Here is a 288,358-nt window from a genome sequence, read left to right as displayed (position 1 = left end):
AACATCAAGTAAAATTTTAATTGTAACAAATAAAAAAATAATTGAAATTTGCTAATGAAATCAATTTTATACCAGATATCGATAAATCCCGTTCCATATATTAATTTCTTAACCTCCCCCAAGTTTCCTATGAATTTCAAGTAATTCGAAGAAGTGTAGAATTTTCACTATTCGAAAGGAGAGTTCCATTGTAAAAATCTAATCACCTTCTGCCACGTTGCCTGCAAATATCAAGTGAATCGGGGAAGTTTAGATTTTGATCTATTCTTTTTAAAATAGAGACGCCGCTTCCTCTATCACAAATCCAAAAAATAAAGATCCCCTACTTTATTTTGTTTAAAAACCGCCTTACATTTGTAACAAAGGGATCAAGGTTTGTTTTCTTTAAATAAAGTTTCTTTAAATCGACTTGTATGTGCCCAACAAATTGGTTTATAAATGGAAATGTGTTGCTTGTGTGTTGATGGCTATAACTATAATTGTGAGTATCAGTGAGCATACAATTTTGAAAAAATGTTTGTCCAGTAAATAAAATTTTGACCAAATTTTATATAGAAAAAAAATTTGCAAAATTTTCTATAGAAATAAAATTTTGGCTAAATTTTCTATAGAAATCAAATTTTGACCAAATATATAGAAATAAAATTTTGAATAAAATTTTTATAGAAATAAAATTTGGCAAAATTTTTTATTGAAATACAAGTTTGAAAAAATTATCAATAGAAATACAATTTAAAAAAATGTGTAGCAAACAAAATTTTGCAAAATTTTCTATATAGAAATAAAATTTTGCAAAATATTCTATAGAAACAAAATTTTGACTAAATTTTATATAGACAAAAATATTTCTATAGTAATAAAATTTTAAATACATTTTTTATAGCAGTGAGCATCAGTAAGAAAAAAATTTTGTGAAAATTTGCTATAGAAATAAAATTTGACAATTTTTTCTTATAGAAATAAAATTTTGAAAAAAATTATCAATAAAAATACAATTTTAGAAAAATTTTTGTGTAGTAAATAAAATTCTGCAAAATATTCTACAGAAACAAAATTTTCTATAGAAATAAAATTTTGACCAAATTTTCTAATAAAAAAAAATATTACTATACAATTTTGGCAAAAGTTTCTATAGAAATAAAATTTTGACCAAATTTTCTAATAAAAAAATCTATTACTATAAAATTTTGGCAAAATTTTCTATAGAAATAAAATTTTGACTCAAATTTTTATAGAAATAAAATTATCAATAGAAATAAAATTTTAAAAAAATGTTTGTGTAACAAACAAATATTTGCAAAATTTTCTATAGAAATAAAATTTTGCAAAATATTCTATAGAATCAAAATTTGACTAAATTTTCTACAAAAAAAAATATTTTTATAGTAATACAATTTTGAATAAATTTTTTATAGAAATAAAATTGTGACAAAATTTGCTATAGAAATAAAATTTTGACAAACCTTTTTATAGAAATAACATTTTGACAAAATTTTCTATAAAAAACAACTTTGAAAAACCTTTCTGTCAATATTACATATATGGTCTTAAAATAAAATTTAAAAAAAAAATAATTTCGATTGTTCGAAATATTGATATGGGCATTAAAATGGACCGATCCAGCCCATCTGCTAGTCTAACATTCTAGGAAACATAAAAAGATAGCCGTAATTGGAAGTTGATTTTCATTTACAATCATGCTGTACATTGATCGAATGAATAACGCAATGGAAACTAATTTGCGTAAAAACTTGCTTAGTTACAAAATGTGAAGTGTTTTAAAAAATTTGGTTTAGTCGGAGTCGAGCAAAATTTTTACGACTCCGACTTCAGCAAAATCTTCAGACTCCGACTCCGGCTCCACAGCCCTGGATGACACACATCATTTAAGGAATATTTGACATTTGCTTTCAGCTGTTGAAGTTAACATACAATTTATTACTTTGTATGTTAACTTGAAAAAAACTTGAAAATTGCAAGTATGGTTAATGCATGCTTGTAGATATTTAGGAACTTCTGTTAACCTCCCGCGTATTTTTTTCTCCACATTCCGACCATATGTATTACGAATTTGATTGAGAATTGTTTTGCTTTTTAAGGATTAACATATTTTTTACCCCTAAAAACCCCACAAAAAATGCGACCCCTAAAAATCCCCCTAATGTGATAAACCCCCAACCTGCCAACACTGTACTGTCATAATTAGATAACTAACCAACGGTTCTATACCTGTGGGTATTTATTTAAGTAAATTATATTAAAATCCCTGTAGCTTAAGTAGCTCCCAAAATTCCCCCAGTCCAGATGGAATTACTCCCATGGATATGCAATCAGTCGCTGAAAGAATTATTCTGTGGTTGTCAGCTATATACAAAGTCTATATCAATTTATATTCCGTTCAAATCCCGCCGTCCAAATGGAATTATTTCCATGGCCGTGCAAGTAGTGACTTACAAAATGGAGACAGCTCTTGTGGTTTTGCGATCAACCTGAACGGTGTCGTCACTACACTGAAAAAACATACACTGTTTGAACTAAATTGTATTCCCTTTTTGAGATTTCCACAGTGCATACAACATGCGAAATGTAATGTAGGCTATTAAATCACACATTACAAAATTACTCTCTCTTAAAAAATGAACTAAAAGTAAAAAAATCGTTAGCGGAAAATCCTGACTACACTGAAAAACGTATTAACCTTATATGTATATGAGATTATGCAACCTACATTTTAGGACACGTAATTTAGACAATATTAAGGACAAATTTCTTTACAGTAAATAAATTTGAATTAAAAGAAAGTTCATTATATTTGAAATAAGGCACATTTTTAATTAATCAGAGCCTACACTAATAGAATAAATTGCATTTCACAATCGTGAACGGACGTTGTCAAAATGAAACGGAAACGTTCACAAAAAAATCAAAACGGAATGTTCACGATTTCGTCAACGTCCTATGACAAGCCCATGTTAAATTCATCGCTTCTGCGTCAGTTTTGCACCACTTCCGGATCCAAAAAGAACATTTTCATTATTTTTTTGGCGACGTTTTTTTTGCTGGGCAGTAAATAAAGCGTCGCCAAAAAAGTAGTGAAAATGTTCTTTTTGAATCCGGAAGTGGTGCAAAATTGACGCAGAAGCGATGAATTTAACATGGGCTTGTCATAGGACGGATGTCCACCATTTCAACCGCCGTTGCACTGAATATGCATCACTTCTAAAGGCGCGATTCGAATTCAGTGTTTTGATTGTGAATTAAAAAATTTTGTGATTTTTTGAAAAAATATTTTTAAAATTTTTTATGGTTTTTAATGCATTCCAACGCTTATCTGAAATGCTTGACCTAAAATATTTTCTAAAATTCGCAAATTTTCTAGAATGGATTTAGCATTTTTTTAATTAGAAAAATTTTATTATTTTATAAATCCTTATTCCTTTTTAATCTATTTGAAACAAAAAAAGTAAAAATCACGCTTAAAAAATATGAAAAAGGCGAGTTATAAAAAATTGAATTGAACCTGAGTAGAAAGAAAAAGAACATCTGTGGGAGGACATTTTTGGAAGTGTTTTTAAAGTTGTTCCTTTAGAAGTACCTGCATCTTTTTTTGTTTTTTAAGCCTCGAATATTAGGCTTCGACTCAACATTATTTTCATTATATTTCGTAATATGCGGATGGAAAGTTTATAAACAATTAGTACGCTATAGGTAGAGAATCACTCTATCGACCAAAGCCAGTTGTATAAATTGTTGCATTCTCGCACTGTAGATAAAAGTTCCACATATGAATTAACAATTTATTATTACTCATTAATAGAATTTTAAAGTGCTCACCGACCAATATGCATACCTGAATATAACATTTCCAAATGAAACTGAAACCAAACAGACAAATGGACAATGATTTATGGTCAAGATCGAGCAATTCCATTGGGTTGGGTTTACCCTTTGCAATACGAATATTGCATTTCTATCAAAAATGTCAATAAACTTTCGGATTAATGTGTTGAAAATATAATTAAAAAAATAATTAATTTACCTAGTGAAAGAGGACTAACCGAATATTTAATTTATCAATAATGATTTTTTAATAGAGAAGATTAAATATTGAATACTATCATATAGTGCTTGCTATGAAATGCCCAGCAAAAAAAGGAATGAAACTATTCTTTTTGGATCCGGAAGTGGTGCAAAATTGACGCAGAAGCGATGAATTTAACATGGGCTTGTCATAGGACGGAAGTGCTCCACTTCAACAGCCGTTGCACTGAATTTGCATCACTTCTTTTGGTGTGATCCGAATTCAATGTTTTGGAGGTAAATTTAAAGATTCTGTGATATTTTGTCAAAGAAATATTTTTTATAATTTTTTAAAATTTTTAATGGATTCTAACGCTTGTCTGAAACGTTTGACCCAAAATATTTTCAAAAATGCACATTTTGTTCAGATTGGATTTAACATTTTTGTCGACAAAATTTGTGGATGGGAATTTTCCCCTGACTGCTAGCGCCACATCATCTGCGTATGCCACCACGTTTATCCTTTCTTTTTCTAGGGAAACCAGAAGGTTGTTTATAGCAACATTCCAAAGAAGAGGTGATAAAACTCCTCCTTGGGGAGTGCCTCTGTTCACATATCTTTGTATGTTTGCTTGTCCTAGTGTGGCTGGAATACGTCTCTTTATTAGAAGTTCGTCTAACAGCCTGAGTATACCTGGATCAACTTTCAGAGTTGTCAGTCCATTTAATATCGAGCTCGGATTGACATTATTGAACGCCCCTTCTATGTCTAGAAACGCCACGATTGTGTATTCTTTGACAGATAGTGAGCTTTCAATAAAGCTGACTAGTTCATGCAATGCGGTCTCAGTAGACCTGCCCTTCGAGTATGCATGCTGTCGTTTCGAGAGCAAACTTGAATCCACGCTAGTTCTAAGATACATGTCTATCATCCTCTCCAGGGTCTTAAGTAGGAATGAGGATAAGCTGATTGGTCGGAAATCGTTCGCACTCGAGTGAGAGGCTTTTCCTGCTTTAGGTATGAAGACGACTTTTGTTTTCCTCCACTTTTCTGGAATATATGCTAAGTTTACACATCGTTTATATATCACCGTCAACCAGGGGATAATTCTTTCAGCCACTGCTTGTAATTCCGCCGGAGTAATTCCATCAGGTCCGGGGGATTTGAATGGTCCAAAGCTATTTAAAGCCCATTTTATTCTAGATTCCGATACAATTTCCTCGATAGGATATGACCGCTGAGCCTCTGTTACACCGCCAGAACATGGTTCAACCGTCTGATTTCCAGCGAAGTGTGTGTCCAAAAGTACCTCCAACGTCTCCTCACTGGACGTTGTCCAATTTCCCTCCGATGTTTTAATGAAACCTGGAGCGGTGTTAGTGGATGCTAGTACCTTCCGTAGTCTGGAAGCCTCTGACGTATTCTCAATACTGCTACAGTAATCATACCAAGATTCATCTTGTAAGTGTCCCAATCCTCCGGAGCTCTTGTGGACTTTGCATTGTTGAAGAGCTTCCTGCAGGATTTCCTCATATTACTTAACTCCGTAGTCCACCATGGCGGCCGAGTTTTTCCCCTTGGCTTTCCTCTAGGGCAAGCAGCTTTCAGTGACATGTTGAAGGCCTTAGTAATCCGCTCCACTGCGTGTTCGATATCTTGCACAGTGCTCATATTTGTCTTTGGCATTTCCGGTATCATCAAATTGAATGATTCCCTATACCTATTCCAATCAGCTATCCTAACATTTGGCGGAAATATGGTCTTTGAAGTACGAACAGCCAATCTGAAACTGATGTAGCGATGATCTGAGAAGCTATGTTCCCTCAAAACTTGCCACTCAGATATCTTATCATTCAGTTCCAGAGGTCAACGTGACGTCCAAAACCTCTTGCCTGTTTCTGGTGACGAAGGTTGGTACATCTCCCTTATTGCAAACTACCAGGTTAGTACGCAAAATAAACTCTATTAGCGACTCTCCCCTTGCATTAGTATCACTACTTCCCCAAATACTATGATGTGCATTTGAATCGCATCCCATAATGAGTTTTGTCTTTGTTTTTAGTGACTCCTCAACTAAGGTCTTAACGGCACAGGGTGGCATCTCCCTATCATGTCCCATGTAGACCGAAGATACCCAATATTTGCATGTGGATATCTCTAGACTGGCTACGACAGTGTCTGCATTGCTCAATGAAGGAAGCAGAAACAAGTTTAGTTCGTTTTTAGCAATTATACATGCTCGATTTATATCGTTACCGGTATTATGCAAAAGTTTCAAACCCGGAGTGCTGAATTCACAGATCTTGTTCTTATATATGAATGGTTCTTTAATAAGAACTACATCTATGTCTCCTTTCATCAGGAGAACTTTTAAGGCAGCACAAGCGGCCTTACAATGGTGAAGATTTATCTGGAAGAACCGTAGAACCATCCAAATTTTCAACCACCGTCACATCAGCCGCTTCAATTGAGTCATCAAGGGCTTCCTCTTCACAGATCTCGGTGACTCTCGCAACAATCCGCGGTTCAGCTTTGGTGAGGTTTGAGACTGTAGAAACTTCCCGCATATGATTTTCGCCATAGTCTGCAGGTTTTATGTCTCCTTCGGCTTCGCTAGGAGATTTTTTCACTGCTGACTCTACCGGAGGCTTGTCCGTTTCGGAATCCTTTGGCTGATCGCTTTTGTATACCTTCATATGGATATCATGAAAGCCATAACTTACACGTCCTTGGGTCTGGGCTAGTTGTGGCAGTGACTCTATGTTTAATATAAACACCGCATGTCGTCTTGGTCCATCCACCTCATCCAAACGACCAACCTTCCAATCGGCGGTTGGAAGATCTGGGTTACATTCTGTTAGTCTCTCTAGTATTGACTCAGGATCAGGAGGGTTTGCCGGTATCCATGCATGTGCTCTAGGTTTAGCCGGTATGTCTTTTTTATCGACTAAGTCCAAAGCGGCTCCTTCCCAAACTGCACCAATAAGCATCAATGCAGCTTTAAAGCAATCCATAGACCTCTGGTCCGCAAAAGCTATTAACTTATATCGTCCTTGATACCATCCAGCATCTTGCCGTCGAGGACTTGGTCCGGGAAACTTTTTTCGCACTTCTGTGTAGACACCAGACATCGCGTTCTCAATTTCCTCCCATTTTTGCCTTGGAATCATACCGTCCAATACTCCTTTATTAATAATAGCCATCACAAGGCTGTCTTTTGCAACTGAGGCAAACGATCTTTGATCCCGTTTAGAGGATGGCAGCTCATCCGGTGATCGTTCCCTTTTTCCAGCTTCAAGAATTCCTTGAGCCCATTTTAAGGAATCGCTTTGCTTAGCCGACAACGTGCTTGGGTCGACTGATCCTAATTTCTTTAGGATAAACAAAGCATTTCTTCGTTCCTTGACTCTCTTTCGAGAGGGATTGCCTCCTTTTGATGTCGTCACCTTAGAAAAGGTTCGACTTGCCAAAGTGTCACCGCCAGTCGACCCGTCTACAGGTCGACTAATTGGGCCTGACTCTTGGTCGCTGCCCAAATTTATAACTTCAGTCGTTACCCGTCCACTGGGCCCTGAAGTTAGCAACCCAGTGGATGACTTTGAATTTCGCTGCATGGTGGTTTATTATTTCCACCACACGTGAAATTCGTAATAAGTACTTACGATGAAATACTCCGCTATTAGAAAACACGTCCGTTCAGTTCGACGGTTGAATAATAATTCAATTGGGTATCTTAACATGAAAGAAAATTTGGTTTGACTAAGGTCAAACTTTTATAATTTGATGACCTTTTGTATCTTGACTACAAAGCTAAAAATTGTTTAAAAATAAGAGATAATTTTTAACCCTTTGTTTTAAAGGCTTATTTACTTGAAACATAGCATAATTTCTACTTGTAGTCGAGTCTGAAAATGTATTTGTCGTTAACATGAGTTTAAAGGTCTCTGATAGCACGTTAAGAAAAAAATTGAAAAAACAAAGAAATTAATCTTTGTTTCCTAGAAATAAGTACGCAAAACTTAAATTTAAAAGAGAATTGTGTCTAAAATTTGTACTTACTTCAATTTTCCGCTTCTTTGACTCGAAATCAATATCCAAATTATTAGCTTAAAGACATCATCTTAGGAACCGGGAGTGCTCTTTTATCAATGTAGAATGGCACAACAACATGCCATTAAAACCCTGTTGCAATTACCCAGCAAAAAAAGCGTCGCCTTTTTGGATCCGGAAGTGGTGCAAATTTGGCGCAGAAGCGATGAATTTAACATGGGCTTGTCATAGGACGGATGTCCATCATTTCAACAGCCGTTGCAGTGAATTTGAATTACTTTTTAGGGTGTGATCTGAATTCAGTGTTTTTGGATGTTAATTAAAAAATTTTGTGATATTTTGCCAAATAAATAATTTTTTATGATTTTTAATGCATTCCAACGCTTGTTTGAAACGTTTGACTTTAAATATTTTCAAAAATTCACAATTTTTCTAGAATGAATTTAGAATTTTTATCGACAAAATTTGAACAATTTGTCCCATTTTATTAATTCTTACTCTGTTTTTAATCTATTTGAAACAAAAAAAGTAAAAATTACCTTTTAATAATATGAAAAAAGCGAGTTATAAAAAATTTTATTAAAAGAACTTCCTTTGTAGTTCAAATAAAGAACATCTTTGGGAGAACATTTTTGGAAGTGCTTTTAAAGTTGTGCCTTTAGAAGAACTTCAAAATTTTGTTTGCTGGCTAGTTATCACAGCAATTATTGTTGACTAGGAACAATGCATTGTGTAATCGTTCACCAATCAGGTGAATTCCGTAATGTTTCTAAAAATAGATTTCTATTTGTTATAAAAAACGGAAATATTGAATTTGAAGAAAATAATTTTTAAACCAAAAATTATTAACTTTCTTTTAATTAAAAATTCTTGATTTTAATGAAATATGTACTTAATATAGTGTAAACTACGTATACCAAACTTTAGGTTGCACATTCTTTCACAGTTGGCCAATATAGTTTTCAGTGCATGCAATGTTCTTTGAAAACATCTCGTAATGGTTTGTTATATATAGTATATATAGTATATAGTAGTATATAGTTTGTTATATATAGAGAGAAGTTCACCACTGTGGTATCACAATGGACTGAATAGTCTAAGTGAGCTTGATACATCGGGCTGCCACATAACCTAACCTAACCTAACCTATATATAGTACATATAGAACACATCCAATTGATATAACAGTACATTGTACGTAATTCGGTACTTTGTTCTGGAGATTTGTGGCCGTACATTACATATTTGAAATTCAAGTGAATTTGATTCAGTTCAAATTTAGATTTTCAGGAAAATTGTTTTTTTAATTTCTAGGGCGAGTCTTACATTTTTGACTAAGCCGTCAAGAAACTCGTATCACCTTTCATATAATATCAGATCTAAATTTTATAGATTTATATGGTAAATGGTTATTAATCGAAGTGGATAATTTTAATCAGTCCAATTGAGGCTATATCAAAATTAAAATCACAATACTAACGTTATTTAGTGGCCTTTAAGTGTCCAATTGCGAACATGTTAGATACAAATTACTATTTCCATTGGCCCAAGAAATCGAATCGGGAAAATCGTCTATAAAAGAGTTATATCGTAACATTGATTGATATAAAATATATTTGGCAAAGCTCATTTTTCAGCTAAAATACCTCCATATTTTTAATTTTAAGCAAATCGAATAAACGTTGTTGGCTTCCATGCCATCATGTGATCTCATCGTGTGATCGGTCTATATAATAAATTTGGCATAGCACTGTCTAATTGCATTTTCCCTCACATCTTTCTCACTTCCACGAGGTATTTGAGTTCTTAGCACCTTTTCTGTAATACAAACACTATAGAAGAAATTATTCGATTTTATAATTTTTTTAAATTTTATGTTTCGCCTGGACGGAGAATCGAACCGCGGACCATGCAATTTGTAAGCCAACACACTATCCAGCTATGTAGCTGTTATTGTCATCAATAGAAAGTTATCCATATAAGTTATATTTATATAGCATAGCTTGTCGCACCCACGAGCCGATTAAACAAGCTTTATTTAACAGAAGCATACATTTGCTACGTCCGCCTTGCATACCGAGGGTCTTGGGTTCGAGACCTGCTTCGACCGAACACCAAAACGATTTTTTGTTTTTTTTTTTACATATATTCCAGATAGGTTCGGAAGATTCCGAAAAGATGTTCAACATTATATACAAATATATTAAACTTTTACTATGAACTGTAAAATGTCAGAAAAGAACAGTGCTTGATATAAACAAACCCAGCAAAAAAATTTGGAAGTTCTTCCAAAGGCACAAGCACTTCCAGAGGATGCACTCCCAATGATGTTCTTTTTACTACTTTTAATGGGTAATTTCAACTTTTTTATTTCAAATGGGTTAAAAAAAGAGTAAGAATTCATAAAATGGTACAAATCATTTAAATTTTGTTGAGAAAAATTCTAACTCCAATCCGAAAAAATTGTGAATTTTTGAAAATATTTGAGGTCAAACGGTTCAGACAAGCGTTAGAATCCATTAAAAAATATAAAAAAATATAAAAATTATTTTTTTGACAAAATATCACAGAATTTTTTAATTTACATCCAGCACATTGAATTCGGATCACACATAAAGAAGTGATGCAAATTCAGTACAACGGCTGTTGAAATGGAGGACTTCCGTCCTATGACAAACCCATGTTAAATTCATCGCTACTGCGTCAATTTTGCACCACTTCCGGATCCAAAAAGAACATTTTCATTACATTTTTGACGACGCTTTTTTTGTGCTGGGGAAATGAACTGTGTTGTTGGTTCAAAAATACTTTTTTTTTATTGAAAAAATAAAAAAAAATTTGTAACAAATGAATTTTTTGGTGATAAAAGTTTAAAGTTTTCGAAGAAATTCAAAAGAACTCTAAGAAAAGGAAAACATGTACACGTTTTCCAAACGTTTTTATACCCTCCACCATAGGATGGGGGTATATTAACTTTGTCATTCCGTTTGTAACACATCGAAATATTGCTCTAAGACCCCATAAAGTATATATATTCTGGGTCGTGGTGAAATTCTGAGTCGATCTGAGCATGTCCGTCCGTCCGTCTGTTGAAATCACGCTAACTTCCGAACGAAACAAGCTATCGACTTGAAACTTGGCACAAGTAGTTATTATTGATGTAGGTCAGATGGTATTGAAAATGGGCCATATCGGTCCACTTTTACGTACAGTGAGTCACAGTGAAAATGGCCCACCCACACAAATTTAGTTGTTAGAATGAAAACCATTTCATTTTCTTGCAAATATATATTTCAATTTCTTTTATTTTCTTAAAATATAGATAAATACAAACTAAATATAATATTAGAAAGACCTTAAAATTCTATCAATTCATAAAACAAAAATGTTTTTAAGGAAAACAAAAAAACTCACGCCACAGTGAAAATGACCCAAAATGTTTAACTAAATATTTTAATTCAATAAATTATATTTAATATTTAGTGGAAAATCCTTTTTGTTTAATGACTGATTTTAAGCGTCATGGCATGGATTCTACCAATTTTGTTGTGTAAGAAGGGCTTTTTTTTGCCATTCTTCCACTAGTGCTCTCTTCAAGTCTTCCTTGCAGGATATATGATATTTTCGAATTTCCACTTCAAGTTTATACCACAAATTTTCTATTATATTTAAGTCCGGAGACTCGGCTGGAGATTTTATGACACGCGGACAATTATAAAGCAGCCACTCTTTTACAACATGAGCTGTATGTTTTGGGTCGTTGTCTTGGTAAAAATTAAATCAGCTACCAATGCCCAGCTTTTCCGCACATTGCTTCAAATTATATTTCAAAATAGACAGATATTGCATCTTGTCCATGTTGCCTTCAATAAAAATGAGATTTCCAACACCCGCAGCAGAGCAAGAACCCAAAACCATCACATGCCCTCCGCCGTGTTTAACAGTTGGCCGTAAATTCTTTGGGCACAGTTCTTCGTTTGCTTTTCTCCACACATTTCTTCTACCATCTGACCCAAAAAGGTTGAATTTCGACTCATCTACGAATAGAACATCTTTCCAAAACGAAAATTCTTTTGCTGTATACGCATGGGCCAATAGTAATCGGTCTCTCTTATTCTTAGCACCTACGAATGGTTTCTTTCTTGCAATTCGTCCATGTAATACTGATCTGTGGAGAACTATTCTGATGGTTTCTGCATGGCAATTCACTTGGAGATGTTTGGCCACCAAATCTCGAATATTTGGAGCACTTAGTTTGGGGTTAGATCGACATTTATTTACTATCCATCGTTCATCTCTGTCAGAAAACAGTTTTTTTTTGAACTGGATCTCGGCTTATCAATGATCCGATTTTCATCGGTATACCTTTTAATTACATTTTTTAATGGTTCCACGAGGGACTTGAACCATTTCTGCAATTCGCCTTTGAATTACGCCGTTTTTTAAATGATTTATTATTAAATTTCGCATCTCAAACGAAGTGTGAGGTCCCATTTTTCGATTGTTTTATCTTTTTTTTTAAGAAAATTTTAATCGACCACTTTGTTGCGTGTTTGCACTTTTAATATTCTAAGAACATTGTAATGTAACAGACAAAAGCAAATGTGATGAAATGCTGGAAGAAAACCGTTACATTTTTGCCATTTCTTTTGGTGGGCCATTTTCACTGTGGCATGATATTTCTGACATTTCTCTTAAATGTCTGATTCCAATAATTTGTAGCTGAAACCTGGTGGGCAATTTTCACTGTGACTCACTGTATAGCCCCCATATAAACGGACCCCCAAATTTGGCTTGCGATTGCTCTAAGAGAAGCAAATTTCATCCGATCCGGCTGAAATTTGGTACATGGTGTTAGTATATGGTCTCTAACAACCATGCAAAAGTTGGTCCACATCGGTCCATAATTATATACAGCCCCCATATAAACCGATCCCCCGATTTGGCTTGCGGAGCCTCTAAGAGAAGCAAATTTCATCCGATTCGGCTGAAATTCGGTACATGGTGTTGGTATATGTTCTCTAATGACCATGCAAAAATTGGTCCACATCGACCCATGATTATATATAGCCCCCATATAAGCCTATCCTCAGATTTGACCTCCGGAGCCTCTTAGAGGAGCAAAATTCATCCGATCCAGTTGAAATTTGGTACGTGGTGTTAGTATATGGTCTCTAACAACCATGCAAGAATTGGTCCATATCGGTCCATAATTATATATAGCCCCCATATAAATCGATCCCCAGATTTGTCCTCCGGAGCCTCTTGAAGAAGCAAAATTCATCCGATCCAGTTGAAATTTTGAACATGGTGTTAGAATGTGGTCTCTAACAAACACGCAAGAATTGGTCCATAAACCGTTCCCCAGATTTGAACTCCGGAGCCTCTTGGAGGAGCAAAATTCATCCGATCCGGTTGAAATTTGCAACGTGGTGTTAGTACAAGTCCGCTAATAACCATGCCAAAATTGGTCCACATCGGCCTATAGTTATATAGCCGATCCCCCATCACACAAAAATTGGTCCATATCGGTTCATAATCATGGTTGCCACTCGAGCCAAAAATAATCTACCAATATTTTATTTTTATAGAAAACATTGTCAAAATGTTATTTCTATAGAAAATTTTGTCAAAATTTTATTTCTATAGAAAATTTTGTCAAAATTTTATTTCTATAGAAATTTTTTTTTTAAATTTTATTTCTATAGAAAATTTTGTCAAAATTTTACTTCTATAGAAAATGTTGTCAAAATTTTATTTTGTCAAAATTTTATTTCCATAGAAACTTAATTATATACGTATTTAATCGGCCCTTTTGTATTTTAATATATACCACGTATGGACTATGTGGTATATATTACGTTGTTGGGAAGTTTTAAGATACCTTGCCATCGGCTTCAGTAGAAGTTTCTACGCAATCCATGGTGGAGGGTACATAAGCTTCGGCCTGGCCGAACTTACGGCCGTATATACTTGTTTTTTATTTTCTTTAAAATGAATTATTAAAGAAAAGAAAACGTGAAAACATTGCCATTTTAGAGCGATAATGTCAACTTGATACCGTCCCTAAAGGTAAAAATGAACCCAGCAAAAAAAAAGCGTCGCCAAAAAAGTAGTGAAAATGCCTTTTTTTGGATCTGGAAGTGGTGCAAAATTGGCGCAGAAGCGATGAATTTAACAAGGGCTTGTCATAGGACGGATGTCCACAATTTCAACTGTCGTTGCACTGAATTTGCATCACTTCTTAAGGTGTGATGCGAATTCAGTGTTTTGGATGTGAATTAAGAACTTTCGTGATATTTTGACTAATAAATAATTTTTAAAATTTTTTATGATTTTTTAATGCATTCTAACGCTTGTCTGGAACGTTTAACATCAAATAATATCAAAAACTCGCAAGTTAGAACGGATTTAGCATTCCTTTCGGCAAAATTTAAATAATTTGTACCATTTTATTAATTCTTAATTTGTTTTTCCTATTTGAAACAAAAACATTTTAAATTTCCCATTAAAAATATGAAAAAAGAGAGTTATAAAAAGTTTACTCAAATGAACTTCCTGTGCAGTTAAAATAAATAACATCTTTGCGAGAAAGAAGGCACAACTTTAGAAGCACTTCCAAGTTTTTTTGTTGGGAAATTAAGTACAAAATTATTCGTTAATAAATATTCATATTTATTTGTATTTCTAAATACGATAAATTGTAAATGCATTTAAAATGGTATTAAATGCTAGTAAATAAATTTATGTTTAAATTGTAAAATTATTTATGTTTATATTCGACTTCACGTTCTTCTTTTGTTAGAGTTTTTGAATTTCTCAAAGTTGCCTCAAAATTGGTTCAGATTTAAATGTTTCCCATATTTACACGCTGCGCCACACTGTGGAACATTGTGTTCCAAGTCTAACAAATGTTGTCCAGATTAAAATATATGTATATGGGAACATAAACCTTTATATATAGCACCCAACACATTTGACGGATTTTATATGGTATCGAAAATGTGTATCTACAAAGAGGTGCTGGGCATAATATAGTCGGCCCCGCCCGACTTTAGACTTTCCTTACTTGTTTTGCTTACGTAATTCCGAATTCCATAACCGCAGGTATCTACACCGGGTCTAATTTATAAGGAGAGAACAATTAAAATACCAATGAATAATTCTGAAGAAGCATCTGTTCTCTCAAGGCTGCACTTGGTTCTCAGACAATTTATAACACATTGCAAAAATTATTTTTGGCAATTTTAAATTCATGAGTTTAAAAGATTAATTTGTTATCTTCGTCATCTTCTTTAGAAGATAGAGAACTTAATATCTTCAATCGTTATTTTTTTTCTTGTTAATTTCAAATCTTATAATTAATAATGGTCAGTGTCATCTAATACGGTATTTAAGCTTATTTCATTGATTCTTTCTTACACAATTTGTCCTCTGGCTAGAGATTGATTAATGAAGAAGTAATTGGTACAAACCTATTAAGTTTATGCTATGGTAAATTAAAATTCTTTGGTTAAGCGGTTTGTCAAACATTTGATTGATCTCACACGAATATTCTATGTTTCTCATCAATATGCCAAAGAATATTATCAGGGTAAATGGTAATCAAATGAGAAAAGGTTAAAATCATTTTACGGAATGGAGTATACAACGATATTCTGAAATATTCTACAAACCTAATTTATTCTTTACTTCAGAGCAGAAATCTGAGCGTGATACCTGTCATTAGTTACGCTGGAAATGAATTTTTATTTATTTTTATTATTATTATTATTTATTTTTTTTTTGAGTTAACATGAATGAAAATAAATGGTAAGAGTCATCGTGGTACAGCGTAACATACAGAGTTTCATGGATTAATACCCAGTATTTGGTGAACACCATACTGAAAATTTATTGACCAAATATGAACCTACATTTATTTCTATGCACAGAAAAAAAAGTGTCTTGTAAATTTAAGGACCATTTTGACTTCCACATAGTTCAACAAATTTACTGTAATATAGTTCATTTTTCGTAACCACAACGAAAATTAACTTAGCTAAAGGAAAACTTATAAAAATTCAGTAAATGTTTTTTAGTTCACTAACTACGAAATGGGAAGGATTTTTCCTTAAATAAATTTCCAACACAGTAGTTAATGCATCGTTGATTCTATTATAAAAATACATGGGCAATATAAAAATCTTACTACGAAATGTAGACAATTTACTAAGAAAAAATTTTGTATGGAAAAAAATTTTTGTAGTAAAAATTAACTTAACGACATTACCGATTCGTATGATGGCTACCTACAGATTATTTCCCTTTTTATTATAAGTTGGAGTGTTTTTCCTCACATTGAAAATTGTAGATAAAGTAGAATAAAAAGTAGTTAATATAATCCTTGCCGGGTGTATATCATTTTTTATAGATTCCTCATAGATTTGGTATATATTTTACCTTAACTTATAGATAGAATTCAAACTAATCAATAAACGTGCTACTGGAAAATGTGAGTGCATCATGTGAGGGAGTTTTTAAGAGACATTTTGTGTATATCTCATATGATTGTTTGTGTTTGTTATTGCGTCATTTATGCTGTTGTTGGTTGTTTTGATTCCAGAGACAATGGAATGTTCCTTGTGTGTTGTTGGTATCTTTTGTGGTGAGAGTTGTTTTCTTGCAATAGCGAGATCAGAAATGGATCGTGTGTGTGTGTGGAGTTGTTTTTCTTTACGGAGTTGTTTTTCTTTATGGCTATTTGTGTCTTTGAGTTTTATTGTTGCATTCAGTTATGTTGATGCATTTATGAAGTGCACACGTGGTTTTAATTTTGCAAAATTGTACGTGAGGTATTGGTGATTATTAATGAAAATACATTTATTTCGAAACATTTTATAAACTGAGAAGTGAATGATGTGATGTTAGAGTAATCAGAAACGCTTTTTATTGATAAAAAACAAATAACAGATTAAGGAACTGTATATTTCTGTTAATAGTTTAAAATTAGTGCGGATTTTTAATTGATTTACATAAAAAATATACAACATGAGTGGTAATAGGATGATCTATATTTATTCTACATCTGGATCACAGGTTGGAGATGCAACCATGTTTTTGAATCTATAATTTTTATGTTACAGCAATTCCTACAGGTGAGTACTAAGTTCGAGTTTAGACGCTAAAAATAAAAATAAATTACTAAGAAAAGTATAAAATTGTACGTCTTCCGATACAAATTTAAATATAACTTGATGGAGAATAGCCCAAACCAAGTTTTTTATAAAGATTATTTTTTTATAATGGATTATTAAAGAAAACGTATCATGAAAATTGCGATTTTAGCCTCTAAACTCGAACTTAATATCCACCTTAAATACTAAATGCTATACTGACAATTGGAAATTATGTCTAATTTTTGTTTTCATTTTTTATTTCAAATATATTCTGAGAATAATTTCAAAAACGTCCCATTAGTCCATGAATATGATTTCAATAATGTACCAACTGGATGGATTTTTCTATAAACGGTATTTTGTCCGTTTTTAATAAAACTAAAATTTAAATTTATTAAAAATTATTATTTTCACTTGCAGGTAAACAGGTCTTGTAATGGTATTTTTTTGAATATTCTTACTGTTTAATGCTAATTAAGCTGATATCCTTATTGGCTCTAGGAAACACTCTTGAAAACCGTAAGTTAAAAATCAATATGAACGATAGAATTTGATAATATTTTTCTTATATTTTGTATAACTTTGCAATTTCAGATGCTTATAAGACAAATCCGCCCAACAAAAGTTAGCCAAAATCGATGAAATTGGACAATTCAATATATATTTCATCTGGATAGAAAACATGGAAATTTAAATTAATTAGTTTAGTCCTAATAACGTAGAATATTACTCTTTTGAAGAAGCAATTACTAACTACCGACAAGTAACTGCATCCAACGTACTAATAAAAATATTTCCTTTATTGTATATCATAAACCATAGTTTTGTGTAATATAATAATAATTTTTTGGAATAAAATACTGGTGGTTATAGAAAATTGACTTGTTTTGTACGAAAAATTTATTAGTTGTATACAGGCTTGTTGTACCTTTGATTCCTCAATTTCTCTACTTTTTTGAAAATTATACCGACAAACAGTTTATTTCAAACCAATTTCTTAATACAGGTTTCCCAAAAAATTTTTCATTTTTTCCGGATAGCAGGAATATTTTTAATGAGTTTAACTATATTCTTCCCACAGCATAGTAATAATGAACTAAAATACGATGCAATACATGAACTAATTTATAAGAAAATCATGAACTTATCTAGATGAAAAAAATCTTTGGCGCCAAATCATGGTCATTCTTACTATGGGTTAGTTCATTTTTCATAAAAAATAGTAAACTTTTTTTTCGGTGTGGATTTTTAAATTTTATACGACATAGATTTAAAATTGCCATATAAAGCAAGTTTAGATACAATTCATCAACTGACTTGTTTGTGTAGCGCAGGTGCGTTCAGTAGGACAGGAAAATATTCCCTTAATGTCATTCTGCATCTATTGCTTTGACATATTGGCCAAAGAGTCAGCCGCAACAACGGCTCTACGGTTGCGCGAGCGACCGCTGTGGTCGGAAAAAAGGCACGGTCAAGTTTGGTTCTCCAAATAATGCCAGGAAGGTTGAAAATCTAATTCTCAACCGTGAGGAGTGGTGCACACAGACCCGGGGAATAAACGTTATATAGAATTCTCACAACGATTACTCTATATATTCTAAAGATCTGGAACTTCAAATAGCGAAAAATTACCTAATCACTGTAGTGTTTTCTGGCTGAAATATTAACAATAAAAGAGGTGGCAAATTGGCTGAGAAGTAAAGTTCATACAAATGTTGGCATTGATATATTATCAGACAGTCAACCTATTCAGTGTTCCTTAACTCGAAAACGGCAATAGACTGTCACAAATCTCTCGATGAGATAGCTGAGCAATATTCACAAGAACTTACAAGGGAACTGCGAAGCGGATGAGTTGGCAAGGTTAGGAACTACCTTATATATTCCAGGGGAACTAGAATTTGTTGGTATCCCTCTGGCTACTTGCAAGCTCATACTGCGTGAGAAGGCTGTTATGATGGCGAATGCCCGATGGGAGAATAGTGTCCTCAAGACGTCAGATATCACTCCTGATATCTGGTATAACGGGTCGCTGCCTGATAGGCAATTTGCAGTCGCATCGATTGCTTATCGAGGCATATCATGCTCTATCAGCAAAAAAACATGCAAAAGATGGCTTCAACGGTTCAGAAATTGATGATTGATTTTGATGAAGAACGTTGAAGGCCACCAAAAAGTTTGAAGAAGCCGAATTGGATGGAGATGACGCTTTGAGTCAAAAGCAAATAACAGCAATGTTAAATGTTGCACAACACACAATTTCTGACCGTTTAAAGCTATGGGAAAGATCCAAAAGTGTGGAAAATAGGTGCCACATGTAAACACCGCTCTTTTCATACCGGTATACCTGGTAAACTGTTCTTCAGAGTTGACTTCTTGACCCTCCTGAGGCTGCAAATTTCATCCGATTCATCGACATTTGATATGTTTCTAAAACTGTGAAAAAAAAATTAGGGGGGTCCAGAGTCTCTAGCCAACATATGAACCGAAATAGGTCTTCTGCAGTCTCCAGGAGGAGCAAATTACATCCAATCTGTTAAAAATGTTGTACGAGGGTAGTTAAAGCCCTCTACCTACGATGCCATAAGCAACTGTTACCACAGGTAGTTCGATTCTGGAAGACAGTATATTTGGCTGGCACTTTCGGCCATATATTTATTTTTTTCAGTAGACTGAAAAATAAATAAAAAATTGCCCTGTTTTTATAGGTTTTCGCTCCACCCACGTATTTCGCACAAAGATATCTTCTATGCAACAGGAAATAAACGGTGCAGAATGTTGCTTTTAGACTTCACATCAAATTTTATATATTATGGCTTCAATAACATTTTGTAATATAATTAACATACATATTATCATCAGGAAACAAGACAACGGTGTGTTTCATTGGGTGTGGATTGTGTTAGAAATAAATCTGGTTATTGACCTGAAGTTTCGTGGCACTTTTACGATCATGCAATAAATTAAATGAACATCATAAAGTAGCTGAAATTGATCAACAAATGCGTTTAAACAAATCTCCGCTATTTTGCTTTTGTCCGTAATTAAATTGAATCAAAGCCTCAACTATTGATGGAAATCAATTAATTCATATGCCACAAACAATTAATTCTGTTTAAAGTTCAAGGTCATTACAAACAAAAGATTACAACAGCACTTATCTTACATTTTACACAATGTGGCACATCACTCATTTTTCTATGACGATCCACAGCTGATGGGCAGTTCAATAATAAAAATAAAAAAAAAAACAAGGAAAACAATAACAAAAACCCAAAACAAGGCATATAAAAACCACAACCATTTTTGTACTTGCCTATAAATAATAATAAAAATCAAGAGTTATTAAGTCGTAAATTTCAATTCGATTTATGCCTAAAATTTCATATTCATACTGATTTGGTCTATTCAAAAGCATAGATTTTTAATCGCCTCTTCAAAATAAAAATGCAGAAGAGTTTGTATTCGATTCCTACTCCGACTAAGAAAAAAACAAACAAAATAAATAATCTTGCAAGGCGATCTGTTTTCTGGCGTTTCACCAAAATTTGTGAGTAGCTTAAAATAAACTTCATGGATGCTTTGGGTCATATTTAGAAAACCCAAAATGTTTTGGTGACGACGACTAACAGTAGGGTAAGATTACTAAATAAATTGGAAATGCTTTTGAATTTAAACCAGGTACTAACTTTGTGTTTAAGTTGTGGAAAATCGTGGAAATTTCAAGTACAAGATAACAAATAAAGATACAACTCAATTCAAATTCAATTCAAAAACTTTTCTTTCTTTAAAATAACATAGTAACGTAAAGTACCCGTGAAACATTTCGACTTTCAAGCGTTAAATAGGAACTTACAGTCAAAGAAAAAAAAACGTTTACCGAAAACGTTTTTCTTTTGTTAGAGTTTTTTCGATCACTTTGAAAATTGCAAACTTGTATCACCAAAAATTTTTTTTTGTTACAAAATTTTATTTTTGCAATAAAAAAATTATTTTTGTCCCAAAAACACAGTCCATTTCGTTTATTTATATCAAGCGCTGTTCTCTTCTGACTTTAAGTTTTTAATAAGACAAATTTACAACTTTCATAGTAGAAACTTAATATACACTGGTAGAAAAATGGTTCGTACTATTAACGAACGGGTTTCGTTGATTACTTTTCGTTAATATTACGAAATTTTTCGTTATAAGAACGCGAGTCATCGTTAATACAACGAAATCAATCGTTAAAAGACAATTTTGTGTTTTGGTTTTTCGTTATATTAATGAAACACGTTTCGTTAATATTACGAATATTGACTTTGTAATTTTTTCAAGAATTAGAATAAAAAAATTTTCCAAGATGAAATTATTACAATCATTTGCACATAGAGAGTAACTTTTGGAAACTTTTAGCCCTTAAAACAGTCGTTTTATATACTTCGAAACTGGAATTGGAAATTTCATTTATAAAACGAAAGCGATCGTTAATATATTGATATGGATCGTTAAAAAATAAATTTTAAATTGTTATATTTCGTCATATTAATGAAATATGTTCATTAATAATACGAATGGGAGTTTGAGTATTTCTGCCTCTCCGTACCCTCTCTCTAAAACGTCTCTCCATACTCTCTCTAATACGTCTGTAGCGTCTATGTAATTTGTACATACACATCTAAGCATGGCAATAAGCACATGTTTGCGTGTGCGTCTTGAAAAACAAACGGTAAAAAGTTCAACAGAAAACTGGTCTGATGGGCAAACCTTAACAACATTTACGTTCTTTTCGCTGAAGAGTGCACAGGCTCATTACAGTTTCGTTGTGTATAATAAACATAGATGGTGGGTGAGTTGGTGTTTTTTGTATATTCGCAAGAAATTTAGTGTAAATTTTTAATCTTTAGTGAAAATGCCACGGGGAAGTGAACTTTCAGATGAAGAAGGTGGAACAATTACCGTAATGAACCTTGGTTGCAAAAATAAATTGGATAAATGGACACGGCTTCAATTCAAATACAATAATTGGTTGGGTTTCATTAATATAACGTTTGTGTTCATTTATACAACGTTCGCCTTTCATTCATACAATGAAAAAACTGGGTTCATACAATGAATGATTTTCGTTCATATAACGTATAAGCTGCATCCATACAATGAATAAATTTCATTCATACAACGAATAATATTCGTTAATACAACGAAAAGGCTACGTAACAGCAACGTAATTATTCGTTAATACTACGAAATGTACTCCATAAAGGGTTTCGTAAATATAACGTAAAATTACGTTGTTATAACGAAATGCTACGTTGGCTGACTTTTAATGAAGAATTTCGTTAATACAACGTAGAAATTCATCGTATTAACGAAACTTTTTCTACCAGTGTAGTAGTATGTAATGTCGAACATCTTTTCGGAATCCTCCGAACAGTTTTAGAATATATGTTATACAACAAAAACAATTTTTGGTTTTCGGTCGAAGCAGGGATTGAACCAAGACCCTCTGTTTCCGTTAAATATAGTTTCTTACATCAACTCGTGGGCGCCCAAAGATGTAATTAGCTAGAAAAAATATTTTTTTTTTTTTTTGGTTAGTCTTGGGAAACGATATTTGTTTGTCTAAAATTTCGTTTGGGAGGAAAGAATTATTTGTTTACGTGTAGTAACTGCCTTTATATAGGTTGGTTTTTATACCCTGCTCCACACTGTGGAACAGGGTATTATAAGTTAGTGCATATGTTTGCAACACCCAGAAGGAGACGAGATAGACACATGGTGTCTTTGGCAAAAATGCTCAGGGTGGGCTCCTGAGTCGATATAGCGATGTCCGTCTGTCCGTCAGTCCGTCTGTCCGTGAACACATTTTTGTAATCAAAGTCTAGGTCGCAGTTTTAGTCCAATCGACTTCAAATTTGGCACAAGTATGTGTTTTGGCTCAGAATAGATCCCTATTGATTTTGGAAGAAATCGGTTCAGATTTAGATATAGCTCCCATATATATATTTCGCTCGATATGGACTTATATGGCCCCAGAAGCCAGAGTTTTACCCTAATTTGCTTAAAATTTTGTACAAGAAGAACAATTAGTACTATAGTCAAGTGTGCCAAATTTTATCGAAATCGGTTCAGATTTAGATATAGCTCCCATATATATCTTTCGCCCGATATGGACTAATACGGTCCCAGAAGCCAGAGTTTTACCCCAATTTGGTTGAAATTTTGCACAGGGAGTAGAATTAGCATTGTAGCTATGCGTGCCAAATTTGGTTGAAATCGGTTCAGATTTAGATATAGCTCCCATATATAGCTTTCACCCGATTTACACTCATAGGACCACAGTTGCCAATTTTTTGCTCCGATTTAGTTGAAATTTTGCACAGGGAGTAGAATTAGCATTGTTGCTATGCGTGTCAAGTTTGGTTGAAATCGGTTCAGATTTAGATATAGCTCCCATATATAGCTTTCGGCCGATTTACACTCATATGACCACAGAGGCCAATTTTTTGCTCCGATTTAGTTGAAATTTTGCACAGGGAGTAGAATTAGCTTTGTAGCTATGCGTGCAAAATTTGGTTGAAATCGGTTCAGATTTAGATATAGCTCCCATATATATGTTTTTCTGATTTCGACAAAAATGGTCAAAATACCAACATTTTCCTTGTAAAATCGCCACTGCTTAGTCGAAAAGTTGTAAAAATGACTCTAATTTTCCTAAACTTCTAATACATATATATCGAGCGATAAATCATAAATAAACTTTTGCGAAGTTTCCTCAAAATTGCTTCAGATTTAAATGTTTCCCATATTTTTTTTTACTAACATTGTGTTCCACCCTAGTGCATTAGCCGACTTAAATTTTGAGTCTATAGATTTTGTAGAAGTCTATCAAATTCTTCCAGATCGAGTGATATTTAAATGTATGTATTTGGGACAAACCTTTATATAGCCCCCAACACATTTGACGGATGTGATATGGTATCGAAAATTTAGATCTACAAAGTGGTGCAGGGTATAATATAGTCGGCCCCGCCCGACTTTAGACTTTCTTACTTGTTTAGCTTTTATATATTTGGTAACAATAGTTAAACACCTGACGCACATTTCGTGTTTTGTTTCACTGACACACATCATCAGTTTTGTCTATAATTTAACCATCGTCTTCCAAAGATCAACGCGTGTAAGTTATTGAATTTCATTTTCCACAATTCGTGCTCTGTTACGAAAGTTTTCGTGCGAAAATTTATGGTCAGCGACGCAGTTCATTTTTTGCTCAATGGGTACGTATATAAGCAGAATTGTGTGTGTGGAGTGAAGATCAGCCAGAAGCATGATTGGACCGTACTTCTGGTGAGCGCTATCGCGAGATGATATCCAAAATGCAAGAGCTTGCTTTCGGGGCCGGTCAAAGACATTTTTCATCGACCTATCTGGTTTTAAATCAATAAAATTAAAATTAGGATACATATCTCATTCATCGAATTTCAGTTGTCTTTTCGCGGTGTATTAATAAAGCTATTCACGTACAAGCAAATGCTAGTTTAAAAATCCAATTTATAAGGGATACGTCAAAATAAAACAAGTATATATGGCCGTAAGTTCGGCCAGGCCGAATCTTATGTACCCTCCACCATGGATTGCGTAGAAACTTCTACGAAAGACTGTCATCCACAATCGAATTACTTGGGTTGTGGTATCTTAAATCGTTTTCTAAATTGTGAGTTAGTCCATAAGTGGTATATATTATACAAAAAAGGTATGTGCAGGTAAGTCTACAAATAATTAGAAACCGATATGGACTTTTACACGGTACGTAGGGAGCCAGAATTGAAATATGGGGGTCGCTTATATGGGGGCTGTATACAATTATGAATTTGATATGGACCAATTTTTGTGTGATTGGGGATCGATTTATCTGAGGGCTATATATAACTATAGACCGATATGGACCTAGTTAGGCATGGTTGTTAACGGCCATATACTAGGACAATGTACCAAATTTCAACTGACTCGGATGAAATTTGCTACTGCAAGAGATTCCAAAACCAAATCTCGGGATCGGTTTATATGGGCGCTATATATGATCATGGACTGATATGGACCTCTTTTGGAATGGTTGTTAAATATCATATAGTAAAACCACGTACCAAATTTCAATGAGATCGGATGAATTTTGCTCCTCCAAGAGGCACCGGAGGTCAAATCTGGGGATCGGTTTAAATGGGGGCTATATATAATTATGGACTGGTATGAACCAATTCATGCATGGTTGTTGGATACCATATACTAACATCACGTACCAAATTTCAATCGAATCGGATGAATTTTGCTCTTCCAATGGGCTCCGGAGGTCAAATCTGGGGATCGGTTTATATGGGGGCTATATATAATTATTGACCGATTTCGACCAATTTTTGCATGGGTGTTTGAGGCCATATATTAACACCACGTACCAAATTTCAACCGAATCGGATGAATTTTGCTCTTCCAAGGGGCTCCTGAGGTCAAATCTGGGGATCGGTTTATATGAGGGCTATATATAATTATTGACCGATTTCGACCAATTTTTGCATGGTCATTAGAGACCATATACTAACACTATGTACCAAATTTCAGCCGGATCGGATGAAATTTGCATCTCTTAGAGGCTCCGCAAGCCAAATCGGGGGATCGGTTTATATGGGGGCTATATATAATTATGGACTGATGTGGACCAATTTTTGTATAGTTGTTAGAGACCATTTTCTTACACCATGTACCAAATTTCAGCCGGATCGGATGAAACTTGCTTCTCTTAGAGGCTCCCCAAGCCAAATCGTGGGATCGGTTTATATGGGGGCTATATATAATTATGGACCGATGTGGACCAATTTTTGCATGGTTGTTAGAGATCATATGTTGACATCATGTACCAAATTTCAGCCGAATCGGATGAAAATTGCTTCTGTTAGAGCAATCGCAAGCCAAATTTGGGGGTCCGTTTATATGGGGGCTATACGTAAAAGTGGACCGATATGACCCATTTTCAATACCGTCTGACCTACATCAATAACAACTACTTGTGCCAAGTTTCAAGTCGATAGCTTGTTTCGTTCGGAAGTTAGCGTGATTTCAACAGACGGACGGACTGACGGACATGCTCAGATCGACTCAGAATTTCACCACGCCCAAGAATATATATACTTTATGGGGTCTTAGAGCAATATTTCGATGTGTTACAAACGGAATGACATAGTTAATATACCCCCATCCTATGGTGGAGGGTATAAAAATGTCTTCTTAATTCCAAAAAATCTTAAAACCAAAGATGCTAAATCCTCAAAATAAGACTTAACCTACAATTGCAGTCCTTTCATCTTAAATATAAAGATTCCATATTTCCGTTAATTTAAGGACAATTTCTTTAAATGAAGAATGTGTCACTTTACTTTAAGGAAAACTGGCCTTAGTTCACAGACATATGGCTTTACCGGAGAAAATTTGTATGCTAAATTTAATAAAAAAAATTTTTTTGAAGCACAATTTATAAACTTTATTTTAATTAAAATTTCATTTTTTAAAGAAATTGGTCCTTAATATTTTGTAAATTGCGCATCTTAAAATCTAGGTTGCGTAATCTTTAATATCACTTAAATATTAATTAAATTTTTTCAGTGTAGGATGGGCTGCACTGTGTCATTCCGTTTGTAACACATCGAAAGTATGAGGCCCCATAAAGTATACATAGTCTGGGTCATGGTGAAATTCTGAGTCGATGTCCGTCCGTCGGTTGAAATCACGCTATCTTCCGAACGAAACAAGGTATCGACTTGAAGATTACTACAAGTAGTTGTTATTGAGCTAGGTATGATGGCATCGCAAATAAAACCAGATTTGACTTTTAGAGCCGCATGTAAGAGTAACAGGTTGGCAGATAAGTCCCCGGTCTAACAAAGAAAAACACATTTTTTGTCAAAATTCGTTTTTATTATTCAACATAGTTCCCTTGAAGAGCGATACAACGATTATAACGACCTTCCAATTTTTTGATACCATTTTGGTAGTACTCCTTCGGTTTTGCCTCAAAATAGGCCTCAGTTTCGGCGATCACCTCTTCATTGCAGCCAAATTTTTTTCCCTGCGAGCATCCTTTTGAGGTCTGAGAACAAGAAAAAGTTTCTGGGGGCCAGATCTGGAGAATACGGTGGGTGGGGAAGCAATTCGAAGACCAATTCATGAATTTTTCCCATCGTTCTCAATGACTTGTGGCACGGTGCGTGTCTTGGTGGAACAACACTTTTTTCTTCTTCTTTTGCCGAGATTTCGACCTTCAAATGCTCCAATAACGCCATATAATAGTCACTGTTGATGAAAACCTTCTCAAGATAATCGATAAAAATTATTCTATGCGCATCCCAAAAAACAGAGGCCATTACTTTGCCAGCGAACTTTTGAATCTTTCCACGCTTCGGAGACGGTTCACCGGTCGCTGTCCACTCAGCCGACTGTCGATTGGACTCAGGAGTGTAGTGATGGAGCCATGTTTCATCCATTGTCACACATCGACGGAAAAAACTCGGGTGTATTACGAGTTAACAGCTGCAAACACAGCTCAGAATCATCAACACGTTGTTGTTTTTGGTCAAATGTGAGCTCGCGCGGCACCCATTTTGCACAGAGCTTCCGCATATCCAAATATTGATGAATGATATGACCAACACGTTCCTTTGATATCTTTAAGGCCTCTGCTATCTCGATCAACTTCATTTTACGGTCATTCAGAATAATTTTGTGGATTTTTTTGATGTTTTCGTCGGTAACCACCTCTTTCGGGCGTCCACTGCGTTCACCGTCCTCCGTGCTCATTTCACCATACTTGAATTTTGCATACCAATCAATTATTGTTGATTTCCCTGGGGTAGAGTCCGGAAACTCATTATCAAGCCAAGTTTTTGCTTCCACCGTAGTTTTCTCTTCAGAAAACAGTATTTTATCAAAACAAGAAATTCCTTTTTTTCCATTTTTAGCGACGCCATCTATGTGTCAGACTGGGGACTTATCAGCCAACCTGTTATGTCTTCTACCAACCATATTAAAATTGGCCTAGATCGACCAATATATAGCCCCATATAAACCGCAATCCGTTTGAAATTTTTACTTTATGTCAATATATATCTCCTAGGTTAGGTTAGGTGGCAGCCCGATGTATCAGGCTCACTTAGACTATTCAGTATATTGTAATACCGCATTGGTAACTTCTCTCTTATGTTATCACTGAGTGCTGCCCGATTCCATGTTAAGCTCAATGACAAGGGACCTCCTTTTTATAGCCGAGTCCGAACGGCGTTCCACATTGCAGTGAAACCACTTAGAGAAGCTTTGAAACTCTCAGAAATGTCACCAGCATTACTGAGGTGGGATAATCCACCGCTGAAAAACTTGTTGGTGTTCGGTCGAAGCAGGAATCGAACCCATGACCTTGTGTATGCAAGGCGGGCATGTTAACCATTGCATCACGGTGGCTCCATAGCTCCTAACAACCATACATATTGATTCATAATTATATTTAGCCCCCGGTGTCTCCTGAAGGAGCAAATTTCATCCCATCCTTTTGAAATTTAATACGTGATGTCAGTATAGGCTCTCTAATAATTATGCAAAAGTTGGTTCATATCGGTGCGCAATTATATATAGTCCCTCTGTGGTAAGGTTGATAGGAAATTCGCTATATAAACCAGTGGTTTTGAAACGAAATTCATCTAAACATGCTTAGAATTCTCGATCATGCCTTATAGATATTAATTATTCTAATATTATCAAATAGTGCATACTATTCGCCATCTTTGAAAAGTATATATAGATTTATTGTATTTCAAAAAAACTAAAAATTCCCCCACTGTTTACAGTAGCGACAACACATTGGGGAAGTGCCTTGACGTATGAAGTTTAAATCATTAATTGTCTTGCGTTGCTGCTGCTGATGGTGGAATGAAATATGTCAGGCCATTTGTCGGGCTTGTTGTCTTCTTGACTGTTTTGTCATTCAATCAGTCAAAATTCATCATAGATTAGAACAATCGGCAGCTAAACTAAACCTAAGAATCGTGATCTGCAGCTACCATATCTTCCCCATCTTCTTCACTGAAGAAGATACTATTACGTCTACGACTGCTATCAATTGTCATCGTTTCCCCAAAACAATGGAGCCTAAAGTGCCGTATTAATTCGATAAAAATTTCTTTGTTATTTCACCCCACACATAAAGGCAAAACGCCCAAATACAATTGACCATCATTAGCATTGTTGACGGCATTATAATCAATTCATCTCCATCAGATTCGAATTCAAATAGGAAATTTATTATTTGAATATTATTATGATGCTGAGACCCATCATGCCAATGTGATTCGTCATCTGCATATACCTCTTCTGGTTATTGCTCATATTGGCTATTTGTTTTGGCCCAGCCTAGGGGAGGCGCTCCACTTGAAACTACAATAGAAGAAATTATCTTCCGGTATTTTGACCTATTATTTTCATACAATATTTCATTTAAAATTAAATAAAACAAGTTTTTCTGTAGCTGTAGCGAAATAGTTTTCACCAAGATCGAATGTACATGCTGCTATATTTCGCTTTTAGGTTGTAATGAATACCTACACTGAAAAAAGCACGTCCGACGCCTTGATTAATTTTGAAGAATTTTGAAGAATTGTTAAATTCAATCTGACCTTAGTCAAATAAAATTTTCTTTCATTTTAGGATACCAAATTTTAAGACGAATCCCTTAACTATAAGAACAAAACGACTTCATTGAAAAGTTTATCGTCTTTTGGACAAGGAAAAAGACGTTATATCAGAGAAATGCGACTTCTATGCCAAGCAAAATTCGTAGTCGAATTTTAAAGACATGAAGTCTTTGGCCTCACAATTTTTTGCAGTGTAGTTAATGAAATACTACAACCCAATTAAAACTAAATGAAAATACTAGGTTTTTATACCTTCCACTATAGGATGGGGGTATACAAAATTTATCATTCTGTTTGTAACACATCGAAATATTGGTTTAAGTATAGGTTCTTAGACCGAAATAAGTATATATTTTTTATACCTTAAATTAAAGTCTAAGATCCGAACTTTAATTTAAGTTAAAAATAAATATATACTTACTTTATATTTTTCATATCGTTTCACAATTTATTTTAAATTTGTGTACAAATTTTGTTTCTTGCTCACTGTGTACTTCGTACACAGGACAAAATATCACCAACATATTTCCAATTAAAAAGTAAATTGAATCTGAAAACAGAAAAATTATCTGATACAATTAACTTTTTAATCAAACTCGGAAGACTAAGTCAGTTAAAACACAAGTATATACGGCCGTAAGTTCGGCCAGGCCGAATCTTATGTACCCTATACCATGGGTTGCGTAGAAACTTCTACCAAAGACTGTCATCCACAATCAAATTACTTGGGTTGTGGTAATACTTACCGATGGCAAGATATTTTAAAACTTGCTAACATTGTTTTCTAAATTGTAAGTTAGCCCATACGCGATATATATTAGACAAAACAAGTATATACATCTGTAAGTTCGGCCAGGCTGAATCTTATATACCCTCCACCATGGATTGCGTAGAAACTTCTACAAAAGACTGTCAATCACAATCGAATTACTTGAGTTGTGGTATCTTCAAACTTCTTAACATCGTTTTCTAAGTTGTGAGTTAGTCCAAAAAAAAATTATGTATAGGTAAGTCTACAAATAATTACGAGTCGACATGGAAATTGAAAATGGGGATCGCTTATATGGGGGTTATACAGAATTATGAACTTGATATGGACCAATTTTTGTGTGATTGTGGATCGATTTATCTGAGGGCTATATATAAACATAGACCGATATGGACCTAGTTAGGCATGGTTGTTAACGGCCATATACTAGCACAATGTACCAAATTTCAACTCGGATGAAATTTGCTCCTCCAAGAGGCTCCAAAACCAAATCTCGGGATCGGTTTATATGGGGGCTATATATGATTATGGACTGATATGGACCACTTTTGGCATGGTTGTTAAATATCATCTACTACCACCACGTACCAAATTTCAACCAGATCGGATGAATTTTGCTTCTACAAAAGGCACAGGAGGTCAAATCTGAGGATCGGTTTATATGGGGGCTATATATAATTATGGACTGATATGAACCAATTCCTGCATGGTTGGTGGATACCATATGCTAACATCACGTACCAATTTTCAACCGTATCGGATGAATTTTGCTCTTCCAAGGGGCTCCGGAGGTCAAATCTGGGGATCGATTTATATGGGGCCTATATATAATTATTGACCAATTTCGACCAATTTTTGCATGGGTATTTGAGGCCATATATTAACACCACGTACCAAATATCAACTGAATCAGATGAATTTTGGTCTTCCAAGAGGCTTCGGAGGTCAAATCTGGTGATCGGTTTATATGGAGGCTATATATAATTATGGACCGATGTGGACCAATTTTTGCATGTTCATTAGAGACCATATACTAACACCATATACCAAATTTCAGCCGGATCGGATGAAATTTGCTTCTCTTAGAGGCTCCGCAAGCCAAATCGAGGGATTGGTTTATATGGGGGCTATATATAATTATGGACCAATGTGGACCAATGTTTGCTTGGATGTTAGAGACCATATTCTAACACCATGTACAAAATTTCAGCAGCATCGGATGAAATTTGCTTCTCTTAGAGCAATCGCAAGCCAAATTTGGGGGTCCGTTTATATGGGGCTATACGTAAAAGCCGACCGACATGGCCCATTTGCAATACCATCCGACCTACATCAATAACAACTACTTGTGCCAAGTTTCAAGTTGATAGCTTGTTGCGTTCGGAAGTTAGCGTGATTTCAACAGACGGACATGTTCAGATCGACACAGAATTTCACCACGACCCAGAATATATATACTTTATGGGGTCTTGAATCAATATTTCGACACAGAATTTCACCACGACCCAGAATATATATACTTTATGGGGTCTTAAAGCAATATTTCGATGTGTTACAAACGGAAGGACAAAGTTAATATACCCTCTTCCTATGGTGGAGGGTATAAAAGGTATATATAGTGATGTCTAAAAATAATTACGAACCGATATGAAATTTTTCTCGGTAATTAGAGTGCCAGAATTGAAATATGGGGGCATTATAAAATTATATTTTTGTGTGATTGGAGATCGGTTTATCTGAGGGCTATATATAAATATATACCGAAATGGACCAAGTTTGGCATTGTTGTTAGCGGCCATATACTAGCACAATGTACCAAATTTGAACCGAATCGGATGAAGTTTGCTCCTCCAAGAGGCTCCGGGGGTCACATCTGGGGATCGCTTTATATGGGGGCTTATATAATTATGGACCGATATCGACCAATCTTTGCATGGTTATTAGAGACCATGTACTAACACCACGTACCAAATGTCAACCGAATCGAATGCATTTTGCTTGTCTTAGAGACTCCGAAAGCCATATCTGGGGGTCGGTTTATATGGGGGCTATACTTAAAAGTGGTCTGATATGGCCTATTTGCAATACCATCCGACCTACATCAATAACAACTACTAATGCCAAGTTCCAAGTCGATAGCATGTTTCGTTCTGAAGATTGCGTGATTTCATTTATAAAACGAAAGTGATCGTTAATATAATGATATGGATCGTTGAAAAATAAATTAAAATTGGTAACTTTCGTTATATTAATGAAATAGGTTCGTTAATATTACGAATTGGTATTTGAGTATTTCTGTCTCTCCATACTCTCTCTCTAATACGCCCCAAAACAATAACCTGTAGCGTCTATGTAATTTGTACATAAACATGTATACATGAGAATAAGCGTGTGCATCTTGAAAAACAAACGCAAAAAGTTCAACTGAAAATTTGTCCGGTGGGTAAACCTTAATTTGATCGTTTATATTATACAACATTTACGTTCTTTTCGCTGAAAAGTGCACAGGCTCATTACAGTTTCTTTGTGAATAATAAACATCCCAGCAAAAACTAGGTAACCACATCTCAATTACAATTTACATTACCAGGAGTAAAGCTGTCATTACACATTGCATTACATTGCGGTGAGTTATAATGACTAACTTGTAATGACAATAATAGAGACTTCTCGGTAATTTTGGTATTGATATTCTCAAATGTAATGCATTTGGCTTTTAATGACTTAATAAAATAGAACAAATTATAGTACCATTAGGTATAATTATTCACATAATTGAGCATAAAAACAAAAAAAAAACAAGTATATACGGCCAGGCCGAATCTTATGTACCCTCCACCATGGATTGCGTAGAAACTTCTACGAAAGACCGTCATCCACAATCGTATTACTTGGGTTGTAGTATCTTAAAACTTCTTAACATGGTTTTCTAAATTGTGAGTTAGTCCATACGTGGTATATATTAGACAAAAAAGTTATGTATAGGTACGTCTACAAATAATTACGACTCGATATGGACTTTTGCACGGTACGTTGAGAGCCAGAATTGAAATATGGGCGTCGCTTATATGAGGGCTATATACAATTATGAACTTGATATGGACCAATTTTTTGTGATTAGGGATCGATTTATCTGAGGGCTATATATAACTATAGACCGTTATGGACTTAGTTGGGCATGGTTGTTAACGGCCATATACTAGCACAATGTACCAAATTTCAACTGACTCGGATGAAATTTGCTCCTCCAAGTGGCTCCAAAACCAAATATCTATTGATCGGGATCGGTTAATATGGGGCCTATATATGATTATGGACTGATATGAACCAATTCCTGCATGGTTGTTGGATACCATATACTAACATCACGTACCAAATTTCAACCGAATCGAATAATTTTTGCTCCTCCAAGGGGCTCCGGAGGACAAATCTAGGGATCGGTTTATATGGGCTATATATAATTATGGACCGATTTCGACCTACTTGTTATTGGGTGTTTGAGGCCATATATTAACACAACGTACCAAATTTCAACTGAATCAGATGAATTTTGGTCTTCCAAGAGGCTCCGGAGGTCAAATCTAGTGATCGGTATGTATGGGGGATATAAAGGGTGATTCTTTTGAGGTTAGGATTTTCATGCATTAGTATTTGACAGATCACGTGGGATTTCAGACATGGTGTCAAAGAGAAAGATGCTCAGTATGCTTTGACTATTCCGGGCTATTCCGGCCGAAATGCTCGAAAAAGTTGCCCAAAATTGGACTTTCCGAATGGACCACCTAAGACGCAGCCGCGGTCAACATTTAAATGAAATTATCTTCAAAAAGTAAATGTCATGGACCAATCTAACGTTTCAAATAAAGAACCGATGAGATTTTGCAAATTTTATGCGTTTTTTTTTTTAAAAAAAGTTATCAAGCTCTTAACAAATCACCCTTTATATAATTATGGACCGATTTCGACCATTTTTTGCATGGGTGTTAGGGGCCATATATTAACACCATGTACCAAATTTCAGCCGGATCGGATGAAATTTGCTTCTCTTAGAGGCTCCGAAAGCCAAATCGGGGGATCGGTTTATATGGGGGCTATATATAATTATGGACCGATATGGACCAATTTTTGCATGGTTGTTAGATCCCATATACCAACACCCTGTACCAAATTTCAGCCGGATCGGATGAAATTTGCTTCTCTTAGAGGGTCTGCAAGCCAAATTTGGGGGTCCGTTTATATGGGGGCTATATATAATTATGGACCGATGTGGACCAATTTTTGCATGGTCATTAGAGACCATATACTAACACCATGTACCAAATTTCAGCCGGATCGGATGAAATTTGCTTCTCTTAGAGGCTCCGAAAGCCAAATCGGGGGATCGGTTTATATGGGGGCTATATAATTAAGGACCGATGTGGACAAATTTTTGCATGGTTGTTAGAGACCATATACTAACACCCTGTACCAAATTTCAGCCAGATCGAATGCAATTTGCTTCTCTTAGAGGGTCTGCAAGCCAAATTTGGGGGTCCGTTTATATGGGGGCTATACGTAAAAGTGGACCGAATTGGCCCATTTGCAATACCATCAATAACAACTACTTGTGCCAAGTTTCAAGTCGATAGCTTGTTTCGTTCGGAAGTTAGCGTGATTTCAACAGACAGACGGACGGACGGACATGCTCAGATCGATTCAGAATTTCACCACGACCCAGAATATATATACTTTATGGGGTCTTAGAGCAATATTTCGATGTGTTACAAACGGAATGACAAAGTTAATATACCCCCATCCTATGGTGGAGGGTATAAAAACTATAAAAGAACATGTTTTGTGACAGTAATTCTGAAGATTTTTCCGTTAAGGAATGTTCTTCATGAATATTTCATAATAATTGTGTTTTAAATTAATGACATTACCATATTAACATATGTTTTAAAAAATGCTTTTTATACCTCATTCACATTACACTTTCAAAATCGACTTCACTAGATTTCAACTGTCATTTGCCTTATAAAGGGTGGTTAAAATTTCAAGAGCCGATGTTGATTTTGAATAAAACACAAACTATTTAGGAAATTAGTGTAATTTTATTTTATTAAGATATATTGGTATTACTCAATTATGTATGGAACAAAATATCGGCCAAATGGGCGCCGCGACCTCGGTGGCACACTTTCATCCGATGGTCCAAATTTTCGATGACGCTGAGGCATAATGGAAGTTCTATGCCGTTAATGTGCCGAATTATCTCATCCTTTAGCTCTTGAATTGTTGCTGGCTTATCAACGTACACCTTTTCTTTCAAATAACCCCAAAGAAAAAAGTCCAACGGTGTTAAATCACATGATCTTGGCGGCCAATTGACATCGCCATTACGTGAGATAACACGGCCATTGAATTTGTTGCGCAAAAGAGCCATTGTTTCGTTAGCTGTGTGGCAAGTGGTACCGTCCTGCTGAAACCACATATCGTCCACATCCATATCTTCCAATTCAGGCCATAAAAAGTTCGTTATCATCTCACGATAGCGAACACCATTCACAGTAACTGCCTGACCGGCCTCAATTTGGAAAAAATGCGGCCCGATGATGCCGCCAGCCCATAAACCGCACCAAACAGTCACTCTTTGTGGGTGCATTGGTTTTTCGACAATCACTCTTGGATTCTCATTCGCCCAAATGCGGCAATTCTGTTTATTGACGAATCCACTGAGGTGAAAATGTGCCTCATCACTGAAGATGAAGGTGCACGATATGCATTTTGATATGAACGCCCATTTTCATAATAAGTCTGGATAACTTTAACACGTTGTTGGATTGTGTATCTCTCCATGGTTCAAATTGAATAAGTCTGAAATAGAGAAATGTCAAATAAAATTCGGAAAAAAACTTGGCGTTTAGGTGTGGTTCACATTCAACATCGGCCCTTACAATTTAACCACCCTTTACTTTGACTCGGAGCTATCTTTCCGTACAAAGCACTTGTGTTATAAGAACGAATATTTTATTTAGCACTTGTGTTATAAGAACGAATATTTTATTCTATAATGGAATTTCAACCAAACTGTTTTCTGTGTGCATATATGAAGGCTTACAGAAAACTTGTAAATATTGTAGATACACGCTCACAAAAAATCGCTTCTGTAACATATACTCCCAAACATATTTTGCTTCAAGCATATACATTTTTGGGTATTGCCCAAACATTTATATATTTGATCTCTTCCAATATATAATATGTTTGAAAGCATATTGGTCTAAACAATATATGTTTGGGTAGTCTAAGTTCCAAATATTTTGTATTTTTGCATCCAAATTCAATAATGTTGTCTTCCAAAAACAATATGTTATTATGTGAACATATAATATGTTTGGAAGCATTTTGCACCCAAAAATATTATATGCTTAAAAAAATTCTCCCAAACAATATTGTGCTCAAAATTTTATTTATTTATTTATATATTTACAATCATAATGAATTATGAAAATAAACAGGTAATATAGGTGCTAACAACATAGGTTTTCGACCTGAATGCTCAAAATTTTGTTTCTGCCCAATTGTATATTCCCCGACATCTTTCTCACTTCCACGAGATTTTTTAGTTCTTAGCACCTTTTTCTGTAATACAAACATTGTAGAAGAAATTATTCAATTTTATGTTTTTTTTTTATTTTAATTTTACCTTTTGCCGGACGGGGATTCGAACAGCGGACCACACAGTTTGTAAGGATCAAAGAAGTAGCTGATCAATTGCCCAAGGAAAAATAAAATGTTAATTTTGTAATAACAAGCAACAACCACCAACTTAATTCAATATCGCTCCCTGTTAAATAGCGCTCCAAGCTACTAAACACATATATGTTTATAGGCTATTTCTAAATTAATATATGTTTGCATCCAAGCATATTATATTTACAAACATTTTATGTCCCAAACATAATATGTTCTAACATATTAACATATATGTCCCAAACATGTTATGCTAGTTTATGAACATTATATGCTTGCACTCAAAAATATTGTGTTTAAAAATTTGTGTTCCAAACATATAATGTTTATAGCCAAACATATGAAAAACAGTCTTTTTCATCCGTGTAGAAATCACTCAATATTTCGACTGACGGATTAAAATTGAACCATGTCTTAAAATCTTTATTTATTCAAAGAAAATTAATTATTATAGTAAATGTATATTATGTATTGAAATGAATTGAAAAATAAAGAAATTTTAATTGAATTGAAATACAACGAACATTTTGCAAGATTCGTGTCCTTAATTAAATGAAAAAACATTGAAGGAAAGGTTATCAACTTTCTTCTAATTAAAATTCCATCATTGTAAAGAAATTTGTCCTTAATATGGCGTAAATCGCGTGTGTTAAAATTTAGGTTGCATAGTCTTTCATATTGGGTCAATATTTTTTTTGTTTTGTGTAGGGAAAATTACCAAATACCCTCAATAAAAATTACCTCTAAAAACTCTTATCTCCCCTACCAACGTTCATGAACGTTCTTTAACAAATTCGTTGAACTCTCTTGAATTTAATCTCGTTAAGACATAGACAAAATGCAAATTATTCAACGCGTCGTTGTTGAGTGCTTAAGCACGTCAATTTATCAGTCTAAATAAGTATGCAGGCATGCGCAAATTTTAATGATGATTTAACACCAAATATTAATTTAAATTAATTATTTTTTTCTTTATTTCAATAATATTTTCACAAGCAAAAAATATTAATTAAAAATCTAGAATCTTACATTCCGTTCTGCAAAATGATCCTCTTGACTATGAAAAAGAGAAGAAAGAAAAATCAAAACGAAGACCTCAAGAGATAACAAATTAAACTCCCAAATAAATACTATTAATATGATGACCACAAACTAAAGCTCAAAATTTCTTAGACACAGGGGTTGTGATCCCTACCAAAAATGGTGAATATAATAATGATGAGGTTGAGGATGGTGACGAAGATGTTAAGACAAATCTGGTTTATACGCGTGGTAATTTTTCTTGGTCTTATCTTTTGGCTTCAATTATTATTTTTTCATTTATGACATTTGATTAATGGACAAAGTTAGTTCCATGATAGCGAGGGCGCGAATTCTTTGTTCTATTCTCCATGGTGATCTGTTCACATCTTCACAGTTTTTTTTTCAAATACCAGTAAATTGGATTATAACTAGATGGATTTTTGGTTTAGGTTTATAGATTTCAACTTAATTTTTTGTAGAAAAAAAAACTGTTACATAAAATTATACCAAATTTAATTTCTAAAATTTTGTATTAAAGTCATAACGGTTTTCATAACCATTTCAAATTTAATAAGATTAAGAATGTATAAACAAGAGATTACATTTGTGTGGCACAAGGTAACTGCTTATATGTTGTTAACATCGTTTTTTGCAAAACATGTGGATCAGAGTGTAATATTATACCGAATTCAAAGATTATGAGCAGCGAGAAGTATAAAAGAGCGAGCACGGTACACTACATTATACCCTACAACAACAAAATTCTACTTGGATCACGCTTCTAATGCTACTTTTCATACAAAGATATATACCAAATATAGTTTTTGGAAAAAAAGAGAAGATACCCTATTTGAGCACCTACAGAAGGAATATGATCACCTCAAAAATGATTCAAGAGGGTACTGTGGACGGGGAATATGTAAAATTTTGGCCGCAACCATGTTATTGTTCGGAAAATATTTATTTATTAACTATTTTTATACCCACCACCATAGAATGGTGACGGGGGTATAATAAGTTTGTCATTCCGATTGTAACACATCGAAATATCGATTTCCGACTATATAAAGTATATATATTCTTGATCAGGGAGAAATTCTAAGACGATATAGCCATGTCCGTCTGTCTGTCTGTCTGTTGCAATCACGCTACAGTCTTCAATAATGAAGCAATCGTGCTGAAATTTTGCTCAAACTCGTCTTTAGTCTGTAGGCAGGTTAAGTTCGAAGATGGGCTATATCGGCCCAGGTTTTGATATAGTCCCCATATAAACCGACCTCCCGATTTGGGGCCTTAGGCTTATAGAAATCGTAGTTTTTATCCAATTTGCCTGAAATTTGAAATCTAGAGGTATTTTATGACCATAAAGAGGTGTGCCAAAAATGGTGAGTATCGGTCCATGTTTTGGTATAGCCCCCATATAAACCGATCTCCCGATTTTACTTCTTGGGCTTATAGAAACCGCAGCTTTTAGTCAATTTATCTGAAATTGGAAATCGGGAGGAACCTTAGAACCGCAAAGAGGTGTGTCAAAAATGGTGAGCATCGCTCCATGTTTTGGTATGGTCCCCATATAAACCGACTTGGGCTTATAGAAACCGTAGTTTGTATCCAATTTGCCTGCAATTGAAAATCTAGAGGTGCTTGAGGACCATCAAAAGGTGTGCCGAAAATGGTCCGTATCGTTCAATGTTTTGGTATAGCCCTTATATAGACCGATATCCCGATTTTACTTCTTGGGCTTCTGGAATCCGAAGTTTTTATCCAATTTGCCTGAAATTTGAAATCTAGAGGTATTTTGGGGCCATAAAGAGGTGTGCCGAAAACGGTGAGTATCGGTCTATATTTTAGTATAGCCCCCATAAGAACGATCTCCCGATTTAACTCCTTGGGTTTCTAGAAACCGTAGTTTTTATCCGACTTGCCTGAAATTGTAAATATTATGGTATTTTAGGCTCACAAAAACGTGTATCGGATTAAGTTTTTATCAGTCCATTTGGTAATGCCTCCATATAGACCGACTTCACTTCTTGAGGGTGTAGAAGGCGCACTGATCATGAAAATTGCTTGAAACTCAATGTAAAATTTCCAGATTTTACTTCTACAGATTTAAGATTTCAAATCAAGACTTTATTTTATAATTTTCTTGCACACTTACAAGAGATGTTAATGATTCCTTTAAAACTCAAACAAAAATGGTTCTTATAAATCCAGAATCTGATATAGTCCTCATAGGTGAAATCTTTAAATTTATCTTCGGGAAGTGTCCTCAAGTCCTCAAGCCCTCCTGAAATTTCAAAGGAAACCCTAATATTTGGTTCATGGTGGTGGGTATTTAAGATTCGGCCCGGCCGAACTTACTGCTGTATATACTTGTTATTAATTAATTTCTTTAAATAAAATAAAATATTACACCCAGAGAAGGTGTGTAATCACCGCAAACATGTTTCAAGGACACAATCCATTTTTGGATGGGAAAAATATTTTTATTTCACCAAACCTAAACATCCTTGTCGAAATTAGATAGATAATTTCCAGACATGTAATATATTTGCCGCAACCATGTTATTTGCTCTTAAATTATGTATCTAGTTAATGAAAAATAATTTCGTCCTTGAAACATGTTTGTGGTGATCATACACCTTCTATGCGTCTAATTCTTTATTTAAAGATATAATAAAAATTAAATAATGAAAATAGTTGATAAATAAATTTTCTAAATTATTTTCAAAAAAAAAATCAGAACATTTTAGATGATGATGTTCTTTAAAAAAAAATAGAGAAAACTGTTTTCTTAACCCTTTAGTTAAGTTTGTTGCATTTAAAACATCATAACGCAGTTTCAAAAAATATGCCTTTCCGTAAAATCTATATTACTTGTGTGTAAACTGGAACCAAAAATGAAATGAAATTTTGCCCGAAAATTCGAAAACCTACAAATTGGAGAATAATTAATTTTTACCAGAAATAAAAATTATTTAATTTATATTAATTATTTAATTAATTATTGTTAATCATATTTTTTGTTAATTTTTATTTCTGTTTGTTTGGTTAAACAAAATTTGTTTTAGGTTGGGGGCGCGAAGCAAATTGACTTGGGAAGCTCTGCTCTACTACAATCAAATTGTTTATTTGTAAACAAAAATTTAGTTTAATGCTCACTGTATCTTTTAAGATACAAGCACTATTTTTTGAAATTTTTTTGAAAAAATATGCTATTTAGTTGTTCTTTGTTACCATTTTGCATATTTTATATTATTTTGGAGAATCGGTATTCTTGTGCATTTAAAGCTTAAAGATCATGATTCGTTTTTTTCTTTTTAATTCACGGACGAAAAGTACTGGTTTTCATATATTTTGGAGCTAAAATTTTTACCACATTAGTTTTAAATACAAGCCTATAATATTCACAAATTAGTAAATTAGGTTTGAGGTTATATGTACGTTAATATATTAGAACATATTATTTTGAGACATCTCTGGATGCAAACAATTAATTTAGAAATTTCTAGAGAATATAATTGTAATTCAAAAAAATTCTCTTCATCAAATAACAGTGTGACTGGTTGCCATCATTTCGAAACTACTCGTCTGACATATTTATTCCAGTGACAGTTCAGTTTCTTATTTACAATCAAGGCATATTTAGTAAGGTAGTTTCGCCAGTCGCCATATTGAAACTATGATCACATTGTTCAACAAGTGGGAAATTTAAATCTGGAAATATATCGATGTATACTGTGAAATATGAGGAAATGTGTTACGGTTCGCAATTATAATTTAAGTAATTCTTACCATCAATTATGAGGACCATTTATTTTGATACTTTTCTGTCATAAATTTAATGCAAATTGAAAATTTTTGGTACAAAATAATTTTATTTTGAATTTTTATTTTTATTTGTCACAATTGTCAATTAAACATAAGGGGTAAAAGCTGCAACGTGTGCTCATTGTGAAGATACCTCAAAAAGAGAAAAAAATAAATTCTTGTAGATGAGAAGAAACCAGAATATTTAATTCAAAAATATGTAATCACACGGATGAAAAAGACTGTTTTTCATATGTTTGGCTATAAACATTATATGTTTGGAACACAAATTTTTAAACACAATATTTTTGAGTGCAAGCATATAATGTTCATAAACTAGCATAACATGTTTGGGACATATATGTTAATATGTTAGAACATATTATGTTTGGGACATAAAATGTTTGTAAATATAATATGCTTGGATGCAAAATTTAAAATTGCCCTTTAAAAGTATGAAGAAAGCGAGTTATAAAAAATTAAATTAAAAGAACTTCCCGAGTAGTTAAAATAAAGAACATCTCTGGAAGGACATTTTTGGAAGTGCTTTTAAAGTTGTGCCTTTAGAAGTGCTTCCAATTTTTTTTTGCTGAGTCTGTTAACTAACAGCTCTGCCGTAAAGCTTGACGTTATAGGTACACTGAAAAAAATATTTACGTGATATTAAAGATTACGCAACCTCAATTTTAGGATGCGCAATTTACACACTATTAAGGACAAATTTCCTTAAAATAGTGAAATTTTAATTAAAAGAAAGTTTATAATCTTTGCTTCAAAAATTTTTTTCATTAAATTTAGGACACACATTTTGAAAAATTGCATCCCTTCGTTAAAGTTGCATGTCTTTATACTAAGGCAAATTTTCTTTATAGTAAAGAAACACATTTTTGATTTAAAGAAATCGTCCTTAAATTAACTGAAATATTGAATCTTCAGATTTAAGATAAAAACGCTTCAAATATAGGCTATTTTGAGGATTTAGCATTTTTGATTTAAAGTTGTTTTTTTTTTTTTTTTTTTTGAATTAAGAAAATATTTTTTACTTTGAAGTATCCGTCATATGTTAGTGCTGAGGGTAAAAACCCGATTCATTACACTTTCGAATGATCTAATCAAGTCATTCGAAATATTTAACCAAATAGTGAAGCTTTGTCCATTGTTCATTACTCAAGATAAATTATAAATAAATTTGCATTAAATTTTATTTTTTATTAGACCAAATGTAATCCATTTGAAAAATGAAGTTACGGACAATAAAATTACAGTTAATAGATAATTAGAGGTAATCTTTGGAAAATCCAAACTAACTTGCTCTGATTTATTGTCCATTGTTTGAAAACTCAGCGAGACATAAAAAACCACAGAATTGAAAACAGAAGAAAAAATAATGTCCACTAAATCCCTCTCCACCATATGTTCTTATAAATTAACTTTTAAATTTCTAAGACATTTTTTATAATTAAATGAAGTTGTCTTTGTACAAAATGAAATGTGCCACAGTCAAAAGCTACATGAAATTTAATTTTTTTTCCACAAATCACCCATGTACAGAGTCAATTTTTGGGCAGCATTTTAATTGTCATTAATCATAATGCGAGGCACAGAAGACATGCCTTTGCAATATTTATGCTTGCATTTATTTTAATTAACTGAGGCCATCTTTTTTTTTGGGTATTAGCCATAAACAAAAGACAAGTAAGTAACTGGTTGTAATAAAACTCAAATTAATTATCTTCAAATGTTAAAATGTGTTTATCAAACTCTACATAACCCTAAAACAAGATGTGAAGAAGTTTCTTCTTCTGCTTCTCTTGGACAATGTCAGCTAAAGACTATATCCGGATTAATATTTTCTAAATGACCTTCACAAGATTTTGCGAATAATGTTTGTCAAATTTAATTGAAACAAACTTGAATTGAAGAGCTTAACGAATTAAATGCCAAATTTATAATTAGCTATGCGGAGAACTTTAAAAAAATATGTTTAATGATATTACAAGAAAATGGATTTGTTTAAGGTATTCAAGGGGTAGTATGTCTACCTTTATACAAGGGGTAATACGTGTTCCATCCCATATTTTCAATAGATAGATTATCTCCTCTCACTGGTGCGGAGTAGGGTATGAATATACAAAAATTTATGAATATAGTAATGGTTATAACATGGCATAATCTTCAAAATCATACGCAACATATTCCCCTTTTAATCCAAACTCGTCATCCAAAATCGATTAGTCGATTTTCAGAAATATTAAAAGTTGTTTAGTCGAATTTGAAGATTAGGTTAGGTGGCAGCCCGATATTTTAGACTTCCATACGCACCCTCACGGAGATATTATTTTCATGACTGACGCACGATATTAGGTTGGTTAATCACTCTAACGCACACTCACGGCGTTACCATTAACGTGAATCACAACTCACGCATGAATCACGACAAATTCACCACTAGCCGGTATGACACCATTTGCCAAAATCAGTTAGACTCAAAGGAGGATGATACACATTTCACTTTCACATGTCTGCTGGTATACACCTACGCCAATATCGAGTTACCAATACTGCCACTATTTTTCTGACTCTTGTCCCCAAATTTGCACGCTTTTATCCCCAAAAATCCGATTCCTTACGAAATGATTTTACAATTTTAGAAAAAACAAGTATATACGGCCGTTCGGCCAGGCCGAATCTTATGTACCCTCCACCATGGATTGCGTACACACAAAAAAAAAATTTCTGATTCAATCACGAAATTAGTTGATCCAATTAATTTTTAATTGAAATGTCTTCAATCACAGAAATGATAGTATCAATTAAAAAATTAATTGAAGGTCAATTAAAAAGTTAATTGATCCAATTAAAAAATTAATTGATACTATTATTTTTGTGATTGATTTTTATTTCAATTAAAAAATTTGTTGAATCAATTAAATTTTTAATTGAATATTTTTTAAAACTCAATTAAAATTTTGATTGGAAAAATTTTCCTGAAATTTTTTTGTGTGTAGAAACTTCTTCTAAACACTGCCATCCACAATCGAATTACTTAAGTTGCGGTAACGCTTGCCGATGGGAAGGTATCTTAAAACCTCCCAACACCGTCTTCTAAATTGTACACTGAAAAAAATATTGTCGTGAGGTCAAAGATTCCATGTCTTTAAAATACGAATACAAATTTTGCTTAGCATAGAAGACGCATTTTTCTAAAATAAAGTTATTTTCCTTGTCCAAAAGTCGATAAACTTTTCAATGAAGTCGTATTGTCTTTAAAATTAAGTGATTTGACTTAAAAATGGGTATCTTAACATGAAAGAAAAAATTTATAGGCTAAGGTCAACTTGACTTTAATAATTCAGAAAAATTCTTTAAATTTAATGAAATTGTCTTTAAATTTGTTGTCTTTTTGCATCTTGACTACAAAGCAAAAAATCGTTCAAATATAGGACATGTTTTTCAAAACTTTATTTTAAAGAAGTTTTTTACTTCAAACATAGCATAATTTCTACTGGAAGTCGAGTCCTAATTTGGAAAATAAAGTTGCCGTTAACTCGCTTTTAAAGGACTTCGATAGCATATGAAGAAAAAAAGCTGAGAAAGCAAAAAATTAAAATTTGCTTCCAAGAAGCAAGTACACAAAACCTAAATTTAAAAGAGAATTGTGTCTTAAAAGTATCCTTACTTGTATTCTCTGCTTCTTTGGCTCGGAATCAATACCAAATTTTTTAAAGTAAAGACAAAATCTTTGGAACCGAGTATGCTTTTTTCAGTGAATGTAAGTCCGTACGTGGTATATATTAAATCAAAAAAGACCGATTAAATACTATATAATTCAGTTTGACAAAATTTTCTATAGAAATAAAATTTTCACAAAATTTTCTATAGAAATAAAATTTTGACACAATTTTCTATAGAAATAAAATTTTGACAAAATTTTCTATAGAAATAAAATGTTGGTAGATTATTTTTGGCTCGAGTGGCAACCATGATTATGAACCGATATGGACCAATTTTGGTATGGTTGTTAGCGGCCATATACTAACACCACGTTCCAAATTTGAACCGGATCGGATGAAATATGCTCTCTTAGAGGCTCCGCAAGCCAAATCTGGGGATCGGTTTATATGGGGGCTATATATATAATTGTGAACCGATGTGGACCAATTTTTGCATGGATGTTAGAGACCATATACTGACACCACGTTTCACATTTGAACCCGATCGGATGAATTTTGATCCTCCAAGAGGCTCCGGAGTTCAAATCTGAAGAACGATTTATATGCGGCTATATATAATTGTGGACCGATGTGGACCAATTTTTGCATGGTTGTTAGAGACCGTATACCAACACCATGTACCAAATTTCAGCCGGATCGGATGAAATATGATTCTGTTAGAGTCTCCGCAAGCCAAATCTGAGAGTCCGTTTATATGGGTGCTATACGTAAAAGTGAACCGATATGGCCCATTTGCAATACCATCCGATCTACATCAATTATAACTACTTGTGCCAAGTTTCAAGTCGATAGCTTGTTTTGTTCGGAAGTTAGCGTGATTTCAACAGACGGACGGACGGACATGCTTAGATCGACTCAGAATTTCACCACGACCCAGAATATATATACTTTATGGGGTCTTAGAGCAATATTTTGATGTGTTACAAACGGAATGTCAAAGTTAAGGAGGAATTGAAATATGGGGGTGATTTGGCATGGTTGTTAGCGGCCATATACTAGCACAAATCGGATGAATTTTGCTCCTCCAAGAGGCTCCGGAGGTCAAATCTGGGGTCGGTTTATGTGGGGCTATATATAATTATGGACCGATATGGGCCAAATTTTGCATGGTTGTTAGATACCACATCTACCGTACCAAATTTCAACCGGATCGGATGAATTTTGCTCCTCCAAGAGGATCCTATATATAATTATGGACCTATATGGACCAATTTTTCATGATTGTTAGAGACTATATATAAATACCACATACCAAATTTCACACGGATCGGATGAAATTTGCTTCTCTAAGAGAGTCCGCAAACCAAATCTGGGGGTCGGTTTAAAGGGTGATACGGTCAAAATTTGGTCAAGGGAAAACGCGTGTAAATCGGTGAAATTGTTTATTTAAAAATCAAATTAAATTTCTTTTTCAAGTTCAATTAGTATAAAATTCAGGAAAAATATTCAGTTAGGCTTTCGCTTTTCCAAATCCGAATTGCCGGGCCTCACGATTGACACCTGCCATCAGATTTTGTAAAGCCACCTTGTCCACCTTCTTCGCCGCAGAAAGCCAGTTTGCCTTGAACTGCTGCTCGTCCTTAGCAGTTTTTTTGGTCTTCTTTGGGTTCCGCTTGACAATAGCCCAGTATTTCTCAATTGGGCGGAGCTCTGGCGTGTTGGGAGGGTTCTTGTCCTTGGGAACCACCTGCACGTTGTTGGCGGCGTACCACTCCATGGCCTTTTTACCGTAATGGCAAGATGCCAAATCCGGCCAAAACAGTACGGAACAACCGTGTTTCTTCAGGAAAGGCAGCAGACGTTTATTCAAACACTCTTTCACGTAAATTTCTTGGTTGACATTCCCGGAAGCTATGAAAATGCTGCCTTTTTCAAGCCACAGGTACAGATGGCTTGCCAAACCAGATATTTCTTTGCGAACTTTGACAGTTTTATGTGCTTGAAAATATCTGCTACCTTTCCCCTTCCTTTTGCCGTATAAAACTCCTGTCCCGGAAGCTGCTTGTAGTCGGCTTTGACGTAGGTTTCGTCGTCCATTACCACGCAGTCAAACTTCGTCAGCATCGTCGTGTACAGCCTCCGGGATCGCGCTTTGGCCGTCGTATTTTGTTTATCATCGCGATTTGGAGTCACTACCTTCTTGTAAGTCGATAGTCCGGCTCGTTTTTTGGCTCGATGCACGGTTGTAGACGATACACCCACCTTATTTGCGGCATCTCGGAGAGAGAGGTTAGGGTTTCGCTTGAAACTACCGGCAACTCTCTTTGTCGTCTCAGCGGCTTCCGGTTTTCGATTTCCCCCCGATCCAGACTTCCTGGCTGTCGACAAACGTTCCCCAAACACTTTAATTACATTTGTAACGGTTGATTTGGAAACTTTTAGCGATTTTGCCAGCATTGCGTGCGAGTAGCTCGGATTTTCGCGATGCGCGAGCAAAATTTTGATACGCTGCTCTTCTTGCTTGGACGGCATTTTGACAACTGAAGAGTGAATTCCAAAATCAAAATAGGAGCAACATTCTTCAAAATGAGGGGTGTTCAGGTTTTTTAAATGCAAAATTGAAAGAAATACGTCAAGTTTATATTGACCAAATTTTGAGCGTATCACCCTTTATATGGGGCTATACATAATGGGTCTGATATGGGCGATTTGCAATACCACCCATCGTATGGTGGAAGGAATAAAAAGAAAGTAGTAGTAGTAGAAAGTAAAAAAAAAAGTCCTGTGTCCGCTTCCAGACCAAATACTCCAATTGCTCGCTATTACATGCCGTGGACATTTTTTTACGATTTTCTGTGCATTTTTATAATAATGTAGAAATAAAAAGAATTTCATGTAAACCTGATTTATTACACCGAACCGATTTCTGAAAGTCCCCAAATTTATGGAAATTCCCCACCAAATCCCCGACTCAAAAAGTTTATCCCCATCCACGAAAAAATATCCCCAATCTAGGCAGAAATCCCCAAAATTGCTAACACTGACACTTACTTTTTGACCCTATCTTCCTTACACTAAAAAAAATGAACCCTATATGGCACTAGAGCCAATTCAATATTAGTTCATGGACAGAAAGTTCCCTTGACAGTAATAATTTTTTGCGTCCGTTAGTTAAATGAACTAAAAAAGAGGGAAAAATTATACACAAATGAAGCATAATGATTGACAAGTGAAAAAAATAATAATGTCTAATAAATTTTCTTAAATTGGTCGAAAAATGTTTACTTAAATATTTTTGTGAAATCGACATGACATCTGTGTTTTTCTAAAATTAACTAAAAATGTCCCTTCTTATTCTACGAACTTGGTGTCTTTACTGAAATTCACAATTTCTTTCCAGTCCATATTTCCAGGATCCATGAATATCTTAATTACCCCATCCCTCAGTAAGTCCCAACTGTTTTATAGGAAACATGAATAACCTCTCGCGAATTCAACTAAATCGTATACCATTTTTTTAGGTTTCCACAACGTGTTGGTAAATCAAGGAAAATATAATGGCCACGTGTCCAATCTTTCATTACCTACAACAAAAAAATTATTACAAATTTTTATTTTTGTCGTAAATAAAAACATTTTTAGCCTAAAACCACAGCCAATTTCGAGTGCTGTTCGAATGGCTTTACGCTCAAATATGACACATCTTGTATTTCAAAACAAAGTTTATTTAGATCTAAAAACGTTCACCTTGGCTTAAGATTTTGGCATTGAATGTTATATTTGGATGGATAGAAAACAGCATTTCTCCACTGAAAAAATATTGACCTACTTTGGAAGATTATTTTAGGACTCGAAATTTTCGCAATGTTAAGGAGAAAATTCTTTAAAATAATGACATTGTAATTAAAAGAAAGTTTATAAGTTGCTTCAAAAATTTCTTTCATTAAATTTAGGACACAAATCTTGAAATTTTGCGTCCCTCTGCTGAAGTTGTAGATCTTTGAAGTAAGACAAATTTTCCTTAAAATAAAGAAAAACATTTTTAATTTAGAGAAATGGTCTTTAACTCAACTGACATATTAAATTTTTAAATTTAAGATAAAATCGCTTCAAATATAGGTTAAGACTTATTGTAAGGATTTGAATCTTTGGTTTAAAGTTTTTTTAGCATTAAGAAAACTGATTTTACTTCAGAGACCTATCTGTATTTAAACGTAAAATTTTAACATGGGATTCAAATTTAATTTATTTGTTTAATTCAAAAATGTTTATCCTTCAAAGACATACGACTTTAACGTAGGAATGTTCAAAATTATTAGGATAATAGTTTTTTCTGTACACGGATGAAAAAGGCTGTTTTTCATATGTTTGGCTATAAACATTATATGTTTGGAACACAAATTTTTAAACACAATATTTTTGAGTGCAAGCATATAATGTTCATAAACTAGCATAACATGTTTGGGACATATATGTTAATATGTTAGAACATATTATGTTTGGGACATAAAATGTTTGTAAATATAAAATGTTTGGATGCAAACATATATTAATTTAGAAATAGCCTATAAACATATATGTGTTTAGTAGCTTGGAGCGCTATTTAAGAGGGAGCGATATTGAATTAAGTTGGTGGTTGTTGCTTGTTATTACAAAATTAACATTTTATTTTTCCTTGGGCAATTGATCAGCTACTTCTTTGATCCTTACAAACTGTGTGGTCCGCTGTTCGAATCCCCGTCCGGCAAAAGGTAAAATTAAAATAAAAAAAAATCATACAATTGAATAATTTCTTCTACAATGTTTGTATTACAGAAAAAGGTGCTAAGAACTAAAAAATCTCGTGGAAGTGAAACAGAAACAAAATTTTGAGCATTCAGGTCGAAAACCTATGTTGTTAGCACCTATATTACCTGTTTATTTTCATAATTCGTTATGATTGTAAATATATAAATAAATAAATAAAATTTTGAGCACAATATTGTTTGGGAGAATTTTTTTAAGCATATAATATTTTTGGGTGCAAAATGCTTCCAAACATATTATATGTTCACATAATAACATATTGTTTTTTGGAAGACAACATTATTGAATTTGGATGCAAAAATACAAAATGTTTGAAACTTAGACTACCCAAACATATATTGTTTAGACTAATATGCTTTCAAACATATTATATATTGGAAGAGATCAAACATATAAATGTTTGGGCAATACCCAAAAATGTATATGCTTGAAGCAAAATATGTTTGGGAGTATATGTTACAGAAGCGATTTTTTGTGAGCGTGTATATTATTGTAAAAAATTAATATAGTAATACGCAAAGTCGCACATCCTAAATTCACCACAGTTACAGGATATCCTTTTTATGAAGTTTTGGATATTTAAAAAATGGACCTGTCGATCCATACAATGCACCAAACAATTACACGTTGAACATTGATGTGACAATTTTGCTTATTGACGTAGATGGGAATCGGCCATATCAGTCAAGAAGATTTTTCGTTGGAATGGACGTTTAACATGTTTGTAGTGACTTTCATTCATTCATTCATTCATTGTTGAAGCGTATATATTTCCATTTTTATTAATGGCATAAATAATTTCTAGAACATTTAATGCAATGAAATATTCAAGTACTGTAGTTAAGAACACCAAAATATTTTTTATATCCTCTGTTGAAAGTTTTGTTTATACAGTACATACTGGTTTGTATATGTGCTAACTACCGTTTGTAATGATTGTAGCCTACTTTTAGGGATACAAATATTCGACATTTTAATCTGCTGTTTATTGTAAAAAGATACGAATCGTTTCACTGCCAAACATATTCAGATTGATTTACAATTTAACCATGAATCGTCTTAAACAACATCACTTGAAAATTATTGAATTTTATTATCATTTTGACGCTCTAGAAATTTGGCCGAGAATCCACAGATTATACCCTTAACCACATAAGACATAAAATATATATACCGACCGACTCAGAAATTAGAAAATTTGAATTAAATGTAAATTTGACCGTAAGTTTGGTTGTAAAACTAATCTTATCACCATTCGGATAACATTAAATTGATTGTATAATGGTTAATTGTCTGCCGCAAAAGTTTACTGTCTGCCTCCGCCGCCAAAAATTGGTCGTCTTCATTCTCTGCTTTTGAGAGTTCTCCGGTTTTCAGAGTGTCCAAGTTTAAGAGTCTTCGCTGTATATAACCCGTGTTACCCTTAATTTTCTTAAATTCGTGAATACATTTTATTTCTCAAACTTCGAATAGCGAAAAGATTAATTAATCACTGTAGTGTCTTTCAGGCTGAAATATTAGCAATAAGAGAGGTGGCGAATTGGCTGAGAAGTAATGTTCCAAAATTTGGTGGCATTAATATATACTCAGACAGTCAACCTGCAATAAAATCCTTGGACTCTGTGTTCTTGAACTCGAAAACGTCCGTCGACCGCCGCAAATCTCTCAAGGAGCAGTACAATATTCAGTACAATATGGCGGAGCAGTACAATATTCACCTAATATGGGTGCCTGGCCATAGGAACATACCGGGGAACTGCGAAGCGGATGAGTTGGCTATGCTAGGAAGTACCTTACATATTCCATTCTAGAATCTGTTGGTATGCCTCTGACTACATGCAAGCTCATACTTCGTGAGAAGGCTGTTATGATGGCGAATGTCCGATGGGAGGATTGTAAGGGTTGCAACGACACTAAGCAAATATGGGCCCATCTAAACTTTAACCGCACACTAGATATGTTACGAGTAGTGTTTTCAAGACGTCAGAAATCACTAGTGATATCTGCGAGTTGAGAGGCGTGTTTGCAAAAAACTATTGGCGCGAAGTATAATGGCTACTGCATGAGTTGTCATGATGCGGAAGAATAGGAATCGATTAAACACCTCTTGTGTGAATGTCCTGCATTTTGTGTAAAGCGACTGTTAAGAACATACAGCTTTAGATTATTTGCGGACCTGCAAAATGTTAACTTAAGCAGTCTGCTAATGTTTTTGGAACAATCAAAATAAAATAATCGAGAAGTTTCAGCGGTTAAAACTAGAAGTTCCCATATGTAATAGGAATACAATGGACTGAATAGTCTAAGTGAGCCTGACAATAAATCGGGCTGCCCTAACCTATGAATGTGAATCAACGCAAATATGATGTCAAACAGAAAACGGACGGTGTCATTTCTGAGAACGATAACCGTATATGGTCATTTCGACTTGGTTGTAAAATGAGTTAAATAAAACAAGTATATACGGCCGCAAGTTCGGCCAGGCCGAATCTTATGTACCCACCACCATGGATTGCGTAGAAACTTCTACGAAAGACTGCCATCCACAATCGAATTACTTGGTTTGTGGTATCTTAAAACTTCTTATTCCTGCATGGTTGTTGGATACCATATACTAACATCACGTACCAAATTTCAACCGAATGGGAAGTATTTTGCTCTTCCAAGGGGCTCTGGAGGTCAAATCTGGGGATCGGTTTATATGGGCCTATATATAATTATGGACCGATATGGACCAATTTTTGCATGGGAGTTTGAGGCCATATATTAACACCACGTACCAAATTTCAACTGAATCAGATGAATTTTGGTCTTCCAAGAGGTTCCGGAGGTCAAATCTGGTGATCGGTTTATATGGGGGCTATATATAATTATGAGCCGATGTGGACCAATTTTTGCATGGTTGTTAGAGACCATATACTAACATCACGTACCAAATTTCAGCCATATCGGATGAAATTTGCTTCTCTTAGAGGCCTCGCAAGCCAAATCGGGGGATCGGTTTATATGGGGGCTATATATAATTATGAACCGATGTGGACCAATTTTTGCACGGTTGTTCGAGACCATATACTAACACCATGTACCAAATTTCAGCCGGATCGGATGAAATTTGCTTCTCTTAGGGGCCTCGCAAGCCAAATCGGGGGATCGGTTTATATGGGGGCTATATATAATTATGGACCGATGTGGACCAATTTTTGCATGGTTGTTAGAGACCATATACTAACACCATGTACCAAATTTCAGCCGGATCGGATGAAATTTGCTTCTCTTAGGGGCCTCGCAAGCCAAATCGGGGGATCGGTTTATATGGGGGCTATATATAATTATGGACCGATGTGGACCAATTTTTGCATGGTTGTTAGAGACCATATACTAACACCATGTACCAAATTTCAGCCGGATCGGATGAAATTTGCTTCTCTTAGAGGCCTCGCAAGCCAAATTTTGGGGTCCGTTTATATGGGGGCTATACGTAAAAGTGGACCGATATGGCCCATTTGCAATACCATCCGACCTACATCAATAACAACTACTTGTGCCAAGTTTCAAGTCGATAGCTTGTTTCGTTCGGAAGTTAGCGTGATTTCAACAGACGGACGGACGGACGGACGGACGGACGGACGGACGGACGGACGGACGGACGGACGGACGGACATGCTCAGATCGACTCAGAATTTCACCACGACCCAGAATATATATACTTTATGGGGTCTTAGAGCAATATTTCGATGTGTTACAAACGGAATGACAAAGTTAATATACCCCCCATCCTATGGTGGTGGGTATAAAAAGAGACACTATTCGTTGCCAAAGAATATAGAAATAAAATTTCGATAAAATTGTCTATAGACATAAAATTTTGACAAAATTTTCTATAGAAATAAAATTTTGTTGTTGTTTTTTATTGCAGCTTAAAACCAAACATTGACTAAACTACAAGTGTAGCTTAACCAACAGAGGAAGAGAATGTTTGTCAAATTTATTTGGGCAAAGCCCTATAGACTGCAAGATGGTTGGATGGGCGCACGTTTCTGAATTACCACATTCCTCATCAGCATCCTCTACTTGCAGCAAAACTATCAACCAATTATCAGAATAAATTCAGGCAGTTCATTAAACCCAACAATAAACCACACTTGAACCCTCCGAAAAAAGGCTTTACATTGATAGCCGGCTTATGCCGAAATAAAAAATTGCAGTCTATAGGGCTTTGCCCAAATAAATTTGACAAACATTCTTTTCCTCTGTTGGTTAAGCTACACTTGTAGTTTAGTCAACACAATGGTTTTAAGCTGCAATAAAAAACAACAACAATGCTTAAAGAACAAAACAGAAATAAAATTTCGATAAAATTATCTGTAGAAATAAAATTTTAACCAAATTTTCTATAGAAATTAAATTTTTACAACATTTTCTATAGAAATGAAATTTTAACAAAATTTCCTATAGAAATGAAATTTTGACAAAATTTCCTATAGAAATAAAATATATAGAAATAAAATTTTGAAAAAATTTCCTATAGAAATAAAATTTTGGCAACATATTTCTTCCGAAGAAATATTTGTTTTTATAAAACTGATCAAACAATGCGAAATAGAAATATTCTATTTGGTAGTTTTGGTAAAATTGCATTAAAATGTTGGTAGATTATTTTTCACTTTAGCACATTGCACTACCGACGCAGTTTCCATAAGAACGTCTAACGACGAAAGCCTTTCATGAAATCGTGAACGACCGTGGACGAAACCGGGAACATTCCATTTCTTTTTTTTAACGTTTCTGTTTCATTTTGTTATAATTTTTTCTATTAGTGTAGATATTCTGAATTTTGCATGGTACTATTTTTAAAAAGCTTCCGGTTTGTGACCAAGATATTTTGATACAAGCCCATATTTACAATTTTGGCGTTAACCAACTGATCATACTTTTTCTCGTTTTGGCATACAATAATTACATTCCCATTTTCAGAATATAGATGAATCAAATTGAGGACTTTTGTGTTGTGGTTCATTTACGTTGTCGCAATTGGCAGCCCTAACGTATGGTAATACAATGCAAAAAAATGACTTTTTCAGAATTTGTAACTGTAAACACTTCGAAAAACAAAATATGATAAGTTGGTTGATTTGACAAGAGACATAGTCATAAGATAGACTTCCAATATCCAATTGGCGGTCAGTACAAGTCAGACTATTTTAGTGCATACAAGTGTGGGCACTATAAAGTTTGACTTTTATTTAATTGTTAGCTGTGGTGTGATAAAGTCCATTTGTTGAAATATTTGTGAAATTATTAGTGTTACATTGTACAACTGTTAAATTATTTTATTTGTTATAACAATTGTAAAAAAAACATAGGCAATTATAAAAATCAATGTAAGTGCTATGATGAACTGCTCCAAGAACATAACCTCAACTCATTAAACTGACATTTACCCCGTAGGGCTTTGGGTGCTAAACATTGGTTATACAATGTTCGCAAAATATTCGTCAATAAGAGCTCTGTCCTTAAAATGTCTTCATTTTTGGGCAATCATATGGCTATAAGTTTTTGTTTGGTCATCTTATGTATGCGTCAAACTGCCGAGGCAATGGGCCACTGCAAATCAAATCAATTTGCCTGCAAAGATGGTAGTTGTATATTAAGCAGTAAATTATGTGATGGACGTTATGATTGCTCTGACAATTCGGATGAAATTGATTGTGGTGAGTAAAATAAAACAGCCCTCTCTCTCTCTCCTTCTTTCTCACGAGGAACAAAGAGCAAGAGATAAATTTGATTTCTAACATTTGCAAATCCTCTCTTGTTTTTGCTATAGATTTTAAAATGTGCCGCAAACCTAACTGGTTTCAATGCCCCACACCACATGGCCCTTGTCTATCATCGGATCTTCTCTGCAATGACATTGAAAATTGCCCTGGTGGCGAAGATGAAGCCAATTGCCCTCAACATGAACGCAGTGGAACTTCCGATTTTGGCCTAGGTGGCTGGCTAACCGCCCATCGCGATTGTACTCAGTACGAGTATACCTGTAAATCGGACAAATTATGCATTCCATTGAATTTTATGTGTGATGGTAAACAGGATTGCACCGATGGTTCCGACGAAATAGCCGGTTGTATAAATGCCCAGGCAAATTGTGCTGGATTCTTTTGTGACAACAAACGTTGTCTGGAGAGCAAAAGATGGATATGTGATGGCAATGATGATTGTGGCGATGGAAGCGATGAAAAAAATTGTGGTAAGTTGGAATATAAATTTAGATTTGAAAAAAAAAATCGATTTTTTAGAGGGTCAGTGTGAATTTGTAGAATTCGCCCAATTTATGGTATTTTGTTAATTATACTCACCACCACAATTTAACCATGTTTCTGTGTCTGTTCTAATATCTATAATGCCAATAATAAATCTATCGCGTTTAAATTTAGTACAGACTCGTTTTTTTGCTTACAAGCAGGTCAGATTGGAAAATGGGTTATATCGGTTCAGGTCTTGATAGAGCCATCATATAAACTGAACCCAATTGATGGACAAGTATAAATCTATCGCGCTAAAATTTAGTACAGACTAGTTTTTTTTTGCTTACAAGCAGGTCAGATTGGAAAATGGGTTATATCGGTTCAGGTCTTGATAGAGCCATCATATAAACTGAACCCAATTGATGCAAAAGTCAAAAATTTAATTTTCAACTAACCTACTTTTTGTCAAAAACAACAATAATCTTCAAATGCGCCTAATCGGCTTTTGATATTTTCGAATATCGACGTTTGATGTTGGCCATGATTGACTAATTGACTTTTAGCGAAAGGGTCGACATTGGACTAAAAGCTGATAAAATATATTTTTATGACAAATCTAAGAATGTATACAGACGATTTCATTTATTTTAAAAATTATTTGAAAAACGATACCTATATATAGACAAAAAGTAGATTTTTCCAAATTTTGAAAAAAATGACAAATCCAAATTAAAAAGTATGAAAGGTCGAAAAATCTACTACAACATGTTAAAAAATCTACAAAATGTTGAAAAATCGACTTTTAAATTTTTTTTAAATATTTGACAACCGGATAATTTTACACAACCGTATTCACCATATGTCGGTGCACAGCAAAAATATCACCAATATATTTCCAATTAAAAGGTTGATATAGAAAACGTGGTCTGAAAAATTATCTTATACAATTAATCAAATTAAAACATAAAGTCAGTTAACAAAATTATTGAACATTTTTACGTTTTTAATTATCTCAATTAACATTTTAATTGAATTAAAAAATATTTCCAACTAAAAATATAATTATTTTTGTGAATGATACTATCATTTTCGTAATTGAAGACATTTCAATTAAAAATGAACTGGACCAGAAAAACATTTTTTGTGTGCACTTCTGCCCAGCAAAAAAAATTTTTAAAGTCATTATAGTTAATGTACACACAAAAAAAATAGTTTTTGAGTTCAATTACAAATTTAATTTATCCAATTAATTTTTAATTGAAATGTTTTCAATCACAGAAATAATAGTATCAATCACCAAAGTCAATTAAAAGATTAATTGATCCAATTAAAAAATTAATTGACAAGATTAAATAATCTTGTGATTGAGTTTTGCTTTAATTATAAAATTTGTTGAGTCAATTAAATTTTTAATTGAATATTTTGGAAAATTCGATTAAATTTTAAATTGGAAATATTTTAGTTAAAATTTTGTCTGCACTCTCCTAGAGATGGACTTAATTTTGTCTTCACAAAAAGTTATTTTGGGGTAATAGATAAAATCTCTTTGTTTTAACTCATTAACTCAGAAAATGAAACTGTGGAACAACAATTAATTTTATGGAGTTGTGTTAATTCAGTAACGACTAAATAAAAAGATTTAAATAAAAAAAATTAAAAGTTATTATTCACTTTTTAGAAAAAGGATGTCCTCATGTGGGGATATTGGGCAGATTAAATATTAAGTATATGTACAATAAACATAACAGCTTTATCTATTTTAAATCGACGTTTGCAAATTATTAGAAAATCGATTTTTTGATTGTGATTGCAATCCATTTGTATGAGGACGTTGAAGATACAACATTTATTCGATTTTCCTGCAATTGAAAATCTGAGGATATTTAAGATCCATAAAGAATTACATGAAATTTGTTTTATATCGATCTATGCTCTGATATATCAACCATATAGCCCAATCTCCAGATTAAAATTCTTAAGCCGCAATTTTATACGATTTACCAGATATTTGAAATACCATGATGTTTTGAAACCACAAACAGATGTTCCAAATATGGCGAGTTAGCCCCAAGGCATTTTGACGAACTAACAATAGCTTTTTGGTTATTCTAGCACGAAAGTAATTGATTCTTTAAAACAATTAATAACGAATTAGTTCAATCACATTATTACACAGAAAAAATATCACAAAAATATTTCCAATTTAAAAGTTGATTACGTTAATCAAATAAAAATTTATTGATACAATTAAGAAAATGATTGAAATTTTTTACATTTTCAATTAAAATATTTATTATCCCAATTAATATTTTAATTAAATCAAAAATCCAATTAAAAATATAATTGCAATTGTCGTTCGGAAATAATTAGTTTCACACCATTCTCTGGTTCATTAAATTTTGAATCAAATCTAAAGGAAAATGCATAAGAAAGTATAAACTCAAGAAAATCATTTAATCTGAAAGAAAAATGATTATAAATAAAAATCAATTAAAATTTTTATTGACGCATTTCATAAATCAATTGAAGTGCCCAATAAATGTTATACAAGTACATTTTGTATATCTTAATTAATTAATTCTACGATTGATACTAACATTTTCGTGATTAAAGAAATTTCAATTGAAGAAAATTCAATTGAAAAATTAACTGGAAAAATTAATTTCATCACATGGCCTTGGAAAAATTTATTCAGGCTGACAAGTTTTATTTTGTTTCAACACATGTAATTATAGACTTAACGACACCGAAAAATATCTCCAAAATATTTCCAACTAAAAAGTTGATTGAAATTGAAAAAGTTAATAAAATTAAAAAATAAAGTCAGTTACTAAAATGATTGAAACATGATAAGATTAACTTTTTTTAAATAATTAATGTTTTAATTAAATAAGAACATATTTCCAAATAAATATATAATTGAAAATTGTGTTCGAAAATATAAACATTATTGCTTATATGCAAAACAATTTATTGACAGTTTATCGAATGAATTTATATGGTAAAAGTATGCTTGAAGTTTTCTTTAGCTTTTTTGCATATGGGGGTCTACTTTTTGGATGATATTCCTCCAGTTAATAAGGAATATCGTCAAAAAGTATATAAAAAATGACCAACAAATTATCATAATTAAAAAAAAACAAGTATATACGGCCGTAAGTTCGGCCAGGCCGAATCTTATGTACCCTCCACCATGGATTGCGTAGAAACTTCTACGAAAGACTGTCATCCACAATCGAATTACTTGGGTTGTGGAATCTTAAAACTTCTTAACATCGTTTTCTAAATTGTGAGTTAGTCCATACGTGGTAGAGAGACAGAATTGAAATATGGGGGTCGCTTATATGGGGGCTATATACAATTATGAACTTGATATGGACCTATTTTTTGTGGTTGGGGATCGATTTATCTGAGGGCTATATATAACTATAGACCGATATGGACCTAGTTAGGCATGGTTGTTAACGGCCATATACTAGCACCAAATTTCAACTGACTCGGATGAAATTTGCTCCTCCAAGAGGTTCAAAAACCTAATCTCGGGATCGGTTTATATGGGGGCTTTATATGATTATGGACTGATATGAACCACTTTTGGCATGGCTGTTAAATATCATATACTACCACCACGTACCAAATTTCAACCACATCGGTTGAATTTTGCTTCTCCAAAATGAATTTTGCTTCTCCCAGATCAAATCTGGGGATAGGTTTATATGGGGACTATATATAATTATGGACCGATATGGACCAATTCTTGCGTGTTTGTTAGAGTCTACATTCTAACACCATGTTCAAAATTTCAACCGGATCGGATGAATTTTGCTTCTCCAAAAGGCACCGTCAAATCTGGGGATAGGTTTATATGGGGCTATATATAATTATGGACTGATATGAACCAATTCCTGCATGGTTGTTGGATAACATATACTAACATCACGTACCAAATTTCAACCGAATCGGATGAATTTTGCTCTTCCAAGGGGCTCCGGAGGTCAAATCTGGGGATCGGTTTATATGGGGGCTATATATAATTATGGACCGATTTCGACCAATTTTTGCATGGGTGTTTGAGGCCATATATTAACACCACGTACCAAATTTAAACTGAATCAGATGAATTTTGGTCTTCCAAGAGGCTCCGGAGGTCAAATCTGGTGATCGGTTTATATGGGGGCTATATATAATTATGGACCGATATGAACCATTTTTTAGATGGTCATTAGAGACCATATACTAACACCATGTACCACATTTCAGCCGGATCGGATGAAATTTGCTGCTCTTAGAGGCTCCGCAAGCCAAATCGGGGGATCGGTTTATATGGGGGCTATATATAATTATGGACCGATGTGGACCAATTTTTGCATGGTTGTTAGAGATGATATGTTGACATCATGTACCAAATTTCAGCCGGATCGGATGAAATTTACTTCTCTTAGAGTCCCCGTAAGCCAAATTTGAGGGTCCGTTTATATGGGGCTATACGTAAAAGTGGACCGATACTTTTACGTATAGTTCTATAATTTTACGTATAGTTCTATACTTTTACGTATAGAACTTAGCACAACTAAGTGTGCTAAGTTTCAAGTCGATAGCTTGTTTCGTTCGGAAGGTAGCGTGATTTCAACAGACGGACGGACATGCTCAGATCGACTCAGAATTTCACCACGACCCAGAATATATATACTTTATGGGGTCTTAGAGCAATATATCGATGTGTTGCAAACGGAATGACAAAGTTAATATACCCCCATCCTATGGTGGAGGGTATATTCAATGATTCCAATAAAACTCCAACTTTAGTTACAGAGGAAAATTCATAAAAAATTATAAAATAACAAGAAAATTATCTCATCTAAAGGTGAGTACTATGTTAAAATTTTCCACCAAAACTCTAAATTCAAAGTGCAAAAATATATATGACGCCGATTGCATGCTGATAAACTTTTCTAAAAACTTGAATGGAAGGTAAAAAGGTAAAATAATTATAAATAAATGAATAAAAGCACAACAATTAAATATTAAAAACACTAATTGATGTTTGCGAACAAAGTCAATTAAATTTTTATTTGTACCAATTAAAAAATTAATAAGAAATCAGTTAAATATTTTTAATTTCCAATTTTTTTTTCCTGATTCAATCAGCAATTCTGTGTACTGATGCGTGTTGCTACTGATCAATTCTGGGGTTTAATACACAAGATTTTCAAGTTTGTTGTTTGATCATTTTGTATCCATCTATTTTAGCCGATAAATGCATCCCAGAAATGGATAAATTTCTTTGTCGCAATAACATGACATGTCTGCCTCTGGATAAGGCCTGTGATGGAAACATTGATTGTCCCGATCGTACAGATGAATCATTTCGTTGTAACGAAACATCAAATACATGTCAAACCAAATCATGCCCTCCCGGATCACGATGTAAAATGATGCCACAAACTGGAGCGGAATGTATTTGCCCCCGGGGTTTCAAACACTCACAACACAAAGATTTATGTATGGACATTGATGAGTGCGTCGAACAATATGGCGTTTGCAGTCAAATGTGCACCAACAGTGCGGGCAGTTATCGATGTCACTGTGATGATGGCTATATACTACGATCCGATAATCACACGTGTGAAGCAGTCGGTGAGGAGGCTTTACTACTGTATACGACCCAGGTGACAGTGATGGGATTAAATCTTAGATCACGACGTGTTTATACAGTGGCTAAGAATCTGACAAAAGTGATTGGTGTGGCCTATAATGGTGAACATATCTATTGGACAAACATACAAAATGAAGCTGAAAGTATTGTCAGATCAAATCCGGATGGTTCACAACAAGAGATTCTCTTAACATCAGGTCTTGATGCTCCTGAAGATTTGGCAGTGGATTGGCTAACGGGTGAGTGTATAATCCAATAATTATGCCACGAATAAATTTAGGTTTAGCGAATATAACAACTTGAGAAACATGAAACTACTATTAACAACAATGATCACCTTTAGATGTATACACTGAACATTATATTGAATTGAGCACAAAGATTTCTTGTACATAAAATAATAATGCGAGGAGTTTTACATAGCACAGAAGACTTAATTCTCTGATAAAGGGTGATACGGTCAAAATTTGGTCAATATAAACTTGACGTATTTCTTTCAATTTTGCATTTTAAAAACCTGAACACCCCTCATTTTGAAGGTGTGTGTGTGTATAGAATGTTGCTCCTATTTTGATTTTGGAATTCACTCTTCAGTTGTCAAAATGCCGTCCAAGTAAGAAGAGCAGCGTATCAAAATTTTGCTCGCGCATCGCGAAAATCCGAGGTACTCGCACGCAACCGTTTCAAATGTAATTAAAGTGTTTGGGGAACGTTTGTCGACAGCCAGGAAGTCTGGATCGGGGGGAAATCGAAAACCGGAAGCCGCTGAGACGACAAAGAGAGTTGCCGGTAGTTTCAAGCGAAACCCTAACCTCTCTCTCCGAGATACCGCAAATAAGCTGGGTGTATCGTCTACAACCGAGAAAAAAAACGAGCCGGACTATCGACTTACAAGAAGGTAGTGACTCCAAATCGCGATGATAAACAAAATACGACGGCCAAAGCGCGCTGACGAAGTTTGACTGCGTGCTAATGGACGACGAAACCTACGTCAAAGCCGACTACAAGCAGCTTCCGGGACAGGTGTTTTATACTGCAAAAGGAAGGGGAAAGGTAGCAGATATTTTCAAGCGCATAAAACTGTCAAAGTTTGCAAAGAAATATCTGGTTTGGCAAGCCATCTGTACCTGTGGCTTGAAAAGCAGCATTTTCATAGCTTCCGGGACTGTCAACCAAGAAATTTACGTGAAAGAGTGTTTGAATAAACGTCTGCTGCCTTTCCTGAAGAAACACGGTTGTTCCGTACTGTTTTGGCCGGATTTGGCATCTTGCCATTACGGTAAAAAGGCCATGGAGTGGTACGCCGCCAACAACGTGCAGGTGGTTCCCAAGGACAAGAACCCTCCCAACACACCAGAGCTCCGCCCAATTGAGAAATACTGGTCTATTGTCAAGCGGAATCTGAAGAAGACCAAAAAAACTGCTAAGGACGAGCAGCAGTTCAAGGCAAACTGGCTTTCTGCGGCGAAGAAGGTGGACAAGGTGGCTGTACAAAATCTGATGGCAGGTGTCAAGCGTGTGGCCCGGCAATTCGGATTTGGAAAAGCGAAAGCCTAACTGAATATTTTTCCTGAATTTTATACTAATTGAACTTGAACAAGTATATACGGCCGTAAGTTCGGCCAGGCCGAATCTTATGTACCCTCCACCATGAATTGCGTAGAAACTTCTACGAAAGACTGTCATACACAATCGAAATACTTGGACTGTGGTATCTTAAAACTTCTTAAGATCGTTTTCTAAATTGTGAGTTAGTCCATACGTGGTATATATTAGACAAAAAAGTTATGTATAGTTAAGTCGACAAATAATTACGAATCGATATGGACTTTTTGCACGGTACGTAGAGAGCCAGAATTGAAATATGGGGGTCGCTAATATGGGGGCTATATACAATTATGAACTTGATATGGACCAATATTTGTGTGATTGGAAATCGATTTATCTGACGGATATATATATAACTATAGACCGATATGGACCTAGTTAGGCATGGTTGTTAACGACCATATACTAGCACAATGTACCAAATTTCAACTGACTCGGTTGAAATTTGCTCCTCCAAGAGGCTCCAAAACCAAATCTCGGGATCGGTTTATATGGGGCTATATATGATTATGGACTGATATGGACCACTTTTGGCATGGTTATTAAATATCATATACGATCACCACGTACCAAATTTCAAGCAGATCGGATGAATTTTGCTTCTCCAAAAGGCACCGGAGGTCAAATCTGGGGATCAGTTTATATGGGAGCTATATATAATTATGGGCTGATAGGAACCAATTCCTGCATGGTTGTTGGATACCATATACTAACATCACGTACCAAATTTCAACCGAATGGGAAGAATGTTGCTCTTCAAAGGGGCTCTGGAGGTCAAATCTGTGGATCGGTTTATATGGGGCCTATACATAATTATGGACCGATACCGACCAATTTTTGCATGGGAGTTTGAGGCCATATATTAACACCACGTACTAAATTTCAACTGTATCAGATGAATTTTGGTCTTCCAAGAGGCTCCGGAGGTCAAATCTGGGGATCGGTTTATATGGGGCCTATATATAATTATGGACCGATGTGGGCCAATATTTGCATGGTTGTTAGAGACCATATACTAACACCATGTACCAAATTTCAGCCGGATCGGATGAAATTTGCTTCTCTTAGAGGCCTCGCAAGCTTCCCGAAAACAGATACATAATTTCCGATAAAATAACATCATGTTACATGATCATCATCCAAAAATAACATTTTGCTCTTGAAACATGTTTGAGGTGATCATATTCCTTCTCTGGGTGTATATTACAGTGCAAAAATACACCAAAAACCACTTTTGGTTCTTAAATATACTTTGTGGAAAAATGTATAACCTAAAAATTTTATAATTTGTTGTTCGTTATACCCTGAAGTACACAAATATAACAGCAGATATCGACTGCAGTTTTTATCAGACTTTTTTCTATGAGTGAATGTTTTCTCAGTTTCAAAAAAAATTAAAACCAAAGGTACAAAATTCTCAAAATTAGTCATACATTTAAAGCTATTTAATTTTTAACCCAAAGATTCAAGTTCATTTAAAGGTTATCTCTTTAACGGCAATTTTCATGTAGCTCCGTTAGGCTTTAACTGGCAGTTAACAGAAAGAAAAATGGAAATATCTTTTCTCCGAAAGATAAGATAGCAGAAAGATAAGTCAGCAGTTGAGTTTCTAACTGGCATGTGGAATATATAGACAAGATGACAGATATGTAGATATCACGGTTTAAAAGTTCGTTAGCTAACATAGCACAAACGGAGCTTCATGAAAATGGGGGTAATCAGAAATGTGTTTCTTTACTTTAAGGAAAATTTGCCTTACTTCGAAGACATACGACTTTAACGGAACGACAAAGATTTCAAAAATTGGTATCCTAGATTGAAAGAAAAAGATTCTTAATGTAAATATTATCAACCATATTTTGTCCTTAGTGTCGTACTGTGTCCTAAAATTGAGGTTACATAATCCTTCATATTAGGTTAATCTTTTTTTCAGTGATTTACATCAAACATTCATTTGACCTAATTTTAATTTCCACCGGGCTTTTTTCCAGGCAACATTTACTTCTCCGATAATGTTATGCATCATATAGCCGTCTGCTCCAATGATGGCCACTCCTGTACTGTCTTAGTCACCGAAGATGTACATCAACCTCGAGGTGTAGCTCTATGGCCTCAGCGCGGTCAAATATTTTGGTCTGATTGGGGTGTAACACCAATGATTGCCCGTTCCTCAATGGATGGTACTAACTCTAGACGTTTGGTTACCGATAAGATCCATTGGCCCAATGGTGTGGCCTTGGATATGCACAGTGATCGTGTCTATTGGGTCGATGCTAAATTGGCCACAATTGAGAGTGTTCGCACGGATGGCAGTGATCGCCGCATCGTTTTGGAGGATATTCTTAAACATCCCTATGGTTTGGCGATTTTCGAAGAGAAAATCTATTGGTCTGATTGGGGTACTAAGTCCATACATTCTTGTAATAAATTTACGGGAAAAGATCACAAAATCGTCACCAAAGATCGTACCATCTATGCCCTACACATTTACCATTCGGCTAAGCAACCTAAAATAGCCCATGCCTGTGAACGGGCCCGTTGTTCGCATCTTTGTCTTCTGGCAGAGAATAACAAGTACACATGTGCTTGTCCAGATGGCATGCAATTGGGTTCGGATCGGCGACGTTGCATGAAAACCCAAAAGAAACAGCGTTTATTCCTTGGTGTTCGCAGTAATCTGGTGCAAATGGAACATACGACATTTGGACGTCATACGATTGCCTCTACAAATGCTTTGGACATGTTTATCCATGAAATGGCCTACAATAATGTCAACAATACGGTTTTCGTTGCGGATAATTATTTGCATGTTATTGCCGAATATAATCTACAGGATGAGGTTCTGACCAAATTGGTTCGTGGTAATTTGGGAAATGTTACAGCATTGGCTTTTGGTAAGTCTGGAATGAGATTTAATTATGCCTTGGGATGGATTTAAAACAGAAGTGTATACGATTTCATCAGATCATTTGGCCTATAATCTATATTGGAGTGACTCGGAGAGACATGTCGTTGAGTTGCTGTCATTGCAAACCAGACAAAGAGCCATAGTTTCATTTTTTGCCGGTGTGGAGGCACCTATTGGCTTGTCTATTATTCCCGAAGATGGGTAAGTTAGATATTCGATTGGAATTTTGTTGGTGTTAATTTTGCCTTCAATTTCATGATCTTCAGTGATAAATAAAACTCGTTTCAGATAAATGTTTCTACGGTTGCCGTAGACTTAGCTCTCACAGAATTAATTTAACATTGACAAATATTCAATTAAAAATTTGATTGATTCAATTACATTTTTAATTTAATTAATTGATTAAACCAAAAATTTTATCAATGAATTTTTTAACTGGCGTTGGTTAATTAATTTCGTGAGTTATTTGTCTAAATTTAGGTCATATTGAAAGTTTTATACTTTAGACTCACTGACGAGCAGCGTTGCCACAACGAAAATTTATTTTGGACCAAATTTTTTCCAAAATCGGACCAAAATTCCCTCCAGATCTTAAACTTGGAAAAAATATAGAACAAAATTTTTTATTTCGACTTTTTGAATTTATAAAATTGCAATAGCTACTTAAAATTCCCATTTCAATTCGAATCTTATTTTTGGTATTTTGTCGTTCAAAATTTTAATTATCGATTTTAGTTGCTTTCAAAAGTCGAATTCGGAAATATTGAATAAAAGCAAAAGGATTGCAATATCGGTCATAGGGATTGTTATGAGAAACAAAAAGTTGATATTTCGATTTTTTAAATATTTGAACAATTCTACTCTCGACCTTCACCACTACTGTGGTACAGGGTATGATAAGTTTGTGCATTTGTATGTAACGCCAAGAAATAGTGGTGATAGACCCATCTTTTAGTATACCGATCGGCTTAGAATTAAATTCTGAGTCGATTTAGCGATGTCCGTCTGTCTGTCCGTCCGTCTGTCTGTATATGTAATTTTGTCTACAAAATACAGCTCGCAATTTAAGTCCGATCGTCCTCAAATTTGGCATAGGGCCGTTTCTTGGGACAGAGACAATCGCTATTGGTTTTGGAAAAAATCGGGTCAGAGTTAGATATAGCTGCCATATATATTTATCTCCGATTTGGTCATAGTTAGCGTGTTTCACAACCGATTTTCTTGAAATACCGTAAATCCAAAATATTTTATGATTCTCGAAAATCTTGCAAAATATCAGCCAAATCGGTTCAGTTTTAGATATAGCTCCCATATATAGGTTGTTAGGTTAGGTTAGGTGGCAGCCCGATGTATCAGGCTCACTTAGACTATTCAGTACATTGTGATACCACATTGGTGAACTTCTCTCTTATCGCTGAGTGCTGCCCGATTCCATGTTAAGCTCAATGACAAGGGACCTCCTTTTTATAACCGAGTCCGAACGGCGTTCCACATTGCAGTGAAACCACTTAGAGAAGTTTTGAAACCCTCAGAAATGTCATCAACATTACTGAGGTGGGATAATCCACCGCTGAAAAACTTTTTGGTGTTCGGTCGAAGCAGGAATCGAACCCACGACCTTGTGTATGCAAGGCGGGCATGCTAACCATTGCACCACGGTGGCTCCCATATATATCTTTCGTCCGAGTTTACTACCGATCATCATGAAATTTTGCACAGAGGGTAGAATTGACATTCTACCAATGCTTGGTAAATTTGATTGAAATCGGTTCAAATTTAGATATAGCTCCCATATATATCTTTCGTCCGATTTGAACTTATAGGCCACAAAAGCCAGAGTTTTGCCGTGATTTGTTTCAAATTTTGTACAAGGGGTATGTTTAATAGTATCGTTAAGTGTGTCAAATTTTGTTAAAATCGATTCAGATTTAGATATAGCTCACATATATATCTTTCGCCCGATTTGGACTCATATTACCAGGGGGGCCAAAGTTATACTCCCATTTACGTGAAATTCCGCATAGATAGCAGAATTATTATTCTAACTATACATGTCAAATTTAGTCAAAATCGGTTCAGATTATATATAGCTCCCATATATACGTACACCAGAGTTGGGGAAATATGTTATGGTAGACTGTTACACATTTTAGACCCATTTTCAATGGAAGTTTCCTCCAATTAACTGGATAGCGTTAGCCGATTTAAATTTTAATTCTAGAGATTTTGTAGAAGTAAAAAAATTGTCTCCTTCCAGCAAATGTGAAGCAGTTGAGATGGTAACACAAATGTTGGTCTACATAGGGGTGAAGGGTATAATAGACTTTAGACTTTAGACTTTACTTACTTGTTTTATTTCGACTTTTTGAATTATTAAAATAGCTACTTCACAGGCCCCTTATAATTTTTGAGTTTTTAAAATTTTCTATTTCAGCCCAATTTTTTATTTCGAATTTATAAAATAGATACTTCACATTCAATTCAAATGCTATTCAAGTGCTAATAAAATTTGAAACACAACAACATCGGTCATTTATTTAATTAATGTCAAATATTCGATATTTCGATTTTTTCCCAAACTGGGAAAAGTCAATTTTTTAGTTTTAAACGTTTTCAAAATTTGAAAAAGTGGACTTTTGACAAGTTTTAAAATATCGGACAAGGGGAGGTCCCTCTCCCCGTCCAAATATCAAAAACTAAAGTACCCCTATTCATTTCCTAACCTCCATCCACGTCCTCAGTAAATTTCCAATAAATCGGAGATGTTTAGTTTTTTTATTGTAATTAAAAAAATTTCGGGCAAAGGGAAGTTCTCCGACGTGCTGAAAATTTCAAGCAAGTCGGAGAACTTTGAACCGATTTTCAAAAAGTCGGGCTAGGGGAGGTCCACCTCACTGACCAAATACCAAAAAATGATGATGATGCATTTTTTCTGATATATATATATATATATATATATATATATATATATATATATATATATATATATATATATATATATATATATATATATATATATATATATATATATATATATATATATATATATATATATATATATATATATATATGTATGCCTTCCGCATATTTTCGGGACATTTTTTTTATATATCGCATATTTTGGGTACATTTCGATGTTTCGGGGACCGTCCCCGATATTTTCTCTTATCTTCCGCATATTTCGGGGACGCCGATATTTCCGGTACATTTTCTAAATTTTTTGTTTTATGCGTTATTGTGAATTCTCCACTTTTCTCAGTCATGCTCTGCTATTTCTTTTGGTAAAATTTTTCATCTTGCACTACATTTTTTAAAATTTAAATTCATTATTCTTATGCCAGGGTTGCCATGACCTGTCGTGAAAATTTGTTCTCTTACGGCGTCAACGTTTTAATTTCTGATCGGCTTTGGACTCACGTATGGTATCAAACCTATATACCGCATGTTTTTGGGACATTTGTTCATATATCGGATATTTTTGGTACATTTTGATGTTTAGGGATAATAAACATATTATACCTAATATGAACGTTTTTCGTTAACAGTACAGCTAAACTTTAAAAAACGAAATGCTAAAATATTTAAATTTTCAAATTGTTGCATAACATTTGCTCTTTAAAATACACCATTTTAACGTATTATGCATGTCTTTTTGTTAAATGTTGTAAAACATGTGCTCATTTTTCCAAAAAAAAATTAAAATATGTAAATTTTCATCGATCTAAATTAATGCTTTTATACCTAATATGCACTTTTTTGTTACATTTTGTAAAAAAATCTGCCATTTTCCAAAAAGGTAAAAATATTTTAATTTTAAACGAACGATATCTCGAAAACTAAGCTTTTTTAAAAAAATGGTTACTCAACATTATCATGGGTATCTAATATGTACGTTTTTGTTACATTTTGTGAAAAATGCCGCCATTTTCTAAAAAAAAAAAACCAAAAGCCTATTTCTGATAGCTGAATACTACTCTTCGCTCACATACAAAACTAAAACCAGCTGAATATCTAAGCTCTATCTAAGCGGTAAGTGAGACGAAAATCAATAGGGACGAAACCGTAACGTTACCATTAAAATTGGGGTTCCCTAACTCTATTTGTTCACATTTAATGAACGGATATGTCAAATCCACTCACTTTCCACAAACTTTTCGTTTTGTGGAAAAACACGTTCATAAATAAGGAAACACTTAACAAATGATAAATTGTATAAAGCTTTTTAGTGCAAATATATGATAAAATTGGTTTAAATCGATATATTTTTCTCAATAGACCGGAAAGGAAATTCTAAAACAAACAAAAAACTAAAAATTGTCAATGATCGATATATCGAAAACTAAGCATTTTTGACAAAATTGTTACTAAATACTTTCTCTTTAAAATACACTTTTTATAACCAGTATCTACTTTTTTGTAACATTTTGTGAAAAATGCAACCATTTTCTAAAAACAAGCTGAAAATATTTAAACTTTCAATGATCGATATCTCGAAAACTAAGCATTTTCGACAAAATTATTACTTAACATTTTGTCTTTAAAATACACTTTTTATCTCCAATTTGAACTTTTTTGTAACATTTTGTGCAAAATACAGCCATTTTTTAAAAAAGAGCTAAAAATATTTAAATTTTCTATGATCGATATCTCGAAAACTAAGCATTTTTAACAAAATTGTTACTGTTTACAATCAAACCTAAAAAGTGTCACATTTAAATAACTACAAAATTGATAAGTTGGCAGCACTGACACCCACGCGTTGTGTGATGTTATCAGTGATGGGATTTATACAATGTGTGGTACAAACTCAAAGGGTACTTTTATGCATCATCACCACTGATTCGATATTTTTATTTTATTGTTGCTACACAGAAATTTGATACTCTTTATTTAAAATATACTGCTGCCTTTCTTGCGTTTGACAATATGCAACAGTTTCAAAATTTTTGTAGTGAATAAAGGGCGGACATAACTTTTCTTAAAAAAAGTTAAACATATTTTAAGTTTTTAATTATAGACATCTCGAAAACTAAGCCTTTTTCACCAAATTGTTACTTAACATTTTCTCTTTACAATACACTTTTTTACCCAATATGTGTTATTTTGTTACATTTTGTGACAAATGCAGCCATTTTCAAAAAAAGTGAAAAAAAATATTTAAACTTTAAATGATTGATATCTCGAAAACTAAGCATTTTTGACAAAATTGTTAATTAACATTTTCGCTTTAAAATACACTTTTTATATCCAATATGCACTTTTTTGCTACATTTTGTGAAAAATCCAGCAATTTTCTAAAAAAAACGCTAACAAAATTTAAATTTTCAATGCTCGAAATCTCAAAAACAAAGATTTTCTTACAAAATAGTTACTTAACATTTTCTCTTTAAAATGCACTTTTTATCCTCAATATGCACGTTTTGTTACATTTTGTGAACAATGTAGTCATTTCCTAAAAAAAAAACTAAAAATATTTAAATTTTCAATAATCGATATCTCGAAACCTAAGCATTTTTGACCAAATTGTTACTTAACATTTTCTCTTTAAAATATATTTTTTATGCCCAATATGCACTTGTTTTGTTCCATTTTGTGAAAAATGCGGTCATTGTCTAAAAAAAGCTAAAAATATTAAAATTTTCAATGATAGATATATCGAAAACTAAGCATTTTTGTCCAAATTGTTACTTAGCATTGTTTCTTCAAAATACACTTTTAATGCCCAATATGCACTTTTTTTTGTTACATTTTGTGAAAAATTCAGCCATTGTCTAAAAATATTTAAATTTTCAATGATCGATATCTCGAAAACTAAGCATTTTGGACTAAATTGTTACTTAACATTTCCTCTCTAAAATACACTTTTTATCCCCAATATGTATTTTTGTAACATTTTGTGTAGAATGCAGCCTTTTTTTTAAAAAAGCTAAAATATTTAAACTTTCAATGATCGCTATCTCGAAAACTAAGCATTTTTGACCAAATTGTTACTTAACATTTTCTCTTTAAAATATATTTTTTATGCCCAATATGCACTTTTTTTTGTTACATTTTGTGAAAAATGCAGTCATTGTCTAAAAAAAGCTAAAAATATTTAAATTTTCAATGATAGATATCTCGAAAACTAAGCATTTTTGACCAAATTGTTCAAAAAATGAAATACACTTTTAATGCCCAATATGCACTTTTTTGTTACATTTTGTGAAAAATGCAGTCATTGTCTAAAAAAAGCTAAAAATATTTAAATTTTCAATGATCGATATTTCGAAAACTAAGCATTTTTGACCAAATTGTTACTTAACATTTTCTCTTTAAAATACACTTTTTTCCCCAATATTAACATTTTGGTTACATTCATGTTTACAATCAAACTTAAAAGGTGTTACGTCTGAATAGCGCTCATAGTATGTTTACTGGGAAGCTGACTAGAAATAACTACAAAATTGATAAGCTGGCAGCACTGACACTCACGCGTTGTATGATGTTATCAGTGATGGGATTTATAAAATGTGTGGTACAAACTCAAAGGGTACTTTTATGCGTGTACAATCATCACCACTGATTCGATATTTTTATTTTATTGTTGCTACGCAGAAATTTGATACTCTTATTTATAAAATACTGCTGCTACTGCGTTTGGCAATATGCAACAATTTCACATTCTTTGTAGTGAATTATGGGCAGACAATATTTAAATTTTGAAGGGTTACATTATGAGAAAACTGCAGCAATTTTCAAAAAAAAAAATAAAAATATTTTAACTTTCAATGATCGATATCTCGACAACTAAGCATGTTTCACAAAATTGTTACTTAACATTTTCTCTTTAAAATACACTTTTTTACCCAATATGAACTTTTTTGTTACATTTTGTGAAAAATGCAGCCACTTTCTGAAAAACAGCAAAAAATATTTCAACTTTCAATGATCGATATCTCGAAAACTAAGCATGTTTCACAAAATTGTTACTTAACATTTTCTCTTTAAAATACACTTTCTTACCCAATACGGACTTTTTTTGTTACATTTTGTGAAAAATGTAGCCATTTTTGAAAAAAAAGATGCAAATATTTAAACTTTCAATGATTGATATCTCGAAAACTAAGCATTTTGTGCCAAAATTGTTACTTAACATTTTCTCTTTAAAATATACGTTTTTACTCAATATGAACTTTTTTGTTACATTTTGGGAAAATGCAGCCATTTGCTGAAAAAAGCTAAAAATATTTAAACTTTCAATGATGGATATCTCGAAAACTAAGATTTTTTCCCAAAATTGTTACTTAAAATTTTCTCTTTAAAATACACTTTTTTACCCAATTTGAACCTTTTTGTTACATTTTGTGAAAAATGCAGCCATTTTCTGAAAAAAAGATACAAATATTTAAACTTTCAATGATTTATATCTCGAAAACTCAGCATTTTGTGCCAAAATTGTTATTTAACATTTTCTCTTTAAAATATACGTTTTTACTCAATATGAACTTTTTTGTTACATTTAGGGAAAATGCAGCCATTTTTGAAAAAAGTTTAAAATATTTTAACTTTCAATGATCGATATCTCGAAAACTAAGCATTTTTCACAAAATTGTTACTTAACATTTTCTCTTTAAAATACACTTTTTTACCCAATATGAACTTTTTTGTTACATTTTGTGAAAAATGCAGCAATTTTCTGAAAAAAAGCAAAAAATATTTTAACTTTCAATGATCGATATCTCGAAAACTAAGCATTTTTCCCAAAATTGTTACTTAACATTTTCTCTTTAAAATACACCTTTTTACACAATATGGACTTTTTTGTTACAATTTGAGAAAAATGCAGCCATTTTCTGAAAAAAGTTGAAAATATTTTAACTTTCAATGATCGATATCTCGAAAACTAAGCATTTTTCCCAAAATTGGTACTTAACATTTTCTCTTTAAAATACACTTTTTTACCCAATATGGACTTTTTTTGTTACATTTTGTGAAAAATGTAGCCATTTTTGAAAAAAAAGATACAAATATTTAAACTTTCAATGATTGATATCTCGAAAACTAAGCATTTTGTGCCAAAATTGTTACATAACATTTTCTCTTTAAAATACACTTTTTTACCCAATATGAGCTTTTTTGTTACATTTTGTGAGAAATGCAGCAATTTTCTGAAAAAAAGCAAAAAAAATTTAAATTTTCAATGATAGATATATCGAAAACTAAGCATTTTTGTCCAAATTGTTACTTAACATTGTTTCTTCAAAATACACTTTTAATGCCCAATATGTACTTTTTTTATTACATTTTGTGAAAAATGCAGTCATTGTCTAAAAAAAGCTAAAAATATTTAAATTTTCAATGATAGATATCTCGAAAACTAAGCATTTTTGACCAAATTGTTCAAAAAATGAAATACACTTTTAATGCCCAATATGCACTTTTTTGTTACATTTTGTGAAAAATGCAGTCATTGTCTAAAAAAAGCTAAAAATATTTAAATTTTCAATGATCGATATTTCGAAAACTAAGCATTTTTGACAAAATTGTTACTTAACATTTTCTCTTTTTAAAATACACTTTTTTCCCCAATATTAACTTTTTGGTTACATTCATGTTTACAATCAAACTTAAAAAGTGTTACGTTTGAATAGCGCTCATCTTATGTTTACTGGGAAGCTGACTAGAAATAACTACGAAATTGATAAGCTGGCAGCACTGACACTCACGCGTTATATGATGTTAACAGTGATGGGATTTATACATTGTGTGGTACCAACTCAGAGGGTACTTTTATGCATGTACAATCATCACAACTGATTCGATATTTTTATTTTATTGTTGCTACACAGAAATTTGATACTCTTTATTTAAAATATACTGCTGCCTTTCTTGCGTTTGACAATATGCAACAATTTCACATTCTTTGTAGTGAATTATGGGCAGACAATATTTAAATTTTGAAGGGTTACATTATGAGAAAACTGCAGCCATTTTCTAAAAAAAGTTAAAAATATTTTAACTTTTAATGATCGATATCTCGAAAACTAAGCATGTTTCACAAAATTGTTACTTAACATTTTCTCTTTAAAATACACTTTTTTACCCAATATGAACTTTTTTGTTACATTTTGTGAAAAATGCAGCAATTTTCTTAAAAAAAGTAAAAATATTTAAACTTTCAATGATCGATATCTCGAAAACTAAGCATTTTTCCCAAAATTGTTACTTAACATTTTCTCTTGAAAATACACTTTTAATGCCCAATATGCACTTTTTTGTTACATTTTGAGAAAAATGCAATCATTGTCTAAAAAAAGCTAAAAATATTTAAATTTTCAATGATCGATATCTCGAAAACTGAGCATTTTTGACCAAATTGTTACTTAACATTTTCTCTTTAAAATACACTTTTTTACACAATATGAACTTTTTTGTTACATTTTGTGAAAAATGCAGCCATTTTCTAAAAAAAGTTAAAAATATTTTAACTTTCAATGATCGATATCTCGAAAACTAAGCATGTTTCACAAAATTGTTACTTAACATTTTCTCTTGAAAATACACTTTTAATGCCCAATATGCACTTTTTTGTTACATTTTGTGAAAAATGCAGCCATTTTCTAATAAAAAAGAAAATGATATTTAAACTTTCAATGATCGATATCTCGAAAACTAAGTATTTTTCCCAAAATTGTTACTTAACATATTCTCTTTAAAATACACTTTTTATCCTCAATATGCACGTTTTGTTACATTTTGTGAAAAATGCAGTCATTTTCTAAAAAAAAAAAAACTAAAAATAATTAAATTTTCAATGATCGATATCTCGAAAACTAAGCATTTTTGACCAAAGTATTACTTAACATTTTCTCTTTAAAATACAAGTTTTATGTCCAATATGCACTTGTTTGTTAAATTTTGTGAAAAATGCAACAATTTTCTAAAAAACGCTAAACATATTTTAATTTTTAATGATTGATATCTCGGAAACTAAGCATTTTTGACAAAATTGTTACTAAGCATTTTCTCTTTAAAATACACTTTTTTACTAAATATGCACTTGTTTGTTACATTTTGTGAAAAAAGCAGTCAAAAGTTTTAAACTTTTAATGATTGATATCTCGAAAACTAAGCACTTTTGACAAAATTGTTACTTAACTTTTTCTCTTTAGAATATACTTTTTATGCCCAGTATGCTTTTTTTTTGTTACAGTTTGTGAAAAATGCAGTCATTTTCTAAAAAAAAGCTAAAAATATTAAAATTGTGAATGATATATATCTCGAAAACTAAGCATTTTGGACTAAATTGTTACTTAACATTTCCTCTCTAAAATACACTTTTTATCCCCAATATGTATTTTTTGTAACATTTTGTGTAGAATGCAGCCTTTTTTAAAAAAAGCTAAAATATTTAAACTTTCAATGATCGCTATCTCGAAAACTAAGAATTTTGAACAACATTTTTACTTAATATTTTCTCTTTAAAATACACTTTTTTACCCAATATGAACTTTTTTGTTACATTTTTTTATTCAAAATTTATTGTATAATGAATATATGAATAAGTACTTGAAGATGAGCCGTTTCAAGTTGAATTCATGTTTAGATTATATTAACAATCAAACTTAAAAATAACTACAGCACTGACACTCACACGTCTTATGATGTTATCAGTGATGGGAATTATCAACTGTGTGGTATAAAAGACAAAGGGTACATTTGTGCGTATACAATCATCACTACGGATTCGACATTTTTTTTATATTATTGTTGCTATAAAGAATTTTGATACTCTATATTTAAAAAATGCTGATGCTTTTGTTGCATTTGACAATATGTAAAAGTTTCACCCTTTTCATAGTGAATTATGGGCGGACATTATTTAAATTTTGACGGGTTACATTTTAGGAAAAAATGCAGTCATTTTCTTCAAATAGTTAAAAATATCTAAATTTTCAATGATCGATATCTCGAAAACTAAGCTTTTTTAATAAAATAGTTACTTAAAATTTTCGCTTTAAAATACACTCTTTATACTCAATATGCACTTGTTTGTTACATTTCGTGAAAAATGCAGCTATTTTCTAAAAAACAGCTAAAAATATTTAAACTTTCAATGATCGATATCTCGAAAACTAAGCTTTTTGACAAAATTGTTACATAACATGTGTTCTTTACAATACACCTTTTATGCCCAGTACGCAATTTTTGGTAACGTTTTGTGATAAATGGAGACATTTTCTAAAGAAGCTTAAAATATTTAAACTTTCAATGACGTATATCTCGAAAACTAAGCACTTTTGACAAAATTATTACTTAACATTTTCTCTTTAGAATATACTTGTTATGTCCAGTATGCATTTTTTTGTTACATTGTGTGAAAATGCAGTCATTTTCTAAAAAAAGCTAAAAATATTTAAATTTTCAATATTTAAATATTTAAATTATCTCGAAAACTAAGCATTTTTGACAAAATTGTTACTTAACATTTTCTCTTTAAAATGCACTTTTTTACCCAATATGCACCTTTTCGTTACATTTTGTGAAAAAAGCAGCCATTTTCTAAAAGACAAGGGTAAAAACTTTTAAACTTTTAATGATTGATATCTCGAAATCTAAGCACTTTTGATACATAAATTTTTTGTTACATAAATTTTTCTATTTAGAATATCCTTTTTATGCCCAGTATGACCTTTTTTGTTACATTTTGTGAAAAATGCAGACAGTTTCTAAAAAAAGCTAAAAATATTTAAATTTTCAATGATCGATATCTCGAAAACTAAGCATTTTCGACAAAAGTGTTAATTAACATTTTCTCTTTAAAATACGCTTTTTAAGCTCAATATGCAATTTTTTGTTACATTTTGTGATAAATGCAGACATTTTCTAAAGAAGCTTAAAATATTTAAACTTTCAATGACCGATATCTCGAAAACTAGGCATTTTTCACGAAGTTGTTGCTTAACATTTTCTCTTTAAAATATACTGTTTTACCCAATATGAACATTTTTATTACATTTTGAGAAAATGCAGTCATTTTCTTAAAAAAATAAAAATATTTAGACTTTCAATTATCCATATTTCGAAAACTAAGCATTTTTGACAAAATTGTTACTTAACATTTTCTCTTTAAAGTACAATTTTTATGCCAATTATACACTTTTTTGTTAAATTTTGTGTAAAATGCAGCAATTTTTGCAAAAATCGAAAAATATTTGAACTTTCAATGATGGATATCTCGAAAACTAAGCATTTTTCGTAAAATTGTTACTTAACATTTTCTCTTTAAAATACACTTTTTTCCCCAATATGAATTTTTTGTTACATATTTTAATTCAAAATGTATTGTATAATGAATATATGAATAAATACTTGAAGGTGAGCCGTTTCAAGTTGAATTCATGTTTAAAATGATGTTTACAATCAAACTTAAAATTGTTACCTGTGAAAAAAGCTGATCTTGTGTTTACTGGGAAGCTAAGACCTTGGAAGCTAAATAACTACAAAATGGTGAAGTGGCAACAATGACACTCACTCATCGTGTGATGTTATCAGTGATGGGAATTGTAAAATTGTGGTACACAGTTAAAGGGTACTTTTGTGCGTATACATCATCACAACTGATTTGATATTTTTATTTTATTGTTGCTATACAGAATTTTGATACTTTATATTTAAAAAATGCAAAAGTTTCACCATTTTTGTTTACACTTTTTATGCCCCATATGCACTTCGTTATTACCTTTTGTGAAAAATGCAGCTATTCTCTAAAAAGGCTAAAAATATTTAAACTTTCAATAATCGATATCTCAAAAACTACGCTTTTACAATGAAATAGTTACTTAACATTTTCGCTTTAAAATACACTTTTTATGCTCAATATGCACTTTTTTCGTTTTGTGAAAAAATGGATCCATTTTCGAAAAAAAGAGCGAAAACTATTTTAACTTTTAATGGTGGATATCTCGAAAACTAACCATTTTTGACAAAATTGTTACATAGCATGTTCTTTCTAAAATACACATTTTATGCTCAATATGCACTTTTTAGTTACTTTTGGTGAAAAATTCAGCCGTTTTGCAAAAAAGGTACAAATATTTAAATTTTCAATGTACGATATCTCGAAAACTAAGAATTTTTGACAAACTTGTTACTTAATATTTTCTCTTTAGAATATACTTTTTTATCCAATATGAACTTGTTTGTTACATTTTGTTAAATATGGAGCCATTTTCTTAAAACAGGCAACAAATATTTAAATTTTCAATGATCGATATCTCGAAATCTAAGCATTTTTGGCAAAATTGTTACTTAACTTTTTCTCTTTAAAATACACATTTTATCCCCAATATGCATTTTTTTACATTTTGTGAAAAATGCAGTCATTTTCTAAAAAAAGCTAAAAATATTTAAATTTTCAATGATCGATATCTCGAAAACTAACCAATTGTGACTAAATTGTTACATAACATTTTCACTTTTTTGTTACATTTTGTGGAAAATGCAGCCATTTTCGAAAAAAACAGCTACAAATATTTCAACGTTTAATGATGGATATCTAGAAAACTAAGCATTTTTGACAAACTTGTTACTTAACATTTTCTTTTTAAAATATACTTTTTATGCTCAATATTCGAAAAAAAGAACTAAACATATTTTAACTTTTAATGATGGATATCTCGAAAACTAAGCATTTTTGATAAACTTGTTACTTAACATTTTCTTTTTAAAATATACTTGTTATGTCCAATATGCAACTTTTTGTCACATTTTGTGATAAGTGTAACCATTTTCCAAAAAAAAAGATAACATTATTTAAACTTTCAATGATCGATATCTCGAAAACTAAGCATTTTCGACAAAATTGTTACTTAACATTTTCTCTCTAAAATACACTTTGTATGCCTATTATGCACTTTTTTGTTACATTTCATGAAAAATGCAGCCATTTTCTTGAAAGCCTAAAATATTTAAAATTTCAATGATCGATATCTCGAAAACTAAGCATTTTTGACAAAATTGTTACTTAACATTTTCTCGTCAGAATACACATTTTATACCCAATATGCACTTCTTTTGTTATATTTTGTGAAAAATTCAGCAATTTTCCAAAAAGTGTAAACGATCGATATGTCGAAAACTAAGGCTTTTCGACCAAATTGTCTTAACATTTACTCTTTGAAATACACTATTTCCAAAATGCGTTTTTTAAAATTTTGTCAACAACGCAGCAATTTTTTCAAAAATGTTTTAATATTTGATTTTCAAGGATCTATAATTTGAAAATGAAAAGCTTTTAACAAAAGATTTTTCTTAACATTTTCTTTTTCAAAAAAAGTTATATGCGTTTTCAATTTGGTTTTTGTGTTGCATATAGGTATGTATTTTTTTTAAGCTTTATTCCACCATGTTCTACATATTTCTTCAAAATTTTGGCAAATTAAAAGTAATTCCCACATAATTTGGAAATGTATTATATGTATTTGAATTTATATTGAAAATGATGTTTACCATCGAACTTAAAAAGAGTTGCATTTGAAAAACGCTCATCCTGTGTTTAAAAGGAAGCTAAGATCAGAAATAGCTGCATAATAAATAGACTCTATATTAAAAAAATTATGATATTTCCCATACTATTTGCGTTTCTTGCGTTTAACAATAAGCAAAAGTTTCACCAGTTTTGTTGTGAATTATGAGCGGACAATATTTAAATTTTAAAATGTAATGTTAGTTAGAAGGAGGGTTAAAATTTATTCAAATTTTGGTTGAAAAATATCCACAACAATTTTAATTTTTAATTTGCCTCATATAGAAAATTGCTAGACAAATTATTGAGTAGCGATGCATTTCGATTTGAAGATTACAATTGACGAATTATTGCTAATGTATAGAATTTTACTGTTGAGGGTAATTATGAAGATGTTATTTTTACTCATGTGAAAAATGTTTGAAGAAATGTAGAAGTTAAGCATTTTCCAAACGTTTGTATTTATTGACATTGTACCAGTAGTCAGAATGCGACGTCGGTATATTTAACGGCGGTAAAAATTGCCCCAAATTATGTGCAAGGTGGCAATCCTTAAACGCTTTATGTGTTGCGCATAGAATGGGGACATGTACTCAAAATATGCGGTATATAGGAGGAAGTCCCGAAAATATGCGGAAAAGAGAAAATCGGTTAAATATCGGGGGAAAATCAACGAAAATTAATAATTTTGTGTGTAATAAGTGTCAAAAAAAATATTGAACAGAATTAACCGGCAATAATGTCATAATTTTTGTGTCCCCAAAACATGCGTTAGACATACATATATATATATATATATATATATATATATATTGAATTTTTGATTTCAGCACTATGTTTATCGCCTTGAAATCCCGTCGCCACGTCCATATCGATCAGAAATCTCTTAGCGGCCAGGGCGATCACTCCCATGTGTTTGAGGATGAGTTGGGTGATGACGACATAGAATTTGCTGTGGATTTCGAAACGCAGACTTTATATTGGGCCGATAGCGATCTTGGACGCATTTCATTCACAGATTATCGTAATTTGCATGCCTACACATTCCGGGGACGACTTAGGAGGCCCTACTCGATTGCCATAGTGGACGAGGATTTATTCTGGACCGAGTTGAAGTCAAATACTATTCATTGGACACATAAAAGCAATATGGGTCCATTAAAACGTTTCGACATTATTGTGAATCGAGATTTATATAGCTCAGTTTCGCTACCCACAAAAATCCCCCTTCTAGCTAGTTCACCACGCAGTGTTATGGATCATCCGTGTCAGCATTGGAATGGTGGTTGCTCCCACATTTGTGTAACACTTGGTAAATTTTCATCGGCATGCTTATGTCCAGCGGGTTTGGTCTTTAAGGATGGCAACAATAGAACTTGTATCGAAGCTTTGGATTGTGAGTTCCGATGTCATTCGGGCGAATGTTTAACATTGTCACGAAAATGTAATGGTCGCAAAGATTGTCCAGATGGATCGGATGAACAAAATTGTGAGCAAGCCAAAGATCGTAAGCCCCAAGTGATATGTTCTGTGGGACAATTCCGATGTCACAGTGGTGAGCAATGCATTGAGGCTAATAAACGTTGCGATGGTAAGAAACAGTGTCGCGACGGTACCGATGAAGATCATTGTCAGAATTTTGGTAAGTCTAATGGATAATTCGATAAATGGGGACAGTGAAACCTCTCAGAAGAGGACACCCACGGTCGCCCAAATTTTGTCAACATTTAATGTGTTAATATAGCGAACGTCTGACGAAAATTGTCCACTTTTGAGTGGTGTCCCCTTTTCAGAGTTTCCACCTTTCAAATTCTTCATTAAAAGTACGAACGTTTTTCATAAAAACTATGAACAATTCCGTTCAGATTTTGTTTATACTATAAAAACAAAAATTTGTATTTAGAAAACAATTTCTCGCAATAACCAGAAGAATTATTTTCTTTCATTTCAACCTAAGATAAATCGAAATTTTGTCATCGTCATCAGCATGTGTGCGATAATGGAAATTGTGTCGACTTCAGTGTCATGTGCGATGGCAAGAATGATTGTGGCGATAATTCGGATGAGACTGATTGTAAATTGGAACGTGGCAAAGATTCTACCAATGTTCGAATTACTTGTGATAAAAATATGTTCCAGTGTAATAGTGGTACCTGTTTGGCTAAAAGTTGGGAATGTGATGGAAAAATCGATTGTCAAGATGGATCGGATGAGCATGATAAATGTGGTAAGTAAAGTGATGAGATGTCTTTGACAATAAGGTGTAAATAAAATTAAAGTCAATTTTATTCGGCAAATTAATTACATTGTGAATCGGAGAAATGTCCCTGCGTTAAGGTAAATTACTTGATACATTGAATCAGATCTGAAACTCTAATGAGAAATCCACGCACCGAATGCTTAAAAAGTTGGCTTCCGCTCTATTATAACCCAAGTAAAATGCATTGCCCCTGAGACAATTTGGCACCACTTCCGGATCCAAAAATAAACTACTTTGCTGCTTTTTCAGCAGCTATTAAATACCATTTATTTTCTTGATATCACTGCAAGTATATGCAGCGTTAATATAGACTCAAATTCCAAAGAGGAGTATCTTAAATTTAAATGACAAATTCTCCTAATTAAAGTTTTTTAATTTTTTTTTATTTCTACGCACTTGCCACATTCTTCATCAGCATACTCTACTTGCAGCAAAACTATCAACCAATTATCAGAATAAATTCGGGTAATTCATTAAACTCAAAGTAAACACTTGAGTTTAGTGAGCCTCCTGAAAAAAGGTTTTTGATAGTCGGCTATTACCTAACCGTTTTTCGGGAGGTTCAAGTATACTTCACTTTGGGTCTCTAGGGCTTTGTCCAAATAAATTTGACAAGCATATTTTTCCTCTGTTGGTTATGCTACACTTGTAGTTTAGTCAATGCATGATTTTAAGCTGTAATCAAAAACAAAAATAAAATTTTATTTCTATAGAAAATTTTGTTCAAATTTTATTTCTGTAGAAAATTTTCTCAAAATGTTATTTCTATTGAAAATTTTGTCAACATTTTATTTCGATAGAAAATTTTGTCAACATAAAAAACTATGTCAAAATTTTATTTCTATAGAAAATTGTGTCAAAATTTTATTTCTATAGAAAATTGTGTCAAAATTTTATTTCTATAGAAAATCGTGTCAAAATTTTATTTGTATAGAAAATGTTGTCAAAATTTTATTTCTACAGAAAATTTTGTCAACATTTTATTTCGATAGAAAATTTTGTCAACATTTTATTTCTATAGATAATTTTGTCAAAATTTTATTTTATTTCATTTCATTGTCTTTATTATTCTCCAAAGCAATATTTACAAAGCCAAACCTGACCCAATTAACAATATATTACAGATTTATGCAGTGATAAAATAGCTACATAATAATAGGGTTATTAAAACAAGTAAAGGGTGATTCTTTTGGGGTTAGGATTTTCATGCATTAGTATTTGACAGATCACGTGGGATTTCAGACATGGTGTCAAAGAGAAAGATGCTCAGTATGCTTTGACATTTCATCATGAATAGACTTACGATCTGCCACAACGTCGAATTTTCAGTGAATGGGCCCTAGAAAAGTTGGCAGAAAATCCGCTTTTTTATCGACAAATTTTGTTCAGCGATGAGGCTCATTTCTGGTTGAATGGCTACGTAAATAAGCAAAATTGCCGCATTTGGAGTGAAGAGCAACCAGAAGCCGTTCAAGAACTGCCCATGCATCCCGAAAAATGCACTGTTTGGTGTGGTTTGTACGCTGGTGGAATCATTGGACCGTATTTTTTCAAAGATGCTGTTGGACGCAACGTTACGGTGAATGGCGATCGCTATCGTTCGATGCTAACAAACTTTTTGTTGCCAAAAATGGAAGAACTGAACTTGGTTGACATGTGGTTTCAACAAGATGGCGCTACATGCCACACAGCTCGCGATTCTATGGCCATTTTGAGGGAAAACTTCGGAGAACAATTCATCTCAAGAAATGGACCGGTAAGTTGGCCACCAAGATCATGCGATTTGACGCCTTTAGACTATTTTTTGTGGGGCTACGTCAAGTCTAAAGTCTACAGAAATAAGCCAGCAACTATTCCAGCTTTGGAAGACAACATTTCCGAAGAAATTCGGGCTATTCCGGCCGAAATGCTCGAAAAAGTTGCCCAAAATTGGACTTTCCGAATGGACCACCTAAGACGCAGCCGCGGTCAACATTTAAATGAAATTATCTTCAAAAAGTAAATGTCATGGACCAATCTAACGTTTCAAATAAAGAACCGATGAGATTTTGCAAATTTTATGCGTTTTTTTTTAAAAAAAAGTTATCAAGCTCTTAACAAATCACCCTTTATATACGGCCGTAAGTTCGGCCAGGCCGAATCTTATGTACCCTCCACCATGGATTGCGTAGAAACTTCTGCGAAAGACTGTCATCCACAATCGAATTACTTGGGTTGTGGTATCTTAAAACTTCTTAACATAACACGGTACGTAGAGAGCCAGAATTGCAATATCGGGGTCGCTTATATGGGGGCTATACAGAATTATGAACTTGATATGGACCAATTTTTGTGTGATTGGGGATCGATTTATCTCAGGGCTATATATAACTATACACCGATATGGACCTAGTTAGGCATGGTTGTTAACGGCCATATACTAGCACAATGTACCAAATTTCAACTGACTCGGATGAAATTTGCTCCTCCAAGAGGCTCCCAACCCAAATCTCGGGATCGGTTTATATGGGGGCTATATATGATTATGGACTGATATGGACCACTTTTGGCATGGTTGTTAAATATCATATACTACCACCACGTACCAAATTTCAACCAGATCGGATGAATTTTGCTTCTCCAAAAGGCACCGGAGGTCAAATCTGGGGATCGGTTTATATGGGGGCTATATATAATTATGGACTGATATGAACCAATTCCTGCATTGTTGGTGGATACCATATACTAACATCCTGTACCAAATTTCAACCGAATCGGATGAATTTTGCTCTTCCAAGGGGCTCCGGAGGTCAAATCTGGGGATCGGTTTATATATAATTATTGACCGATTTCGACCAAGTTTTGCATGGGTGTTTGAGGCCATATATTAACACCACGTACCAAATTTCAACTGAATCAGATGAATTTTGGTCTTCCAAGAGGCTCCGGAGGTCAAATCTGGTGATCGGTTTATATGGGGGCTATATATAATTATGGACCGATGTGGACCAATTTTGGCATGCTTGTTATACTAACACCATCTACTAAATTTCAGCCGGATCGGATGAAATTTGCTTCTCTTAGAGGCTCCGCAAGTCAAATCGGGGGATCGGTTTATATGGGGGCTATACGTACTTATGGACCGATGTGGACCAATTTTTGCAAGGATGTTAGAGACCATATACTAATACCATGTACCAAATTTTAGCCGGATCGGATGAAATTTTCTTCTCTAAGAGCAATCGCAAGCCAAATTTGGGGGCCGTTTATATGGGGGCTATACGTAGGTTAGGTTAGGTTAAAGTGGCAGCCCGTTTAAGATTCAGGCTCACTTAGACTATTCAGTCCATTGTGATACCACATTAACTAAAAGTACCTATTACATATGGGCACTTCTAGTTTTAACCGTTAAACCTTCTCGATTATTCTGTTGAACCAACCAGATTGTTCCAAAAACATGAGCAGACTGCTTAAGTTAACGTTTTCCAGGTCCGCTAGTAATCTGAAGCTATATGCCCCTAAAATTTGATTACGCCTTACACAAAATGCAGGACACTCACACAAGAGGTGTTTTATTGATTCCTTTTCCTCCGCATCATGACAGCTCATACAATAGTCATTATACTTCGCACCAATAGTTTTTGCAAAATCGCCTATAAGGCAGCGACCCGTTATAGCAGATATCAGGGGTGATATCTGGCGTCTCGAGAGCACTAGCATATCTAGTGTGCGGTTTAAGTTTAAATGGGGCCATATTTGCCTTACAATTCTCCCACCGAACATTTGCCATCATGACAGCCTTCTCACGCAGTAAGAGCTTGCAGGTAGCCAGAGACACACCAACAGATTCTAGTTCCCCTGGAATTTGTAAGGTAGTTCCTAGCCTTGCTAGCTCATCTGCTTCGCAGTTCCCCGGTATGTTCCTGTGGCCAGGCACCCATATTAGGTGAATATTGTGCTGCTCAGCCATCTCATTGAGAGATTTGCGGCAGTCGATGGCCGTTTTCGAGTTGAGGAACACAGAGTCCAAGGATTTTATTGCAGGTTGACTGTCTGAGTATATATTAATGCCAATATTGCTTGGAGCATTACTTCTCAGCCAATTCACCACTTCTCTTATTGCTAATATTTCAGCCTGAAAAACACTACAGTGATCAGGTAATCTTTTCGCTATTCGAAGTTCCAGATCTTTAGAATATACTCCGAAACCCACTTGGCCATCCAATTTGGAGCCATCAGTGTAGAAATCTATATATCTTTTATTCCCCGGGGTCAGTGTACACCACGCCTCACTGTTTGGAATTAGAGTCTCAAACTTTTTGTCGAAAAGTGGACTCGCCAATGTGTAATCCACTACGTTAGGGGGCTATACGTAAAAGTGAACCGATATCACCCATTTGCAATACCATCCGACCTACATCAATAACAAGTACTTGTTTCAAGTCGATAGCTTGTTTCATTCGTAAGTTGGCGTGATTTCAACAGACGGACGGACGGACATGCTCAGAGCGACTCAGAATTTCACCACGACGCAGAATATAATATATACTTGATGGGGTCTTAGAGCAATATTTCGATGTGTTACAAAAGGAATGACAAAGTTAATATACCCCCAATCCTATGGTGGAGGGTATAAAAATATGAAAAAATCTATAAGAATTTTATTCCATTTTCTGTTTTTAATACACAACTGCTTTTTGTACATCCCATATTCAAACCAGGTATTCGCGAATGTCCTCCCGATATGCACAAATGTCTGCTGGGACAATGTATTGACCGCCGTCTGGTGTGTGATGGTAACAACGATTGTGGCGATACATCAGATGAAATGAACTGCGATATGATCAATGGGAAAAAACGTAAAATGGGTTGTAGTGACGAAAAAGTTCCCATGTACGAGTGTCCCAGTGATCCCAGTGTATGTCTGGATATGTCGGCCAAATGCAATGGTACATCTGAATGCCCACGTGGTGAAGATGAGAACGACTGTGGAAATATTTGCAGCATTTATGAATTCCATTGTAAGAAGAGTAAAGAGTGTATACGCACAGAATTCCGTTGTGATCATGAAAAAGATTGTGCTGATGGGTCCGATGAGGAAAATTGTGAACATCGCAGAGCCTGGAATGGTACAATTGGAACACAAGTTTCAAATGAAAGGGCATGTGGTCCGAAAATGTTCGATTGCAAAGATGGCCAGTGTGTGGATGAATCCAGAGTGTGCAATGGTTTCGAGGACTGTGAAACAGGGGCAGATGAAGGACCATTGTGTAAGACGGCTTGTGAACCCCAATCGGGCAAGCGAATGTGCCAAAACAAATGCCGACCTACACCTTCGGGAGCTGTTTGCTCTTGTTTTAGTGGTTACAAATTGGATTCGGACCATCGTACCTGTTTGGACATCAATGAATGTGAAGAATCCGATCCTTGTGCTCAGATATGTGAAAATACTTTGGGATCTTATAGATGTTCTTGTTATCCGGAATTCATGATGCGGCCCGATAAAACCTCCTGCAAATCCATTGAAAGTGAGAAATCTTTGTTTTTCTCCACCTATGATGAAGTTCGTAGTATGACAGAGCAACCGATTATTCTAAAAGTCGCCTGGAAGGCAAATGATTCTAAAATCACAGGATTCGATGTGAACATAAGAAAACGTAGGGGTTACTTCACCACTGACAATGAGAATATCCTCTATATGGTGGATGTGGATACGGGAGCTGTAAAGGAAGCCCTTCAAGTGGATATGCCTAGCAAAGTTGCTGTGGATTGGATAACGGGTAAGTGTACAGAAAAAATATAATTTTTACATAAACCAATGCCCTGTTTCTATAAATCGAAAGAAAAGTCACTCGAATGCGATTAATTTGGGTTCACTCAAATTTTAAAATTGTTTCTACTTTTCCGTGACAAATAAACAAAGATGAAGAGACTTGTCTTTCGAAATAGAGTAACCGAAGTCAATATTCTTTCGTTTGGAATACGAAGGAAAGCTTTCATTCGGTATACAGAAACAGGGCATAAATTCCCTATTGACTTCAAAAAAAAATTCTTTAGCCACAAATAAAAACGAATTCGCAGGTACCATAACAATATTTACCTGCACTGAGTTTCATTTGTTATTAGAGATTTTTAGGTTACCCCCAAAGAAATTTGTTGGTAGAAAAAGCAGAGAAGTCTGCTAAAACAGCAAAAAGTCTGCTGAAAAAGGGAAGCGATCATTGTTTGCTGAAATAGCAAAGACTTTCTGTTATTTTTTAAGCACACTAAAACATGTTTTAGCTTGACTGAAACAAATAAAAATATCAACATAGGGGCTACCGTAACACAATTAAAACAATATTTCATGAATATCTATAGTATTTGAACAAAAATCTGAATATTTATCAAATTGAAGCATAACAGCAAACAAACTGTTTGCTAATCACATTTAGTAGTTTGTAAGGACATTACAGTGCAAAAATTTACCTAAAATTAATTTTGGTTCTTAAATAAGCTTTGGATAAAAATGTATAACCTAAAAATTTTATAATTTGTTTTTCGTTAAACCCTGAAGTAAAAAACTATAACAGCAGACATCGATTGCTGTTTTCAACAGGCTTTTTTCCATTCGGATATTCCCTGCCTTATAACGACTGATACTTATCTTACCGCTTTAATTCCAATTCCATTCCACACTGAAAAAAAATATTTACCTAAATGTTAGGATGCGAAATTTACAAAATATTAAGGTCAAAAATATTGAAACTTTAGATTTAAGATAAAAACGCTTCAAATATAGGCTAAGACTTGTTTTGCGGATTTAGCGTCTTTGGATTAAAGTTTTTTTGGAATTAAGAAAACATTTTTTACTTTGAAGTATATGTTATAATTTGGATTTTTAAACTGGCATTTGATTGTTACTCATTTGTTATTAATAAACCGCGAAAAGAGAATGAAAATTTGATGATTTGATAGGGAAAGAGAAATGTTTGTTTCGAATTTATTTCGGCATAAGCCGGCTATCATACAAAACCTTTTTTCGGAAGGTTCAAGTGTGGTTCATTGATGGGTTTAATGAACTGCCTGAATTTATTCTGATAATTGGTTGATAGTTTTGCTGCAAGTAGAAGATGCTGATGAGGAATGTGGTAATTCCGAAACGTGCGTCCATCCAACCATCTTGCAGTCTATAGGGCTTTGCCCAAGTAAATTTGACAAACATTCTTTTCCTCTGTTGGTTAAGCTACACTTGTAGTTTAGTCAATGTATGGTTTTAAGCTGAAAAAAAAACAACAATGCTTAAAGAATAAAACCAACAATAACAAAATGAATGGAGAAATCTGTATCCTAATTTTAATTTTATTAGTCCTAGATTTAACGCCAGATAGGTCCCTAAAAAATTTCTTTATTTTAAAGAAGCCGTATCTTTGGCTCGGAATCAACACCAAAATCCTTAAGGAAAGGTCAAAATCTTAGGATCCAAGTAAACTTTTTTTGAGTGTATACATCATCTGACTGCCGACAGATTTATTCTAGTAACAGTTTATTTTATTGTTTAGAAGCTTACAAAATCATATTGATATATTACACTCAGAAATATTCGTGAACTTATTCGTGATGAAATTCAAACATGATAGCTTGCCTTACATTTGGATGGAGAACCACAAGTAGTGACAACCCGATATTTCAGGGTCACTTAGACTTAGATTCGGGAGACACCGTGGTGCAATGGTTAGCATGCCCGCCTTGCCTACACAAGGTCGTGGGTTCGATTCCTGCTACGACCGAACACCAAAAAGTTTTTCAGCGGTGGATTATCCCACCTCAGTAATGCTGGTGACATTTCTGAGGGTTTCAAAGCTTCTCTAAGTGGTTTCACTGGAATGTGGAACGCCGTTCGGACTCGGCTATAAAAAGGAGGTCCCTTGTCATTGAGCTTAACATGGAATCGGGCAGCACTCAGTGATAAGAGAGAAGTTCACCACTGTGGTATCACAATGGACTGAATAGTCTAAGTGAGCCTGATACATCGGGCTGCCACATAACCTAACCTAACCTAGACTTAGATTCAGTCCTTTGATACCACATTGGTGAACTTTCTCCTATCTCTGAGTGCTGCCCGATTCTAGGTTTAGCTCAAAGACAATTGCGGTGAAACCACTTAGAGAAGCTTTGAAACACTCAGAAATGTCAACAGCATTACTGAGAGGGAATAATAAACTGCTGAAAAATTTGTTGGTGTTCGATCGAAACTGGGATTGAATCCACGACCCTATGTATCCAAGGATGGCATGCTAACCATTTCACCACTGTGGCTACGAAAGAGAACTCCAGCATTTAAATCTTTTATTTTTTGTAGCAAAGGTTAACAATACCAGAAGTGAAGGCCAGATGTAAACGAAATCCAAGCCACACTGGTAGATAACTTGCACGTGAACTGAAGATATGGCGAGAACGGATGTAAAACATATCGAAAAACTGAAGTTATAAATCAATGCAAGTGTTCACCCATGCACAACAAAGTTGGCCACTTACCGAATTTTCTTCCGCTTTTCTCCGATGATAAGAAGCCTTACTAAATTGAGCAGTTTGTAAACTAACAAAAAGTTTAGGTTTACGTGTCAAAGAGATCTGCTGAAAATATTCACCTTCGATTGGCCACCAGAACTCTGCGCCGCCGATGGTAACGGCGTGAGCCCCCGTAACGACCTTTCGATAGCTCCCAATAAGTATTCATCGCCTGTGGGGTAAAAATAAGGAATCGAGAAGGATTGCTTAAAAAGGAGGTTTCTCACAATGGCCACCAAAATGTGCGGATCTCAATCTGCGGCATTTTGTAGGGGCAACTAAACAATACCCGAATGTCGGCACTTTACGGCTTGTGTTGGCTTCTTTGGTTTTTTGAAGGCTATAATTCGTGTCATAGAAATACAGCGTTTGCTATACCCGTTTCATTGGGTTTTTTTTTTTATTTCATGCAACTAGTTCCCTTCAAGAGCGATACAACGATTATAACGACCTTCCAATTTTTTGATACCATTTTTGTAGTACTCCTTAGGTTTTGCCTCAAAATAGGCCTCAGTTTCGGCGATCACCTCTTTATTGCAGCCAAATTTTTTCCCTGCGAGCATCCTTTTGATGTCTGAGAACAAGAAAAAATCGCTGGGGGCCAGATCTGGTGAATACGGTGGGTGGGGAAGCAATTCGAAGCCCAATTCATGAATTTTTGCCATCGTTCTCATTGACTTGTGGCACGGTGCGTTCTCTTGGTGGAAGAACACTTTTTTCTTCTTCATATGGGGCCGTTTTGCCGCGATTTCGACCTTCAAACGCTCCAATAACGCCATATAACAGTCACTGTTGATGGTTTTTCCCTTCTCAAGATAATCGATAAACATTTTTTTCCATGCGCGTTCCAAAAAACAGAGACCATTACTTTGCCAGCGGACTTTTGAGTCTTTCCACGCTTCGGAGACGGTTCACCGGTCGCTGTCCACTCAGCCAACTGTCGATTGGACTCAGGAGTGTAGTGATGGAGCCATGTTTCATCCATTGTCACATATCGACGGAAAAACTTGGGTGTATTACGAGTTAACAGCTGCAAACACCGCTCAGAATCATCAACACGTTGTTGTTTTTGGTCAAATGCGGGCTCGCGCGGCACCCATTTTGCACAGAGCTTCCGCATATCCAAATATTGATGAATGATATGACCAACACGTTCCTTTGATATCTTTAAGGCCTCTGCTATCTCGATCAATGTCATTTTCCGGTCATTCAAAATCATATTGTGGATTTTCTTGATGTTTTCGTCGGTAACCACCTCTTTCGGGCGTCCACTGCGTTCACCGTCCTCCGTGCTCATTTCACCACGCTTGAATTTTGCATACCTATCAATTATTGTTGATTTCCCTGGGGCAGAGTCGGGAAACTCATTATCAAGCCAAGTTTTTGCTTCCACCGTATTTTATCAAAACACGAAATTCCTTTTTTTCCATTTTTTTCACAATAACAAAAGTTGCTTCACAAAAGACGCTCTATCTCACAAACTAATTGACTTACAGACGTCAAATTTTGACACGAATCATTTGAAGGTTGGTACTATATAAAAATAATATGCATTTAATACTAGCGACGCCAACTATGTGTCAGACCGGGGACTTATCAGCCAACCTGTTATAATTTTTTTATCGTTAATATGAAAAAAACAGATGTTTTTTCCATAGACATACTTATGAGTAACTCTTCCCTTTTCAGATAATGTGTACGTCATAAGTCGTACGAGCCAATACCAAATCCAAGTTTGCTCATTTTCGGCAAAAATGTGTGGAGCTGTGGTTAAAGTTCAACCCAGACAAAATATAAAAACTTTAGCCGTAGATGCCTATAATCGTCGTCTATTCTTTGTGATAATGGAGGCAAAAGCTTTCGGAAATCATAAATCACGTATAGCCGCCACCAGTTTAGATGGAGGTGGTAAACGTGATTATCTCCTCACTAAAGATGCGGCTTTCATTACCACTTTGGCCTGTGATCCATATAAGAAGATGTTGTACTACACTGAATCAATGTCGAAAACACTACAAGCCATTAGCTATCGATCGGGATCGGAACGTGTTCCCACCACCCGCATACAAAAGGGAAATGTGATAATGCATCCCTCCGGCCTGACTTGGTATGAGAATCAAGTATTCATTGTGAATCTGGGAGCCAAAGAAGCTGTACGTTGCTTTTTGTATGGCTCCAAAGCTTGTAAGGCTTTCAATTTGAATATACTCAATGCCGAAGATATACTTGTGGATGGAGCCTCCCGCCAACCCATGGATAAGAATCCCTGTCTTATGGCCAAATGTCGGGGAATGTGTGTGCTTACGGAGTTCAGCTATGAATGTCTCTGCGGTGATTCCATAGTTAGTGAAAGTAAAGTTTGCGATTCCAGTAATGCTATAACATCGAGTGCTTTGCTTATACAACGACCGGCAGACGACTCAGGAAATGGGTCCTCCCATTTGGCTGCTTTTCTTACAGTTATTCTATTGCTGACCGCTGTTATAATTTGTGGCTTCGGGTATTATTATTATCGTCGCAAGGGTCAGGGTCAACGTGATTTCATTCGAAACCTGCAATTCCAGAATCCTCTATCATCGATACTGCCACAATCGAGGTCAGAAAAGACAGCCACAATGGATAGTGGACTCACCAGCCATACCAGTGGAAGTTCAACTGGCACCACAACCGCATCCTTCGATGTTGACCATGAGAAATTGTACTTTGGCTCAAAGATTCAAAACTTTTTGTCACGCGCCACGTCAAACAATAACACGGAAATTCACCTCGAAACGGCCAAGGTGAATTGGAAACAGAAATTGGTTTTTTAAATAATTAATTATTGTTTTCTGCCTTTTTCCCATTCCAACAGCCTCGTGAAGTACGCACCATGGTGTCGGAGGGACAATCGGATGCCCTCTTACCAAATATTTTGGTTGAAAACATCGACGACGATTTCAACTGAGGAATGGCAACTTATGACAATGATGCGAGAGCCGGCCATGTATCCCAGATAGAGCGTAGAATTGCCAGTGTTTTTTATTCCTAGCGTATTGTATTATAGTATTTATTGTATTCTAGTTTTGTTTTATGTAAATATACTTAATGCATGTATTCATTTTTATGTACTATTTTAATATTAATCTGTATTTTGTTCAAAGGTTTCTCCCATACACATTGTATATAATAATGTTAGTAAATTAAATATAATATTTATTCAGGGGTTGTATAAAATAAAATTATGTTAATAAGATATGCTCAAATTTCTTGCAAATGCCCTGGAGAACAACTCAGTAAGTAGTTGAAGTGCAGCTTTGCCAATTTGGCTTGTTTCCCGCTAGATCAGGCTTTGTTTAAAGTCATCTTGCGGATAAAAAAATCAAAAAACAATTTATAACACCTATGATCGATGATAATGTATTAATTTAATGCAACGCTGTAAATAGCGTAGATAAATTTAAAGATTTCACCTATGAGGACTATATCAGATTCTGGATTTATAAGAACCATTTTTGTTTGAGTTTTAGAGGAATCATTAACATCTCTTGTAAGTGTGCAGGAAAATTATAAAATAACGTCTTGATTTGAAATCTTAAATCTGTAGAAGTAACATCTTGAAATTTTACATTGAGTTTCAAGCAATTTTCATGATCAGTGCGCCTTCTACACCCTCAAGAAGTGAAGTCGGTCTATATGGAGGCATTAAATACCAAATGGACCGATAAAAACTTAATCCGTTACACGTTTTTGTGAGCCTACAATACCAGAATATTTACAATTTCAGGCAAACCAGATAAAAACTACGGTTTCTAGAAACCCAAGGAGCTAAATCGGGAGATCGTTCTTATGGGGGCTATACTAAAATATGGACAGATACTCACCGTTTTCGGCACACCTCTTTATGACCCCAAAATACCTCTAGATTTCCAATTTCAGGCAAATAGGATAAAAACTTCGGATTCTAGATGCCCAAGAAGTAAAATCGGGAAATCGGTCTATATGGGGGCTATACCAAAATATGGACCGATACTCACCATTTTCGGCACACCTCTTTATCGTCCTAAAATACCTCTAGATTTCCAATTTCAGACAAATTGGATAAAAACTTCGGTTTCTATAAGCCCAAGACCCCAAATCGGCAGTCGTTTTATATGGTGACCATACCAAAACATGGACCGATACTCACAATTTTATTTGTGGTCCTACAATAGCTCTAGATTTCCAATTTCAGGTAAATTGAATAAAAACTGCGGTTTCTATAAGCCCAAGAAGTAAAATCGGGAGATCGGTCTATATGGGGGCTATACCAAAATATGGACCGATACTCACCATTTTCGGCACACCTCTTTATCGTCCTAAAATACCTCTAGATTTCAAATTTCAGGCAAATTTGATAAAAAAATTTCTATAAGCCCAAGACCCCAAATCGGCAGGTCGGTTTATATGGAGACTATATCAAAACCTGGGGCCAAATCACCGCATTCGTCATCGAGTTCTGTTTCGTATAGAGAAACATTTCGATCGCATTAAATTTTTGGATCACCGCATTCGATCGTAATTTATTTTGTCTACTACTTTTTTTACATTGCTGTAAACATATGGTAATAAGAAATTGGAAGATAGAAGAATTTCAAAATAATTTTTTGTTATCAAATTATGTTATTTCTGAGATATTTATATTGTTTTTATGTTTTTTTTTTGTTTTCCTCGTCTTCGGATTCAGAGGATGAGTACAAAGTGGCATTAATAAGGAAAAATATTCGTGACAAAAGCAGTCCTTTAGCATAGCCTGAAGTAGAGTAAGTGATTCTATTTTGAAGTGAGTGCTTTTAACTAAATGTGTTTTTAACATCCATAGATTTAAAAGACGTTTTCATCTGTCAAAAGAAACTTTTAAATATGTTCTTGAAAAAATAAGTTTTTTTTGAAGCGGCTACTGAGCATTCCTCTCTTTGATCCGTTTCCCTAAATGCAAGTAATATTATATTTTCTTAAATGTATTTTGCCAAAATAGAATAATAATTACATTTTCACCAACTTTTTTCTTTTTGTTTACCTTTTTTCTGCTCAAAAATCACTACAAACTTCGTTTTCGATAGCATGCTACCTATCGTGTTCAACTTCGAGTAGAAACAATTCGATAACGACTGCGGTGATCCGCGTAAACTACACTACGATGACGAATCACTCGATTTCGACTGCGGTGATTTGGCCCCTGACCGATATAGCCCATATTCGAACTTGACCTGCCTGCAGACAAAACACGAGGTGGTGCAAAATTTCAGCATGATTGCTTCATTAATGAAGACTGTAGCGTGATTACAACAGACAGACAGATGGACATGGCTATATCGTTTTAGAATTTCTCCCTGATCAAGAATATATATACTTTATATAGTCGGAAATCGATATTTCGATGTGTTACAAACGGAATGACAAACTTATTATACCCCCGTCACCATTCTATGGTGGTGGGTATAAAAAGACGTCATTCGATTGGTAAACTTTGAAAAGATCACAGCTTTAAGATTTTTTCCTGACTTTGTTTTATGACCCTTTTAGCGATCTTGTAGCCTTTTTAACTTTCGATATGTTTCTATTGAAATATGGACAAATCTGCTTTTATCTAACCTTTGATGTCAGAATAAGGTTTTCAATATATTTCAAAGCTCAAGTTATACATCAACAATGAGTTCCGCCGCCAATAATTTGTTCGGGTCCTTATTATGTTATCTTATGTTATTATAATATTCACAAGTTATTCGTGCCTGGTACACACATGTATCGCTTTTGTGAGGTTTCACACTTAAGAGGTGTTCTGGACTACACTTTACACCGTCACAGACCTGAAAAATGTACACGAACATTTTTTCTGTGTGGGCCAAGTGTACAGCTATCGTATGCAAAGTTAAAAGATTTTTAACACAAATTAGGGCAGAAATTCGAAAAAGTTGTCTCACGTGTGAGCCAGAAAAACTAAATTTACGAGAGGTGTGAAGAATGTGTGCTGTGTGGTGTACAGTGCGGTGTGACACAGAACAGGCATGTATATCTCTAATATTTGTATGTACACTGAAAAAAAGCATGCCCGGTTCCAAAGATTTTGTCTTTAAAAATTTTGGTATTGATTCCGAGCCAAAAAGCGGTGCGGAATTGTGTCTTAAAAGTAAGGATACTTTTAAGACACAATTCTCTTTTAAATTTGAGTTTTGTGTACTTGCTTCAGGAAGCAAATTTTAATTCTTCGCTTTTCCAGCTTTTTTTCTTCATATGCTATCTAAGTCCTTTAAAAACGAGTTAACGACAACTATATTTTCTAAATTAAGACTCGACTTCCAGTAGAAATTATGCTATGTTTCAAGTAAAAAACGTATTTAAAATAAAGTGTTGAAAAACATGTCCTATATTTGATCGATTTTTTGCTTTGTAGTCAAGATGCAAAAAGACGAAAAATTTAAAGACAATTTCATTAAATTTAAAGAATTTTTCTGAATTGTTAAATTCAAGTTGACCTTAGCCCAAACATTTTTTCTTTCATGTTATGATACCCATTTTTAAGTGAAATCACTTAATTATAAGGACAATACGACTTCATTGAAAAGTTTATCGACTTTTGGACAAGGAAAAAAACTTTATATTGGAGAAATGCGTTTGCTATGCTAAGCTAAATTTGCATTCGTATTTTAAAGACATGAAATATTTGACCTCACGACAATATTTTTGTCAGTGTAGTAAACAAAATTTTGTGATAATTATCAAAATTTATCGGATACGCAAACAGAGCAAATATGACTTAAATAGTCTCACTAAAGTGTAGAAAAAGTCAGTAGTTAAACTAATGCCAAATTTAACTTATTTTTAATACAAATAGCTATATTTTATTATTTTTTTCGAAATTTTACTTATCCAAAGTATGTCTCTTTATGAACTAAATTATCTAAAGTTAATTGAAACTTATATGATTGATACAATTAACTTTCTGGTCAAATTAATGAATAAGGGTCAATTAAGAAAATGATTGCAAAGTTTTAAGTTTTTAATAGAAACATTAATAATCCCAATTACTATTTTAATTAAATAAAAAAGCTATTATATTCATTACTACTATACTCTGTACTATAATACTTCAATCACAGAAATGATAGTATCACATCGAAGTCAATTAAAAAATTAATTGTTACTTCTACTTTTTGTGATTGATTTGTTTTTAATTAAAAAATTTGTTGAATCAAATAAATTTTTAATTGAATATTTTTGATTGATTTTTATTGATTAATTTTAATTGGAAATATTTTGGTGAAATTCGTGTTAGTATGTGGTCTCTAACATCCATGCAAAAATTAATCCATATCGGTCCATAATTATGTTATATATAGCACCACGCCAAAATTGGTCCATATCGGTCTATAGTTATATATAGCCGATCCCCAAAAATAATCTACCAAAATTTTATTTCTACAGAAAATTTTATTACTATAGAACATTTTGTCAAAATTTTGTAAAGATTTTATTTTTATAGAAAATTTTGTCCAAATTTTATTGCTATAGAAAATTTTGTCAAAATTTTATTTCTATAGAAAATTTTGTCAAACTGAATATACGTATTTAATCGGCTTTTTTTGGTTAATATGGACTAACTTACAATTGCGAAGACGGTGTTAAGAAGTATTAAGATACCTTGCCATCGGCAAATGTTACCGCAACCCAAGTAATTCGATTGCAGATGACAGTCTTTAGTACAAGTTTCTATGCAATCCATGGTGGAGGGTACATAAGATTCGGCCTGGCCGAACTTACGGCCGTATATACTGGTTTCTATAGAAAATTTTGTCAAAATTTTATTTCTATAGAAAATTTTATTTCTATAGAAAATTTTAGTTCTATAGAAAATTTTGTCAAAATTGTAATTCTGTTGAAAATTTTGTCAAAATTTTATTTCTATAGAAAATTTTTCTCAAAATTTTATTTCTATAGAAAATTTTGTCAAATTGAATTATATACGTATTGAATCGGCCTTTTTATACCCTCCACCATAGGATGGGGGTATATAAACTTTGTCATTCCGTTTGTAACACATCGAAATATTGCTCGAAGACCCCATAAAGTATGTATACATTCTGGGTCGTGATGAAATTCTGAGTCGATCTAAGTCGATCCGTCCGTCCGTCCGTCTGTTGAAATCACGCGAACTTCCGAACGAAACAAGCTATCGACTTGAAACTTGGCACAAGTAGTTGTTATTGATATAGGTCGGATGGTATTGCAAATGGGCCATATCGGTCCACTTTTACGTATAGCCCCCATATAAACCGACCCCCAGATTTGGCTTGAGGAGCCTCTTGGAGGAGCAAAATTCATCCGATCCGGTTGAAATTTGGTACGTGGTGTTAGTATATGGTCTCTAACAACCATGCCGAAATTTGTCCATATCGGTCCATAATTATATATAGCCCCCATATAAATCGATCCCCAGATTTGACCTCCGGAGCCTCTTGGAGAAGCAAAATTAATCCGATCCCGTTGAAATTTGGAACGAGGTGTTTGCATATGGCCGCTAATAAACATGCCAAAATTGGTCCATATCAGTCTATAGTTATATATAGCCGATCCCCAATCACACAAAAATTGGTTCATATCTGTTCATAATCATGGTTGCCACTAGAGCCAAAAATAATCTACCATTTCTATAGAAAATTTTGTTAAAATTGAATTTGTCAAATTGAAATTTTCAATGATGGTTGGGGTGGCATTTAGACAAATATTATATTTTTCCATATTTGGTCTGAGAGATGAACTCCACTTTGTCAGACTTTCATTAATTTACTACGTTATGGTACTTTAAATTAGTGGAGGACGTGGGGAGGGGGTGTGATATTAATATAGGGTACCTCATTTTTTTTTTTTTTTTATATCTGGTCGGGGATGGGGACCTCCCCCTTTCACCAAATCAAAATTGGATCAAAGTTCTGTGCTTGAAGTTTTCAGGGAAGGTTGGGGTGGAGTCGAAACAAAGTCCATAATTGTACGGGTTGTATCGAAAAAGTTATTCAATTTATTTGATAACAATTTCATTATTCAACAAAAATATCGTAGGTGTTTTATCATTTAAAAACTGATACAATTCAACAATTATATCGTAGAACATGTGTCACTTTAATATTGAAAAAATTAACCCCAACTTTAGAAAATTACTTTTTACCTTTCATAAATAAAAATCCAGCTTTAAAGCCAGTACTAAATTAATGCCAATTTGTCCCCAGATATTAAAACTCATCAATATCCATATATATATATGGTTTGATTAAAACTCGTTTTAATAGAAAAAGCACAATATTAATTGTTAACAATATTTTATATTAATTGATTGTTTTATATATTGTACTATATTAACGGTATTTAGAAATTGGTAATAACGTCTTTAACTTACAACAACTATTATGCATAACAATGATTTGGATTAATTGCTTTTCTCAATTACTTCAGCTTAAAATTATAAAGAAAAATATTACCAAAAAATAATTAGACTATAATTTAAAAATTAAAACAAAGAGTATATATTCTAGATACTAGAACTAAATACATAAATATATACTATAAGCAAAAGCAAAATATAAAATAAAAATATTACACAAAATATAAAAACAAATTAAAAGTATATATTTCACTAACATATTGCACTTAACTAATAAAAATTGACAAATATTTAAACCGATTTAATTAAACGATCTTGGCGTTCAAATATCTGGGCTTTGCTGGCCATACTCTCAGTAGCCGATGAATTGGAATCTACTGCATTCGAAGATGGCAATTGATCACCATTCCTTTGCTTCTGTAAATAAGAAAGACTTTCACGGAATGCCAAAAGGAATTCATCAGCATTTTTCTGATTAAAGCACATGGGAGGCTTTAGCTTAATGACATTGTCATTGGGACCATCCGAGGAGACAAGGATCTTATGAACCTGCTTCATACGATTCACAACCCAATGAGCAGCATTTGTATCTGGCTCACGAGTTTCACGATTTTTCACCAATTCCATGCCAACAAACAAACCAATGCCTCGCACATCACCAATTATATCGAATTCGTATTTGAATTCACGACATTGCTGTAATAAATATTCGCCAACTATGCGAGCATTCTCCTGAAGACCTTCCTCATCGATAACCCGCATCACAGCATTAGCAATGGCACATGAGACGGGATTACCTCCATATGTATTGAAATAGGCCACGCCGGTATTGTAGAAAGCTTCAGCAATTTCGGGTGTAGTAACTACAGCACCCACTGGATGACCATTACCCATAGGTTTGGCTACACTCACAATGTCTGGAACCACATCTTGAGTTTCAAAGGCCCAGTAGTGAGTACCGACACGACCAAATCCAACCTGAACCTCATCAGCAATACACACACCACCAGCGTCGCGAACAGCTTTGAAAACAGATTTGAAATAACCTTCTGGTGGTATAATTTGCCCGCCACAACTTTGTAGAGATTCTGCAATGAAACCGGCTAAGCCTTTGCCTTGGCTTCTTAAATGATCACAAATATCTCGTATGGGCTTTGTATAGAGTTCAGCCATATCTTCATTGGGATAATCCTTATCCTTGAACTTGCCCCCATAAACATCTGGGCATGGAGCAACATGAACGTAGTCCGGTTTAGGATCACCACCAGGTTGATTAAATTTGTAAGGAGAGATTTCCATGACAGAAGTCAAATGACCATGATAGGCGCTGTAATGTGGAAAAAAACATTAGTTAGTTTTAGATTTAACATACAACAGATAGAATTTATATTTCCCCGTCCTGACAAATGGATAGTGAGTCCTGACTTTCAAAAGACGCTTGTCCAGATTTGACAGCTGTTAGATCATAAGTTTATGAATTAGAGCAAAAAAATCTAAATAAAACCTCAAAAATTTAAGCTTTGGAACTGACATTTTTTTCACGAAGAGAAACGGATCATCTATGTAATCTAAAATCCATGAATGAGGATTCTCTAAATACATCTAAAAATATGCAACATAGTAAGATTTTTTCAATGCTCTCTATGAATGAAATGAAAAATTTCTACGCCGTGCCTAAAAGTATGCTATAATTATTGTGATTATTATATCACTTTAATGGACTTCCCATTTTAAAGACTCAACAACCAAATATCGTAAATATGTCAATTATTATTTTTTATTCAAAAATTTTGCTCATGTTTTGTTATAAATTTACAAAAACATTGAAAAGTTATATACATTTTGCAATGTTCAAAATTTATAAAGTAAAATTCAATGGGAGAGTCTTTATTTTAGAATTGTTATATACTTACTGGTCAAGTGTTATTATATCCTGACGTTTGGTATAGTTACGAGCTAAACGCAAAGCCAAATCATTTGCTTCCGAGCCAGAGTTCACAAAGAAACACACGGATAATGGAGCCGGCATCTTACTTGTCAATGTTTTGGCACATTGAACCAATTCGTCGTGCAAAAAGCGATTATTTGTTGATATAGTGGCCATTTGTAGACATCCAGCTCTCACCACTTTGGGATGGCAATGACCAACTGAAAGGAAAAGAATATCATACAACAATGAATAAATATAATATTCAAGGTACGTATATTAAATCGACATTAAAATTCTTGAATCGTATCGTTCCATAATTAAGGAATGAGATTGTGAAAAATACTTGTGGACCATTTATCAGCCATCACTAGCGATTGAAGAACAATTTTTTATAATATGTCCTTTTTACAGATATCAGGAGTGACATCTGATTTCTTGGTGCCGTTGCAGCCCTTGTAATTTTCTCACCGGATATTCGGCATCATAACAGCCTCTTCACGCAGTCTGAGCAGATAACCAGAGGCATAAAGATTCCAGTTACCCTGGAATATATAATGGTATGTTCCTGTAGCCAGGCACCTATATTAGGCGAAAACAGACGAACTTCCCTATAATGAATCTTGACGGGGCCAGAAAATTACTTCATTATATAGAAATCATATCAGAATACAAGAAAATGGGAAGGAAAAAGCAGTTTTTTTTTTTGAAATTTGTTCATCATAGAAAGAACTTCTATACAACGAAGTTCACTGTAGAGAAATTTGACTGTATTGTATTGCTCAGCCATCTCGTTGGGAGATTTACGGCAGTGTATAACCGTTTTAGTTTGCTAATATTTCAGCCTGAAAAGCACTACAGTGATAAGGTAATATTTTCGCGATATTAAGTCCAAGTACTCCTTTTTTATTATTATTTCGGTTTGAGATCCTTTTTATAAAAATTCGTTTTTAGAGAGAGTTTCCGTCTGTTTTTTATGAAAGTTAACAGTTGGCAATTAACTTTCATAAAAAAAATCATTATATGTCTACCCGTGTAAAAATTGGAGGATCCAATCCTATCTAATAATATCAAATTGGATCTAATTGGATCTGTTCAGATATTGGTTCAGACATAATTAGATATGCACAGATATGCTATATATGGTGCTAGATCTGGTTAGATATAATTGCAGATCTCATCATATATAGTATAATATCTAATTATATCTGGCATATCTAATAATATATGCTTGGATAGGACCATATATAGCACTATATCTAATAAGATATGGTAGATATAACATCATATCTGACTATATATGGGGTTAAATAAGGTCCAAAATATAATAAAAATCATGAACAAGTTAAAAAGATTTTTGAAATACACGTCTAAAAAACTATTCGAGATATATACACAAAGTTACAGATGAAAAATAACTTTTGTTTATTTAACGAACTTACATAATACATCTTAAAGTATTTGGCAGTTTATAAACATGTTTTTCGAGTTTCAGAACATGGTTGAGCTCCTTCAGTTCAGATGGTTTAACAATCTAAAACAGTCAGTTTTGGAAATGGATATAATGAACAACGCCAGTTTTTAAAATGTTTTATCGCGTACTGCTGGTTGACGTCAAAAAGAGTAATAAAAATAAATTGTTGAAAATTCGCACAGAAACGCCTTTCTTTATTAATTGTACTGTATAGATATTAGTTTTGGTATTTTTATATAAAAGGGATGTGTAGATATTTGTATCCATTTGACACCTCGAGTAGTAAGAAAAATGTGGGTTTCATCAAAACACTCATTTAGTATTTGTCGTTCCCATGCGTTTGGAGTTTAATTAACCTTTCATCCAAAGCATTATTTAGTATCCTAAGTAGATTACAAAATGAATTTTTATTTTGAAATATACTCATATAAAAAGACTGCTGTAGGAAACATTGACTGCTGATTTTTTTGGTAAACAAAAAAGTGCTGTTTTCGCAGTTTTTCTGCGAAAGTACAATCTGTTAGTTTGGAATAACAGACATACTGCCCAAAAGTTAGTAGTTTGTTTAAATAATAGAACTTCAAACATTAAAAAACATTTAGTATATTTTGATTATGCACTAACATTTCTGAACAAGTCGCCCTTTTTAATATATGTCCCAATCGGAGATAGTAATTTACATTTTATTTAAAACATTTTTAATCGCGGGAAACGTTTCCTTCAAAGTAAACGTTGCCCAGATCACCAAAAAGTCGTACCTTGAGGATGGGGGCTTCAATACCTTCTTGGTTTTCTAAGCAAGAAGGTGACGCAGGCACCGAAGTGAAATGAGTCTCATTAGTCAAGATGATTTTAATATTTATATAGTAAATTTAATTTAAAATTTCAAACAACAAAAGTTTCTTCTTGTTTCATCTATCATACGTACTAATAAATGGGTTCTATACATTATAAAAGTGCTTCATGTTTTTAGTGTCAACGATCCATTAGTTTTAACAACAACCTCAATGTCATTATGTCAAATGTCAACGCCGTCAGGGGCATCACTTCTAAACAAATTTAACGCAAGACTAGCTGAGAAAATTAAGAAATTTAATATAATTGTTTTAAATGTGTTCCTTTGATAAAGTGTATATCGTTTCCTTTGTTGCGGAGATTATGTAGGTAAGTAGATTGTATTTGTTATTTCCTTAGTAGTCATTTTCATATTGTTTTACTATTTTCTAGATTTGGAAAAAAAGGAAACCTCAGTGGTGTACTGGTTAACATGCCCGCCTTGCATTCAAAAGGTCACGGGTTCAATCCCAGTTCCGACCAACACCAAAAATTTTTTCGGCGGTGGATTATCTCCTCGCAGTAATGTTGGTGACATTTCTGCTTCAAAGATTCTCTAAGTTGTTTCAGCGCAACGATAAATGCCGATAGGACTCGATTATAACGAGGAGGACCCATGTTATTGAGCTAATTATTGAATCGAGCAGCAGTCAGTGATAAATGAGATGTTGATCACTGCGATGTCATGATGGTCTGAATAGTATGTATGAGCCTAAAATAACAGCCTATCGCTATACCTAACCTAATCCCGAATACACTTTAAATGTGAGTATTAAAAGCAACATAAAATTATATGGCAATTTTTATTGCAACTTAAAGAAGAATGATCCAAAACAATACTAATACTTGCTTACATAGTTCAATATATTCCCATATTTGTTTATTCCTATATTTGTTTAATAATTGGTTTTTAACTTAATTTCATTGCAGATTGCCTTAACGCTGTAATACTTTAGTCGCGTGTCTAAGTCCAAAGCAGAAGAAACAAACGAAAAAACCCTTGGACAACACTATAACTCAACTGTCAATACTCTTAAATAGCTTTGATGGATCAATTTAAATTAAACATATTTATTATGCACATACTTTTTGTCTGTATTATTAAATAAAACAATTAATCTCATTTTATATACAAACTATGGGCTTTTATGTGTTGAAAGATCTCGAAAGATACAATTGTATCAAATAATATACAATTATATCAAATTAGATCTGATTAGATGTGTCTCATTTTTGAGATCTGATCAGATCCAATTTCATAGTATTTAGATCTGACCAGATATAACCATTTTTCGGATCTGCTCAGATCTGACCATATCTTGGCTCAGATCTAACCATATCAAATCAGATCCCCCAATTTTTACACGGGTAACCATTTCCTTTTACAGCCAATGCACAATTTTTACTCCTCAATTTTTTCCTACTGTTTTTCGCATGAGTACAAGGTTACCATGACTTTTCTCTTCAATATTAAGTTTAAAATTTAGTCGCCTGTATATAACTTTCTTTTATTAAAATTCCTTTAGTATTATTTATACTAAAGGAATTGTCTTTCAAATTTCAAATAGGTAAGTGAAACCAGTGTTAAAAAACCACAAGTTCAGTCACATATTTAATTCAATGATAAACATTGTTCTAGTAACCACGTTGCATATGCATAAACTCTTTGTTAGACATCGCTGTTTTAAAGATTCTGTTCTATGGTCAGTCAATACGTTGGCATTTGCCATTGACACACACATACTCGTATGTATATTAACATTAATAGAACACCTACCAACCAGATAATGTGTAAACGTATAATCATAAAATTCGAAAGGAAAACTACCAGACAAATAACATTTCCCGAAAAGTAGTTAATGTAACCTTTATGACCCTCTACTCCTCCCTTTTAAATTCACCCAATTCTTTGTTCGTTGAGCAATATAGTTTAAACTATCAATAAACCAGATGTTTGTGTACACTGTTGCCCTACAAATCTAAACAAAAGCAACAACAATGTAGATCGCGTGCTGTAAACACACATACGTTTTATTTAATCATTTGAGAATGGCCTCTTCGATTGAATATGCGTGTGATGCTCGTTTTCTTATCATTGACTCGCTTTTCTTTACATCAAAAGAAACATGTGAACGTCTCGTGTCTCGTGTGGAAATGTACTCGTGATAAGAGACAGAGAGATGATGACAATGCAAAACACTATGTGTATGTGTTAACTATTCTAATGACATTCGATTGTCATTTATTACTTTGGTGCGTTTGTTGAGGAAGAGTATGTAAAAGAACAGTGAATGTTTAGCTTAAGGTGATTGGTGTTATTTATGTATATAGATAGTCATGTTTTCATTGACATTGGGAAATTTCCATTAGGCTTTAAAATTTAAGGAAAATTTTATATGTATGTATGTTAAAAACTCTAGTCTTTCTGATGTCTATTCCCATGTTAATCTATTTTCAGTGTGATAAACCACAAACAAGAAAATGTGTAATAATTGTGGAAAAGTATCTTAATCTACCATTGAGATTATTGAAAAGTATTAAATCAGAGAGAGAGTGAGAGTAAATTTAAAAATATAAGTTCGTTTTGCAGGTAAACATCAAAGTTAAAAGTAGAGAAAACTGAATGGGTATACCCCCATGTTCCGATATTTATTTGCGATTCCGAATTTCGGAAAATGGGGGATAGTTTTTGAGGAAACTTGTTATAACTCGGAAGGGAATGATCGAACGCATCAATTCAATAATTTGTCCTTTCTTTAAAAGAAATAAACGTAAAAAATATGATTTACATTATCTAAGACAAACTTAAGTTACCACGTGTAAGTTTGAGGGAATATTGCACAATTGCAAAAATTCGAAAAACCCCATTATTTAAGTATCGCTCTTGTTTATATGTGTCAATTTTGTTCCTTCAGTATAGGCGTTCTTAATCTCGAATTTGTTGTTCAAATTCTAAGGCAAATAAGTGCCCAATATCAACGCAATAGCTCCAACATTAAATCATCAAAATTAATTACAACAGACACGCGGACATTCATTCTCTGATTATTTTAATGGTCGGAAACCAATATTTCCATGCGATATAAGTGCATCCCCCAAAATGCTGATATAATTATTATAGTTGTTAGCAACACCATTTTACACATGTTAATAGTTTTATATTTTAAAGATTATATTATTGAAACTAGAGCAGATAAGTACGAATAATTACAATGATTTTACATGGCACATAATAATAATGAGGCCGCGTAATTTAATTGCATTTGTAAATTTTTAAAATTGTGCTCTTAACTAAATAAAGATGACTTGTAAAATCACGTGTACTTGCTGATTCCAGACATAAAATGGGAAGAGGCTGGTCCCAGACACTATACAACAAAACGATTAGCTTTTATTTTGTAAACAAAACAATATCTACGTATATATTATGCACCATAATATTTGTTTTAAAACTAAGTTTGGAAGACAACTTTTTATTATTTTATTGTGAGCAAAGAAAAACAAACTAAATAAATAGTTACTTGTTATAATTCGCAATGACGTTAAAGTCGGAAGAGATTTGCTAACCTACACCCCTTAATTGTAAATCGACTAGGCATGGTTTTTAAAAGCTGTGAAGTACGCTTCTTAAAGTCATTTAATCGGAGTACTTTGCATTACATATTATATTAGGCTGAAAATTTGATTATAGAGGAACTCTGGATGATTTTCTCTTTTCAATAAAGCATGACAGCAATGATTAGCATTCTCACCCTGTATACAACCAAATACCACAAAGTTTGTGACATACTTAGATTAACAAAACTATTGTGGATTCTACTGGCTGGTTTTAATGTCTTCATGTAAATTTTGCCCTTTTAATTTGCACCTATGGTACGGAATCCGAGCATGGTGAACTTCTCTCATTTACAAAAACACTCTTTAATAAGAGAATGAGTAACATCCCAGTAAAAAAAGCGTCGCCAAAATAGTAGTGAACATGTTCTTTTTGAATTCGAAAGTGGTGCAAAATTGTCGCAGAGGAGATGAATTTAAAATGGGTTTGTCATAGGACGGATGTCCACCATTTCAACAGCCGTTGAACTGAATTTGCATCACTTCAGTATTTTGGATGAGAATTAAGAAAATTTGTGATATTTTGACAAATAAATAATTTTTAAAATTTTTTATGATTTTTAATGCTTACCCAGCAAAAAATGCGTCGCCAAAATAGTAATAAAAATGTTCTGGCTTTGGAAGAACTTCCAAATTTTTTTGTTGGGTAATAACGCTTGTCTTGAATGTCTAACATCAAATATTTTCAAAAATTAGCACTTTTTCTAGAAAGTATTTAGCATGTTTTTCGGCCAAATTTTAATAATTTGTACCATTTTATTAATTCTTTATCTGTTTTTGATCCATTTGAAACAAAAAAAGTTTAAATTTCCTATTAAAAATATGAAAAAAGCAAGTTATAAAAAACTTGACTCAATTGAACTTCTTCTGCAGTTAAAATAAAGAACGCCATAGGGAGGAAATTTTTGGAAGTGCTTTTGAAGTTGTGCCTTTAGAAGAACTTCCAATTTTTTTTGCTGGTATGCGGTGAGTGCCCTTCTGATCCATAAGCCAGAGAAACGACCCCTTATAATTAAAATCGGGCAGCACACTCAGATGAGTGAATTATTAGCATTAGTACGCACTCTTCTCTTTTATTAAAAAACATACAAATATCATGTCTACCTAAACATATAAATTGGAATTTTGGAAATTCGCCATTTTATTTAAGATTTCTGCCGTTACGCTGGGTCATTAAGAGATTCTACAGAATTCTGCTTTAAAAATTGGGCGAAACAATTATTTAAGAGTCCAACTCGTAAGTTTCCCAACGATTTCTCACAAATTTTTCCAATAATTGATGTCAGCCTGTGGTAACCCAAAACGTCATCATAAAATTTTTATTCTGTATTCTGAAGTAATATGTAATATTTTATATATGGAAAATATAAATGCTCTCTCAATTTGCAATTATCCCAAACATAAAGAACATACATGGGCCATATTTAAAGCTTCCGTTAGTAATCGTCCAAAGTCAACATGAATCATAGTGAAATTTCTCACAGCACGTCCCTGAATAAATTGACTGGCTCCAGAGAGATGGGCAGCAATGTTGTTAACCAAAGTTTTACGAGAGGTTTCATCCAAAACATATACCCAAAAATCAGTTGCTTGACCATAGTTATCCTCTGTATCGTCATTGATAAAACGATAAACATCTCCAGCAACTGGACAGCAAGTTTGTAAGGCTCTAACTCGATCACAATAATAAGGACCTCCAAAAGAATTGGGATAATAATTAGGAGCTTCAGCCATATTATGGTTGACAGTCATTACACCATCACGCTCATAATTTGTGACATTAATACGATATGGACAATTTACTGGTATTTGATTGTAATTAACACCCAAACGATGTCTCTGGGCATCACCATAGGCAAAGAGTCTTCCTTGTAGTATCTTGTCAGGGGAGGGTTCTATACCAGGTACCATATTTGCAGGACTAAAAGCCAATTGTTCAATTTCAGCAAAATAATTTAGAGGATTCCGATCCAATACAATCTTCCCCACCTCAATCAAGGGAAAGTCACTGAAACTCCAAACCTTGGTGGCATCAAAGGGATTGTATTTAAATTTCTTAGCTTGATCGAATGTCATCAGTTGTATATGCAAAGTCCAACTGGGATAGTTGCAATTTTTAATGGAATTGAAAAGATCTCTTAAAGCATAATCCGGATCATTGGCCAGTAGTTCATTGGCCCTAGAACTATCGATATTTTGAATACCCTGATCGGTGCGAAAATGAAATTTACAGAATATCTGTTCACCTTGGGCATTTATCATTTTATAGGCATGTACCCCATAACCATGCATGTGACGATAGCCATTCGGGCATCCACGATCACTGAACATTAAACATAGCTGATGTATAGTTTCGGGCCTTAAGGTGGCAAAATCCCAAAACATATCGGCATCTTTCAAATGTGTTTGAGGATTACGCTTTTGTGAATGCACTAGACTAGGAAAATTCATGGGATCTCGTATAAAGAATACCGGTAAATTTTGACCCACAATATCCCAGATTCCTTCTTCGGTATAGAATTTCACAGCAAAACCTCTTACACCTCGTAATGTATCAGCCGAACCATTCTCACCATGGAACATGGAAAATCTACATGCGATAGGTGTTCGTTTCTTTAGCTTCTCGAAAATTGCTGCTGCACAATGTTTGCTTATGTCATGGGTTACCTCAAAATAACCAAAGGCCCCAGCTCCCTTAGCATAAATTGCACGCTCTGGTATACGTTCGCGATTGAAATGTTGAATTGACGATATATACTGATGATCCTGCAAAAGTAGCGGACCATTTGCACCAACCGATAGGCTAGCATCGGGAACACCAATTGGTAAACCAGATCCCGTGGTAATGACACCAGCTGGAGATTTTGCATTATTTTTGAAATCAATTAATTGATCTGCTGCTCTATCACGTGACATTTCTCTGCAAATTAATATATTATTCTCAAAGTCTTTCGGGAAAGGGATGTATTCAAAATTCCAATGATTGTTTTCTTCTATTGGCTTTGAAAAAAATATTTATCTAACGTCTTAATATGTCATAGAGTTTCCAAGTTCAAATAAAAGACGTAAAATTAAACTGAAAGAAAAAATGTTCAATAAAACACTCAAACAATTTTATATGCACCGGCACATATTTTGCCATTCGTTTAAAAAGTTGAGCGACCCGGCAAGTATAATTAGATTTACTTCAAATTAGGATAGATAAAAAATGAGGACTTTCTTAAACACGACTACAAACTTTCTAGAAGTGCCCTAACAGGCGCCGGTAAAATTTCATCCATATAATGTACACACTAAAAAAATATTGACCTAATATGAAAGATTCGCAACCGAAATTTGAGGTTACAATGATAAAATGATTAGCATGCCCGCTTGCCATACTATTTGTCTTTGTTTATTGGCGTACTTCCTGAAATAACACTGTAATTTATACACTGAAAAAAAAGCATGCCCGGTTCCAAAAAATTTTTTTTTGTCTTTACTTTAAAAATTTTGGTATTGATTCCGAGCCAAAGAAGCGGAGAATACAAGTAAGGATACTTTTAAGACACAATTCTCTTTTAAATTTGAATTTTGTGTACTTGCTTCTAGGAAGCAAATTTTAATTTTTAATTTTTCAGCTTTTTTCTTCATATGCTATCAAAGTCCTTTATACACGACTTTATTTTATAAATTACTTCAACTTTATTTTCTAAATTAAGACTCGACTTCCAGTAGAAATTATGCTATGTTTCAAATAAAAAATGTCTTTAAAATAAAGTGTTGAAAAACATGTCCTATATTTGAACGATTTTTTGCTTTGTAGTCAAGATGCAAAAAGACAACATATTTAAAGATACTTTCATTAAATTTGCATTCGTATTTTAAAGACATGAAATCTTTGACCTCACGACAATATTTTTTTCAGTGTAAATTGCACAAATGAGTCACTATGCCTTTTAATTATGGTGTGTGTGTGAAAAGACTTAAAATTGTAATGAATTACTGTAAACTTAGTAATACCAAATTTCATAGTTTGGAATCAAAATCTTATCGCACTGAAAAAAAGCATGCCCGGTTCCAAAGATTTTGTCTTTATACTAATGATTTTGGTATTGATTCCGAGCCAAAGAAGCGGAGAATTGAAGTAAGGATACTTTTAAGACAAAATTGTCTTTTAAATTTAAGATTTGCGTACTTGATTCTAGGCAGCAAATTTTATTTTATTCGTTTTTTCTTCTATTTTTTTCTGCGTGTGCAATTAAAGTCCTTTACGTGTTAACAACAACTTAAATTTTCAAATTCAGATTTGACTTCAAGTAGAATTTATGCTATGTCTCAAGTAAAAGTCGCCTTTAAAGTAAAGTGTTGTAAACGTCTCCTATTTTTACACACTTTTTTACTTTGTTCACAGAAAAAAATTTCCGTAGTTAAACTAAGGCTAAATTTAACTTATTTTTATTGGAAAAAAATTATTTGCTAGTCATTGTTGTTGAGTTTTTTTTTTGCTAGTATTTAAATTTTATTATTTTTTCGAAATTTTTTACAGCTTAATGAAACCTTACTTTTTTAAGTATGTCTCAAAAATTGTATGAACTAAACGTGGGTATAAAGTTCAATGACCGTACACATAAGTTCAATATGGACTAAAGCGAACGAAGATTTTCGTACGATTCCCAAAAATAGTAAGAATGAACTACTGTGTGGTTAAAATGGTGATGATTTGGCGCCAATGGATTTCTTCTTTATTTTTAGTTCATTTTTTCTTCTATGAGAGGATGTAATTTCGTGAACTGCAGTTAAAAAGTACAACAGGGCATTAAAATTTCCTGGTTTTAACAACGCTTTGTGGAAATCTCAAAATGTGGAGTAAAATTTAGTTCAATTTACGTGCGAGGTAGTTCATTCTTTCTATAAAACCGTTCACTTTTTTTCGGTGTTGTAAAGATGTAAAAAGACAACATCTTTAATAAAATTCAAAATTTTCATCCATTTTAAGATACCCATTTTTAATTTGAATCACTTAATTTTAAGGAAAAAACGACTTTAAAGTAAAGTTCATCGTCTTTAAGGCAAGGAAAATCTCTTTATATCAGAGAAATGCGTCTTCTATGCTAAGCAAAAAACGTATTCGTATTTTAAGGACATGAAAATCTTTGGCCTCACGACAAGGCTGTTATGATGGCAAATGTTCGATGGGAGGGTTGTAACGACACCAAGCAAATATGACCCCAATTCAACTTAAACCGCACACTAGATATGCTAATGTTCTCGAGACATCAGATATCGCTCCTGATATCTGCTATAACGGGTCGCTGCCTGATATGCGATTTTGCAAAAACTATTGGCGCGAAGTATAATGACTATTGTATGAGCTGTCATGATGCGGAGGAAAAAGAATCAATTAAACACCTCTTGTGTGAGTGTCCTGCATTTTGTGTAAAGCGCAAGCAACTTTTAGGAGCATATACCTTCAGATTACTGGCGGATCTGGAAAACGTTAAATTAAGCAGTCCGCTAATGTTTTTTGAACAATCTGGTTGGTTCAGCGAAGAAAAATAATCGAGAAGGTTCAGCGGTTAAAACTAGAAGTGCCCATATGTAATAGGTACTTTTAGTTAATGTGGTATCACAATGGACTGAATAGTTTAAGTGAGCCTGAATCTTAATCGGGCTGCCACTTTAGCCTAACCTCACGACAATATTTTTTTCAGTGCGATATCTTGAAAGAAATAACTATATGGAATTATGGACATTTAAAACAAGCCCGACTTGACATGCTCTTGTCTACCAAATGTGTGACTCTGAATCTTACATCTTTCGGATTCAGACGTATTTATCACCGTTATTTTTTATATTCTCTGCATGGACAATCGTTCACCATAGGATTTGAGAGAAATAACCCAATTGACTGGAAAGATAAACCGATTTCAAAATGGGCGTTCATATTTTAATTTATAAACTTATAGAAGGATAAATAAGGTGTCAAAAAAGGTGCCGCGGCGGTACCAAGGTACTTGTTTTTCTCAAATAGTATCGAAAAAAGTACAAAAGTGTCAACTACATGAATCCTGTGCTGAAGTACAAGCATCTATGTGCCAGTGTTTCTACCCTATCATATATTTGGAGAAATATCGCAAAACAACTTCACATTATTCTACATAGTATTTCGACTATTGCTCACCAATATACCGTTAATTTTATTTTTATAATAATACTCATGACAACATATTCGCAATTTTTTGGTACATTTCCCATCACAGTTGACGTCCCAGCAAAAAAAGCGTCGCCAAAAAAGTAATGAAAATGTTCTTTTTGGATCCGGAAGTGGTGCAACATTGACGCAGAAGCGATGAATTTAACATGGGCTTGTCGTAGGATGGAAGTCCTCCATTTCAACAGTCGTTGCACTGAATTTGCATCACTTCTTTAGGTGTGATCCGAATTCAATGTTTTGGATGTAAATTAAAAAAGTCTGTGATATTTTGTCAAAAAATTATTTTTATAATTTTTTAAAATTTTTAATGGTTTCTAACGCTTGTGGGAATCGTTTGACCTCAAATATGTTCAAAAATGCACAATTTTTTCTGATTGTATTTAGCACTTTTTTTCGACAAAATTTAAATGATTTCTACCATTTTATGAATTTTTACAAAAAAGTTAAAATTATCCATTAAAACTATGAAAAAACCATTTATAAAAAATTGAATTAAAAGAACTTTCTGGGTAGTTAAAATAAAGAACATCATTGGGAGTGCATCTTCCGGAAGTGCTTTTAAAGTTGTGCCATTATCGATGAGAATAAAATCGAACTTTGAAATGCACGCAGTACAACAAATGTTGTATTGATCGATCGAAATTCCTCAAGAAGAGCTTTCACTTGGATTGCGTCAAGTTCCAGTATTTTACGTCAGAATATATTGAGCAAAACATTTTCGAAATTATTGGCTAAAGATAATTCCAGGACAGATTTAGCGAAATATGTCCGATTTATAGGGATATAAAGATGAAGGGAAATCATAATGCCTTTCAAAGTAGAATTGAAAATAATTTTAATTTAAATATTTTGTTATTAAAATATGAAATAATTACGTCCTAAATAAAGTAGACAATTTATAAAAAATAAGTCAAATAACATATTTTATTTTTTTTTTGTAGATGTATATAGTTCAGATGTATTGATATAGATATGTCAATATACACAGTCTCACACAAGTTTACATACATAATTTACATTTTCATTAAATAATAAAATTTTAAAAAAATATGCATATATATCCTTTCGTTTTAGTAAATTAATTTGAAAATCAAAGTAATTGTTAATTTCCAGAAGATTTTTTGTTTGTATAGGTTATAAACAACAACAAGAACATGTTTAGTTAAGAGGTAAAACAACTCAGGGGTATGTAAACTTATGTGAGACTGTGTAGTTTATAAAATATCTACAGATATAAAACTTCAGCTAAATCGTTCAAATATTGCTTATTTTTTCTGGATCTCAAAGTGAAAGTAGATCAGATGAAAACTTCGGCTATCATACCCTCAAAAATCGGTCTATATGGGGCTTATACACAAAAATTTTAAACTGAGGCCAAAATTAACTTATGTGCTAATCATAGAAAATCTTGAATTTTTAAAGATCAAGCGAAACAGATTAACACCTGATACACGTATGTTTGCGAGTCGAAATAAGATCACATTCTTATTTCTGATCTAACGAGAAAAATCGAGTGGTAATAGCAACTTATAGAACAAGCTTCAGCTCATTTCAAAATTCACCAACAACAGAAATAATGTAAAATCTGTTTAAAAACTTCCTAAACGTTGGAATTGATATGTGTAAATTTTTTTAACGTATTACGAAAATAGTAATTTTTTATGTTTATTTTTCCTTAAAGGTGGGTATTTAGACGCTAAAATCGCCATTTTTCACGATTACTTTTCTTTAATCCATTTCAATGAATATAAACGTTATAATAATAATAAAAATCTTCTTTTGCATTAGTTCACATTGAATTTATGTCAATGGTCATTAAACTTTATACCCACGTTCAGTTCATAAAATCTTGGAGACATACTTAACAAAAGGAAAATTTCATTGTGCTGTGGAAAATTTCGAACATAATAATACAATTTTAATTACAAACAAATATTTTTTTTTTTGCATTAAAAAAGTTAAATTTAGCGGTACGGATTTTTTTTTTTGCAGTGCATCATTTTTTATCGATGTAATTATTCATGTAATATTCGTAGAATATTTATTATACATTGGCAATAGAAAACCAGCATGTAATTGAAAACAAAAATATAATAATAAAAATATCATCAATAAAAAAAAATCTTCAAACAAAGAAACTGATAAAGGCACAAATCAACCATAAATAAACAAAAAGTTGTTCACGTGAACACTAAAACCAGCAGCAATAGTTGTTAATATAATTTTAGAAAATAAGTTTATTTTGGTGGTCACATTGATAAGAGGCAACTACAATGAGCGGAGGGCATTAGGAGAAAACTAGTTCAGTAGATTATTAGTTTCAAGTATTCAGTTTTATGAAATCACGTGTAGTTCACGCGATCATCATAATGGTCAGGTTTACCCCACACACACACAGCACAACAATGGACAGACATGTTGGATAGTTTCCAAAATAAAACAGAAAACGTGAAATTTGATTGCATAAAATTATTTGTAAGCGGAAGGAAGGGGACTAGAATCATAGCCCACACAGCACACTATGGTTCTGCAATGTATCTTCTCATGTTGTTGTTAGTGGCTACGTAAGAGGTCCATTTCCCGGTGATTACGTTTGGTCTAATTGCGAATAATAATATTATTTTTGTATTTTTATTTGATTGCTCTCTAACGTAATCGCTGACTAAACGCCGAGATGATACTAAAAGGTCAAAACAATTTAATTAAAATAAATTCACAAAATAAAACGCAAAAGAACCTAACTACTAAATATAATTTGCGTAATTTCTTTTAAGAATTTGACATAATTTTGTTGTTTTCTTCATTGTATTCCGACAAATGTTTATGACGTAAGTCACTGGCCTGTGTAACCTAAAAGTAATTCATCCTATCGTATCTCCTGAGAAAGGTATTAAAATTAATAATAGTTATTTTAATATTAATTACACTCAAATAAAAATGTTTGCACATTTATACAGAGAGAAAGTACATAAAGTTATACTCATCTGTTAAGTAATACACCACTTTTATATCACTATAAGAGTCCATTCATTTCTGAAGAAAGAAATTTTATATAATCGAAGTTTTCGCTCGTACATATAAAGTTTTCTTTAAAGAAATTTTAAAAAGTTTGAAGACAATCGTTTCACCGCTTGTCGTAAATTCGGGTTTATTTACTCTTAAAGGAAATGAATTATAACATATAGCAATTTCGTTTGCCTAAAATTTCGCACAGCAAAATTTATAATAGCACGTACATACCACCGATGTCTTATGTTCTCGTCAGATTTTTGGATAAAAAATGCTCCATTAGTTAAAATCCGCAAAAAAAGACTTTTACAAAAAAAAGTTAGTTCGATCTAAAGATTTGACCATCCCTTAAGGATTTTGGAAATAAAAACATTATTTTAGGGACCTATACACACAGAAAACAAATTTGTTGTGCCAACCAATTTTTTTGCCAACCAAATTATTTGGTCCCATCTACTATCAGAATATAACCGACAAAATGTGTTGAAGCAACCAATTGTTGTCTGACACAACAGTATATAAAATAGTTTAAAGAACAACATTTTGGGCACATTAATAGTCTAATTGGCAATCACAACCAATAAAATTGCATTCGTTTGTTAAAACAACTAACTATTTGCCCGATAACCAATGCTTGCGAATTTAAAGAAAAAATCCGTTGGAATCATTTAGTTTTTATTTTATTATATATTAATGCATATTGTAGGTATTGATCAAAAAGGATCTTGTAAAAAGCCTTTTATGAAGGGTAAAAGATAACCCCATGAAATAGCCAAGGTGGAGATTTGCAAAATCTTCAAAAGCACAATCAAATATTTCCAGTTGTTGTTGTAGTACCATATTATCATCATTGGAAGCGTCCCATAGCAAATGAATAACATGGATTTTCCCAACTTCCGCCAATTCTCACGCCCATACATTAACTTTGTTAGTTCGACCACTCACAATCACGTGATCAATTTTCAGTGTGACTTGGGATTCAATCAGACTCATGAAATTTTTCTTATATATCGGCAGCAGGGGAAAGTTGAGATTTTGAGACCGATGATGAGGCAGACAAACCTTATATTTACCTTTCCCAACCTCGGTAATGGTCACATTTGCTAAGATATCTCTACATATGTTATGGAAATTAAGAGAAATGGTGAAGAGTGAGTTGCAATTTGATGTTTATCTTACTTACCTTGAAAAAAAAAATTTAACTTGATTTTTAAAATTTTATATAATTAATGAAACAAAAGATTATTTGTTGTCATATATGTAGTCCATAGCAACAAGTTCCCTTTATAACTATCAAATCTGTTAACACAACCAACTTATTGGCCAGACAGACTTTCTGTTGGGTTTGGTGACACATTGGCAAAACAAATTAGTTATCACAAATATGGAATAAATTGAAATGGTTGCTTACTTCAATATATAAATAACGACCAATATTTGGTCGGGTGTACGAACTTTTAGTCACACAGCTATTATATTGGTTATAGAAACCATTAAACAAGGGAAGTAACTAACATTTATTCCAAACAACTAAAAATTGTAGGTCTCCACTATCTATTTGTTGTCGTACTTGAATTCCAACCAATTATTTCTCTGGGTGTAGCATTAAATCGAAGAGAAATTAAATTACAATTAGCTTACAAACGATTTTTCAATTTTCACCGATTTTCAATTTTTGCGATCTATTTATAAAGCTATTCACACACAGAATTTTTTTTTTTTCTGATTCAATCACGAAATTAATTGATTCAATTAATTTTTGTATTGAAATGTCTTCAATCACGAAAATGATAGTATAAATCACAGTTTTAATTGGTAATAAAAAATTTGATTAAAAAATAATTGATTTGATTTGAAAATTTCAATTAATTTTTTAATTGATTCAATTAAAAATTTAATTGATGTTGATTGCAATACTCAATTAATATTTTGCAATAAAAACGTAATACGGTGTTCTCACTAAGCATGTTTTGGAATTTGAAATGTTTTCCCTTTATAAGCACTTCAAAACGAGTTGTTTTTGCCATACTAAAAAACAAGTTCAAAACACAAGTTTTCCTCCAAAACACGTCAATTTTAGAATGTGAACCCACCTAATTTGGAATATACCCCGAATAACATACCCTATTCAAAATATATGTCAAAATATTGAAATAAGTTTCATAGAAAAAAAGAATAAACAGAGGCTTTAAAGAACATGGACATGTGAAAATAACATAAAAAATGTTTCCCTTTGCGCTCGCGGTAATTATTTGGACATAGGTTGCATATATGTGAATTTCGATTAAATGTGAATTTTTAGTTTCCATGGTAACTGCCAAACTAAAACATCTCAACCCGTTGTGAACGGTGAAATGTTTTGGAAAACGAATGAGGAAAATGAGTCGGTGGGAACATAGCATAACTAATTTCAATTACTTTCTTATCTGACTTTGTGTTTTAGTTTGATTAAAAAATTTAATGTTTGAAATAAGTTTTTATTCAAAAATTAAAAAAAAATCCATCGCTTTTTTAACTGAATTAGTCCTTCGAGTTTGAGTTAAAATGTATCAATTAATTTATTAATTGAAACATTTTTCAACTTCAATTTACTTTTTAATTGGAAATATTTTGGTGATATTTTTCTCTATGCACTTACAAACACAAAATCCAAATTATAACAGATACTTCAAAATAAATAAAAAACGTTTTCTTGATTTCAATTTAAACCAAAGATGCAATAACTTCAATTATTTTGAAGGTCTTAGTCTATATTTGAAGTAATTTTATCTTAAATCTAAAGATTCAAGATATCAGGTAATTTAAAGACGATTTCTTTAAATTAAAAATAGTGACAATTAAATTAGAGTAGTGATTTTTTTTGGTTTTTTTACCAAATAAATAATTTTTTTACCAAATAAATAATTTGGATAATTTTTTATATGCATTCTAACGCTTAACATCAAATATTTTCCAAAAATTCGAAATTTTTCTAGAACGGATATAGCATTTTTTCGACCCAATTTAAATAATTTGTACCATTTTAATAATTCTTTCTCTTTTTTAACCTATTTGAAACAAAAAAAGTTAAAATTACACATTACAGTTATGGAAAAATCGAGTTATAAAATATTGATTAAAAAGAACTTTCTGCCTAGTTAAAAAAAAGAACATCTTAGGGAGGACATTTTTGGAAGTGGTTTTAAATTTGTGCCTTAAAGCAAATATTATGAACTTTCTTTTAATTAAAATATTTTTATTTTAAAGAAATTAAAGGTCAATATTTTTTTATGCGAAATAATACATTTTTGAGTGCGAAAATACCAGAGTTCCATCATTATTTGTTCGAAAAAGCTCAGTAGACACAATTTTTTTCTGTTTCAATCACGAGATTAATTGCCCTAATTAATTTTTTAATTGAAATGTCTTCAATCACGAAAATGATAGTATCAATCACAGTTTTAATTGGGCATCAAAAAATAGTTGATTAAAAAAATTATTGATTTCATTACCAAATTTCAATTAATTTTTTAATTGATTCAATTAAAAATTTAATTGATGTTGATTGCGAAACTCTTATAATTTTTTAATTAGAAAAGGTAACTATTTTCAATTACTTTTTGATTGTTTGAAATAAATTTTTAATTAAAATTTCAGTGCCTTAATCTTTCGAGTTTGATTAAAAAGTTAATTTTATTAATTAATTTTTTTACTTAAAATTGTAGAATTTTTCACCCATTGACTTAATTAACTTTATGTTTCTATCTTGATTAAAAAGTTAATTGTATCAATTGATTTTTTAATTGAAAATATTTTCAACTTCAATAAACTTTTTAATTGGAATTATATTGGTGATATTTTTTTCTGTGTACAAAGATTTCGCTTTTTATATGGAGCATAACAGTTTTTCGTGCGAAAGGGTTTTCTTAAAATTAGCCCAAAAAGGAACCCACAAACTGGGTCGATTCGTGGATGGAGTCCAGAGAAGAGTGATTTTTTGATTTGGAAAAAATAGTAACTAGCTATAGAGAATACATCGATATTATTATTTATTATTATTTATATATTATTTATTATTATTATTATTATTATTTATTTATTTATTATGCCCTGCACAACAAGAAATATTTGTGAAAATGAGCACATTTGTGGTGGGCCTATGCCATGCTCCTAGCAATTAAATTAAGAAAATATTTTTTATTACAAAAAAAAAAAAAATATTTTAATTCAGATCATAACAATTTGTATGCTGCACACAAAAACAATTTTTTCTGATTCAATCACGAAATTAATTGATCCAATTAATTTTTTAATTAAAATGTCTTCAATCACAGAAAGATAGTATCAATTTAAAAATTAGTTGACAGCCAATTGAAATATTAATTGATCCAATAAAAAAATTAATTGATACTATTAATTTATGTGATTGTTTTTTGTTTCAATTAAAAATTTTGTTAAATCAATTAAATTTTTAATTGAATATTTTTTAAAACTCAATTCAAATTTGGAAAAATTTTCGTGAAATTTGTTTCTGTGTTATTACGATTTATGATTTATTATATGCGCAATTATTATAAAATTATAAATTTAAACATCATTATCCACACATCTGGTTTAAATAAGTATTAAATCAAGAGTACACGTGGAAAAATTTGCATTGATAATTGCCTTCATGTTCTAATTAATTGTGCATTTAAACTACATTCGTATAGAAAGCAATAAACACCATGTCATGTGCACTTAAAATGCCAAACGCTTTGATTGCAAAACAATATAGTCCTCTTCAAGCATGTAACCAAAAGACCTATCAATGTTTGTTTTGTTTATACAATCGGTTGGTATAGGAACTTTAATTAATATTCACTATGTGCAACAGATTTCAAACCAACTAAATTCCAAACTATTTATATGCTCAATGAAATTTCCACAAACAATAATTGTTAATCGATTCCTATCGATACACGTGAATCGCGCCGTTGTTGCGCTGTTGTAAAGCGTAAACAAATGATTTAAATTCTCTTCAGAATTTTCACAAAGAACTGATAATTAATTGTGAAATGTGTTAAGAGTGCGATAGTAAACGATACGGTTAGGATTTAAATAATCGTTATGGTTTTGTAATTTGAAATGATGTAAATATCGATTAAAAATTCACAACAATTTGTTTGTATATTTTGTTTATAACAAATTTAATGACACTTTCACAATGACGCTGTCAAAGATCAGATGCTTTTCTATTTTAATAGATGATCCAAACCGTGTACTTCGTTCATGCTATGCTAATGCGTAAAATAAACTTATTTAAATTGAAAGAGAAAATTGAATTTATTGAAAATGAAAGCTCATTAGAATATCGGAAATTCCGGAAAAAAACTTTGATTGACAATACAAGTACAAGAGTTATATAAGTTATACTAAAGGGTGATTCTTTTGAGGTTAGGATTTTCATGCATTAGTATTTGACAGATCACGTGGGATTTCAGACATGGTGTCAAAGAGAAAGATGCTCAGTATGCTTTGACATTTCATCATGAATAGACTTACTAACGAGCAACGCTTGCAAATCATTGAATTTTATTACCAAAATCAGTGGCAGAAAATCCGCTTTTTTATCGACAAATTTTGTTCAGCGATGAGGCTCATTTCTGGTTGAATGGCTACGTAAATAAGCAAAATTGCCGCATTTGGAGTGAAGAGCAACCAGAAGCCGTTCAAGAACTGCCCATGCATCCCGAAAAATGCACTGTTTGGTGTGGTTTGTACGCTGGTGGAATCATTGGACCGTATTTTTTCAAAGATGCTGTTGGACGCAACGTTACGGTGAATGGCGATCGCTATCGTTCGATGCTAACAAACTTTTTGTTGCCAAAAATGGAAGAACTGAACTTGGTTGACATGTGGTTTCAACAAGATGGCGCTACATGCCACACAGCTCGCGATTCTATGGCCATTTTGAGGGAAAACTTCGGAGAACAATTCATCTCAAGAAATGGACCGGTAAGTTGGCCACCAAGATCATGCGATTTGACGCCTTTAGACTATTTTTTGTGGGGCTACGTCAAGTCTAAAGTCTACAGAAATAAGCCAGCAACTATTCCAGCTTTGGAAGACAACATTTCCGAAGAAATTCGAGCTATTCCGGCCGAAATGCTCGAAAAAGTTGCCCAAAATTGGACTTTCCGAATGGACCACCTAAGACGCAGCCGCGGTCAACATTTAAATGAAATTATCTTCAAAAAGTAAATGTCATGGACCAATCTAACGTTTCAAATAAAGAACCGATGAGATTTTGCAAATTTTATGCGTTTTTTTTTTAAAAAAAAGTTATCAAGCTCTTAACAAATCACCCTTTAGGTGACTTCTTCTTAATGTGTTTAATTTTCAAATGCATTTATCATCTATGATGCGCATTCAAAATTGTTGTTGTACGAAGTATCTTTAATGTACCTTAGCACATGTAATGATATAATGGCTTATTTTTATAGCCTGTGCCACACTGTGGAACAGGGTATTATAAGTTGGTGCATATGTTTGCACCATCCAGAAGGAGACGAAATAGACATATGGTGATTTTGACAATATTGCTCAGGGCCTGCCCCTGAGTCGATCTAGCCATGTCGTCCGTCCGTCTGCCTGTGAACACAGTTTGGCACAATTATGTGTTTTGGGTCAGAATGCACAAGGATAACAATTAGTACTACAGTCAAGTGTGCCAAATTTGATTGAAATCGGTTCAGATTTAGATATAGCTCTCATATATATCTTTCACCCGATATGGACTAATATGGCCCCAGAAGCCACAGTTTTACTCTAATTTCCTTGAAATTTTGCACAAGGGGAACAATTAGTACTGTAGTCAAGTATGCCGAATTTGATTGAAATTGGTTCAGATTTAGATATAGCTTTCATATATCTTTCGCCCGATATGGACTTATATGGCCCCAGAAGACAGAGTTTTAGCCCATTTTGGTTGAAATTGAAAGTACACGTTGGCATTTTTTCTTCTTTGTCCTAACTCTAATAACATATTTTTTAACTTGGTGTTGTAACTACGTCATGTAACTAAAGTTAAATATTGACAGCACTGATTCAATAAGAAAAAAACGTAAAAATGTATTATTTTTGTTTCCTATGTTCTCTTTGGGATGAAGCGCTTTATTTGGTTGGTCAAAAAAATAAGTACATAAGTACAAGCGTTTTTATATGAAAATGTTAAAATTTTGCAAAAAGTACGTTATTGTGTTTTTAGTGGCGATGAATTGAATGCAAATTTAATAAAAATTAGTTACTCGATGATCCGAAAAAGTCATTGTAGTAGAAAAGAAAGACTGGTTTTAGTTCTAAGAATTGAGGGAAAATCTCTTTGAACGACCGTCAAATCTTTTAAGAGATCGTTACTTTGTGTCCAAAAAGCCCTAAAGAAAAGAAGTTCTGCGAAAACACGTGGAAACCCAAGCAAGACACTTCGAAAAACAGAACATCTGTTTGTCACTCTCCAAAAAATAGATCCTTTAAAATCATCCAGTAATTTGGCATGCACTCAAAATTTGGTCAATATAAACTTGACGTATTTCTTTCAATTTTGCATTTCAAAAACCTGAACACCCCTCATTTTGAAGGTGTGTGTGTGTAGAATGTTGCTCCTATTTTGATTTTGGAATTCACTCTTCAGTTGTCAAAATGCCGTTCGAGCAAGAAGAGCAGCGTATCAAAATTTTCGCGAAAATCCGAGCTACTCGCACGCAAAGCTGGCAAAATCGCTAAAAGTTGCCAAATCAACCGTTACAAATGTAATTAAAGTGTTTGAGGAACGTTTGTCGACAGCCAGGAAGTCTGGATCGGGGGGAAATCGAAAACCGGAAGCCGCTGCGACGACAAAGAGAGTTGCCGGTAGTTTCAAGCGAAACCCTAACCTCTCTCTCCGAGATGCCGCAAATAAGCTGGGTGTATCGTCTACAACCGTGCATCGAGCCAAAAAACGAGCCGGACTATCGACTTACAAGAAGGTAGTGACTCCAAATCGCGATGATTAACAAAATACGAGGCTGTACACGACGATGCTGACGTAGTTTGACTTCGTGGTAATGTACGACGAAACCTACGTCAAAGCCGACTACAAGCAGCTTCCGGGACAGGTGTTTTATACGGCAAAAGGAAGGGGAAAGGTAGCAGATATTTTCAAGCACATAAAACTGTCAAAGTTCGCAAAGAAATATCTGGTTTGGTAAGCCATCTGTACCTGTGGCTTGAAAAGCAGCATTTTCATAGCTTCCGGGACTGTCAACCAAGAAATTTACGTGAAAGAGTGTTTGAATAAACGTCTGCTGCCTTTCCTGAAGAAACACGGTTGTTCTGTACTGTTTTGGCCGGATTTGGCATCTTGCCATTACGGTAAAAAGGCCATGGAGTGGTACGCCGCCAACAACGTGCAGGTGGTTCCCAAGGACAAGAACCCTCCCAACACGCCAGAGCTCCGCCCAATTGAGAAATATTGGGCTATTGTCAAGCGGAACCTAAAGAAGACCAAAAAAACTGCTAAGGACGAGCAAGGCAAACTGGCTTTCTGCGGCGAAGAAGGTGGACAAGGTGGCTGTACAAAATCTGATGGCAGGTGTCAAGCGTGAGGCCCGGCAATTCGGATTTGGAAAAGCGGAAGCCTAATTGAATATTTTTCCTGAATTTTATACTAATTGAACTTGAAAAAGAAATTTAATTTGATTTTTTAAATAAACGATTTCACCGATTTACACGCGTGTTCTCTTGACCAAATTTTGACCGTATCACCCTTTAATCGCCGCCAAATAGATCTGCACAATCTATTTGGCGGCGATTAGTGCATGCCAAATTACCCTGCCGAACAGTCAGAAAAGTTTCTATGCTACGGAAAAAAATTGTAAGATGAGACTATGCTTCGCCAGAAAACATTATATGTTAGGTTAGGTTAGGTTAGGTTATGTGGCAGCCCGATGTATCAGGCTCACTTAGACTATTCAGTCCATTGTGATACCACAGTGGTGAACTTCTCTCTTATCACTGAGTGCTGCCCGATTCCATGTTAAGCTCAATGACAAGGGACCTCCTTTTTATAGCCGAGTCCGAACGGCGTTCCACATTCCAGTGAAACCACTTAGAGAAGCTTTGAAACCCTCAGAAATGTCACCAGCATTACTGAGGTGGGATAATCCACCGCTGAAAAACTTTTTGGTGTTCGGTCGTAGCAGGAATCGAACCCACGACCTTGTGTATGCAAGGCGGGCATGCTAACCAGTGCACCACGGTGGCTCCCATTATATGTTAGGTGGTCAGGAACGGTAGGTGAGAGAAAATGGCGCAATATCTTGTGGAGCGATGAAACAAAAAAAAATATTCCGAAATGGTAGTAGTCGTAATATTCGTCGACCCCAAGGAAAAGAATTTCATATGCGCGTTACAAAAATATTTTTGAACCAACAACACAGTCCATTTCGTTTATATCAAGCACTGTTCTTTTGTGACTTTAAGTCTTTAATAAGACACATTTTACAGTTCATAGTAAACATTTAATATAGTATGTAATGTTGAACATCTTTCTTAGGCGAATGGTAAAATGTAAAAAAAAATATAAAGTCGAATAATTTCTTCTACATTGTTTGTATTACAGAAAAAGGTGCTAAGAACTAAAAACCTCGTGGAAGTGAGAAAATGCAACTAGCCAGAAAATATGGTTTTTTAGAATTAGTCTTTACGAAATTGTTTTTACATCCTGGAAAAGAATAAACGTTTTCCATAAAAAGTACACAGAAAAAAATTTCCGTATTTAAACTAATGCCAAATTTAACTTATTTTTATTTCAAACAATTATTTGTTTGTATTTCAATTTTATTATTTCCACAGTCAAATGAAATTTTCGTTTTTTATGTATGTCTCAAACATTTTATGAACTAAACGCGAGTATAAAGTTCAATGACCGTACACATAAGTTCATTTTTAAATAAAACAAATGAAAATTTTCGTACGATTCCCAAAAATAGTAAGAATGAATATATGATTAAAATGGGCATGATTTGGCGCCAATGATTTTCTGATTTACTTTTAGTTAATTTTTTCTTCTATGAGATGATGTAATTTCGTGAACTGCAGTAAAAAGTACAACAGCGCATTAAAATTTCCTGGTTTTAACAACGCTTTGTGGAAATCTCAAAATGTGGAGTAAAATTTAGTTCAATTTTCGTGCGTGGTAGTTCATTTTTCTTATAAAAAAGTTCACTTTTTTTCGTTGTGCAAAATAACCACTTTTGAAATTCAATCATACCTAATTAGATGCCCCAATTTTTACACGGCTAAGTTACAAGCTATTGAGTCAACCAATCTATAATAGTAATCATGTAGATTTTAAGTTGTGCTTCATTCCGACTAACTTTTTACTATAGCTGTTTCAGTTTTTTTTTTATAATCCAAGCATTTCCTTTAAAATTCAATTTTTTTAAACAATCCCAGACAAATGTCTTTATCATCTACATGCCCTATATCTCTGGTTGTCAATGCAGTTAAAGTAAAAAAATTAATTAAATTTTGCACGTACGCTTTGGCCTTTTACTGCTAAAGTGCAACAATTATCACAGAAATAAACGCCTCTTTCAAATGATAACCTCTTGATTTCGATAACTTCTAAAATATTAGACCACTCACATTGAGGGCAATAATCGCGCGTATTTTAAATAATTGAGGCGATTCACACAGTGGTCTTAATATAAACGATTTGAAAATTTGATTATGGCCAGATCTATCAGATTAATTGACTTGTACTTGTGGTATTAATTATTGAACAAAAAATGATAGATACACAGACAAAAATAAATTTTATAACACTCAATTTATACAATATTAAGTATAATTTTTTTTTTTTTCAAAATACCGAAATTTTAATTAAACGAAAGTTCATAATATTTGCTTTAACAATTTTTTCATTAAATTTAGGACACGAATCATTGAAATCTACGTCCCTCCGTTAAAGTCGTATGTCTTTAAAGCAAGGCACATTTGTTATTTAAAGAAATTAACGTTAAATTAATTAAAATATTGAATATTTCAATTAAAGATAAAAAGCTTCAAATATACACTGAAAAAAAAACAGTGAAGAAAACTTTTGGTTAACTTTAGAAAATTTAGATTATTTTTAGAAAATTTTAACTAAACAGTATTACAAACGCTGACATCGTGCCGATATCACATAAAAAGGTAAATATTTTTCGACAAATTTATTAGACATAATTATTTCATAATTTTTTCACTTGTTAAAGAAAATTTTGTAGTTTGAGAGAAAACATTGAAGTTCAAAGTTGCAAGAATATCTTTAGTGCCATACGAAGTTCAAGATGGGCGAATTTGTAGTAAAATTTACAAATTAAAAGAAATAATTAACTACTTTGTGAGAAGTACGAATTTAGTAAATCTTTATGCTTCATTTGTGTATAATTTTTCTCCGTTGTTTAATTCATTTAACTAACGTACGCAAAGAAATTATTAGAGTAAAGAAAACTTTCTCAAAACATAATAATTCCATGAACTAAAATAAAGTTAAATTAGCGTTAATGAAATAGAGGGTTCATTAAGAGGGTGAACCCTCTTAGGCTAAGATCTGTTTTGGGGATACAGGTCTCATTCAAAGAAAGCAGTCATTTAACATTAGTTGGTATGGGTTTATTTGTGAGATTTTCAAACCAATTTGTTTTGTTGTTCATGCTTTGAAAAAAAAACATGCCCGGTTCAAAAGAGTTTGTCTTTACTTTAAGAATTTTGGTATTGATTCCGAGCCAAAGAAGCGTAGAATGCAAGTAAGACACAATTCTCTTTTAAATTTGGGTTTTGTGTACTTGCTTCTAGGAAGCAAATTTAATTTTTTTTTCTTTTTCACCTTTTTTTCTTCATATGCTATCAAAGTTCTTTAAAAAGGAGTTAACGACAACTTTATTTTCCAAATTAAGACTCGACTTCCAGTAGAAGTTATGGTATGTTTCAAGTAAAAAACGTCTCTAAAATAAAGTGTTGATAAACAAATACTATATTTGAACGATTTTTTGCTTTGTAGTCAAGATGCAAAAAGACAACAAATTTAAAGACAATTTCATTAATTTTAAAGAATTTTTCTGAATTTTTAAAGTCAAGTTGACCTTACCCCAAAAAAAAATTCTTTCATGTTATGATACCCATTTTTAAGCCAAATCACTTAATTATAAGGACAATACGACTTCATTGAAAAGTTTATCGACTTTTGGGCAAGGAAAACAACTTTATATTAGAGAAATGCGTCTTCTATGCTTAGCAAAATTTGCATTCGTATTTTAAAGACATGAAATCTTTGACCTCACGACAATATTTTTTTCAGTGTGCCTAGCTTTACTTGTTGTTGTTGTTTCAATGCGTTTAGTTTTTTAATGTGAGTAGTTTTTTTTTCTTATTGTTTAAAGTAATTTCTCAGGGGACGAGCATCGGAGATGTCTCGAAATATTCGATATTTTTATTAAATTAAATATAATTTAATTCAAAATTTTAGTATTAATACATGTATGTGAATATAACGTCAAACATTTATTGTTCAACGCATCATTTTTTTTTTTGTCTATAATCAGCCTTTCTGAATAAGATTTTCACAAAAAATCTAACCACAATAATTAATATACTTTTATTTTGGTTAGATTTTAAATCGATTAAATCTATCTTTGGAACAGTGGATTCTAAATTATTTTAAAAATTAAAGATAAACAAAGTCCAAATTTTCGATAACTTTCTTGAAAATATATTATACGATTACAAAAAATCCCAAACAATCTACACCGTACATTTATATAGCCGTAAATTAAATTTAATCGGATTGGTTGCGTTTTGCTTTGTTTTCTTGTATTTTTGATTTATATTATTTTTATATACAAAGTGGACTATTTTTGGCATAGACAATACATTGAACTTGATTTCCACTATCAGTTCAATTTTGTAAAAAAATGCGGAATTTGGCACAGCCAAAAAATCTAATTATTCAAAATATTTTATAGAATATAAAAAAAAAATATTATTATATATTATAAATTCTATATAATAATATTATACTACATATTAGACTTACCGTGGGCCACATTATTAATACAGTCCAGATAACATGTACCCTGTTCGTCAAACATATACTGACCCTGACCTCGCACAATCTTTAGGGGGTCCGAGCGATAGAACAGTTGACATGCTTGTCTGAAATTGAAAGAAATTAAGAGGAAAAAATTTGGAATTGACCAAAACAGAAATCACAGTGAAATGAGAAGAAAATCGTATATGATTGTAAAAACAATTGAGCCCACATTAAAGACAATGTTTATTTGTTTCATATGTAGGCCTAGGAAAAACTTTTTTTCGAATACTAATATTTTTTTAGTGTCATTTCAACTCGCTTTTCAATTTTATTTATTATGTACTTTCGTCATCATACGAAGATTTGATGGAATTTTATATATTAATTATATATTCACCTATATTTCCAAATGATGTTGTCAGGTGTTCTACATTTTGAGTGGAATGTTATTTTTATTTATTTTAGAAGAGGGCTAAGGAGCTACGCTGAATTTTATCAAAACAAAAGGTCGGCTGAGTTTAATAGAAGGCGATTTTCAAATAGATTACAGAAACCGATAATAAGGCAATGTCATATAAATGAAAGTAAACAACTACGCGAAGCCTCCAATGAATTAATAATATTATTATCATATATATTTCATATAAAAAATTTGGGACGCCCCTATATATGTACATATACATGGTGCTGAAACAAAATTGTGTTTTCCGCCAAATGGTATTTAATGAAAATATGAAGAAATGTCAAAGCTTTTTTGTTTTAGAAGAACAAAATTAGACAAAGAAACAACAAAGAAATATACAGGGCTGCCAATTTTGCCGATTCATCGGCATTTTGACGATTTTTTACTCAAAAAATAGAAAAATGGCGATTTTGCCTCAAAAATGACGATATTATCTCCGTTCAAAAATTTCAACTGGAAGTCATTTATTAACACCAAAAATCCAGCAAAGGAGAAGGAGAAAGACTATATTTGACAGTTGTCAGATAAAGAAATTACAAGTGTTTGGTATAGATTTCCTTATACATAGGAGTCATACTTCATTACACACCTAAAATATTAGTATATCTCTAAAATTGAGTCCATTACTAAAAAAAGAAGAAACCGCTCAAATAGTGTGGATAATATAAATCAATTAGAGAAAAATGGAACAATCTTTATATGTAAGAGCTGTATTTAAATCTTAGTTTTTTTTTGGTATTGATTCCGAGCCAAAGAAGCGGAGAATACAAGTAAGGATACTTTTAAGACACAATTCTCTTTTAAATTTAGGTTTTGTGTACTTGCTTCTAGGAAGCAAATTTTAATTTTTCGCTTTCTCAGCTTTTTTTCTTCATGTGCTATCAAAGTCCTTTAAAAACGAGTTAACGGCAACTTTATTTTCCAAATTAGGACTTGACTTCCAGTAGAAATTATGCTATGTTTGAAGTAAAAAACTTCTTTAAAATAAAGTTTTGAAAAACATGTCCTATATTTGAACGATTTTTTGCTTTGTACACTCAAAAAAAGTGAACTCTCTATTTCACTAAAGCCAATTTAACTTTCGTTTAGTTCATGGAATTATTATATTTGGAGAAAGTTTCATCTACTCTAATAATTTTTTGTGTACGTTAGTTAAATTAACTAAAACCGAGGAAGAAAATTTACACAAATGAAGGATAAAGATTAACTAAATTCGTGTCTTCCACAAAATAGTTCAATATTTCTTTAAATTTGTAAATTTTACTACAAATGCGTTCATCATGAACTTCGTATGTCACTAAAGACATTCTTGCAATTTTAAACTCCAATTTTTTCCTTCAAACTACAAAATTTTCTTTGACAAGTGAAAAAACTTAATTATGTCTAATAAATTTTCTTGAATTTGTCGAAAAATATTTACTTATTTTTATGACATCGGCGTGATGCCAGCGTTTGTTATACTGTTTAGTTAAAATTTTCTAAAAATATTCAAAATTTTCTAAAATTAACCGAAATTTTTCTTCCTGGTGGGTTCACTGTTTTTTCAGTGTAGTCAAGATGCAAAAAGACAACAAATTTAAAGACAACTTCATTAAATTTAAAGAATTTTCCTGAATTATTAAAGTCAAGTTGACCTTAGCCTATAAATTTTTTCTTTCATGTTAAGATACCCATTTTTAAGTCAAATCACTTAATTATACGACTTCATTGAAAAGTTTATCGACTTTTGGACAAGGAAAATAACTTTATTTTAGAGAAATGCGTCTTCTATGCTAAGCAAAATTTGTATTCGTATTTTAAAGACATGAAATCTTTGACCTCACAACAATATTTTTTTCAGTGTAGATCGAATTACACATCAAAATGTGAGTAAGATTGGTTAATAAATAAAGATATTATGACCAAATTTCGGCAAACCGGGCGATACATATATATATATGGGAGCTATATATTCCTATACAAATATGAAGCAATACGACTCAATTTGTTGAAATCGGGCGGCGTTCGTCATTGTGCAAAAAAAGTGCTCTGAACCAAATTTCATCAAAATTGGTTAATAATTGCGACAGGAATCCTGCGAAGAACAAATATACGGACGGACATCAAGGGCTAGATCGACTCAGGAAGTGATTCTGAGCCGAGCGGTATATATAACCACTATGTGATTTAGGATATAAAACTGGCTGCGTTTATGGTTTTTAATGTTTTAGAAGCTGAAATTTTGAATATGGTTGACGTCCGCGTACTTTTCAGCTATGAACTACTCAGAATTTGTAATACAAACATGTATTTATTACAGAATTATAGTACAGTACAAAACTATCTGATAAACCATGAAAAAATCAACCATTTTGGAAATCACGGGTCTTTTATTTTATTTTTTTTTTATTTTAATACAAAATTCGTTATGCTTTTGTTATTGAAATTCATAGTTGTGCATTTTAATTTTCTGATATTATATGAAATATTTTTGTGTTGTTTTTTAACCAAAAAAATATATTTTAATGTAATATCATTTAAATTGCCGTTTTTTTAACGATTTTTAAAACGCAAGTGACGATTATGACGATTTTTTCGGAAAAAATGACGACTTTTCTTGAAATTTTATTGGCAGCCCTACATACGTGTGAGGTTTGCTAAAACACAAAATGATCTGCGCCTGAAAAAAGTTGGGAGGAACGTACTAAACTCTCAGATTCTGAAAGCTCTGCACTAACTAAATTTTGAAAAAGTCCTTTTTTAACCTTCGACTTTCTAAGAATTTGGAAAAAAATGATTTTTCGACTTCGTCAAGATTTGAAAAATGTTGTTTTCGAATTTTTCAAATTTTGGAAAAGTCCGCACTGAAAAAATATTTACGTGATATTAAAGATTACGCATTGAAGGACGCGCAATTTACACAATATTAAGAACAAATTTAGAATTTAGAACAAATTTAAAATAATGAAATTTTAATTAAAATATAGTTTATAATCTTTGCTTCAAAATTTTTTTCATTAAATTTAGGACACATATTTTGGAAATTTGCGTCTCTCCGTTAAAGACGTATGTCTTTGAACTTTTGATTTAAAGAAATCTTTCTTAAATTAAATGAAATATTGAAACTTTATATTTAAGATAAAAACGATTCAAATATAGGCTAGGACATATACTGAGGATTTTCTATCTATGGTTTAAGTTTTTTTTTGAATTTAAGACAACGTTTTTGTACTTTAAAGTATCTTTTATAATTTGGATTTTTAAACTGACATTGTGAATAGTTTTATTAATATATAGCTAACAAGAATGAAAATTTCATAAATCGAGACCGGTATCCCAATTAAAATTTTATTGATCCTAGATTTGAAACTAAATAGATCCCTTTATTTTAAAGAAGCCACATCTATGGCTCGGAATCAATACCAAAATCCTTAAGGAAAGTTCAAAATCTTTGGATCCAAGTAAACTTTTTTTCAGTGCACCAGGAAGAAAAATTTTGGTTAATTTCAGAAAAGTTATATTATTTTTAGAAATTTAACTAAACAGTATTACAAACGCTGACATCACGCCGATATCACAAAAATGAGTAAATATTTTCCGACAAATTCAAGAAAATTTATTAGAAATAATTATTGTTTTCATTTGTTATAGACAATTTTGTAGTTTTAAGGAAAAAATTGTAGTGCAAAATTGCAAGAATATCTTTAGTGTTATTCGAAATTCAGGATGGACTCATTTGTAGTAAAATTTTCAAATTTAAAGAAATAATGAACTATTTTATGAGAAGTACGAATTTAGTAACTCTTTGTGCTCCATTTGTGTATAGTTTTTCCCGTTTATTTAGTTTATTTAACTAACGTACACAAAAAATTGTTAGAGGAACAGACATTTTCACCAAACATAATAATTCCATGAACTAAAATAATGTTAAATTGGCTTTAGTGAAATTATTATTATTTGTTTGTAGTTAAATTTTATTCTTTTTTTTTCGAAATTTTCCACATCCCAATGAAATTTCCCTTAGAAGAAAATTCCCAAATAATACTGTATTGTATAAATGTTCATGATTTGGCGCTAATGATTTTTTCTTTACTTTTAGTTCATTTTTAATTCTATGAGAAGTATATCAGGTCATTATTTTGTTCATCGTTTTAATAACGCATTCTAGAAATCTCAAAGAGTGGAATGCAATTTAGTTCAATTTTCGCACGAGGTAGTTCATTTTCACATAAAACAGTTTGCTCTTTTTATTGTGATTACAATCCGTGTTCTGAACAAATTTCGCTGCATTCCTTTACTCTCTAGTACACATAAATAAGAGTTTTCTTTTCTGAGGAACAACATTTTAGACAAACGAAATTTTCTTTTGACGCGGAAAAAATTTTAAATCAAGTAAAAGAACTAATCGTTTTTATACCCTCCATCATAGGATGGGGGTATATTAACTTTGTCATTCCGTTTGTAACACATCGAAATATTGCTCTAAGACCCCATAAAGTATATATATTCTGGGTCGTGGTGAAATTCTGAGTCGATCTAAGCATGTCCGTCCGTCCGTCCGTCCGTCCGTCCGTCTGTTGAAATCACGCTAACTTCCGAACGAAACAAGCTATCGACTTGAAAATTGGCACAAGTAGTTGTTATCGATGTAGGTCGGATGGTATTGAAAATGGGCCATATCGGTCCACTTTTACGTATAGCCCCCATATAAAGGGACCCTCAGATTTGGCTTGTGGAGCCTCTAACAGAAGCATATTTCATCCGATCCGGCTAAAATTTGGTATATGGTGTTGGTATATGGTCTCTAACAACCATGCAAAAATTGGTCCACATCGGTCCATAATTATATATAGCGCCCATATAAACCGATCCCCAGATTTGGCTTGTGGAGCCTCTAAGAGAAGCATATTTCATCCGATCCGGCTGAAATTTGGTACATGGTGTTGGTATATGGTCTCTAACAATCGTGCAAAAATTGGTCCACATCGGTCCATAATTATATATAGCCCCCATATAAACCGATCCCCAGATTTGGCTTGTGGAGCCTGTAAGAGAAGCATATTTCATCCGATCCGGCTGAAATTTGGTACATGGTGTTGGTAGATGGTCTCTAACAATCATGCAAAAATTGGTGCACATCGGTCCATAATTATATATAGCCCCCATATAAACCGATCCCCAGATTTGGCTTGCGGAGCCTCAAAGAGAAGCAAATTTCATCCGATCCGGCAGAAAGTTGGTACATGATGTTGGTATATGGTCTCTAATAACCATGCAAAAATTGGTCCACATCGGTCCATAATTATATATGGACCCCATATAAACCGATCTCCAGATTTGGCTTGCGAAGCCCCAAAGAGAAGCAAATTGCATCCGATCCGGCTGAAATTTGGTACTGGGTATTGTTATATGGTCTCTAATATCCATGCAAAAATTGGTCCACATCGGTTCATAATTATATATAGCCCCCATATAAGCCGATCCCCAGATTTGGCTTGCGAAGTCTCCAAGAGAAGCAAATTTCATCCAATCCGGTTGTAATTTTGAACATGGTGTTAGTATATGATCTGTAACAACCGTGCCAGAATTGGTCCATATCGGTCCATAATTATATATAGCCCCCATATAAAACGTTCTCCAGATTTGACCTCCGGAGCCTCTTGGAGGAGCAAAATTCATCCGATCCGGTTCAAATTAGGAACGTGGTGTTAGTATATGGTCGCTAACAACCATACAACAATTGGTCCATATCGGTTCATAACCATGGTTGCCACTAGAGCCAAAATTAATCTACCAAAATTTTATTTATATAGAAAATTTTGTCAAAATTTTATTTCTATAGAAAATTTTGTCAAAATTTTATTTCTAGAGAAAATTTTGTTAAAATTTTATTCGGTTCACAATAAAATTTTCATCATTGTCAAAATTTTATTTCTATAGAAAATTTTGTTCAAATTTTATTCGGTTCATAATCATGGTTGCCACTCGAGCCAAAAATAATCTACCAAGATTTTATTTCTATAGAATATTTTGTCAAAAGTCTATTCCTATAGAAAATTTTGTTAAAATTTTATTTCTGTAGAAATTTTTATCAAAATTTTCTTTCTATAGAAAATTTTGTCAAAATTTTTATTTCTATAGAAAATTTTATTTCTATAGAAAATTTTGTTAAAATTTTATTTCTGTAGAAAATTTTGTCAAAATTTTATGTCTACTTTGTCAAACTGAATTATATACGTATTGGATCGATCTTTTTTGATTTAATATATACCACGTATGGACTTACATACAATTTAGAAGATGGTGTTAGGAGGTTTTAAGATACCTTGCCATCGACAAGCGTTACCGCAACTTAAGTAATTCGATTGTGGATGGCAGTGTTTAGAAAAAGTTTCTACGCAATCCATGATGGAGGGTACATAAGCTTCGGCCTGGCCGAACTTACGGCCGTATATACTTGTTTTTTTTTTTTTTTTCTCTTAAAGAAAATATTTTACTTTTTCGTTCAGGAGGAAAGTACAACCTCCAACGATTTTAACAATCCGGTCTCATTTTTAACCATCGTTTTGTAAGCATTGGAAAAATCTAGAAATTTTCTATATTAAAAATAAATGGCAATTGTCCACACCTCCTTTTTGTTTCAAATAACGATGATGCTAATATAATTCTATTTAGTTTGAGGAAAATTCTTGTACGCAGGTACAAACAGAGATGGTGATTATGAGAATAGCCAAAAGGCAACGAACTCTCGCACTAACAAATTCATCAGCTGTGAACGCATTTTACAAATTTCCGAGATGTGTTCGTTCCACCGCCTCATTGGTACATTTATTTGATTTTTTTGTTGTTGTTCTCACTTGGCAACGACCAAGTGTAGTAGTGTCTAAAATGACCTTGGCAAAGAAAGGCAATTTAACGAAAAAGGGATACCTACTCACAGTTACAATAAAAAAACGACCTTGTGGATGCGGCATCCTTATTACGTCGATACTAAGGAGTGACAAATTCACACACAAGATATTTTATTTTATTATGTATGTTATTAGAATTATTGTAAAATGTTTTCTTAATAAATTTAAGAAATTAAAAAAAAGCAAAACGATTTCTTATGAATTTCCGGCATGTATTATTTTCATATATAACTTGACCGTTACTTACCCAATATGTTTATTTCTCAGTTTGATTGTTTCTGATTTGCACAGTTTTTCATTGCTGGCAGATTCCAATTGCTCGCGTGGAAAAGGCATTTTCGTACCGATAATTCTTTGTTTTATGATTGTTCAATAGGTGGGTGATTTTTTCTATATCTCTTTTAAATAGTTTAATAAATGCACTGTAAAATTTGTTGCTAGAAAAAATTATTTGTTTTTCTAATATTGCGCGCTCCTTTCACTTGGTAGTAGGTCGGTTAGCCATACACTGTTCTGCGTTGAAGCACAAATAAAGCTCAAATTAGTGTTGTTTACGTTTGAATATCGTCAGCACAAATGACAAACTTAACGAATGTGTTGTTGCTTTTTATAAGAATATACAAAGGCGAGCACTAAGATAGTCTAACGCCACGCCGCCAAACGGAATGGAATGATTTAACGGCGTTTCCTCTGGTCAAGCACATTATATATGCTACGCACACATATAACACACACACACACACATCAATCGACAATTGGGGTAAATTGTAAACCAAACAATGTAAAATGTTCTCTCTCACTCACTCTCACACTTTCATATAAATAAGCGATTATTAGTATGTAATTTCCCCTCTTTTTGATTATAGGATCATATATATGTGTGCATAGAACAGTTCCATCATTAGGTTTGACTATTAAATTGCCTGATAAGATCTAGTCACTACAATTTAGTGATAATATTCTAGCACTCAATTCTATTACACCATTCAACAATAAAATTAAAATAAAAAATAAATTTGGAGTTGCGAGCGTTCCACAATATTGAGGTGGGTACTACGTTCTTCGGTTCTTCGACAAAAAGTTTTTAAATCAATGAATTTAGAAATATGGAATGTTATGCATTAAATGTTCTTTCCATCAATGATTTGACAAAATTTGATAAAAATATAATCGTCGTCATATAAATATTTGCATTTCAATTGAGAGTTTTGGTAACAAAAAAAAACGAATATAAATAGTATGTACGCTGAAAAAACGCTTGCTCGGTTCCAAAGATTTTGTCTTTATACTAACTATTTTGATATTAAAGAAATTTTGTTGGCTTCAAAAGAAAACTTTTTTTGATTAAAATTTTGCTCCTCAGAAAAGAAAGTTCTTCTTTCAATGCACACCTATTATATTTGTGAAACATGTCTTAATCTTAATATATTCTAACATATAAACATATGTGTCCCACACATTATATTTTTCATGAACATACATAAAATATTGTGTTTAAAAATCGAGCCCGAAACACACATTTTTATACATATGAAAACACACAGTTTTTGTATTTTTTTTTTTTGTTAAAAATTGATTCTTAATAAAAATGTTTTATTCCTGAATATATGAGACCACAACGACGCTTAGATACTTGCTAGATACCTATGTATAATGTAATTCAAACACAAATTTCTCAAGTTTGTTTTTATGTTTTATTTAGATCTTTGTTTTTATTTTAAAGATTTTTTGTTTCCAAGTATTTTTTTGCCAGAAATATATTTTTTGTTGTTTTGTTCAGATTTCTTTTGGTTGTGTGTTGTATTTTTTCAATTATAAGATAGATTAAGTTTATTATTACATGTGTAGTTTTTTGTGTATATTTATAAGTTGTATATATATATTAATTATATAATATATTTCTATGTATATTAATACGTATATCATAGACTCATTGTATGCAATATCTATGAATGAATTAAATACAAAATAAGCACAAAAACATATTTTATTTATGCTATATATAAATAATAAAATTATTATAAGTTTACTCTTGTTAATTAATTTAAAATTATTTATTTTTTTATATATATTTCTTAAACATGAGGTATTTTATTTTTACTCAAAGAAATGAGTCGCATTTAAAAAGAGAGTACATTCAAAAATGTTATAGATTAAAAAATTTTTCTTAAATTTTCATGTTTGTAGTAGCATATTGGCAAAATTTCCATGAGAGCTACGTATGATTTAGAAAATGAAACATAACCAAAAGTGTACTAAAACAAAATACGCTTTGAGATTTATATCTTTTTTAAATGGACATACAAAGTAAAATAAAAAAAGGAAAATAATTATATGTATTCGCAAATAACTATTCGCCTAAGCTGAACGAAAAGTATTTTTGGTTCTAAACGTTAGCTTCCCAATCATGAATAGGCCTGTTTCCTTTTAGTACTGGATGCAGCATTTGTATGAGCTATCTAGTACTAAAAGAAAACAGGCCTTTGTAGTAAACAATTCAACAATTTTAATTCATTAATTTTAAGGACATGAAATCTTTGGCCTCACGACAATATTTTTTTTTCAGTGTATTTAAAAATTTATACATAAAAATTGTAGAATTCTACTTATTTTCTGTCGTTGTATTTAAACGGCTGATGCCAGCGTTGCATAATTTTGTACATGTTCTGGATAAAAGTATCACACTGAAAAAAAGGCATGCCCGGTTCCAAAGATTTTGTCTTTACACTAATGATTTTGGTATTAATTCCGAGCCAAGAAAGCGGAGAATTGAATTAAGGATACTGTTAAGACAGACTTGTCTTTTAAATTTAAGTTTTGCGTACTTGATTCTAGGTAGCAAATTTTAATCTATTAGTTTTTTCTGTTTTTTCTTCATGTGCAATTAAAATCCTTTAAAATGTTCAAATTCAGACTCGACTTCAAGTAGAAATTATGCAATGTTTCAAGTAAAAATTGTGTTTAAAATAAAGTGTTGAAAAACATCTCCTATTTTTTAAACGCTTTTTTGCTTTGTTGCCAAGATGCGAAAAGACAACAAATTTGATTAATTTTGAAGGACTTTTCACAATTATTAAAGACAAGCTGACCTTAGTCAAACAAAATTTTCTTTCATTTTAAGATTCTCATTTTTAAGTTGTATCACTTAATTATAAGAAAAAGCGACTTTATAGAAAAGTTTAGCGTCTTTTGGACAAAACTTTATATCAGAGAAATGCGTCTTCTATGTTATGCCTGCACTTTTATTTTATTTTAGTTTTGGTGGAAAACATTCCAGCCAACAGAACGTCATCAGTGCAGTGACTATTCACGATAGCATTTTATTGTAAATGAAGTAATGCAATCCCAATAAACACAAGAATGAGCATTGTTCAGTTCGCAGTTATTGTGCCCGAACGTTTTTCATATGGAGTATAACAGTTTTCGTGCGATAAGCCTAGTAATAAGATCACGTTTTCGCACGAAAAACTGTTATGTATACTCAATATAAAACACGAAATCTTTGTTTTTAGTTTTTTTTTTCGAACATCTAGTGAAATTTGCTCACAAAAAGTAGGCAGGCAGATTATATCACACAAATCACAACCCTGTGTTTGGAACCCCATTCACTGTAATTCATTTTTCGCAAAAACGAACTTAGTACTAAGCAATAACGTGATCTTAGTACTAGGCCTACAACGTACATTTGACTGTGAGATTGGTTGGTCCACTGCCGATAGATAAAATTGTGTGTAAGACGCCGAAAAAATGGGTCGACTTCATTCTCTACTGTTGAGGGTATTGGCTTTGGTTTATTTAGAATGAGATTTTCTCAACTTAGATTTTTTGAAATCTCCTTGAATATAAGCATTTCTCCAGTCTTTTTGGTAATCGGGATTAGGGATCTATAGCAAAATAATAATAATCGATTTTTCGATTATCGTCTTTTAATCAAAAATCGATTTTCGACTATTTTTATGAAATCTATTTGCCTTTTTACGAGTGTTATAAGCACCAGTTGGTAAGAAACACCAACAAATAGTAAAAATGTTAATTTTTTTTAATTTGTTTAATATTTATATTTAAAATGTTAAATATAAATATTTCAACATGTACTGAGATTTAAAGATTCTTTATTTCGCATTTCCCCAAATAATGAAAGACCAGTAGAAATTCGAGAAAATTGATTTGTTTTTTTTTGATAGTGAAAGGGTTAATCAAATCAGAACTTTTATTCTTATTGGCACTGGAATTTTATTAATGAAAAATTAAGAAATATGTGTGTGGTGGTAGATGTGGGGAAAATCTAGGTATTACAATTCAATTGAAACCAATGAATATGAAAACAGAAAACATCAAAATCGATTTTGCGATTATTTTTAGATTAATAATCGATTTCTATTTTTCTAGATTTTTATGTCAAAATTCGACTAATCGATTATTCGATTTATAGATCCCTAATCGGGATAGGATTAATTTTTTTGTGATTGTAGTCAAACAGCTAATGTCATCTGTTTTGTGCTTTCTTTTAGTCCGCCACAGCTTAGTTGTCCAGAACTAAACGAAACTAGGCAAATTGTGCCATCAAGGTTTGAAGTTTTCGAAGAAATTAAAAAAGACTGTAACAAACGAAAAACGTTTGCTGTACTCGTTTCTTAAACATAAAAAAGTGTACCAGATACCTATATATAATACAGTGCACTGATAATAATACAGTTAGGTTAGGTTAGGTTAGGTTAGGTGGCAGCCCGATGTATCAGGCTCACTTAGACTATTCAGTCCATTGTGATACCACATTGGCGAACTTCTCTCTTATCACTGAGTGCTGCCCGATTCCATGTTAAGCTCAATGACAAGGGACCTCCTTTTTATAGCCGAGTCCGAACGGCGTTCCACATTGCAGTGAAACCACTTAGAGAAGCTTTGAAACCCTCAGAAATGTCTCCAGCATTACTGAGGTGGGATAATCCACCGCTGAAAAACTTTTTGGTGTTCGGTCGAAGCAGGAATCGAACCCACGACCTTGTGTATGCAAGGCGGGTATGCTAACCATTGCACCACGGTGGCTCCCTAATAATACAGTACTGCACCCCTGAAGTATTCAATCAATAATCAAGCACAGTGCACTGATAATAATACAGTACTGCACCCCCTGAAGTATTTTATCAATAATCAAGCACGTGCAATTTACCGTTCGAACGGCTTGACGATTTAAGTCGGTCAATCATTTCAACTAGGCGAATAGCAATCTAAGCGATTTATTGAAATAATTGATAAAACTTTTCTATATGTCTCATTATTTATATATGTGGGTATATCTAAATATATGTATGTGTTAATTATTAATTATAATTATGCATATTTATTATATTTGTGTTTTACTTAAATAGTTAATTATAATTAAATTTGCTGATTTGTTTATGTAAATAAGCGAAATTCTTTTTTTTTTATTTTTATTTAGGGATTGTTAAATGAGAGGAGAAGGAGATCGTTTTTCCATTGGAATTAAAACAGCATTTCATTAAAACACAATGCAAACTACTTTTGAATATTGTTATTTCGATTAATTTGCAATGAGTTATGTTACATATTTGTTTGTTTTTGCATATTTTATTTATAATTAAGATGCAATAGTTTTGTAGTTAAAAGTGTAATTTTAAATTTTACAAGATATTATAGTTTATTTTGTATGCTATTTAATTTTAGATCTATGTTTTACATTAAATATGGAAACAGTTTTAGTTATTTATTTATGTTTTTATTTTTTGTTTTGCTAACAACTACTATTTGCAAAATAATTTACAACATACGTACATTGTATGTATGTTTATTTTAAATAATTTATACAATATTTCAATATTATACATCTGTTTGTTTATATATAAATATCATACCATGATCCTTTTTCTTGGGTCAAAGTTTAAAAAGAAATTAGAAAAACAATATTCTGCTATTACATCTCACTATCTAAAACGCAAAACTTAAGGAAATGTTACTACCAAAACTCTACCAGTTAGAAATAGCAAATACTGGCAAGTATAATTCATTATAAGGTTAGGTTAGGTTAGGTGGCACAGCCCGATGTATCAGGCTCACTTAGACTATTCAGTCCATTGTGATACCACATTGGTGAACTTCTCTCTTATGACTGAGTGCTGCCCGATTCTATGTTAAGCTCAATGACAAGGGACCTCCTTTTTATAGCCGAGTCCGAACGGCGTTCCACATTGCAGTGAAACCACTTAGAGAAGCTTTGTAAGCCTCAGAAATGTCACCAGCATTACTGAGGTAGGATAATCCAGAGCTGAATAACTTTTGGTGTTCGGTCGAAGCAGGAATCGAACCCACGACCTTGTGTATACAAGGCGGGCATGCTAACCATTGCACCACGGTGGCTCCCATAATTCATTATAAACTATAAACGGAATCGCCAAACGTTGCTGTTGTGTTCTCGTGGAAAAAAATTGGACCTATGGCCTTGGGCACCTCATGCACTTCGGTAGCTCCGAGTAAAGAATTAAATTTAAATTAAAAATTTATTTAATGAAATCATTTCGAATGGAAAAAATATTATATTGTATTACATTATTCTAAATTAAAATAAATAAACGAAAAATAAATTTTGTAAATTTTACTGCATTAAATACAAATTTATTGAAGCAAAATAAAGCAATTAAAATCCCACTTTGTAGATCTAAATTTTTGATACCATCTGAAATCCTTAAAATTTATTGGGTACTATATATAAAGGTTTATGGTTTCATATACATGTATTTAAATCTGAACCGATTTGGTCAACATTTATTAAAACTTAAAATAAATCAAAATAAAACTATATATATGGGAGCTATATCTAAATCTGAACAGATCTCAACTAAATTTGGCATTCACAGTTAGAATGTTAATTGTACTGTCCGTGCAAAATTTCACCGGATTATAACTTTTTATTTCCACTCCCTGTGCAAAATTTCATGTAAATCGGAGTAAAACTGTGGCCTCTGTGGACATGTTGTTTTAACAGCCCCTTGTGGAAATCTCCAAAAATGAAATACAATTTACCTCCATCCAGAGAAGGAATATGATCACCCCGAACATATTTCAAGAGCACCATGTTACTTTTTCACAGTGACCATGTCGCATTTTTGTCGCAAAAATATTCTTTTCTCGTCAAACATAACATGCTTTCCAAAATCAGATACATAATCTCCGCGAAAAGAACATGGTTTCGACAAACATGCTATGTGTTTTCCGTGAAAAAGTAACATTTTGCTCTTGAGACATGGTTGGGGTGATCATATTCCTTCCCTGCGTGTCCATATTCATGAACTTCTTTTAATGCTACGTTAGATAACGAACTATGAAAATATCTGTCATCTCGCCTATATAACAGGTTGGCTGATAAGTCCCCGGTCTGACACATAGATGGCGTCGCTAGTATTAAATGCATATTATTTTTATATAGTACCAACCTTCAAATGATTCGTGTCAAAATTTGACGTCTGTGAGTCAATTAGTTTGTGAGATAGATCGTCTTTTGTGAAGCAACTTTTGTTATTGTGAAAAAAAAAAGGAATTTCGTGTTTTGATAAAATACTTTTTTCTGAAGGGAAAAGAATACGGTGGAAGCAAAAACTTGGCTTGATAATGAGTTTCCGGACTCTGTCCCAGGGAAATCAACAATAATTGATTGGTATGCAAAATGCAAGCGTGGTGAAATGAGCATGGAGGACGGTGAACGCAGTGGACGCCCGAAAAAGGTGGTTACCGACGAAAACATCAAAAAAATCCACAAAATGATTTTGAATGACCGTAAAATGAAGTTGATCGAGATAGCAGAGGCCTTAAAGATATCAAAGGAACGTGTTGGTCATATCATTCATCAATATTTGGATATGCGGAAGCTCTGTGCAAAATGGGTGCCGCGCGAACTCACATTTGACCAAAAACAACAACGTGTTGATGATTCTGAGCGGTGTTTGCAGCTGTTAACTCGTAATACATCCGAGTTTTTCCGTCGATATGTGACAATGGATGAAACATGGCTCCATCACTACACTCCTGAGTCCAATCGACAGTCGGCGACCGGTGAACCGTCTCCGAAGCGTGAAAAGACTCAAAAGTCCGCTGGCAAAATAATGGCCTCTGTTTTTTGGGATGCGCATGGAATAATTTTTATCGATTATCTTGAGAAGGGAAAAACCATCAACAGTGACTATTATATGGCGTTATTGGAGCATTTGAAGGTCGAAATCGCGGCAAAACGGCCCCATATGAAGAAGGAAAAAGTGTTGTTCCACCAAGACAACGCACCGTGCCACAAGTCATTGAGAACGATGGCAAAAATTTATGACTTGCGCTTCGAATTGCTTCCCCACCCACCGTATTCTCCAGATCTGGCCCCCAGCGACTTTTCCTTGTTCTCAGACCTCAGAAGGATGCTCGCAGGGAAAAAGTTTGGCTGCAATGAAGAGGTGATCGCCGAAACTGAGGCCTGTTTCGAGGTAAAACCGAAGGAGTACTACCAAAAAATTGGAAGGTCGTTATAATCGTTGTATCGCTCTTGAAGGAAACTATGTTGAATAATAAAAACTATATGATTTTTACTAATCATGCACAAATTAGTCCATATCGATTCATAATTATATTTAGGCCCTATATCGACCGACCCTCATGGAGAAACATATTTGGCTCTCTAATTACCGTGCGTAAATTGGTTCATATCGGTTCATAAATAATTATATACTCCTCTATATAAACCGATCAAGACCTGAATTGACTTATATAGGTTTTTAAGTTTTGTTTATTTTTGATTTTAGCGGCTAAACTTGAACTTAATACCTCCTTTATACCAAAAATTTCTTTGTCTTCATTTCATGAAAACCACTCCTAAAAATTTTTTTTTCAGAAATAGAATATTTTCTTTGCATACTTTTAGGCAGTGCACGAATATAATATTCAACCTGTTAACTAAATTATTTCTTAAATAAATAAAATACCAATCACCACTGCAATCAATTTGGAGGGGAATTTGTGATCAAAATGTACAAAAAAAAAAAAACTATTACAGTTTGAATGAATGTGAATAAAAAGTGGCACATTAGCTCCGTTCGAGAACCCCATAATTTTTGATAATTATCACAAATTTTTACTGGAAGTCGTTCGTTTACATCAAAAAGCCAGCAAAAGAGAGTCAGAGAGAGAGAAAAAATGACAGTTCTAGCTTAAATATTTTGCAAGTTTTTGCTAGAGATTTTTTCTCCAGTAAAATCTTGCAAAACCTACCATTTGTAAGAATCAGCTGTTCATTTTGTAAACAAGTTATTTAAAGATACACTCTTTTTGCTGTGGTCAATGTAAGTTTTAACAAAACTTGTAAGTACCAGTTATAAAACCCCGGACAAATGGAAATTACTACAGAACATTCGATTGGGGATGGTACCCACTCCATAGAAATGCAAGGTAAATACATTAGCTTTTTGAGTTATTACAAAGATAATTATACAAAATAATTAAAGGACCTGCAACTGCTGTGTTAGCCACCGTAATGCTTTTAATGGAATCATCATCATCGGAGAGTGAGGATGAGGAGAATGAAATTATTATACACATGTTAAGAAGGGAAAGCAACATCTTCCATAAAGGCATGGCTATATTCCAAGAAAAAAATAGGAGAAATTCGATCAAATCATATATAGAAGAAACAGTTCCAAAATATAATAACGTCGAATTTCGTTCCCACTTTCGAGTTTCACGAGAAATTTATGAATCGCTGACAAATCTCTTTTCCAAATGGCCCCACTATGAAATGCTTCGTTCCGATAAACGAATTCCAGCAAATGTTCAAGTTTTATGTTTTTTATGGTTTGCTGGTCATGAATCTTGCAGTTTTCGAGATCTGTCTGATCGATTCAATATGTCCCTTTCAACAATAAGCGCTATAATAAATAGGGTGTCTTTGTTTTTTAGCAGTTTGAGTCCAGAAATTATACGATGGCCGTCAGATGAAAAGAAGGAGGAATCATCTAAATACTTTGCAGAGAAATGTATGATACCAAAAGCTATAGGTAGAACTTTGTACAGTTTTGTTTTTAAATTATTAATCCAATGTTTCCAATTACAGGTTGTATTGATGGTACCCATGTAGTCATTGACCCACCAAAATCTGGAAAAGATGAATATATTGATAGAAAAGGGAACGTAACAGTTTGCTTACAGGGAATATGTGATGAACGCAATAATTTCATAAATGTATTTGTCGGATATCCTGGATCATGCCACGATAGTTGGGTTCTGAAGAATTCACCAATATATAACAAGTTACCGTCATATTGTGGAGGTTGGACATGTCTACAAGTTTAGACTTTCCTTAATTCTTTATTTTCAGATTATTATTTACTAGGTGATTCAGCATATCCTTGCAATAAATACATCGTTACACCTTACAAGGACAACGGGCATCTTAGAAAGGCTCAAAAAGAGTTCAATATGAAACTGAGTACTGGTAGAATTAAAATTGAACACTCATTTGGAATACTAAAGCAACGATTCCGGCAGTTATACTACTGCAAATTGCGAGGAATGAGAAAACTTTGCCATTTTATAAGAGCCTGCTGTGTTCTTCATAACATTGCTAACGAAGATGGTATGCATTTTGAGCCAACTGCATTCCAGGAAGAGGAAGAAGATTTTATGGATGATTATCCAGATAACGACAACATTTCGCGTGGAGATGACGTGCGAAACGCAATATCAAAATCAATACAAGATGTACTTACTACAAAGAATTAATTTTAATTTATTTAACTTTTAATTATAGCTCTACATTTAAAAATATAGTAAGGTAATCATATCGACTAGAGAATACAGCAATCCCTCGATTTACGTTGTTTCGATTTACGTCGTTAAATTTTTTGTTTTATCTACCTTATATGAATATTGTTTTTAAGAACTCTGAATCCAAATCTGCATTTGTTTTTTTTTCTATCAGCTCGATTTTGCGAGATATACCGTTATGTTCAAAATTAAGACACTTCCGCTATATAAATTGGAATAACTTGAAAACAGTTCAACATATTAAATTAAAAAAAATCAGAAAATCCCTAGCAATATTCTCTTTTAGCCGTCTTTACATTGTTTTTCAATTTTTCAAGTAGTTTTGGAGATATCGTTCAAGGAAAGACGGCTAAAAGAGAACATTGTTAGGGATTTTCTGATTTTTTAATTTAATATGTTGAACTGTTTTCAAGTTATTCCAATTTATGTAGCGAAAGTGCCTTAATTTTGGCCATAACGGTATATCTCGAAAAATCGAGCTGATAGAAAAAAATAAATGCAGATTTGGATTCAGGGACCTCAAATTACTAAAAATTCACTATAAATTTCAATAAAACGAGGGATTACTGTATTTATTTCACATAGAGTAATACTATTTATTTTTATAGAAAGAAACATTGTTTGCACTGTTAATTATTTTTTGTGAATATTTCTATTACAAAGACGAAATAGAAAAAAATAAAAAAATTCATTTACACTGAAAATTATTTTAAAACTATTTCATTTCACTAAATAAAACATATTTTGTAATTTTCATGTTGTATTTTAAATTTTAGAAATATGGTGAAAATACCAAATGTTCATTTTGGTTAACTAAACTGTAAGTTAGAAATTGATAAATTAAATATCTTGGAAGTATTGATAAACAAATTATTTTTTCAATATGTTCACTAGGGTTTCAAGCAAATCCACTTTCTTCTTCTCCAGAGCTTCTTTTCGTTCGGCACGTTCTTCTCTTTGTTTCATACTTTGTTCTAATGTTTGTTGTAGAATTGCATCACTCTCTTCTCTTTTTTTTGCATGTTCTTCAGACATGTCTATGAATTGTTGAAGGGCTGTTTTCCGTTTTCTTGATGATGAACTACATGGATCTTCGAAAAATATAAAAAATATTATAACATGAAAAACCTGGTTAAGTGGACCCAAGACTCAAGTCCGTATTGCTACGGGCTTGCTGGCATTGTGATCTATAAATCTACATCTAAATTGAGAAACAAATTAGTCCTGGACGGTATCGTTTTACTACCAATAAATATTACAATAGAATGATGACGCATGCAAAGAATATGTATCGACATTGAAATTTGTTATAGGATCACATTACACTCAAAATCTACATTTCAGATTTGAAATCTACTTTTTATAAGGCAAATGACAGTTGAATCTAGTAAAAGTGGATTTTGAAATTGTAATGTGAATGAGGTATTAGAATAAATAATAACAAAACGTCATTAACCGAATTATTTTCGAAATAGGACGATTTTTTCCGTGTAAGGCGTACCCTTAAAATTCCAAACGAAATTTTTGTACCTGTTTCAGATAAATTTGGGCCTTCGATGAGTTTTAAATCCGCCGAAGACACTTCCGCTTCACTGTCGAGTACAAAATCTGGATTTATAGACTTTTTTCCTGCAAAAGATCGTCCAATTCGCTGCAAAACGAAAGGACATAATGGTATTAGATTCTTAACAAACATGTGCATGCATTTTTTAATTTACCTTTGATAAGGGCACGTCTGCCTATTCCGACCAGTCTTAGAGTTGTAAAGTTGTGTGCGTTTGTATTTCCGTTCCAAACTGAAATACTTGGTTTCCACTTGTTGAGAATTGAAATTGTATCCAAGTGAACACAATTCTTCTGAAATCTTTATCCACATTTGTTTTTTATTTTTTAGGCTGGCCGATTTTCCCACTTTTGGCCGTAATTCTTTCACTTTGGATATCAAAAATTTTACTGCTGGCTCAATCCACACGGACTTCCCGGCTCCTTCATCGTCGTTGGTGCAAGTGATGACTTCATTTTCAACGTGGAACTCTTGGTGGGGGTAAAGAAAGTCATCTTCACTCTGGGTGAAAACTACTTCCTCAAAACTATCACCAGCAATTTCGTCCACCACATTTTGCTGGTATTCCTCATCTGTAAAATGTCCGAAAGTTACATTTTCTTGAATTTATTTATTTCTTGTATCATACTTACCGAAAGAAATTCTTTTGTATGTTCCCGGTGAGCAAATTACGTCCAATTTTCTTTTATTCATTTTTCTTGGTTTACGTATTTGAAACATAAAATACAATCACCTGATCTGTTTTATTTGCAAGTTTTTACTGGATGGCGTTCGCGTACTTTTTGTGGCAAGAGAGCAAAAACAAAGCAAAGAGAGTAAAAACGGTTTTTACTCTCTTGCTGGTTTTTACTGGATATTTTTTACTGGAAAAGTACGCGAACAAACCTATTATGACAAAAATGTAAAAAAGTATGACATTTAACGTCGCAAAAGTATAACTCCGTTAAAAAAAGACAAAAAGAGGCAAACCGCAAGCACAATTTAAAGTCGATAACCGCGTGATTTCGGAGACATTTTATATGAGAACTAGTTGCTCGTTATTATAAATTAAATTTGGAAAAGTTTTCTTTCTTTGGTAAAATTATTGACTTAACAGCATGGTGTTTTTGTTTTTTTTTACAATTTATTTAAAATCGAATTGGAAAAAGAAGAAATGCCCACATTGCAGCCATACTGAAATAGAATAGAATAATGTTCGCAGCAATTAAAAAATGTATGCTGAAAAACAATGCTAAATCTGCATTAATTTATGTACTATAATCGCCAACAAAAGATTGATAATCTACACGGCCAAAAAAGGCTGTTTTTCATATGTTTGGGAGTAAAAATTATATGTTTGGAACTCAAATTGTTGGCACATTATTTTTAAGTGCAAGCATTTAATGTTCATAAACTAGCATAACATGTTTGCGACATATGTATATGTTAATATATTAGAACATTTTATGTTTAGGACATAACTTTTTTTAAATATAATATGTGTGGATCCAAACATACATTAATTTAGAAATTGCCAATAAACATATATTTGTTTAGGAAGAGAGACCGGGCGAGTATGCTGTCTAAGGTGAAACATAATATGTTTGAACACTACCAAAAATATATTGTTCGGACCAATCCTGAAAATATATATGTTTCAAGCAGAATGTGTTTGGGAGTATATGTTACAGAAGCGATTTTTTGAGGGTGCAGCAGGACTGATTTCCCTTCTGAAAGATTTTTGTTTTTAATTTTGAAAAACAAAAAAAATCATTTACATTACCGTGCTGCAACGGTTACCATGTCCGCCCTTTGTATGCAAATGGCAAAGGATCATGGGTTCAATTCAACAGTCTCAACCGACCAGAAAACAATTACCAGCGGTGGATGATTATCCACTCTCATTAAATCCGGTGACATTTCTAAATGCTTCAAAACTTTTACCACTAAAGCTAACCTAACCATAGGTCCACACACCCATAGAAAAAACACTTTCCTCCGGAAGGAAATGTTAGACTAACGAAATTTAATGTAAAGTATTTTCTTTAAGAGAAAATAAAGCCATATTTATGACAAACGATCGAATAATTGTCTCTAATCGTTTTTATTTGTTATTAAAGAAAATTTATTAACTTCAGAAGAAAACTTTGTTTGTCTAAAATTTCGTTCCTCAGAAAAGAGCACTCTTATTTCAGTGTATGCTAACTGCTTCTGCTTCAATTTTTTTCCAATAACATAAATGTCACAATATAGATACCTTTCTTATTCGTAAAATATTTACTCAATATATAGTTTTAAAAATGTTTCATTTTTATCTACAGTTGTTCATCACATAGTTCATACAAACAAAAAATTTCTTTCCTGAAAACGCTAGATTAGACCAACAAATTTTTCTTTTGACGTAAAAGTTGTTTTATTCGGGCCAAGCTAAGTTCCAGGGGGACAAGCAAAGATACAAAGCTTCGTTGGTCTAAATTTGATTTCGGGTAAAAGATTTATTTTTTTTTTTTTGGTATGAATGTATTAATGCATTTATATTGGTATGTGTAATTCTATACACAGAAAAAAAGTAGCTCGTAATTTGTGATAAATTTTGAACTTCAACTTAGTTAATCGCACTTCTACCCAGATAGTTCAAATTTCAAAAATTTTATGAAAATCTCGTAATAATTATTATTTTTAACTCTTTTGCAGTTCACGCGTCTAATTAAAATTAGTTAAAAATTTTACTTAGAGTGGTGTACTCTGATATAGTTTGAAATTACAAAGATTTGGTCAGTTTTTCGTGCTAGTAACGAAAATTTTACTTACACGTATTACAAAATTTTTTATATCAGTCAGTTCAATTGTATAAAACTTAAAGATATTTTGTCTTAAATGGTAGTAAAAATGAACCATGATTTGGCCCTTAAGACAGTTTTACCCTCAGTAAGTTCATTTTTCTATTATGGTGCACAAAATGTCTACCAATCCTAAAGAAATTGTCTACGGTTAAGTAAGATTTTAAAGAGTCTCGTGAACTGCAAAAGAGTTAAAAATAATAAGTATTACAAGATTTTCAAAAAACTTTTAAAATTTAAACTATCTGGGTAGAAGTGCGTTAACTAAATGGAAGTTCAAAATTTGTCAGAAATGACAAGCTAATTTTTTTCAGTGTTATTGTGTGTGTATGAGTCTATGATCAATAGTTTTGAAAAATGAGGTAAAACTGTTATTTCGTTATTATGTTTATTTGTAATAAATTTATATTAATATTTGTATGTTTACAACATTTAAATAAATGAAATAATGTGTTGCAATTTAAAAATTAATGTGTGCGCATAAGATGATTTCAAATGTCTACTGTTGATTTTTTAACGCTTTTTTCGCATTATGTATTTCATAATATAATTTTATTTTCTATATATATTTCAGATTAATTTTTTTTTTTTTTGGTTGATAAGATCACTACTATTGTATTTTGTTTTTCAGTTTTGAGACGCAATATGTTTTTTTTTATTTTATTGTGGTTTTTATTGATTTTTTGCTTTTTTAAAAATTCGTTATATGGATAATAGGCTAAATACATAAATATGATAGGCAAATTATATTAGAATTTAATTCGAGGCTATTACTTGGACTTAGAGATAACAATCTCCTATTTATTTTCTGCATCTATGTTTAGTTACAATATTCACAATTTCAGAGAATTCAAAAAAGAAATATGATGTACAAAGCTATATTTATTTGGAAAAAAACAATGTTCCCATTTTAAAATAATTAAAACGAAAATTCAACAATAATAATAGTGGTCACTATATCGCAACGAAATCAAATTGAGCAAATTTCTCAATAATCATTTATAATATATTTTACTTTTATAACGATTCTAATAAAAAATAACCATTTCTATAAACAAAATTAAATAGTTGATAATTTTGCTTTATTTCGAAACTAGTTTAAGTTAATTAAAAAATTGAATTTCTAAAAAAAAACGAATAGAAACAATTATTTTTTAATTAAATACAAAATTTATTTGTACATACAAAGTATAATGATAATTTCCTCCGGAACGGAATATTTTAGACAAATGAAATTGCCCTTAGTTATAAGTTTTCTTTAAGAGCAGAAAACTCAAATTTATGACACGATGTAACGTTAGTGTCTAATTTTTTTTATTTATTTTTCAAGAAAATTTTATAGCATCAAAAGAAAAATATCAGTAACTTGATTCAGTGTATTGATTTTGAATCAAAGATATTTTTATATTGAAAAAGAATAACTCCGCCGAATAGTACAGTCGGCCCTATAATCCGGGGTCATACATGGGACCTATTTTCTTAAAATAGTTCCTGTTTATATATTCCAGTTTTGTATTATCAACTTTTAACGATAGTGGAATTATTCTTATTTGCTTTTTAGACACCTCTAATGAGGAAGGTTTTAAATAAATGATTTTGGGCTGGTTAAACCGTCGTATTCAGCTTCGGCGTCGACCGGCGAATATTACCCTTTTCTTATATAAAAAATCAATTATTGAGAAATTTTCTTAAAAAGTGAAACACATTGTTAAGAAATCATGAGCTTCGCGATATTCGAACATTTTCTGTATTCATATGCATTTTTTCTATTACGTTAATAATATATACATATTTATTTGTTTTACCATTTCTAAAAAAATATTAGATAGTTTTTCGGTTTCGTTTAAATATTGCTTTGATGTTATTAAATATTTATTTGTTTAATTGTAATAATTTACATTATTTGTTTCCTTTAGAATTTAATAAAAAAAATAATTCTCATAAAATTATAATTAAAACAAATCTCCAAAATAAGGAAGATAATATCGAAAATAAGAAAATATGTATATAAAAATAATATTGGCAGTTATTTTGTATAAATGTATGTATATAAGTTAGTTTTACAATATGAACATAGTATACATGTTTATGATTATTTTTTTTTATATAGCCATGGCTATGTATAGAATTGTAAGGAAATTTATTTGCTCATTATTTTTTCAAAGGGATAAAATTATAGAAGTTATGAAATTTGTAACTGTAGCTAATCATATTAAAGTTAAAAGGTTAAAGTTGCAGCCCGATTAAATTTCAGGCTCACTTAGACTATTCAGGCCATTGTGATGGCTAATCATTTTAGGGATTAGTAAATAAAAACAATTTATTTTAAATTCATCAAAGCATACATGTAGTTAATTATTCATATAATACATAGACAGTACCAGTGTTGCAGGTATTGAGAGTATTCCCCCAAATTGAGGATAATTTTTCGTGGATGGGGACGGAATTTATGAGTTGGGGATTTGGTGGGAAATTTCCAGATATTTGGGGATTTTTGTAGGTGGTTTTCGTTTTTCGTTTAGTATAATAAATTGTCAATTATTTTTTTGTACAATTTGTAAAATTTTGTAAATTTTTTTCAACTACAGCAAACCCTCAAAATGTATATAAAAAATTGCTCCTCTTTATTAATGTATGGATTTGTTTTGGGGGTTCACACGCTAATTTACAATATACTCTGCTTGGCTAAGAAATTTTCTGCTATTGTGAAATTATTTGGTGAGATTTTGGGTCGAAACTGGAATAGCAAAAATTTTCACATTTTCTAAAATTTTAAATTATTACGGATTTTCTACAGCAAAGCCTTTTCATTATTTTATTTTTGCGAGGTATTTTAATTTAAATTAGAGATTTGGGAACAAGATCCAGGAAAATACTGGCAACATTGGACAGTACCATCCTCAGTGTTCTTACATCACTATTCACAAATAGCATAAAATGGTGCTAAATGGTGGTTCGAATGTAAATTTCTAAGTCAAAAGGTAATTTTAATACAGAAATAGTTTTCATACACGCCTTGACGAAACACAAACAAAATTTCATATGGCCCCATAAAACTTTCTTTCAATAAATAGGAATTATTTTTCGGGTACACGGATTTTCGGGTTCGGACTACACAATATCGGATAGGAAATGAATAGAGTGTTTAATGCCCTAACATGGAAGAAAACTAAGAACTTAAACCGATATATGAGTGGAACAAATTACAATGAAGGGTTAATATAAAAGAATGGGTACATTTATTTAAATCAGAGTTTCCATAAATATTTTAATCTTAGCGATATATATGGAAATTCGAATATTACATACACAAAAAACATATTCACGAAATTTTCAAAAATATTCAATGAAAAATTTAATTGATTCAACAAATGTTTTAATTAAAACAAAAATCAATAACAAGAATTAATTATATCAATTAATGTTTTAATTGGTTCAATTAATTTTTTAATTGGATCAATTAATTTTTTAATTGACTTTGGTTATTAATACTATCATTCTATTTGAGTAAAATTTCGCTAGTTATCCCAGTCAAAAACAGATTATATTCATTATTGATTTTAATAACTTGAAGAGGCGCCACGTTACTTTAAGTACAAAAATACCAACTTTATCAACCTTCATCAAAGTTACTGTAGATTAGGTTGAAGAGGCAGCCTGATTTATTTTCAGCCTCACTTAGACTACTAAGTCCATTGTGATACCACATTAACTGAAAGTACCATTTACATATGGACACTTCTAGTTTACTGTAGATTTCCGAAACATCAGATATTGATTAAGAGCTAGAACAACTCACAAAGCAAATGCAGGTTGCAAAACTAGAATTTTAAGGGTTGTGCCAATAAAAAAATCCAAACTTTACGCTCTCTCAGCCAGACACTACTATTTGCTTTCAGCTAGCTTTTTGAGCAATACGGCCTGCATTTCCTCACCACTGTTGACTCCGATCATATGATTGATTCTAGATCCTATTTTCAGTTCATGCCGAAAGGATTAAGGAGCAAATATTTGTTAATTTTTTTTTTGTTGGGTTGTTGAATGTATTTAGAGAGAAAATATAAAGTTAGCAATTTGTCAGAAAAACATAGTTTTCCAGATATCGACTCCTAAAAATTGTTTGCCCATGTTCCCAAATCCACTTCCAGGTGAATGTGAATCAATTCCACGATTTTCGTGTCCTACAATCCAGTTTCACCGGAATTTTCGTGAAATCAATTCACTTGCAAAAGTCTTGGTGAAAGTTGAATTATGTCCAAGATGGGTGTATTTCCGGTTAAAAAAGTACTCGCGTAAAAAATTTGAAATGTTTTATATTTAATACATGAGTTTTATTAAAACTGCGTCATGTGGGCAACGATTCTAGTTTCTAGTTTCTTTTTTCCAACAGACATTCTACTGACAAAAAATTGTAACGGGCTAACGACCAGAGTTTGGAATTTCCTCTTATCAATAGTGTCGAAAGTGGGCTTACGCGAACCTAAACGTTAGCAATATATGCCCATGGGCAGTCTTTGGCCGGGGTTGGAGCCTTTCTCCTACACTCAAAAACAAGTGAACACTCTAGGGCACTAAAGCCAATTTAACTCTATTTTACAAAACAGAGTTCACTGTTTTTTGAGTGTACGTGGGCTAAAGATATGTGCATCGTTCAGTTTTCAAACTGAAAACCAGCTTGTTTCAAAATAAAATGTTTCGCAATCAACGTCTGGATCTTTTCCGTCCATGACAAGACTTAATAAAAATATAATCGTCTTCATATTTATCTTTGCACTTTTAACTCGCCCTTAAGGTGAGTACTATGTCCGGTTTTCCAGCAAAACACTAAAAATATATATGAGGACGAATATATTTTTATCAAGTCGAGTCAAATTTTATTAAGTCCAAGGCATTGTATGCGAAACATTTAATATTTCATTTATTAATTGATTCGAAAAAGTAACAAAAACAAAACAAGCTTGTTTTCAGCTTGAAAACTGAACATAACAACTTAACGCGTAAAAAATTGTGTGTTTTTTTCTTTTAAGAAAAAGATTTATTTTGTTTAGGGTCTTGCTATAGTTTTTTTTTTTTATCGAATTCGCAATGTTCTTGAAATTAGCTTTAATATATGGGAAGGCAACTCTCCGGGTCCTAGAGTTTTAGGTTTTCTCTTTTTTATTCTAAATATATACACGAAAAAAAATTTGACGAAAATTTTTCCAATTAAAATTTTAATTTAGTTTTAAAAAATATTCAATTAAAAATTTAATTGAATCAACAATTTTTTTAATTGAAATAAAAATCAATCACAAAAATGAATAGTATCAATTAATTTTTTGACCTTCAATTAATTGACCTTCAATTCATTTTTTAATTGATACTATCATTTCTGTGATTGAAGACATTTCAATTAAAAAATTAATTGGATCAATTAATTTCGTGATTGAATCAGAAAAACATTTTTTTGTAAGTACGCTTTATTATCTTTTATATGGATATCCTATTCCCTATTTTGGTAGATTTTATGCGATTATGGAGATTCCGTTTGTAATACGTTCACCTTTCCAAGAAAATAATTCAATATGGGTTAATATTAGTTCGATGATTGCTATCTATCAGCCTCTTGATAGTTTCAATAATCGCAAAAATAGAGTTATTAATTTGTTTTTTAATTGATTATTTTTTTTTTTAGTTTTGAAACCCGCTCCACAACATCTACATATGTTCGGCCCTTTCAGATACCAAGCATCATGATATTTATTTCAATTGGCTCTCCTCACATTTGGAAAGACAATCGTATGTATGTCCAGCAAATTTGAAGCAACTATCGTTTTACATCGTTTGAATGCATAAAACCTAATGGTTTTAACTAACTCCGGTGCATAATAAACTTCAACATTATTACCTCAGCTGCCCAATAGTGGGAAAAGGAGTATATTGCTTTAGCTAGGCTATAACAACAAATTACCATGTACTGTAACCTTCTTTGGTATAGAGTCAAATAAAAATATACTCAAACTTTAAATTTGTTTTTGTTTAAGTGAGTTTTGAAATAAATCCAAAAAACCATATTTATTCAAAACTTCTTATAAATACAATAAAAAAAATATTTTGAGAAAATAGAATAACTAAAAAATAAACTGCTTAAGCTTAGCTGAAAAATATAATATAAAAATTAATTTATAAAAAAAAATATTATTATGTATTATATAGTTAAAAATAAACAAAAAATAAAATAAAAAACTTCAATAATATGTTTGTATATTAAAAAAATTCATTTAAAGATGATGAACACATTCTGAAATTAGAAAAAAAAAAAAACAGTTTCCTGACGATTTACAACACATAAATTTGTATGTCTTAATTTTCTTTTGTTTTAGTTTTTCTTTCTTTTAAATGGTTGCAAATTACAAACTATATATGTAGATTTTTTTCATATTTTGTTGATTATTAATAAATAACTATTGACACATTTTTTGTTTGTATATATGTAGGGTGAATAAAGAATTTTTAGTTGTATAATTTTCTAAATAAAATAAAAAACAGAGAGAAATCAATTGTTCCATTTTAACAGGTAAGCAATAAAAATATATGATGTCTTTTTCGTTTTTTTTTCTTTTCATAAACAACGAAAGTAAACAAATGTCAGTCAGTCTGTGGTGCGCAAATATATGGGTGTATGCAGAAATTGTTGATGGAGTGAAAAAAAGGGGGAGCGGGGCGTTCACAATTTATTACAATATATTTAAAAAGGTGTATATATTTTACAAATATATGTATGTATGTGTATAAATGATAAACATTATCGTAAACGGTGGTGATGATTAAAAATCTTTTCGTGTTTTTTTTTTATTTTTTATTGTACAGTATTAGAAACTCCCAACAAACTGTGGGCAATTTCTTTGAACTTAATTAAATTACACAAGTAGAGACTTGTAGGTGTAAGTAGTTCAAAATATCATGAATGTGAATTGAGGTATGCGCACATTGTTTTTTTTAATATATATTCATGATATACATTTGTTATTAATTTTTTATTTTATATATTTCCAGCTAGCCATATCTATTTCTTCGAAATGGTCTTAGCCTTTCATAAGAACCCCTTTCTAATGTCTCTTTAACTTTGGAGGAAACTATGTTCAAAAATGTTTAGTCCTTTTCCACTGTGTGGACGGACATGTCACAATAAATTATAATAACTCACGGCAAATATCGATTAGTCAAATCTAAAGGTTTTTATGTGACGAAGAGCAATTTTCCACTTTTGAATTCCTAGTTGATAATTGACACACACAAGAAAATGAAATAATGCATGTTGCAAATTTATTTGATAATATCTAAACATGAACCAATTTGGCGCATACTTGTGAGGTCGATAAAGAAACATCTTCTCAGCAAAATTTCAAGAAGATAAACACCCATATACATAAAAGTTTAAGAAAACTTCAATCCTACTTCTACCATATAAATTCCTTCGATAAACTGCCAATAAATTGTTTTGCAAATGGGCAAAAATATGCACAATAGCTACAGTCCATCCACATCTGAACCCATTTAACCTATGATTTGGTTAAATTAGGCATGGTGGTTGCCTGTTTTAACAAACATTTTAAGATTTGTATATCTATTGTGCTAGCAAAGGAGGTATATTTCTCTCCTGTCAATAATTTATGACAGATCCAATGTAGCTCAGTGATATGAGTCACACTATATGTGAAACCACTTAGATAAACTTTGAAAAACTCAGAAATTTCTTCACCATTACTGAGAGGAGAAAAACCACTTATCAAACACTTTTTGGAGATCGTCCAAAACTGGAATAATCATCATCGTGGTTAGGTTAGGTTAGGTGGCAGCCCGATGTATCAGGCTCACTTAGACTATTCAGTCCATTGTGATACCACATTGGTGAACGTGGTCATGATGACCCATGATCATTTGTGAACTATACTTAAAACTAGGAATACAAAAGTCAAATCGAAGTTTCTATTAATCGACTTTTTGTCTAAAAAAAGTCGAAGTGAGCACTTTTCTTCCAACTTAACTAGTCGTGTTTTGATATTTTTGAATTTCGGCTCAACTGAAGAAATTCAATTTTAATGTTAGGCAAAATCGACTTTTAATGGTATCATCGACTTTTAACGAAAAAAAAATGTATTGAAAGGGATCGAGAAATAGATACTTTTATACTGACAAAACTCTAGAGCCGCTACGTCAATATCAAATTTGCGATTGTGGCAAAAGACGAAAAGTCGACTCGTTGATTTTTATTACAATCCCTTATTCGTATATAAGTCTCGGCTTTGGGTAAAAAAGGAGAATATAATGCAAATATTTCTATGCTAACTGTGAGACGATATCATTTGTTTTAAAAATTATTTTAAAAGGGATAAATAGGTACCGACACACGGAGTATATGAATGAGGAAAATTATTCGGTTAACCCCCAACTCAAAAATTTAAAAAGTCGAATTTTACAAAATTTGAAGGATCCGAACTTTTCAAATTTATGAAGAAGTCGCTAGGTCGACAAAGTTTTAATTCTTCATACCACATATTCGAAGTAGGGACACAGAATTCGCAAATCTGCTTTTTTGGTAAAAAGTAGAAGTCGACTCCATGTAATCTTTAAATTTGACTAATCGATTTGTCATGAAAATCGAGTCAAGACGACTGACTAATTGAGCTTTGATATTGGTCAAGTCGATAATGATCAAAATCGAAAAATCGACGAGGTCACACAATCTCTGATAACCCTCTAAAACCAGGATTTTTAGTGGAAAATGTGTAGCCTACAGAAGTATTACAACAATATGACACGACTCATGACCCTCTAGATAACCAGGTTGTAAATTAGGTTTGTGAAATTAAACACTTTGATGAACAATTTCACACTCATGAACCAAAGCAAAAACCGGACAGCCGAATACATTTTTCTGTAATCTTCAAAATCTCTTCTGTTTTTGTTTTTATCGAGTCAAATCAACTTTTCATGTTGATTGCTAATAGAATAATAATGAATAAAAGAGGGAATGGGATGTAGCTCTTTCCATGCTAAAATTTTGCCAAAATGTCGAAAATCGAACAATTAAAATTTTTAAAACTTCGGGAAGTCTGTTTTTCCAAGTTTGGAAGAAGTTGATAAGTCAAAAACTCGGCTTTGGTAAAAGTCGAACAATCGAAAGTCTACTATTTTATATTTTGGACAAATCTGATAAAAAAAAAAACAAACCGTAAAAAGGCAATATAATCCCATTAACCTCCTACATTTAATTTCTTAATAAAATATTAACATTAAATTATGATAATATAAAAATGAAATGTTTTGAGTGGGGTTTTCCGTCGTTTGATTGCTAATATTGTTGATAATGAATTGTAGCTTGGGTAATTGTGATCTACATGATCTTGAGAAATTATTGTGGAATTCATTTTGTAAGCCATAAAAGCCATTGCTAGGTATGACAAAAGACTTTTTCAAATAAAGGATATCCTTAAAACACCCTAAGAGTTGGTATGAAAAGATTTACATCTAATTCCTATTTCTGTTCAATCGATTTTGCTCACCAACAAAAGTCAATTTCCAAAAAAATATTAAAAATCGAATTTGAAGATTACCAAAAGTCGACTTTGACTTTTTTCGACTAAAAGTCGATTAGTCAAAAAGATAATTTTCTACATTCGACTTGAAAACACTCTTCGACACAACCATAATTTTATGGTAATGGTTTTTCGTTTGTCTATAAATACTAGGCATGGAATTTGGTTAGATACAAAAACACAATAGCCACATATAGCTTTTCCATATTCGCTATAAATCCCTACAATTTCACCGAAAAAAGTCTGTTGGTCTTCAATCACGAAATTAACTAATCCAACAAACTTTCAATTGAAGTTTTTCAAATCACAGAACTGATAGTATCAGTCACCAACGTCAATTTAGAACTTAACTGATCCAATTAAAAACTTACTTGTGATTGATTTTTGTTCTAATTAAAAAATTATTTGGATTAATTAAGTTTTTAATTAAATTAAAATTTTACTTGGAAACATGTTGAAGATATTTTTGTCTGTATTAAAATCACAAGATGGTCTAAAATCTCCTCAATTATACCTCAATTAAGGTGGCCATTAATACATTTAGTCAAATACGTGAAAAATACGTTTACAATTCTGATAAACGATCTGTCTACGAATATCCATATTTCGATTCACAAAATTTTATATTAAACCAATCGAATTTGTGTTTGTAAATTTCGCACAAAAATATTTTATATATCCAACTATTAGGATTACATGTAGCTTTGATGAATCTTAATTGTTATACTGAATGCTAGGCAGATTTTTCGATTCGATAACGATGTACGAGAAATCTTGTTTCTCATATGAAACCCAATATGCAAAATAAAAGAATTACCATAACCAAAGATAGCAATCCGAAAATGGAAGAAATTAACAGGACCTCAAGGTAATTGAAATAATTCTTACAAGCCAAAGAACATACAATAAAAACGTTGTTAAAGTTGCTGATGGTAATGGCTGATTTGAGACAAATTGTGATATTGATGTTGAACCTGATGATGCGACATCGAATTTGAACTTCCACGAAAATGCTGAGTGGCTGGGACAAATTGCTGTTGTTGACCATGTGTTGGCATAATTAAAGAGACCGTGGGTGGAACACTGTTATGTGTTACGGTTGGGACAATGTTCACAGGCTGCGAAGATGATGATGGTGACGACGTTTGTGGCAACATAGAAGATGATGACGATGAAGCTGTACCAGCAGCATTTGTTGTTAGATTATGCGCGTTATGATGATAATGATAATTCCGTAATTCCATTGTTCCGTTATTTGTCGCATTAATGAAATTTATTGATTGTGATGGTGGTGGTGTTGTGTATAAATAACTGCTATTCACATGATTGTTATTGCCAGTTTTTGTTGCTGTTGTTATCGTTGTTGTTGCAGTACCAGCTGCATTCGATTGTGTTATACATGATGTTGTTGTATTCACGGTCATTAACACAATTGACTGTGGTGTTGGTGGAGGAGCCGTTGCTTGTAACGGGGGTGGTGGCGGAGGAGGAGGCGGCGGAGGTGGTGGTGGTGCCATTTGTCTCGCATCATGATGAATATGATGGTGTGAATGATGGCTCTGATTTTGAGCAGGGATTGAATGAGATCCTGTTGCTACATTGAATATGCCATGTCTTTGCGGTTCAACATTGTACACTGTTGAATGATTCGATTTTTGTTGTTGTTGCTGTTGTCCTGTTAACGGTGGTTTTTGTTGCATATAGGTTTGCTGGTCATACATTTGTATCTGATACTGTTGCTGTAATTGCATTTGCATTTGTTGATGATGATATGCATCAGATAAATTGGAGGTTCCACCATTCGTATTATGCGCCAATTGTGGTTGTTGCTGTTGTACATTGACTGATGACGATGAACTGGCTATAACAGTAGGCTTTTGTCCAACACCTCCTCCACCGCCACCAGATGTAGAATTGCCACCACCATAAGCAAAACCCAATGATCCCGTCGAAGAAACCGATGTGGTAGATAGTGGTGAATTTAAACTACGCATCAATGATTCGTTTGTTGTTAGGGTATTCGTTTTACTACTGCACGACGGGCCCTCGTATAGAGGAGGTGGGGCACTGATAGTACTACTGGTTGTACTCAAAACTGATGTGGTGACTCCACTGCTACTGCTATTGCCAGTTGCCGTTGAGGGTGCTGGAGGAGCCTGCACTGGTGCCGCTATAGAAGTTGTAGTTGAAGAGGACTGTGTTGGGGTATTCATACTATGCGAATCAAGTCTTTGTCATTTAGCATTACTTTGTAGGGCAGCATTTATTTGCGTCCATAGCTCCTTTTTACACGATTTTGATCTAGAAAAATTCATTGTAAGACCAAATTAGTATTTTAGAAAACATTCTAAAAAAATTCTAAAAAAAAAATAATTAAAAAATGTTTCACCGTCGCACAGTGGTTTCAAATCGTTTTTTTTTTTTTTTTAATAATTCTGCAATTTTTGAATGGGGAAAGATATCAACATAATTTTCTGTGTGTAAAAGCTGAGGTGTTTTCCTCAAAAAAATATGGCCTCAGAAGCAAAACTTTGGCTTCTGGGGTCATATAAAATATTGGCAAAATCCGGTGTTGCTGCAAAGGCCAGAGTTTTGCCTACATGTGCTCTAAATTTTGCACGAGGAGTCTAATTAGTAGTACAGTAAAGTGTAGTGTAAACGGTATTATATGTATGAATCAGCTGTTAAGTAGTTTGAGAATAATTGTATTTTTAATCAGCTGTTTAGTTATAAGTTTAGATCATATGTTATGTTTAAGGATTGTTGTTTATTTTTAAGGATAAATATGAAAAAAGAATTAAAAATTAGAAATACCGTTATTTAAGTATAAAAGATGGACAATTTTCAATAAAGTCAATCATTCAGTTTTGAAAGCCTAAACCGGCATTTTCTATTTAAATGATTATTTTTGCTGTGGCACCTGGTTGTGCCTGCAAAGGAATACAAAAACCCTTATTCTGCCCGTGGCGTTATTAAGCGCCGGCAAACCCGATAGGCAGGCAATTTAAATGTAAACACTACAAGAATTCAAAACATCTTCATCCACAACACAAAAATATAAAACGACGAACATTTCATGGCGATCCTGCCCACATCGGACCAAAAGCTGCTGCCAAAAGAGGAAGCTACTCCAGCTGCGTTGAACGTAGGCCCAAGGAAGCTATCCATTGAAGATTATTTAAAGAGACAGCAGCGAGCTGTGGAAGAGCGACTGACCCGTATACCACAGGCACAAAAACCCAAACACAGAAGAGGTGGAAGAATTGTGCGGTTGCGACGAGAGTTGGCTGCATTGAAAGAATTGGTAAATTCTGATCCACCACCGTCTTGGCAGCGTTCATCCGAAATTTGGCAAAGGATTGACGAAATTGAAAAACAAATGCCAAGGAGAAAACCGATAGCAAACACCGTACAAACAATTGAAACCAACAATGCAACAATAACACCATGAAAAACAATGAAACACAACACTGATGTATTTTGTTTTTGTATATACATTTTATTTAAATTAAAATACATGGAATGAATTAGAAACTTCACTTTTCTTATTTAAAAATGAATTGAACATGAAAAATTATTATAATTATAATAGAAAATATAAAAAGAAAAATAATAACAATATCACTCGCGAATGGTAAAACTGATCGTCATCTACAAACGATTATGAAAGTGAAATGTAAAAATTGAAGTGGTGTAATCGATTATCGAATACTATATAATCGATTATAACGTAGAAGAGGCTTTACACTGAATAGGGTTGTAAAATAGTTGCTGTTCACACTTAAAGTTGTCGTTCACATTGTAAAATTTTGCGTTCACACTTGTGTTTTGCATTCACACTTGAATATAAATTTGCGTTCACACATAAAATCTTGCATTCACATTTTAATGTTCACGCTGGAATTATATATATTTTTGAATTTCTAAGATTTTAAATGAAGTCAGATGGTAAAGAAAATTGTATAATATGATAGAAATAGTATGATAAGAACATTGTATAGTAACAAAAATAGTATTATAGGGAAGAAAAATCGGTTTAATGGAAAAGTTAAAAGAGTATATAAAGGAATTAGAATTATTGAAATCCAATTTAAAGAAAAGTAAAAATAAATTGTTTGCTGCAAATTATAAAGAAACTAAATTAGAAAGATTAAAGACTTTGCAGGATACGGTGAATGATACTGTTTTTGATTGTAAAGAATTAGCTGAATTGAAAGTAGAGTTTTTTGATTTGAAGGAGGAAGTTGAGTTACTGATTGAACAAGTTAAAGTAAAAGATATCAAGGATATAAGGAATTTACCAACTATGGCTCAGTTTGATATATCAATGGTGGGTAAAAACCTACAAGTATTTAAGGGTTCATTCAACTATTTGGAGGATTTTATTGCGCAGTCGGAATTGCTGCATGACCTACTACGAGATGAAGATAAGGAAATATTCGTTAAGTACGTCTACAATTTCAAACTTACGGCTCAGGTAAGGAGCACTTTAGGCCGATCCAATAGACCGACAACGTTCGCGGCTTTGAAAAAAGCATTAGAAGACGCTTACCCTAATCCTAGGTCTATACAACAAATTTTAACAGAGTTAGGAAATACGAAACAGGGCAATTCTAGCATGACATCATTTAGGGAGAAAATTTCGGAACTTTGTGATGAGCTCAGCAGGTTTGAAATAGGAAATTTAACAAATCCGACTCAGGACACTAAGGATGCCATTTACAAGGCAAATGAAAATATGGCGTTAAATGTTTTTATGAAGGGTGTAAATTCTGAATTTAAACCAATATTATTGGCCAACATGCCGTCTTCACTAGCTGAGGCTACTCAAAGGTGTTTGACAGCTGAGAAAAGCTTAGGCATGGAGACGAGACAGGTCTTTCCGGTTCATAGGTCTAGTGGAAGTCATACCTACCACAGGAATAGATACGAAGAAAACAATAGAACCGACACGAGATACGATAACCGAAACAACAGATACGGTAACACACATTACACTTACAATAATAGACGCAATGACACTAACGATTACCGCAGTGGTAACAGACACAATGTGAGCATACGAGGAAATCAAAGAGGAAACTCTCGCCATATTAATCGGCAAATTCGTAATAATTATACCACATATTCTAATGGAAATGGCAATAACAGTAATAATAATAGTGTTGGAAGTCGCAATTTTGGTGGCAGAGGCCGCACATATACGAACAGTAGTGGAAGAAACTATCGAGCTTTTCCTTGTGCGTGTGAACAGGAAAACTCCGATGGCCGGATGACGCAGGATGTCATCCAAGAGGCCCAAAATTAAGAATATTCAACATCGAATTGAAAACAAATGCTTATGTAACACTGAAATGCTCAAGTAAGGTGTTAACATTTATGATAGATACTGGCGCAGATATTTCTGTATGTAAAGTTCAAGACTTTATGAGGATAAATACACGAGACACAGCAAGGTTAACTGGGATCACCAGAGAATTGCCTCAATGTATTGGTACATCAGGTTTAAGTTTGGAAATGGAGGATGATGCCATTGTGCACAATTTCTATGTGGTGCAAGGCGATTTTCCTATACCAACTGATGGAATAATAGGAAGAGATATTTTATCTGAATATTTATGCAGAATTGATTTTGAGACATACACAATTACGTTTAACGTAAATAATACAGATGTGGTATTACCCATGAGTACTAGACCAGTGACTCACCGCTGTATAACCATACCATCAAGATCAGAAATCATTTTGCCGCTAAACATTAAAGTTGAAGAAGAAAGTATTGTACTCAACAAAGAATTAACAGAAGGGGTTTATCTAGCTAATTGCATTATACCAGCACACGGGGTTGTTCATGTTAAACTGCTGAACTCCACTGACAAAGATGTAACTATTTATAATATTGATTGTGAAGTGAATCCTTTAAGAGATTATCACGTCTGCCATACAACCACTGATCAATGCGAGAAAAACACCACTAGGTTGAACACTTTATTGGAATCCTTGGATATTGGTACAAGTGATCCAGAAGCTAAAGAGTCGATAATAGATATCTTTGCAGAATTTCAAGATATTTTCCATTTACCTGGAGAGAAGCTTACCGTAAACAATTTTTATACTCAACGCATTGAGACTTCAGATTCCATTCCAGTTTACATAAAAAACTACAGACTCCCACAGACACAAATGGGAGAGATTAAGAAACAGGTTGCACAACTTTTGGAAGACGACATAATTGAAGATTCCGTCAGTCCTTACAATTCACCATTATTGGTTGTACCAAAGAAATCCACAGATGGGCAAAAGAAATGGCGTTTGGTTGTTGACTTTAGGAAACTCAACGACAGAATAGTAAATGATAAGTTTCCACTAACCCGGATTGAAGACGTTTTAGACAGACTTGGAAGAGCTAAGTATTTCTCAACACTTGATATGACAAGCTCGTTCCACCAAATAAATCTTCACAGCGAATCGCGTCCACTCACAGCTTTTTCAACTGGAAATGGTCATTATCAATTCAAACGTTTACCATTTGGTTTGAAAATTTCATCAAATAGTTTTCAAAGAATGTTAACAGTTGCTTTAAGTGGTTTAGATGCATCCGCTTTTCTTTACGTGGATGACATCATCGTTTTTGGATGTAGTCTCCAACATCACAACGAAAATTTGCGAGATGTATTTCGAAGATTGAGAAAATTCAACCTCAAATTAAATGCAAACAAGTGCAGTTTTTTGAAGCCGGAGGTAGTCTATTTGGGACATCTCATAACGGATAAAGGAGTGAAGACTGATCCAGCCAAAGATGAAATAATAAGACAATATCCAGTACCAACTAATGCTGATGAAGTCAGACGATTTGTAGCCTTTTGTAATTATTATAGGCGCTTTATACCGAACTTTGCCGATAAAGCAAAATGCTTGAATATGCTTCTGAAAAAGAATCAGAAATTCGAATGGAGTTTACAGTGCCAAAATGCATTTGAAACTTTGAAGACTAGTTTACTTAAACCTCCAGTACTACAATACCCGGATTTTTCACAAACTTTTATATTGACGACAGACGCATCTAACTATGCTCTGGGAGCAGTTCTGTCTCAAGGGGTAATTGGCAGCGATTTGCCAATTTCGTACGCCAGCGCTACTCTATCAAAACATGATTTAAATAAACCGGTATTAGAAAAGGAACTCCTTGCCATTCATTGGGGAATCAATTTTTTTAGACCCTACCTTTATGGCAGAAAATTTATAGTTGTGACTGACCACAGACCACTTGTTTCATTGTTCTCACATAAGAATCCATCTTCTAAGATGACACGTATTCGAATGGATCTATGTGACTATGATTTTGAAATAGTGTACAAGAAAGGGAAGATGAATACAAATGCTGACGCTTTGTCAAGAATAAACATAAATAGCGAAACTTTAAAAGCGATGATTCCCACTTCAATCGAGCGAGACGCTCAAGTCCTAGCCATTACTAGAAGCATGCAAAAAGAATTACATGCACAAAAACATAACGATGACACCCATAGTGATGAAGTACCAATTTCGAAGCCTGATCAACTTTTAATTTGGGAATGCACATCACCCACTGATATACGAAATATGAGAAAACTCGAGTTTATACCGGATATGCAGAGAAAGAAAACTTTATTTGAAATAAATAATAACAATGTATCTGTGATATATAGCGATAATCCATCGAACACTAAGGTGACTTTGGAGAAACTTGTATTGAAGATGCAACAGCAAAGAATAAAAGAATTAGCGATGAACAAAAACGATGCATTATTCAAATCCATGGCCATGGAAGAATTCAAAACAATCATGAATAAATTAATACAAAAGAATAAAGTAAATTTGAAAATTATATTATATGAAGAACCGAAAAGAATAAATTGCACACATACACAATTGAAAATAATAGCAGAATACCACGACTCACCACACGGAGGACATTTAGGAGTCCGCAAAACATTACTGAAATTAAAACAGCGATACATATGGAAGAATATGTCAAAAATGGTCAAGAGATATGTCTTAAGTTGCCCACAATGTAAATTGAACAAACAGACTAGACACACAAAAGAAACACTTACGATGACAGATACACCAGGAACAAGTTTTGAAACAATATCAATAGATACAGTAGGTCCATTAAGGGTTTCTAATAATAACAGGTATATTTTAACTATACAATGTGAATTAACAAAGTATGTTGTAGCATATCCAATGGAGACAAAAGACGCGAAAACTGTTGCGAAAACTCTCGTAGAGAAATTCATTTTAATTTATGGGAATTTTAAAGTTCTAAAGTCAGATAAGGGTACAGAGTTTACGAATCAGCTAATGGCGGAAGTATGTCGTTTATTGGATATAAAGCAAATATTTAGTGCCCCATACCACCACGAGACATTGGGTTCAATAGAGCGAAATCATAGAGTTCTTAACGAATTTTTATTAAATTTCACCAAAGATGATGAATGGGACTCTTGGATACCATATTTTACGTTTGCCTATAATACAACACCTCATGTTGATACTAATTATTCACTATATGAGCTAGTTTTTGGTAGGTTACCTTATTTACCGAACGATGAAATAAGAACAGCTAGAAAATGTTACAATATGGATGATTACGCCAATGAGTTGAAGCAAAGACTTAAGTATTCTCTTGCTAAGTCAAAAGAATATTTAGAGAAATCGAAAATAAAGAGAGTTCTTAGTAATCAAACTTCTAATCCACTTATTTTGAAAAAAGGCGATTTTGTACTTTTACGCCAGATGAATAGAAAAAAGAATCAATCACCGTATCTAGGCCCATATGAAATTGTAAATAGAGAGGGCGTAAATAGTTTTATAAATGTCGATGGAAAGATAAAGAAATTCCATAATAATATGTTAAAACCATGGAATTATTGAATTCAACCTAATTATATATTATGTATTCTTTAAATAAATTTTCAATTATGATGATAAAACAAATGAATTTTTCTATAACAAAGAATTAAAATGTAACTGAATTTAATAATTTAATATTTGTAAAAATAATTTTTTCATATGAATATTCAAAAATTATTTTTTTTTATAGGGTGAGGGTGTAGTGTAAACGGTATTATATGTATGAATCAGCTGTTAAGTAGTTTGAGAATAATTGTATTTTTAATCAGCTGTTTAGTTATAAGTTTAGATCATATGTTATGTTTAAGGATTGTTGTTTATTTTTAAGGATAAATATGAAAAAAGAATTAAAAATTAGAAATACCGTTATTTAAGTATAAAAGATGGACAATTTTCAATAAAGTCAATCATTCAGTTTTGAAAGCCTAAACCGGCATTTTCTATTTAAATGATTATTTTTGCTGTGGCACCTGGTTGTGCCTGCAAAGGAATACAAAAACCCTTATTCTGCCCGTGGCGTTATTAAGCGCCGGCAAACCCGATAGGCAGGCAATTTAAATGTAAACACTACAAGAATTCAAAACATCTTCATCCACAACACAAAAATATAAAACGACGAACATTTCAAAAGTGTGTAAAATTTGGTGGAAATCGAAATTTACCAAGGTAGCATAATTAACATTCTAGCTACTCATGCGGAGTTTGGTTGAAATCGGTTCAGATTTAGATATAGCCCCGATATGCGCTTCTTCTTTATTTCTGACATTTCCGATGCAATGTCAATATGCACTTATATGGCTCCAGAAGCCCAATTTTTTCTCTGATTTGCTTCAAATTTTGCACAAGAAGTATATGTGATAGTATTGTCAAGTATGCCGAGTTTGATTTAAATCGGCTCAGAAATGCATTATTTTACCCGAGTTAGTGACGTTTAGTGCAAGTTTTTGGCGCAATTGGCTAAGCAAGGGTCTAAATATTATACATCGTTGGAAACAAGAGAGCTTTATTTATATGCAGAAAAAAAGCAAAAAATACGAAACTTTGAAGTTTTTGGGGCACGGAACAATTTTCCGATTTTTTGGGAATTAAAAATATGAATCGAAACCTTAATAACTTTTGAACTAATTGTGATATCATTATAATTTTTAATGATTTTTACAGGGAAATTGTTTTAAGAAATATTTTTGAATATACCATTCCCAAAATTGGTATCAAAAATACCCAAAATTCCCAAAGTGGCGACATATTTTGAAAAAACTTTATTTTTTATAATTTTTATTTTTGGTTTCTGCAAGTTTCCTTTGACCACAAATCTTTATAAATGGCACCTTCGTTATTTAATTAATGATATAGTTTTATTTTTTGCTAACATATTCTAATCCATTATTTTTGAAATTTTATTCTAATTGGTACAATTTATTCGATTTTCATCGCTGTCAGGACTATACCTGACATGACAAAAGGGCTTCGACAATTGGTTCAAAGGCATGCAAAAGTATATAGATCTTAATGGGGAATATTTTGAAAAACAATTAAGCTATTTTCGATAACTAATATTTTTTTAGTGCTCTAATCCCGAAATATAAAAGGCAATCCTCGTACACATACTACAGATTCTATTATCCCTGGAATATGTAGACTTAACTGATTTCCTTTATAGTTCTCTTATATCTTCCTGTGGCCTGCCATCCATATTACTCGAATATTAACTGCTCATCAATCTCATTGAAACATTTTGGCAATCTATGGTCGTCATATTGGATACGAGACTCACATACATTCTTATGACTCACGAAAATTCTCCTCACTCACGAAAATTATCGTGTTGCGCCATTGAGATGTATGATAAATTTGGCTACGTATTTATTCAATAATTCACATCAAATTTAGTTTGACGTTGATGCGAATAAGAGTTAAAAACGTTTCATTGTGAGAATAATGTGACAGTCGTTTTTATACGCGATCACCTAGAAATGTGCGTGCTCACACTTTATTAAAATCTTAACATCATAGGTGTAACTCAAATTGAGCCTGATATATCGGGCTGCCACCTAACCTAAGCTAACCATGATTATGTTGGGGAGCTTTAGTATTTTCGTGAGCATCACTAGAAACTTCCCTCTCGTTTCAGCCAAGAATTGAACTCAAGATCCTTTGTAAAACTTCACACTACGTTGGCTTTCTCCATATTCTCCTACTCCTGGTTTTATATGTAAATTCTTACCTTTTGATCGATTGTAACCAATCTTTAAATTGTGCACTACCCTCGGGTGTGATTTGAAAAGCAGCACGAGCAGCCACAATTATACTGGCGAAATCTTCATAATCGGCCGGTGTTAAATGATACAATTTCTGATGAATACATTGGATATACCTGGAAAGAGAGAACAGAATGTGATGTTAATATTGAAATGGCTCTCATCTGGGTAGATTCAAAATCTTACATTTGTTGGCATTTTTGTACCAGCGGTGTTAGAGCCGATCTTAGGTGCTGCATAACCAATTGATGATTGTTGCGGCCTAGATAGTGTGCCGACTCTATAGCCACATCATGTAACACGAACGGACTAACAATTGAGTTAACAGCACACACACAGAACTGATGCAGATATTGTGATCCGAGCTTTTTCGAAATTCGCAATAGCCATTTGACATCTTCACCATAAGGAGGACTCCTTGCATATTTCGCTTGGGGGCGATCATCGTGAACACGACGTGCGAGTGTTTCCATAGCTAACATACCGACATTGTAGGCTGCTAGCAAATAACGTAGTTGGGCGGGTCTGTTAAATACACACAAGTCCTCGCGATTACATACACACATTTACACACACACACATTAAAAAAATCGTCAATACTTACGTAAATTGATGCGGATGTCTTTGACGATTGGCCCCCTGAGGAGGTGGCATCTGTTGGTGATGTCCTCCGTGGCCACCGCCGCCACCAATGTTATGGGGCGGGGGCGGTGGATGATGGGGAGGTTGTTGCTGTTGAGGCGCTGCTGGGGGTGGCTGGGATACCTGGACGAAAGGATAAACGGCTGCTTGCTGCTGATTTGCTCTCATTTGATGTTGAGCCATTGCAGCCATTTGATGAGCGGCTGCCTGTTGGGCTGCTGCCTGGGCAGGATGCTGGGCCGTAGGTGGTGGTCCTTGTTGTCCGTAGTATACGGCAGCAGCAGCTGCTGCTTGCATACTTGGAGGTTGGGGCATTTGAGGTGGTCCATTTGATGGGACGGAGGGACCTTGTGGCGGTGGTACAAACGACGATGGCGGCGGTGGTCCACATTGCAGGGCTGCCGCTGCTTGATAAGCAGCTTGAGGTGTCATCTGTCCAAATGCTGCACCATTTTGCACATAGGGAGGCTGTTGTGGTGCCACTCCTCCATTAGGTGGAGGTGCGTTTGGTCCTCCAGGCTGTTGTTGGGGAGGTGGTGGATAACCGGGATATGCTTGAGGCGGAGGTCCTGGTGGTGGACCTTGCGGGACATACATCGGTATTTGATTGGTCGGATATGGGAGGTTATGATGGTAGAGACCTTGACAAAAGCCATATGGATTATAAGGTGACATACCAACTGGAGCCATGGCTGGCACTTGCTGCTGAAAGGCAGGCGGAGCGGAAGTTACCACAACTGGACCTCCGGGTTGACCTGGAGCACCAGGTGGTCCCGGGGGACCCTGTAAAGGAGGACCCACCATAGCTTGTTGATTGGCGGCCGCTGCAGCTTGTTGCTGCATTTGCATTTCGTGATGTTGATGTGATTCAATTAAAGCCGATAGGCTCACCGCAGCCGAGTGATCCAAATGATCATCATGTTGATCATGTTCTCCGCTATTGGGCGTATTTCGCATATACAATTCATACCAATAACGAGCCACTTGGAATAGTACTTCCGGATAAACTCCTCCCCCTTTCGCCGCATTTTCCACAGTTATACATGCCCTCTCAAGCATGTAATCGCTCTGCTCCTTGCATTGCAATATAGCTCTCTGTATTTCGTTTGGATTGAGGGCGGCTGCATGAGGCAATACGGATAAAGCCAATTCAGCAGCAGGATAATTGCTATCCCAACCTCTAGAAGCTCTGTCGGCCATGTTAGCAGCTTCTGGGGGAGTCAAATGACCTTCCCATGTGTCAATAAGGAAACTAATGGCTGGAGCGCCTATCTCCATTGCTTGGCCAAGAATCCAAGAGACATGGGACGAATATGTACGAGACAACCAGTTGGGACTGACGCAGTTATGCAAACCCAAAGCATACAGACCCAACTGGAAAGCGCACATATGCAACCCTCTATGAGGACCATGGTGATTATGGTTGGCAGTGGCTTGAGTAAACAAAGACGTTGAACTATTTCCCCCTGCTTTGACGAGTACTGTTTTCGCCAATTCGAACATAAAATGAGCACTAGCTTCAGAAGGTTGGTTGGGTATGGAGGGATATGCACGTTTTCCTTTATATCGCGAGTCCTTAGCTCTTGTTGTTGTCTGTGAAGGCTGAGAACCCATAGCAACATTGCTCTGCATTCCTTGGCCACTTTGTTGGGTAGCTAATAATGAGGCATTTGCCGGTGATGAAATATTCAGGCCAGCCATATTAACTTCCAATTCAGCGCTTGTAGAGCTTGTGGGTCGACTATTTCCACCCACAGATGAGTAGTCCCCATGATAAATGTCCATATTACCACTGGTATTATTGGCAGATCCACCACCCATAGCATTACTTCCATGTCTATTGTTGTAGTCACTATCTCCATGTCTGTTCGATGAGTTGTTGGGAGTCCTAACTGGAGGATTGTTCGAATAGTAAGCCGGCAGGAGAGGGGATTTAAGTAACGTATGAATTTCGCGATCAAGTAATTTCTCCATTATCTTAGCAATCTTATGGGGTTCGTCCTTATAGAAATACAACAGGGTCAATGCCAATTCGCCTCTTTGTCTTCGTGTGCCTTCACACAAAAGGGGATGTTCAGCTTCGGAGACATTTGCTTTTAAGCCCAATGTTGCTACAGCCGCTTCAAAGCCTAGATTTTCATCGGTTATGGGTCTGTATATACTCATACTGCGAATACGTTGATCTTTCATGGATACCGAAGGCATTACCAAAGCATCAAAGATGTAAGATGCCAAATTGATGGGCAATAAAGCTTCACCGCGAGATTTGATGGTACCATTACGCAAACGTTCCGCACGAGCACGTATCACATCCAATTCGGGTTCGTCAATGGGTATTTTCTTCAGAAGTGTCAATATATCGGCTTCCTGATTGGCCAATTTAACCTCTAATGGTTTTGTACTGGCCGGAGGTCTTGGCATTTCCAAGGCAAATATGCAAATGCGAAAGCCAATGTGATAATGCTCGGAATTTTCCGAAAGAACTGTGCACAGGAAAGCACATTTCGTCAAAGTAGATGAAGCCAACACCGTCAAATGATGCGAAATTGGGTTAATATTTTTATTTTTCCCTTTCCTTTTGGGAGCAGGAGGCATTTCCATCATTAGATTAGGAGGATTTTCCAACATTTCTTCGGCTAAACGGACGGCTAAGATGCATGCCTCCCTGCCATGGCCATGGGCATGTAAACCTTCGGCTCGTGCCAACAAAATGTCCCATGCATCTTCCGAAGGTCTCAAGTTTGAGAATATATGGGGTTTCTCTGTCGTTGCGACTGGTGGCGTTATATTCGCTGCTGCAGCACTAGCTTGGCTTGAAGTAGATGGGCCGGTAAATATGGATGAAGTTGGTGGTGGAGTCGAATGCGTAACTTTACCACTGTGACCAACACTCGCAGGCAAAGCGTCTGCACTTGCCATTGCCATCGACGATGTAGGTGAATTTGTGTCATGAGTCTTTATCAGTGCTGCTCTCGCCGCCGCCGAAGTACTCGGTACTGGTGTCAAATCTTCTGCAGAACGACGTTTACTCAGGTCTTGAGATACGAATTCATCACTCGACGAAGAAAACGATTCGTCCTTGGACAATCGTCTGATATCATTGGTATTCAACGGTTTTTCTGTTTCCATGACACCTGGCGTTTCTGATCCCATGGCGATTAACAATGATGACGACGAAGAATTCGAAGAAACCGATGAGGATGTTGAAGAATCCGATGACGATTGTGAAGTGAGGGTGCCGACAATAGCTGCTTTATTCGTAGGTGTTGTGGGCAATGAGAATCCGCTTTTGCCAGTGCCTTCCATAACATCCAAAGCTTCGGGGGAGGAGTCATTGAATGATTGCTGAGAGTCTGATTGCGAGATAGTTTTATTGCTTGTGGGTTGCATACCTACAAATTTATGGGGATTTATACTCCGTCCATTGTCGTTGTCTGATATACATAAATTATTGCTACTGCTATCTCCTCCAAAATCTTCATTCTCACAAAAACCTTCGCTGCTAGCACTCGATCGATTACCATCTCCCATGCTGCTGCTAACCAAGGGGACACGAGGTAAACTTTGTACCACCAGCGAAGTATTGACCGATGTGCCCGCCGTTTGGGATGATGTGGATGGTCTTGCATCTCCTGATTCTTGTCCATTACGTTCTGGTAAACTATTTTCAGGAATTGAAACACTATTTCCACTATTCGCTGGAGCCACTATAGCTTTAGCATTTCCATTAGATCTAGCCGCCGCCGAATGTGACTGTTGTTGAGGCTCCAAAGCCTGGTGTAGTCTTGCGTGTACACTATCACTTGAAGAATTGCTCGAGTTATTACTCGACGAAATGTAAAACCTTTCACGGAAGGGTCTTTCCAAACGTTGTTTAAACGATCCATGTTGTCCATGATCCGCAGATGAGCTTATATAATTATAATGTTTATTATTGGCCATCAGGGCCTGTGTGGCATTCAACTGACCTCCATTCGTTTCACATTTATTTTCGGTATGTTTGAAACATGTAAATGGTGAATAGTAAATGGGATTTGTTTCGTGCGTATGGGTAATTCCCGCTATTGGATACTCCTCCCAGTCCAAATAACATGCCTCTATGGCCGGTTTAAAACCCACAAACATTTCGGCATCGGATCTCATATTCTGCTGATGTTTATTATTATATGACGATGGCATTATACGACATTTTACTACACGATCCAGAATCTTCAAATGCCATGCGGTAAATTGGGCATGCAGCATATCACGTTCGTCTGGAGCTAGACCGGGATTCAAAGCTGCCAGACGCCATAACACTACAATTTCATCGAATAATGAGCTGCATGCATGTTCTATTGCTTTCGAATTCGAATGAGTGCTAGAATGTTTGCCTCCGCTGTGACCATGTGAACCCATCATTAGGGATAATTTGGTTTGATACCACCACAACAACAGCTGATCACAGGCCATACATTGTTCCGTTATGATTTCCAATAGACGAACGGCATTGCGATCACATCGACGATACATTTCTCGAACTATTGACAATAAATTCCACATACCCTCGGGTTCTCGTCCTCTTAGTGGCCTAAGTAGAGAACTCCACTCTGTGGCAGCTGGTGGTGCGGAATTTGTTAAATAATTTACATCGCTGTGGAAATACAAAATGAAAGTTCATAATTAATTTCTATATTTCCTCCAAGCATTATTCATCTAATATAGAATCAAAACGCACTGAACAAAGCACCTACATATATACACTTCCTTGTCGATTTTAACCATTAGACTGTGGTGCGAAATCGCATTAAAAAAGAAAGATTCTTTGAGTAGTAAAATTGATTTGCTGAGTCTGAATGACATATCGAACTGCAAAATAGAAATACTCCGAAAAATTATTCTACAAAACTTTGAATGCAGCCCTAAGTAGCTTTGAACTGTATTTAAATATCCCGTACCTGATGGAATTACTCAAGCGGAAATGCTAGCAGTGACAGAGTTATTCCCCCATGTTCCATAATTATTATACCCTGAAGCATTGAGACTTATATCTTGGTAATAAAGTTATCTTTAATGAGAAGTTCAAACACCTGCATCAAGTTGTATTGGAGTCCGAGTGTATCTCTAATTTTTCCTTATAAGAAAAATAAGTTCTTGCGATTTGCGATTCCGAATATTGGAACATGGGAGATTGTTAGTTTGTCGACGTATACAAATGCTGCATCGTATATTCAGGAAAGCGGGAAACTCATATCACTCGGGTACGAAAGATTTCTGACCAATAAACTTATCCTCATTCCTTCACTGGAGATGTTAATCTATAAGAATATGTCTACAGATAGAAAACCGAGAAAACAATATTTTTGTGACAAAGATGTTCAATGTTCCTCGTTAAAAAGTAAATGTATGCTCTTGAAACACGTTCGGAGTGATCATATTCGTTCTCTGTGTGTAGAGATACACATGTCGAAAATAAACTGCGCAGTAAATTTTCTTCGAAAAAAATCGAAGTCAACTTTTCTTATATTTTTGAAAATCGACTCTCGAAAAAGTCGAAAAGTTGCTTTGGATTATAAGGTGAATACGATTTACTTCTTATATTAACTCTTAGAGTATGTGCCATTTATTTTAAGAATTCTCCTATAAATATGAATAATTTGAAATTCATTTAAATGTACTTGTACTTGTTCAAAATCTGTATACGCCGGTGGTTAGACGTATAATGCCATATGGTTTTGTGGTCTTGCGGCCATGATGGATCAGACGCCTTTAGAACGACAGGTACATGTTGAACCTATTGCCTTAAGACATATTAGCTAAATCATAACCTGCATCAATAGCTCTAAGGGTAGGTTAGGTTAGGTTAGGTTAAAGTGGCAGCCCGATTAAATTTCAGGCTCACTTCTCACGCAGTATGAGCTTACAGGTAGCCAGAGGTATAACAACAGATTCCCCTGGAATATGTAAGGTAGTCCCTAGCCTTGCCAACTCATCCGCTTCGCAGTTCCCCGGTATGTTCCTATGGCCAGGCACCCATATTAGGTGAATATTGTGCTGCTCAGCCATCTCATTGAGAGATTTGCGGCACTCGATGACCGTTTTCGAGTTAAGGAACACAGAGTCCAGAGAGAGGATTTTATTGCAGGTTGACTGTCTGAGTATATATTAATGCCAACATTTTTTGGAACATTACTTCTCATAAAATTCGCCACCTCTCTTATTGCTAATATTTCAGCCTAAAAAACACTACAGTGATTAGGTAATCTTTTCGCTATTCGAAGTTCCAGATCTTTAGAATACACCGAACTGTGGCCGTACCTTTTTTCCGACCACAGCGATAGCTCGCGCAACCGCACAGCCGTTGTTGCAGCTGACTGTTCGGCCAAAATGTCTAAAAGCATTAGATCAAATATTGTCCCTTATCTGCTACATAACTATGGTTTATATCAGAAGATTTTTAACAACACCTTCATATTGGACGATCGCCAATCTTATTTCTCGAGCATTTTGCAGACGATTTGCATAAGATAAAAATTCGATAATTCCCTATACCCATAACACCCATTATAATTTTTTATGACAGCTTGTATCGAATATTTTGATCACACGTCTCCTAGTTCTGTGTTTGAAATCTTGATCTTATTGTAGCTTCCAAACCGGCATAATAATGTACATGTAATATGTTTTCAATTTTTAAATTATAACGTATTTTCTACAGCTGTGAAGTTTTATTTTTTTTATAAATTAAAAGATAATTGAAGTTGAAATTTTTTAATTAATAAATTAATTGATACAATTAACTTTTTAATCAAGATAGAAACATTTAGTTAATTAAGTCAATGATTGAAAATTTTAAAATTTTTAATTAATTCTGTAGACTAAGTCAATTAAAAAGAGATGAATAATTTTTTTAATTTTTAATTAAAAATGTAATTCAAACAATCAATTGTTAATCAAAATAAAAACTCTAAGCCACATTTTTAATTGAATCGATTAAAAAATGAATTGAAATTTGCTAATGAAGTCAATTAATTTTTTAATAAAGAATTTTTACTATGCCCAATTAAAACTGTGATTGATGCTATCATTTTCGTGATTGAAGTCATTTCATTTAAAAAATTAATTGGGTCACTTAATTTCGTGATTGATTCAGAAAAAAGTTTTTTGTGTGTTGTCAATTTTTTTCTTGGGATTTTTTATTCAAATTGAGGATTTATGGTGACGAAAGCGTCCCAACTTGGTGACAAGAGCCAGGAAATGGCAACACTGATGGTGACTAAAATTTCATCAAAATATCCACAACTTTTTATCAATAAAAGTGATGGGAAATTGGTCAAGATGCAACATTACAACAAATGTTTGCATCAGCATGTACTCAAACAGAAAACCACAATAAAACCTTTGGACTCTTTTTTTCATCTACTCGAAAACGGCCATAGTCTGCACAAATCTTTCAACGAGATTGTTAGCCTGTTCAATATTCAATAATGTCAACTTCCTTACATATTGCAGGAGAACAAGAATCTGTTGATAGCTTAAAATACGAGAGTAGGCTATTATTATGGCGAATGATCGATGAAAGATATTCAAAGATTGCGAAGACACCAAGCAAGTACCTAAACGTAATGGGCAAAATAAAGGGAGTTTCTTCAATAAGACGCGTTATTTTGGGTATTCGAAGGAAAATAGAAGGTACGTCGCTAATAATGAAAAGCAATATCAGTCAAGTGGCCACCATAACCTTGCTTATAGGACTATATCCTTTTCATTAAATTGTGGATAACCAAATCGCAAAGTGGCGTCTCACAAATTCTATAATTATGGTCTTGAGCAGGGCTGCCAATTTTGCCGATTTATCGGCATTTTGACGATTTTTGTCACAAAAAATAGCAGTTTCCGAGTTTTGCCTCGAAAATGACGATATTTACTCCGTTCAAAAATTACGATATTTACTCCGTTCAAAAATAAAGAAGCACTTAACCAAGTTTTATCAAAATCCTGAAAACAATACATATACCGACCGATGAACGGACGGATACGAATAGATCGACTCAGGAGGTGATTCTGAGTCGATCAGTATGTTTAATGGAGTCTAAAACCAGTATTCCTGGTAGGCACATTTTTTACAGATCAAAGTTATTATAAAATCTAGATGCATTTATTGCTTTTAATGTTTAGAAGCTGAAATTAGAATATGAAAATAGTTACTGGATGGCGTTCGCGTACTTTTCGGCTATAACCTACTCAGAATGCGTAATACAAGCATGTACTAATTATAATAGAATTGTGTGCTTTAATATGCAATGAATACCTTTGTTTTGTTTTAACCAAAACATATGTTTTATTTTAATATTATTTAAATTCCCGATCTTTTTGGCGATTTTTAAAATTCAAGTGCCGAATAGGACGATTTTTTCGGGAAAAGGTGGGGATTTTTTTAAAAAAATTATTGGCAGCCCTGGTCTTGAGTCAACGATGGGTTGTTGGTCACAAGATATCGATGGCCAATTATGATCACCACTATGAGTGATAACACGATCCATATGATAAGGGTTTCCCCTCGATTTTTTTCAATCCATACATCTAAACTATCGTGTCAAATCAGAAGGATTTACATCAAACCTACTTTAGTAACAATTTTTGTAGTATTTTCTTCAAGCTACTTAAATATTTTCACTTTGTTTGTTTAATGATGATGATAATAATGAGACGTTGAGTAGTGGTGTGCGCGTGAGCGAAATTTTACTCACACTCACGCACATTCACTAAGTCAAAAATTTATTCACGCATGCTCACGCACGATAAGTGTCGTAGCCACTCACGCACATACACGAAATGAAAAGCAGTACTCACGCACGAACTACTTTTACAGACTCACGCTCACGCACGATTCACGACAATTCACGTAACTCACGAAAAATTCACGAGACTCACGACATTTTCCAACCGGGAATAAGCAAAGGTAACAAAATTCATAAATAAAATATAGTTCGACAGGTAAATAAATTTAATTTTACATACAAGTAAGAAATAAATCTTGATTTCTTTCGTGAGCGTGTTTTTGCAGAAATTTTATTCACGTACATTCATTAACCGATTTCATTACTCACGCACGACATATTTATTTTAGTCCCATCACGCACATTCACGAGAGTTGCTTCAGATTTTATTCTCGCGTGAATCACGTGTGTCACGACAATTTCGTGTCACGCGCACACCTCTAATGTTGAGTACCATGCTTACACTTACCTATAAACCATAGGGGCTGGCATTACAAATTTGATCAATATACGCTTGATATTTTCATGTAAAGTTTTCTCATCCAAATACCAGTTAGTCTGATCATTTATAGATGCACCTGCGGTCGGATCGGGGGCACCACATACCGTATTGATGGCAGTTGGTTGTTCACTTAACAGTTCATCCAACAATCGTTGCGCAGTGGGCAGTATTTGTTGTGGCAATTCGCTTATTAAATATTGGGCGAATTTTTGTAGTTGATCACGTTGTAAACGCGTCAATGATTCTGATACAGGAGCTCTCAGACACACCTCCAAAGCCTGCAATAATTTGATGGCAATCACGAACAACACAAACAGGAAGGAAAAAAGAAAGAACAAAATAAAAAGAGACGAAAATACACATTTTTAAAATTACCATACACAAAATTATTTAAATATATTGTAAACCGGCAAAAAAGAAACAGGCCACAATTGTTGCCACCTCGTGATATAAGGATAATATTGAACACAACAAATATATTAAATACATATGCGTTTACTACATAATTTGGCTTGGCTTCCCAGTGGGCAAATTTTTGTGGTAACAATTGCCATAAATGTCACTTGCATCAAAAGAAATGTGGTGGTTTTCGTGGCCAGGTACTTACACAATGTATTCGGTGTAAACAGACAGCCACAACGTGAGAACACCAATATGCACTTGAGTTGCATGTGCAATTACATGATGATATGCGTCTTCGATCAAACGTAACGGCCACATTGAAATTCTGGCTGGGTGTTTGACACACTACCGTTGCGGAAAGGTGAAAACCTACAAAGAATAATGATAAATTGGTTATGGAAATTTGGAGTTGTTCATGGTTTTTGTTTGACACATTTCAATATTCTCCCTTTTCCTCTTTGCGGTGTTGCAGAGTTTATTCGGTGTATATTACATACCAATTTGTAAAGGTTCCTTGACAGCTCCTGTTTTGAAAAGCTGATCACCACGGTTGAATTCATCTGATGAACTATTTGCTAAGCATGAATATAAACGAATGTCTTCTTCATTATCTGGGAAACTCCAAAACGCTATGCGCAATTGTAGTTGTTCTGGTACTGGAGGATAAACATGTTCCACTAGTTCAAAGGGTATATATGAAGCAACACATTTTGCTGCTAACTCTGTGAGCGTTGGAACATCTGAAAAAAGAAAAGAAGGGAAAAACAGAGGTGAGTATACAAGAATTTTACTGTTACAATTGGGATTGAAAATTGTAACCAGAATTTAAAATTTAAAAAGATTGTCTTTTCGATCTTCCGATTTGTAAATATTTGAAAAAGACGACATTTAAATACTTTCAAAATGTTGATAAGTCGTCTTCTCGAGCATACAAGAATTCACTGCCACAATAAAAAGTGGAATTATGAATTGTAATAATAATCAAAAAGTAGATTTGTCGAGTTTTCGATTTTTGTTTGAAGATGGGCTTTTCTAGCTTTCTACTTTTTCAAAATTTGGAAAAGTCGATATTACGACTTCTCGAGTCGTAATTGGCATTATAATTGGGAAAAGTAGTACCCAGCGATTGACAATACATCGATTGATCAGTCTATTACAATATTTAATAGACAGAGAAAAGGACTCATCAGCCGGTTATAAGGCTACAAAAACTACCACGGAAGGCTTTATTAAATATAGACTTCAAAGTATTTATTCTATTATTGTACGTTGAATAACATGATTATAATCACCGTACATTCATTCGGATAGGTTCAACAATCGCGTAATTGGAACTTTCAAACTCAATGAAGAGGAACCAATAATTTCTAGACGGCCCACAAGAGACGTTAGTCCCAATCCTGGAAAAAGATCGGCATTAAATTTTTTATGTGAAAGATAGATCTTTTAGTCCTCTATCCGATGGTAAAAATTGAAAATAGGTTTGGGAATCTCAATACATGTGATACAAGAAAATGGTGGCACTGCTCGTTGAGAGCATATGACTACTGTGGCCAAATGGAAAAAATGGCCATCCAGATTTATACAATTATATATACCCTACGGGAAATTAGTGCGAATTGCCACTAATGGACCGATTACAGTACTGGTACTAAAGGGTGATACGGTCAAAATTTGGTCAATATAAACTTGACGTATTTCTTTCAATTTCGCATTTAAAAAACCAGAATACCCCTTTTTTTTAAGGTGTGTGTGTGTAGAATGTTGCTCCTATTTTGATTTTGGAATTCACTCTTCAGTTGTCAAAATGCCGTCCAAGCAAGAAGAGCAGCGTATCAAAATTTTGCTCGCGCATCGCCAAAATCCGAGCTACTCGCACGCAAAGCTGGCAAAATCGCTAAAAGTTGCCAAATCAACCGTTACAAATGTAATTAAAGTGTTTGGGGAACGTTTGTCGACAGCCAGGAAGTCTGGATCGGGGGGAAATCGAAAACCGGAAGCCGCTGAGACGACAAAGAAAGTTATGTCCGTGAAAATAAAGTTAACTTTAAAATTTATGATAACATTGTCTTAACGTTAACAGAGCGTTAACAGTGCTCTGCTAAGTGCTTAACAGAGAAAAAATAAAGTTAACTTTAAAAAGAACAAATAGTTAAAATAAAAAAACGATCATTGTGCCAAAACTATAGAGGGGGCAGTATACACCCATATACCAAATTGTAGGGCACGATGAGTAGAATCTAAATACGAAATAATTTCATAAAGTTCATTGCCAGAATTCGAGATATTTTCACTTTAAGTTGCGATTGAGTTAAAGTTAAAAACAAATGTGACCACTGTGCCAAAACTATAGAGGGGGCAGTATACACCCATATACCAAATTGTAGGGCACGATGAGTAGAATTTAAATCCGAAATAATTTCATAAAGTTCATTGCCAGAATTCGAGATATTTTCACTTTAAGTTGCGATTGAGTTAAAGTTAAAAACAAATGTGACCACTGTGCCAAAACTATAGAGGGGGCAGTATACACCCATATACCAAATTGTAGGGCACGATGAGTAGAATCTAAATCCGAAATAATTTCATAAAGTTCATTGCCAGAATTCGAGATATTTTCAATTTTAGTGTCAATTGAGTTAAAGTTAAAAACAAATGTGACCACTGTGCCAAAACTGTAGAGGGGGCAGTATACACCCATATACCAAATTGTAGGGCACGATGAGTAGAATCTAAATCCGAAATAATTTCATAAAGTTCATTGCCAGAATTCGAGATATTTTCACTTTAAGTTGCGATTGAGTTAAAGTTAAAAACAAATGTGACCACTGCCCCCTCTATAGTTTTGGCACAGTGGTCACATTTGTTTTTAACTTTAACTCAATCGCAATTTAAAGTGAAAATATCTCGAATTCTGGCAATGAACTTAATGAAATTATTTCGGATTTAGATTCTACTCATCGTGCCCTACAATTTGGTATATGGGTGTATACTGCCCCCTCTACAGTTTTGGCACAGTGGTCACATTTGTTTTTAACTTTAACTCAATTGACACTAAAATTGAAAATATCTCGAATTCTGGCAATGAACTTTATGAAATTATTTCGGATTTAGATTCTACTCATCGTGCCCTACAATTTGGTATATGGGTGTATACTGCCCCCTCTATAGTTTTGGCACAGTGGTCACATTTGTTTTTAACTTTAACTCAATCGCAACTTAAAGTGAAAATATCTCGAATTCTGGCAATGAACTTTATGAAATTGTATCGGATTTAGATTCTACTCATCGTGCCCTACAATTTGGTATATGGGTGTATACTGCCCCCTCTATAGTTTTGGCACAATGATCGTTTTTTTATTTTAACTATTTATTCTTTTTAAAGTTAACTTTATTTTTTCTCTGTTAAGCACTTAGCAGAGCTCTGTTAACGCTCTGTTAACGTTAAGACAATGTTATCATAAATTTTAAAGTTAACTTTATTTTCACGGACATAAGAAAGTTGCCGGTAGTTTCAAGCGAAACCCTAACCTCTCTCTCCGAGATGCCGCAAATAAGCTGGGTGTATCGTCTACAACCGTGCATCGAGCCAAAAAACGAGCCGGACTATGGACTTACAAGAAGGTAGTGACTCCAAATCGCGATGATAAACAAAATACGACGGCCAAAGCGCGACTTATGACATTTTTTATTGTCATATAATTTATTGATTTTTATACTCACTTGATATTAAATCTTTTTGAATCCAAACTTTTAATACAATACAACTATCAGAATTATTTATGGTTCAACATATTCCTTTCTGGTGCGATACGGATGGAAACAAGGTACTAAGTTGTTCCAGGACGTGTCCTTTGGGATAAGTCCAAGACGTATCCTAAAGTGTAAATTTGCCCAGCCAATGACAAACCCATGTTAAAGTGACCGATCCATTCCATACGCTTGGACCAGAACTGTGACTGGTCCTTACACACCAGGGACTAACCCTGTACCAAAAAATGTTGGCATTAATATATACTCAGACAGTCAAGCTGCAATAAAATCCTTGGACTCTTGGAAAACGGCCATCGACTGCCGCAAATCTCTCAATGAGATGGCTGATCAGCACAATATTCACCTAATATGGGTGCCTGGCCACAGGAACATACCGGGGAACTGCGAAGCAGATGAGTTAGCAAGGCTAGGAACTACCCTTCATATTCCAGGGGAACTAGAATCTGTTGGTATGTCTCTGGCAACCTGCAAGCTCTTACTGCGTGAGAAGGCTGTCATGATGGCAAATGTTGGATGGGAGAATTGCAAGGGTTGTAACGACACCAAGCAAATATGGTCCCATTTAAACTTGAACCGCACACTAGATATGTTAGTGTTCTCAAGACGTCAGATATCACTCCTGATATCTGCTATAACGGGTCGCTGCCTGATAGGCGAATTTCCAAAAACCATCGGTGCGATGTATAATGACTATTGTATGAGCTGTCATGATGCGGAGGAAAAGGAATCAATTAAACACCTCTTGCATTTTGTGTAAGGCGTAAGCGAATTTTAGGGGCATATAGTTTTATGGCGTTTTCTTTTCTTATGAAAAATGCGCACTTTTTTTGCATTTTGGCCGGAAAATGTACGTTTTAGGTTCTTTTCCAAAAAACAGGCAAAAGTGCGAAAAGGCTTCGAATTCTGTTGTGAAAATAGTGCCACGCATAGAGGCAAATTACGGGCATTTTCAGCACTGCCAACAAACGAGAGTGCTGCGATTGCCCTGTTTCCTTCTTTGAATTCTTTTCTGCCCGCTGAAATGATAGCATTTTTTTAGGTTGCTGGTAACATTTTAAAAATGCGCATTCTGTACAGACAAAATGACGGCAAAGCACTTTTTTCAGAAAAGAAAACACCATTAGATTTCTGGCGGACCTGGAAAACGTTAACTTAATGTTTTTGGAACAATATGGTTGGATCAACAAGAGAAAATAATAGAGAAGGTTCAGTGGTTAAAACTAGAAGTGCCCATATTTAATAGGTACTTTTAGTAAAATGTGGTATCACAATGGACTGAATAGTCTAAGTGAGTCTGAAACTTAATCGGGCTGCCACTTTAACCTAACCTAACCCTATACCGGTCCTGGGGTTGATCCACTTCCCGTAGGGTACATATAAATCTGGAGGCCCATCCTTTTCCATTCGGACACATTTCTATCAGTCTATCTTGGGTTAGAATTTGGCTGTTCTAACACTTCCCGTTTATCCAATTTATGCCAATTACTACGGAGGATTATATCACGAAACATTTTTATACCCTCCACCATAGGATGGGGGTATATTAACTTTGTCATTCCGTTTGTAACACATCGAAATATTGCTCTAAGACCCCATAAAGTATATATATTCTGGGTCGTGATGAAATTCTGAGTCGATCTGAGCTTGTCCGTCCGTCCGTCGGTTGAAATCACGCTAACTTCCGAACGAAACAAGCTATAGACTTGAAACTTGGCACAAGTAGTTGTTATTGATATAGGTCGGATGGTATTGCAAATGGGCCATATCGGTCCACTTTTACGTATAGCCCCCATATAAACCGATCCCCCGATTTGGCTTGCGGAGCCTCTAGGAGAAGCAAATTTCATCCGATCCGGCTGAAATTTGGTACATGGTGTTAGTATATGGTCTCTAATGACCATGCAAAAATTGGTCCACATCGGTCCATAATTATATATAGTCCCCATATAAACCGATCACCAGATTTGACCTCCGGAGCCTCTTGGAAGACCAAAATTCATCTGATTCAGTTGAAATTTGGTACGTGGTGTTCATATATGGCTTCAAAGATCCATCCAAAAATTGGTCGAAATCGGTCAATAATTATATATAGGCCCCATATAAACCGATCACCAGATTTGACCTCCGGAGCCCCTTGGAAGAACAAAATTCATCCGATTCGGTTGAAATTTGGTACCAGATGTTAGTATATGGTATCCAACAACCATGCAGGAATTGGTTCATATCAGTCCATAATTATATATAGCCCCCATATAAACCGATCCCCAGATTTGACCTCTGGTGCCTTTTGGAGAAGCAAAATTCATCCGATCTGGTTGAAATTTTGTACGTGGTGGTAGTATATGATATTTAACAACCATGCCAAAAGTGGTCCATACCAGTTCATAATCATATATAGAGCCCCCATATAAACCGATCCCGAGATTTGGTTTTGGAGCCACTTGGAGGAGCAAATTTCATCTGAGTCAGTTGAAATTTGGTACATTGTGCTAGTATATGGCCGTTAACAATCATGCCTAACTAGGTCCATGTCGGTCTAACATATAGTTATATATAGCCCTCAGATAAATTGATCCCAAATCACACAAAAATTGGTCCATATCAAGTTCATAATTCTATATAGCCCCCATATAAGCGACCCCGATATTTCAATTCTGGCTCTCTACGTACCATGCAAAGTCCATGTCGATTCGTAATTATTTGTAGACTTACCTATACATAACTTTTTTGTCTAATATATACCACGTATGGACTAACTCACAATTTAGAAAACGATGTTAAGAAGTTTTAAGATACCACAACCCAAGTAATTCGATTGTGGATGACAGTCTTTCGTAGAAGTTTCTACGCCGAACTTACGGCCGTATATACTTGTTTTGCATTCATATTTTTGTATTTTATCACATATAAGTGGCGCTGCAACGAATATTCATATACGGATTTATGTTCACTCAAATTTTTTTATTGGCGTTTCTGCGTTCAAAGGAGACATCCAACACTTCTTTATAAGCAGCCGCTGCATTGATTTTGCATTAATACTTCAGATGCGATGCTATTTCAGTATATGAGGTTTCGTTTGAAAAAGTAAAAATGTAAAAGCGTTTCGAATAAAAACATAGGATTTTTATTCATCGCCTTAACCCTTATACCATGTTAGGGTCGTTAGGTGACCCAAGTCATATTAATCACCATCGCATTTCTCACTGTTGGAATATAATTGAAAGTTCTTACTACTCAACATGAATTTAGTATATTTCAGCAAATTTGTGCACTGAGTAGTAAAAACTTTTAATTATATTCCAACAGTAAGAAATGCTATGATGATAAATAAGACTTGGGTCACTAAACGACCCTAACATACTTTAAGGGGTAAAAGAACTTCTTGTGAAGTGAAAATTAAGTCCGTCTTTAGAAGAGGAGTTTAGGATGTACATTGAAAACAATGACTCAAAAACATTCGTAGTGTTTTTTCACCCATGAAACGCGAGTACGCTCACTATTGCACCACCACGGCTCCCATCTCATATTCTTTTTGGATCCGGAAGTGCTGCAAAATTGGCGCAGAAGCAATGAATTTAACATGAACTTGCCCTAGGACGGATGTCCACCATTTCAACAGCCGTTCGTTCCACTGAATTTACATCACTTCTTAAGGTGTGATCCGAATTCAGTGTTTTGGATGTGAATTCAAAAATTTTATTATATAAATATAAATATTTTTTATGATTCTTGTCTGAAACGTTTGAACTCAAATAGTTTCAAAAATTCGCTATTTTTTCTAGAATGTATTTAGTTTTTTTTTCGACAAAATTTCAATAATTTGTAGCATTTTATTAATTCTTACTCTTGAATTAATCTATTTGAAACAAAAAACTTAAAATTACCCATTAAAAATAAAAAAATAAATGATTTATACAAAATTTAATTAAAAGAACTTCCTGTGTAGTGAAAATAAAAAACATCTTTGGGAGGACATTTTTGGAAGTGCTTTTAAAGTTGTGCTTTTATAAGAACCTCCAATTTTCTTTCCTGGATATACTTCTGAATTTAGAATGTACCATTTTAGATTGCAGTCCGATTCTTTCATCAGCAATGGCACGTCATTTCTCGGTTCCAAAGATTTTGTTTTGTCAAGTGAAAAACATCTTTAAAATTTAAAAATATCTATTTACGAACCCTTTTTCGATTGTAGTCAAGATACAATATGTCAACAAACTTGATTTCATCACTTTTGAAGAATTTTTCTGCATTATTAAAGCCAACTTGACCTTAGTCAAACAAAATTTTGTTTAATGTAAAGATACTAATTTTTAAGTCAAATCACTTAGCTATAAAGACAAAACGATTTCATTGAAAAGCTTATAGACCTTTGGCAAAATCCGCATTCCTATTTTAAGGTCATAAAATTGTTGACTTCACGTCAATATTTCTTTCGGTGTATGTCATTACCACTAGTGTGGTAATTTTCCATACTCCTTACCTTTCCTCATAAACACAATTAATTGTCCAACTATTGACTATGTGGTTACATACACTTCCAAACAATATAATGATGACAAAGTCTTTCGTAGAAATGGCATATACCAGGCAATGGATAATGGGTAACATGCAAGAAGGGACAATCGATGACAAAGGATAAACAAAGTTTCTTTGTTCCACAAGAAGAAGAAGAAGAAGGAGAAGAAAAAGGCAAAATGAAAACAACCAACCATTGACCTGGTGATGAACTTTTTCTAAAATGGTCAATGAAACTTAGTGCATACGTTTGTGTATGGATTGTCTGGGCATTATTAGATGTATAAACAATAATGGGGATTTCCAAAGACTTCTTACAAACTAGACTTCGTGGAAACGAAACACTTGTGGCTTCGGTTTTTTTGCGACAGAAACAATTGGTCACACTCAACAGTGGGCAGCTAATGGAGAGTTGTTTTTTTTTAGCTCATGCCCATGTAACATTTGCTTTGTGTCAATATTTATTAGCAACAACCCCCTATGACACCGTGGTGCAATGGTTAGCATGCCCACTTTGCATACAAAGGGTCGTGGGTTCAATCCCTGCTTCGATCGAACACCAACAAGTTTTTCAGCGGTGGATTATCCCCTCTCACACAGAAAAAATATCACCAAAATAACAGGTTGACTGATAAGTCCCCGGTCTGACCCATAGATGGCGTCGCTAGTATTAAATGCATATTAATTTTATATAGTACCAACCTTCAAATGATTCGTGTCAAAATTTGACGTCTGTAAGTCAATTAGTTTGTGAGATAGAGCGGCTTTTGTGAAGCAACTTTTGTTATTGTGAAAAAAATGGAAAAAAAAAGGAATTTCGTGTTTTGATAAAATACTGTTTTCTGAAGGGGAAAAATACGGTGGAAGCAAAAACTTGGCTTGATAATGAGTTTCCGGACTCTGCCCCAGGGAAATCAACAATAATTGATTGGTATGCAAAATTCAAGCGTGGTGAAATGAGCACGGAGGACGGTGAACGCAGTGGACGCCCGAAAGAGGTGGTTACCGACGAAAACATCCAAAAAATCCACAAAATGATTTTGAATGGCCATAAAATGAAGTTGATTGAGATAGCAGAGGCCTTAAAGATATCAAAGGAACGTGTTGGTCATATCATTCATCAATATTTGAATATGCGGAAGCTCTGTGCAAAATGGGTGCAGCGCGAGCTCACATTTGACCAAAAACAACAACGTGTTGATGATTCTGAGCGTTGTTTGCAGCTGTTAACTCGTAATACACCCGAGTTTTTCCGTCGATATGTGACAATGGATGAAACATGGCTCCATCACTACACTCCTGAGTCCAACCGACAGTCGGCTGAGTGGACAGCGACCGGTGAACCGTCTCCGAAGCGTGGAAAGACTGGCAAAGTAATGGCCTCTGTTTTTTGGGATGCGCATGGAATAATTTTTATCGATTATCTTGAGAAGGGGAAAACCATCAACAGTAACTATTATATGGCGTTATTGGAGCGTTTGAAGTTCGAAATCGCGGCAAAACGGCCCCAAGAAAAAAGTGTTGTTCCACCAAGACAACGCACCGTGCCATAAGTCATTGAGAACGATGGCAAAAATTCATGAATTGGGCTTCGAATTGCTTCCTCACCCACCGTATTCTCCAGATCTGGCCCCAGCGACTTTTCCTTGTTCTCAGACCTCAAAAGGATGTTCGCAGGGAAAAAATTTGGCTGCAATGAAGAGGTGATCGCCGAAACTGAGGCCTATTTTGAGACAAAACCGAAGGAGTACTACCAAAATCAAAAAATTGGAAGGTCGTTGTGATCGTTGTATCGCTCTTGAAGGAAACTATGTTGAAAAATAAAAACGAATTTTGACAAAAAAATGTGTTTTTCTTTGTTAGACCGGGGACTTATCAGCCAACATGTTAATTGCATCTTCATTTGAGGTAAAACGCTTGCAAGGATTTTTTTTTTAGATTTGGGAACACGTAAAAGTCACTGGGAGCTAAATCAGGAGAATAAGGTGGGTGGTCAAGCAACTCGTACTTTAATTCGTTGATTTTAGCCATTGTTAAAACACTCTTGTGCACTGGTGCGTTGTCTTGATGAAAAATTATTTTTTTGTGTTGTAAGCCAGGACGTTTTTCTCGAATTTGTACATTTAATTGATCCAAAAGGTTGCAATAGTACTCTGAATTTTTTGCTTTACCCTTTTGCAGATAGTCAATCAATAAAATACCTTTGAAGTCCCAAAAAACCGTTGCCATAACCTTACCAGCCGTGCAAAATTGGCGCAGAAGCGATGAATTTAACACGGGCTTGTCATAGGACGGATGTCCACCATTTCAACAGCCGTCGCACTGAATTTGCATCACTTCTTACTCTGTGATTCAAATTCAGTGTTTTGGATGTGAATTCAAAAATGTTGTCATATTTCGACAAATAAATAATTTTTAATTTTTTTTATAATTTTTAATGCATTCTAACGCTTGTCCGATACGTTTGAATTAAAATATTTTGAAAAATTCGCAATATTTCTTGAACGGGCTTACTCTGTTTTTAACCTTTTTGAAACGAAAAAATTAAATTTACCCATTAAAAATAAGAAAAACGCGACTTATAAATAATTGAATTAAATGAACTTCCTGTGTAGTTGAAATAAAGAACATCTTTGGGAGTACATCTTTTGGAAGTACTTTTAAAGTTGTGCCATTGGAAGAACTTCCAAATTTGTTTGCTGGGGATCCAAACAAGCTTGAGAAATGTTCATTCTTATTCGTTTTTGAGCGACTGTTAACAAATGCGGCATCCATCTTGAAGAAAGCTTTTTCGTCTGTAGCTCTTCATGCAAAATTGAATAGACTCGATCATTTGATATTAGCAATTTCACCCATGATATTAGCAATTTCACGCACTTTTATTCGTCGATCATTGAATACCATATCATGCACTTTGGCTACAATTTCTGTTGTTGTTGCTGTTTTTGGACTTCCACTACGTGGTTCATCTTCAATGCTTGTACGACCACGTTTAAATTCAGCAACCCAATTTTTTACTGTTGCATATGAAGGAGCACTTTCACCAAACACATTCACCATATCATTATGAATTTCTTGACCAGATAAACCTTTTTTATGTAAATATTTAATGACAGCACGCATTTCTAATTTTTCTATTGTAAAAAAATTGCGGATGCGTCTTTTTTGAACACCTGTTTCTATATGAAGGAGTTGCCAGATCGAAACAAAATTTAACATGTGTTCATAACAGAGATGGAAGTTTCCAAAACACTTAACTTTTTTCTGTTTATACCGCGCTTTTTGTGCTAGGCTAAGAAGTTTCCGAACTGCCCTCGTAAAGGCAATATTGAAACCCTGGACAGACAAAGATTTTGGTCGCTGAACATGGACATTCCAACTGGGCTCAGCACCATCGCATAAAGGTTCCTCGCTTCATTGTTATCGTATAATGGTCACTAAAATCTCTGCGTCTCAATCTGTTGGAATTTTGCGCCTGGAGAATAGGCGCATGACGGTGCTTTGTAGGGAATTGGTCAAAATACCGCAGAGCTATTTTCGTGCGGCGTGAGATGGTTTTGTCGGCCATTTAGAGGTCATAATTCGTGCCAAAGGTAGGCAATTCAAACAAAGCTAAACTAAATCTAAAATTTTATGTTATTTTCGACAGTATTTAAATAATAAAATTTTAAAATACAAAAAAAACGTTTGCTGCATTAGATACCAGTCACCCTGTATAGCCCGGTGGATAGTGTGTTTGTTAAAACGAATTGCTCGTGGTTCGATTCGATTCTCCGTGAAGTTTTATAAAAATACAAAATCTAATATACATTTTTAAATTTTAGTGTTGAGATCTAAATAAGTCATGTCGAATACAGAAAATATTAGGGATGCCAGAAATTTAATTAAATTGTTATCACATCCATTTAAAGGTGTCAATCGTTTATCACTCAAATTCCATGATTCCTCCAAACAATATTTTTTCGAAAGAAAACCATGTCGTTTGAGTTATTTTTTTTTTTTTTGCGTGTGCATCATCACTTTGTTTTTATTTTAGGGTTTATTAATTTTATAGATCCATTGAAATGTTAAGCATGCCATGTCAAATATGGAAACACTAATGCCATCGATAGTTTTGATGACGATGCGGAAGTTAATAGTGGCCCAAAAAGAACAACTAAAGTTGTCACATGTCGTCAAGTTCATTAAACGATAATTGCAATGGAAGAGAAGCCAGATGGCTTACGATGGCCTAATTTAAATTTAATTTCACAATACAATTTGCATAATAACATTTTAGTTAATGTTTGTGGTTGTTGTAACCAATAAAAACAAAGACAAAATATATTTGTACATAGAAAAAAAATTCAAAACATTTCAACCAGCAAATATTTTAAAATAGTCGATACATACAGGTTTTATATTCACGTATCACAAAATCATTATATTTATGTATGATTTGAATAACATTATAGGAACCCGTGTAAAAATTGAGAGTTCTAATTATATCTAATAATATCAAAATATATATATTTCACTGAAAAAACTATTGTCGTAAGGTCAAAGATTTCATCTCTTTAAAATACGAATGCAAATTTTGCTTAGCATAGAAGACGCATTTCTCTAATATAAAGATTTTTTTCTTGTTCAAAAGTCGTTAAACTTTTCAATGAAGTCATATTGTCCTTATAATTAAGTGATTTCACTTAAAAATGGGTATCATAACATGAAAGAAATATTTTTGGGGTAAGGTCAACTTGACTTTAATAATTCAGAAAAACTTGACTACAAAGCAAAAAATCATTCAAAAATAGCACATGTTTTTCAACACTTTATTATAATAACTTTGATCTGCCAAAATATGTGCCTACCAGAAATATTGATTTTAGACCCCATAAAATATATACCGATATACTCTGAATCCCCTCCCGAGTCGACCTAGCACTTGGTGTCCGTTCCTCCGTCTGTCCATGTATTTGTTGTTCGCAGGATTCCGGTCGCAATTATTAACCGATTTTGATGAAATTTGGTACAGGGTGTTTTTGGGCACAAAGACGAAAGCTATTTGGAAGAAATCGGATCAAATCTAGATATAGCTCCCATATATATGTATCGCCCGATATGGATTTATACGGCCCTAGAATCCAGAGTTTTACCCCAATTTGTTTGAAATTTTTCACTAGAAGTACAATTAGTAGTGTAGTCAATTTCGCTCGATTTGCACTAATATGACCACAGAGGCCAAAGTTGTATCCTGATCTACGTGATATTTTGCACAGGGAGTAGAATTAACATTCTAACTATGTTTCTAAATTTGGTTTAAATCAGTTCAGATTTAGATATATATGTCTTTCGCCCGATTTAGACTCATATAACCACAGAGACCAAAGTTTTATCCCGATTTACTTGAAACTTTGCACAGGGAGTAGAATAAAGGTTCTGGATATGCATACCAATGTTGGCTGAACTCGGTTCGGATTTAGATATAGCTTCCATATATCTGTTTTTCCGATTTGGGCAAAAATTGCCAAACAACCCACATTTTCCTTATAAACTCGCAACTGCTGAGTCGAGAACTTGTAAAAATTACTTCACACGCAAAAAAATAATTCTTTCCTCCCAAACGAAATTTTAGACAAAGTTCGTTTCTCATTTGCTTTTCGCTGTAAGGAAGTGTATTTGGAAGAAAAGTATATACTTTTTGTGATAAACGTTTATTCTTTTCCAGGATGTAAAAACAATTTCATAAGACAAACTCAAAAACAAAACATTGTTTTCTTGCTAATTGTATTTTCCCTCACATCTTTCTCACATCCTCAGTTCTTAACACCTTTTCCTGTAATACCAACACTGTAGAAGAAATTATACGATTTTATAAATTTTTAAAATTTTTTTACCTTTCGCCTCGACGGAGAATCGAACCGCGGACCATGCACTTTGTAAGCCAACACAATAACCACTGAGCTATGTACCTGTTATGGTCATCAATAGATAAATATCCATGTAAGTTATATTTATATAGCATAGCTTGCGGCGCCCACGAACCGAATAAACAAAGTTTATTTAACAGAAACAAACATTTAGTTCGGCACCGTGGAGCAGTGATTGCTACGTCCGACTTGCATGCCAAGGGTCGTGGGTTCGATCCCAACTTCGACCAAAGTTTTTTTTTTTGTTTTTTTTTACATATATTCCAGATATGTTCGGAAGATACATTGTAGTATATTAAATTTTGAACTGTAAAATGTGTCTTATTAAAGACCTAAAGTCAGAAAAGAACAGTGTTTGACATAAACGAAATAGACTGTGTTGTTGTTTCAAAAATAACTTTTTTATTGAAAAAATAAAAATTTTGTAACAAACGAATTTTTTTGGCGATAAAAGTTTAAAATTTTCGAAGCAATTCAAAACACTCTAACAAAAGAATAACGTTTTCGGTGCACGTTTTCCAAACGTTTTTTTTTCTTTGCGTGCACTTTGCCTAATACTTCATATCTATCGACCGATAAATCATAAATACACTTTTGCGAAGTTGCCTCAAAATTGGTTCAGATTAAAATGTATCCCATATTTTTTACTAACATTGTGTTCCACCCCAGGACATTAACCGACTTAAATTTAAAGTCTTTACATTTTGTAGAACTGTGACAATTTTCGTCAAGATCTAATCAGATTTAAGTATATGCGTATCAGATTTAGCGATCAAATGTGGGGCTTTAGAAGTCGTAGTGCAATTATACAAAAATGTCAAAAACTACTTATTTCCAAGGAAAATAGGTTAGCGCACCTTCACTTTTCACAAAAATACTTTGAATTATCTGAGGAGCAGTGGGAATGTGTTATATTTTGCAACAAATCAAAAAATTAACTTGCATGATTCGGATTGTAGAAGTTTAATACGAAAGCCCAAAGGAAAGTCTTAATCCAAGAAATACAAATAGTTCCGTCAATCATGGTGGGGGCAGTATTAGAGTCTGGGAGTGTTTTTTTTTTTTTTTTGACAAGTTATTGGCCCGATTTATAGAGTCGAGGGTTTATGCTGTCGGAAGTCTACAAAAACATTTTGTCCCATGTGATATTGCCGTAAGAATACCGGGAAATGCCGTCTGCATTGATTATTCAGCATGATTATACCTCCAACACATGTCCAAGGTGGTAAAACAATGGATTTCCGATGAAAAATTGAGTGTGCTTGACTGGCCTGCTCAGTCGCCTAATGTAAACGTCATAAAAAAACCGGTAAAACGAAAAATTGGTATTACATTTTTGCAAAAGGCTTATGATCTCTATTTTAACCCGAACCAAAAGACAAGTCCTGGGACACATTGGTAGGATCACCCAATAGATAGGTCCTCATGAACTAGTGTGGAATAAACTCTTAGGAAAATGTTTCATTTTGAGCATCCGAATCGCACCAGTAAGGAAAAACTTTTGGAATATTTATTATTGTATTTCACAAAATGTACACTGAAACAATTTTTAACAAACGAAGTTTTCTTTTGACACTGAACATTTTTCTTTAAAGGTAAATAAAAAAAGGCTGGTGGCAATCGTTGCAACGCTTTTCATAAATTCGGGTTTACTTGCTCTTAAAGAAAATACTTTTCAACAAAAGGAAATTTCGTTTGTTAAAAATTTCGTCCTGGAGGAAATCATTTTTTCTTTGTGTATGTAGATCCAATAAGATTTTAATATCAAGAGAATATACACTGAATAAAAAACAAAGTTTTTGTCTTTACCTTAATAATTTTGGTATTGATTCCGAGCCAAAGAAACTCACTATTCAAGTAAGGATACTTTTAAGACGCAATTATCTTTTAAATTTGGGTTTTGCGTACTTGATTCTAGGAAGCAATTGCTAATGTTTCGTTTTTTCAAGTTGTTTTCTTTATATGCTATCAATGTCCTTTACAAATATGTTAATTTGTAGTCAGGATGCAAAAAGCAAAAAAAAAAACAATTTCATAAATTTTAAACGAATTTTTCTGAATTATTGAAATCAAATTGACATCATTCTAAAAATATTTTCATTCATGTTATGATACCCATTTTTAAGTCGAATCACTTAATTATAAGGACAAAACGACTTCATTGAAAAGTTTATCGACTTTTGCATTCGTATTTTAAGAACATGAAATCTTTGGCAGTGTAGAAATCAATATTTGCGCCAATTTCCTATTCCATGAAATTCTTTTCAGATTATAGACTCTGGTCAAGGTATTGCATCAAGGAATACATTCAAAATGTTGCAATACCGTGCAGAGTAACAGTATTCACCAACAATGAACTTGACATTGCATCAAGTTTCCATCAGCCAAGACTTTGGAAGCGAACTTAATAATCAAGTTCAAAAATATTCTACATTGTAATAAAATTCCATGCGACAAAAACTCCTTGGGGCAAAGTGAGTGGCTTATGTGGTTAAACGAATTCATTTTTCTGTTGTTAACAGCATATTCGAATATTTCATGTGTTGTCTTTTTTTTCTTAATTCAAATTTCAATTACATTCAGCAAACCAAGAGAAACTATACAAGGGTATCATATCTAGTTATGTGTTGTACAAATGTTCAACTCTCTAGGTATGAAGATGAACATACACTGAAAATAAGACAATTAATTGAGCCTTAAAGAAGTTCACTAATGAATTGCGATTTTGACAGCGAGCGTATATTGTAATACACCAATTGTTGCTCTTGTCATGTATGCACCGCTTTAACATCCCAGCAAAAAACAAATTGGAAGTTCTTCTTAAAGCACAACTTTAAAAGCACTTCCAAAAATGGGCTCCCAAAGATGTTCTTTATTTTAACTGCACAGGAAGTTCATTTGAGTAAATTTTTTTATAACTCGCTTTTTTCATAGTTTTAATGGGAAATTTAAAATTTTATTGATTCAAATACGTTAAAAACAGATTAAGAATTAACAAGTATATACGGCCGCAAGTTCGGCCAGGCCGAATCTTATGTACCCACCACCATGGATTGCGTAGAAACTTCTACGAAAGACTGTCATCCACAATCGAATTACTTGGGTTGTGGTATCTTAAAACTAGAAAACGATGTTATCTAAATTGTGATTTAGTCCATACATGGTATATATTAGACAAAAAAGTTATGTATAGTTAAGTCTACAGATAATTAAGAATGGATATGGACTTTTTGTACGTAGAGAGCCAGAATTGAGATATGGGGGTCGCTTATATGGGGGCTATATACAATTATGAACTTGATATGGACCAATTTTTGTGTGATTGGGGATCGATTTATCTGGGGGCCATATATAACTATAGACCGATATGGACCTAGTTAGGCATGGTTGTTAACGACCATATACTAGCACAATGTACCAAATTTCAACTCACTCAGATGAAATTTGCTCCTCCAAGAGGTTCCAAAACCAAATCTCGGGATCGGTTTATATGGGGCTATGTACGATTATGGACTGATATGGACCACTTTTGGCATGGTTGTTAAATATCATATACTACCACCACGTACCAAATTTCAAGCAGATCGGATAAATTTTGCTTCTCCAAAAGGCACCGGAGGTCAAATCTGGGGATCGGTTTATATGGAAGCTATATATAATTATGGACTGATAGGAACCAATTCCTGCATGGTTGTTGGATACCATATACTAACATCACGTACCAAATTCCAACCGAATGGGAAGAATTTTGCTCTTCCAAGGGGCTCTGGAGGTCAAATCTGGGGATCGGTTTATATGGGGCCTATATATAATTATGGACCGATATCGACCAATTTTTGCATGGGAATTTGAGGCCATATATTAACACCACGTACCAAATTTCAACTGAATCAGATGAATTTTGGTCTTCCAAGAGGTTCCGAAGGTCATATACTAACATCACGTACCAAATTTCAGCCGGATCGGATGAAATTTGCTTCTCTTAGAGGCCTCGCAAGCCAAATCGGGGGATCGGTTTATATGGGGGCTATATATAGTTATGGACCGATGTAGACCAATTTTTGCATGGTTGTTAGAGACCATATACAAACACCATGTACCAAATTTCAGCCGGATCGGATGAAATTTGCTTCTCTTAGAAGCCTCGCGAGCCAAATTTTGGGGTCCGTTTATATGGGGGCTATACGTAAAAGTGGACCGATATGGCCCATTTGCAATACCATCCGACCTACATCAATAACAACTACTTGTGCCAAGTTTCAAGTCGATAGCTCGTTTCGTTCGGAAGTTAGCGTGATTTCAACAGACGGACGGACGGACGGGCGGACGGACGGACGGACATGCTCAGATCGACTCAGAATTTCACCACGACCCAGAATATATATACTTTATGGGGTCTTAGAGCAATATTTCGATGTGTTACAAACGGAATGACAAAGTTAATATACCCCCCATCCTATGGTGGTGGGTATAAAAAAAATAGTGCAAATTATTTAAATTTTGCCGAAAGAAATGCTAAATCCTTTTTAGAAAAATTGGGAATTTTTCAATATATTTCATGTCAAACGATCCAAACAAGCTTTTTAATGCATTAAAAATCAAAAAAAAAAATTAAAAATTATTTATTAATCAAAATAGCACAAAATTTCTTAAATCACATCCAAAACATTGGATTCGCATCACACCTTAAGAAGTGATGCAAATTCAGTGCAACGGCTGTTCAAATGGTGGACATCCGTCCTATGACAAGCCCACGTTAAATTCATCGCTTTTGCGTCAATTTTGCACCACTTCCGGATCCAAAAATAACATTTTCACTACTTTTTTGGCGACGCTTTTTTTGCTGGGATATCCCACACAAATGAACATAAAACAAGACAATAGTATGTCCCCGCACTGACACATAGGTAGGGCTAATCCGATTAAATTCCTCAACCTAAATCCTGAAATCGCCGTGGCATTTCGTCTGTTGCCATTAATTGGTATACTGCTTATCGATATCTTCTACTATCGACTCAGACCGGTATTCCAGGAGACGTTTCCTGTCGTCCTTATTTCGCTTTTTGTCGCCGTTGAATTTGGCAGCGACGAGTTTGGTGATCAGTTTTTAAAGAAATTTGTTAGACTTTAGTGATCGGAAAATTTAAAAATAAATACAAAAAAATGGAAACTGGAATGAGTTAAAATGGCATATGCTCAACAATAAAAAGGGGGAAAATTACAGAGGATATTTTACAGATTTAAAACAGTCGGAAACAAATGGTTTGAAGCTAAAACCATATGGATTTTCGAAAGATTTGGTAAATGGTAAGAAAAATTATAGCGATTTAAACCTAATTGTTCAAAAATTTATTCCAACTTCCAGTCAAAAAAGTGGAAACGGGAAAAATTTACGACTAATGCTAAATAATTAAAATAAAGTTGAAGAACTAGGAATAAATCAGCCGTTGGACGGAGGATTTTCCGAGGAGCTTGACTCCAAACAATCTAAAAAAAGTGGAAACAAATGATTTTAGGATTAATGTTTTTCGATTTTCGAGAAAAAAAAAGTGTGCTTCTAGTGTTTTATTCTATTATTAAGCACTAAATATTATAGTTTGTGTTCCATCAACACATCTTATAGGCAGTTTTTATTATAGAAATTTAGATTTCTCTTCTGTCTGGTTTTATCCACTAAGGACATATTGTGGTGGTTTCTGTTGCATATTGAGACTTGTGGCATAATTTTCGAAACGCCGGTCTGGGACAATCTTGGATTAAAATTGTTTCCTTTACAATGATTCTTGGTTCATTCATCTCAGTATCGTCGCCATTATTACAGTTATGTAAGCTTTCGTAGTTCTTTTATGAGTATATAATATTTTTGTCAAATTTAATATTTTTTCTGGATTTTCCGAATCAGAAAGAAAGAAATTAAACGTCTCGATTGAATTTAAAAAATTAGTTGATTTTTGTAATCAACATCAATTAATTTTTTAATTGAATCAATTAAAAAACTAATTGGAATTTTCAAATCAAATCAATTAATTTTTTATCAAATATTTTTTGTTTAGTTAAAACTGTAATTGATAATATAATTTTCGGGATTGAAGACATTTCAATTAAAATATTAATTGGATCAATAATTTTGTAATTGAATCAGAAAAAATTTGTGTTTTGGGACGAGTGCAACGAGTAATAACTGTTTTACTTCTTGTAATGCAAATTGTAATGATATGTGGTTACCTAGGTTTTGCTGGGATGTGATCTATATTCACCAATGTCTACCAATATTAATAGGAATTGATTCTGAAAATGTACTTATGTCACAGTAAGAGATACAATAAAATCTGTATGTGTATCAAATCCTAATTTATTTTTTCACCATTTCCACAAAGCAAATATTTACAATACTTGGAGCACAAAAATACGAAAGTTAATTGCCTATAGACCACAGTAACAAATGTATCTAATAATTTTTTACAGTGCTCTTATTTAGTGAATAACTACTTGCATCGTGGCCTCAAGCAAAAAATGAGTCGTTTACAATACCAAAATATGTAGAGGATGTTTTAAACAATGTTATACGAGCAAAGTGTGGAGATACTCTTTGAGCAGGACAACAACAGCGCTAGCGATGATATGCCGATGGTTCTTAAGTAACGTTTTTATAACATTAAGTGATGTTAATTTCATTAAAATGATATTAAATGTGGAATAACAAGAACCTTGGAATGGTATCTTGACTTCAAACAAGGAGGGAAAAAACCAAATCGTTTTGTCTCACATTTATTGAAAAAAAAAAAAAAAAAACAAATATATCGTTTCTAGGAATTGTTGTATACATTGCAACGATTTTATTGAATTCTATTATATATCTTGGTAATATTTGTCTGCCTGTGAGTTATTGAATGTCTCTTGGAATAATACATCGCGAAATAGTTATAGGCTTATTTTGAATTTTTAGGAATATTCACAATATATCCCAGAATTTATCACCTCTATTGTGGGTAACCACCATTAGTAGTCTGCTGAGGATTATAACTAAGGAAGGATTTGAACCAGTCTGTTATGCAGACTTTGTTAGAATACTTCTGAAGGGGACGGATCCAAACAAGTTATGTAGGGGAGCTGAGCGTGTTTTACGGATAGCATATGATTGGGCTAGACAGGAGAAGACTGATATATGCCTTTTCATCAGAAAGACAAAGATCGGCCGATACGTTGAACCTTGCTTTTTAAGCAATACTATAGCAGTATCTGATACGGTGAAATATTTAGGAGTAATCCTTGACAGAAAGTCGAATAGGAAGTGTCACATCAAGGAGAGGGCAGAGAAAGCATACAGAAGCTGGGCACTATGCCGAAGAGCCGTTACCTCAAAATGGGGACTAAATCCCAAAATGTCGTTCTGGATTTACACCAGCGTAATAAGTGACGTACGCATCGGTAGTATGGTGGACATCGATGCAGAAGAAATGTAACGTAGAAATCCTGCAACGGGTCCAACGGACATGTTGTCTTGGGGGAAACGGGGCTATGAGGACAACTTCAACTAGAGCGCTAGAAAGATTCTAAACGTCCTACCTATAGAGATACAGATAAAAAGTGAAGCAGTCATGACAGCAATGAGACTCAAGATGATGGGAGAATAGTACCAAATGGGGAACAAATCAAACCATCAGAGGATAATTGAGGTGACACGTCTGATTTAGGAGTGCTCCATGATCGTACACTTGAAGAAACGCTAGCGACCGAGTGTGAAATTCTCATCCCGGAGAGACAATCATGGTCTAACGGAACCCTTATTGAAGCCCCTTATGGTAAAAATTGTTACACAAACGGGGCGAAGATGGGGGATAGAAAGGAATTGGGGGTATACTTGGAAAACTCTGCATCATTCGAATCACCTGCTCACTGTGAGGTGGATGGAAACGAGCATGTCAATGACCTAGCGATAAAAGCCAGGGAAGCTGAGGAAGTAAACTTGGATAAATCCAAGCCCTTTGGGGCTACCCAGTCCTAGTTAAAAGCGTGGGCAAAGCGAGCACATGTAGAGCTGTGGAACAGTGAAATAGTCGGAAGGCCGCGAAGATCATATGGGGAGATCCCGATGAAGATAAAACAAGAGAACTTCTGAAAGAGAGTAGGATTACGATCAGTAGGGCTATTGAAATCATCACGGGACACTTGAACCTCAGGGCACATTTGCACCGTATAGGTGTAATGAATGATAGTTCATGAAGGGCATGTGGAGAGGACGAAGAAACACTTTAACATTATCTATGTCAAATGGAAACAAATTAAGGAATTCGTCCAAAGCACAAAATGTTTAAAATAGGCATGGGTTATAATTATAAACTAGACCGCACAACAAGCCGATTTCTGGCTTAGGTGTATGTCATATCACATGAGACGGAGAAATCCGACTCCTCTTTTCAACCTAACATAACCTAACCATCCCAGAATTTGAGATTTCGAAGTAAACATTTAATGTAGGAATATGCCATAACGAACATCCTTTCGAAATTTTTTGAAAATGTATAAAATAACATTATTACCGTTTCCAAAGGTTATATTTGGTATGTCGTTTGTACGAAAGGGATCAACTAAGGTGGTTTATTTTCTTTAAAGAGTTTCTTTAAATAGGTTTTCGTGTGGCCAACAATACGTTCTATAAATAGAACTAGTTGACTGTATGCGTTGATGGCTTTAGCGATTATTGCGTGTTGATGACAATTAGAGCTATATGACCCAGTGGATGGTGTGTTTGCTTACAAACTGTATGGTCAGCGGTACGATTCTCCATCTGGACGAAAGGTAAAATTTGAAAAATGTATGAATTCGTATATGTTCTTCTACATTGTTTGCATTAAAGAACAAGTGCTGCTAAATAAATAAATGATATGGAATTTAAAAGGATATCTGTAAACATTTTTGAAAATATATAAAATTAAATTATTTCCGTTTCGTTTCAAATAAGGTGGTTTGTTTTCATTATATAGTTTCATTAAATAGGCTTGAGTGTGTCATGTCAACATGTCTCACAAAAAGTGAATACTTTTCTTCCAAACAAACTTGCTTACAGCAAAAATTAAATGGTAAACGATGGTTGTTTGTCTACAATTTCGTTTGGGAGGAAATAATATTTTTTTCCGTGAGCTCGATATAAAAAAATTGGCTTAGTCCAAATATCTTAATCCAAAGTGAATTTCACTTGAACATCCCGAAAAAAGTTTTTTGGATAGACTTATAAATTTGCACAAATGTCGACTTTAAAATAATCGCAAGATCTATTACAAAATCGATCGATCGAAATATCGACATGTTTATAAATAGAATAGACACAAGTAAACTTTTCCAAAGTTTAAAAAAGTTAAAATGTCAACGTTCCAAATTCTGAATCGAAAAGTGGTATTTTTGCTTCTCATTACAATACATAGTTGGTTCAACAATAGATGGCAATTGAGTGGTTCAAGGATAAAACCATTTCACATATTAGCCATTTCAAAAATGAAAATGAAATGCTAATAAATATAATACCTTGCTCAAGTTCCGACTAAGAGTTCGACAGTTTCCTAAAATTTTGAAGAATTGTAAGAAAACTTAGCATATTTTTTTTAAATCCGGTTATCGAGTAAAATACAATACTACTTCCTTTAATAATATTCATAACATCCTCAATCTTAAATGTTGATTGTTTAAAGGAAATCTTCGATTTCGTTCTCATATCGATGCAGTAAAATTCAATAGTTGACAAGAGTGAAATATAAAGGAAACAGAATATCCACTGATAGGAAATGAAACGCATTGCAAAACCGTCACTATGAGCTTCCAGCCACAAAGATAACTATGGTCAATGTGTAAGAGAGCTAAATGACACAAAACTGGCATTGTCCAGCAACCCCATTGTCGTCTACAGACCGCAAAGACTCTATATAGATTGGTTTTTCGGTAAGAAGGATAAACCGGCAGTAACACTTGTTTACAAATAAAGTTTTTGTATCAAATTTTATGATTGTAGATATTTATTGACGGATTAATCAGTTCCCAAAATTTGCATCTATTTTCGTATCGCACGACTGGTACCAATGCTCTAGTTTATCTTCATTTTAAAATGTTTAAAGGGTGATACGGTCAAAATTTGGTCAAGGTAAAACGCGTGTAAATCGGTGAAATCGTTTATTTAAAAAATCAAATTGAATTTCTTTTTCAAGCTCAATTAGTATAAAATTCAGGAAAAATATTCAGTTAGGCTTTCGCTTTTCCAAATCCGAATTGCCGTGCCTCACGCTTGACACATGCCATCAGATTTTGTACAGCCACCTTGTCCACCTTCTTCGCCGCAGAAAGCCAGAAAGCCTTGAACTGCTGCTCGTCCTTAGCAGTTTTTTTGGTCTTCTTTAGGTTCCGCTTGACAATAGCCCAGTATTGGGCGGAGCTCTGGCGTGTTGGGAGGGTTCTTGTCCTTGGGAACCACCTGCACGTTGTTGGCGGCGTACCACTCCATGGCCTTTTTACCGTAATGGCAAGATGCCAAATCCGGCCAAAACAGTACGGAACAACCGTGTTTCTTCAGGAAATGCAACAGACGTTTATTCAAACACTCTTTCACGTAAATTTCTTGGTTGACAGTCCCGGAAGCTATGAAAATGCTGCTTTTCAAGCCACAGGTACAGATGGCTAGCCAAACCAGATATTTCTTTGCGAACTTTGACAGTTTTATGTGCTTGAAAATATCTGCTACCTTTCCCCTTCCTTTTGCCGTATAAAACTCCTGTCCCGGAAGCTGCTTGTAGTCGGCTTTGACGTAGGTTTCGTCGTCCATTACCACGCAGTCAAACTTCGTCAGCATCGTCGTGTACAGCCTCCGGGATCGCGCTTTGGCCGTCGTATTTTGTTTATTATCGCGATTTGGAGTCACTACCTTCTTGTAAGTCGATAGTCCGGCTCGTTTTTTGGCTCGATGCACGGTTGTAGACGATACACCCAGCTTATTTGCGGCATCTCGGAGAGAGAGGTTAGGGTTTCGCTTGAAACTACCGGCAACTCTCTTTGTCGTCTCAGCGGCTTCCGGTTTTCGATTTCCCCCCGATCCAGACTTCCTGGCTGTCGACAAACGTTCCACAAACACTTTAATTACATTTGTAACGGTTGATTTGGCAACTTTTAGCGATTTTGCCAGCTTTGCCTGCGAGTAGCTCGGATTTTCGCGATGCGTGAGCTAAATTTTGATACGGCATTTTGACAACTGAAGAGTGAATTCCAAAATCAAAATAGGAGCAACATTCTACACACACACACCTTCAAAATGAGTGGTGTTCAGGTTTTTTAAATGCAAAATTGAAAGAAATACGTCAAGTTTATATTGACCAAATTTTGACCTATCACCCTTTATATAGATATTAAAATCTTATTGGAACCAATGTCCGTGAAAATAAAGTTAACTTTAAAATTTAACTCAATCGCCACTTAAAGTGAATATGTCTCATAATCTGGCAATGAACATTTTTCAGATTTAGATTCTACTTATCGAGTCCGAAAATTTGGTATATGGGTGTATACTGCTCCCTCTATAGTTTTCACAAAATTCACTTTTGTATTTTAACCGTTTACTCTTTCTAAAGTTAACTTTATTTTTTCCTCTGTTAAGCACTTAACAGAGCTCTGTTAACGTTAAGGCAATGTTACGTTGAACAAGAGTGGTGTATGTGGACTGGTCCTTACTAAACTGTTCCAAGACAGATACTTTGGGAGGTGTCCAAGCCATATCCTAAAGTATAAATTTACCCCCTTCAATAAATAAAATGTACAAAATATCGATATCAAGATTTTATAAAAAAAAACATCACTGGACTTTCCATTTATCGATCACTAATGTAAATAGGTTTTTATGCTATCTCAAAATAATCGAAAAACAAGTATATACACTGAAAAAACAGTGAACCCACCAGGAAGAAAATTGTTGGTTAATTTTAGAAAAGTATCTACATGGAGACTACATCAGATTCTAGATTTATAACAAACTTGTTTAGCTTGAGAGGAATCTTAAACATCTCCTCTAAGAAAATTCGATGAAATAACGTTTTTCATATGATTTGAAATCTATCAATTTTGACCCGCATTACTCGAATGGACGGGAGAAGAAAAATCATACAATTTTACTTCTAGTTTCGTTCAATTTCTATCCCCTTAATCCATTCCCTGACATTGTACTCGCTTGGGTACAGATAATTGACAACATTTAATAGCGCAGAACTTTGTTTATAAATGAAATTAGGCAACGTATCATTTTATTTTTTTTTTATGTTTCTGTTTTTTATATTTTTTAACTGAAGTTAAGTGTAAATATATAAATTAATTTATTTTTTTTATTTTAAATGGTCTTGGCGTGCAATGGGTTAAGAAGTTAAATAGGGAAACTGATGTATATGAGGGTTATATTAAAGCCTTTCCCATGTAAACCAAATTTATTGTTATAACATCCTTCTAGATATTCAATTTCAGGTAAATCGGATAAAAATTTCACGATCGGCCCATATGGGGGCTATTCCAAAACAAGGACCGAAATACACCATATTCAGCACACCTATTTACGGACCTAGAACATCCCTATATATCTAATTTCAGCCAAATCGGCTAAAATTTGCGGTTTTCGGTCTACATGGGCACTATATCAAAGTCTCGACCGATAAAGCCCATCCTCGAACTTGACCTGCTTGCACACAAAAACGAATCTCTGCCAAATTTCAGGACGATAACGCCATTATTGAAGACTGTAGCGTGATTGCAACAGACAGAAATTTTGGGACATTTAATATACACAAATTAAGGATAAATTTCTTTACATGATGATGCCTTGAAATTTGCGTCCCGCCGCTAAAATCATATAACTTCGAAGCAAGAAAAAATTTGATTGATTTAAAGAGGTAGCCTTTAAGTTAGAATTTGAATAATTTGTCCCATTTTATTAATTCTTACTCTGTTTTTAATCTATTTGAAACAAAAAAAGTTAAAATTACCCATTAAATATGAAAAAAGCGAGTTATAAAAAATTAAATTAAAAGAACTTCCTTTGTAGTAAAAATAAACAACCTCCTTGGGGAGGACAATCTTGGAAGTGCTTTTAATGTTATGCCTTTAGAAGAACTTCCAAATTTTTTTTGCTGGGATGCTACTTTTGATTTTATGGAGCCTATATTTAAAGCTAGACAGCTGCCTGAAAATGCATTATTTCAAAGAAGCCTAAGGAAAGGTAAAAATCTATGAATCCTTGCTTTTCTAAGGAAACCTGTCAAATGACACAATACATTTTATCAAATAAATATTTTGCAATGTCAACATATTTTTTTTTTCAACACATTGCCCCAAATATTTTGTAAGATAGTGTAATCGCAGAAAATAACTTGTGGCAATGCAATTTTTGTTTTGTTATTGCCAATTTTGGTCAAAAGTTTGTGCGATTTTTTCGTTTGTCTTTTTGGCAGTTCTGTTATTGTTTCTTCTGGTGGTTTTGTTTTATTCGATATCAACCAATACAAAAAAAAAAAAAACAACACGAAAGCAATTTTAAAACTCATTATCTCTGTAAAAGAGGGAAAAGTAAAACAATGTGGTAGTTTTAAATTTTGGGGGTAAACTGCGTAAACCGGCTTGGGATGTGACTAGAAAACTACTTTAATCGAATCGGATATATACGCCACAAAAATATTTCTCTGCTAGGGTCGCAAATGATAGCATAAAAGAAATAAAGTTAGCACATTGTTAAATTTAATTTCCCTTGAGAAAAACATTTCAATTGGGCTTTTAAAATCGGCAAATTTTTTTGGTTAGTAGGATTCATAGAATCAATATTATCTTACGATAAGACATATTTTTTATTGAGCCTTCTCGTCTTACAATGGTTAACATTTTTTCTAATATTCCTAAAACTTTTTTTGGTTACATTAAGATTATAATGTATAACTGTGCAAACTGCTATTTGTTTTGTAAAGGGTGATTTTTCAAGAGCTATAGGAAAATTAAAACACACACACATTAAATTCAGAAAAATAAATGAAATCTTTATTTGAATACATAGTATGGTCCATATAATTTAATGTTTGAAAAGTATTTCATGAAAATGTTGACCACGACTTGTCTGTATAAATCGCGCGATCTAGGTGGCCAATTGACCGGTCCCGAACTCGAGTCTCTATAACTCCATTATTACTGGTGCCGTATGGCATCGCCTCGTTGAAACCACATGGCATACAAGTCAAGCTCTTGCATTTTGGGCAAAAAATCGGTAGCGATCACCATTCAAAGTAGCTCTACGATTTGCGTCATCTTTGAAGAAGTACGGTCCAGAGATGCCACCACACAAAAAGAATTCTTTTCGTTAACGAAATTTTCATTCATGTTCATAAATTTTACGAAGAACATTTTACAAAACGTCTACGAAATATTCTACATTAACTTTTCTTCGTAAAAAGTACGTTCTTTTAACGACACTTTCGTCAAATTTCATGATTTTTGTGAAGAAGTTTTTACGATTTTATGAATATTTTACGAAAAATTATGCGTTAAAATTTCTTCATAAAAAGTACAAAATTTTTCTTTGTAATTACGAAGAAGTTTCATTGAAGTTGTAAAATTTCCGTTCGCGACATAAAATTGTCTTTGATAATGTACTTGTGTGTAGTCCTTTATTCAATTTCTATGCTAATTCTTATTTTTGTGACAGCATGCTATGAATAAAAAGTATTCAAAAACTTGAGATGTAAAGTGATGACATTTTTCAAGCTTGTTACTACAACCCAATGCATTTTGGACTTTTTTTTAAATTCGACCATTTTTCAAGAAAGTACGAAATTTTTTCATAAAAAGTACGAAACTGTTTCAAAAAAAGTACGAAACTGTATCATAAAACAGTTTCGTACTGTTTCATAAAAAGTACAAACATTTATCGTAATAAGTACGAAATTTTACATACAACTATGAAGAACAAACATTTCGTTCTTTTAATGAAAAGTTTCTTTGGTTGTAAAACAATGACAAATGTCATACTTATTACGAAATCTGTTATGGATGCTTCTATCTGATCTTCAGGACAATTCTGCTTATTTCTGCACCCATTGAGCCAAAAATGAGCTTTGTCGCTGAACACAAGTTTTCGATAATGAATTTTATCTAAATTTTCTTATCGAAAAACGCATTATGATTTAAAAATCGTTCATTTGCAAGCGTTCTTTGTTGTTGTAAGACTATTCATAGTTAACTTATAAAGCAAACTAAAGATGTTTGACAGTGAAACATAAAACGTGAATCAGCTATTTGAACCAATATTGGTAAAAATATAACAGGTAAAAAGGTTATTGTCTATTGACAATCAATAACATCGAAATCATTTTATATAAACAGAGAAATAAATATTTCTTTCAAAATAAAACCCAATTTTCATGTAGCTCCGTTAGATTTTAACTCCCAGTTAACAGAAAGTAAAATGAAAATATTTTATCTCCGGTTAACTTAAACTGAAAAGTTTTTAGCAGTTAAGTTCCAAACTGACATATGGAATTTAGAGGCAAGATGACAGACATGTCTATAGTACGGTTTATATGTTCGTTAGCTAACGTAGCACTAACGGAGTTTCTTGAAAATGTGAGTAAATCTTGTTCAAAAATTAGCGAAATAATTGTTTAAATAAAAAAAAAAATAATTAATGAAAATAAGGGCCTTTGGAAGAATATAAATTGATATTGTTTATTTATTTTTTACGATACAATAAATAAGATTTTTTAATTTTCTTTCGAAAATCATTATTTTTAATATAGCCCAATAAAAATATTCTAATCTCCATATGAATGGTTATAAGAAACTTTTTTTATACTATAAAAAAGTATATAAGGAAAAATATGCGTGTTTTACTACCTTTAATGAAGGAGTCGGTACAAACACACACCAAAAACCTCAAAACGCCACCGCAAAGCCCAGGTACCAAGCCCATTGGAAACTAAGGTCTCATTTGGAATCGTGGATCAGACAAAACCAAATTTCATCTAAGACTACCCTTAGGTTAGGTTAGGTTAAAGTGGCAGCCCGAATTAAGATTCAGGCTCACTTAGACTATTCAGTCCATTGTGATACCACATTAACTAAAAGTACCTATTACATATGGGCACTTCTAGTTTTTAGTTTTAACCGTTGAACCTTCTCGATTATTTTCTTCTGTTGAACCAACCAGATTGTTCCAAAAACATTAGCAGACTGCTTAAGTTAACGTTTTCCAGGTCCGCCAGTAATCTGAAGCTATATGCCCCAAAAATTTGAAGCTATATGCCCCTAAAATTTGCGTACGCCTGACACAAAATGCAGGACAATCACTCAAGAGGTGTTTTATTGATTCCTTTCCCTCCGCATCATGACAGCTCATACAATAGTCATTATACTTCGCACCAATAGTTTTTGCAAAATCGCCTATCAGGCAGCGACCCGTTATAGCAGATATCAGGAGTGATATCTGGCGTCTCGCGAACATTAGCATATCTAGTGTGCGGTTTAAGTTTAAATGGGGCCATATTTGCTTGGTGTCGTTACAACCATTACAATTCTCCCATCGAACATTTGCCATCATGACAGCCTTCTCACGACGTAAGAGCTTACAGGTAGACAGAGGCATACCAACAGATTCTAGTTCCCCTGGAATAAGTAAGGTAGTTCCTAGCTTTGCTAGCTCATCTGCTTCGCAGTTCCCCGGTATGTTTCTATGGCCAAGCACCCATATTAGGTGAATATTGTGCTGCTCAGCCATCTCATTGAGAGATTTGCGGCAGTCGATGGCCGTTTTCGAGTTGAGGAACACAGAGTCCAAGGATTTTATTGCAGGTTGACTGTCTGAGTATATATTAATGCCAATATGCTTGGAGCATTACTTCTCGGCCATTTCACCACTTTTCTTATTGCTAATATTTCAGCCTGAAAAACACTACAGTGATCAGGTAATCTTTTCGCTATTCGAAGTTCCAGATCTTTAGAATATACTCCGAAACCCACTTGGCCATCCAATTTGGAGCCATCAGTGTAGAAATCTATATATCTTTTATTCCCCGGGGTCCGTGTACACCACGCCTCACTGTTGGGAATTAATCTCAAACTTTTTGTCGAAAAGTGGACTCGCCAAAGTGTAATCCACTACGTTAGGCACATCTGGACTACCCTTAAAAAAGTATAACAGGAAGAATGGGGCAACATCTCTCAAGAAACTTGGTAGAGTCGATGCCAAGACGACTGGAAGCCATTCGCGCTAACAAAGGGCACCATACCAAATGCTAAGTGAATCAAAATACTGTCTCACACAATGTGATTACTGGTGTGACGAAACCACACTATTCACTACATGGACGGCGGAAGTACGCAGGCAGTTGAATGTCAGAGTCGATGGCGAAACAATTCCGACAACAAATTACCCCAAGATTCTCGGGGTCACATTCGACAGTCTTTTTAAGTCGTCCTCCCATGCCACTGAAATTTGTGATAAGCTCCGCGGTAGAAACAAGGTCCTCAAGTCGCTCGCCGGCAGCACTTGGAGTGCGGACAAAGAAACCTTGTTAACTACATATAAGGCAATTGGCCGGTCAGTGGTAAACTATGCACCCCAGTGTGGACATCTCAAACGAGCGATACGCAGTGGAATAACATACAGACCTGCCCTTAGAACCGCAACAGGATGTCTCCGCAGTACACCCCTCGATCACCTTTATGCGGACACCAAGATCATCCCAGTGCGTCGACACAACTATATGTTGTCAAAGCAGTACCTCTTGGGTTGCCATCGAAGTTATCATCCGAATCACCATCAGGCAGCATACCAGACAGGTCTGAACAGGATTCATGAGGATACTGTAGCTGAAGCGGTGAGAAGCTACAAGGTTAATCCTGTTCTCGGAGTCCGACCGCCGCCCATAGCACCGGAGGAGAGAGACCTCCCACGGCAGACAAGGGTAGTTTTGGCCCAACTAAGATCAGGCAAGTGCAGCCGCCTCAATTCATACTTATCAGTGATTGATAGCAGCGTAGCTGACGTGTGTCCTATCTGTGATCAAGGGTCATGACACTCGTCACCTTTTTGCTTGCCCAGCTAAGCCTACCCGTCTCACTACCAGATCACTCTGGACACACCCCATCCTTGTCGCAGAGTTCCTTGATCTGGCTACCAGATGAACTACACAAGCATAGAACAAAATGGATGAAACTACATCAAAAACTGTTACTACAACAACAACAACTGATGCGACGAATACGTTTTTGAGCATTTTTTTAGTTTTTTGATTTAATAATTAGAATTATTGTATTAGAATTATTGAAATTAATTTCTTGATTTTTTATTTACGTTTTGCATTTATGTATGTCCATGGAAACATTTAAATAAATAAAAATAATAAATTAATTAAAAATTTATAACATAAAAAGGTCGAAGAAAATCAAAGAAAATAATATTTAACAAAAATGTTAAACGTTTACGGTTTATTATTATTTTTTTTTTTTGTCGAAGGAATGAATTTTTTGAGTGTATATTAACAACATGATTAAGTAGCCCATCTATCAAATGAACAAACAATCATTACAATTGACGATTAATTCCACAATTCCGAATCGGGATGGAGCTCCACAACATTCATTCATTTTGGCATCATCCATATTTATTTGCCAATTTATATTTAGAATCATGCCCTAATGATTTCTTTTACGTCCAATGAATGCCGCTTTGGCTCCTGCTGCTACAATCGTAAGCTTTAAATGTTTAAATCACGAAAAATAAAAACAAAAGGAACAATAATTTTTAGGTAATTGACAGTAGTAAAGCAATGGCAGTAGAATCCTGTACAAAAGAAGAAAAAGCGAGAGTTGGTGTGTGTGCAGACATGTAAAAAAAATGTTGCCAATATTGGCACGATACACAGTGTTCTATAAATTAATAACAGTGGGACGAGTTGATGCCGTTTGGTGTTATTGAAATCGAAAGAAAGTTTAATCCCAGCAAAAACTGGATAAGCGCATGCGACTGCAAATTAGATTGCATGGTTAGATTGTTTCAAAAGGCCTTCAGTGAGATTTCTATATCGCTAAACAAATGTTTTTGATTGGTACAAATCATTGAAACGAGTGTCGAGAACGCCTTATACCTTGATGTCATTCGAATATGGGGGAATACGTGAAAACCAAAGAAAGAAAGATAATTTGAGCCTGAGAAAAGTAAAATCACAACTGATTCCAAAAACCACTCAATTTTCTAGAAAATCAACGTCGTATTAACTTCTGTCGAACTATGCTTTACGACTATCAACACTATACGAGCCTATATATTTCGGAATTAGAGAACAAGTTTAAATATTAATAATCGAAAGATCTATACACTTTGGCATCCGTTTGCACAAATTGTCGAGGCACTTTTGCATGTCGTAACACTGTTGGTCATCTATAAAGGCTTGCGGGTGCTTATACTTCACTGAATAAGGAATATATTATTGAACTTCATGTATTGGAGTAATCTTTTCGTATCAGAACTTAACATTGAGCATTGTTTTCAGGATTGTTGGATACTTTTGTGTATACAGGTAACTATCATATAATGCTATACAAAGTCGATACAAGTTGATTTTTATTTTATTCAGCAAATTTTTTGTTTCGATTATTATTAGTTCTGTACATATTGTTGACCTTATGAAAGTCTTGGCAGATTTTCGCAAAAACTGTATACGATGAAAATCCAATACTTTAATTGTAAGACCTAGCCTTGTACAGAATATCATTAAATAAATTGAATTATGTTGTTTTTTTTTTAACATTTTCATTCAATTTATATTTCTAAAATAAACCAAACAAAAAATTGCCTTCAAAATAATGCGTCTTTTCTATCTATAAAAGGAACAAACAGAGCGAAAATACAATAAACTGAAAAAAAAAAAATAATAATAAAATATAAACACCATCATTTACGATTGTTTCCGATTTCTTTGCGCTATATTTCCGCATTTTGTCTCTATGTGTGACATAGAGATTTTCAAAACAGAATTCGAAGCCTTTTCAAACTGCTGCCTTTTTTACTAAAGAACACGAAAAGGCCATATTTCGAACAAAATGCGAAAAAGGTGCACATATTTTACAAGAAAACGCCATTAGATTTGAGGATTTGAAAATAAAACTAAGAAGCCTGCAAAATTTCTAAGAGTTAATATTCAAAAAAGTATTTTTAATCACTATAATATTTTTTCTCCTCCTTTTTAATGGTTATTGAATGTTTAAAAGAGTAAAAAATCTTTATAATATCAGAGGCTCTAATCCCATTGTTCTACTGGTACCACTTGTATTGGTGGCTGGTATCTGTGGTGTTTCTTCCTTCATGACGTTTGTGTGTTTATTTCTTTACATGGCATACGAGAGTATTTACTTGACTACACACATAATCAACAGCCCTTATAGTTCCAGGTCCAATGCTATTGGTGCGAGAATATTCCCTCTGCCATCTACAAGATATGCAGCAAATCTGCCTGCATGACTGACTGATCCGAAAGATGAATTTGTAAATTGACATTGATTTGAGATTTAATGCATAATTTACGATGCAATCATGTACATTGAAAACTTGCTAAAGAAGTAAATGGAGTTTGGCATAGCCCGTCAAGAAAACTTATATTCACGAGCATAAAAGTCTATAATGGATATACACAATTTACACAAATATGTACGTAATTAAATATGCTGGAATATGTGAAAATTTATTATGGCTTTGTTACTATTTTTGGGCAATTTACCGAATAAACGAATAAAATTAAAATTTCAATGAGACAATTCTTTCAATGAATTCCTAATATCACCCTGTGGATTATTCATCATGAGAAAATAAAAAAAATAAATATATTTAGATTGTTGTTGTAGTCCTATTTGTTTCAAATGGAAGAGTGATGGTTGATTTACTTCGTACTGCCTTAGCAGTATTGGATTTGTCTTTCTTTCGTTCGCTTTTTCACATATAACCCAAGTTTGCATTCATCTCCAAAATTCGAAGAAGCTACTGCTTTAACCTCTTTATTTTTTCCATTGAATTCTCTCAACCCACTCCGCGAATATCTCATTTTTTCTATATCTCTATAGGTCTAAACTTTCGTTTTTTCCCTATAGCCCTGCTCTCGAGGTGGTCATTAGACTATCAAATTGTAAGTTAAAATCGATCCAATTGCACATTCCTACATCCAGAGAAGTGTTCTCCTCTTCCTTCTTTGGAACCTATAATTCATTTTTCTGTGTAAGATGCTACATACGGGAATCTTAGCAATTCGAGTGAAAGGTATTTATTTTCCTTTTCTGGACAAAAAACACCCAGGGTATTGGAGTCGGTGTTTTTTGGTTTTGCTGGAATCGAAGTCGTAGATTTCCAATAAAACTGCAACCTCGGATATGCGAACAACAAATAGGCGAACAGTTTAAAAAACAATTCATAGTCCAACCGGATAAAAAAATGGGAATTCTGATGGTCACATTTTCATGGCATCCCAGAGCTCCTAATATTCTCTTTTAGTTACACCTTGGTAGCGACCGTCGTACAATGGATAGTATGCCTGTCTTGCATACCAAGGGTCAAGGGTTCGATCCCGAGTAAAAATTGAGAGATCTAATTTGATACAATTAGATATGAGTAAATCCGAAAAATGGTATGATCTATAGATCTAAATAACATCTATCTATCCTTGTATATAGTTGGATCTGATGTTAGATCTTGTAATATGTGGAATTATATATTATTGTATCTAATTCTTTCTTATCATATATAGGTAAATCTGCTTAGATCTAAAGTGGCCAATTTTGAGATCTGATCATATCTAATTAGATCCCCCAATTTTTACACGGTATCCCAGTTTCGACTAAACAACAAACACTTTTTTCAGCGGTGGGTTATTCCGTCTTCATAATGCTGGTGACATTTGTGAATGTTTCTGCACAATGGGGAATGCCGTTAAGTGGACCTCATTGAATCGGGCAGCACTGTGGTATCACAATGGCCTGAATAGTGAACCTGAACCATCGGGCTGCCACTATACCAAACCTAACCTTACCTACACTTTAACCTTCAATAACTGAAATCAGTTTTATTTCAGCGGACAAGTCAGGCTTGAATATGTGCTGTACCGAACCTTTTTTGATATATAACCCCATCTAAGCCTGAAATTTAGAAAGTTCACCAATTTAGCCGATATTCCTTCTTATCGGTGTGTCTAGAATTGCAAGAACTTTTCTCATTTTGATGTAGATCGGCGGGTATTGCAAATGGAGTTCTATTAAAAATATATTTTAATACATTTATCGGTGTCTACTTCTAAACTTCCAATTTTATCATATCTGAATTCCGGATGTATATAAACAAAGAGGAAGAATGTGAATTCAGGAATGACAGGAATTTACCAAACGAAGCTTTAGTAATCTGGCACATACTCACATGTTCATACTGCTGGGAAGAATATCCGAAGAGTCATTAACATAGCAGCCACTTGCTTTATACCAGGTGGTCGATTGAGGAACATGTACATAATTAGAACACCTGAACCTATATTCCGAAATCGATAAATTCTGGGCAACTTTCTCTCTTGAATCACTTTTGTAGAGGGAACGATCCAAAGAGGCATTCGTCGTTTTATTTTCCACAACACTATGATACTGTGTTTGAGGAACAGCGCCAATTCCTTCACGAGCTTGAGCCATGGCTGATAGGTTCCGAAACGTTTGTACTCTGCAATAGTTAACCATTATCATACCTATTAACAGATGTTCCCAAATTCCCAGACTATATCATTACATGCCTTGAGTCTTGGACATTACGAATAAACAGGGACACTGTCAAATTTAGAGATAAGAAGCCAAAGTGGCATCCAGGGTGATATATCCGCAACTTTTCGCTATATTCATTTATTTATTTAAAATGAATCTACAACCGCGGTCTCCGTGCTAGAGTTTTCAATTAGTGTGCTTGCAGAAATTAAAGTATAAGATGACGCCAGAATTCCGACAACAAATGACGCCAAGATTCGTAGTCGTATGAAAAATGGGTCTGCACAAGACACCGTGGTGCAATGGTTAGCATGCCCGCCTTGCATACTCAAAGTCGAGGGTTCGATTCCTGCTTCGACCGAACACCAAAAAATTTTTTTCAACGGTGGATTATGCTGGTGACATTTCTGAGGGTCTCAAAACTTCTCTAAGTGGTTTCACTGCATTGTGGAACGCCGTTCGGACTCAGCTATAAAAAGGAGGTCGCTTGTCATTGAGCTTAACATGGAATCGGGCAGCACTCAGTGATAAGAGAGAAGTTCACCAATGTGGTATCACAATGGACTGAATATTCTAATTGAGCCTGATACATCGGGCTGCGACCTAATCTAACCTAACCTAACCTAAGGCAACATTTGGCGTGGGAACCAAGAAACTCTATTGATTACCGGAGATGGTTTGTTACTCGCCAGTATTGAGCGTATAATTATATGACATATGGGGCAGCATTGGTATAGTCCATCGCAATAGATTAAAAGGACGCTCCAGCTAAAAAATCGTTCATTTTCGATCCTATCAACCATTCAGTCAGACGAGAAACAATCAATTTGAGGAAGACTTCTTCAATTTGGCTTCGATAATTGATTAACAAACACAGATGCGTTTGAAGTGCAGCATAAAACGCATTTCTTTAGAAGCAGATAGCCGGTTAACATATTCATAAATGTCGATTTCAAAATCTACATTGAGGAACATTGTACAAAGTAAAGAGAGCATTTTTATTTTGCAAGTTCCAAGAAAATGTCAAACAGTGCGGATAGTATATCTATTTAACTAGCTTACCTGATCCTCTAACGCCAGGTCCATCGGGTAATGCATCGATTCCACCAGCTGTTGTTGCTGAAGTATTTCCAATGCCAAAACTGGATGGTTTCTTCCATCCACGCCAATTATTATATAAAGATTCGGGTTCCGAACTCCAACTGCATAAGGAGTCTTCCTCGAAACGATCAGAGTCTTCAAAACTATAGCGTTCTAAATCTTCTTGGACCCAATCAACTGCAGCGGCACCGCCACCACCACCACCAGCACCACCAGGAGCGCCCTGTGCATTCCCCTCAGGGGCATTGGCCGCATTACGGCGACTCTGTACATGATCTGCTGGGCCAGCATTATTATTGGCAGCCTGATTGTTGTTATTATTATTACGATTAACCATATTGTGTATCGGTATGTGTGTGTGTGTGTTATACTTAATATGTATTTACAAGAGCTTTTAAAATTTTATTTTCATTAAAAAGTTTGGACTTTTTACACTATTTTTTCTCACTTATCTATTCTTTTATGTTCTACTATTGTTCTCATTTACACTCCACTCCCGTCAACGCGACACTTTTTTTTTTTGGATATTTCTATGCTTGTTTGTGGATATCTGTCGTGCAATACGACGACGTTGCCTTTATTCCATTTTCATGTGTGCCATACGAATAGCTGAAGCAGCTCAGTTCCGTTTCGAACCGTAGAAATGTAAAATACTGGCGCTGTTTTGATGATATATAACAGTGGAAACAAACAAAAGGAATGTGTCTTTTTCCTCTTCCATCCACTAATTCTTTTTGTCGCCCTTTGTCGACGTCTTCGTTGTATTGGTCCTGCTTCGTTTTCTTCTCCTGCAGTTACTACGTCCTGTTCAATACGACGACGACGATGCAAGAACGACTTTTGTTTCACTTTACTTTATTACCCCCCACAGATGTTTGTGTGGGTCGCCTTTGTTGATGATAATTCTGGTGGTGGTAGTATTCGTTCACTCGAAGGACGAAGTATGGTTTTTGTTAAGGAGTAGAGAGGATTGATGGTGAAAAACAAGAACAAGCAGCAAATTTGTAGCAAATTGACAGTAAAAAGGTCAAAGGAATTAAGTAAATATACACCACAGAGATCTTTTTGAGAGAGGGACTTTGTAAACAACTCTTCACTCTACACGATAGATTTCTTTCCGATTTAAGATACTTTTATCGTCGTTTCCTTTGTCTGCAAATATTGAGTGTCTTCCACAAGGAAATATATTGGATACATTCGCCGTCACAACAAGGTCCTCACCGTTTGTTAGTCACTATTTACTTCAATTCACTTTCGCTCTTTATGTATCTATGCTCTCTCGCCCCTTTTATGGATTGTTAATAGGGTTGCCAACTGTTTGGGGTCGAAAATCGTCAATTTTCAAAAATAAAATTCAAACAAAATAAAGCCAGAAAAATCTAAATTAAAATTAATACAAAATCAGCATTAATTGATCTACAAGCAACAAATAGTATCATTTTATTAAAATTCTCATTTCATTTAATTGTTTGTACCATGAATTGGGTTATTATTTATGCCAAAGGATGTTTGAGTATTTGCGGCATAGTATGGAATTCTTTTGCAATGCCTTATTTATGGGCAAAAAATATGAGGCTGAATAAAATAAGTATGAAATAGGGTTTTATGGTTTTAAAATAAAAAGTCAACCGTAATTGACTTTCTTCTTGAAAAACATAGTACTTTTTATTGGTATTAATTATTGTTCTAAATACCAATATGCTTTCAAAATAGTATTCAAATGAAAAAAAACTGTACAACTGTCGCTTGTTTCTCTACTGAATTTATAATCAAATATCAGCTGGACGTTAGTCGAATGAAAGTCCGTGATCAGACACAGAGAGACCGAGGGTAAATGTTCAATAAGTATACATCTATTAATTGGTCTCGAAGAGGGAACGAATAAGAGGTACTAGTATTCTTAAATATCAAATTTGTGAGTTCATACCATATCAGAATATACTATTTCAATATACAATGAATAGAATATTAGTATATTAGCGCCAATGTTTTTCTCTCTTTTGGCTTTTGCGATTATATAAAATACGACTTATGTATTCAGTAATAAGGTTTAGTACATATGACATTTTGCGGTGCTCTTGAAAGTCATCTAATGACTTCGGTTACCTTTTAAATTAATTGTGCCCAAAACTATTTAAATGGGTTTTTTTCTGTAAATAACTGAGTAAGAAAAGTAACCGTGAAAACATTTGATTTACACCTATGGAGCACGAATTTGGTGCCAATTATTAAAGAAAATTGTTATATGTTCAAAAATTACATTTTCTACCTAAAATCGCCAAATTGACGAGACGTTGGCATCTCTGATTTGTATGTTCCTCTTCACCGTGTGTAGATAAGTTTTGACAGATTGCTTTTTCGACAGATAAATTACCACAGATTATTGAATTTCTGCAGATAAATTACGAAAAATTTCAGAAGATACATTTTTATTGTGTTCAAAATACAAAATGTGAGGGCAAATTCATATTACATTAAGTCCAAGTTCGTTCATTCACCATATTCATTTTGGTACAAATTTTACGAAAATAAACAAAAGAGGAATAAAAAGAAGCATATAAAAGGAAAGAAAATATTTTCACTTTTCTTTATTTTTAATTATCGTAGTGACGAGAAAACCAAAGTATTAAATTTGAGGAGAAAATTAAAATGAGAAAAAATCTTGAACTCTTTGTTCTGTCGCTGTAATAATTTGGCTAACCTCAGCTTTGTTCTTTTTGTTAATATGCACTACTAATTCACTTTTCACATCATTGAGAAAAACTTTCATTATTCAATTATTTTAAAATTTGCATTGTTTTTTCAATTATCAATGCTGTTTCCACTTTAATATTCTTAAATTTCATGGCTGTATTGCACGACCTTTTGGTTGAAAAAGCATATATATTTCAACGACCTTAGAAGAGATGTTAGAAGAATTTCCATTTTATTGCTATTATTCACATTTTGAAGTGTTTATTTCACTTTCCACTAAAAATACTAATGTCTTTTTATGCATTTTCCATGAATTTGAATAAGTTATTTGAAAGGACTACAGAAAAATTAAAATTTTCTGTCGCGTGTTGTGGGAGCTTTATAAAATTCCACTCACAATCAGCGAAAAAATTTTGTTTGTATATTGGCAGTTATCGTAGTTGTTATCGAAAAAAGTTGACATTTTCATTGTTATCGATTATTGATATGTTTGCATGATAGAACTTGACAGGTAAAACAGTGGAAACAGCTGATGGACGTTCACACAGACATTTCGTACAGATAAACTAATTATGCGGGCGGCGCATTATGCGCTTTACAGACTATCAGCTATTCCGGACGAAAGTGCTCGTGTCGAACATATTCCATATATTGTGCATAATATAAGTTAAGTCCGAAGGCATAATTGATATTGCTGCATGTTTATGGTAACGATAACACATTTACCGATTATTTAGTCATCGCCGACAAGTCGTATCGATCCGACACACTGTAAGATTCTTTACAAACACCGACATTCCGTCCGGAATAACTGATAGTCTGTAAAGTGCACTAGTGATCAGTGGCTTTTGTATTTTTAAACAACTTGAAATGAATAACAGCCTATTTCTGATATCCGAATTCTTCTCTTCGAAAATCAGTTGATTTCGGTTTCTCTAATGCATCTTACAGACTATAAGTTTTTCCGGACGACAGCGCTCGTGTCGAACATATCCCATATATTGGCCACATTATAAGTTAACTCTGAAGGCATAATCGACACTGCTGCATGTTTCAGGGATCGATAACACATTTGTCGAATATTTAGTCATCGCCGACAATTCGTATCGATTGGCCACATTGTTAGATTCTTCTCAAACACAGACATTCCGTCCGGAAAAACTTATGGTGTGTAATGCGCTTTACAGAGTACAGTGCTCGTGTCGAACATATCCCATATATTGTGCACATTATAAGTTAAGTCCGAAGGCATAATAGATACTGCTGCATGTTTATGGGATCGATAACACATTTAACGATTATTTAGTCATCGCCGACAAGTCGTATCGATCCGACACACTGTAATGCGCTTTACAGATTATCAGTTATTCCGGACGACAGTGCTCGTGTCGAACATATCCCATATATTGAGGACATTATAAGTTAAGTCCGAAGGCATAATCGATACTGCTGCATGTTGATCGGATCGATAACACATTTACCGATTATTTATTCATCGCCGACAAGTCGTATCGATCCGACACACAGTAAGATTCTTTACAAACACCGACATTCCATCCGGAATAACTGATAGTCTGTAAAGCGCATTACAGTTATTCCGGACGGAAATATTGCTCAGAAGTGACATATAATGTTGAGTATAGCATTGTTGGCGTGAAGGAAAATAGCACTACCTTTCATGCATCTATACTACATGAATCGGTTGCAATAACATAAACGAATGATCATAGACTAGTTTGATTACTCGTTTACGTTATTGCCATCGATTCATGCAGAGTGGGTGCAATGCCTATTTTATTGTATACCAAAAAGCGCAAATAAACTCGTACTGCTGAAGTATTTTGTGCTGGGTTAGGCCCCAGCAAAAAATACTTCAGCAGTAACCCAGCAAAAAATGGAGCACTATTTCAGCAGGATTGTAAGGGAGAGAGGCACTACCAACTGCTTACAAAACAACCGAATCAGCGCTGATTTTTGTGGGCGATGTCCCGATTTAGAGCAGCTTCTACATAGCGCTGATATAATTGCCCATTTTAATAGAAATATTGCTTAGAAGTGATATAAAATCTTGAGTATAGCATTCTTGGCGTGAAGGAAAACAGCACTACCTTTCATGCATCTATACTGCATGAATCGGTTGCAATAACGTAAACGAATGATCACCCTGCCAGCATTTCAAAGTTCCATTTCAACCTCATCGTTACCACAGACTCGTAAATGTCACTTCAACCATCATGAAAAGGTACATCAAAAAGTACATGCAAGTAATTTGCCATCCCTACTGTTAAAAAAGCCATTTGTTTTTTTGTGAAACGCCAAGCGCAACCAGCTTGTTATATTTTAATTAAATAAAAACGAAAATAAAGTTCTGAAAACATAGATTATACGCTTAAAATTGTGAAAGGTATATTGGTGAACAATTTGGTGATTTTCCAAATGGAATAAAGTGATTGTTTTTCAGATATTTTACAGACACGCTGCCTCCATGGAATAAAAACACTGGTTGATAGACGCAGCAACATGTAACTCGCTACTTGTAACTCAACATCATCATTAATGCCAAAAATTATGTTAAATGTAATGTGATAGTGGTATAAATGTTATATTTTTAAGAATTTGTAATTGTTTAATCAAATTAATAAATATCTAAACAAACGTGTTTTACTCGACCACAATGATTCTTTTACAACTATCTTAAAATGCACTTTTTCTGATTGTTTGGAGGGTCCCTTATTGGCGTCGTTCTAAATTGATCTATAAAGGCACCTAATAATTGCACTCATGCGAAACATTTTTGTAGTAACTTGGCGTGGTACAACTTCTCAATAGTGACGGCGCTTTTCCGACGAGTTTTTGATGTCGTATATGATTGTTTTCGACGTAGTGGGGATTCTCAAAAGAGTCCCCAAATTCAAAAAATGTTGGCAGGGCATAAACTAGTTTGATTACTCGTTTACGGTATTGCCACCGATTCATGCAATGTGGTCGCATTGCCTACTTTATTGTATACAAAAAAAAGCGCAACTAAACTCTTACTGTTGAAGATTTTTTTGCTGGGAAGGCATAATCGATACTGCTGCATGTTTATGGGATCGATAACACATTCACCGATTATTTATCATCGCCGACAAGTCGCATCGATCCGACACACAGTAAGATTCTTTACAAACACCGACATTCCATCCGGAATAATTGATAGTCTGTAATGCGCTTTACAGATTATCAGTTATTCCGGACGGAAATATTGCTCAGAAGTGATATATATCCCTGCCAACATTTTTTGAATTTGGGGACTCTTTTGAGAATCCCCACTACGTCGAAAACAATCATATAAGACATCAAAAACTCGTCGGAAAAGCGCCGTCACTATTGAGAAGTTGTACCACGCCAAGTTACTACAAAAATGTTTCGCATGAGTGCAATTATTAGGTGCCTTTATAGATCAATTTAGAACGACGCCAATAAGGGACCCTCCAAACAATCAGAAAAAGTGCATTTTAAGATAGTTGTAAAAGAATCATTGTGGTCGAGTAAAACACGTTTGTTTAGATATTTATTAATTTGATTAAACATTTACAAATTCTTAAAAATATAACATTTATACCACTATCACATTATATTTAACATAATTTTTGGCATTAATGATGATGTTGAGTTACAAGTAGCGAGTTACATGTTGCTGCGTCTATCAACCAGTGTTTTTATTCCATGGAGGCAGCGTGTCTGTAAAATATTTGAAAAACAATCACTTTATTCCATTTGGAAAATCACCAAATTGTTCACCAACCCTGCCAGCATTTCAAAGTTCCATTTCATCTTCATCGCTACCACAGACTCGTAAATGTCACTACAACCATCCTACTGTGATGGGGGGCAGCATATCATAAAGTACAAAATGTACTTCATACATGTATTTTGCCATCACTACTTTTACAAAAGCCATTTTATTTTTTGTGAAACGCCAAGCGCAACCAGCTTGTTATATTTTATTTAAATAAAAACGAAAATAAAGTTCTGAAAACATAGATTTTACGCTTAAAATTGTGAAAGGTATATTGGTGAACAATTTTTGATTTTCCAAATGGAATAAAGTGATTGTTTTTCAAATATTTTACAGACACGCTGCCTCCATCGAATAAAAACACTGGCTGATAGACGCTGTAACATGTAACTCGCTACTTGTAACTCTACATCATCATTAATGCAAAAAATTATGTTAAATGTGATGTGATAGTGGTATAAATGTTATATTTTTAAGAATTCGTAAATGATTAATCAAATTAATAAATATCTAAACAAACGTGTTTTACCCGACCACAATGATTCTTTTACCACTATCTTAAAATGTGCTTTTTCTGATTGTTTGGAGGGTCTCTTATTGGCGTCGTTCTAAATTGATCTATAAAGGCACCTAATAATTGCACTCATGCGAAACCTTTTTGTAGTAACTTGGCGTGGTACAACTTCTCAATAGTGACGGCGCTTTTCCGACGAGTTTTTGATATCGTATATGATTGTTTTCGACGTACTGGGGATTCTCAGAAGCGCCCCCAAATTCAAAAAATGTTGGCAGGGTAATGTTGAGTATAGCATTGTTGGCGTGAAGGAAAACAGCACTACCTTTCATGCATCTATACTACATGATTCGGTTGCAATAATATAAACGAATGATCATAGACTACGTTGATTACTCGTTTACGTTATTGCCATCGATTCATGCAGAGTGGGTGCAATGCCTATTTTATTGTATACCAAAAAGCGCAACTAAACTCGTACTGCTGAAGTATTTCGTGCTGGGTTAGGCTCCAGCAAAAAATACTTCAGCAGTAACCCAGCAAAAAATGGAGCACTATTTCAGCAGGATTGTAATGGAGAGAGGCACTACCAACTGCTTACAAAACAACCGAATCAGCGCTGATTTTTGTGGGCGATGTCCCGATTTAGAGCAGCTTCTACATAGCGCTGATATAATTGCCCATTTTAATAGAAATATTGCTTAGAAGTGATATAAAATCTTGAGTATAGCATTCTTGGCGTGAAGGAAAACAGCACTACCTCTCATGCATCTATACTGCATGAATCGGTTGCAATAACGTAAACGAATGATCATAAACTAGTTTGATTACTCGTTTACGTTATTGCCACCGATTCATGCAATATGGTCGCATTGCCTACTTTATTGTATACAAAAAAGCGCAACTAAACTCTTACTGTTGAAGAATTTTTTGCTGGGGAAGCACAATCGATACTGCTGCATTTTTATGAGATCGATAACACATTCACCGATTATTTATCATCGCCGATAAGTCGTTTCGATCTGACACACTGTAAGATTCTTTACAAACACCGATATTCCGTCCGGAATAAGTGATAGTCTGTAAAGCGCATTATAGCATGGAGCCATTTGCAATGTGAATTAAGAAATATTTTTTTATTAAAACTATTTGTGTGGGTTTATAACGCAAACACGGATCATATTTTTGTTCCGAAACTGTACAAAGGATCAAAGGAGTAGCAGATCAATTGCCCTAGGAAAAATAAAATGTTAATTTATGATAGCGCTTGGTGTTTCACATTATATACATTTAGCTCTTTGTTTCCATTTTTAGTGGATCGATAGAGCTCGATCGACATACACAAGCAGGCTGTAAGATTTTTTATCGTCAAATTCAAAAAATGTTGGCAGGGAATATAACAAATTAGTTTTTACAGTGACCTCTCTTGGTGGATAGCGATACTAAATTCAATCATGTGTAATTACGCCCTAAATATTGTATTCTTGTACATTTGACAGATAGCAAACAGCCATTCTAGCAGTTTTGACATTTTTGACAATCAAAAACTGCTATACTTTCTTTTTCAATATCCGGTTCACGCAATTGGATTGTTTTTAATTAAGGTCCGAAAATATTTCGATATTTTTAATATAAAATTTGTGAATTTTCTTATGAAAGTGCTGTGTAATACTATAAACAATGACAAATGAAATTTTATGCAATTGAAGAAATGGCGGTTTCTCCACAGAAAGTGGTCGATGTCAATGAATATGAAAACAACGATTGAATAGAGTTCTAACTAAACCCAAAGGGATAATGTGTGTGTGTGTTTTTTTTACAAAACTGGAAAGAGAATAACTTAATGTTTGCGGCCATACAGAGAATGAATTCACAAATTTTGTGTTAGAATACTCGATATTCAGTGCTAAAATTTAATATTTGTAACAATGTTTAATTTGTTTTTGGTTTTTGTTTCCCTCCCAACTGCAGTTGCTAAAACACAATGGCTCCCAGAAAGGCTAAAGCTCAAAAAGAAGAAGTCCAAGTTTCATTGGGCCCTCAAGTGCGTGATGGCGAATTTGTTTTCGGTGTTGCCCATATCTATGCCAGTTTCAACGATACCTTCGTTCATGTCACCGATTTGTCTGGCCGTGAAACCATTGCCCGTGTTACTGGCGGTATGAAGGTAAAGGCCGATCGTGATGAAGCTTCCCCCTACGCTGCTATGTTGGCTGCTCAAGTAAGTCCTTGTCTATGACGTATTAAATATTCTTGCGAAATTTTAAATATTTTTGCATTTTATTTTCTTAGGATGTTGCTGAAAAATGCAAAACTTTGGGTATCACCGCATTGCACATCAAATTGCGTGCCACCGGTGGCAACAAAACCAAGACCCCAGGACCTGGTGCCCAATCTGCTCTTCGTGCTTTAGCCCGTTCTTCCATGAAGATTGGCCGTATTGAAGATGTTACCCCCATTCCTTCCGACTCTACACGCAGAAAGGGTGGTCGTCGCGGTCGCCGTTTGTAAACAAGAATTCAAGTCCATTGTGCTATTTTTGGACGGATGGAATGCATTTTGTTGCACTTACGTTGTTTGGTGGACAAATGAGACTATTAATTTTTTTAATAAGTGATCGTGAATAAAAAAAAACCAATACAAAATCTGGAAGTAGTGAATTCTTGTTCTTGTGTGTTTGGCTCCATATAAAAGGTGGAAAGATATCATTAAAATCGAAACAAAATCCATAAGTCGATTTAGCGTATCGCCTGTGAGCGCCATATAAGAAAATATTGTCTTTTATGAGTCGTTACCGCAGCTTTTCTGTACACCCTACTCCATATAAACTATTAAAGTTAATCTAGAGATGGAAAACATGTCCGCCTTGCATACACAAGGTCGCGGGTTCGATTTCTGCTTCGACCGAACACCAACAAGTTTTTCAGCGGTGGATTATCCCACCTCAGTAATGCTGGTGACATTTCTGAGGGTTTCAGAGCTTCTCTAAGTGGTTTCACTGCAATGTGGAACGACGTTCGGACTCTGCTATCGGGCAGCACTCAGTGAGCCTGATACATCGGGCTGCCACCTAACCTAATCTAGAGATGTCTATCGGTCGAACTACCATACAAGACAGGTCTATAATACAACAGGATATGGGTAGTAAAGGTAAATTTTTCAATTTAATCCTCATATAGAGTAATCGACCATTACTTCTGGGGCATCTAAGTTCTTTTTTATTGCAATTTTTACTTTCCCGAAATTTGAAATAAGGACCCATTATCGTAGTGTGGTTTATATCTGAGCATTGTCTAACATAGAAAATGTGGAAAAATATCAAATGTTAATTTTCACTGAATCAATAACAGACACTTTGACAGATTGTCCGGAATTGTTGAAATTTTTAATAATTCATTCCGCAAAAATATGTAACACTAAGTTTGTTTACATTTTGCAATGAAACAATGTTAACAATGGAAAAGTTTATATTCAATTTATTTCTTGATTTGATTATTTAAAATTGTGCAATCCACATAAAAAAGACAAAAACGGTTATGTTGAGGTGTTTCTTTTAGATTCCATATTACTTGTTTTACTCTTCTGTATGTTAACAAATTTAAAAATTTTTGTCTACCATTTTTTTGCTAAACTCTGTTCAACAATAGGTATGTTCGAGTAATTTTCCAGTAAAAACTAGCATGAGAGTAAGAGTGTATTTTACTCTCTTTGTTTAAAATTACTGGAAAGTACGCGAACGGCATTCAGTAACTATTTGCACACTCAAAGTTTCAGCTTCTAAAACATTAAAAACAAAACACGAATACTGTTTAACTTCCAATTGTAATTGCGGTACATGTACATTGTACTGGTACTTTGTTATCAACAACCAGCTGGCAACGTATGCTATGGTTTGCAAGATTTTACTGGGGAAAATCTCTATCAAAAACTTGCGATTTTTCTACCTGATAACTGTTACATGTAGTCTCTCTCCGGCTCTCTTTTGTTGGCTTTTTGGAACGACTTCAAGTTAAATAAATAATTTGTGATAGTTACCAAAAATTAAATTTTTGGAACAATCTGGTTGGTTCAACAAAGAAAAATAATCAAGAAGGTTCAGCGGTTAAAACTAGAAGTGCCCATATGTAATAGGTACTTTTAGTTAATGTGGTATCACAATGGACTGAATAGTCCAAGTGAGCCTGAATCTTAATCGGGCTGCCACTTTAACCTAACCTAACCTACCAAAAATTATCGGGCTCTCGAACGGAGCTAATACTGACTTCGACTATCTTTCAAAGCCGTCTTCCATGTCGATCAACATCGACCCAAAAAACCCATTGATAAATTAAAGACAAATGCAAATAAATCACCATTTTTACTTACTCTTCCTTATTGCTGATTGAGCATTTGTTTCTGACTCATCTGCACTATTGAACATCTGGGTTTTGCAACGTTTCATATAATCCTTTAATGAACGCGATGCTGTACAGTGGTTCCAAATCGCTTTTTTCGAAATAATTCTGCAACTTTTGGATGGATAAAGATATCAACATAATTTTTTCTTTGTGTGAAAGCTGAGGTGTTTTCCACCGACTGACCTGTAGGCGTTGAAAGTTGCTCACTTCGGGGGTATGAAATTTTGGTCAGTATTTGAACCTAGAAGTTCCGTTTTTGAGTGGATCCGTATTTTTTTCTTCTTAACTGCATTTCTTATAAAATTCTAAGAATGTTAGTATATTCAACAATATTTCTTAAAATGATTTGTCCTGCAAAACTCAATAAAAATCATTAAGAAGTTTTTAAGGAATGCAGTTAAGAAAAAAATTACGGATCCACTCAAAAACGGAACTTCTAGGTTCAAAATATTTGCCTTAAGGTGGGTATTAAGTTCGAGTTTAAGGTGAGTACTACGTTCGTATTTTTCACAAAAACACTAAATTAAAAGTACAAAAATCTCTATGAAGACGATTATATTTATAAAAAGTCTTGCGAAATAATGAATGGAAAAGATCTAAGGAATTGATTGTGAACTATTTTGTATTTATAATTTAATTAAATTAAAAAAGTAACCGTGAAAATAAGCGGGTTTTCAGCTTGAAAACTGAACATAGTACTCAGCTTAAACTCGAACTTAATACCCACCTTAAAGGTGAGTATTAAGTTCGAGTTTAGCCGCTAATTTTCACTAAAGTGAAAACTAAATCAGTAAAAAAAGTTATAAAATCATACATATTTGTTGCAGATTTCATTATAACTTGATGGGGAATATCCCAAAGCAAATTTTCACAAAGTTTGTATTCCTTAAAATGGATTATTAAAGAAAAGTAATCGTGAAAAAATGACGATTTTAGCGGCTAAAGGTGGGTACTAAGTTCGAGTTTAGCCGCTAAAATCGTCATTTTTTCACGATTACCTTTTTTTAATAATCCATTTTAAGGCATACAAACTTTGTGAAAAATTGCTTTGGGATATTCCCCATCAAGTTATAATGAAATCTGCAACAAATATGTATAATTTTATAACTTTTTTTTATTGATTTAGTTTTCACTTTAGTGAAAATTAGCGGCTAAACTGATTTAGTTTTCACTTTAGCGATTTTAGCGGCTAAACTCGAACTTAATACTCACCTTTACGGTAAAAGATAATTCCACACGCACGCGAACTTTTTTGCAGCAAGAGAAAACTTTTATACAGCAATGAAAAATCATCGAAGTCGGTTCAAAATTGCGGAGTTAACAGCTAAAGGTGAGTACTATGTTCGGTTTTTTCACCAAAACACTAAATTAAAAGTACAAATATAATTATGAAGACGATTATATTTTGATCGAGTCTTGCCAAATAATGGATGGAAAAGATCCAAGGAATTTATTGCAAATAATTTTATATTTCTAAATTAGTTCATTAAAAAAAGTAACCGTGAAAACAAGCTGGTTTTCAGCTTGAAAACTGAACATAGTACTCAGCTTAAAACAAAAAGGTGACCAACTTTCAACGCCTACAGGTCAGCCCGTGAACCCACTAGGAACCCACAAACATGCAAACTTAAAGGAAAAAAACCTGAACTTTCACACAAAGAAAAAAATATATTCGGGTATGTTCTGGGTTTCACATGAAAGACGCAGGGAATTTTTCCCGTAGGGGTTGTTCTGCGAACTACTTTTCCCCTCACAGACAGGAAAAATTTTCACGGATTTTTTTAAATGAAATCTTTCTTATTTCAAAAAAGAAGTAACCGAAGTATATCTTTTATTTTCAATTTTTCATATGTTTTCTATATGCTTGGTAAATATTGGGTGATAAAATAACATGAAAGCCCTTTAAAAACAAGATTTAAAAATATCACTTGTTGCAGAAAATGGTGGCTGCCATAGACCAATTAAGGTATAGACATCTCAAGTGAATTCACATCGCTGTAGTTTGTCTGCACACCGTAGAGGACTCTTTTACGTCTGCAATTGAGTGATTTTTTAATTTGGCTTTAATTTGTTTTCTTTCCCAATAAACACAGGATGAGCGTTTTTCAAATGCAACAACTTTTCAGTTTGAGGGTAAATATAATATTCAACATAAATTCAACTTGACTTGAAATAGCTCATCTTCAATACATCTTCAAATTGTTTGCGAATTACTTCCAATTTGCCAAAATGTTGACGAAATCTTTGAAAAGGTGTTGAAGATAATATGAGAAAATTTTGACAAAACCTAAAATGCAACGAAAAAACCATGTGGTTTTCAATACTTATTTGTGCAACGAAGTTCGTGGCCAATTGCAAGAAATAAAAAAATGGAAAATTTTAGACAAATAACCAAATAGTTTATAAAAATAGGTAAGTGAAAATAATAAATGAAATAAAACTTTAAGGAAGTCACTAAATGTATATCTCTTTGCAGAAAACTAAAATTATGGATTCTACGTTTTTGAAAACATTAAAAAGCTGACCAATGAAAAAATGGTGGACAATTAACTGGAACTGCTTCAAATAGTTTATAATAATTGGTACGTCAATATGAAAAATTAAATCATCACTTTAGAGAAGTCACTAAATTTAAATCTCTTTGCAGAAAACTAAAATCTTTGGATGCTACATTCTTGCAAACATTAAGAAGCTGACCAATGAAAAATGAGTGGCTTATCGACAAGAAAAAGTTTCCAGAAATATTACAAGTGCAACCAATTAAAATTGTTAAAAACAATAAATTGTTGAAATCAACAACTTCTGGATGAAAATGTGTATCACATCGTCAGTTTAATTCATATGCTATTATCAGTTTAAAGTGGATATTTTGTGAATTCCTTCTGCTGGAAATCAATTCTAGCACGCGGTCCAGTACGTTCCCAATTTCAAATTGCCCGCATGTTAATCAATTTTAATGCTGTTTTATGACACCAAAAGGAAGGAAATCGAATTATCAATGCAAAAGTGTTTACTAATAATGTTTAAGATATTTAAAGTTTTGTTGTTTGTTTTTTTTTGTTCTTATTTGTTGATATGTTTAATAAGATTATTATTTATCAATTGGTATTGTAGTGTATTATGTAGTGTAGTGTATTATTATATATTTTATTTTGATAAAAATGAATAAATTATATAAAATTCATAGAATTTTGGCTTTGACTTTCAATTTGAAGTGGGGATATCATTCATACAAATTTAGGTTGAAAAGTATTTGCAACGATGTTAATTTTGAATTTGACTCGCATTCCACTCAATTGCGCAGTCAAGTGACTCAATTTCTTTTTGGAAAACGAGAATTACCGTACAAATCAGCCAATTTGCATTACAAAAAAAGGTATGGATGGATAAAATTTTATAAGCTTTTACAATATTTTGTGTTTCATCAAGAAAACAAATTAAAGCCAAATTAAAAAATCACTCAATTGCAGACGAAAAAGAGCCCTCTGCGGTGTGCAGACAAACTACAGCGCTGTGAATTCACTTGAGATGTCTATACCTTCGTTGGTCTATGATTACCGTACAAATCAGTCAATTTGCATTACAAAAAAGGTGTGGATGTATAGAATTTTACATGTTTTTCCAATAGTTGGTGTTTCATCAAAAGAACAAAGGAAAGAAAACAAAAACAAGTATATACGGCCGCAAGTTCGGCCAGGCCGTATCTGTCATCCACAATCGAATTAATTGGGTTGTGGAATCTTACTATAACTATAAGCCGAAATGGACCTCGTTAGGCATGGTTGTTAACGGCCATATACTAGCACAATGTACCAAATTTCAACTGACTCGGATGAAATTTGCTCCTCCAAGTGGCTCCAAAACCAAATCTCGGAATCGGTTTATATGGGGGCTATATATGATTATGGACTGATATGGACCACTTTTGGCATGGTTGTTAAATATCATATACTAACATCACGTACCAAATTTCAACCGAATCGGATGAATTTTGCTCTTCCATGGGGCTCCGGAGGTCAAATCTGGGGATCGGTTTATGGGGGCTATATATAATTATGGACCGATTTCGACGAATTTTTGCATGGGTGTTTGGGGCCATATATTAACACCACGTACCAAATTTCAACCGAATCGGTTGAATTTTGCTCTTCCACGAGGCTCCGGAGGCCAAATATGGGGATCGGTTGATATGGGGGCTAAATATAATTATGGACCGATGTGCACCAATTTTTGCATGGTTGTTAGAGACCATATATTAACACCATGTACAAATTTCAGCCGGATCGGATGAAATTAGCTTCTCTTAGAGGATCGCAAGCCAAATTTGGGGGTCCGTTTATATGGGTGCTATACGTAAAAGTGGACCGATATGGCCCATTTGCAATACCATCCGACCTACATCAATAATAACTACTTGTGCCAAGTTTCAAGTCGATAGCTTGTTTCGTTCGGAATTTAGCGTGATTTCAACAGACGGACGGACGGACATGCTCAGATCGACTCAGAATTTCATCACGATCCAGAATATATACTTTATTGGGTCTTAGAGCAATATTTCGATGTGTTACAAACGGAATGACAATGTTAATATACCCCCATCCTATGGTGGAGGGTATAATAAAGCCAAATTAAAAAATCACTCAATTGCCCTCTACGGTGTGCAGACAAACTACAGCGCTGTGAATTCACTTGAGATGTCTATACCTTCCTTGGGCTATGGCGGCACAATCTTCTAGGTTGATTGGAAGTTTGGAGTAAATTAGGGCTTCGCGATTTGTGTGGTTCTGTAGGCGGATAAGATGTTTTTCTGCAATTCTAGAGATTTCCTCTTTGATCGTAGTCATTTTTAAGTTTCGACGGAGGTCACTATTTCGGACATACCACACCCAAAAAAAGTGAACTATCTATTTCACTAAAGCCAATTTAACTTTATTTTAGATCATGGAATTATTATATTTGGAGAAAGTTTCCTTTACTCCAATAATTTTTTGAGTACGATAGTTAAATTAACTAAAAACGGGAAAATTATACACGAATTAACCATAAAGATTTACTAAATTCGTATTTTTCACAAAATATTTCATTATTTCTTTAAATTTGTAAATTTTACTATAAATGCGTCCGTCATGAACTTCGTATGTCACTAAGACATTATTGCAATTTTTAACTCCAATTTCTTCCTTCAAACTACAAAATTTTCTTTATCAAGTGAAAAAATTATTTATGTCTAATAAATTTTCTCGAATTTATTGAAAAATATTTACTTATTTCTGTGATATCGGCGTAATGCCAGCGTTTGTAATACTGTTTAGTTAACATTTTCTAAAAATATTCAAAATTTTCTAAAATTAACCAAAAGTTTTCTTCCTAATGGGTTCACTGTTCTTCCAGTGCTTGGAGCGTTTACTGCACTTCTCATATCACTTTGTTTTGAAACCTTTGTATTTTTGATAGAACTGTTTGCCTCACATCCCCATGTCATTTATCCATACTGGTTTTAATGCTTGTTTATATATTAAGAGTTTATTATCTGTGGAGAGGACTGATTTTTTCCAATTAACCAGCTTAGGTTGCGGTATTTAACATTTAGTTCTTCGCACTTTTTATCAATATGAATTTTCCAATTTAATTTAGAATCCAGTGTAAAACCAAGATATTTTGCTGAGGCACTTGCACATTGCCTATTTTTAGGGTTTTGTATCTTGAGGCAATTTTCGCAACGTCAACATGAACAGATTTGATACTGCTGAGCCCAGTTTTTTGTCCATTGGTGAACCTTACTTATAGACTCCTGGAGGTTATGTACGGATACATCTGTATTTTTTCCAGTTGACATTAAAACTGTGTCATCAACAAATGTTCCCAATGAAACAGTCTTCGTTAACAGGCATTTCGTGAGTAACAGGTTGGCTGATAAGTCCCCGGTCTGACACATAGTCGCTAGTATTAAATGCATATTATTTTTATATAGTACCAACCTTCAAATGATTCGTGTCAAAATTTGACGTCTGTAAGTTAATTAGTTTGTGAAAAAGAGCGTCTTTAGTGAAGCAACTTTTTGTTATTGTGAAAAAAATGGAAAAAATGAATTTCGTGTTTTGATAAAATACTGTTTTCTGAAGGGAAAAATACGGTGGAAGCAAAAACTTGGCTTGATAATGAGTTTCCGGACTCTGCCCCTGGGAAATCAACAATAATTGATTGGTATGCAATATTCAAGCGTGGCGAAATGAGCACGGAGGACGGTGAGCACGGAGTGGACGCCCGAAAGAGGTGGTTACCGAAGAAAACATCAAAAAATGCACAAAATGATTTTGAATGACCGTAAAATGAAGTTGATCGAGATAGCAGAGGCCTTAAAGATATCAAAGGAACGTGTTGGTCATATCATGCATAGCAAGCCCGCCTTGCTTCTCTAAGTGGTGCAATGTGGAAAGCCGTTCGGACTCGGCTATAAAAAGGAGGTCCCTTGTCATTGAGCTTAAGATGGAATCGGGCAGCACTCAGTGATAAGAGAGAAGACGAAAAGATAAAGGAGACCGAGTAGCAACGTGATGATTTGTAGCCACGCCATTTTCGAATTTGCGATAGAATGTACACCCAGAGAATGAATATGATCACCTCAAACATGTTTAAAGAGCAAATTGTTATTTTTGGATGGTGACCATGTACCATGTTTGTCGCAAAAATGTTGTTTTCTCGCCAAACATAAAATGCTTTCCGAAAACAGATACATAATTTCCGAGAATATAATATATATATATTATATATATATATATATATATATATATATATATATATATATATATATATATATATATATATATATATATATATATATATATATATATATATATATATATATATATATATATATATATATATATATATATATATATATATATATATATATATATATATATATATATATGTATATATATATATATATATATATATATATATATATATATATATATATATATATATATATATATATATATATATATATATATATATATATATATATATATATATATATATATATATATATATATATATATATATATATATATATAATATATATATATATATATATATATATATATATATATATATATATATATATATATATATATATATATATATATATTTATTAGTTGTAAATAAATAAATATATATATATATATATATATATATATATATATATATATATATATATATATATATATATATATATATATATATATATATATATATATATATATATATAATATATATATATATATATATATATATATATATATATATATATATATATATATATATATATATATATATATATATATATATATATATATATATATATATATATATATATATATATATATATATATATATATATATATATATATATTATATATATATATATATATATATATATATATATATATATATATATATATATATATATATAATATATATATATATATATATATATATATATATATATATATATTTTATTAGTTGTAAATATGTCTTTAACTAAACTGACACATCTTCTGTATTTTTATATGTTATATTTTTCAGAGTTTCATTCCGAGTAGCCAAAGAGAGGAACTGGGAGACTAATGTAAAAAAATGTGTGAAGAGAGCAATGCCCCAATGCCTTGGAATTTAAACGCCAGAAACGCCGTAGTGGCTACGTATATATACACGGTTGAAAAAGACTGTTTTTCATATGTTTGGCTATAAACAGTATATGTTTGGAACACAAACTTTTAAACACAATATTTGTGAGTGCAAGCATATAATGTTCATAAACTAGCATAACATGTTTGGGACATATATGTTAATATGTTAGAACATATTATGTTTGGGACATAAAATGTTTGTAAATATAATATGCTTGAATGCAAACATATATTAATTTAGAAATAGCCTATAAACATATATGTGTTTAGTAGCTTGGAGCGCTATTTAACAGGGAGCGATATTGAATTAAGTTGGTGGTTGTTGCTTGTTATTACAAAATTAACATTTTATTTTTCCTTGGGCAATTGATCAGCTACTTCTTTGATCCTTACAAACTGTGTGGTCCGCTGTTCGAATCCCCGTCCGGCAAAAGGTAAAGTTAAAATAAAAAAATCATAAAATTGAATAATTTCTTCTACAATGTTTGTATTACAGAAAAAGGTGCTAAGAACTAAAAAATCTCGTGGAAGTGAGAAAGATGTGGGGGAATATACAATTAGGCAGAAACAAAATGTTGAGCATTCAGGTCGAAAACATATGTTGTTAGCATCTATATTACCTGTTTATTTTCATAATTCATTATGATTGTAAATATATAAATAAATAAATAAAATTTTGAGCACAATATTGTTTGGGAGAATTTTTTTAAGCATATAATATTTTTGGGTGCAAAATACTTCCAAACATATTATATGTTCACATAATAACATATTGTTTTTTAGAAGACAACATTATTGAATTTGGATGCAAAAATACAAAATGTTTGGAACTTAGACTACCCAAACATATATTGTTTAGACCAATATGCTTTCAAACATATTATATATTGGAAGAAATCAAACATATAAATGTTTGGGCAATACCCAAAAATGTATATGCTTAAAGCAAAATATGTTTGGGAGTATATGTTACAGCAGCGATTTTTTGTGAGGGTGTATTTTTAATTGAATTCTTATACTTTTATTCCTAGACGTAGATATAACGTAAATAGGTTTGAGCCAACTTGCTGTATTAAATACACTTCCATTATAAAACCTAAAATAAATCTTTTTATTAATTACTGTAATTTCAGTAATATTGGAAATTTATAAATAAAATTAGATATAATTAGATATATTAACATCTAATTATATCAAATTAGATGTAATTAGGTGTGGACAAAATTTGAGATCTGGTCAGATCTAATTCCTTTAGAATTCTAAAGGAATTAGATCTGATCAGATATTACCATTTTTCGGATCTGACCAGATCTGCCTACATATACTATCATATCTAATCAGATATGGCAGGAGATCTAATAATATCTGGCCAGATCCACCAATTTTTACACGGGCGGGTAGACATAATATTTTGACAAAATTCTTAATGGTTTGGTAGATTTTGCAAATTATTCCTCTCCAACTAAGGGGTACTTCACAAATTTTTTAGAAATAAAATTTTGACAAAATTTTCTATAGAAATAAGTTTTTGACAAAATTTTCTATAGAAATTAAGTTTTGACAAACTAAGAATTCTTGTTTGGTAGTTATTTGGTAAAATTTTCTCCAAATTTTGGTAGATTATATTTTCTCGAGGCCTGTATAATAGATCTATCTATTACACAGGCCTCGAGAAAATATCCATTTCAGATGGGTAGATGTTAGATAACCATTGCGCCAAATGTGCCGAATATTTATTATAGTAATTGTCTAAGTTCTATTTTAGCCATTATTGAAAATAAATCTACCTGTAGAATGGTGTTTGATTTCGTTTCTTTCTAAGTTTACAGTATGCTTATATAAATATTTATTTAGCAATCATTTACAATAGCTTCGGTTTGCATTTTAAATTTTTTCCTAACAATGATAGAAATTGAACAGTGATTGACCTTACCAGAAAGCGCTGTAAAAGAATTGTGTATGAAATCCGCCACTCCTGTGGCAGCATCAAATCTGTTAGCAAAACATCCGTTTTGCTCTTGGTAGCTGTGATTGGCCAAAAGCCAATTTCAATCAAATTCCATTTTATATACATATGGATATTTTATAAACATTAGGATCTTCTGAAAATTGTTGGACTTTATAGCCATTGGTTTTAGTGCACATCCAAAAATTTTCTTCAAAAGATTTTTATACCCACCACCATAGAATGGTGACGGGGGTATAATAAGTTTGCCATTCCGTTTGTAGGTTAGGTTAGGTTAGGTGGCAGCCCGATGTATCAGGCTCACATAGACTATTCAGTCCATTGTGATACCACATTGGTGAACTTCTCTCTTATCACTGAGTGCTGCCCGATTCCATGTTAAGCTCAATGACAAGGGACCTCCTTTTTATAGCCGAGTCCGAACGGCGTTCCACATTGCAGTGAAACCACTTAGAGAAGCTTTGTAACCCTCAGAAATGTCACCAGCATTACTGAGGTAGGATAATCCACCGCTGAAAAACTTTTGGTGTTCGGTCGAAGTAGGAATCGAACCCACGACATTGTGTATGCAAGGCGGGCATGCTAACCATTGCACCACGGTGGCTCCCTCCGTTTGTAACACATCGAAATATCGATTTCCGACTATATAAAGTATATATATTCTTGATCAGGGAGAAATTCTAAGATGATATAACGATGTCCGTCTGTCTGTCTGTCTGTCTGTTGTAATCACGCTACAGTTTTCAATAATGAAGCAATCATGCTGAAATTTTGCACAAACTCGTCTTTTGTCTGCAGGCAGGCCAAGTTCGAAGATGGGCTATATCGGTCCAGGTTTTGATATAGCCCCCATATAAACCGACCTCCCGATTTGGGGTCTTGGGCTTATAGAAATCGTAGTTTTTATCTAATTTGCCTGAAATTTGAAATCTAGAGGTATTTTATGACCATAAAGGGGTGTGCCAAAAATGGTGAGTATCGGTCCATGTTTTGGTATAGCCCCCATATAGACCGATCTCCCGATTTTACTTCTTGGGCTTATAGAAACCGCAGTTTTTATTCAATTTACCTGAAACTGGAAATCTAGAGGTATTGTAGGACCACAAATACGTGTGCCAAAAATTGTGTATCGGTCCATGTTTTGGTATGGTCCCCATATAAAACGACCTCCCGATTTGGGGTCTTGGGCTTATAGAAACCGTAGTTTTTATCCAATTTGTCTGAAATTGGAAATCTAGAGGTATTTTAGGACCATAAAGGGGTGTGCCGAAAATGGTGAGTATCGGTATAGCCCCCATATAGACCGATTTCCCGATTTTACTTCTTGGGCTTCTAGAATCCGAAGTTTTTATCCTATTTGCCTGAAATTGGAAATCTACACGCAAAAAAATAATTCTTTACTCCCAAACGAAATTTTAGACAAGCAAAGTTCGTTTCTCATTTGCTTTTCGCTGTAAGGAAGTGTATTTGGAAGAAAAGTATATACTTTTTGTGATAAACGTTTATTCTTTTCCAGGATGTAAAAACAATTTCATAAAGACAAACTCAAAAAAACCATTGTTTTCTTGCTAATTGCATTTTCCCTCACATCTTTCTCACATCCACGAGGTTTTTTAGTTCTTAACACCTTTTTCTTGTAATACAAACAATGTAGAAGAAATTATACGATTTTATAAATTTTTAAAATTTTTTTACCTTTCGCCTGGACGGAGAATCGAACCGCGGACCATGCACTTTGTAAGCCAACACACTAACCACTGAGCTATGTACCTGTTATGGTCATCAATAGATAAATATCCATATAAGTTATATTTATATAGCATAGCTTGCGGCGCCCACGAACCGAATAAACAAAGTTTATTTAACAGAAACAAACATTTAGTTTGGGACCGTAGAGCAGTGGTTGCTACGGATGACTTGCATGCCAAGGGTCGTGGGTTCGATCCCTGCTTCGGCCAAAGTTTTTTTTGTTTTTTTTTTACATACATTCCAGATATGTTCGGAAGATTCCGAAAAAATGTTCAACATAACATTGTACTATATTCAATTTTGAACTGTAAAATGTGTCTTATTAACGACCTAAAGTCAGAAAAGAACAGTGTTTGATATAAACGAAATGGACTGTGTTGTTGTTTCGAAAATAACTTATTTTATTGAAAAAATAAAAATGTTGTAACAAACGAATTTTTTTTGTTATAAAAGTTGAAAATTTTCGAAGCAATTCAAAAAACTCTAACAAAAGAAAAACGTTTTCGGTACACGTTTTCCAAACGTTTTTTTTTTCTTTGCGTGTGTTATGACCGCTTGAATATAATTGAATATAAACAATATTTTAAAATAACAAATATATATTTTTTAAATATTTCAAAAGCTATATATGATTACTTCATCTATCCATTAATTTTTTTTTTAAATATTTAATAGATAGATATGCCTCTTATTGACAAATGTCGAATCCTGCTTTTATTTCATATGCTGGAAGAAGAGGTAAAACTAGCATATCTTGGCTTCATTGTTTGTTTTAATTGTTTTAGGCTGGATCAGAATTTTTGACCATTTTTCTTCTCAGCGTACGACAGAAATGAAAAAGTGGCTAAAGTGGCACTACGAAGACCTATTTCGCTCGTGAAATAGGGGGGATTATTATTGCAAGTATGTCTTCCAATTGTGAAATTGTTTAGGTATAATTTACAATGATCGTACAAATAAGTTCAGAAAATGTTCGTACACTTCTCCAAATTAGTAAGAATGAATAACCGTGTGGTTAATGTGGCAATGATTTGCCATCAATAATTTTTTTCCTTACTTTTAGTTCATTTTTTCATGTTCAATGTTCACCGTAAATGTTCACTACCATTTACGATTCAAAAAATTCAAAAATTGTAGTAAATTTTAACAACGCATTATGGAAATCGCAAAAAATGGATACAATTTGAAACATGCATGTATATCCAGACTTGAGCAGATTGGCATCTGCACAAGTCCATTCTTATCATCTTCATTTCCCCATAAGTTGTATTAATATGCAAAGTTCATAATCTTCGCTTTCAAAAAACTTGGTATCCCTCCGTTAAAAACGTATGTAGTCGAAGTAAGACAAATTTTCCTTAAAGTAAAGAAAACCATTTTATTTAAGGAAATAATCTTTAAATTAACTGAGGTGTTGAATATTTCGATTAAAAAGGTTGATTTAAAGCTCATTGAAATTAAGTAAAACATGTCATCCAAATTATAACAGATACCTCAACTGCTATAATTTGGATTTTTAAACTGACATTTATTTATACATGAATAGTTCGATAAATAAGATCTTTATCCTATTTGTAATTTTGTAAAGCCTAACCTACTATCCACTAGGAAGAAAATTTTTGGTTAATTTTAAAAAATGTTGAATATTTTTACAAAATTTTAACTAAACAGTACTCCAAACGCTGGCATCACGCCGATAAATATTTTTCGACAAACTCGAGAAAATTTATTAGACATAAATAATTTTTTCACTTGATAATGAACATTTTGTAGTTTGAAGGAAAACATTGGAGTTCAAAATTGCAAGAATGTCTTTAGTGACATATGAAGTTCATTTGTAGTAAAATGTAGAAATTTAAAGAAATAATGAACTATTTTGTGAAAAATACGAATTTAGTAAATCTTTATGCTTAATTTGTGTATAATTTTTTCCCCGTTTTTTAGTTAATTTAATTTTATCGTACTCAAAAAATTATTAGAGTAAAGGAAACTTTCTCCAAACATAATAATTCCATGAACTAAAATAAAGTTGAATTGGCTTTAGTGAAATAGAGAGTTCACTTTTTTTTAATGTAGCTTCAAAGATATATCGGGCTCTAATCACTGGAATCAATGCCAAAATCCTTAAGGGACGGTCAAAATCTATGAATTCAAGTTATCTTTTGTAGGATCAGCGTTAGTATTACATCGCTTAAGGAATTTGACCTTATTAGTTAAGGACAGATTTACAATGACTTTTTGACCCATTTTGAAATTCGACTCTATTGTGGGAGTTAACACCAAATTTAAATAAATCTTATTTTGAAGTTTTTGATCAAATTTCTGTGGTTAGTATGATTTTTTTAGAATGAATGAATGATAATTTTTTGATGTATAAATATCCATTGAATTGTAAATGTGTCGAATTTTAAATGTTTTATCGATTTTACCTTGCACCAACAAAAGAAAGTTAGTGTGTAAATATAACCATAGCGAAAGGCGGTAGGCGAAACATTTTTGCCGCAACGGCAAATACAATAAGCTTGACGGCGAATAATTCCCTTTTTCACGTCTCCTAGCGTTTTTGTTGTCAATACAGCATGCTTTGACAATATTAAACAATGAAGTTGAATAAAAACATACAATGGCTTGTTATTTGTTGAGTTATTTCAAGAAAGAATAATCTACACGTGTCCAGGCAACAGCAATTCCTAGTGGTGAGTTAAAAAAATTGATAAGCGATGGCAACACCATACCAGTTTTCGCCAAGGAGTTAGAATAAGTTTTAATTTAGCGACACGCCGCTAGCCGTCACGGTATTCCGTCGCGGATTTTGGGCTTCCCATAAGAAATACACGTAAATAAGTGTTCGCCTACCGCCTATCGCTATGGTTATATTTACACACTTACTATTTATACAAAAAGGTATAACTTACAATATACTTTGATAGTGTCAAATAACACGAAAATTAAAATTTAGAGATATTGAATTTATAGACAATTCTTATCAAAATTTTATTTCTATTGAAAATGTCAAAATTTTATTTATACAGAAAATTTTGTCAAACTTTTATTTCCATAGAAATTTTTGTCAACATTTTATTTATATAGAAAATTTTCTGAAAATTTTATTTCTATAGATTTTTTTTTTCAAAATTTTATTTCTATAGAAAATTTTCTTAAAATTTTATTTCTATAGAAAATTGTGTCAAAATTTTATTTCGATAGAAATTTTGTCAAAATATTATTTCTATAGAAAATTTTGTCAAGATTTTATTTATACAGAAAATTGGAAGGAAAGAGGAATGTTTTTTAAAATCTAAACAACAAACAGTAAAAAACAAGTAAGTAAAGTAGAAAGTCAGACGGGGCCCACTATATCATACCCTAGACCACCCTACTGAATTAGTAAACATAAGCATTTGATGATACCCCACATCGGTATAGGTTTTGGAAAACATAAAGGTGGGTACATCTTTATGGGTGTCTTGTCACAATCTGAGCAGAAATGTCTAATATTAAGAGCTATGGTATATTTTGCACCAAAAGAGTTAGTACACGGATGAAAAAGACTGTTTTTCATATGTTTGGCTATAAACATTATATGTTTGGAACACAAATTTTTAAACACAATATTTTTGAGTGCAAGCATATAATGTTCATAAACTAGCATAACATGTTTGGGACATAAAATGTTTGTAAATATAATATGCTTGGATGCAAACATATATTAATTTAGAAATAGCCTATAAACATATATGTGTTTAGTAGCTTGGAGCGCTATTTAACAGGGAGCGATATTGAATTAAGTTGGTGGTTGTTGCTTGTTATTACAAAATTAACATTTTATTTTTCCTTGGGCAATTGATCAGCTACTTCTTTGATCCTTACAAACTGTGTGGTCCGCTGTTCGAATCCCCGTCCGGTAAAAGGTAAAATTAAAATAAAAAAAAATCATAAAATTGAATAATTTCTTCTACAATGTTTGTATTACAGAAAAAGGTGCTAAGAACTAAAAAAACTAGTGGAAGTGAGAAAGATGTGGGGGAATATACAATTAGGCAGAAACAAAATTTTGAGCATTCAGGTCGAAAACCTATGTTGCTAGCACCTATATTACCTGTTTATTTTCATAATTCATTATGATTGTAAATATATAAATAAATAAATAAAATTTTGAGCACAATATTGTTTGGGAGAATTTTTTTTAAGCATATACTATTTTTGGGTGCAAAATGCTTCCAAACATATTATATGTTCACATAATAACATATTGTTTTTTGGAAGACAACATTATTGAATTTGGATGCAAAAATACAAAATGTTTGGAACTTAGACTACCCAAACATATATTGTTTAGACCAATATGCTTTCAAACATATTCTATATTGGTAGAGATCAAACATATAAATGTTTGGGCAATACCCAAAAATGTATATGCTTGAAGCAAAATAGGTTTGGGAGTATATGTTACAGAAGCGATTTTTTGTGCGGGTGTATGCCACTAATATTGAGTCCATTATAAAACAAGTATATACAGCAGTAAGTTCGGCCGGGCCGAATCTTAAATACCCACCACCATGAACCAAATATTAGGATTTCCTTTGAAATTTCAGGAGGGCTTGAGGACACTTCCCGAAGATACATTTAAAGATTTCACCTATGAGGACTATATCAGATTCTGGATTTATAAGAACCATTTTTGTTTGAGTTTTAGAGGAATCATTAACATCTCTTGTAAGTGTGCAAGAAAATTATAAAATAACGTCTTGATTTGAAATTTTAAATCTGTAGATTTTCACCTGAAAAATAAAATCTGGAAATTTTACATTGAGTTTCAAGCAATTTTCATGATCAGTGCGCCTTCTATACTCACAAGAAGTGAAATTGGTCTATATGGAGGCATTACCAAATGGACCGATAAAAACTTAATCCGATACACGTTTTTGTGAGCCTTAAATACGAGAATATTTACAATTTCAGGCAAATCGGATAAAAACTACGGTTTCTAGAAACCTAAGGAGTTAAATCGGGAAATCGTTCTTATGGGGGCTATACTAAAATACCGACCGATACTAACCGTTTTCGGCACACCTCTTTATGGCCCAAAAATACCTCTAGATTTCCAATTTCAGGCAAATTGGATAAAAACTACGGTTTCTATAAGCTCAAGAAGTAAAATCGGGAGGTCGGTTTATATGGGGGCTATACCAAAACATGGACCGACACTCACCATTTTTGGCACACCTCTTCAAGGTCCCAAAATATCTTTAGATTTTCAATTTCGCGCAAATTGGATGAAAACTACGGTTTCTATAAGCGAAAGACCCCAAATCGGGAGGTCGGTTTATATGGGGGCTATTCCAAACCATGGACCGACACTCACCATTTTTGGCACACCTCTTCAAGGTCCCAAAATACCTCTAGATTTTCAATTTCGCGCAAATTGGATGAAAACTACGGTTTCTATAAGCGAAAGACCCCAAATCGGGAGGTCGGTTTATGTGGGGGCTATACCAAAACATGGACCGACACTCACCATTTTTGGCACACCTCTTCAAGGTCCCAAAATATCTCTAGATTTTCAATTTCGCGCAAATTGGATGAAAACTACGGTTTCTATAAGCGAAAGACCCCAAATCGGGAGGTCGGTTTATATGGGGGCTATACCAAAACATGGACCGACACTCACCATTTTTGGCACACCTCTTCAAGGTCCCAAAATACCTCTAGATTTTCAATTTCGCGCAAATTGGATGAAAACTACGGTTTCTATAAGCGAAAGACCCCAAATCGGGAGGTCGGTTTATATGGGGGCTATACCAAACCATGGACCGACACTCACCATTTTTGGCACACCTCTTCAAGGTCCCAAAATACCTCTAGATTTTCAATTTCGCGCAAATAGGTTGAAAACTACGGTTTCTATAAGCGAAAGACCCCAAATCGGGAGGTCGGTTTATATGGGGGCTATACCAAAACATGGACCGACACTCACCATTTTTGGCACACCTCTTCAAGGTCCCAAAATATCTCTAGATTTTCAATTTCGCGCAAATTGGATGAAAACTACGGTTTATATAAGCGAAAGACCCCAAATCGGGAGGTCGGTTTATATGGGGGCTATACCAAAACATGGCCCGATATAGCCCATCTTCGAACTTGACCTGCGCGCAGACAAAAGACGATTCTGTGCCAAATTTCAGGACGATAGCTCCATTATTGAATGCTGTAGCGTGATTACAACAGACAGCCAGACAGACGGACAGACGGACATGCTTATATCGTCTTAGAATTTCTCCCTGATCAAGAATATATATACTTTATATAGTCTGAAATCGATATTTCGATGCGTTACAAACGGAATGACAAACTTATTATACCCCGTCACCATTCTATGGTGGTGGGTATAAAAAGAGGAAATCGGTCAATTAGTTGTGGGTAATAAATCCAAATTTCTGCAAATAGGGCAATAGATTTATGTAAGAGCTACATGTAAGTCTTAATATGATCAGCTAGTACATCAAAATTTGAATAACATAGGTTAATAAATAGGAGTATGTTATTATGGCCAAATATGATAAAATCGAGCGATGCATATATATGGGACCTATATCTAAATCTGAACCAATTTGTATAATATTTGGCAGATATGATTGATATCACAGAAGGTCACTTTGTGTAAAATTTGAGTACGATCAGTTAATAAATGAGGTCAAAATTAAGGTTATTAGGGGCAAATTTTTCAAAATCGGGCGTACATATATATGGGAGATATATCAAAATTTGAACCGATTTCGATGAAATTTTGCACATACAGTTAGTGCTATAGAAGATTACATTTAGCCAACCTTGGTTACGATCGGTTGATAAATAAGGGTTTTACGGCCAAATTTGGCAAAATCGGGCGATACACATATATGGGAGCTATATCTAAATCTGAACCGATTTCGATGAAATTTCGCATATACAGTTAGAGCTATAGAATATTACATTTAGCCAACTTTGAGTACGATCGGTTGATAAATAAGGGTTTTACGGCCAAATTTGACCAAATCGGGCGATACATATATATGGGAGCTATATCTAAATCTGAACCGATTTCGATGAAATTGCGCACATACAGTTAGAGGTATAGAAGATTATATTTAGCCAACTTTGAGTACTATCGGTTGATAAATAAGGGTTTTACGGTCAAATTTTGCAAAATCGGGCGATACATATATATGGGAGCTATATCTAAATCTGAACCGATTTCGATTATTTTTGGCACATATTGTCAGTACCATAAAAGATTAGTTTGAGTAAGATCGCTTAATAAATAAGGTTTTTATGGCCAAATTTGGGAAAATCGGGCGATACATATTTAGGGGAGCTATATCTAAATCTGAACCGATTTCGATGAAATTTTGCACACTTAAAGGGTGAGTAGAAAGTTTACTATGTGCAAAATTTGATGACGATCGGTTTGTAAAAAAGCGCAACGTGACTCCATTTGTCGAAATCGGGCGATACATATATATGGTAGCTATATCTAAATTTGATCCGATTTCTTCCAAATTCAATAGCGCCCAAAAAACACCCTGTACCAAATTTCATCCAAATCGGTTAATAATTGCGACCGGAATCCTGTGAACAACAAATACATGGACAGACGGACGGACACTAAGCGCTAGATCGACTCAGGAGGTGATTCTGAGTCGATCGGTATATATTTTATGGGGTCTAAAATCAATATTTCTGGTAGGCACAATTTTTGGCCGATCAAACTTATTATACCCTGACCACTATGTGGTTTAGGGTATAACAAAATTGGTAGAATTCTATCTGTGACAACCGCGCGTATAATGGGCTTCGGATCATTCTAATTTATGCATTGCATTTAGTCGACCCCAACGGGAGGGACACTCTTCTCTATGTACAAAATGATTTTTAATCCAAAACAAAGAAGAATAAAATTGAACGAAAATAAATATTTTTCAACATTATTCTAATATTTCTGCGTTTTTGAAATGTATTTACATAGAGAGTATGATATGCCACCCATAGAGGAAGGATGAAGTGAATATGAAGCTTGCTCATTGATGGTCTGTTGTGATGTGAATGCATGTCTCTGTGACTTCTTCAGCGTATCCTTGAAAGACAATGACCTACATATTTTGAATCTTAGATGAACGGAAACCGCACAAAAATCTCATCTCAAGAAGATTACAATGCAACAAAAAAACAACATCATTTTTTGATATTGTTTTGTTGGTGTCCTTAAATGAGAACGTATCCAATTACTACATATGATTGTCAACCAACCAGTGAAACTAAAGAAAAGGAATATGCATATGAGCAATCTAAAACAAATTTTCAAATTAAAGGAAATGGGACCATTGGTAAATTTTTGAGAATTTTAATTTTAAATAACGTTAAATCGAATTTACATGATTTTCACCATGCTACAAAGTTGTCGGAATATCAAGTCCTACATTAAAACAAGTATAAACGGCCGTAAGTTCGGCCTGGCCGAATCTTATGTACCCTCCACCATGGATTGCGTAGAAACTTCTACGAAAGACTGTTAAAGACAATCGAATTACTGGGGTTGTGGTATCTTAAATCGTTTTCTAAATTGTGAGTTAGTCCACACGTGATATATATTAGACAAAAATGTATGTAAGTCTACACATAATTACGAATCGATATGGACTTATGCACGGTACGTAGGGAGCCAGAATTTAAATATGGGTGTCGCTTATATGGGGGCTATATACAATTATTGATATGGACCAATTTTTGTGTGATTGGGGATCGATTTATCTGAGGGCTATATATAACTATAGACCGATATGGACCTAGTTAGGCATGGTTGTTAACGGCCATATACTAGCACAATGTACCAAATTTCAACTGACTCGGATGAAATTTGCTCATCCAAGAGATTCCAAAACCAAATCTCGGGATCGGTTTATATGAGGGCTATATTTGATTATGGACTGATATGACCCACTTTTGGCATGGTTGTTAAATATCATATAGTAAAACCGCGAACCAAATTTCAATCAGATTGGATGAATTTTGCTTCTCCAAAAGGCACCGGAGGTAAAATCTGGGGATCGGCTTATATGGGGGCTATATATAATTATGGACTGATATGAACCAATTCATGCATGGTTGTTGGATACCATATACTAACATCACGTTCCAAATTTCAACCGAATCGGATGAATTTTGCTCTTCAAAGGGGCTCCGGAGGTCAAATCTGGGGATCGGTTTATATGGGGGCTATATATAATTATGGACCGATTTCGACCAATTTTTGCATAGGGGTTTGTGGCCATATATTAACACCACGTACCAAATATCAACTGAATCACATGAATTTTGGTATTCCAAGAGGCTCCGGAGGTCAAATCTGGTGATCGGTTTATATAGAGCTACATATAATTATGAACCGATGTGGACCAATTTTTGCATAGTTGTTAGAGACCATATACTTACACCATGTACCAAATTTCAGTCGGATCGGATGAAATTTTCTTCTCTTAGAGGCTCCGCAAGCCAAATCGGGGGATCGGTTTATATGGGGGCTATATATAATTATTGACCGATGTAGACCATTTTTTGCATAGTTGTTAGAGACCATACTCTAACACCATGTACCAAATTTCAGCCGGATCGGATGAAATTTTCTTCTCTTAGAGGCTCCGCAAGCCAAATCTGGGGATCGGTTTATATGGGGGCTATATATAATTATGGACCGATGTGGACCATGCATGGTTGTTAAAGACCATATACTAACACAATATACCAAATTTCAGCCGGATCGGATGAAATTTGCTTCTCTTAGAGGCTCCGAAAGCCAAATCGGGGGATCGGTTTATATGGGGGCTATATATAATTATGAACCGATGTGGACCAATTTTTGCATGGTTGTTAGAGACCATATACTAACACCAAGTCCCAAATTTCAGCCGGATCGAATGAAATTTGCTTCTCTTAGAGGGCAGAGATGGTCTGTATCAAACTTTTTTAGGTTTGCGACTGTCGCAAAGTTGTAAACGTCGTAAACGTCACATACGCGTCGTAAATGTAAAAAAAGTAACAAAAGTCGCAAACTGAAAATACTTTAGTCGCGTCGGCTAGGCAGCGAATTCGATGATATCCAAGACGATGGTAGGTGCGAAGAAGTTTCAATTCTTAGGAATGTTCACAATTTTCGGTTTTAGTCCCCACATGTTCGCTATTGCTTTTTGCACGAGTACAGGGTAACCGTGGATTTCCTCGTCCTTTCTTAGCTTTAAGTTCAGCCTTCTGTCCAATATAACTCCAAGGTATTTTACACACTCACTAACGGGAATTTCGATACCACCTAAGAAAATAGACTTGACCATGGGAAAACTTTCACAAATTCTGCAGAAACTCACAGCAAATGCTGTCAAACTAAATTAAAAAATGTTCAGGATTTCTTCTATTCAAAATTTGGTTTTCTACAGTAGGTTTACGACTTTTGCGACATACGTATTATACCGTCGCAAACGTATGTCGCAAAAGTCACAGTTTGTGACAGGCCAACCCTGTTAGAGGGTCTGCAAGCCAAATTTGGGGGGTCCGTTTATATGGGGGCTATACGTAAAAGTGGACCGATATGGCCCATTTGCAATACCATCCGACCTACATCAATAACAACTACTTGTGCCAAGTTTCAAGTCGATAGCTTGTTTCGTTCGGAAGTTAGCGTGATTTCAACAGACGGACGGACGGACGGACGGACGGACATGCTCAGATCGACTCAGAATTTCACCACGACCCAGAATATATATACTTTGTGGGGTCGTGGAGCAATATTTCGATGTGTTACAAACGGAATGACAAAGTTAATATATCCCCAATCCTATGGTGGAGGGTATAAAAAGTGAACCCACAATGTAAGAAATAGATTTCTTACATTTGTTAGTTTAGAAAAATAATAATTAACTAAGTATTTTACTAAAAAAAAGTATTTGTATCATGTTGCAAAAAAGTTAATATTTTGTTATATTGAGGAGAATTTAGTAAAATTTTTAAATGTTTTTCTGTTGTTAAAAAAAATCATATTTTGAAAGAATACAATTTTAATAAATTTACTCATGAACTATTTTATGCGAATTTAGTAAATTTGCGTACATATTTTTTTCTTTTCATTTTTGGAGTACTCAATTAAAGAAAAGAAATTAAAATAAGGAAAATGTTCCCACATTTGGTAGAATTTAACTAAAGCAAGTGTCGATGGTTTTATTCCTTAACATTGCATTCTAAATTGTAACTTAGTCCCTATGGAGTGTATGTTAGACAAAAATGGCAGATAAAATACCTATATAAGCCAATTCAGTTCATGATGTTAACACGATGTGTTAACGGAATCACAAAGTTAGTATACCCCATCCTATGGTGGAGGGTATAAGAATCGATAACATCTGTAGTTTTTGAATATAAATGGTTCATTTAAGAATTAAAATAGTGAAATATTACGATTTTCCCGTAATTATGGGAAATTGATATTGCAGATGCACAGAGAATACACAGAGAATACAGATTGGTTGTGACAATCGAATTTATTGCCAACCTCCTTTTGGCAGTTGTAGCAAATACCAGTTGGTAGTTGTGTCACTGATTCGGTCGACACAACTAATACCACATATGGTGTTGGTTGGGTCTGCCGACGATATTGGTTGTGACTACCTTCATCATTCGGTTGTGTTGCCCAACCTAAATAATACTCATGAACGAATTAAAAATATTTTTAAAAAAAATATAAAACTAATTCCAAAACTCACCCACAATATCATATCACATCAAAAATGGTCCACAGCTATTACCAGATCCTATCCTACATACAATATATATGCGTTTCTTTTTTAAACCAATTTGAAGCCTACAAAAATATGCCTTCCTTTGATAGTAAATAATTTGTTAAAATAAAAATGACATTCGAGAATTCATCAACCGGCATTCGGTTGAGAATACCAAATATCAGTTAGAACTATTAAATGACAGTTACGAAATTTATTGAAGGTAGGTCATATCTATCGAATTCAAATTTTTTTTCAATGGAGAGACAATTAGTTGCTACAACCATTTGTTTGCAATTACAAACGAAAATCTATTGAAATTATAATCAAATGATATTAAAGACAGACAAACGCTTGTGATTGAAGGAAATAGATTAGCACAACTAATATTTAATTCTGAGTGTACAATTTTCGTTAGTACAACTGATTTCCAAACAATTTGTTTTCTGTGTGTGTGTTTTTATTACACCAAAAAAAATGTTGAAATAGCAGTAATTCGTCGGCTGAAACAGTTGTCTTTTCCTGGTGACCAGCACTTCAGCAATCGAACAATTAGTAAGACAGATACGTATTGCCTTAATATCATATTACATATATTGTGAGTTAGGTTTTGGACCGAAGCCTCTTTTCGACAAGGAATTTCTCAATAGAGAGCATTGTGCACATAAACTTTTGTAGGGTCGGAAATCTTTAATTCCATTTCAATTGTACATACTGAATGACAAACTTCATATATGTGGGTAGTATACTATCAGTGGGTAGTATACCCACCATCCTTTACGATGAGTAGTATGACAATAATTTGAAAAACTATAAATCAAAATTCAAATAAGAACTTTGCCTTGAATTCATTGCAAATGCACATTCGTTTGGTAATTTAATCCCATATTGAAAACGAAAATTAGCACTTCCATTCCAAATGGGGAGATTCGAATTTAGGTTGGCCATAAAGCATGCATCAAATTATCGTAAATTACCAAATTTTGTACTATGTTTGTATGCATGGACATGGGAATCTGCTGTAAAATCAAACAACAGTTCAAGGTCCTGATGGAAATAAATTTTGAAATATGTGCACATATTAGTAATTGTCCTTTGTTGCAAAATTCAATTTTGTTTTTAGTGCAAAAAACATATTTCATAATTTTGTATGTCTGTAAATCGGTAGAAAATTGCAATAAAGATAGGAAATAGAATTGATTTATTTGGAGTTAATGTTGCAAAATAATGTTATTCCAATTGAGGAAAAACAAGTAGGTATATACAGTATATAAGTATTCGGCCGGGCCGAATCTTAAATACCCACCACCATGAATCAAATAAAATAGTTTCCTTTGAAAACTCGTCGGCGTAGCGGGTTACCTGATAATATATAGAATTTCAGGGGGGTTTGATGACAGATATTCTCCCAAGCAGATCAATGCAACCAGTACGCTTCTCGAAGATAAATTTCATGATTCTACCTTTGAAGACTAGACCAACATCTCGTATAAGTTTGCCAGAAAATGATGGATTTACAACAATTATTCAAATGATTAGAAAAAATAAAGTCTGGAAATTTTACTTTCAGTTTCAAGCAATTTTCATGATCAGTGCGCCTTCACCAAACATGGACTGATGCACACCATATTCGGAACACCTATTTATGGTCCTAAAAAATCCACATTTCAAATTTCAGGCAAAATGGATAAAAACTACGGTTTCTAGAAGCTCAAGAAATAAACTCGGGAGATTGGTCTTTATGGGGGCTATACCAAAATATGGACCGATACACCCCATTTTCGACACGCCTTTTTGTGGTATTAAAATACTTTTAGATTTCTAATTTCAGGCAAATCGGATAGAAAATACAGTTCATAGACGCCCAAGAAGTAAAAACGGGAGATCGGTTTATATGGGGCCTGTACCAAAACATGGACCGATTCACCCCATTTTCGACACACCTATTAATGGTCTAAAATACCTCTAGATTTCCATTTAAGACAAATCGGATAGAAAATACGGTTTCTAGAAGCCTAAGACCCCAAATCGGAGGGTCGGTTTAGATGGGGGCTATATCAGATTTTCGAACTTGAACTGCTTGGAGACAAAAAAAGAGTTTGTGCAAAAGTTAAGAAAGATAACTTCATTATTGAAGGTTGTAGCGTGATTACAACAGACATCCAGACAGACAGACAGGCAGACAGACGGACATCGTTTTATCGTCTTAGAACTTCTCCCCGATTAAGAATATATATACTATTATTCGGCACACCAATTTATGGACCTTAAAAACGATTTTGAATTACAGGCAAATTGGATAAAAATTGGGGTGTCAAGAAGTTCAATCGGTAGATCGGTTTATATGGAGGCCCAATACACACCATATTGGGCACACTTACCCAGTAAAAAAAGCGTCGCCAAAAAAGTAATGAAAATTTTCTTTTTGGATCCGGAAGTGGTGCAAAATTGACGCAGAAGCGATGAATTTAACATGGGCTTATCATAGGATGGAAGTCCTCCATTTCAACAGCCGTTGTACGGAATTTGCATCAATTCTTTAGGTGTGATCCGAATTCAATGTTTAAGGTAGAATTACATACCATGCGTTCAATGCGTCCGATGATTGAAGAGTTGACATTTCTCTTTGAAATCAAATGCTCGAATAGTCTGCCGCAAACAGAAAAAATCAACCCTTCCATCAACGCACGGATTGACGCATGGTGTGTAATTCAACCTCTAGGATGTAAATTAAAAAATTCTGTGATATTTTGTCAAATAAATAATTTTTATAATTTTTAATGGATTCTAACGCTTGTCGGAAACGTTTGACCTCAAATATTTTCAAAAATGCACAATTTTTCAAATTGGATTTTGCATTTTTTTCGACAAAATTTAAATGATTTTTACCATTTATGAATTCTTAGTCTGTTTTTAGCGTATTTGAAAGTTAAAATTACCCATTAAAAGTATGAAAAACCCAAGTTATAAAAATTGAAATAGAAAAACTTCCTGGGTAGTTAAAATAAAGAACATCACTGGGAGTGCATCTTCTGGAAGTGCTTTTAAAGTTGTGCCTTTGGAAGAACTTCCAAATTTTTTTGCTGGGTATGTTTGGGCCCAAACTACCTCTAGATTTTGTATTTCAGGAAAAGCGGATAAAAATTGTGGTGTTTAGATGCGGGGGTCGATTTGTATGTGGACTATATAGCCCATCTTCGATATAGCCCATCTTCGAGCTTGACCTACCATATGAACCGGTCCACAGATTTGAATTACGGTGCTTCCCAGAGAAGTAAATTTCATCCTATCCGCTTGAAATTTGGTACGTGATATGAGTACATGCTCCTTCAGAACCATGCAAATATTGGTATATATCGATCCATAATTATGAATTTTTTATCTGGAGAAACACAACGATAACGCTTTCTTTACTCGGAACTATCATTCCGTTTAATTAGAGGAATCACATTGCCCTGTGTTATGTCGGGTAACATTCATCTTAGCCAGTACTCGGCCAACCAGTACTTGTCAACTCTTTGCCTATAAAAGGCAGATAAGCTATAAAAGGGGAAACTATACACAAATGAAGCATACAAATTAACTAAATTCGTTTCTCCCAAAAAATGGTTCAGAATGTCTTAAAATTTGTACATTTTACAAATAATTCGTCCATCTTCAACTTCATATAGCACTAAAAACAAACTTGCAATTCTGAAATAAATTGTTTCCTATCTAATTAAACGATTATTTTTCGAGCTTTATGGACAGATATAGATTAAGGAACATGGTTAATAGAGCCATTGAAAAGAAAACGCCAGATACAAATCTATACACTACGAAATTTTCTTGAGGGCGTTTCATCATAGATAAAGGGGGTTAGCCCCTCCATGAAATTTTGAAATCGAATCCAAAATTTAAAACGAAAAAATTGGTTTGATAAGTAAAATTATATTTACTTAATTTTACACATAAAGTGTGAATAAGGAAAAATTTTCCAAAAATTGATGAGGAAAGGCAAGATATTTGCACACATTGTCAAGTATACTCTCAAAGAAATGTGAACCCACTACGAAGGAACATGTGGAAAATTATAACTAAACTTTATTACAAATCCAGCTATCATGCCAATATGACAAAATAAGTAAATTTTATTAACGTATACAAAACAAGTAAGAAAAGTCTAAAGTCTGTCGGGGCCGACTATATTATACCCTGCACCACTTTGTAGATCTAAATTTTCGATACCATATCACATTCGTCAAATGTGTTGGGGGCTATATATAAGGGTTTGTCCCAAATACATACATTTAAATATCACTCGATCTGGACAGAATTTGATAGACTTCTACAAAATCTATAGACTCAAAATTTAAGTCGGCTAATGCACTATTCCACCCTAGTGCATTAGCCGATTTAAATTTTGTTAGTAAAAAAATATGGGAAACATTTAAATCTGAAGCAATTTTAAGGAAACTTCGCAAAAGTTTATTTATGAATTATCGCTCGATATATATGTATTAGAAGTTTGGGAAAATTAGAGTCATTTTTACAACTTTTCGACTAAGCAGTGGCGATTTTACAAGGAAAATGTTGGTATTTTGACCATTTTTGTCGAAATCAGAAAAACATATATATGGGAGCTATATCTAAGTCTGAACTGATTTCAACCAAATTTGGCACGCATAACTACAATGCTAATTCTACTCCCTGTGCAAAATTTCAACTAAATTGGAGTTAAAAATTGGCCTCTGTGGTCATATGAGTGTAAATCGGGCGAAAGCTATATATGGGAGATATATCTCAATCTGAACCGATTTCAACCAAATATGACATGCATAGCTACAATGCCAATTCTACTCCCTGTGCAAAATTTCAACTAAATCGGAGCACAAAATTGGCCTCTGTGGTCATATGAGTGTAAATCGGGCGAAAGCTATATATGGGAACTATATCTAAATCTGAACCGATTTCAACCAAATTTGGCACGCATAGCTACTATGCTATTTCTACTCCCTGTGCAAAATTTCAATGGAACCGGAGTAAAAGATTGGACACTGTGGTCATATGAGAGTAAATCGGGCGAACGATATATATGGGATCTATATCTAAATCTGAACCGATTTCAACCAAATTTGGCACGCATAGCTACAATGCTAATTCTACTCCCTGTGCAAAATTTCAATGGTACCGGAGTAAAAGATTGGGCACTGTGGTCATATGAGTGTAAATCGGGCGAACGATATATATGGGACCTATATCTAAATCTGAACCGATTTCAAATAAAACACTTGACTATAGTACTAATTGTTCTTCTTGTGCAAAATTTTAAGCAAATTAGGGTAAAACTCTGGCTTCTGGAGCCATATAAGTCCATATCGGGCGAAATATATATATGGGAGCTATATCTAAATCTGAACCGATTTCTTCCAAAATCAATAGGGTTCTATTCTGAACCAAAACACATACTTGTGCCAAATTTGAAGTCGATTGGACTAAACCTGCGACCTAGACTTTGATTACAAAAATGTGTTCACGGACAGACGGACATGGCTATATCGACTCAGGAGCCCACCCTGGGCATTTTTGCCAAAGACACCATGTGTCTATCTCGTCTCCTTTTGGTTGTTGCAAACATATGCACTAACTTATAATACCCTGTTCCACAGTGTGGCGCAAGGTATAAAAATATTAAAGTCAAGGAAACTTTTTCATGTTGGAGAAACTTTTACTAAAGCATAATAATTGCCATGGCATAAACTAGAGTTAGATTGGCTTTAGTGCCATGGAGGGTTCACTTTTTTGAGTGTTGTAGTTTTCCCTAAAGAAGGACATTAAGTTCGAGTTTATCAGTTAAAATAAAAAATGAATCAGTGAAAACAGAATAAATTATAGGGCACTTTCTATAATAACTTGAAATGATGCATCAATTCAAAAATTCGCGTTTTTGTAATATTGATATTTCTATGAAGTATTAAAGGAAAAGTAACCATGAAAAAAATATTATTTTAGCCCGATATTTAATAAGGGTATTAAGGCTAAAACATAAAATACACATATAAATTCCGCCGTTTTAGTCTTTGTTACAGATTTTCCATTACTTCTGGTCTATAGGTTGCTATTATCACCCGATTTTTCTGAATGTTTAATATTTTTTTTGGTCCGAAAGATGTTTCGATAGTGTACATCATTCCGTTTTTGTATGGTTCAAATGAAGACATCATATTAATTTTATTTTTTGATCATCATCGCCTGATGTCCTTTGAGCTACAAAATAAACATATTGAAGGTTTTCGTCGTATAACATTTCATGCATTTATATCTGGATCTTATTTCGATTCACAAACCCACGTATCTTAGATTTTAAACTTTTTCTTAGATTTTGTACGGTATAAGTAAGACAGTGACACAATATTAAATTTTTGGCGCCAAACAAAAAATCGAAAGCCGAAAGTGCTCAATTTTCTTCTAATTTTCGCATGGCCATAGCACGAAAAATGCTGTGATTTTTTTTGCAGTCTTCAACTCTTGACTCGGCCAACAAAAATGCTGAATATATTAAGTCGGAAAATTTTGATGTTCAAAACCCCAAAAATGTTGAAAAAATTACCACTTTTCACCAAGCAATCAAGGGAAGAAATGGAGCCTATAAAATAATCAACTATCTGGTACATATCAACTTCATACGACCACTGCAAAAAAAAAAAAAAAAACAAAAAATAAAAAAATAGAAGAAAATTGCAAATATGTGCTCCAAATAGAATTTTGCGAAAAACTATAGAGGCTCATAAAATACGAACGGCAACCAATCTAGCAAAATTCAGAAATTACTTTTCTACTGATTTATAACTTGATAGTAATACTGATAACTTGTTTAGTAATACTTTGTTTTCAATCCAAATATTTTAACATAGTAGGGTTTGACTTTACATTTCTGTTTTTTGCATCATAGTTTACAATTTGAATTCTGTGCCTTTCTAAATAAAACTTTTGAACTCTTTTACATCGTTGACTCTGCTTTATTATTTTAACAAATAAAAATTTCTAAAAAAATTCTTGAATTTATCGAAAAAATAGTTACTTACTTATATTATCGGTGTGACTTCTGCGTTTGTTAAAAAGCTATTAAAAAATGCATATCCAAATCTTTCCTTCCTGGTGGGTTCACTGCTTTTAGAGTGTAATGTTCCTCAAAACATGCCTTTAATGCACCATCCTCTGCTGCTCCTGTGCTCTCAATTATGGGTGCCCGGTCATTATTCCCACGATCCTTCTGACTGTCGTCATACTCTCCTTGAGTAGTTCTCCAAACTTTTTCTTATCTGGGTCACCTCATAGTATTTTCGTCGCCCTTCCGACAGTTTCACTCATCCAACTCGGCCCGTTTTGCGTTCTGTACGTTAGTTCACTTCCCTATGTGTCGTAGCTATTATCGCCAGTTTATTTGCCTTTACGTTTCCTGATAAGAGGAAATATTAATTATTAGCGAGACAAATGAAAATATGTTAAAGGAACATTGGTTTTACTGGTGTTTTTACTAGGGCTGTCACCCAGGATAAATCCCGTACAGAAATCCTGTGATTTTCGGGAAGAGATTAATCCCGAATACCCGACAAATTGTTTTAATAAACATTTATGGTACACCTTAAAAATCGCAATTTCGTCAAAAATCGAAGTAAACGATAAGGTCCTCCTTTGAACAATGAGCTCATGTGAAGTGGAATTCGTGCCACATAAAATCAAAAGCAATGATAAATGGTCCGTCGACAATACGACAAGATCGCGTTTATCTGATAAATATTTGGATGCCTTGATATTTTTAAGAAGTTACTTAAAACTATAAAGTACAAAAGTATTAACACAAGTGTACGAAAATATACCTGATTTAATCAAAATTCTTAAAATGGTTTGCTGAGTACCGATATGGAGTTGCTTTTTAATTTCTTATAATTTTTTGTTTTTCTTTTCTTCATATTTTTGAGTTGGACTAGGCGTTCGTTAAGTATGATATCAATTTGAAATTGATTTTTAATTTACTCTTATGTTCGTTTGTTAATAAAATTGAATTAAATTAAATTGGTTTAATGTACAACAATTTTTTGGCGCTGTAGATTGTTATTATTTAAATTATTTTAAAAATCCCGAAAATTTCGGGATCCCCAAAAAACATGGTATTCTATATTCTCTTATTACTCTTATGTTCTTCTGTTAATAAAGTTGAATTAAACTAAATTGGTTTAATGTACAACATTTTTTTTATATCTCAAAATATTTCAAAAATCCCGAATATTTCAGGATCCCAGGATTCTATACTTTGCAATCCTTAATCCCGGGATTTATAAAAATCGATCCCGAATGACAGCCCTAGTTTGTACAAACTGTTTTATAAATTTATTTTTCTTATTTCTTAGATGTTCTTATATCCGTTACTTACTGTATATTAAACCTTAAATTTTTTAAGTACATGAATCACAGTGTTGCCAGGTTAGGGGTTTTCGCCCAAAATTTAGGGGTTTTTTCACGTTTAGGGGGATTTTTAGGGGTAACATTTATTTGGGGGGATTTTTGGGGGTAAAAAATATCTTAGACCTATAAAGTGGAGCAATTACGACCAAATTTGGAACAATTCTGGCCTAAAAAATTGAGAAAAAAGATACAGGAAATCAACCTAAGTTCCTAAATATTAGCAAGTATGCATTACCATTATTTTCATTATCCTTTTCAACTTCTTCTTTTGAAAGGGCATTTTTAATATTTGACACAGTTAAAAACAAATTAAGAAATCGTATTTTAACTTAGCAGCTGAAAGCATTTTAAGAGTTAAATTTCCATTCGATTATCGGTCTTAGGGAGCCACAGTGATGCAATGGTTAGCATGCCCGCCTTGCATACACAAGGTCGCGGGTTCGATTCCTGCTTCGACCGAATACCAAAAAGTTTTCAGCGGTGGATTATCCCACCTCAGTAATGCTGGTGACATTTCTGTGTGTTTCAAAGCTTCTCTAAGTGGTTTCACTGCAATGTAGAACGCCGTTCGGACTCGGTTATAAAAAGGAGGTCCCTTGTCATTGAGCTTAACATGGGTTCGGGCAGCACTCAGGGATAAGAGAGAAGTTAATCACTGTGGTATCACAATGGACTGAATAATCTAAGTGAGCCTGATACATCGGGCTGCCACCTAACCTAACCTAACCTTTGGGTCTCATAATGTAACACCTACAATTTGTACACTGCTACGGCAGACAATTTATAATTTTAGACTCCTTGTAGCGTATATATTTACTGAATTTCATTTATTTTTTATACTTTATTAACTGATTTTTTTAAATTAATTTGATTTAAAAGATTTTTACATAAAATTATTATGTTTTACCTGCTTTTTAAATTGATACTGTACTATTATAAATTTTTATTCAATTTAATTTTTAAAATGTATCACTACAGCATTTTTTCACGAAATTTGGGATCCCATTTTGTACTTTTTACATTCTTAAAATTTTGGGGGTTTTTGAAAAAAAAACTCTAGACCAATTAAGGGGTTTTTTCTTACGATTTGGGGGGAAGATTCAAAAATCACCTGGCAACACTGATGAATCATAACATATTTATCTTCGAAAATGGATATGTTGACCACAATGATAACCAATGTTTAGCTCCGGATTTGCATAATAATAATATTGTATGATTTCAATGCTGTTAAAATGTGCATGTGCATGTGTATCTGTGAATACTCGAATAGGCGCACTGGTTGTGCGAATCCTTGCAGCTCATGTATGTTGAGAGATTTTGATGGTTGAGTGAGTCTGGTTTTGATATTGCATTACTAACCCAGTTTTAAAGGCACCAGCTACTGTGGAAATAGCATATATTCATACGCATATCTAGACTTTATGTGTTCGTTTACATGGATGTTTCAGTGTCGACATCTTTTTTTTGTTTTGTTGCGAAAATACTAAAACTCGTAAACTAGAGTCAGAAGAGACTGGTAATGAGCAGAGACAATTGTTGGCAATGGACAATCATAAACAGTGGTTACAAACAAATATCTAGGGCAAAATCTTAGGTATTCTCGCCCAAAGATTTATGATATTCTCCTGAAATATTAAGAACTGATAAAAGTTTGCTTCCTCTTGAGGCTCAAGAAATTAAATCAGTGTTAAAGAGAGTGCTAAAAATAGTCTATAAAAATTAGACTATTTTGAAGGGATCGTAAATAACAGTTATCCAGAAAATTAACATTTCAGAAGCTATGGTGATATGGTGATATTAAAAAAACGCTCCCAACTCCAAAGTTAACGGTTATTTTCCAATGTAAAAATAAAAGATCATAAATAAAACTCTTTTTATGAGTTTTATTTTTTCCTTCAGAAAATAATAATTTTTTTTGAGTTTTATTTTTTTTTCTTCGGAAAATAAAACTCTTTTCAGGAGTTTTTCATTCATTTTTTCTTGTTTTACAGTTTCTTGTTTTATTGAGTCTATCTCACATAAAGTTTGTATTAATTTATTTATTTAATTTAACGAACATATTTTTTTCCAAATTTTCAACCGAAAGATTTGAACGAAGGTCGCTCATTACCAATTTAGGAGCAGAGAATGCTGTTCCCACGCTTATTTGGGTTGCAGGCTCCTTCGCTATGATGCACTGAAAACGCGGATCCAAACACGCAGAGAAGAAACATGATTTTTACAATCATATTCGAAGATCAAAATAATATGATAGGAGCTATTTTTGCGGCGACCATGTAACATTTTCAAATGCAACCATGTTGGTTCAGTGAACATGGTTCTAAGAAAAATAAAATTGTCTTCATCTAAAATGTTATTATATTGATAAAAAGAATTTTTTTCGAATCAAAAGACAATGGTCACGATTTAAAATGTTATGGTATTCTTCAAAAATGTTTTTCTTCCAGTTAAAAGAACATGGTCACAAACTAAAATGTTTTGATCTTTATGAAAAAACTTTTTCGTCGTCGAAAAAAGGACGCCACTTGAAAAAAAACACAAAATTAACTTTATTTATTTGTTTTTATTTATTTATAAACTAATTCATTGTTTATTTGTATTTATAATACCGAGCAAGCAAACATCACATATTTGTGCACATTCTATTTTGGTTCAATTTCAACAATAAGTAATCATTCCATATTTACTTCGTGCCCATCAAATGTACCAACGCAGACATCATGTAACTGCAAATAAAAGATACCATGTAGCAAAATGCAGAACAAAAAACAGGTACATTTTTTTAATTACACTTTCCTTTTTTGTGTTCACATAAAACCACGTGCCACTTCTGAATAAATTAATTAACACAAAATACCGTAATTCCGTATTCAGCGTCTATTCCAAGCAACAATCAACACACGAATGACTCGCAAAATGAAAATCGTGTATACCTATTTTCGCTGCAAAAAAGTTAAAAAATTAAATGGTCACGAAAACAATGTACATTGTCTTTATGGCCATGTAATGGTTCCAGACATATCTATATGTAACGTAAAAAATACTTTGTTCTCTGCAAAAAAGTCAACAAATTTTAATGGTTAGGTACACGATTTTCCCGACCATGTGATGGTCTCACATTCTACCATATAAATAATAGAACATGTTTGCGGCATTTGAGAACTATTTAAATGCTTATTGACAGCATACATTTTTCTCTGCTCGAAATCTATTTTTACATGCTCTAGATAAGCATTAAATAGATGCGTATACCATGTCAAACAAGTTTTTTCTTTGCGTGAATATAAGCCTGCGGGGAGTGTTGGATTTTTTAGCAGCAATTTTTCACGCCGTTCTAATATTGTCAGAAATTCTGAGCTGGCGGGCTTCGACCAAATGTCAAGCTTCATTTGAAGCCATATTTTAAAGAAATCGCTATAAAATAATTGCTCTTCTTGAAGCATTTGTGTGGCGTCGTACATATACAGACTCCAACACGCACAGAAAAAACATGTTTGGACATGGTATTGGAGTAAGAACACATCCCTGCTTGACACCCGTATCCGTTGAGAAAAATTCTGAAAATATGTTATCGTTACGATATTTATGAGGTTGATGTTGTCAACATGTTCAATATGCCTTCCTAAAGCCAGCCTGAAATTCATTGAGAATGTTGTGATGTTCGAGCCACTCGGATATTCGGTTCAGTAACATAATATTGGAAATTTTACTTATCTGTCGATTAGGGACAAGCCTCTATAATTTTATGAAACGTTGGGATCACTCTTCTTATGTAAAGGAACTAAAATAGATTGTTTGAAAGATAGGGGTATATTTTCACGTAAGAAAATGTGATTGTATACTTTCAATATATTATTAAGGAAGTAAGTTGGCGCAAATCTGTAGAATTTGTAAGGAATTCCATCTTGATTTCTTGGATTATAAAAAAGGCTGATAAAACAAGCTTTTATTTCACAAAACTCGAATAATGAATCAAGTATGGAATCAACGAAATAAGGCAGACACCAGTTGGTATATTAGAAATCATAGCTAGTTGTCAATAAAGAGCTGAAATATACACGGAAATCGTTGGAGTTCAGATTATTTTTCTGGCGTAAAGTCCGGTTCTTCAGTGAATTAGATATATTCCACCAGTCTTTGCCATCCTTTACATAATCTAACATTCTGCGGTTTTTTATTGAAGTATTCCATTTTTTTACTATTGTAGAGTCTAATGAATTTCGATCTCGTAGAGTATTCATACTATTTGCCAATGTATTATTCAACCGAAATTCTCTCAAACATTTACGCATAATGCGTCTACGCCAATAACAAGCCCAATCGAACCACCAACTCCTACCATATATCTGAGCCTGCCTTATTCTTTCTATTATTGAGCATACCATTTCGTCCACCATTAACGTCGAGACAAAGAGGCATATGATCTGAAATGGGTTCTGATGGAATAATAAGTTTTCGAACGTATGGTAATAGATCGAATGAACAAAAGCACTAGTCGATAACAGAGCTGTCCATTGCACAACAGAAATTAAACTCCCCGATTCCTCGGTCGAACTCTAATAGATTCTTTATTAGTTCTTCTTACTTCTAGTCAGTATAAGTTTCCTTTCGAAAACTCATACAATAGAAATTCCGGTCCATGACCCGATGTTTTTAACAATTTTCCAATAAAATTAAATTAAAAGCAATAAAGTGTTAAAAGAAACGCATTTGTTACTCTTTGAACAATTTATGCTTTAAAAATGTAGAATTTCACATATATATGGTCTTCGTATTTAAACAGCTGATGCAAGTCTTGCTCAATGTTCTACATGTTCTGGATAAATGTGTACACACTGTGTTTTTATTTAGTACCTCATGGTTTGATTATCCAGTAGTAAAAGAAACAAACGGTCATAAGTTCGGCTAGGCAGAATCTTATGTACCCTCCACCATGGATTGCATACACGCACAGAAAAAACATGTTTGGACATGGTTGCCGCATCCATTTAATGCTTATCTATAGTATGTAATTGTCGCGAAAACCATGTATTTTGTCTTTGTAAAAATAATTTTCGAGCGGAGAAAAATATATGTTGTCAATAAGCATTTAAATGGTTCTCAAATGTCGCAAACATGTTCTATTATTTAAATGATAGAATTTTCATTTTGCGCGTCAGTCGTGTGTTGATTGTTGGAATGGACGGAGAATACGGAATTACTGTGTTTTGTGAATTAGTAATCATAAGCATTTGTGGGGTAACATATAGGTCTGGGAGATAAACCGCAGTTGCATATTTAAGAAAATTAAGGGGTACATATCTATGGTTGTTTTGTGTCAATCTCACTATAGCTCATAGTCAATGTTGCCAGGGAAAATGTTAGGTTTACCCTACAAGGACAAAAAAAGTTCCCTACTTTCCCATACATTCCCAAACAATTTTCGCTACTATATTTTTCGTTAAATTTAAAAAATTTTACAAAAAAAATGGTTCTAAGTACTTTATTATCTTCAAACATGAATAACTGCCAGTTAACAGAAAGAAAAATGGAAATATCTTTTCTCCGGTTAACTTTAAGTGAAACATTTTCAGCAGTTAAGTTTCTAACTGGCATATGGAATATATACCCAAGATGACAGATATGTAGATATCACGGTTTAAAAGTTCGTTAGCTAACGTAGCACTAACGGAGCTTCATGAAAATGGGGGTTAGAATATAAATTTGTATTACCATATAAATTTGTATTTGTAGAATTCTACCCAAATTAGTAATCTTTTTTGTTAAATCTCTATAAAAATAAAATTTTGGAAAAAGTTTCTATAAACAAATTTTTGTGAGAAATTTTTCTATAGAAATAAAATTTTGACAATTAATTCTAAAATAAATATTTTGAAAAAAAAAATCTATAGAAATACAATTTTGACAAAATGTTCTATAGAAATAAAATGTTGACAAAATTTTCTACAGGAATAAAGTTTACCACACATTGTTAATGATCAAGCCTTGTCGGCTTCTAATTTCCTCCTCTAGAGCCACCAAAATGTAAAAATTATTGCAAATTGTGTTGAGTGAAAATGTCCTATATTGTGACCCTACGTCCATACAAGACGCTAAATATTACATATAGGGAATTTCCCCTACTTCTAGCAACACTGGCTGTGTTGATATTGCACCTACGGAGTTAGTATGCCACTAATATTGAGCCCATTATTAAAAAAGAGAAAATCGTTCAATTAGTGTGGGTAATAATTACAAATTTGTAAAAATCGAGCAATATTCTTATGTAAGAGCTACAAGTACGTATAAGTACGATCGGCTAGTACATCAAAATTTGAAATTTTAGTAACATTGATTAATTAATAAGGGTACTATGGCCAAATTTGGGAAAATCGAGCGATGCATATATATGGAAGCTATATCTAAATCTGAACCAATTTGCATAATATTTTGCGGGTTTGATTAATACCACAAAAGGTTACCTTGTGCAAAATTTGAGTAAGATCAGTTAAGAAATGAGGCCTGTATGGTCAAACATAAGGTTATTAGGGGCGAATTTTTCAAAATCGGGTGATACATATATGGGAGCTATATCTACATCTGAACCGATTTCGATGAAATTTTGCACATATAGTTAGTACTATAGAGGACTGGATCTAGCCAACTTTTAGTAAGATCGGTTAATAAATAAGGGTTCTATGGCCAAATTTGGGAAAATCGGGCTATAGATATATGGGAGCTATATCTAAATCTGAACCGATTTCGATGATTTTTTGCACATATAGTTAGTGCTATAGAAGACTACATTTAGCCAAATTTGGGTAAGATCGGTTGATAAATAAGGGTTTTATGGCCAAATTTAGAAAAATCGGGCGGTACATATATATGGGAGCTATAGCTAAATCTGAACCGATTTCAATGATTTTTTTCACATATAGTTAGTGCTATAGAAGATTATATTTAGCCAACTTTGAGTAAGATCGGTTGATAAATAAAGGTTTTGTGGCCAAATTTGAGAAAATCGGGCGATACATATATATGAGAGCTATATCTAAATCTGAACCGATTTGGATGAAATTTTGCAGACTTGAAGGGCGATGGAAAAGATTACCTTTTGCCGAATTTGGTGACGATCCGTTTGAAAAAACGGGCAACGTGACCCCATTTGTCGAAATCGGGCAATACATATATATGGGAGCTATATCTAAATTTGATCCGATTTCTTCCAAATTCAATAGCGTTCGTCCTTGTGTCCAAAAAACTCCCTGTACCAAATTTCATCCAAATCGGTTAATAATTGCGACCGGAATCCTGTGGACAACAAATACATGGACTGACGGACGGACGGACACCAAGCGCTAGATCGACTCAGGAGGTGATTCTGAGTCGATCGGTATATATTTTATGGGGTCTAAAATCAATATTTCTGGTAGACACTTTTTTGGCCGATCAAACTTATTATACCCTGACCACTATGTGGTTTTGGGTATAAAAATGTACCTGTTTTTTGTTCTGCATTTTGATATATGGTATAATTTATTTTTATTTGCAGTTACATGATGTCTGCGTTGGTACATTTGATGGACACGAAGTAAATATGGAATTATTACTTATTGTTGAAATTGAACCAAAAATAGAGTGTGTACAAATATGTGATATTTGCTTGCACGACATTATAAATACAAATAAACCATGACTTGGTTTATAAATAAATAAAAACAAATAAATAAAGTTAATTTTGTGTTTTCTTTTCTGTGGTGTCATTTTTTCGACGACGAAAAAAGTTTTTTTCATAAAGATCAAAACATTTTAGATTGTGACCATGTTCTTTTAACTGTAAGAAAAACATTTTTGACAAATACCATAACATTTTAGATGGTGACCATTGTCTTTTGATTTAAACTAAATTATTTTTATCAATATAATAACATTTTAGATAAGGACATTTTTATTTTTCTTAGAACCATGGCCACTGAGCCAACATGGTTGCAAGTGAAAATGTTACATGGTCGCCGCAAAAATAGCTCCTATCATATTATTTTGCTCTTCGAATATGATTGCGACAACCATGTTTCTTCTGTGCGTGTAGAAACTTGTTCTAAAGACTGTCATCCACAATTGAATTACTTGGATTGCGGTAACACTTGCCGATGGCTAGGTATCTTAAAACTTCTTAACATCGTCTTCTCAATTGTAAGTTAGTCCATACGGGGTATATAATATATAGAAATAAAATTTTGACAACATATTCTATAGAAAAAAATTTTGACAAAATTTTCTATAGAAATAAAATCGTGACAAAATTTTTTATAGTAATACAATTTTGAAAAAAAATTTCTATAGTAATAAAATTTTGACAAAATTTAGTATACTAATAAATTTTTGGTAGATTATTTTTGGGGATCGGCTATATATAACTATAGACCGATATGGACCAATTTTGGCATGGTTGTTAGCGGTCCTATACTAGCGCAATGTACCAAATTTCACCACGTAAAAAATTTCAAACGGATCGGATGAATTTCGCTCCTCCAAGAGCTCCGGAGGTCAAATCTGGGAATCGGTTTAAAATGGGGTTATATATAATTAAGACCGATATGGACCAATTTTTGCATGATTGTTAGAGGCCATATACTAACACCACGTTCCAAATTTCAACCTGATCGGGTGAATTTTGCTCTTTCAAGGGGGTCAAATCTGGGGATCAGTTTATATGGGGGCTCCATAAAATTATGGACCGATGTGGACCAATTTTTGCATGGTTGTTAGAGACCATATACTAACACCACGTACCCGATCGGATGAAATTTGCTTCTCTTAGAGACTCCGCAATACAAATCAGGGGATCGGTTTATGTGGGGGCTATATATAATTATGAACCGATATGGACCAATTCCTGCATGGTTGTTAGAGACGATATACTAACACAACGTACCAAATTTCAACCGAATCGGATGAATTTGGCTCATCCATGAGGCAGCGGAGGTCAAATCTGGGGATCAGTTTATATAGGGGCTATATATAATTGTGGACCGATGTGGACCAATTTTTGCATGGTTGTTAGAGACCAAATACCAGCCGGATCGGATGAAATTTGCTTCTCTTAGAGACTCCGCAAGGAACATCTGAGGATCGGTTTATATGGGGGCTATATATAATTATGGACCAATATGGACCAATTTTTGCATGGTTGTTAGAGACCACATACTAACATCATGTACCAAATTTCAGCCGGATCGGATTAAAAGTGCTTCTATTAGAGGCTCCGAAAGCCAAATCGGGGATCGGTTTATATGGAGGCTATATATAATTATGGACCGATATGGACCAATTCCTGCATGGTTGTTAGAGACCATATACTAACACCACGTACCAAATTTCAACCGAATCGTATGAATTTTGCTCATCCATGAGGCTCCGGAGGTCAAATCTAGGGATCAGTTTATATGGGGGCTATATATAATTATGGACCGATATGGACCAATTTTTGCATGGTTGTTAGAAACAGTATACTAACACCATGTACCAAATTTCAGCCGGATCGGGTGAAATTTGCTTCTCTTACAGGCTCCGCAAGCCAAATCGGGGGATCTGTTTATATGGGGGCTATATATAAATATTAGATACCATATACTAACACCATGTACCTAATTTCAGGCGGATCGGATGAAATTTGCTTCTCTTAGAGGCTCCGCAAGGAACATCTGATGATCGGTTTATATGGGGGCTATATATAATTATGGACCGATATGGAACAATTTTTGCATGGTTGTTAGGGACCACATGCTAACACCATGTACCAAATTTCAACCGGATCGGATGAATTGTGCTCCTCCAAGAGGTTCCGCAAGCCAAATCTGAGCTTCGGTTTATATGGGGGCTATACGTAAAAGTGATCCGATATGACCCATGTGCAATACCATCCGACCTACATCAATAACAACTGCGTGTGCCAAGTTTCAAGTTGATAGCTTGTTTCGTTCGGAAGTTAGCGTGATTTCAACAGACGGACGGACATGCTTAGATCGACTCAGAATTTCCCATCCTATGGTGGAGGGTATAAAAATACCTATTAAGGGTTACTGCATATTCAGATTCTGAGAACAGTGTAGTGTTTGGCATATCATCCATTTTGGCATTATTATCCTTTTTCATTCATGCCAAGGAGACTTGTGGAACGAAAGTATGTGTCATTTACTGGAAGCATTTACGATAGTTAACTAACAGCCAATGTCACTCCCAAGTTTGATATGTGGTAACAGCAACAAATCCAGTATTACGCATTGCTGGAGAATTTTAATACAATTCCAAAAACCGAAAAGTACAGTGTAAAGTGATCAAAAAAAAAAAAAAACGGGCGTTTGAAAGTCGATTTTAAAAGACATGTATTTTTCTAAAGCCGGTTGATAGTGTTTTTGGACCAAAGAACCGGCATGACCTGTACATTGCATCTATTTGGAATTTTTTTTATAGCAGTTTATTAAAGTATTCTGATCTAACTGTTAACATTTGGAATTAAACCGACCATTTTATATTGAAAATACAAAAAACGAAAGACGTGATTGTTGTGGTTTTAAACAAAAATGGGTGTACCGGTGCACCGAAAGTCAGATTTGTCCGATAAATCCGACAATCGACATAAGAATAAAAACCAGTCCACCTGTTTTGATCACTCTAGTACACATATTTCTAGTATTACTCAAGTACAGATATTTCAGATATATTGGTCCTAACCTCACTTTATACATCGACTCAGGACCGCACAATGAATCCCTCTTGTCCCAACTGTCTGCCAGTGTTCCCACAATTTTTATTGTTCTTATAAAAAAATTAGGATCAGTCGACCCAAGCACGTTGCTTGCATTTCCTTGAAATGGAGCTGACAAAAGCAAAGCTCGCCGGATGAGTTGCTAGCTTCTAAGAGGCATCAACTATCGTTTACCTCAGTTGGACAATACAGCCTCGTTATGGCTATCGTTAACAAGTGAGCATTGGACGGTATGGTTCCAAAGCACAAATGGGGAAATTAAGAACGCAATGTCTGGCGTCTATTTACAGGTACTGGAAAAGTTTCCCGGTTCAAGTCGACAAAGCCAAAAGGTTGGATGATATTGAGGGCGATTTAAGTTAATCGCACTTGCGGACCAGAGGTCTATGAATGGTTTTAAAGCTGCTAATTGGAGAAGTTTGAGAAGGAGTTAGTCTAGAAGAAGGATATACCGGTTATATCTATAGCACATGCATGGATACACTTGCTGATGGATTAGTCGCCTGATGTGACAGTGGTTGAAAATGATGGTTCCACGTTTCCTTCAGATAAATCTTCGCCATTTTAATTCAGCTTGTGCTGCCTTAAAAGGCCTCCTGTTGAAAGGTGACTTAGATGTTGTTCTTATTCAATAATCATACGTAGTTATATAAGAATAACATCTGTAAATGAGAAACTCCAGTCGTTAAGACCATTGTTGAGGAGTCATTGGGATGTAATCCAAATCATAATATTTGGAGAAGCAGAGATAGTAGAGTCACTAATAGAATTTATTTTGCGTATTATCCTGGTTTGCAATAAGGGAGATGCCCCAAAACGTCACTAAAAATAGGGAAGATATTTTGAACCTCACCTTGGCCTTGCAGAAACTGAATGATAAGATATCTGAGTGTCATGTTTTAAGAGATCATCGCTACATTAGTTTCAAATTAGCTGTTCATACATCAGAGACCACATTTCCGCCAAATGCACGGAAAGATTAATGTCCTAGATGAAAGCCAAGAGGGATACACGACCGTAATATGAGAGAATACTGCAGGAAGCTTGTTAAGAGGGCAATGTCTACGAGAGCTCCGGAAGACTAGGACGATTACAATTTGAATCTGTGAGAATAAAAACGAGAACTGAGAAGGGCTCAGTATAACTCTTGAAATGATTCCTGTAGCAATATTGAAAATATTTCCGAGGCTATACACCTATTCCTCTCCGGGTTTTATTAAAACATCGGAAAGCCATTGTACAACCCCCAGTGAGGAGACAATAAGGCACTATTGGACATATATTTTCCTAGAAATCAGACCGCTGTACCATCTTCTGGCAGTACCATGGAGGCACAACCGTTATTTCCTATCGTAGAAATTGTATCGTAATCTAGAATAAAGTGGGCTTTATATGGTTTTGGACTGGGATCGAACCCTAGACCCGGCGTTGAACCCAACACGGTGGCTCGGATGACTTGGTAACGATATGAACTGCCAGGAAATCCCAAAAAGTGAAGTATAATTTAGTTTAAATTTTAGTTAAAGTGAAGTATAATTTAGTTAATTTAGTTAAAATATTTCATGAGCATAATGTTACGTGTTCACGTGGAACATATAACATGGTTCTCGCCACCATGCTCGGAAATTATGTATCTGGTTTCGGCAAGCATGTAATTTAAAAAAAAATATATATATATTTTTGCGACAAACAGGTTTGGGTTGATTAGATAGAAAATGAGAAGGAATATAATCTTGGGTTGATTATATTCCTTCTCATTTTCCCAGCTTAATTTGTTGCTGTGCGGCGCTGATTTCGAATTTCCGTCGACTTTTGTAATCCCAAGCGCGAGGAGGAAGCCATAGAATATACAGACCGCCGAGCACCCCTTTTGAGTTAATTTCTATTCACCACGTCTTTGCGGGCTATCAAATCTTCATGTCTGTCCGGATTTATCGTTGGGTCATTATCTGTCCTCAAATACACAATAGAGAATTTTCTACACTCAACAATGGATGAGGATTTTGGTATTGATTTCGAGCCAAAAATTTGGCTTCATCAAAATAAATTTTTTTTTCTTAATTTAACCAAAGATCCTTATTTCATGTTATTTCATGATAAAAATGTTTCGTAGGTATGTACACTGTGTGAGAGTTTATTAAATATTTTTTCTTTTATTTTCAATGTGTTTTAATTACTCGAGTTGGTATGAACTTCAGAATGATAAAAGTTGAGGAGAAATTGGTGGAGTAGAAATTTCTTAAACTACTGGCATATATGGTCATTATTCGAAATGTCGGAGAAAATTCCATAAATGAAAATTACATTGAAAAAATAATGATTGTGCAGTCTAAAGTTTAGGATACAAAATCTAAAATATTCAAAGAAAAATTTATTGATTCTAAACTACCGTTCATTTGTAATAGAACTAAATTGTACCAGATTGTAACGACGGGGAGCCACACTCAAAAAAAAAAGTGACCTCTCTATTTCACTAAAGCCAATTTAACTTTCGTTTAGTTCATGGAATTATTATGTTTGGAGAAAGTTTCCTCTACTCCAATAAATTTTTGTGTACGCATTAGCGTAGCTAGACAATTTTCCTAGGGGGGGCTATATCCCCCCTAGCTAAAAATTTATAGACTGAACTTATAGGTTCAATTATTGTTTTTTTTTTATTTCATAAAAAAGAATAAAAAATAGACATCAAAATAATATATAATAAAGCAACTAAAAGTAGTTCCACACTTTTCCCAGCAAAAAAATTGGGATTTGTTTTAAAGGCACAACTTTAAAAGCACTTCTAAAAATGTCCTCACAAAGAAGTTAATTATATTAACTACACAGGAAGTTTTTTACTTCAGTTTTTTCATAGTTTAATGCGTAATTTTTGTTTTCTTTTTTCAAATAGTTTAAAAAAAGAGTAAGAATAAATAAAATGGTAAAAATTATTCAAATTTTGCCACAAAAATGCTAAATCCATTATAGAAAAATCGATAATTTTTGAAAATATTCAAACAAGCGTTAGAATGCATTAAAAATCATAAAAAAAATATACAAATTATTATAAATTAATGTTTCTTGAAGCAAATGCAAATTTATTGCAACGGCTGTTGAAACGGTGGACATTCGTTCTATGACGAGTTCCTATTACATTCATCGCTGCTCCACCAATTTTGCACCACTTCCGGACCCAAAAAGAACATTTTCACTTCTTTTTTGGCGACGCTTTTTTGCAGCATTAATTTATTTAGATATTAATTTATGAAAGAATTTAATTAATACCAATTACTATTTTTTAATTAAGATGACTAAACCAGACTAAACAATATAATAAAGGAGCTTTACAGCCTGTTTCTGTATGTCGAATGAGCTCTGTCGATCGACTAAAATGGAAACAAACAGCTGAATTTATAACCAAAAACAGCTGTTTCTATGCATTTCAGTCGATCGATTGAACTCGTTCGACATACAGAAACAGGCTGTTAGTTATTCAACTAAACCATAAGTTCAATAACATCTCTATTTCATAAATATCAGACTTCAAACATTGCCATCGGCAACTGCTACCACAATCCAAGTAATTCGAATTAATGAAAGTCTTTAGCGGAACTTTGTGCTTGTTTAATTTTTATAAAAATGTAAAATCGTAAATAGGTTTTCAAATTCTGGGAGGGCTAAATTTTTTCTGTGGGGGGTCTAAGCCCCCTCCCCGGAGGCCTTCCTACGCTTATGTGTGTACGTTAGTTAAATTAACTAAAACCGAGGAAAAAATATACTCAAATGAAGGATAAAGATAAAGTAAATTCGTGTCTTCCACCAAATAGTTCAATATTTCTTTAAATTTGTAAATTTTACTACAAATGCGTTCATCATGAACTTCGTATGTCACTAAAGACATTCTTGCAATTTTGAACTCCAATTTTTTCCTTCAAACTGCAAAATTTTCTTTAACAAGCGAAAAAACCTAATTATGTCTAATAAATTTTCTTGAATTTGTCGAAAAATATTTACTTATTTTTATGACATCGGCGTGATACCAGCGTTTGTTATACTGTTTAGTTAAAATTTTCTAAAAATATTAAAAATTTTCTAAAATTAACCGAAATGTTTCTTCCTGGTGGGTTCACTGTTTTTTCAGTGCACCGTGATGTAATGGTTAGCATGAGCGCTTTGCATACATAAGGTAGTGGGTTCGATTCTTGCTCCGACAATACACCAAAAAGTTTTTCAGTGGCAGAAATGTCACCAGCACCTCAGTAATGCTGGTGACATTTCTGAGTGTTGGAAAGCTTCTCTAAGTCGTGAACACTCTAAGTGGTTCACGGCTATAAAAAGGAGGTCCCTTGTCATTGAGCTTAACATGGAATCGGGCAGTACTCAGTGATAAGAGAGAAGTTCACCACTGTGGTATCACAATGGACTGAAGAGTCGAAGTGAGCCTGATACATCGGGCTGCCATCTAACCTAAGCTAACGACGGGTTTCCCTCGTGTAGTGACCCGAGTAGAGAAACGAGGTTATTTCGAATCCAGATCAAACAATCGGTTTTATTATTGGAATATCTACACCTGTTACAAAAAAATTTGGCTGCAATGAAGAGGTAATCGGCGAAACTGAGGCCTATTTTGAGGCAAAACCGAAGGAGTACTACCAAAATTGTAACAGGTTGGCTGATAAGTCCCCGGTCTAACAAAGAAAAACACATTGTTTTGTCAAAATTCGTTTTTATTATTCAACATAGTTCCCTTCAAGAGCGATACAACGATTATAACGACCTTCAAATTTGTTGGTACCATTTTGGTAGTACTCCTTCGGTTTTGCCTCAAAATAGGCCTCAGTTTCGACGATCAACTCTTAATTGCAGCAAAATTTTTTCCCTGCGAGCACCCTTTGGAAGTCTGAGAACAAGAATAAGTCGCTGGGGGCCAGATCTGGAGAATACGGTGGGTGGGGAAGCATTTCGAAGCCCAATTCATGAATTTTTCAATCGTTCTCAATGACTTGTGGCACGGTGCGTTGTCTTGGTGGAACTACACTTTTTTCTTCTTCATATGGGGCCGTTTTGCCGCGATTTCGACCTTCAAACGCTCCAATAACGCCATATAGTGACCATTATGGTTGATGGTTTTTCCCTTCTCAAGATAATCGATCAAAATTATTCCATGCGCATCCCAAATAACAGAGGCCATTACTTTACCAGCGGACCTTTGAGTCTTTCCACGCTTCGGAGACGGTTCACCGGTCGCTGTCCACTCAGCCGATTGGACTCAGGAGTGTAGTGATGGAGCCATGTTTCATCCATTGTCACATATCGACGGAAAAACTCGGGTGTATTACGAGTTAACAGCTGCAAACACCGCTCAGAATCATCAATACGTTGTTGTTTTTGGTCAAATGTGAGCTCGCGCGGCACTCATTTTGCACAGAGCTTCCGCATATACAAATATTGATGAATGATATGATCAACACGTTCCTTTGATATCTTAAGGACCTCTGCTATCTCGATCAATTTCATTTTACTGTCATTCAAAATCATTTTGTGGATTTTTTTGATGTTTTCGTCGGTAACCACCTCTTTCGGGCGTCCACTGCGTTCACCGTCCTCCGTGCTTATTTCACCATGCTTGAATTTTGCATACCAATCAATTCCCTGGGCAGAGTCCGGAAACTCATTATCAACCCAAGTTTTTGCTTCCACCGTATTTTTTCCCTTCAGAAAACAGTATTTTATCAAAACACGAAATTCCTTTTTTTTACATTTTTTTCACAATAACAAAAGTTGCTTCACAAAAGACGCTCTATCTCACAAACTAATTGACTTACAGACCTCAAATTTTGACACGAATCATTTGAAGGTCGGTACTATATAAAAATAATAATGGATTTAATACTAGCGACGCCATCTATGTGTCAGACCGGGGACTTATCAGCCAACCTGTTATCAAGAAATTGGAAGGTCGTTATAATCGTTGTATCGCTCTTGTAGGGAACTATGTTGAAAAATAAAAACGAATTTTGACAAAAAATGTGTTTTTCTTTGTTAGACTGGGGACTTATCGGCCAACCTGTTAGCACTCTTGTTGGAAAAAATAAATTGGGTCACTGGGTTTCTCTCTGCTCATGGTAAACGCGCAATTTACTGACTGATCCCGATTGAAGTTTCGCAACTCATTTTATTGTCTGCTGTGACTGTGATATTCACCACCGCAGAGCAGGTTCTCTCTGGCTTCGTAGTAGCAGAGATCTCAGCAGTGATGTTTCTCTTCGCTTATTTTGTATGTACATCACCACCGAACGATGTTCTTTTTATACCTGAATTCCATTGCCACTACTCGTTGTTGTTGTTAGTGATTATCACCACAGCATGTTCAGTTGTAATAGGATAAAGGATAAAAGGAAAATACGAGTAGATCAGCTGGCAACTTTATATTTTGTATTCCTTTTTCTACGAGTTTTTCAACCAATTTCACAAAACATTTTCGTTGTCTTTCTTCGTAATAACTAAAAGAAAATATATCCACTAAACATATATGAAATCTTTTTTCACCTCCTCTACACCCAAAGAAAAAATACATTACTCAGGAACGAAATTTTAGACAAACGAAATTCCTTTTTGTTATAAAGTATTTTCTTAAAGAGCAAATAAACCCGAATTTATGCAAGAGTTGCAAGGATTTTATCCAGCGTACGAAAACAAACAAAACAAAACGTTTCCAATTGTTTCGTTTCGTACAATCCACATGTCCAAAACGAAAACCTGAAATAACGGCACTTGCCTTTCGTTTTGTATTGTTTTAGTTCGTGAGTGGAAACCAAACCTAAACTGAAAAGTACTGTGGTGCTTAGTAAAATATAGGAAACAAAACGGTACACATTAAATGCAAACGTTTCGCAAACGTTTGCTCATTCGTTAAGTCCTTACAAGAAGAAAAATCTTGAATTTTATTTTTATACCCCTCACCACTACTGTGGCATAGGGTATAATAAGTTTGTGCATTTGTATGTAACCAAAGTCTGAAACCAATCGTTTAGTATACCGATCGTCTTAGAATGAAATTCTGAGTCGATTTAGCGATGTCCGTCTGTATATCCGTCCGTCTGACTGTATATGTAATTTTGTGTGCAAAGTACAGCTCGCAATTTAAGTCGGGTCGTTTTCAAATTTGGCACAGAATTTCACTTTGGCTCAAAAACAATCGCTATTGATTTTGAAAAAAAAATGGGTTCATATTTAGATATAGCTGCCATATATATTTTTCACCGATCTGGTCATAATTGACGTATTTATCATCGTCTTTTCTTAAAATTTCGGACAGCCAATTGGTTTGCGGCTCTCGTAAAATATGCAAAATATCAGCTAAATCGATTCCGATTTAGATATAGCTCCCATATATATCTTTCGTCCGATTTGCACTTATGTAGCATCAAAAGCCAGAGTCTTGCCCTGATTTGCTTCAAATTTTACACAGGGCGTACGGTTAATAGTTCCGATTTAGATATAGCTCCCATATATATCTTTCGCCCGATATGGACTTATATGGCCCCAGAAGCCAAAGTGTTATTCTAATTTGCTTGAAATGTTGCACTAGGAATACAATTAGTAGTGTAGTCAAGTGTGGTAAATTTTACTTAAATCGGTTCAGATTTAGATATAACTCCCATATATAGAATTCGCCCAATTTGGATTAGTATGACTACAGAGGCAAAAGTCTTACTCTGATTTACGTGAAATTTTGCAGAGGGAGTAAAATTAACATTCTAACTACGCTTGCTAAGTTTTGTTTAAGTCGGTTCAGATTTTGATATATCTCCCGAATATATCTTTCGACCGATTTAGACGTTTTACCCCTATTTACTTGAAACTTTGCATAGGGAGTAAAATTAAGGTTCTGGATATGCATGCTTATTTTGGTTGAAATCGGTTCAGATTTTGATGTAGCTCCCATACATGATATTGATATAGCTCCCGTACATGTAACTTTTAAAGAATTTCTGTTCACATTCTTCTTCTGTTCACATTCTTATCAGGGTGCGTATTTTTAAGATGACGCTCCAAATTACCGGCATGCCCACATAAAGTTTTATGGCAGTCTTCATTGTTACATATAAATGTTTTATTTTGATTGTCATACTTAAATAGTTGTCGTAATATATCATTTTTTGGGCGCGGCATGATCGTACGAAGACACGGAGTACACTGATTTCACGTATTGGTTATGTCCCGTTGTTGTCATCGTTTCGCTCAGCAAACGTTTGCAAACGTTTTATTGCCGTTTCGTTACCGAACGAAACAACAAAACGACACAAATCCAAAGAGCATTAAAGCAATCGTTCCGTTTCGTCTCTTTTGCTTTTGAAATGTTTGTTGTTTTGTTTGTGACTACGTACAAAACGATTGACGAAAATTGAAAAGTTTGTGACTTTAAATGATACGTACCTCAATCGTTTCGTTTGTTTTCGTACACTGACTTTATCTAATGATTTTTATTGACTTCGATAGAACATTTTGTAGTATCAACGGAAAACTTAGTTCGTCTAAAATTTTGTTCCTCAGAAGAAGAACTATAGGAATATTAAAGAACAAAAACCATACAATTTAGAAAAATCCTTATTTGAATCGATATAATGTTTGAATATTATTTAATGCAAATGTTGACTGCGGCACGAATAAATTCTTCAATATTGTATTCCAATGCGTGAATTAAAGTGGAATACTCTGTATATACACAAAAAAAATATTCTTTCCTCCCAACGAAATTTTAGACAAAGTTCGTTTCTCATTTGCTTTTCGCTGTAAGGAAGTTTATTTGGAAGAAAAGTATATTGTTTTTGTGATAAACGTTTATTCTTTTCCAGGATGTAAACCTAATTTCATAAAGACAAAATCAAAAAAAAAAAAAAACAATCTTTTCTGACTAATTGCATTTTCCTCACATCTCTCTCACTTCTACGAGGTTTTTTAGTTCTTAGCACCTTTTTCTGTAATACAAACAATGTAGAAGAAATTATTCGATATTATATTTTTTTTAATTTTACCTTTCGCCTAGACGGAGAATCGAACCGCGGACCATGCAATTTGTAAGCCAACACACTATCCACTGAGCTATGTTGCTGTTATTGTAATCAATAGACAATTATCCATATAAGTTATATTTATATAGTATAGCTTGCGGCGCCCACGAGCCGATTAAACAAACTTTATTTAACAGAAACATACATTGAGGCATAACAGCAAACAAAATGATGCTTTGGGGAAGAATGTATAACATAAAAATTTTATAATTTGTTGTTCTTTAGACCCTGAAATACAAAAATATAACAGCAGACACCGACTGCTGTTTTTAGCAGACTTTTTTCTATGAGTGTATGTATCGCTGGATTTTCACAAATTTGGCTATAATAATCTTATTTTTTGACCATAATGACTTAATTTTTTATCCGATCTTATTCAAATTCAGCACAAGATAATCTTCAAATTAAGCACAAGGAAATCTTCTATAATATCATCGAAACATGCAAAATAGCGTCCAAATCGGTTTAGGTGTATGTTTAGCTCTCATATATATGTATTATCCGATTTTCCCAAATTTGGCCATAATACACTTATTTATTAACCGACCTTACTCAAAACTGAGACAAATTAATTTTCTATAATACCACCTAAACCTGTAAAATATCATCCAAATCGATTAAGATGTAGCTCCCATATATTTGTAGCGCCCTATTTACCCAACGATGGCCATAATATCCTATTTACTAACCGATCTTACTCAAAATTGGCTAAATGTAATCTTCCATAGTCGAAATTGTCCGTGTCAGTGGGTGGGAGGTGTGTATTTGCACACCCAGTATCTCCCATACTGGCCAACCAAGTAACTTATAAGGTTAGGTTAGGTTAGGTGGCAGCCCGATGTATCAGGCTCACTTAGACTATTCAGTCCATTGTGATACCACATTGGTGAACTTCTCTCTTATCACTGAGTGCTGCCCGATTCCATGTTAAGCTCAATGACAAGGGACCTCCTTTTTATAGCCGAGTCCGAACGGCTTTCCACATTGCAGTGAAACCACTTAGAGAAGCTTTGAAACCCTCAGAAATGTCACCAGCATTACTGAGGTGGGTAATCCACCCCTGAAAAACTTTTTGGTGTTCGGTCGAAGCAGGAATCGAACCCACGACCTTATGTATGCAAGGCGGGCATGCTAACCATTGCACCACGGTGGCTCCCAAGTAACTTATAAACTCTCCCTACAAAAAATCATAGAAATCAGATTTAGATTAGCTCCCACATACATGTATCGCACGATTTTTACATATTTGGTCATAATACTCTTATTCATTAGCCAATGTTACTCAAATTTCAAATTTATATATATATATATATATATATATATATATATATATATATATATATATATATATATATATATATATATATATATATATATATATATATAAGTTAAATTATTTTGTCCTTTGGACTTTAAAAAAAATAACAAGTCGGCTACCACTGCCGACGATTAAAATTAATTACACTAGGATTTAATTATAATAAAAAGGAACAAAATTTATTAGATAAAATTTAAACAACTAGAGTGACAATCTGAACCAAACCGTAACCGTTCCCGAACAACTCTGCCGTGTGCTAAGTCCATTCGTTCTCTCTAAACCTCCAGTTGTTGGCAGCGACGCAAATATTAGGTTGTGAAATACCTTTCCCACAGGTATACAATGCTGACAGTGCGTCTGGTGCACAGGTTCAATATCCATGGGAAGATATCGCATTGCAGTTTCGCAATGGATTGCAAAATGCTGAGTTAGCGGCACGTGTAGTTGTGAAGCAGAGTAGTACAGTGGTTTGTGGGGACTGGAATGTGTTAACTCTTCCCCCTCTAAAAATCTGCGTCCCGCAGATCAGGGTATGAGGAGTTATTTTGTTG

General features: G+C 33.8%; 6 protein-coding genes and 3 long non-coding RNA genes across 10 annotated transcripts; 5 read left to right on the top strand and 4 right to left on the bottom strand.

Annotated features, from left to right (window-relative positions):
• Positions 1–55,937: 55,937 nt before the first annotated feature.
• Positions 55,938–95,699, top strand: yl (Putative vitellogenin receptor yl). Of its 2 annotated transcripts, XM_075301051.1 has the most exons (12): positions 55,938–56,134; positions 56,202–56,464; positions 56,578–57,000; positions 62,249–62,893; positions 66,254–67,156; positions 67,227–67,371; positions 82,507–83,318; positions 83,634–83,903; positions 88,637–89,695; positions 94,155–94,965; positions 95,030–95,245; positions 95,317–95,699. In XM_075301051.1, coding segments are annotated over exons 1-12 (5,694 nt in total). In that variant the 5' UTR covers positions 55,938–56,132; the 3' UTR covers positions 95,462–95,699. The 2 variants fall into 2 exon arrangements, with proteins under 2 accessions (XP_075157166.1, XP_075157165.1); XM_075301050.1 differs by having other exon boundaries at positions 55,939–56,134; positions 94,155–95,245.
• A 1,210-nt stretch (positions 95,700–96,909) lies between these two features.
• LOC142230406 (uncharacterized) lies at positions 96,910–97,481 on the top strand. Its single transcript, XR_012720677.1, has 2 exons — positions 96,910–97,243; positions 97,303–97,481. It is a non-coding gene; the product is annotated as an uncharacterized LOC142230406 (long non-coding RNA).
• Positions 97,482–101,723: 4,242 nt separating this feature from the next.
• Positions 101,724–140,000, bottom strand: LOC142230404 (alanine--glyoxylate aminotransferase 2-like). Its single transcript, XM_075301049.1, has 4 exons — positions 139,587–140,000; positions 131,990–132,108; positions 103,770–104,004; positions 101,724–103,183 (listed from the first exon to the last, which is right to left on the bottom strand). The coding sequence occupies exons 1-4, from the start codon at positions 139,673–139,675 to the stop codon at positions 102,148–102,150; spliced, it is 1,479 nt and encodes a 492-aa protein (XP_075157164.1). The 5' UTR covers positions 139,676–140,000; the 3' UTR covers positions 101,724–102,147.
• LOC142230405 (uncharacterized) lies at positions 105,934–107,227 on the top strand. The gene is made up of 3 exons (XR_012720676.1): positions 105,934–106,421; positions 106,485–106,856; positions 107,022–107,227. It is a non-coding gene; the product is annotated as an uncharacterized LOC142230405 (long non-coding RNA).
• Positions 110,983–112,751, bottom strand: LOC142230313 (catalase-like). Its single transcript, XM_075300957.1, has one exon. It carries the CDS (start codon positions 112,620–112,622, stop codon positions 111,096–111,098), a length of 1,527 nt encoding a protein of 508 aa, XP_075157072.1. The 5' UTR covers positions 112,623–112,751; the 3' UTR covers positions 110,983–111,095.
• A 10,714-nt stretch (positions 140,001–150,714) lies between the features above and the next one.
• LOC142229082 (uncharacterized) lies at positions 150,715–152,871 on the bottom strand. The gene is made up of 5 exons (XM_075299612.1): positions 152,601–152,871; positions 152,348–152,453; positions 151,870–152,287; positions 151,682–151,802; positions 150,715–151,242 (listed from the first exon to the last, which is right to left on the bottom strand). Exons 2-4 carry the CDS (start codon positions 152,433–152,435, stop codon positions 151,766–151,768), a joined length of 543 nt encoding a protein of 180 aa, XP_075155727.1. The 5' UTR covers positions 152,436–152,453; positions 152,601–152,871; the 3' UTR covers positions 150,715–151,242; positions 151,682–151,765.
• Positions 152,872–166,211: 13,340 nt separating this feature from the next.
• On the bottom strand, positions 166,212–226,730 carry Dora (zinc finger SWIM domain-containing dorado). Its single transcript, XM_075302706.1, has 9 exons — positions 226,353–226,730; positions 223,613–225,030; positions 186,071–186,313; positions 185,779–185,942; positions 185,139–185,449; positions 175,873–180,543; positions 175,455–175,793; positions 175,235–175,384; positions 166,212–166,413 (listed from the first exon to the last, which is right to left on the bottom strand). The coding sequence occupies exons 2-9, from the start codon at positions 223,986–223,988 to the stop codon at positions 166,347–166,349; spliced, it is 6,321 nt and encodes a 2,106-aa protein (XP_075158821.1). The 5' UTR covers positions 223,989–225,030; positions 226,353–226,730; the 3' UTR covers positions 166,212–166,346.
• Positions 226,731–228,483: 1,753 nt separating this feature from the next.
• On the top strand, positions 228,484–229,020 carry LOC142230327 (uncharacterized). Its single transcript, XR_012720655.1, has 2 exons — positions 228,484–228,749; positions 228,807–229,020. It is a non-coding gene; the product is annotated as an uncharacterized LOC142230327 (long non-coding RNA).
• A 3,103-nt stretch (positions 229,021–232,123) lies between these two features.
• LOC142229375 (small ribosomal subunit protein uS11A) lies at positions 232,124–233,292 on the top strand. Its single transcript, XM_075299926.1, has 3 exons — positions 232,124–232,244; positions 232,612–232,861; positions 232,933–233,292. The coding sequence occupies exons 2-3, from the start codon at positions 232,625–232,627 to the stop codon at positions 233,149–233,151; spliced, it is 456 nt and encodes a 151-aa protein (XP_075156041.1). The 5' UTR covers positions 232,124–232,244; positions 232,612–232,624; the 3' UTR covers positions 233,152–233,292.
• Positions 233,293–288,358: the final 55,066 nt, after the last annotated feature.

This window comes from Haematobia irritans, chromosome 3, assembly GCF_050003625.1.
Source record: "Haematobia irritans isolate KBUSLIRL chromosome 3, ASM5000362v1, whole genome shotgun sequence".
Lineage (NCBI taxonomy): Eukaryota > Metazoa > Arthropoda > Insecta > Diptera > Muscidae > Haematobia > Haematobia irritans.
Note: the sequence above shows the minus strand (reverse complement) of the source record. Positions and strands in the feature narration are given on the sequence as shown.

Excerpts from the sequence above, each read along its gene's own strand:
- yl (XM_075301050.1), top strand. Across the intron at positions 56,465-56,577 it reads TTCGGATGAAATTGATTGTG|ATTTTAAAATGTGCCGCAAA; the intron begins GTGAGTAAAATA and ends TTTTTGCTATAG. Across the intron at positions 83,904-88,636 it reads GGATGAGCATGATAAATGTG|GTATTCGCGAATGTCCTCCC; the intron begins GTAAGTAAAGTG and ends TATTCAAACCAG.
- LOC142230313 (XM_075300957.1), bottom strand. The coding sequence starts at position 112,622 with ATGTCACGTGATAGAGCAGCAGATCAATTAATTGATTTCAAAAATAAT.
- LOC142230404 (XM_075301049.1), bottom strand. The coding sequence starts at position 139,675 with ATGCCTTTTCCACGCGAGCAATTGGAATCTGCCAGCAATGAAAAACTG. Across the intron at positions 104,005-131,989 it reads TATTAATAATGTGGCCCACG|TTGGTCATTGCCATCCCAAA; the intron begins GTAAGTCTAATA and ends TTTTCCTTTCAG. Across the intron at positions 103,184-103,769 it reads GATATAATAACACTTGACCA|CGCCTATCATGGTCATTTGA; the intron begins GTAAGTATATAA and ends TCCACATTACAG.
- LOC142229082 (XM_075299612.1), bottom strand. The coding sequence starts at position 152,435 with ATGTTTCAAATACGTAAACCAAGAAAAATGAATAAAAGAAAATTGGAC. Across the intron at positions 152,288-152,347 it reads ATACAAAAGAATTTCTTTCG|ATGAGGAATACCAGCAAAAT; the intron begins GTAAGTATGATA and ends GACATTTTACAG. Across the intron at positions 151,803-151,869 it reads CAGACGTGCCCTTATCAAAG|CGAATTGGACGATCTTTTGC; the intron begins GTAAATTAAAAA and ends TTCGTTTTGCAG.
- Dora (XM_075302706.1), bottom strand. The coding sequence starts at position 223,988 with ATGGTTAATCGTAATAATAATAACAACAATCAGGCTGCCAATAATAAT. Across the intron at positions 185,450-185,778 it reads GTTTACACCGAATACATTGT|GCTTTGGAGGTGTGTCTGAG; the intron begins GTAAGTACCTGG and ends AAATTATTGCAG. Across the intron at positions 175,385-175,454 it reads GTACAAAAATGCCAACAAAT|GTATATCCAATGTATTCATC; the intron begins GTAAGATTTTGA and ends CTCTCTTTCCAG.
- LOC142229375 (XM_075299926.1), top strand. The coding sequence starts at position 232,625 with ATGGCTCCCAGAAAGGCTAAAGCTCAAAAAGAAGAAGTCCAAGTTTCA. Across the intron at positions 232,862-232,932 it reads CTGCTATGTTGGCTGCTCAA|GATGTTGCTGAAAAATGCAA; the intron begins GTAAGTCCTTGT and ends TTATTTTCTTAG.